The 240,531-nt window shown below is 43.3% G+C and overlaps 2 protein-coding genes and 1 pseudogene across 7 annotated transcripts; all 3 read left to right on the top strand.

The window, feature by feature from the left end:
* Positions 1–6,825: 6,825 nt before the first annotated feature.
* On the top strand, positions 6,826–24,382 carry LOC129699351 (ras-related protein Rab-32-like). Its single transcript, XM_055639050.1, has 3 exons — positions 6,826–7,125; positions 17,152–17,432; positions 20,539–24,382. Exons 1-3 carry the CDS (start codon positions 6,906–6,908, stop codon positions 20,689–20,691), a joined length of 654 nt encoding a protein of 217 aa, XP_055495025.1. The 5' UTR covers positions 6,826–6,905; the 3' UTR covers positions 20,692–24,382.
* A 5,913-nt stretch (positions 24,383–30,295) lies between these two features.
* Positions 30,296–235,806, top strand: adgb (androglobin). 6 transcript variants are annotated; one of them, XM_055639044.1, is made up of 38 exons: positions 30,296–30,419; positions 46,795–46,963; positions 63,370–63,459; positions 65,842–65,913; positions 68,030–68,230; positions 74,454–74,593; positions 78,765–78,851; positions 87,398–87,597; positions 90,110–90,238; positions 98,000–98,094; positions 105,168–105,342; positions 115,903–115,993; positions 119,086–119,218; positions 120,441–120,533; positions 122,718–122,855; positions 128,044–128,103; positions 132,653–132,695; positions 140,312–140,471; positions 148,771–148,834; positions 149,813–149,951; positions 154,526–154,667; positions 159,522–159,636; positions 165,042–165,209; positions 167,728–167,866; positions 177,547–177,663; positions 182,439–182,532; positions 183,256–183,390; positions 187,244–187,397; positions 187,552–187,739; positions 196,949–197,133; positions 198,992–199,179; positions 201,073–201,184; positions 208,064–208,221; positions 212,008–212,169; positions 215,586–215,730; positions 220,588–220,690; positions 223,099–223,282; positions 235,145–235,806. In XM_055639044.1, exons 1-38 carry the CDS (start codon positions 30,355–30,357, stop codon positions 235,328–235,330), a joined length of 5,019 nt encoding a protein of 1,672 aa, XP_055495019.1. In that variant the 5' UTR covers positions 30,296–30,354; the 3' UTR covers positions 235,331–235,806. The 6 variants fall into 6 exon arrangements, with proteins under 6 accessions (XP_055495019.1, XP_055495018.1, XP_055495021.1 ...); XM_055639043.1 differs by having other exon boundaries at positions 63,367–63,459; XM_055639046.1 differs by lacking the exon at positions 90,110–90,238 and having other exon boundaries at positions 63,367–63,459.
* Positions 106,576–106,680, top strand: LOC129699898 (U2 spliceosomal RNA; annotated as a pseudogene).
* Positions 235,807–240,531: the final 4,725 nt, after the last annotated feature.

Genomic DNA, 240,531 nt, shown 5'->3' with positions numbered 1-240,531 from the left:
TGGGTCAGACATCATCGGCTTTCCATTTCCATCCACAGATGCTATCAAGCCCATTGACTTTCTCCAGCAGTTTGTTTTTTTATGCTCCAGATTCCAGCATCTGCAGGCTCTCGTGTCTCAAGAACTAAATAGCCCTCTTCAACCACAGTGCTGTAAATCTTTGTAACTCTGTTCCAGGGAGCTTGGAAAAACAGTGGCACAGCTAGTGAAACTGCAATTTCACAGTGCCAGAGACTAAGGTTCAGACCTAATACAGCTGAGGACAGGCCATTCGGCGCTGTCCTTTAGTGATGTCTCAGTATAGCTTCCATGTTCTTCCTCTGATTATGCGTTTCATCCTGGCACTCTGGTTTCCTCCCACATCCCAAAGATGTGCAGTTTGCTAGGTTAACTGGCAATTGCAAATGGACCCTGGTGTTCAGGTGACTGGTAAAATCTGGAGAGGTTTGATGAGATGTGGGAAGAATAAATTAAATGGACTATGTATGATGAGTACAGAGATATGTACAAAGTGGGTTGAAGGTCCTGTTTTCAATGTCCATCTCTCTATAACTATAGCTGTGAATACTCAGTCACTCAATACATTAAAGATAAAGATGGCTAGAATTTGGAGGACAAAAAAAGAATCATGTTATACTATATTGGTGGGTGTACAGAGAATCTTAAACTTCCAGCCATGGTTTCACCAAATGATTCATTGGCTTCTATTTCTAAGGTGATTTCATTGACCTGTGTAGATTTGCTTCCTTCCCTCACATTTCCAACATTAAGGTTCTCCATTCGTATCTCTGAATCTGCTTCGGTCTCCACAACCATGCCCCGTTCACCCCCAACAACATCTTCTGCAAGCTCGTCTTTTCCAAGAGATTCAGCTGCTCTCTCCACACTTGATTTTGTTAGATAGCAAATTGTTCCATCGCATCTGTTATTATTGACTAACCACACCTCAACTTCACTGCCTACCACCTTCATATTTCTACATCACCTCATCTTAAAAAGGTCACTTTATGACCTTCAACACCATCCTCAATGTCTCTGAACTCAATGATTACTGAGAATACCTAAGCCTCAACATTCACAAATGACCTACATTAACTTATTATGAACTAGATTCCTTATGAACTACATTGATGGCCAGGGGACAAATATTACAGGTTGAAAAATTGTCCCTTCAATATTTAATGATTTCTTCACATTATTCAATGATCCTCTTTGGATCAGCTTCACAGAGTTAGCCAGATGCTGCACTGTGCTGATCAACAGCTTTGACAATGATAAACTCATGACCTCAACCAGCTAGGAGATCAAAGGCAGATATGCAGTAGCACCTTCATCTCCAGGTTTCTCTCCAAGATCTGGATGTGTTTTTTTTCCTTTTGTCAACATTGAATCAAAACCCTGGAATTCTCCATTCATCACCATTGCTGAAAGGTCTACATCACAAGCATGACGATCATTCAAAAGAGCACCTTTCACCACTTTCTCAAGGATAATTAATGCCAGTGGTGCCCCGATCTCTGAAATCAGCACTGGATCAACTCTCGGTTATCGAGGGTTTGGGAACAGTAGTAAAATAGTCAAGATGCTTGATCCAAGCAGAGCGATGCATCAAATTTGTGTTCTGGTTTATCTCTGCCCAAATTCATAAAACCTTAATGATCAGTAATTTGTGCCAGCTTCAAGTAATATTTTGTTAACTGTCTCATTAAAATTAAAGTCATATGTCTGAAATACAAGGACAAATCAAGGAACAAAGCAACATGAATTTTGCTGATGATAAAGCAATCAATCTGGTAGTGAGATATGCAAGACCGTTTCAGTTCTGTTTTGACTGCATTATTTGCTATACTGCCTGCACACAGGATGATCGGTTTTGCGAGTAACCTGACAAATCAATACAGCACTCCTTTGCCTGTGCTTTCCACATGGGGTCCTCGGCACAAAGCAAGGAAGCATTAGAAATTGAGGCCAACTAATTCCAATGGATTTAAATGTATAAATGGCTGTCATCTCCTGATAGATGAACCAACTGTATAGATATCTATGTATATGAATAATTAATACGTTTAGTCAAGTCAAGAGAGTTTATTGTCATGTGTTCCAGATAGGACAATGAAATTCTTGCTTTGCTTCAGCACAACAGAATATAGTAGGCATGAATACAGAACATATCAGTGAGTCCATATACCATTGTATAAATATATACACACATCAATAAATAAGCAGATAAAGTGCAAATAAACAGATAATGGTCTATTAATGTTCAGAGATTTGTTTCAGCTGAGTTTAATAGCCTGATGGCTGTGGAGAAGAGGCTGTTTCTGAACCTGGATGAGTCTTCAGGCTCCTGTACCTTCTACATGAATGTAGCGGGGAGATGAGTGTGTGGCCAGGATGGTGTGGGTCCTTGATGATGTTGCCAGCCTTTTTGAGGCTGCGACTGTGATAGATCCCCTCGGTGGTAGGGAGGTCAGAGCCGATGATGGACTGGGCAGTGATTACTACTTTTTGTAATCTTTTCCACTCCTGGGCGCTCAAGTTGCCGAACCAAGCCACGATGCAAACGGTCGACATGCTCTCTACTGTGCACCTGTAGAAGTTAGAGAGAGTCCTCCTTGACATACCGACTCTCCGTAATCTTCTCAGGAAGTAGATGATGTCGCTGATGTGCTTTCTTAATAATTGCATCAGTGTTCTCGGACCAGGAGAGATCTTCAGAAATATGCACGCCCAAGAATTTGAAGCTCTTGACCCTCCACCATCGACCCGTTGATATAAACGGGACTGTGGGTCCCCATCCTACCCCTTCCAAAGTCCACAATCAGTTCCTTGGTTTTGCTGGTGTTGAGAGCCAGGTTATTGTGCTGGCACAATTTGGTCAGTCGGTCAATCTCACTTCTATACTCTGACTCGTCCCCATCAGTGAAACTTCCCTCAACAGTGGTGTCGTCAGCGAACTTGATGATGGAGTTTGCACTATGACCGGCTACGCAGTCATGAGTATAGATTGAGTACAGCAGGGGGCTGAGCACGCAGCCTTGAGGTGCTCCTGTGCTGATTGTTATTGAGGCTGACACATTTCCACCAATAGGAACAGTCTGTGCCAACAGTTGGCCAAATATTCACATACAGGTACAAGGAATTTGCCTTGGTGCTCCGCCCGCAAGTGACAACATGACATACAGTGACAGTTAGAAATGATACATTAAACATTACTAATAAAACCTTATTGATTAAACATGTGAATTAAATAAAATACCAGAGCAAAAGGAGGCTACAGATTTTTGGTTATCGAGTAGAGCTACTACTCGTGGAAAAAAAGCTGTTTTTATATCTGGCTGTGGCAGCTTTGACTTTGGAAGTGGTGGAGGCAGGTTCGTTGGTATCATTTAAAAATAAATTGGATAGGCATATGGATGAGAAGGGAATGGAGGGTTATGATATGAGTGCAGGCAGATGGGACTAAGGGAAAAAAAGTTGTTCGGCATGGGTCGAGATGGAGATGATCTTGCCCGCTTGCGGAGTCGCCTTGCAGTGGGAAGTTTATCAAGAGTTTGTGTTGCAGCAATAATCTTCTCAGCTGATCTTGCCCGCTTCGCTGCAGCCGGCCCGGATGTCGTTTGCATGGTGGCTGAGCCAAAATCTTCCAGCTGGCGATTCAATGCAGAGAAGGTGAGGACAGACTCAAACGAGGCCATACTGGATAGAAGGTTGGACAGACTCATTGCCTGTATAGAATTGGACTATCAAAAACTAGAACATTCCCAGTCCCATGGATCCAATTCACTTTATTCTTCAGTATGATCGCCACATGAAAATGAGAAACCTTGAACTTTTGAAACAACTCCATGACAATGGCCTCACATCCTAACCTGGACAATAATTATTTTTAAAATATTACAGCAAGTGTTGCTTTCAATGTTAAGTAGTACCCAAATCCTTAGAATAACAATTATGTAATTTAGCTAAGTTAGAAGTTGAATTGATAATAATTATTGGTTGTGCACTGTTAACTATATATGAATTTAAAAATCTAATTGCAAATTTACTATTCAACTTTTATGATCTTGTAAACTGCAAATGTAAGGAAAAAATGCTTAGTCAAGATAACATAATTCAAACGCAAATGATAATAAAAGAAGTTCCATTCACTGTGGTAAGATATTTTCTATTGCACAAAATCCTCTCTCCAACATTTTTGTTTGAAATATGCTATTTCATAATAAATTACTTTTTCGTTATTTAATTTTAAATCAAATTTCTTATATTCCACTGTACCCTGTGCTTATAGACTAACATTAGGTCTAACAATGCCTCAACTTTAAAAACTCTCAGCCTTATATCCAAATCACAGCATGACACTCCACAACCATGCCATATTTTGAGAGGTTGGTGTTCCTGCCTTTCTGCTCCCTTGTAAGCAACATTTATGTTATTCTTCCTCCACTGACAAATATCCAAACTTTATCCTTTAGAAATTTTACTTTGTTTTAGACTTTAGAGATATAGCGCAGACACACGCCTTTCGGCCCAACAAGTCTGCGCCTACCAGCGATCACCCCGTACATTAGAACTATCCTACACACTAGGGACAATTTACAATTTTACCAAAGCCAATTAACCCACAAACCTGTACGTCTTAGGAATGTGGGATTAAACCGTGAAAAAACCCATGCGTTCACAGGGAGAACGTACAAAACTCCGTACAGACGGTCAGGATGGAATCAGTCTCTGGCGCTGTAAAGCCGCTGCGCCAATGTTCCGCCCTGAAAGTTACCTCCCTGCTGTAATTTGAGGTGCTCCTTAACATCTACCCTATTCGCCAAGTTTTTAGTTACCTGCCCTGGTAATTGCAAATGTCTTATTAAATGTTTTTTTAATAATACTCCTGAGAAATATTGAGGGACATGTTACCTCATTAAAGGTGCTATACACTGCAAGATGTTTACTAGGTTTCTGGTCAAAACACCGGTTTTGATTCTAGTTGTTGGCATCTGGTTTGGATTAGTCACAGCTTCATCTGAGACTACGAACTTCAGGAAAAAAATATCTTTTGACTGTAATTAAATAAAGAGGTATGAAATATTTGTCTCGTACCTTTCAATATATTATTGTTCAGATAAGAATATTGTTTGAAGGTTAAAAGTGCTCTTACCAAAATAGCAATGGGGGTGGGGATATGGGTAGCAGAGGTTTGCTTTACCCAGACAGCAGCCATTAAACCTGTGGAGTCTGTGCCAGACCTCAACAAAATCCATATTTCCTCTACGCATTTCCCTGTAACCCTGCAACTTTGTTTCTCTTACACGTATCCGTCAACTGCCATGCGAATCTTTTGCCACATACTTATAGTAGGAGTAATTTACTGTACCAATAGTGCAACAATGGCATGTGGGTGGAAACTGTCACACCCAACAGAAAATCACGCTGTCACAGGGAGAACGTGCAATCACCAAACATATAGCATTTAAGATCAGAATCAAATCCAGATCCCGAAAACTGAGGGAGCAGCCAAAACTGCTCAACCCCTATACCACCACTAGATACAGGATCAATGCTGTAATTATTCAGCACTTACTAATTTTCATAAACCTAAACCTAATTGCTGCCAACTTTGGATAAAGCACTGTGCAATGTCTGTCCTTACCAGAAGGACCACACGATTCAGGCCAAATTGGAAACAATGTGGTTTCCCTGCCACATCACCAACTTGTCTGTTCTTAACCTACTTCCTTGTTCCCTTTCCTGTTAAGTTTAAATACTTCCCCTCACTTTCTTGGATATCAGTTGTGGCGAGGTGCTAGCATTCTTGTATGCAGATTCTGTTCAGTGACTTGAGCACAGAATCTAGCCTAATGTACTAATTCTGCTGCAGGTCGAGGGAGTGAGGTTAGGTATTGCCTGCAGGTAAGCCACGTAACTCTTCCCTTGGTTCAATGTAAATAACCACAATACTGTTTCAGAAAACAAGGAAGAACCAGTCATAGATCTTTGGTCATAACCCCTCCCTCAATTATTCACTGATAGAGATGTGTAGGAAGGAACTGCAGTTGCTGGTTTACACTGAAGATAGACACAAAATGCTCGAGTAACTCAGCAGGTCAGGCAGGAGCCGCCCGAGGAAAGGAAAAGGTGGCGTTTCAGATCAAGTCTCTTCAGAATGAGCACTCGGATTTCAGACTCAGTCCCAAAAAGAGTCACTCTACCATCTCTCCCCCCTCCCCTCCATAAATCTCTCCCATAACTGCCCCATAATGTCTATCTACCCTCACATCCCCCCCATGTCTATCTCACCCTACAATGCCCATCTCACCCCAAAGCCCCCAGGTCTTTTACACCCCCCCCCCCCCCTCATGTCTCTCACCCAAGCCCCTCCCCCGTTGTTTATCTCAAACCCAACCCCCACCCCCATGTCCATCTCACCCTAAACCCCAAAGGTACACAAAAATGCTGGAGAAATTCAGCGGGTGCAGCAGCATCTATGGAGCGAAGGAGATAGGTAACGTTTCGGGCCGAAACCCTTCTTCAGACTGATAGGGAGTGGCGGGGAGAAGCCTTCTTGCAATTCCTTCTTGATCACCCTAAACCCCAATGTCTATCTCAACCCAACTCCCGTCTATCTCGGCTCACTCCCTCAGCCTAACCTCACTTCCTCGTTCCTGTTCACTCCCTCAACCTTCCAGTTTACTCAACACAAGCTCACTCCCTCGATCCTCCATTCGTCACCCCTGCACCCCCATTCCGCCAACCACCTCCTCTGCCTTTAAACGTCCCCGTCCGATCTCATTCGCTCCTCCCAGCTCCCAGTGCGTGCCTGTGGAGGGAGGCGGCCGCTGCTGCCCGGGGCGGAGCCTTGAGGCCGGACGGAAGCGGCGGGTCTCCCCGGCGGTCGGTCGGTCGGTCGGATGGCGAGCGGTGAGAGCAGCGGCATGGCCGGTACCGAGCACCTGTTTAAGGTGCTGGTGATCGGGGATTTGGGCGTGGGCAAGACCAGCCTCATCAAGCGCTACGTCCACCAGCTCTTCTCCCAGAACTACCGGGCCACGATCGGCGTCGACTTCGCCCTGAAGGTCCTACACTGGGATTCGAGCATTCTGATCCGACTCCAGCTCTGGGACATTGCGGGTAGGGGATATGGAGGAGAGGGAGTGGGAGGTGAGGGTGGGAGTTGGAGAAGGTGGAGTGGTAGGAATGGGAGGGGGAGTGGGAGGTGAGGTGGGGATGGAGGTACATTAAGCAGAGGTGTGTTTAGGGGAGTTATGAAGGTGGTAGGGAGGGGAAGGTTTGTAGGAGGGGAGAGTTTGTTGATGGGGAGGTTTGTTGATGGGAGAGGGGTGACAGAGAAAGGAAGGGGGGTAATGGAGGGAGGGGGTTGATGGGGGAAGGGAGGAGAGTTGAGGGAAGGGGAGAGGGGTGACAGAGAAAGGTGGAAGAGGCAGGAGACGGGAGTGTGGGGAGGCAGATGGAGGAGGGAATAATAAAGGGTGGGGGAAGGAGAGAGAGGATGAAAGAGTAATGGAGTGGGTGGACGGAGGATAGGAGAGCTTGAGGGGTGAGTGAATAAAGGAGTGCAGGCGCCGCTTGGGGAAGGGGGGTGAGGGTAGAGTATTACTGTGAATGGAGGGCAGGGACAGAGTGTGAAGTGGGAGGGGGTGAGGGACTGGGAAGAGGAAGGAAGAAGGATGGGGTGGATTGGGGAAAATGGGAGGGGGGGATGCACAGAGAGAATGAGAGGGAGGGCTATAGGAGGTGGAGGCAGTTACCACAGATGGGGAATGAGCAGAAGGAAGGATGGAGGTGAGCCCAGACATAGGGACAAGCATAGCAGCAGAAGCGGAGAGGGCTAGGCAAGTTAGTGAAGAGAGGGGACATGAGTTGGCATGGGATGGTGAAGAGGATGGAGGGAAGGGGCCAGAGAGAGAGAAATGGGGAAGGCAAATGAGAAGCAGGGAGGTGGAGTGCAGGGAATGAGGCAGGAAATGAGACAGACGTGGTGAAAGAAGAATGTGGTACAGGCAGGAGAAGTTTCATTAGTTGTGGAGGAATGGAGAGGGGTGTGGTGAGGGAAAGAACAGGCCAAATGTATGGATAAAGGCAATGGGAGAGAGGTGGTGCTGGAGAGAGGGAGAGAGGTGGGGAGGGAAGCGAAGGAAGGGTGAGAGCAAGGAGGTGAGGGAGTCAGGGTTGTAAAGGAGTTTAGTGAGTGGAGGGAAATGAAGTGAGGGGATGGACAATGTGAGTAAGGGGGGGGGGGGGGCCGGGGGGTTGTGGGATGGATGGGAAAGGAGGGGAGAGTGGAGGGAAATATAAGGTTGGAAATGAAAGGCGTGGAGGGATGGAGGAGTACTCTTGTGTTCTTGGTACATCAAGTTTTGTGCCTGTAAAGGAGTCCTTGTAACCCGCAGGGAAATGGTTAATCTTGAAGATGTTAGGATTGTGTCGAGCCGTTGGCGTAATGCATGAACTGTGCCCTCCCCTTTCCCACTGAGACGTGAACAGCCTGAGACAAGGCCTGTGAGCACCCACTGTTCCTGTTTTATCACTGCAGCCAGCTGAAAGTATAGGGTTCTACTTTCCCTATATTTTCCAAGCAGTTTTGCCACATCCTAACTATTAGATTTGGCTCTGCTCTGAGTGTTGGCATGGTGCACTTTTCCAAAGCCCAACCCAAACAACCTTAAAATCTTCTTCTCACCCTGCTTCATGTAAGGACTCCATCCCCTACTCCCAATTCCTCCGTCTTCAATACAATACAATACAATACAATACAATACAATTTATTTGTCACTTGAACCTCATAGAGGCTCAAATGAAATGTTGTTTCTGCAGTCATACATACAAGAAAAAGAAGACCCAAGACACAACACAATTTACACAGACATCCATCACAGCACATCTCCTCCTCGCTGTGATGGAAGGCAAAACAACTTATCTCTCCCCTGCACTTCCCTCTCCCCCCGATGTCAGAGTCAAAGTCAGAGCCCCCGGCGGGCGACAACAATTGTCCCGCGGCCATTAACGCCGCGCCGGGTGGTGCAAGGCCACGCTCCGGGTCTTCGCCGCATCTGCTCCCAGGATGAGGTGTTCCACACCAGGGCATCGGAAATGTCCTCATTCTTTAGGGAACGGGGGATCCCCTCCCCTATTATAGATGAGGCTCGCACCAGGGTCTCTTCCATACCCCCGTAACCAGGTGCGACAGAGGTTCACTGCTCTCTCTCCCCATCATCCCCCCCCACCTCTAGCAGATGTCAGCACAATTAACAAGGGCAGAGTCCCCCCTAGGTTCCGATCCTTCGCCGACCCCCCACTAGCCCCACATACAACCAATAGTCCCCTCCCATTTTTCGCCAGCCTCCCAACGTCCCCCCCCCCTCGCCCCACATCCCCCCTCTCTCTCCCCCCCCCCCCCCCCCCCCCCCCCCCCCCTGCTGCTTTCCACAAAGACCACTCCCTCCGTAACTCCCTTGTCAATTCTTCCCTTCCCTCCCGTATCACCCCCTCCCCGGGCACATTCCCTTGCAAGTGCAAGAGATGCTACACTTGTCGCTTTACATCCCTCCTTGACTCCATTCAAGGACCCAAGTAGTCATTCCAGGTGCGACAGAGGTTCACCTGCATCTCCTCCAACCTCATCTATTGCATCCACTGCTCTAGATGTCAGCTGATCTACATCGGTGAGACCAAGCGTAGGTTGGGCTAGCGTTTTGCCGAACACCTCCGCTTGGTCCACATTAACCAACCTGACCTACCGGTGGCGCAGCACTTCAACTCCCCATTCCGAATCCGACCTCTCTGTCCTGGGCCTCCTCCATGGCCAGAGTGAGCACCACTGGAAATTGAGCACCTCGTATTCCGTTTGGGCAGTCTGCACCCTAGTGGCATAAACATTGAATTCTCCAATTTCCGGTAGCCCTTGCTGTCTCCTCCCCTTCTTAGCTCTCCCTCAGGCTCCTCCTCTTTCCCTTCTTCTCCCTCCCCCACCATCCATCAGTCTGAAGAAGGGCTTCAGCCCGAAACGTTGCCTATTTCCTTCGCTCCATAGATGCTGCTGCACCCGCTGAGTTTCACCAGCACTTTTGTCTACCTTCGATTTTCCAGCATCTGCAGTTCCTTCTTAAACAGCCGTAAAATCAACCAGTTCCTTCTTCAGTAGATTTAATGTGAGCATGTTCAGACTAAGTCAGTTCCCATCTGCAGCTGTGTGAATAGCTGATGAAAATATTTTGGTGAGGTACTTAAGAAATGAAATTTTATTCTTTTCCCATGTCCTTGCCAAACCATTTCTTAATCCAAGTCACGGTTAGGAAATCACTGTGGTTTTAAAGGATAAGCAATAGCAGATTTACTTCCATAAGAAATAGCATTATGTATGTATGTAACTTCTGACCTGAGGCATTGCAGCTGACATTTAAGTATTCTCTGAAGTACCAAAAAACACTGAGTTTTCAATTGCCGTGTAACATCCATAAAACCGGCCGGAACCAGTCTGCACTGCACAACACAGGAATAGTCTGAAGAAGGGTCTCAACCCGAAACATCACCAATTCCTTTTGTCTTGAGATGCTGCCTGACCCACTGAGTTACTCCAGCTTTTTATGTCTATCACTGCCATAGAATAGGTGGGCTCCCATCTCCACAAATGCTCCTGGAACAGTTAAACATTTCTTGCAGTTTCAGATTTTTATTCTATCATTGTTACACAATTGGTGTTTGGTTATTGAGGATCTGTCATAATGTCCATCCTAATAGTGGTTACTAGCCTGCCACCGTATAAAACTTTGATACACACAAGGGGTTATGCATGGGCAAAAAGCACAAGGTGCTGGAGTAAGTCACTGGGTCAGGCGACATCTCGGGAGAACATAGAGAGGTGATATTTCTGGCCAAGACGCTTCATCACCAATTGCAATAGGGTGGAGAAAGCTGGAGAGAGGGTGGGACAAATACCAGGCAAGTTTTATGTAGATACACGTGAGGAAGGATCAATTGCAGATAAATGGACAAAGGCCAGAAATGAAAAGTAGATGAAGGGCTGTGAGATAACGAGAGAAGAGGCATAAATGTGAGGCCAGAGGAAGGGATGTAGGTGGAAGGGGACGGTGAGATGTGGTCAGCTGGGGAAGGATAAATGGATACGCATCCAGCTGGGGTGCAGGGAAGCAAGGGGGAAGAAAAAAGCGAAGGGGGGGGGGGGGGAAGAGGGGGTTGTTGGTTAGTTATCTACAATTGGAGAATTCAATGTTCATACCACTGGATTGTAAGTGATCCAAGAGGGATATGTGGTGCTGTCTCTCCAGTTTGCGTGTGGTTTCACTCGTTACAATGGAGGATGCCATGGGTCAGAACGGGAAGGGAACTTAAAATGGTTAGCAACCGGGAGATCCAGCAGGCTTTAGCAGACCAATCACGAGTGTCAGCAAAACGGCCGAATAGACTACGCTTGTTTTCGCTGAGTAAAGAAGTTATACATGAACCATTTTTGAGGTACTAGTCTAACAGGAGACTGAGGAGTAATTTGGGTCAAAACCCTTCTTCAGACTGAGAGCTTTCCCCTGACTCTCGGTGTGAAGAAGGGTCTTAACCCAAAATGTCACTTATTCCTTTTCTCCAGAGATGTTGCTGACCCGCTGAATTATTCAAGATTTTTGTGTCTATCGTCAGTTTAAACCAGCATCTACAGTTCATTCCTACACTGAGCTGTATTGATGATCAACACAGGGAACAGATTGGTAAATGAAAAAGATAGACACAAAGTGTTGGAATAACTAAACAGATCAGGCAGCTTCTTTGAAGCAAAAGGATGGTGATGTTTTGAGTCTGGATGCTTCTTCAGAAACATCTGTTGATATAATTCCATTGAACTACAACTCTGTCACTATCCAACAATATTCTAGGATCTGTGTCTTCATGGCTCTGGTTCATTAGTGTCTGTATCTGCATAAAACCTGTAACAACTCAGCAGGACAGGCAGCATCTCTGGAGAGAAGAAATGGGTGATGCTGAAGAAGGGTCTCGACCCGAAAAATTCAATTCAATTCAATTCAACTTTATTGTCATTGCACAGATACAAGTATGGGTACAACATCACCCATTTCTTCTTCCAGAGCAACTTGTAATCCACTGAGTCACTCAATGCCCATTTCAATTCTTCTTGCTGGACAACTTCACTAACTTTGTATCTGTTGCACTGAGAAGATAATTTATAAATGTCTTACTTTTTGGCTTGTACACACATTTCCTTTCCTTACCAAATACCATTTATTTTACAGTCATTTTTTTGGGAAGCCTCAACTCTGCAATTAGAATCAGAGTTACCACAAGATACACACAGAAATAAGGCCTTTGATCTATCACATCCGTGAAAACAATTAACCAGCCATTTACACGTAATGTAAAATTAATCCTATATTATTGTCACCTCGCATTCTCACACACTGCAACTCACACACTGGGAGCAATTTACAGAGGCCAATTCATCTACCAGTCCAATGTCTTTGTGAATGGGTGACATTTTGGGTTGAGACTGAAGAAAGGTCTCGACCCGAACCGTCACCTATACCTTCTCTGCAGAGATGCCGCCTGTCCCGCTGAGTTACTTCAGCATTCTGTGTCTACCTACCTCCAAATTACAACAGTGCAAGAAGTTTGTGTAGGTTTATTGACCGGAAGATGAGTTTTATCCATTCAGCTGCCTCTGCCACTTTCCTCCCCTCCCTCCATCCACCAGACCAAGCCTTCCCAACACTTCAATGGCACAAGAGACAGTTTCATCCCAATCTCTAAAACATGGCAGATTAACTGGCTACCACAAAAATACACCCTGGGTGTGTGGGGGTGGGAGAATAAGTGGATTGATCGACATGTGAGAGGATACCAGGGAAAAATAAGGAGGAATAGGACTCGTGAGAATGCTCCGAGAGCCACCATGAAGTCAGTGAGTCAAATGACCACCTTGTGTGAGAAATCATCCCTAAAATCCTATTCTTCATATTTATTTTTAATCTCCAGCCTTGCACACTGCAACTATATCTTGTTCATGAGATCAAGACGAAGCTTGTTGTTTCCAACAATTCTGGCCAACTAGTTGCACTTTCAGCTTATCTTCCAGACCCAATGTCAGTTGCCAATGTGAATGGTTACCACACAGATCCGTCAAATCTGCCATTGACATCTATAGAAAATGGCTCGTCTTAGCCTAGTATAATAGTGACAAATCTGTAGCCTGGGGTAGACAGCGACATATATATATTCACCAATTCACATATTTAGATAGTGACAAATCTATTGATCGGTTAATGTGATAGACATGTAAACCAGCGTGAATCCGACTTGTATCAGTTATGTCCATCCTTGCAGCAGCCAGCTATATGCTGATAGACCACCATGTCTTAGTGTTACAGTAAAAAATTTGCTTCGCCAAAATGAAGTGTTAATATGCTGCCACGTTGTCTGATAGATTCAAGTATACTAGTATTATACCGTCTTGCAACACAATGATAGACTTGTTCCTACTGTAAACCCACCATTCCCATATAGGTTGTGGGCCGAGCATCAAAAATGTGTCTAGAATTTAACTTTCGTGACCCATGTCTTGGAACTACATTAAATTTTGCACAGATTTAGATAAAATATAATTAAGAAGGAAGTCATAACTCGTCAGTGCCAAAAGTTGCACATTAATTAAACTAATTAGAAAATGAGATCGAAAAAGTAAGCGCCATCTAGTGTCCAATGCCCTTATTAGTGTTGAGTGCTTCAGGCAGTCTCTGCAAGATGGGGGAGCGGGATGGTCACGTCTCTCAGTCTCAGCTGTGAATAACACTGAACACGTCTACTAAACTGTGAGGTACACAAAAAAGCTGGAGAAAGTCAGCGGGTGCAGCAGCATCTATGGAGCGAAGGAAATAGGCAACGTTTCGGGCCGAAACCCTTCTTCAGACTAAACTAAACTGTGAGTGTGGTTTTACTGACCTTGAGTGCCCTTAATGTGGTTTGAAAATGAAAATGTGGTTGGATTTAAATAAAGCACTGCAAATGGTGGTTGGTTCGAAATAAAGCACTGCAAATGGTGGTTGGTTTGAAATAAAGTACTGCAAATGGTTGTTGGTGGTGGTTGGTTCGAAATGGCAAATGATTAAAAATCTAAACTTGACAACTTCCTGTTTGCACTGTATATTGATTTTAGATAAAAGCTACCACTTATGGCAGTGATTTTTGGCCATCTTACTCAGTCCTCCTCCGCTCATCAGGTGCAGAGGGTGCTTCCCATCAATTAAAAATAAAAGTGTTATAAGTATTTTAAAAATGTTGAGAATCTCTCCCCTGTCAATCATGTCATGAAGGCCATGCCCCTTCCGGTGGGAGGGGGTAGGGATTATAAAACCCGGAAGTGTGGGTGTGGCTCAGTCTCTGCAAGATGGGCGAGGGAGAGGTCATGACTCTGTCTGAGCCTTGAATCAACTGAACACACTGAATGTCACTGAACTGTGAGTGTGGTGTTTTGTGTGGTTTTATGGTGGTTTAACCCGTTTGAAATGGTTTGAAACTGCATTTGAATGTGGTGGCCCTGCACCCTGCTCGTAGTGGCAGGAAACTGCACTTGAATTTGGTGGTCCTGCACCCTCCTTGAAGTGGTAGGAAACTGCACTTGAATTTGGTGGACTTGCACCCTGCAGGAAGTGGCATGAAACTGCACTTGAATTTGGTGGCCTTGCACCCTGCTTGAAGTAGTATGAAACTGCACTTGAATTTGGTGGCCTTGCACCCTGCTTGAAGTGGAATTTCAAGGAATAGCCATGAGTCAACTGCCAGCCCACCAGCCATAAGTGAGCTGCCACCACATCAGGCTTGAGTGACTGAGGCCACCCCAAGAATTGAGTGACTGAGCTGCCACCCCAAGAATCCATTTGCCACACAATGTCCATACTAGACCTCTGGAAACCCCCCCCTTCCCCCCCCCCCCCCCCCCACTCCCAAAGCCCCACCCCCCCCCCCCCCCCCCCCCCCCCCCACTGGCCACCAATATTGGAAATATATATATATAATATGTATGTGGTATATATATATATATATATATATATATATATATATATATATATATATGGGAAATCTGATCGCCCCGATGGCGGATGGTTCGACTACCCCTAGAATAAAAAAGGAAGAAGATCGGACTTTATCGCCTACCAACACAGTGAAGAATGTGGGGAATCCACTGTGGTGGATGTTTATGTTAACTTTTATGTTGTTGTGTGTCTTGTCGCATTTTTTTTTGTATGGTTGTAAGGTAATTCAAATTTCACTGTGCCTTAATTGGTATATGTGACAATAAACTGACCTTGAAGCCTTGGAAGTTGTGCAGAAACTGACTTTAAACTTAATTTCCTAAGATCTAAAGTTAGCCAAAGATTCCACTGATGAATTGATGTCAAGATCTTGAGACGGGTGGATAGATGCTAGGTTCTGCCACTGCTCATTATTCAAATGTTACTGTATCTATGTGCCATTGCTTCAGCTGTGAAAGTGAGAGTCAGAACTGATTTGAAGAGAATCACTTTAATAGTTTCCCATTAATTATGCCATAGAATCCAATGCAGCAGGTGAAAGAAATTATTGATTAAATTCACAAGCTGCTCTTGCTAGTAGATCAAAGGATGTAATTTCAACTGTTGGTAAAATAAGGCTCATGGGCAATCAGATAAAGAGACAGCCTGAAAATGCGGAGCATCTTCTACAGTCTATGTTGTGTGCCGAGCATTCAAAAGTGGAAACTGATCTCGGCTGCAAGGCATGGATTATTCACGGCGTACATTTCAACCACTGTATTGCAAGAAGCAAGCACAAATAGTTGACAGCTTTCCAACAGCGGAACAAGTTGCCAGCACTACGAGTTCTCAGGCCTCCTTCAAACACCACATAACCATCACCAAAAGAGCAGCCCTGGTGTTAAGAAGAATGAGTAGCCCCGACTGCGATGACCACCATGTTGGATGAACCTAATGTTCTTCAACCCTTCAATTAATAGTGGATCATTTTACTTATGTTTATCACACTGGATGCCTCTCCAATCAATTAATTTCTTGCACAGGTATTGAGATAATAGACAGCCACAGAGAGCAGAAAATAAGACACTCTTCCTCTGCATTTTATAGCAGGAGAGTTGATTTTGAAAAGGTTGCTGTTCCAAAACACAAGGAACCCCTAGCCCACCAAGGAGTCCAGCATACAAATGGGCTATTAACAGTTCGTATTGGTGGCCAACAGTAACTGGGGACCAATACATGGCAACGTCAGTATTATCCACATCAAGGCTTAGGTTAATTATTGTCACATGTACCATGGTAAAGTGAAAAGTTTTTTATTGCATGATATCCAATTAAATTAGATGATACCATACATAAATACAATCAAGTCAATCTCAAGTACAATAAATAAAATGGAAGATACAGAGTGCAGAATATACAGTAGTTCCCGGCATTGTAGCGCATCAGTTCCACAAAGTCCAAAGTCTGCAATAGGGTAGAGGTGAATCAGACAGTGTCCTAGCTTATGGAAGGACTATTCAGAAGCCAGATAACGGGGGAAAAAGTTATTCCTGAGTCTGATGGTGTGTACTTTCAAGCTTTTGTACCTTCTGCCAGATGGGAGCCCAGAAAAGAAGGAATGACTGGGGTGGGACAAATCTTTGATTATGTTGGCTGCTTTTCCGAGGCTGGGTAAAGTGCAGATGGAGTCATTGATGGGAAGTCTGGTCTGTGTGATCAAAGAACCATGGCATAAAGGGAAAGCTAAGTGATTACTTGGGGCAAGAGATTGCAACCTTCACGTGGTCCGCCCTGTTTCGACGAATGCAATCAATCTGGCGTGCACAATCAAATAAGATCAAATAGAACAAGTTGTCCTACAACTTTAGGCTGTGTATGATTTACGCAAGAAGAAGAAGTGATTACATAATGGGGAAATGAATTATTAGGATGATAGGCCTGATTAAAGGGGATACCTGTATGTAGCAAAATATATAAAAAGGAAATAATAATTGCACTGGGCAGTTTTTATAGTTTGGGTATAGATTCTTTATTAATTAAAATATTTATCGATCTATTATTTGAGAAATTTATTGCATTAATGTTTGATTTTTAATGTCTTCTATAGGTCAAGAACGATTTGGCAATATGACACGAATATATTACAAAGAAGCTGTTGGAGCTCTTATAGTCTTTGATATATCTCGGCGTTCCACATTCGACGCGGTTCTGAAATGGAAAAGCGACATGGACAAAAACGTGAAGCTGCCCGATGGGAAGCCTATCCCTGCCGTGCTCTTGGCCAACAAGTGTGATCAGCAGTGGGATGGTGTGGAGAACAATAAGGCAATGATGGACCACTATTGTAGGGACAATGGCTTTGTGGCTTGGTTTCAAACCTCAGCAAAGGTTAGTGATGATAAGTCGCCCTTTGGGATGCCGTAGCATTATAATCCTGTATCAGCCCAACGTCAACAGACTGTTGCTTTCTGGTTAAGTGTCGCTTCTGGCTGAGTGAATTCAGAGGGTTGAGTCTCTTCTTCTGAGGAAGCTCAGAACTATTGGGTGTTATGTCTGTTGGATCAGATATTGAAGTGTCAATAATATTTGTCAAGATATTTGAGTGTCAATAATCCCACGGCAATTGGTCTCCGTGGGCCGAAGGGCCTATTTCCACACTGTATCTCTAAACTAAACTAAACCAAACTAAAGGTGGGATAGACATTCCAGTATTGTAATAGGAGGTGTGACTTGGAATGTTTTCCCTCGGTTCTCATTATTTGCTGGAGGAACTCAGCAGGTTGAGCAGCATCAGTGGGGGTAAGGCATTAGTGAAGTTGCAGGTCAAAATCCTGAAACATTGACTGTTCCTTTCCCACACCGATGATGCTTGACTTGCTGAGTTCCTCCAGTTGTTTGTTGCTTCCAGATTCCAGCATTTGAGATCTCTAATGCCTTAATTATCTGCTGATTTGTTATAAAACAACTATATCTACATGTGTGCTCATTGAAGAGATAGTCACTTTGTTCAGTTTTGTTAAATAGCTCTAACTTGTGATTTCAAAATCAATCACCCCTTTCATTAATACATTCAATGGAATGCATGATGTTCACTTGGAAGCTGGTGGATATATGGAATGAACTGCCAGAGGAGGTAGTTGAGGCAAGTACAATAACGAATGAATGAATACGTTTATTGACCAAGTGTGCGCAAGTAACACGACATACAGTAACAATTAAGAATGACACATTAAACATTAACAATAAAACATTATCGATTAAACTTGTGAATTAAATAAAATACCAGAGCAAAAGGAGGCTACAGATTTTTGGTTATTGAGTAGAGCTACTACTCGTGGGGAAAAAAAAAACTGTTTTTACGTCTGTCTTTCACAGCTGAAGCAATGGCACATAGATACAGTTGTTGGGCACAGGGCTTGAGGGTGGAGAAGGAAACATTGTCCGGTCCTGGAGATTTCCGGATTTCCTGTCTTCTAAACAGCCTCTCCACCTCCTCAATTTCTATTGTTCATGATGTAGAAGTGGCCAGACAATATTTATAAGGAACTTGGACAAGTACATGAATAGGAAAGGTTTAGAGGAATATGGACCAGATGCGGGCAAGTGGGACTAGATTAGACAGGGCATCTTGGTCGGCATGGACGAGTTGGGCTGAAGGGCCTATTTCAACATGTGTGACTGACTCTAAAATAGGAAGTAGTATTTTATTTGGAAAATTTCATTTTAGGTATTTAAATTTATTAATATTTAATTTTTAATACTTTAAAAAAAAAATGTGTTAAGCATTTTTAGGACCTGAGAGTTAATCACATGTTGTGTTTTATCTGGGAATATTTCTGGTGAGTTCCTATCCCTCATGGATAACGAGGACTTAGTGTGCAGGAACGGGTTCGATCCTGACTACAAGTGCCATCTGCACAGAGTTTATACCTGTGGTCCCTGTGACTGCATGGGTTTTCTCCGGGTATTCTGGTTTTCTCACACTTTCCAAAGGTTTACAGGGTTTTTTAGGTTAATTGGTTACTGTAAATTGTCCCTAGTATGTAGGATAATGCTCAGGGTAAGTGTTGGTCGGCACAGACTCGGTGGGGCAAAGGGCCTGTTTCCTCACTATATCTCGAAAGCCTAAGTAAGTTAGTTTATTGGCCATGTATTCACATACAAGGAATCTTGCAAACCGTTGTATTGGAGTATGTGAGCAATATTTCAGGCACTGAGACTAATAGTGATTAAGTAAAATAAAAAGGGTGCATGGAGAAAGAGGAAGAGGAAATAGCCTTTTTCAAGGAGTTTCACAATCTGGTCCAAAAATGTGTAGTTACCAGAAGAGAACTAGAGAGTAACAGCAGCTGCCTCTTTCACCATTTAGTAAGGTTTTAAATAAACCGCAGGTTAGGAGACTCGCAGTGGAGATAAGGGTGCATGGTTATGGACTGATGCTAATCAATTCGATCAAAGTGGCAGGAGGATGCCCCTTCAAGCCTGTTCCACAATTCAGTCAAGTTGTGACCTCTCAGTAAACCGCCACCATTCACTGCATTTCTATAGGTAACGGTACACAGCAAGACTCTTCCGGCCATAGATTAAATATTTATGCATAGACTGCTCCAACAGACAACAGTGTAACATTGATCATGTTTTAGAAATGTTGTTGAAGATTAAATATTGGTTCTGATATTGAGATAGCTCCTATTCAGGAGAGTACCCTGGGTTCTGCCCAAGAGGGTAGACAGGGTCTTGTATGTATGTATTCTAAAGGGTAACATTTCCAACACTGTTTAAGCAGCAGTCTGAGCTTTTGTGGGTAGCATGGAGGTGCAGTGGTAGAGCTGCTGCCTGACAGTGCTAGTAACCCGGGTTCGATCCTCGGTACAGACCTCGGGTGCTGTCTGTACGGAGTTTGTATGTTCTCCCCGTGACCGTGTGGGTTTTCTCCGGATGCTCCGGTTTCCTTCCACATTTCAAAAGACATACAGGTTTGCAGGTTAATTGGCTTTGGTAAGAATTTTAAATTGTCCCTAGTGTGTAGGATAGTGCTAGTGTATGGGAATCACTGGCCAGTGTGGACAAGGTGGGCCAAAGAGCTGGTTTCTACACTGTATCTCTAAACTAAACTAAACGTTGCTGAAATAACTCTTAAGGCAACAAGTTCTGATTTAAAAGAAATTAAAAAGATGGATTGCATCAGGAGAGCAGCATGCTTATGAACCACAATGTTAGTCATAATGAAGTGGGTTGGACCAACACATGAATCAGAGAGAGTTCTCCATGTCAACATTTATTCCTTAAAAAAAGTTGAAAATTGCTGCATGCGTAATTGCTGCTACATTTCCTATATCCAATTGACAGGAAAGGACTTTGACCAGTTTGGAATGTCTTGGGTGTTATGCTCCTTCAAGGGTTTTCTTTGATAATTTGAGTTGCACTCCCTTGCCCCCAGATATGTTTTGCAACAAGTTTATTTTTAATGAAGTATTTTCTCTGATGTTTGCAGGACAATATAAACGTTGATGAAGCCATGCGATTTTTGGTGGGGAATATTCTAACCATCGATTGCATCCATGTATCAGAGGACACTGACGCAGATGATAAAATTAAATTAACAGAATACACCGAAGAGCCCGAAAGCAAATCGCAGTGCTGCTAACGCACCATGTCTGTCTCCTGGCAATGTCTTATTATGGCTTCCAGAATGCATATTATTCAGATTATTTTTTTATATGACACTGAAGTGAATGATTGTTAAACAAAGCTACCATGCTTCCGGCATGACTATTTCAGCTAACAACCATTGAAACTGAATTTTTCATCCTAGTTCTAATTAAAAGTTGTGAAATGGTAAGCGCAATTCTACACATCTTTTCCATCACCTATTTTGCAAAACCATTTTGAAAAAACCTTAAGAATGTGGTTATTATGTCAATTTTTCAACACAGAAACTATTTTGAGCAGTAGATAGACATGAAATGCTGGAGTATCTCCATTGCAGGACAGCATCTTGGGCTTCCTGGTTTGTACATTTTGTAATGCTAAAGAATAGGGAAATCACATAATAGTCACGTACCAGGTTCAGTGGGATCAATATTTGCATCATACTGGTCACAAGTGCCAAAGGGAACAGTTTCTGTAAAATATTATTTACGTGAATTTGCTGATCTAAAACCAGTTCTTGCAGGTATTGCTCTTTTCGTGCCTATTCTTGCTCCATGCTGGTCCTCGTTGGCATCATTCAAAGCCATGGGGGCACAGGTTCCACACCCATGCTGAGGAGTCCAGTTCGCTCCTTCACTGCTTGTTTTGTCTTCCTGGTAAACTTGTATCCTCCCTGAATGAATTGCGGTTTCATTGGTCCATGCTACTATCCTTGTCTGAGCAACTGATGACATCCTGACCATTATCTTTGGCTAAACCATATAGTAAGCAACCCTACTGTGCTCTTTGACTCTTGAGATGATCTTCTGAGTACCTATCATGCCCACAACAAAGACTAACTAATTTTACCTCTACTTCATCACTTATCTGTCCATCATAGCAAATTAGTTCCCCTTGTCCAAGGGTCTTGACCTGAAACATCACCTATTCCTTTTCTCCAAAGATGCTGCATGACCTGCTGAATTACTCCAGCATTTGTGGCTACCTTTTTCTAGGTCATTCTTAAACATTTTAGTTAGATCTCCCACATATATTCAAGTCTGCAAACTATCCTCAAAACTTAAAACCAAGCTGTCCAGGATTTATTATGGTGAATTTATGCTGCAGCCTTAATAAGGCCAACCAAATATGGCTACCTCAAAGTGCAGAACCCAGAGGTCAATGCATTAATCCACATCAGACCCAACCCTAGCTCAGTATAGCTGCAACATAATTCCCATCCTTTTATGTTCCAGCACTCTCAAACTAGACCAACGTTACATTAGCCTCTTTAAAAATATATATTTTTAGGTGCTTGGGTCCAAAGTCTGCAGCATCATTCTTTTTTAGGAACTATTCTGATCTATCTTGGGTTCAAAATGAGTAACATCGCACTTTGAATGCCATTCAGCACTCTCATGATCTATCAATGTCAATTTGCAGCTTCATGCGACCAGCACACAATTTACTCTATCACCTATATTAATGTAAGGCTCCCAGTTGCTTCATGCAGGGCAATTGATGAATGAACTGAGCAGTTCCTATACTGTTCCAGGCAGAAGCCACCAGTCAATCCTTTCAGGTTGTATGTATACTCTTTATGACCTTGTAATCCATTTCTGGTGTCGGGCAAATGCAGAGTCTACTTTCTTTTGTGCACTTATTTATCTTGACAAAGATTTACCAAATTAACGGTCTTTTGGTGATGTGTGTAAATCGACCCACTGGAATTCCCAACATGTGCCACAAAAAGCTTTAGAGGATAAGTAAATGGATATTTTTAAGGCATAGATAGATTCTTGATTAATACGTGTGTCAGGGGTTATGGAGAAGAGGCAGAGGAATGGGTTGAGAGGGAAAGATAGATCAGCCATTATTGAATGGCGGAGTAGACTTGATGGGCCGAATGGCCTAATTCAGCCGCCATCACATGAATTTATGGTATTTCTGTGCAATGACGGGTCATTTGACATGTTCAGATTATAAATCACTGACTTTTAATGATCATTGCAAAATATTCAATCATTCTATCCTGAACAGATTCCAGTAACTGACATTTATGCCAAAAAGTATTTTGTTGTTTTTATTACCTTTGCCCTTACAGAAGTCTCAGACAGGTTTCTGCAAAGGCACAGTTTTCACCAGTAGTCCTAACCATCTAGAAAGATAAAAACAGCAAGTGCATAGAAACTCTAGTGCTGCAAACTCTTCCACAAGTCACCCACCATCCTGACTGCCAAATGCACCACTGTCCTCTTTCACATGGTGACAATATTTTAAACCTCCAAATGACAGCATGGCGGGGCAAATAACAATGACCTCTGTTTTAACACTTTCCCAGTGTTATTCTCTAGCTGATAATTATTTGGTATGCGCAAAGAGGCTGTTACCCTTCTTACATTGAAATACTGAATACATTTCAAATAAACTATAAAACAATACGGAATATCCCGAAAGGGATTTGAAAGGTGCTATACAAATGCAAGTTGTCTTCCTCATTCATGCAATCATTTTCCTCAGAACTGTACTGAGGATTCAGTCAGAATTACGTACTTGAGTCCCGGATAGAGACTAACTTTATTGTAATATCTCTTGCCTCCTCTGATCCTTCTTCAAGTCTACATAATCTAATGTCTCAATACTATGAGAGATTGATAATTGTATTGTTAAATATGATCTGAGAATGTAGCCTCACCGTTTACACTTAAAGCAATGACACTCCACTCTATTTCACTATTACCTCTCTTGACTCCTCCATTTCTCTAATTTGTCAGGTTGTTGCTTTTAACACCCAGCACTGGATGAGTAGTAATTTCTTCTAACTAACTGTAGAAACAACACTTTGTGTGTTAAATAGCCACTACGCCATCAAGGTAGAATGTTAAATATTGTGAAGATTAATGTGATTATCTTCGGTTGTTGTCACAAACTTGTCACCATTTGTAACCTTCATCCGCACCCCTGTCCCTGATCAAAAATATCATGACCGCTCAAGATCTTTGGGTCATAATTTACTTTTTTGTGGTCTGAAGCTCATCTTAAAAGTAAATTATGACCCAAATATCTTCCACCTTTATAACATTGATGGATTGCAGCCCTGCCTCAACTTGCATACTGCTGCTGAAATCCTCAGACAATCCTATTTATACATCTATTCCAATTCACTCTTATCCTGCCTCCTGTGCTCTGCTGCTTATGATCTAATTAACAAGAATTCCTATTTGTCCATTGCTTCTAGGTTTGGTGAGTTAAATTGTTTCCTAGTTCAGAAATGCTTTGAATTTATAACCCTAATCTCTCCATGGCTGTGCCCCTTCCTAAATCTGTTATATTCCCCCGGCACTTTAATTCTTGAAGATATCTGTTCTCTAATTCCTGGTTCCGGCTCTTCCATGAATTTGATTGCTCCAATATCTTTGGCCATGCCTTCAGCTACCAGAGCACCATTCTCTAGAAATTCAATTTTAAGTATCTGAGTTTCCTGTCTCTTCTCCTTCACCACACCCTTTTGAACCTACCTCTTTGGCCAAGGCTTTGGTCATTTACCTTACTTGCAACAAGTGGGGATCTGCTAATTTGGGTTTGGTAACACTCCATTGAAGTGCCTTGGGATATTTTGCTGTATTAAAAGCAATATAATGAAAAATGAAGCAAGTGTAATACTCCTCGGTGTCTTGTTTGGTAACATTAAAGTTTTTATCCTCCTGCATTTGGTTTGTCTGAAATTATTAAGCCATGGACATGTTTTTCTGATAAAGCTGAAATATGATCAGTGTCATTTGAGAATGAACACTTTCTATTACTGAATTTTGTAACATATCGTAGTTATTTTTTATGCTGAGGCAGAAGGATAAATTCCCTCATTCATTGCGAAATTGAAAATGGTTTTGAAACAATCATTTACAAATTGAAGATTAAAATCTCCAATGTATTTCACTTTAAATATTAACAGTCAAGCACATTCTAAGACATTCTAAGATCAGTCTGAAGAAGAGTCTCGACCGGAAACATTGCCAATTCCTTCTCTCCATAGATGCTGCCTCATCTGCTGAGTTTCTCCAGCATTTTGTGTCTACATTCGAAGACATCTCTGATTAAAACACAAAAAAAGGTAATTTCCTGCAACTTTCTACCCGTCACACACTATTGAGGTAACAACATATTCATATCCTTTCTTTAAGAATGAACTGCAAATGCTGCAAAATCGAAGGTAGACAAAAGTGCTGGAGAAACTCAGCGGGTGCAGCAGCATCTATGGAGCAAAGGAAATAGGCAACTGTTTTGGGCCGAAACCCTTCTTCAGACTGATGTAGAGTGTGTGTGGAGGGGGTAGAGAACACCTCTGCTTGGTCCGCAATAACCTACAGGATCTCCCGGTGGCTCAGCAATTCAACTCCCCCTACCATTCTAAATCCGATCTTTCTGCCCTGGGCCTCCTCCATGGCCAAAGTGAGCACCACCGGAAATTGGAGGAGCAGCATCTCATATTTCGCTTAGGCAGTTTATACCCCAGTGGCATGAACATTGACTTCTCCAATTTCCGGCAGCCCTTATTGTCTCCTCCCCTTCTCAGCTCTCACTCAGCGCTCTGGCACCTCCTCTTCCTTTCTTCTTTCCCCCCTCCCCCCCCCCCCCCCACCCCCCCCCCCCCCACCCTACATCAGTCTGAAGAAGGGTTTCGGCCCGAAACCTTGCCTATTTCCTTCGCTCCACAGACGCTGAGTTTTTCCAGCACTTTTGTGTATATTCATATCCTTTATTGTAACTGGGTCAACATTGTGGAACTTGTTAACAATTTTTATTAGTTTAGTTCAGAGATACAGCGGGGAAACAGGCCCTTCGGCCCACCCAGTCCATGCTGACCAGTGATCCCCGCACATTAACACTTCCTACACATACGAGGGACAATTTACACTTATACCAAACCATTAACTGACAAAACTACACGTCTTTGAAATAATTAATCTTGTTTGCTATTGAGGGAGTGCAGCGTAGGTTTACAAGGTTAATTCCCGGGATGGCGGGACTGCATATGCTGGGAGAATGGAGCAGCTGGGTTTGCACACACTGGAGTTTAGAAGGATGACAAGGGATCTCATGGAAACATATAAGATTGTTAAGGGTTTGGACACGCTAGAGGCAGGAAACATATTCCCGATGTTGGGGGAGTCCAGAACCAGGGGCCACAGTTTAAGAATAAGCCATTTAGAATGGATACGAGAAAACACTTTTTCTCAGAGAGTGGTGAGTCTGTGGAATTCTCTGGCTCAGCGGGCAGTGGAGGCAGGTTCTCTGGATGCTTTCAAGAGAGAGTTAGATAAGGCTTAAAAATTGCAGAGTCAGGGGATATGGAGATAAAGCATGAACGGGGTACTGATTGGGGATGATCAGCCATGATCACATTGAATGGCGGTGCTGGCTCGAAGGGCCGAATGGCCTACTCCTGCACCTATTGTCTATTGTTTTTGGAATGTGGGCAAAATCATTATTAATCACCCTCACTAATTTCCCTTGAGAAAGGGGTGATGACTTGTTGCCTTGAACTGCTGCAGTCCTTATGGTGAATGTCATCCCACAGTGCTGTTGGTTTGGGAGTTTCAGGACAGACCCAGCAATAATGAAGGAATAGTGACAAACTTCCTTGTCAGCTGTGCAGTTTAGGTTTATTATTGTCATGTGTACTGAAGTACAGTGACAAGCTTTGATTTGCATGCTATTCAAACAGATCATAATACTGCACATAACATACGATCAAGCTAGACTCAAGTATGTATGTAGTAAGTACGCAGAGCAAAGGGAAAGATACCGACTGCAGACTATGGTTCTCATCGTTGTAATACAACAGTTCAAGAGACAGTGTTCAATGTCCACAATGGTGTAGAGGAGAATTGGAGAGGATCCTATGCAAGAACCATTCAGAAGCTTCATCACAGTGGAGAAGATGCTGTTCCCGAGTCTGGTGGTGCACGCATTCAAGTTTCTGTGTGTTCTGCCCCATAGTGGGGAGAAAAAGGAATGACAGGGGCGTGGGTATTTGATTTTGTTGGCTGTTCTTCAAAGGCAGCATGAAGTGTTGATAGAATCAATCACGTAAACCCCCTGCTTTACTCACTCTATACCCATGACTGCGAAGCCGGACATAGTGCGAACTCCATCATCAAGTTTGCCGACGACACAACTGTTGTTGGACGAATCACAGATGGTGATGAGTCAGAGTATGGAAGTGAAATTGACGAATTGACCAAATGGTGCCAGCACAACAACCTGGCTCTCAACACCAGTAAAACAAAGGAACTGATTGTGGACTTTGGTAGGGGAAGGATGAGGACGCACAATCCTGTTTACATCAATGGAACGATGGTGGAGAGGGTCAAACACTTCAAATTCCTGGGCGTGGGTATTTCTGAAGATCTTTCCTGGATGCAGCACACTGATGCAATTATAAAGAAGGCACATCAGCGCCACTATTTCCTGAGAGGATTACGGAGATTCGGCATGTCAAAGAGGATTCTCTTGAACTTCTACAGGTGCACAGTAAAGAGCATGCTGACTGGTTGCATCGGAGCCTGGTTCGACAACTTGAACGCCCAAGAGCGGAAAAGACAGCAAAAAGCTGTGACCACTGCCCAGTCCATCACCGGCTTTGACCTCCCCACCATCGAAGAGATCTATCGAAGTCACTGCCTCCAAAAGGCAGCCAACATCATCAAAGACCCATACCATCCTGTCCACACACTGACAACTGTAACATCACGCCTGACAACTGTAACGTCCAGGTTCAGGAACAGTTTCTTCCCTATAGCCATCAGGCCATTAAACACGACAACAAATAAGCTCTGAACTGCAACAGACTATTATTATTATTATTGCATTATATTTGTTATTTATTGAGTATGTGTGCATATGTATACATACACTGAACTTTTTTTCTTCTCTCGTTATGTATTATTTTTACATATTCTGTTGTGCTGCAGCAAGTAAGAATTTCATTGTCCTACCTGGGACATATGACAATAAAACACTCTTGACTCTGGATGGGGAGACTGGTCTGTGTGATGGACTGGGCTTCATCCACAACTCTGCATTTTCTTGCAATTTTGTGCAGAGCTGTTCCTAAGCCAAGCTGTGATACAATCTAACAGTTGAAACGTATGATTTCTATGTTGTATCTGGAGAAGTTTGTAAGACTCATTGGAGACCAAGAGAATTTCCTCAGTCATACAGTGTGGAAACAGGCCCTTTGACCCAATGTGACCACACCGGCCAACATATTCCAGCTCCACCAGTCCCTCCTGCCCGTTTTTGGTCCATATCCCTCCAAACCCGTCCTATCCAGGTACCTGTCTAACAGTTTCTTAAATGTTGGGGTAGTCCCCGCCTCAACTACCTCCTCTGTCAGCTTGTTCCATACATTCACCTCCCTTTGTGTGAAAAAGTTACCTCTCCGATTCCTATTAAATCTTTTCCCCGTCACCTTGAACCCATGTCCTCTGGTCTTTGATTCCCTTACTCTGGGCAAGAGACTCTGTGCATCTACCCAATCTATTCCTCTCATGATTTTATACACCGCAATAAGATTACCCCTCATCCTTCTGCGCTCCAAGGAATAGAGTCCCAGCCTACTCAACCTCTCCCTATAGCTCAGACCCTCTAGCCCTGGCAACATCCTTGTAAATCTTGTCTGTACCCTTTTCAGCTTGACAACATCTTTCCGAAAACATGGTGCCCTGAAGCGAACACAAAACTCTAAAGTGCAAACTCGCCAACATCCTATACAACTGCAACATGACCTAGTGTTAAAGAAGGAACTGCAGGTGCTGGAAAATTGAAGGTAGTCTGAAGAAGGGTTTCGGCCCGAAATGTTGCCTACTTCCTTCGCTCCATAGATGCTACTGTTCCATAGAAACCCGCTGAGTTTCTCCAGCACTTTTGTCTACCTGCAACATGACCTATAGTTCTCTGACCAGTCTTTTATCCCTATTTTGTTACCTCCTCCCAACTAACAATGATCTATTCTACATGTTCCTTGATCTCCATTCCCTTGGTCCTGTTTTCACACCTTACACTTCCTTATCTATACACATCCTTATCTATGTACCGTCCACTCCCCTGACATCAGCCTGAAGAAGGGTCTCGACTGAAACATCACCCATTTCTTCTCTCCAGAGATGTTGGGTCCCGCTGAGTTAGTACAGCATTTTGTGCCTATTCTCTATACCCAATACTCTGACTGATGAAGGCCAATGTGCGAAATGCCATTTTGCCCAACCTATCTACCTGCGACTCTACCTTCAAGGAACCATGCACCTGCGCTCCTAAATACTTCTGTTCTACCACATTCTCCAGAGCCCTACCATTGCTGTAATTTCTCTGTAGTCTCCATAGGAAGGGGAACCTCGGATTGTGGTGGTCCCATGCACCTGCTGTCTTTGGTACAAGAGATTTGGCAGGTGGTGCAGGAGCAGTGCATATTGTAGATGGTATGCAGTACAGCCACTGTAACGATAGTGCATTTTGTAGATGGTATACAGTACAGCCACAATATACCAGGGTGGAAGGATTGAATGTTTCGATTGTTGGATGGAGTGCCAATCTAGTAAGATATTTGTTCTGGATTATGTCTTTGCTTTTTGACTGGTGATGGACCTGGACTAATTCAGGAAAGTGAATAGTGTTCCATCAGGCATGACTTGTACCTTGTAGATAGTGAAAAGGCTGTGTTTTAGGTCCCGGTAGGAACATTGTGTGCAGTTCAGGTAATCACCTGTTCCTTTTCTTCAGATATGCTGCCTGACCCATAAGGTCATAAGTGACAGGATCAGAATTAAGCCATTCGGCCCATTGCTTGCTCCACCATTCAATCATGGCTGATCTATCTCTCTCTCCTAACCCCATTCTCCTGCCTTCTCCCCATACCCCCTGACATATTAATCAAGAATCTATATATCTCTGCCTGAAAAATATCCATTGACTTGGCCTCCACAGCCTTCTGTGGCAAAGAATTCCACAGATTCATCACCCTCTGACTAAAGAAATTCCTCATCTCCTTCCTAAAGGAACGTAATTTAATTCTGAGGCTATAACCTCCAGTCCTAGACTTTCCCACGAGTGGAAACATCCTCTCCACGTCCACTATCCAAGCCTTTCACTCTTCGGTACGTTTCAATGAGTTACTGCTGAGTTGCTCCAGAATTTGATGTCTATCTTCGGTATACACCAGCATGTGCAGTTTCTACCTACGCCTTATACTTCTACGTCGGGTTGTGCCCAGCCTACATCCAATCCCGAAGATAGACACAAATAGTCAAAGCTAACAATGGCCTGTTCCCTTCATCATCGTTACTTTTTATGCATATATTTCATTCATTTGTTATGCATAGCTCTATATCACCGCCTTTATCTCTCGATTCCCTTTCCCCACGACTCTCTATCTGAAGAAGGGTCTCCACCCGAAACGTAACCTATTCCTTTTCTCCAGAGATGCTACCTGACCCGTTGAGTTGCTCCAGTTTTTGTGTCTACATTCGGTGTATCTACAGTTCCTTCCTGCAGTGTATCTAAAGGCAGTTGAACAGTTGGACGCGAGCCGCTCGTTCCGAGGACCGGCGCTAGGACCCGGCGGGATCGCCGTGCGCCCGCGTCCCGTTGCCGGGTAACGGCAGTTCGCCGCAGAAACAAAATGTCGAAAGGCGGTAAAAAGCGGGACTCGGTCCTGAAGACCAGCCCGTCCCCCGTTTACAGCGGGTAAGTGTGGAGTAAACTGGGATTGGCCTCGGTAACACACACCACCCCCCTCCCCTCCATTGTCCTCCCCTACCCAACCCTACACAACCCTGTCCTCCACTTCCTTGCCCTACCCTGCACTCCCCTCCCACCCCCCCCCCTCCCTTCCCCTGCTCTCCCCTCCCTTCCCCTGCACTCCCCTCCCTTCCCCTGCACTCCCGTCCCTTCCCCTGCACTCCCCTCCCTTCCCTCCCTCCCTCTCCTTCCCTTCCCACGCTCTCCCCTTCCTTCCCCTTCTCTCCCCTCTCCTCCATAACTGCTCCCCCCCTCCCTACCGAACCCGTCCCTTCCCTACTCGGCCCTCCCCTACTTTGCCTTTCCCTACTTTGCCTTCCAAACCCCTGCCCTCCCCACCCTCCCCTCCATTACCCCTACCTTCTCCTGCCCTACATTACTCTCCCCTCCCCTCCCCTGCTCTTCACTGCCCTCCCCGACTCTGTACTACCCTCACCTACCCAACCCTGCCCTCCCCTACTCTCCCCTACCCTTCACTGCCCTCTCTAATCTTCCCCTACCATCCCCTGCCCCCCTAACTCTGTCCTACCCTCACCTGCTCTTCCCTACCACCCCCTCCCCACCATCCGCTTCCCTGCCCTTCCCTACCATCCACTACCCTCCCCTCCCCCATGTTTTTTTTGCGTGGGAGATTGTGTCTCATGAAATTGATTGAGTTTGATTTGAAGAAGGTTGATGAGGGCAGGGTTGTATATGTAATGTATACGGAGTTCAGCAAGGCCTTTGCTGATGTTCCACATGATAAGCTGCTCCAGAAGATTACACCGCATGAGACCCAGAAAGCGTTAGCTAACTGGATATAGAATTGGTTTCTGGTAGGAAACATGCTGGTGGTGGAAGGTTGTTTCTCGGACTGGTGGCCTGTAACTAGGGTGTACAATAGACAATAAACAATAGACAATAGGTGCAGGAGTAGGCCCTTCGAGCCGGCACCGCCATTCAATGTGATCATGGCTGATCATCCCCAATCAGTATCCCGTTCCTGCCCTCTCCCCATATCCCCTGACTCCACTATTTTTAAGAGCCTAATCTAGCTCTCTCTTGAAAGCATCCAGAGAACCTGCCTCCACCTGAGGCAAAGAATTCCACAGACTCACCATTCTCTGGGGATCGAGTGCTCGTTGCATTACTGTTTGACATTAAAATCAATAAATTGGATGAGAAAGTACGTGTCATGAATCGTAAGATTGCAAATAACATCAAAGTGATATCGTAGACAGAGAAGGTACACAAAAATGCTGGAGAAACTCAGCGGCTACAGCAGCATGTATGGAGCGAAGGAAATAGGTGACGTTTCGGGCCAAAACCCTTCTTCAGACTGATAGGGGGTGGGGGGGGGGGAGAAGGAAGGAAGGAAAATGGGAGGGTGAGGAGCCCGAGGGCGGGGGGATGGGAGGAGACAGCTCGATGGTTAAGGAAGGGGAGGAGACAGCAAGGGCTAGCAAAATTGGGAGAATTCAATGTTCATGCCCGCCGGACGCAGGCTACCCAGGCGGAATATGAGGTGCTGTCCCTCCAATTTCTGTTGTTGCTCACTCTGGCAATGGAGGAGACCCAGGACAGAGAGGTCGGATTGGGAATGGGAGGGGGAGTTGAAGTGCTTAGCCACCGGGAGTTCAGGTAGGTTGTCGTAGACAGAGAAGATGGTTATCAAGAATTACAGCAGGATCTTGATCAGATGGACAAGCTGATGAATGGGTAATGGAGTTTAATTCATATAAGTATGAAGGGTTGCATTTGGGAAGTCAAACCAAGTTATGACCTTCAAAATGAATGGTAGGGCACTGGGGAGCGTGGTAGAGCAGAGGGATACAGGAGTACAAGTACGTAGTTTCCTAAAAGTGGTACAGGTCCACCAACAGTTTTCTGGCATCCTTGATTCCAGAACTTTTCTGGATTAAGGAAGATAAATAATCTGCCGGAAATAGCAAGGGGCCGGGGGTTAAATGAGATGGAGGAACTGAGTGAAATCCAGGTTAGCCGGGAAGTGGTGTTAGGTAAATTGATTGGATTAAAGGCCGATAAATCCCCAGGGCCAGATAAGTTGCATCCCAGAGTACTGAAGGAAGTAGCCGCAGAAATAATGGATGCATTAGTGATAATTTTTCAAAAGTATTTAGATTCTGGAGTAGTTCTTGAGGATTGGAGGGTAGCTAATGTAACCCCACTTTTTAAAAAGGGAGGGAGAGCAAATGGGGAATTACAGACCAGTTAGTCAAACATCAGTAGTAGGGAAATGCTGGAGTCAGTTATTAAAGATGGGATAGCAACACATTTGGAAAGTGGTGAATTCATTGGACAAAGTCAGCATGGATTTATGAAAGGTAAATCATGTCTATGACGAATCTTATAGAATTTTTCGAGGATGTAACTAGTAGAGTAGATAAGGGAGAACACGTCGATGTGTTATATTCAGAAGGCTTTCGACAAGGTCCCACATAAGATATTAGTATGCAAACTTAAAGCACACGGTATTGGGGGTTCAGTATTGATGTAGATAGAGAACTGGCTGGCAGACAGGAATCAAAGAGTAGGAGTAAACGGGTCCTTTTCACAATGGCAGGCAGTGACTAGTGGGGTACGCAAGGCTCAGTGCTGGGACCCCAGCTATTTACAATATATACCAGACCAAGTGCTGACCTGTTGGGTCTGTTCCCCTAACGTGCGGTTGTGGGGTGGGTGGGGGGGGGGGGGGGGGGGGGGGGGCGGCGGCATGCAGCATCACACGCACTAACTATCTCCCCCCTCCACCCCACCCCCCCCCCGCACTCACTCTAATTACCCCCCTTGATATTATTTTAATATCATTAATTTGCTCCTTTTACCCCTTAAACACCCTATCTACTGATGCATAGCCCCCAACTTGCAGTCACACCTAGAGAGGAGGTGGGAAGGGGGGGGGGGGGGGGGGGGGGTAGAGAGTGAGGGTAGAGAGAGAGAGAAGGGGCAGAGACAGAGAGAGACACAGAGACACAGAGAGAGGGGCAAGAGAGAGAGGGGGGTGGAGAGGAGGAGAAGCGGGAGGGTGGGTGAGGGGGGAAAGGTGGGGGGGAGGAGGGGGGTGGAGAGAGAGAGGGTGAGAGTGAGGGAGAGAGAGGGGGGTGCTGAGAGGGGGGTGAGGGGGAGAGGTGGGGAGCAGGGAGGGTGAGGTGCGGGGAGAGGGTGGGTGAGGGGGGAAAGGTGGGGGAGGAGGGGGGTGGAGAGAGAGAGGGTGAGAGAGAGGGGGGGTGCTGAGAGGGGGGAGAGGTGGGGAGTAGGGAGGGGGAGGTGCGGGGAGGGTGGAGGGGGGAAGAGGGGGGTGGGGGGGGGGGGGGGGGGGGGGATGGAGGGGGGGAGGGGAGGGAGAGGAGAGAGGGGGATAAAGGGGAGGGGGAGAGAGGGTGTGCTGGGAGAGGGGAGGGGGGGAGGTGGGGGGGAGCAGGGGGGGTAGGGGGGTGTGTGGAGGGGAGGGGGTAGGGGTGTGTGTAGAGGAGGGGAGGGGGTTTGGGGAGGAATGGTGGGGGATGGGGGAGAAAGGGGAGGAGAGAGGGGGAGGGAGAGGGGGGGGGAAGGGGGGAGGAGGAGGGGGGAGGGGGAGAGGGGGGAGAGGAAGGAGAGAGAGGGGAGGGGGGAGGGAGAGAGGAGAGGGGGGGGGGGAGGAGAGGGGGGGGAGAGGAGAGGGGAGGCGGGGGGAGGAGAGGGGGGGAAGGGCGAGGAGAGGAGAGGGGGGGCGAGGAGAGGGGGGCGAGGAGAGGGGGGGGGGGTGGAAGGGTGAGGAGAGGGGGGGAAAAGAAAGGGGGGGGAGAGGAAAGGGGGAGGAGAACCTAAAAAACATTTTAGAACCAAAAAAGACACATTCTGCAAGCATTGTGGAACCAAAAGAGACCCTTTTTGCAAACATTTTAGAACCAATAAACACTTTTTGCAAACATTTAAGAACCAATAGACACATTCTGCAGGCGTTTTAGAACCACTAAGATCACTCACATTTGATTAGACATGTGTTCAGTGTTATTCACAGCTCAGAGAAACGTGACCCTCGGCCTTCCTCCATCTTGAAGAGACTGTGAGGCACCCCACTTCCTGGTTATAGTCCCTCCCCCTGCCGCCAGCAGGGGCAGCAGAGAGAATGGGGAATTTTGTAAAATCATTAATATCTCTGTCATTTTTCATCGACGGGAAAAATCCTCGGTACACATATGGCGGAGGGGGGCTCTGAGCAAGGTGGCCAAAAATGACGGCCGTAGGTGGCGGCGTTCTCTCGCAAATCGCAGCACAGATGGCCAAAACCGGTCAAGAACAGACTTTTAGTAATACAGGTGCACAACCTATTATCCGAAAGCCTTGGGACCAGACACTTGTCGGATTTCGGACATTTTCGGATTTCCGAATGGAAGATTTTTAGCGTAGATTAGGTAGGTAGCGTGGGCGGCTTGAAAAGTCTGGAGCGACTGCCTCCTCCCCGGAGACCGGGGAATCATTGTAAATCATTGCATAAATGTTAGTCAGCTAGTTTGGAGGGATTTTATGTGGTGGTGGTGGTGGGGTGGGTGGGTGAAGTGGGAAACTTTAATTCTTAGTCCCCTACCTGGTCGGCGACTCCCAACATCACGGAGCTGGGGGCTCCGTCCGGCCGCGGGCGGCGCCGGTTGTAGCTCCGACCCCGGCAACTCGACCCCTGGCTGCGAGGCGCTCCAAATCCAGCGCCGCCCGCGGCCGGACGCCCGCCGTCCCAGGTCCGCGAATGTTGGGAGAAGGCGGCCTCAGCGCCCTGGAGCTTACCGCACAGCGCCCCGGTAAGGCATTGCCCGCTCCCCGCTGGTATCCCAGCGCTGCGACGCCGCCGACTCCCATCATTTGCGGAGCTGAGGCTGCACGCGGCGCTGGATTTGGAGCGCCTCGCAGCCAGGGGTAGAGTTGCCGGGGTCGGAGCTACAACCGGCGCCGCCCACAGCCCCAGCTGGGAGTTGGCGGCCACAGCGCTGCGGAGCTTACTGCACGGCGACCCGGTAAGGCATTGACCGCTCCCCGCCTCTCCGACCAGGTAGGGGACTAAGAATTAAAGTTTACCCCTTCAACCCCCCTTTCACATAAAAGCCCTCCAAACTAACTGACTAACATTTAAGCAATGATTTACAGATGTTTAAGTGTCTCCCGGTCTCCGGGGAGGAGGCAGCCGCTACAGTAGTACAGACCTGGGTTGACCGTGGGTCGTTTCGGGTCAAGTTTGGCGCCAAACGCGAGCTTTGGTGTGCAGACGACATCCTGGGAAAAAATGGCCGGTTTTCGGAGTTTTTCGGTTTCCGGAACACCGGATAAAAGGTTGTGCACCTGTATATAGATGAATTATCTGGATGAGGGAATTGAAAGCAACATCTCCAAGTTTGTGGATGACACGAAGCTGGGGGGCAGTGTTAGCTGTGAGAAGGATGCTAGGAGGCTGCAAGGTGACTTGGATAGGTTGGGTGAGTGGGCAAATGTATGGCAGATGCAGTATAATGTGGATAAATGTGAGGTTACCCACTTTGGTGGCAAAAACAGGAAAGTAGACTATTATCTGAATGGTGGCCGATTAGGAAAAGGGGAGATGCAACGAGACCTAGGTGTCATGGTACACCAGTCATTGAAAGTAGGCATGCAGGTGCAGCAGGCAGTGAAAAAAGCGAATGATATGTTGGCATTCATAGCAAAAGGATTTGAGTATAAGAGCAGGGAGGTTCTACTGCAGTTGTACAGGGTCTTGGTGAGACCACACCTGGAGTATTGCGTACAGTTTTGGTCTAATCTGAGGAAGGACATTCTTGCCATAGAGGGAGTACAGAGAAGGTTCACCGGACTGATTCCTGGGATGGCAGGACTTTCATATGAAGAAAGACTGGAAAGACTCGGCTTGTACACGCTAGAATTTAGAAGATTGAGGGGGGATCTTATAGAAACTTACAAAATTCTTAAAGGGATGGAGAGGCTAGATGCAGGAAGATTATTCCCGATGTTGGGGAAGTCCAAAACAAGGGGTCACAGATTAAGGATAAGAGGGAAGTCTTTTAGGACCGAGATGAGAAAATCATTTTTTACACAGAGAGTGATGAATCTGTGGAATTCTCTGCCACAGAAGGTAGTTGAGGCCAGTTCATTGGCTATATTTAAGAGGGAGTTAGATGTGGCCCTTGTGGCTAAAGGGATCAGGGGGTATGGAGGTACAGGATACTGAGTTGGATGATCAGCCATGTTCATATTGAATGGCGGTGCAGGCTTGAAGGGCCGAATGGCCTACTCCTGCACCTATTTTCTATGTTTCTATGTTTCTATCTGTTTTGCCACACCAAAGGCATCCGAGAGGAGTCCAACAGTACTGGATACCATCCCGTAAAGTCAGCCTCAGAGAGTACCAGAGCCCCGGCTGAAAGGGTCAAATTCGACCTGCCGATCGGCACGGAAGTCCTGATGAGGTTGAGATCAGCTGCTTCACCCGGCTTGTGTGCCACATTTTTGTAGGGACTTGTTGGGGGAATTTCAAGTGCGCTCCCATAATTTTGTCTGATTAAAGGAGATGACGGATCACCAGTTGCCGGAAAATCAATGGTGGAGCTGTATCATGGATAGGTGGGATAAAAATGACAGTGCTGGAGTAACTCAGCAGGTCGGGTAGCATGGGGAATGTGGATAGGTATCATTTCAGGTCAGGGCCCTTCTTCGGTCTGAGAAAAAAGTCTGAAATCCTTAGTGCAACCCAAGACAGTCCATAATTCATCGGTTAGTGTTGTGTAACGTTCAAAGGCCTGATGATTGTTGAGAATAAGCTATTGTTGAACATGTTGGCCATGGTGTTCTCACTCCTACAGCTTCTTCCCCATGGTGGGAGTGAAATGAGAGCATGGCCAGTGTGGTGTTGGCCATTGATGGTGTTGGCTACCTTTTTATCAAGCCAAGCTTCCCATAGAATTCTACTCTGGGGAATATCAATAAAAGTGATGAACTGGGTGGTGTCTACTTCATTTTGTAATCTCCTTCGTCCCTGGGCATTCAAGTTGCTTTGACCCACCTTATCCCTTGTCCCTCCTTGAACCTCATCTCCTTTTCTTCTCCACTCATCTTCCCAAACCCCCTTCCTCCTCCCAGTACCCGCCTGATACTCCTCAGTGGCCTTCCCCATCCCTTCTTGCCACATCCTCCCCCCTGTCCTTCCTTGGCCAGAAAAACCCCTGCCCCAGGCGCCCGATGACCCACTATCCTCCTCATAGGACTGCTCCCCCGTCAGACTCACTCGTCAACCCCTCCTTAAATCCTCGCAGTTGACAAATATACTTTGAATGATGTCTCTCAGACATGCGATCTGTGTTTCTGAGGGCACTGTTCCAAGAACACAGAGAAAATAGTAATTGTTCCATTTAGTTCCTTCAGCATATTTTATTATTCAGTTTGGCCATCACATTTACCCTCCATTTGTCCACTGTTGTTTGATGAGTTTACTTAACTAAACTATCCAGTGAGCCTGATCTTGAAAGTTTCAATTGATTTAATAACAATAGCTTTTTAAAGAATGAGTTTCAGATTCTTATTAGAACTTGTGCAATAATATGTTTTCCTTTGCAGAAATACTTTGTAGCTCTGTTTTTCCTTCCGACAGGTGACATTTCACAAATCTACACAACTGAATCAGACTCACTTTACTCAGATACATTACCTTAGTTAAATTGCCTCTTTAATTTCCAGTTAATGAAATGTTTCATCTGACTTCTTCAGCATCATGTTTTTTGGATTTGCATCTCCTCACACTGAACTCCATCGACCATTTTTTCGTCCTTCCACTTCCCCTCCACAGTCTGCCTCCACAATCTGAATCACTGTTGTCTATTCCCTCATTCAAGTCATTGATATCCACAGTGAACATATCTCACTTACCACATTCTTCAATTTATTTTAGTTTAGTTTAGAGAAGCAATACGGAAACATGCCCTTCAGCCCACCAAATCCACGCCGACCAGCAATTCCTGTGCACTAGCACTATCCTACATACCATAATTTACAAACGTTACCAAAGCTAATTAAAACCCTATAATTACAGACCTACAAACCTGTACGGCTTTGGAGTGTGGGAGGAAACCGGAGCACCTGGGGAAAACCCATGCAGTCATGGGGAGAACATACAAACTCCGTACAGACAGCAGCTGTAGTCAGGATCGATGGTGGCTCTATGGCGCTGTGAGGCAGGAACTCTACCATTGTGCCACCGTGCCACAATACTGACATACATTTCTCTTTATTCACATTCTGTTTTCTGTTTACCGACCCATATATCAGCATGTCATTTACCCTCCTGCACATACGAACAAGAGACTGATATTTCAGACAATTTTTTCTTAGGTCAATAAACCATAGATAGGAGCAAATCCAAAGATATTTTGAACCTGGGCAGCATGCTAAATGAAACTGTATTGTATTTACAGCATGGGTAGGGGCTATTTGGCGCGAGATGTCTCTGTCAGTGTTTATGATCCACTTATGCTTGTCTCGTCCTGTTTCATCACACTCTGCCGTTCCATCCTTCTGTTCCATTCAATCTTTATTTATCCATCTTCCCCTTAAATTTATATAGGCTATTTACTTCAGCACCACCATTTGATAACATTTTTCACTTTTTTTACTGCGCTGAATCAAGAAGTTTCTCATCAATTTATTGGATGTAGCGATGAATTGTGGTTCTGCCTAGAATTCATTAATGGAAGATTGATGATTTCCGCAAACATTAACATCATACATCAGGGCAAGTGGATTGCTGTCGTTATTCTGTAAGGTGTTAAAGCATAATGACATTTGAAACATTCAGACTGCAATGAGAAAGGCTGTTCAGCTCTCTGACTTGCTTAGGATTACATATAATAGACTGATGAGGTGAGTGAGAAAGTGATATTTGACTTAAAACACATAGAAACTAAGAAATACCTTGAAGGTCATTTTTAGGTTAGGCCTTGAGATAAGACAAACAATTTCCCTGTTGTGTGCTGGTGGCCCTGACATGAAGGCATTTTGCACCATTGACAGATTGTATCATCATCAGCTAGTGGGGCTTTCCTTCTGGTGTTTTGCCACAGCATAAATGAGGCAGAGATAGCAGCCAAATGTTTTTTAAAGGTTCACAGTAATTTAAGTTTATTCTATTCTCAACAAGAAATCAGTTTCAGCAAAAAGGGTTGATCCAGTTCAGCAACTACCAAGCTCCATACATTGCGCAGCACTTGCTGCTATGTGGCAAGAGCAACGGCCATAAATTTCCTGAACAACTGCGGCATCTAACTGTGCAAATGCAGATGGCTGGGAGGATGTATGTGGGAAGAAGTGATAAAGGTAATTACTGTCTGTCTGAGTAAATAATTATGAGTTCGTTCACATATTTGGAGGAAATAAGAAGTTGTGGCGCTTTTGATCCCTTCAAATGGCAGCTTGTGAAACTGCCCTAAGTATCATTGGGGCATTGTCACAAGCTCAAACAGTGAACTGCATCTGATTCATCCAGCTATCTCTGTGCTTTATTTAGAATCGCTGTTGAATTATTATGAAATTTTCCTGTTGCACTTTTGAACTGTACACGGGTTGATGCAGTAGAATTGTAGGTGATGGAAGATATTGATATGCTGGAAGGAATAATACAATCAAGGGATAGAAACTCAAAGGCTTAATATACCCCTGGTGGGAAGGCCGGGGTGTGAATGCCATTAATTTTTTGCGTGTAAGAATCAGAATCTCCAGCAGCTTTTAACTGTCATATATTTCTATATAATCTTGTTGGCCAAATGCTCAGCTATTCCAACTACCAGCATTTGTCAAATTCCCTTGCAATAAATCCACTTTACACAAGCTTTTATTCCACTGTTCAGTTTTGTCTATTGTCATGTATACCGAGGTACAGTGGAAAGCTTTTGTTGTGTGCTATCCAGTCAGCGGAAAAATAATACATGATTACAATCAATCCATTTACAGTGTGTCGATACATGATTAGAGAATAACATTTAGTGCGAGGTAAACCCAGCAAAGTCCGATCAAGGAAAGTCCGAGGGTCACAAAAGAGGTAGATAGTAGTTCACCACTGCTTTCTGATTGTGCTCTATACCTTTTGCCTGATTGGAGAGAGAAGAAGAGGAAGTGGCCAGGGTGCGACTCATTCTTAATTATGCTGCTGGCCTTGCCGAGGCAGCGTGAGGTGTAAATGGAGTCAATAGAAGTGTGGTTGGTTTGTATAATGGTCTGGACAGTGTCCACAATTCACTGCAATATCTTGCTGTCTTGGATGGAGCTGTTGCCAAACCAAGCTGTGATGCATCCTGATAAAATGCTTTCTATGGTGCAAGTGTAGAAGTTGGTGAGAGTTGTAGGGGACATGCCAAACTTCCTGAGCTGGATCAAATTAAAATTGCATCTGACATGTCGACGAAAAGATCAGTCAACTATGGCAGTTTTGCGAAGTGCCTTAAAGAAAGAGCAATGCAGAAGTTTAGGGAGAAGATTTCAAAAGCTAGAACCCAGGGTAGTTGTCCACAGCTAACAGTGCAAAGGTATGGGAGTGCACACAAGACTAGAATTAAAGGAGCACAACAGATTTAAATGGACCAGAAGCAAAATACCGCAGCTGTTGGAACTCCGCAATAAAAGCTCTGCAGCTCAGTAAACTTCTGTTGATTAAGAAACAGAACTAATATTTCAGTCCTTTGACCTTATCAGATCTGATGAGGAGTTTGATGAAAAGTCCTCTACGTCAACATTTTTTTTTCGCTGCAAATGCTGCCTAACCTGAGTATTTCTAATGTTTTCTGTTTCAATCTAAGACTGTGAAGAAATTGGTACAGATTACAGAGATAACCTTTTCTACGACTGATATTAATCCAGCAGGCCTGTAATTACAAAGTATGCCCTTCATTGTCCCACTGCATCTGAAGCTGATGTATTACGTAAACTGTACTTTAAGGAAAACATGAAGAATTTAGAGTGGGAATAAAAGATTTGCTGGAAAGGTTCCAGGCATGGGAGACGACAGTCAGATGGATAAATTGGGACGCTTGGCGAGTACCCTTTTAGACAAGGGGAGACTAATTGAATATTTGACAGAGATGAGTTAAAATCACCAAGGGTTTAGATAGAGTAAATGAAGGGAAGCTGTCTACAATGGCTGAAAGATCAGGAAAAAGAGGTGGATACAAAGAACTGCAGATGCTGCTTTACAAAAAAAGACACAAATTGCTGGAATAACTCAGCGGGTCATGGAACATCACTGGAGAACATGGATGTGGTATTTCAGGTTGAAACCCTTCTTCAGACTGATTGTGGTGGGGGGCAAAACTCTGGAAGAGAGGAGGAGCAGAATAAAGCCTGGCAAGTGATAGGTGAATAGACACAAAATGCTAGGGTAACTCAGCGGTTCAGGTAGCATTTCAAGAGAAATTAGATAGGTGACGTTTTGGATTGGGACCCTTCTTCAGACTGAAAGTAGGGTGGGGGAATGCAGGCAAGAAGTGGCGGGAAGAAAAGACCAGGACAAGTCGGCATCAGCAACAGATGACCTCAGGCAGGGCGGTTCCCTGATAGGCCAAATGTTGGCTAGGGAAGGTGTGATCAAGAGAGATTCATTGTTGCGAATTGCGGAACCAGTTAAACAACTCAGTGGAGACCGGGAGCAAGGGGGAAGAGAGGAGAAGGAGTAGTGGAGGGGAGTGTAGTACTGCAAATTACAAAATTACAGAACATTTATATCGCTGGGATGTAAGTTACCTCAAGCAAAATATGAGGTGCTGCTAATCCAATTTGTGTTTGGCCGCACTCTATCAATGGAGGAGGTCCAGGCCAGAAAGGTCAGTGTGGAAATGGGAAGGGGAGTTAAAATGGTGAGCAACTAGGGGCCCTGGTGGACCGACGCAAGTGTTCAGGGAAACAGTCGCCGAGACTTTGTTTGGTCTCGCTGATATACAGGAGCCCGGGTACACCGGATGCAGTAGATGAGGTTAGAGGAGGTACATATGAACCTCTTTCTCACTTGACAGGATTGTCGAGTCCCTAGGTAGAGGCGAGGGAGGAGATACAAGGACAGATGTTGCATGTCCTCCGGCAGTAGCAGGGGAAAGTACCTGCTGAGGGGTTGGTTTGTGTGGGAAGGGATGAGTGAACCAAAGGGTTAGAGAGAGTCTCTGCACCAAGCTGAAGTACGTGAAGATGTGATTAGTGGTTAGATCTCGTTGAAGGTGACCGAAATATCGAAGGATGATGTGATGGATGCAAAGTCTGGTGGAATGAAAGTTGAGGACCAGGGAAACTCTGCCCTTGTTGCATATGGGGGGGGGGGGGGGGGGGGGGAGTGAGAACAGAACTATGGGACATAGAGGAGATATGTGCGAGGGCCCCGTCTACGACAGATGGAGGGAAACCATGTCTGCCTATCAAACTCCTTCTCACCTATGATCCACTACAGCTATGCCTGCCTTTTTGTCGGTTACATCAAACAGTCCTTGGTCCATGCAGATACCTCCTACACCTGTGCAGAACTCATAGACTTTATTAACTTATTCGTTAGCTTCCATCCTGCCCTCAAATTCAAACCTGGACTATCTCGGGAACCTCTCATCCCTTTCTGAATCTCTCTACCTCCATCACTGAAGACAGTCTGTCTACTTTTATTAATAACCTACAGACTCGTTCTTCAATTCAGTAGTTCCCTTTAACTTCTTCCCACCCTACCTCTTACAAAGATGTCAACACCTACTCTCAATTCACCCGATTCCACCGTATCTGCTCCCAAGAAACAGCAGGGACAAAGAAATTGAGGGTAGGGGATAGCGTCTTTGCTAGGGAAGGTACAGAAAATTGCTGGAGAAACTCAGCGGGTGCAGCAGCATCTATGGAGTGAAGAAAATAGGCGACGTTTCGGGCCAAAACCCTTCTTCAGAATGATGGGGGGTAGGGGGGGAGAAGGAAGGAAAAAGGGAAGAGGAGGAGCCCGAGGGCGGGGGGATGGGAGGAGACAGCTCGAGGGTTAAGGAAGGGGAGGAGACAGCAAGGGCTAGCAAAATTGGGAGAATTCAACGTTCATGCCATCAGGACGCAAGCTGCCCAGGCGGAATATGAGGTGCTGTTTCTCCAATTTCCGGTGTTGCTCACTCTGGCAATGGAGGAGACCCAGGACAGAGAGGTCGGATTGGGAATGTGAGGGGGAGTTGAAGTGCTGAGCCACCGGGAGTTCAGGTAGGTTATTGCGGACTGAGCAGAGGTGTTCGGCGAAACGATCGCCCAACCGCCGCTTAGTCTCCCCGATGTAAATCAGCTGACATCTAGAGCAGCGGATGCAGTAGATGAGGTTGGAGGAGATACAGGTGAACCTTTGTCGCACCTGGAACGACTGCTTGGGACCTTGAATGGAGTCGAGGGGGGAGGTGAAGGGACAGGTGTTGCATTTCTTGCGGTTGCAACGGAAAGTGCCCGGGGAGGGGGTGGTATGGGAGGGAAGGGATGAATTGACAAGGGAGTTGCGGAGGGAGCGGTCTTTGCGGAAGGCAGACATAGGGGGAGATGGGAAGATGTGGCGAGTGGTGAGGTCACGTTGGAGGTGGCGGAAATGGCGGAGGATTATGTGTTGTATTGTATTTGTGTTGTATTTGCCGGCTGGTGGGGTGAAAGGTGAGGACCAGGGGGACTCTGCCCTTGTTGCGAGTGCGGGGATGGGGAAAGAGAGCAGTGTTGCGGGGTATGGATGAGGCCCTGGTGCGAGCCTCATCTATGGTGGTGGAGGGGAATCCCCGTTCCCTGAAGAACGAGGACATTTCCGATGCCCTGGTATGGAATGTCTCATCCTGGGAACAGATGCGGCGTAGGCGGAGGAATTGGGAGTAGGGGATGGAGTCTTTACAGGGGCAGGGTGGGAAGACGTGTAATCCAGATAGCCATGTGAGTCAGTTGGTTTGTAGTGTATGTCGGTCAGAAGTCTGTCCCCTGCGATGGAGATGGTGAGGTCAAGGAATGGTAGGGAAGTGTCGGAAATGGTCCAGGTGTATTGGAGTGCCGGATGGAAGTTGGTGGTGAAGTGGATGAAGTCAGTCAGTTGTGTGTAGGTGCAGGAGGTGGCCCCAAAGCAGTCGTCAATGTAACGGAGGTAGAGGTCGGGGATGGGCCCCTGGTACGTATTGAACAAGGATTGTTCAACGTACCCGACAAAGAGGCAGGCATAGCTAGGGCCCATGCGTGTGCCCATAGCTACGCCTTGTGTTTGGAGGAAATGGGAGGAGTCAAATGTAAAATTGTTGAGGGTGAGGACCAACTCCGCTAGGCGGAGGAGAGTGTCAGTGGCTGGGTATAGGTTGCTCCTCTGGTTGAGGAAGAACCGGAGGGCTTTGAGGCCATCCTGGTGGGGGATGGAGGTGTAGAGTGACTGGACATCCATGGTGAAGATGAGGGGGTGGGGGCCTAGAGAGTGGAATGCGTGGAGGCAGCGGAGAGTGTCTGAGGTGTCTAGAACATAGGTGGGAAGGGATTTGACCAAGAGGGATAGTATGGAGTCAAGGTATGTGGAGATGAGTTCGGTGGGGCACGAACAGGCAGAGACAATGGGTCTGCCCGGAGAGCCGGGTTTGTGAAGGTGCTAGGGAAGGTGTAATCAAGAGAGATTCATTGTTGCGAATTGCAGAACCGGTTAAACAACTCAGGGGGAGGCAAGGGGGAAGAGTGGGAGAAGACATAGTTCAGATAAGAGTAAGTAGCTAGAACGAGCATTGATAAGTATAGCACATCCTTATTATTACAGACAAAATGTGCAAGAAGGAACTACAGATGCTGGTTCAAAACAAAGATAGACACAAAAAGCTGGAGTAATTCAGCAGACAGACAACATCTCTGGAGAGAAGGAATGGGTGACGTTTCAGGTCACCCATTCCTTCTCTCCAGAGATGCTACCTGGCCCGCTGAGTTACTCCAGCTTTTTGTGTCTATCTTCTTGTTATGACAGACCTCTTTATGATGGACTTCAGTGACAGTGGATGGACCAACCAACGTTCACCGCCAGGCCGGCTCTAGCCCCAGCTCTCACCGCCTCCCAAGTTACTTCCAGACTGCTCCCAGGCTACCCCTGCTGCCACCACCACCATTGCCACCGCCAACCCCTACCTGAATTGCAGACACCCGTAGGCCGCGGACAGTGACTCCACCGATCGTCACCTCTTTCCTTGCAGGGGCCGTCAACCCATCTTGATTCCAGACTCAGTTCCAGACTGAGAGTCTGAAGAAGGGACTTGACCCAAAACGTCACCTATCCATGATCTCCAGACATGCTGACTGACCTGCTGAGTCACTCCAGCACTTAGTGTCATTTAGTGTATGAACCAGCATCTGTTTTTACTAGTTATACAATCTATCTATACTATTACTAAATCTCTCATCTCGTCCTCTTAAGGTTTGTGTTTTTTTTTCACTGTTCTCCTCTGCTCTAAGCGCACCAAGTTTTGTTCTGATTGGTGAAATATTAGAAAAGTCTGTTATTCTCCAGGACAGCGACGCCCCTTCCGGCACCCGCTGTCAATCACCGGCGCCGAGTATAAAGCTGAAGGAGCGGAGTGTGGGCTGTGTTCGCAGGCTGGCTGTGTTGGTGGGCAGGGGCTGGCTGCGTTCACGGGCGGGGGCTGGCTGTGTTCGCGGGTGAGTGCTGCCTGTGTTGGCGGGCGGGGGCTGGCTATGTTCAGGGTCGGGCTGTGTTCGGGGGGGGGGGCTGTGCGCGAGACAGGCGCTGGAGTCCGGAGCCGGGTGAATGCGGTCGCAGCTGGGTTCGGGAACTGGTGAGCTCACGCCCCCCTACCCCCCCCCCCCCCCCATCCCTCACACATCCCCCCTCATCCTCATCCCCCCCCCCCCCCCTCCTCCCCCCCCCCCCCCCCCCCCCCCCCCTCCCCCTCCACACACCAACGGGTCCCACCTAGTCCAGTGATACTCTATTACTCTGTAATCCTTGATTCTGTTATACAGGACAATTGGCATTAACAGACATCATCTGTCTATAGTCCATCATAACAATGGTTTACTGCACACAAAGAAAACATTATAGCGATATTATGGAAAAGCAGAAGAATGTGAATACTATTTGATTCAATTATTTTTTCCACTGAAAGATTGTTCCTTAAATAATCCTTTTTACATTAACAGCATTTTACTCTAACTAGCAAGTTTTTTTTGAGAGATTATTTTAATTCACATATTTTTAAGAATCTGAACAATTAAGAATGTTTAAATTTCACCTTTTACCCTTTACTACTGATTTGATTTGATTAAAAACTATTAGTTTAAGATCAATTGTTCTCTATGTGACTGTATTCCTCTGCAGTGTTGCTTCATTTATCCTGAGCTGTGGAGTTGCAGGGGCAGTTACTGAAGCCAGGAAAGGTCGATATGCTCTCTGGCCTGAATGGAATGAAGCAGATGTGAATGCTGAGAAGTGGGAAGGAGTTAAACCGGTGAAAGACAAGGAGAAAAGTGCCAAGAGTCCCAGCCAAGTACGATCCTGGAATGCTTTATCTCACTTTGCTCTTCATTATTTCTTGAAGTGTTGATGATTAACACCGAACTTTCAACACCTTAAATTGTATGCATTCTTCACACATTAGCAATGCTAGTACAGGAGCAGGTGATCAATGAACAAATATCCTACCGCATCCTATATATATCATGACCTCATGCAAATAACACAATTTCCCATGCATCTCTTCCCCACCCCTAGTCATTCAAAATAACAGGAAAAACTTTTATTCCATAGCGCTGCATGGATTTGGTGGAATTGTGGTCACCATTTTATCTGTTGTATAGGGCTTTGGTAAGACCACATCGGGAGTATTGTGTACAGTTTTGGTCTCCTAATTTAAGGAAGGACATCCTTGTGATTGAGGCAGTGCAGCATAGGTTCACGAGATTGGTTCCTGGGATGGTGGGACTGTCATAAGAGAAAAGATTGTGAGGCGGCGCGATCGACGTTTGCAGCGGCCTCTGCAGTAGGTCTGTCTTTTTTTAAATTTTTGTCTTGTTGAATATAGTTTGCTGTGGTTTATATATTGTTTTTAACTGTGTATATATGTGGGGGGGGGATGATGGTGGGGGGGGGATGGTGACGGAAACTTTTAAATCTCTTCCCTGCACGGGAAACCCGACCTTTTCCCTGTCGGGTATCCGTTGTCGTTGGGCCCTAACACCGTGGAGCGGCCTCCAGTTGGAATGACCTAGGGGCTCCAGTCGCAGAGCCTGCGGACTTACCATCGTGGAGCTAGCCAGCTTCGGAGCGTGGAGAGCTGTGATGGCACACGGCTGCGACCCGACTCCAGAGATTCGGAGGCTCCAGCCGCAGGCCCGGTGGACGGTGACATTGGGAGCTCGCGGGTCCCTGGTGAAGAGACCGCTTTTCGGAACTCCCGCAATGGCAACTTCTCCCGCCTGAATTGTGGAGTTGTACACGACCCGGAGCGGGGGCTTACATCGCCCGGAGCGGCTTTAACAGCCACGGGACTTGCCAGCCTCCACCGGGGGCTCCAACATCAAGACGTGGAGCGGGGCCTGACATCGCCCGGCGCGGCTTTAATGGCCGCGGGACTTGCCATCGCCCGCTGGGGCCTTTAACATCGGGAGAGGATGGAAAGACAAGACATTGCCTTCCATCACAGTGAGGAGGAGATTCAATGTGATGGATGTTTGTGTGAACTGCGTTGGGTGTGTGTCTTGTTAATTGTTTCTTTTTGTTGTATGAATGCAGAAACCAAATTTCGTTTGAAATTTATTTGAGCTTCAAATGACAATAAACTTAATTGTAAGATTGAAAAGACTAAGTTTGTATTCACTGGAGTTTAGAAGGATGAGGGGGCATCTTATAGGAACATATAAAATTATAAAAGGACTGGACAAGCTAGATGCAGGAAAAATGTTCCCAATGTTGGGCGAGTCCAGAACCAGAGGCCACAGTCTTAGAATAAAGGGGAGGCCATTTAAGACTGAGGTTAGAAAAAACTTTTTCACCCAGAGAGTTGTGAATTTGTGGAATTCCCTGCCACAGACGGCAGTGGAGGCTAAATCACTGGATGGATTTAAGAGAGAGTTAGATAGAGCTCTCGGGGCTAGTGTAATCAAGGGATATGGGGAGAAGGCAGGCACGGGTTATTGATTGGGGACGATCAGCCGTGATCACAATGAATGACGGTGCTGACTCGAAGGGCCGAATGGCCTCCTCCTGCATCTACTTTCAATGTTTCTATGTATCTCAAGCAGTTCCTTCTTTTCCCTATTCAATTCCTCTGAGCAAAACAGCCAAGACATTGAAGGGGAGCACTCCAGTATGATCAAATCTCATTGTTGAGCTCCATCGCAATCTTGTTGAGGAGACCGTTAACAAAATTATGTTTCTGCGTACAGGGAAAATATTGGCATTTGTTAGTTCCTGTGAGAGAACAACAGAAACAATATTGATTCTTTTGAAGGAGGAGAAAGCTCCGACGGTTCTTTTGTGTGCAGTATTAGTTTGGATCATGATTAGTTTAGTTTTAGTCTAGTATAGTTTAGAGATACAGCGCAGCCCCCCCAAGTCTACACCAACTAGTGATCCCTGTACACTAGTACTATCCTACTAGGGAAATTTTCAATTTTTACCAAAACCTAATCATCCTACAAACCTGTACATCTTTGGAGTGTGGGAGAAAACCAGAGCACCCGGGGAAAACCCAAATGATCACAAACTCCGTACAGACAGCACCCATAGCCTAGATTGAACCCGGGTCTCTGGCACTGTAAGGCATCAAATCTACTGCTATGCCATCTTGCCACCCAATCGACCAGTTATGATAATATTTTTGTAAACAGGAGATTCACACGATATGTAATCCAAGATCATCTTTAATCGTTATGCAAACTATAGCAGTACAGTAGATCGTTAGTTGTCAGAGCATCGTGACTGCTTCCAGAACTGAGCAGTGTAGGAAGTGGGTGTTAATATAAATGATACAGTAAGGTGGGGTTAGTGATGCTAGCCTATGATTGGTTGTCATGCATAAACCAATCTACATCCTTCCCCCTAAAGAGTGAATATAGTGACCACACATGCCATAAGAATTAAACAAATTTGCCATATCTATCTGGCTGTCTACTAATACGACCCGAATGTGTACGGACAAAACCCTCTCCTCCTTCACTGGAGAGATTAGAGGGAGGGGGCGAAACTGGAAGCAAGAATGTAGCGGGGAACACATGTGGAGACCGACAGGGGGAGCATGCAGGAGGGGTAATCCCGTGGTTAGTCACAGCCGCTGGTCGTGGAGGAGTGTGGGATATGCGGGGATCGGTGAATGGTATGGCAGCAAACGGCTGGAACTGAAGCGGTGGAGCATAAGAACCGGCTGGTGGCGGACGGGGTTCCTGCACGGCGAGCAGATGTTGGCGACTTCTGCGGCATACAGTTCCATCATAGTTCACAAGGTAAGATAGTGGTTCTTCAGCCTGGCCGACAACAGTACCCAGACAGGAATATCCCTTAGAAGTTTGTAAACGAATGACCTGGTCTGGCAGTAGAGGCTTAAGTGGTTTGCTTGATTTGTCATGAATGTCGTGTTTCTCCTGAATACACTTTTGGATTGTAGCTGGCTTCAGCGCCTGCGTTATTAGCTGTTGCTGAGCAATCGGAATTGGAGGTCTTGTTGTTCTGGACATCAGTCGCTGGGCTGGCGAGCCCAGGGTCCCGTCTCTAACAATGTTTCTGAGATTTAAAAGATGAAGGTACACGTCTGAATTGGCAAGGCGTGCTCGTTCCATCAGTTGTTTAGCACTTCTGACAGCTCGTTCAGCGAGCCCGTTACTCTGTGGCTGCTCGTGACGTGGTGGAAATTCCGTCGGTTGGCAAAGAGCTTGAAATCGTTGCTGGTAAACTGTCTTACGTTGTCTGTCTGCAAACGGATGAGTGGGCCGAATGTAGAGAAGTGTTTCTTTAGTTTTTGAATGACCATCTCAGATGTGATCAGAGTTGTTGCGTAATCCCACTTTTGACATAATGTAAACAGGAGATTCACACGATATGTAATCCAAGATCATCTTTAATCGTTATGCAAACTATAGCAGTACAGTAGATCGTTAGTTGTCAGAGGATCTTGACTGCTTACAGAACTGAGCAGTGTAGGAAGTGGGTGTTAATATAAATGATACAGTAAGGTGGGGTTAGTGATGCTAGCCTATATGATTGGTTGTCATGCATAAACCAATCTACAATTTTGTTTAGAAGGGAAAATGTAGAACTTGCATGGACGCAACTCTTGTTGGAAACTGACCCAGAACAGATCCTTCTGATTGTTGTTCTGAGATGCTACCAATCCGCCAAGTTACTCAAGCATTTTGTGTCTATCTTCCTTTTGATTGTTTGTGCGATTTAGGTTCATACCAGCATTGTTGCCTCTCTGGAAAGATTGTGCCAAAGAAGGTTTTTATGGATTTCACTGGAGGGTTTGAAGATGAGTTACACAACAGTCTCACAATGGCATCAAATCAAACATCTCTTTGTTTGCTTTTTTTTCTTTAATGTATTTATAGTCCAGGTTGCTGAAATACAATATCTTTCTTAAATGTTGAAACATGACAATGTTCATAAATACATTGACGAGTGCGAAAACAGCAGAGTGGTTCAAAGATTGCAGTGCAATCTGAAGTTGTGCAAAAAACACTTGAGTGTAATAACAGAATAACCAAATGAGGCAGAGCTAAGAGTAATGATTTTTTGTAGTATCTCCAGGAAAGGGGAGTGAAAGAGGTGATTGGTTCAGGAATTTGATAGCAGTGGTGAAGAAGCTGTTCTCAAGTCTGGACATCTCAGCTTTCAAGCTTGGACAGGAGACATGCTGATGATAGTTGGGGAGTACATTCTTGAAGTTTACTTGATTAAAGTCACCAACAATGTTGAATAGGGCATCAGGGTGTGCTGTCTCAAAAGAGTTGGTGATCAAGCAGAATTTGTCCAGTGCCGACTTGGGGTTGTGTTGGGGTGGATTGTAGACCTCTGACAAGATGGCGGAGATGAATTTCCTTGATAGGTAAAAGGGGCAGCATTTCATGATCAGGTGTTCCAGTTCAGGGGAGCCAACTGACCAATTCAAGAGAATCTCTGGCCCATTACCACTCCAAATGGGGCAGAGTATTCAGGAGCATAATCATAATCATACTTTATTAGCCAAGTATGTTTTGCAACATATGAGGAATTTGATTTGCCATACAGTCATACCAATAAAAAGCAACCAAAACACACAAAATACATTTTAACATGAACATCCACCACCGTGACTCCTCCACATTCATCACTGTGATGGAAGGCGAAAAAAAGTTAAATCTCATCCCTTCTTTGTTCTCCCGCGGTCGGGGGCTCCTAACCTTCCATTGATAGGGCGATCTTGGCTCCCGTAGCTGGCGGCGTTTGGGCCGTCACTTCGGGGCAAAATAGCTCATGCATCGGGGGGGGGGGGGGAGGGGATCTCAGCTCCCCAGCACTGGGGGCGGTCGGGGCTGGTCAAAAACCTGCGTCGTTTGGAGCTCCTGACATCGGTCTCTGCCCGAGGCTGCGAGCTCCTCGATGGAGAAATCCACAGTCGCAGCGTCGATCCCAGGCAAGGGATCGCAGGCTCCGATGGTTGGTCCATGTTCCCGCGGTGGGGCTCAAAGTCAGTCCCAAGCAAGGTGGCCAGTTCCATGTGGTTAAGCCGCAGAGCGACCAGAGATACGATCCGGAAACAATCGCATCTCCAGCAACATGAGATCGAAATTTCCCCGACCACACCCCCCCCCCCCCCCACATAAAACAAACCAGAGAACATTAACACATACTTTTAAAACACACTAAAAATAACAAAAAAAGGACGAAAGACAGACAGACTGTTGGCACCGGATGATATTGAGAACCTTAAGGCCATGCAATAATACAATACAATACGGTTTATTTGTCACATTGCACATAAAGTGCAAGTGAAATGAATATGTCAGCAGCGGTACAATTATAAAGAACACACACAAAAACACAATAAAAATTTAACATAAACATCCACCACAGCATTCATCACTGTGGTGGAAGGCACACAATTTGGCCAGTCCTTCTCTATTTTCCCCCGTGGTCCGGACCTCAACCCTCCGCAGCCGTTGCTGCGGGCTTCCAGATGGTAAAAGGACAAGGTACAAGTCCAGGTAAGTCCAGATTCGGCTCTTCCCCACCGGAGACCGCGGCTTTAAGTTAGTGTAGGCCGCAGGCCGGCGGTCGAAGATTTAAAGTTTAAAGTTCCCGCCACGCTGCAGCCAGAAGCACCACAGACCGCAAGGCTGGCAGTCGAAGCTCCCCTCCAGGGGTGATGGTAAGTCGCCACCGCACCCACGGTAGAAGTTGGCCGCGGGTCGGCAGTGATGGCTTCTTCTTCCCCCGGGTCCCCCACGAGGGATCCCGGGCTGTAGACGCCGCGCCAGTTGGAGCTGTGCAGACCGCGGCTTCAGGCTGCCGGTTACCCCGGGCCAGCGAAACGGAGCGCTCCCCTCCAGTGAGCCCCAGCGAGGGTCCGCTGAAGCCCCGGGCGCGTCTCCGGGAAAGGCCGCGCCGATCCTCCCTGTTAGGCCACGGGGGAGGCGACCTGGAAAAAGTCGCCTCTCCATGGAGGAGGCGGCCGAAACGGTTTCCCCCTCACCCCCGCACACCACCACCCACACAAAACACACAAAGAAACATTAAAAACATACTTTAAAACATACAAAAAAAAATTTAAAAAGTTGAAAAAGCTAATGCGCTGCTGACAGGGCTGCCGCCATTGCAGCGCCCCCACCGACCGATCCTAACATGCATTAGGAGTATGTGTAAGCAGCAGAAGGAGTGAACCACCTCAAAAGTTATCCACCCACCTTGCCCTCTCAGCTATTTCCGCCTCATCTGTGGAAGAATCTGTAGTTTCCACGTTAGTCTCAGAAGCCACAAAAACATTGTGGAAGCAAGTAATTCTGGATCCAGTGGGACTGCCTAAGTAGAAGATGAGTTCAATAATTAATTATGATCGTGGGATATTACCTTCTTATTAATATGTGTAATACTTACCATTGTCAGTCTGTACATAATGCAAAAACCATGGAATAGATTTACTGAAACATACAAGTTCGAGAACAGCAGGAGTGAGTTCGGTGATTGGCTGAGGAATTTAATTTGCTAATTGGTTAAGTGGTGTATTAGGCAATTTATCAGCCGTTATAAGCAAGGTTTGCTGTTGGGGAGTGGCCTTGTCGAGGGAAGTGCCTTGTGAGAAAAGTGCAAGACTTTGGCTCGAGAATCGTAGGAGAGGAGACTACGACACGGTGAAGACATGACCGGTAAGCTGATTCAGTGTGAGGATGTGGGAGTTCAGAGACACTGATGGTGCCTCTGGCTGCTACAACTGTGGTAAGCGTGTCCAGGTTCAGCTCTTGAAGGACCGTGTTGGGACTGGAGAAGCAGCTGGATGACCTCAAGGCCATCCAGCATAACAAGAGTTTTGTGGATAAGACCTACAATGAGGTTGTCACACCAAGGCTACAGGAAGAGTGAAGGTGGGTGACTGTGACAAGAGGAGTAAGCGTGGAGAGCAAGAAACCCCAGTGGCTGTACCTAATGAAAACAGGTACACCCTTTTGGGAGCTGTCGGGGCAGACGGTGCTTCCAGTCTGACAGGTGGACAGGTAGGTGGCTCCAACCCAAGCAATGAGACTCGACCAGCGAGACCGACGTCGGGCTAAGCTATAGTGGTGGGTGACTCCATTGTCCGAGGTACGGACTGGAGATTCTGTGGCGGCAGCCGCCACTCGAGGATGGTCTGTTGCCTCCCTGGTGCCAGGGTTAAAGTAATCACAGACCAACTTCAGAACATCCTTGAGAGGGAAGGCAGTAGTTGTGCACGTGGACACAAACGACATTGGGAAGAAGAGGAAGGAGGTTCTGCAATTCGAGTTTAGAGAGGAGGGAAGAAGACTAAAAAGCGGGACTTCAAGTATGATGTTGTGGGAATTACAGAGACATGGCTGCAAGGTGACCAGGGTTGGGAACTGAATATCCAAGGGTATACCTCCTATCAAAAAGACAGACAGGGGGGGTGGGGTAGCTCTGTTGGTGAGGAATGAAATTCAGTCCCTTGAGAAATGTGACATTGAATCAGGAGATGCAGAGTCAGTATGGATAGAACTGAGGAATTGTGGGAATTGTGATGGTAAAAAGACCCTAATGGGACTTAGGCTGGATATAGGGTGCAAATTGAATCAAGAGTTAAAATTGGCATGTCGTAAAGGTAATACTATGGTTATTATGGGGGATAGACTGGGTAAATCAGGTTGGTACTGGACCCCAAGAAAGGGAGTTTGTGGAGTGCCTCCGTGATGGATTCTTCGGGCAGCTTATATTGGAGCCTACCAGGGAGAAGGCAATTCTGAATTTAGTGCTGTGTAATAAACCAGATTTGATAAGGGAACTCGAGGTAAAGGAGCCATTAGGAGGTAGTGACCATAAAATGGTCAGGTTTAATCTACAATTGGAGAGGGAGAAGGGTAAATCGGAGGTGTCCGTGTTACAGTTGAACAAAGGGGACTATGGAGCCATGAGGGAGGAGCTGGCCAAAGTTGACCAGAAAGATACCCTAGCAGGGATGACAGTGGAACAACAATGGCAGGGATTTCTGCGAATACTACAAAAGGTGCAGGATCAGTTCATTCCATAGAGGAAGAATGATTCCAAGGTGAGTAATGGGTGACTGTGGCTGACAAGGGAAGTCAGGGACTGTATAAAAATAAAAGCGAAGAAGTACAACATAGCAAAGATTAGTGGGAAGCCAGAGGATTGGGTAACATTTGAAGAGTAACAGAAGATAACTAAAAAGGCAAACAGGGAGAAAAGATGAGGTACAAAGGAAGGTAAAAGCTTCTTTAGGTATGTGAAGAATAAAAAAAATAGTTAATACCAAAGTTGGACCTTTGAAGACTGAAAAGTGTGAATTTATTATGGGGAACAAGGAAATGGCAGATGAGTCGAACAGGTACTATGGATCCGTCTTCACTAAGGAGGACGCAAACAATCTTCTTGATGTGCTAGTTGCCAGAGGATCTGGGGTGATGGAGGAACTGAAGTAAATCAACATTAGGCAGGAAATGGTGTTGGATAGATGGGACTGAAAGCTGATAAATCACCAGGGCCTGATTGTCTGCATTCCAGGGTACTTAAGGAAGTGGCTCTAGAGATCGTGGAAGCATTGGTGATCATTTTCCAATGTTCTTTAGACTCAGGATCAGTTCCTGTGGATTGGAGGGTAGCTAATGTTATCCCACTTTTTAAGAAAGGCGGGAGAGAAAACAGGGAATTATAGACCAGTTAGCCTGACATCGGTGGTGGGGAAGATGCTGGAGTCAATTATAAAAGAAGAAATAGCCACACATTTGGATAGGAGTAACAGGATCGGTCCGAGTCAGCATGGATTTAACAAGGGGAAATCATGCTTGACTAATCTTCTGGAATTTTTTGAAGATGTAACTATGAAAATGGACAAGGAAGAGCCAGTGGGTGTAATGTACCTGGACTTTCAGAAAGCATTTGATAAGGTCCCACATAGGAGATTAGTGGGCAAAATTAGGGCACATGGTATAGGGGGTAGAGTGCTGACATGGATAGAGATGTGATTGGCAGACAGGATACAAAGAGTAGGGATTAACGGGTCCCTTTCAGAATGGCAGGCAGTGACTGATGGGGTACCGCAAGGCTCGGTGCTGGCACCTCAGCTATTTACAATATACATCAATGATTTGGACGAATGGATTCAAAGTAACATTAGCATATTTGCAGATGACACAAAGCTGGGTGGCAGTGTGAACTGTGAGGAGGACGCTATGAAAATGCAGGGTGACTTGGACAGGTTGGGGGAGTGGCAGATGCGTGGCAGATGAAGTTTAATGTGGATAAATGTGAAGTTATCCACTTTGGTAGCAAAAACAGGAAGTCTGATTATTATCTCAATGGTGTCAAATTGGGAAAAGGGGAAGTACAACGGGATCTGGAGGTCCTTGTTTATCAGTCAATGAAAGTAAGCATACAGGTATAGCAAGCAGGGAAGAAAGCAAATGGCATGTTGGTCTTCATAACAAGAGGAGTTGAGTTTAGGAGCAAAGAGGTCCTTCTGCAGTTGTACAGGGCCCCAGTGAGACACCTGAAGTATTGTTTCTAGTTTTGTTCTCCAAATTGTAGGAAGGACATTCTTGTTATTGACGGAGTGCAGTACAGGTTCACAAGGTTAATTCCCGGGATGGCGGGACTCATCTGCTGAGAGAATGGTGCGGCTGGGCTTATATACTCTGGAATACACTGTATTTAGAAGAATAAGAGGGGATCTTATTGAAACGTATAAGATTATTAAGGGTTTGGACACGTTAGAGGCAGGAAACATGTTCCCGATGTTGGGTGAGTCCAGAACCAGGGGCCACAGTTTTAGAATAAGGGGCAAAGCGTTTAGAACGGAGAAGAGGAAACACTTTTTCACACAGAGAGTTGTAAGTTTGTGGAATTCTCTGCCTCAGAGGGCGGTGGAAGCCGGTTCTCTGGATACTTTCATGAGAGCAAGATAGGACACTTAAAGATAGCGGAGACCGGGGATATGGGGAGAAGGCAGGAACGGGGTACTGATTGTGGATGATCAGCCGTGATCACATTGAATGGCGGTGCTGGCTCGAAGGGCCTACTCCTGCACCTATTGTCTATGGTCTAAAATGCAAATGAAAAGCAATAGGGTGTCATCTTTATTATAATTTCTACGTTTCAATAGTTAAAACGATTTTCAAATATATTGAAAATGAGAGACAACCTGTGCATGGAATAATAACATGGAATAATTCAGCCACTGTTGCAGCACAGCAGCAAACAAAAATTACATTTTAAAACATTATTATTCTTGTGTGATTCCACGTGCAGCTTTACTGTTATTAATCAAATCAAAGGGCATTGGTAAATGAGACAGGATACAAAATGTTGTACTCATTACGAATCTGGAGAGTTCAGTCCTGAAGATAGGTAATTACCTGATTTCAGAGTATTTATGTTCCTTTGAAATACTTTAAAGTATGAGAAAAATACTCTGTTAAATACTGTATACTGGCGGCCTGAGCCATTTTGGTATCGAACCGTCGTTGGTCGGGCTCAAACTCTCGCGTGGACCGGGCGTGATCTGGGCCGACCAATCACGCGGTCAGAGTGGCGAGCTGTTAGGCTGTTGGAATTCAAACGCAGCAGTTGGAATTTGAAGGTTTGGCAGTTGGAGTTTAAGTCTGGTGTACTCACGAGCGATCGCACAGGAGTAGTAAAATATTAACTTGATGTGCGTGAGAGCGATGGGGCTGTATCGGTTAATTATTAAACATAGTGTTTACAGAACGCGTGGAGCTCTACAATGGTGATCCTGATGAACCAAAACAGCCTGTTTTGGATTCCATCATGTTTGCAGCCGACAACCCAGACCAGCAGAATGCAGTTTCGATCAAACTGCCCACTTTCTGGACATCGCAACCCCACATGTGGTTTGAACAGGCTGAAAACTAGAAACGATACAGGCTGAAGCCCAGTTCCACAATCCAGATCACTGCCGATGTCACAAAATACTACTACGTTTAAGAAAGAACTACAGATGCTGGAAAAATCGAAGGTAGACAAAAATGCTGTAGAAACTCAGCGGGTGAGACAGTATCTACGGAGTGAAGGAATAGGTGATGTTTCGGGTCGAGACCCTTCTTCAGACTGTTTTAAAGAGGGAACTGCAGATGCTGGAGAATCGAAGGTACTTCTTCAGACTGTTGTGGGAGTGGGGGGGTGGGAAGAAGAAAGGAAGAGGCGGAGACAATTGGCTGTGGGAGGGCTTGGAAGGGGAAAGTAAGGAGGGAGAAAGCAAGGAATACCTAAAATTGGAGGTCAATGTTCATATCGCTGGGGTATAAACTGCCCAAGTGAAATATGAGGTGCTGCTCCTCCAATTTGCGGTGGGACTCACTCTGGCCATGGAGGAGGCCCAGGACCGATAGGTAGGATTCGTAATGGGAGGGGGAGTTCGAGTTGGAATGCTGAGCCACCAGGAGATCAGGTTGGTTAATGCGATCTGAGTGAGGGTTTGGGCGAAGAGTTCGCCAAGCCTGCGCTTGGTCTCAACGATGTGGAGCAGTTGACACCTAGAACAGCAAATAAAGTAGGTATGTTGCAAAACCTACCTTAAGCGTCGCTGCAGATCTGTCCCAGTCCGTGTGTGTGAATATGGCGCCGTTTAGAGGGGGATGGGTTTAAAACGCGATTTTCCCTAGGCTGTTCAAATCGAGCGTGTTCAGCCTACCTCAGTTGTTGACGAAAAATCGCTTGAAGTTTCGCTCGCTGGAGCTATTTTTACATTTTACGGGTTTATTTAATTATTATAGTAAGTTAAAAATTAACCTCTAAACCAGTGACCGCCGACATGGGGTCGGATCTCATACAGGGGACAACGGAAGGTAGGTTGTTTATTTTTACATTAAAAAGCGCTTCTTAAGATCCCTTTATACAAAGTTTTATGTTGCGAGTAGCTAATTTGGGGCCCCATTAAATCCTGCAGTATTTTTCTGGGCATTTGGGGGCACAAATCTACCGTAATGTGAATGTTCTAAACCAGCGCGTTGCACAGGATCCCATTCGAAAGCTGATTTAAATGGTAATTAATTTACAGCAATTGAACACTAAATTCCATTTGGCCTATAAATTAATGTAAATGAGATTTAAAAATCATGTTTTATTGTGAATTCTTTGTGAATATTATTTGGACACTTAGGCTATTTAAAAATGATAATTATTTCTTAAGAAATGGATAGATGTTTAGATCTAGTAATTGAAGTTTGGAATTAGCTACAATTGGGTACCTAACTAATTATATGCTTTAATTTCAGGTTATCCAAGTAAGGTTATTTTATATTTGTTTCAGAATGCTTCAATCTATGATAACTGAAAATTTCATTCAGTTCTCTTAATTTTTAAGAAAGTTATGGGCTTTTGACTGTCCATGATCACAGCTTTTTTGTTATGTCCATAGAAGCTAATTTCCGAGTATGAAAAATGGCCATAACTTTTTAAATACTTGAGATATGAAAGTGAATTAGGTGTCAAATTAAACTTATTTTTATGCTTTATCTGATGGGATAAATTGCAGACTTGATTTTTAAAATCTCAAAATTTTGTAACATTGCTAGATAAAGCGACAAGTGTACCAATTCCTGTGTAAGTACCAGGGGAGGGGGTGGTTTGGGTGGGAAGGAATGAATTGACCAGGGAGATAAATACTAAATCTAAATACTACTACGTGGTCAGTGCGTTGGACTAGGACACCACCGGGCGCCTAATCGATTACCTTTGCCAGCCATCAGCCGACGGCAAGTATGAGGGCCTCAAAATGCTCCTCTTGCGCACTTTTGGTCTCAGCAGACGCGACCGGGTAGCCAGACCCCTGCACATTAATGGCCTAGGCAACCGTGCTTATGGATGAAATGCTCGCTTTGATGGATGGACATAAGACTTGCCTCCTGTTCGAACAGGTGTTTCTCAAGCAGATGCCTGATGACATTCACCTGCTCCTCGCGGACGACGATTTCACTGACCCCCGACGGCTGGCTGCCCATGTGGACGTGCAGTGGCAGACCAAACAGCAGGGTGGCACCACCATCAGTCGGGTCTCGACGGTGCCTCGGCGGGTCAAGCGGCCGGTCCCAGCCTCCATCAAAGGCACGGCAGGTTGCACAAACAGGCCGCTGCAGAATTTTGCCCTGCCACACCGGCATTTCAACCACATCCGCATCGACATCGTTGGACTGCTGCCCCCATCCAGAGGTGTCACCCACCTTTTCACCATCGTGGACCGATTCATGAGATTGCCGGAAGCCGTCCCACTATCGGACGCGTGCAGGTGCCCTCACTGCCCACTGGATCGCCCGCTTTGGTGTACCAGTGGACATATCCGACAGAGTTGCGCACTTCACCTCTGAGTTGTGGTCAGCAATGGCTCGGCTGCTTGGCGTTCAGCTGAACCACACCACGGCCTACCACCCACAAGCAAACGGCCTAGTGGAGCATTTTCACCAGCACCAAGGCATCCCCAAAGGCACGGCTTACAGGCCCAGACTGGATGGACGAGTTGTCATGGGTCCTGCTGGGCACACGCTCTGCCCTGAAAGAGGACCTGGCAATTTCCACGGCCTAGCTGGTGTACGGCGCCTAGTTTACGGTCGCAGGGGACTTCATCCCGGCGGCACGTGGACATCAGGATCCGCCCACGGCCATGCTGACGCGCCTCCGGGAGAAGGAGGTCACGCTCTCGTCAGTCCCATCATCCCACCACGGACTCACTACCACGTACGTCCCACCCACCCTCCAGGACTGCCAGTACGTCTTCCTTCGCCGCGATTTCCACCGTAGGCCACTGCAAAGTCTTAAGCCGGCATACTTGGACATTGACAAAACAGTGCAGGTGGCACAGCCTCCCCCATAGAGGGCATCCACCGTCACAACCGCACCCGCCCTCAACTCTGCCAGCTGCGACCCCGAACACAGGATACGCGTACACGAGATCAGGCCACCTCTCTCTTGAGCTTAACCACCTCCATTACTCTGGTTCGGGGGAGGTCATGTGGTGGCCTTAGCCATTTTGGTATCGAACCATCGTTGGCCGGGCTCGAACTCTTGCGTGGACCGAGCGTGTTCTGGGCCGACCAGCCACGTGGTCAGGGGTCAGGCCGTTAGGTGGTTGGAATTCAAAGGCGGCAGTTGGTGGAACTCGGGTGTGCTCATGAGCGACGGCACAGTAGTAGTAAAATATTAACTTGATGCGCGTATGAGTGACGGGGCTGTATCGGTTAATTATTAAACGGAGTGTTCACACAACATGTGGACCTCTACAGTATGTTATTTTCCTTTTTTAACGCAGTCAGACTAATGTGATGTAGAAGCATGAGAACAACGAGCACATGGGAATGATAGCACCTGCATCTTCCTCTAAAGTTCACATTCTATCATAGCTTAGAAGTCTATCACCATTGTCTCATCATTACTGGGTCTTAATCTTGGAATTCTTTACGTAGCAGTACTGTGGGGCTGGCTTCACAATAAGAACTATGATGGTTCAAGAAGGCAGCTCTCCACCACTTTCTCCAGGAAAATTATGATGGACAACAGATGACGACCTCGTTCAATACTGTGAAGGAAAATAAAGTATATCATATCTATTTGAAAGTCAGTGGTTCACTCAATTGTAATTTTTTTTTAAATTGGCATATATATTGTCAAATTGAGTAAATAGCTCCAATTAATCAGGAATGATAAACTGTATTTTAAGATTGGTTTTAATTTCTGAATCAGTTTGCTTCCCACTCCGCTAAACGTTAGGTTTAAATTGTTTCAAAATCTGACCAAATTATTCCCTGAAGCCAGATCTATACCTAACTTTCAGGGAACTAATACCATACTCCTGAAAAGGAATTTCTTCTGAAATAATATTCTGTCATAAATTAAAAATAAACTAAATTATACAACAAAGTAGCAGCAATTTCTCAATCCAAAGAACATTTAGCAGATAAAGAATCTCATGGTAGTTAAAATGGAAAGTAGGCTTTAGGCTTTACTTTAGAAATTAGAGATACTGTGTGGCAACAGGCCCTTGGCTACCAAGTCCATGCTGATCAGCGATCGCCCAAACATTAGCACTATTCTGCACACTAGGGACAGTTTTACAATTTTAACGAAGCCAATCAACCCGTAAAACTGTATGTCTTTTGCAGTGTGGGTGGAACGGAGCACTTGAAGAAACCCCATACATAGAAACATAGAAACATAGAAATTAGGTGCAGGAGTAGAGGCCATTCGGCCCTTCGGGCCTGCACCACCATTCAATATGATCATGGCAGTTTGATCATCCAACTCAGTATCCCGTACCTGCCTTCTCTCCATACCCCCTGATGCAGCAGTTATTTAGCCACAAGGGCCACATCTAACTCGCCTCTTAAATATAGCCAATGAACTGGCCTCAACTACCCTCTGTGGCAGAGAGTTCCAGAGATTCACCACTCTCTGTGTGAAAAAAAGTTCTTCTCATCTCGTTTTTAAAGGATTTCCCCCTTATCCTTAAGCTGTGATGGTCCCCTTGTCCTGGACTTCCCTAACATCGGGAACAATCTTCCTGCATCTAGCCTGTCCAACCCCTTAAGAATTTTGTAAGTTTCTATAAGATCCCCTCTCAATCTTCTAAATTCTAGAGAGTATAAACCAAGTCTATCCAGTCTTTCTTCATAAGACAGTCCTGACATCCCAGGAATCAGTCTGGTGAACCGTCTCTGCACTCCCTCTATGGCAATAATGTCCTTCCTCAGATTTGGAGACCAAAACTGTACGCAATACTCCAGGTGTGGTCTCACCAAGACCCTGTACAACTGCAGTAGAAACTCCCTGCTCCTATACTCAAATCCTTTTGCAATGAAAGCTAACATACCATTTGCTTTCTTTACTGCCTGCTGCACCTGCATGCCTTCCTTCAATGACTGGTGTACCATGACACCCAGGTCTCGCTGCATCTCCCCCTTTCCCAATCGGCCACCATTTAGATAATAGTCTGCTTTCCCTTTTTTGCCACCAAAATGGATAACCTCACATTTATCCACATTATACTGCACATATACGGTCACAGGGAGAACATATAAACTCCGTGCAGACAGCAAATGTAGTCGGGATTGAACCCGGGTCTCTAGCGCTGTAACTCTACCATTATGCTTTAAAAAAAGCATTTAATTTGGCAGTTGGGTGTAGATTTCCTGGAACTCTCTGGTATAAGATGGTTTATCTTTACGTCCGTGACTGTCTTGTCTTTTGCAGCAGTTATTTGAGGATCCAGAAGGAAAAATTGAACTGCCGCCATCTCTAAAGATTCACTCTTGGAAACGTCCTCATGAGTTTTTAATGGAGAAGGTCAGTCATGCATGCATTCTGTTGTCTCCGAGAAACTAACGTTGTGGTGATCATTTTTTCTATATTTTTTCATTTTCCGAGTTTTACTTTCTGTCAACAACCATCTCTTTGAAAGAACTTTGAGACTGATGGTCACTGTATGCAATTGTGTTTTGATTGAAAATGTTATTTTTCTTATATTTTCAAAATTCATTTGGGCAACCTTTGGTCCACAAATTGATGTGCTCTGAGATTTCCCTTTGCTACTGGTAATGTTCATTCTTAGTGGTTTCCACTCACTTTTCACAAAGCGACAAACAATGTAATAAAGACAAAATGCTGGTAAAACTCAGCGGTTCCGATTGCTCCTGTGGAGAGAACAGCCGAGTTAACATTTAATGGCAACAATCAGAACTGGGAATGAGAGTAAACAAGTTAATTTTAAGCTGCAAAATGATGGTATTTTAAATTATTGTTGATGTATCTCTGTTATGTTGCCCCTGTGAATATTGTTCTAATTTATCATATTGCCACTCAATTTTATGGGGAGATTTAAAGGAGGGTCACCAGAAAAGCCTATAATTTCTTTCCGAGTCAACAACTTGCTTTTTAGTGGGGGGGGGGGGGGGACGAGAAATAAATCTGAAACAAACAGAAAATGCTGGAAGTACTCAGCTGATCAAGCAGCACCTGTAAAAAAAAAAAAAAACTAGTTAATGCTTCAGGTTAGGGACCCTTCTTCAGAACTGCAGGAGGAGTGGAGGATTTAATGTTTACAAAACCAAGCTTGGGGCAGGTGTAAAACAAAAGATGATATGGAGATTGGTTAACACAGATCAAGGTGATAAGGAGATGGGCCTCTGATCATTGGGGAGCCATTTTATCAAAATAGGACGATAATAGCATGATTTGGATTCAAAACTCGGGATTCCTTCACTGAGCATAGATTCTACACAAAGCCATGACCCAATCTGTATTTTGGTTTCTCCAATAAAGAGAAGGCCGCCTTGTCTGTGGAATTAGTGGATTTGTACTAAGATTCAGTTAGTCGAGGCCTCTGCTGGTTTTAGGAATTTCGTATGAAAGTTGGATTGGACATTGGATTAATTGATTAAAAGAGCATGACTGGCCCACAGGAGATCGGAATTCAAAAATCACGTTTAATGCAATGAGCTCTTAGATTCAAGAACCAGCGGGCATGATTTGGAAATCACATCATGAGTTGATTTGAGGGTTTAAGAAATGTATTCACCATTGGGATTCAACGACTAAAGGGCATTATTTATCTCTTGAAAGTTTGAATTTAAGGTTCACATTTTACTCATCAGTCATTGCACTGAAAAATGAAAGAGCTTGATTTATTCATTAATTATCAAGAATCAGCTGTTATTTTGTGTTCATCATGGATTTAACAACTATATGCTAATCAGATATTAGCTTGATGGGCTAAGAAGCACTAATTGCATTAAAGACTAGAGGTTGCAGTGTCTGCTGGGTGTTCATTTTTTCACAAGCATGGTTCATTTGCCAGATATTCTGTTGAAGGGCTAAGACGTGCAATCTATCTGCCGCATACAGGGTTCAAAGACCATTAAGCACAGTCTGAAGAAGGTTCTCTACCCGAAACATCGCCTATTCCTTCTCTCCATAGATGCTGCCTCACTCTCTGAGTTTCTCCAGCATTTTTGTCTACCTTTGATTTTTCCAGCATCTGCAGTTCTTTCTTAAACATTAAGCACAGCATTCTAGCCAGAGAGTGGGTTGAAGAAATAGTGAGCACCGTTTGTTTGCTGTGCTTGGATTTACTGACTACCCAAGGTCAGTCAGAATGTTGGATTCACAGATGTGGAGTTCAATTTAAAAATTATAATGCCAAAGATTTGTAAGAAATTTAGGCAACAATTATTTAGGAAATGGTTGCTTTTGTGAATCTCATTTCCATTGTGGTCTATAGAATTAAAAACTAGCTTCAAAAATTCAGTTAATTCAGGAATTAAAATACCAAACATCGGAAGTTTGTACAGGTAGAAAGCTGCTGCTAAATTAAATTGTTTCCCTTGTATGATAGCAACTCAGTGATTTAAAGCTGACCATAAACCTTAAACAAAACCATAACAGTCTGAAGAGGGGTCCCGACGCATAACGTATCCTATCCATGTTCACAAGGGTGATATATCGGGTCACCTCAGCCTGCCCCGTTGAATTATTCCAGCATTTTGTGTCTTTCCCTGACCATAACATATGATGGTTTGAAATAAAAATGGAAAATATTCAACATTTGGTGGGGGATGGGTGGCTGTTAGTAAAGCCCCACTCTTCACAACTTTATGAAGATGCCATGTCACTGTATTATTCAAATGGCCAGTAGATTTCTGTTAATAAACTGCTCTACATTAATTACAGATCCCTGTGATCGTAGAGAAAGAAAAATGGTTTGACCTATTGGCTGCAAATGAACATCTTCTAGAGAGTGAGGTGAGTGCAATCTAATAGCTACTCATAAAACACTGCACATTTATTTATAAGTATTAGAAGTCTTAATGCCTGCAAAATCTGGGCACCATAGGAGCTATTACATGTTCATAAGTATTAGAAGCAAAATTAGGCCATTCGGCACATCAAGTCAACTCTGCCATCCAATCATGGCTGATCTATCTTTCCTTCTAACCCCATTCTCCTGCCTTCACTCCATAACCCTTGACACCCTTACTAATCTTTATTTGTTTGTTCTGGGCACCGATTCAATTCTAATTATTGACACAATGCCCTAGTTTCCAGATTTGGTGAAGTGATAGGTATTGTACAATCCATGCATTTGGAAAATAGGCATGTTATAGTGTCAAATCTCTTGAATTGCTGATACAGTTAATGGCATGGACTAAGCATTCATAGATTATCCAATTTTTAGTGGCAGGAAGAACCATCATGCAAAATATACAATGTAAAGGAATCATTAATTTTCTGCAGATTTGTTTGTGGTTGAATGGAATGGGAGTCATTGTGGTGATTTGCTTGCGTCTAATATTGGAACAGAATTGCATTTCCTGACATTTTGAGTGTGTGCATTGCTGAACATTGTCCAACTTCAGTTTAAATTTAGGGTGGCACGATGGCGCTGTGGTAGAGTTGCTGCCTTACAGTACTTACAGCGCCAGAGATCCGGGTATGATCCCGACTACGGGTGCTGTACTGTACGGAGTTTGTGCATTCTCTTTATGACCGCGTAGGTTTTCTCTGAGGTCTTCTGTTTCCTCCCACACTCCAAGGACTTTCAGGTTTGTAGGTTAATTGGCTTTGTATAAATGTAAATTGGCCCTAGTGTGTGTGGGATAGTGTGTGTAGGATTGTGTTAGTGTCTGGGGATTGCGGGTCAGTGTGGACTCAGTGGGCCTGTTTCCGCACTGTTTCTCTAAACTAAACTTAACTAAATCTGCTACTGTCAGGCACTGGGGTTTTGGTGTTGTGCACCATGATAGAAAGAAGGAAAATAATGTTTGTGGAGTAACAGAGGGAGGATGGGGAAAAAAGGCTTAAGAGAGCATCTGTTTGAACTGTTTAAAGTGAAGAGGGGTTTGATGCTAAAAAGGGGAAAAAAAAACTAGAGGAGATAAACTTAAGAAACATTTTGAAAGATCTAAGGATCACTGACTCATGTATTTGGTAATTATTCCCCAATTAACATCAACTCCCTTTGATGTTTTTTTACATATATTAAGATGTGGATTGATCTAAGAGAAACAAAGGTTGAATCAGTATTCAGAATAATTAAAAAGGAAAATAGATTTACTGTCTTATGTAAAAGACACATTTGAAAGTTTCTGGGAAGAGGCACTAAATAGATTAATAATCTGTCCCTTGCTTTCAATGCATTTGCGGCATCTGTTTGTAGCCTCACACCTCTCTCATTCTCAGCACACTTTACTAATCTGACATCTGATTGTTTAACAATTCCAATGGCACACTCGTTAATCCACACGAGTCAAGGGTCAAATGTGTAAGGTACGTGCACGGACAGAGCCAGAGCCCAATATAATGGGTCGGGTATGCAGACAGAGGAATTTACTTGCATTTATCCACTCTCTTTAAACTCACCAGGAAAGTTATTATAATACTGTGTAACATGAGGAATCGAATATAACAGCAAAGAGGTCCTACTGCAGTTGTACAGAGCCCTAGTGAGACCACACCTGGAGTGTTGTGTACAGTTTTGGTCCCCAAATTTGAGAAAGGACATTCTTGCTATTGAGAGAGTGCAGCGTAGGTTTACAAGGTTAATTCCCGTGATGTCATATGCTGAGAGAATGGGGCAGCTGGGCTTGTACACTCTGGAGTTTAGAAGGATGAGAGAGGATCTCATTGAAACATATAAGATTGTTAAGGACTTGAAAAATGCAAGAACACTTTTAAACTTGGAAAGCATTTTAATATTTGTTTCACCTTTATCCTCCTGGAAACAGTTCATGATACCAAGACATAAGTTGATACCAATGTTTTCTCCGGAACTGCAATGTTTTGACACTAATATTATCTCCGGAAATGCATTGGCACTTTAAAACACTGAAGTGATTTTTTTATTTTTTATTGTTATTAGTTGATGCGATGGATTATCAATGAAATCATTATGCTGTGGGACACCTGCCTAAGTCCGACCTTGAACGACAAAATCTTGCTGAATGAATCGGGCCCTCCCTGGAAACCCTGGGAGCACATCTATGCCCTTTGTAAGGCTGTGAGGGGGCACCTACCTCTCTACAATAGCTACGGAAAATACGTTATCAGGCTGTTCTGGATGGTAAGAGTTTGGTTTGAATTTTGCATGGACTTGACCTGTTTGACTTTATTTTAAGCGTTTAAACTTGATGATGTAAAGCCAGCTTGCCAATTGAGCCTGGCTAGCTGGCATGGTGCTGCAGATAATGTCCTACTCATTCAAGATGCTTCTTAAATGTTGTTACTTTCCTGCTTTCATCACCTCTGGCAACTCATTCCAAGTACCGACTTCTATTCATGTGAAAAATGTATGCCACGGATCACCTTTAAACCTTCCCCCTCTCACCTTAAACCTGTGCCCCCTAGTTTTAGACACCCTACCTGAAAAGCAGAATTTGGCTTTCTACCCCTTCCATGCCTCTCCATTACATCACCACATAGCCACCTTCTTTCCAGGGATAACAGTCCCAGCCGATCCTGTCTCTCCTGATAACTGAATGCCAGAAATCCCGGTAACATTCTTATGAATATTCTCCTGCACTCTCTCTAGCTTAAGCATATCCTTCCTCTTGCATGCCAACCGGAACTGCACATAGTACTCCAAGTGCGGCCTACCCAACGTTTTGTACAACTGAAACATAATCTTTTATAGTCAAATGCTTTGGCTAGTGAAGACAAGCATGTCATACCCCTTCATCAACATCCTATCTACTTATGCTCCGATTTTTGGGAAACTATTTATTTGCACCCTAAGATCTTTGTTTAACAACACTCTGCAAGCCCCTGCTATTCAATATGTATGTCTTGTCATGGTAACTTTGCAAAATGTATCACATTGCACTTGTCCAAGCTACATTTCTCTTACTATTTCCTTGCCCACTTTCCCCCAGTTAATCTGTACTTTGATGTAACTTTAGTCAACTTTATTCAATGTCCACTATACTACCAATTTTGGTGACATCTTCAAACTAATGGGGCTGTCCCACTGTACGGGCTAATTCAAGTGCTCTCCCAAGTTAAAACAAAAAAACAAACTCGTGGTAAGCACGTAGAATGTACGTTGCGGGAACGTCGGAGCTCGGGACGTCTCTTAGCGGCTCGTAACGCTAACGGCAGGTACTCGGGAAATGCGGTAAGCTCGGGAAGACCCGTGAAGATTTTTCAACATGTTGAAAAATGTCCACGAGAACCCCGAGTACCTACGAGCGACTATTACCATAATTCTCTGAGTTCGAATCAGGGGAAACTTGGGAGACCTCTTGAATTAGCTCGTACAGTGGGACAGGCCCATTACATTCTCATCCAAATCGTTAATATATATGACAAACAAAAGAGGACCTGTGGCATACTATTGGTCACAGGACTCCAACCAGAAAAGCAACCCTCCACTATCTCCCTCTATCTCCTACCACCAAGCTAATATTGTATCCTATTTGCTAACTTACCCTGAACCTCAAGTGTTCTTGCCTTCCATGTCTACTAAGTGGGATCTTGTGGTTCTAACATTGACTACATAGAATATCATTTGTTTAACTTACTGGCAGAATTATTCAGAAGGTTACAGTTTAATATCCCACCCCGAAGACACTAGTCTGAGGAAGGGTCTTGACCCAAAACCTCACCCATTCCTTCTCTCCAGAGATACTGCCTGTCCCATTGAGTTACTCCAGCTTTTTGTGTCTAACTGAAGATGCACAATTCGAGCTGCCACTCAAGTGCCGCACTGGGGGAGTTCGTCACTGTCAGAATTTCATTGATTAGTTAGTTTATAAACACTACCACTTGGCGGAGTAAAGACTTCACAATGCTAAAGAGAGAAGAAATGCTCCCAAATGTCTTGGCCAATTTTTATCCTTCCACCCATGTCAACTCATCAACATATTGCCATTTATGGGACCACTGTGTAATGCTTCCATATACCCCCATTACAATGTTGGCTGCCTTTCAAACATGTGGCACTGATCGTAAAGCATTGTGTGACCTGAAATTGTAAAAGGCACAGTATGAACCTTCCTTTCTTAAACACAACACATGATGTTCAGTGAGGGTAAAGAGTAAGAAATATTTTCCCCAAAGTAGATGTGTCTGAAAATAGAAGGCATTATAGACTAATGTGAAGGGGATGTACTGAGCACTTGGGATGTACTGAAAATCTGAGGACAAATTTTTCTCCCTAAGTGGCTGGAATTGGGAAGGCACTGCCTGAGTGAGTGGTGGAGGCAGCAATTCACAAAATATCTACCAAGCATCCAGACGAGCGTTTGAATTGTCAAAGTGTAGAAGGCTATAGATCAATTGCTGGTGAATGGGATTAACATAGATGTGTACTTGATAACCAGCACGGACATGGTGGTACGAAGGGCCTGGTTCTGCGTAGTATGACTCTGCGGTTCTATGTGCAGTGGTGAAAATTGAGTTTTTCATTGAAATGATAAGGACAAGGGAAGTTGCAGCAGCCTATGTGATTATCAGCAACTGTTAAATAGAAATATTAGGGCAATTTGGAAAGTAGTGGGGCTGATTGGAACACTTGAAGGTGTAAATGAATGTGCTTAGGGGGAAATAAGGCAGAAACAGCTTAAAACCTTGCTGCATAATGTCATCTGGTGGCTTGTGCATGACATTACAGGAAGACACAAACCCAGTTTTTGTTTCTTTAATCGGAGAACTACAGTCGCAGACAAAACATGACAAAAGTGCATTATACAGGACATGGTAATGTTGTGGTTATGCTACTGAAGGGGGCATTCCTGGGGGTGCGAGTTAAAATTCTCCCGTCAATTTGAAAATTTGAATTTGCTTTTCAAAAATCTATTATTAAAGTTGGCATAATATAGAAAAATTGTCACGTAACTGATGTGCCACTCAACTGGTTTGCTAATGTACACCAAGGAAAAAAAATCTCTACTTCCTAATCTGTTTGTCCTTTCTGTAAACAACTCCAAATCAATATGGGGGATATTTAACATCCTTCTTGATCTGTCCAGAAAGACATTCAACTGTAAGGAGTTTCAAGGAGATGACCCCTTCTGCCACTTCTAGGTAACTTACATCTCCACATGTGGTTTTTAATTAACAGCATGGAAACCCCATTACGTTGCCACCTCCTGACACAGCAGGCAACGACAAAGATAACCAGGGTGTAGGTGTAATTAATTTGAATAAATGTGTAAAAGTGTTCATAAAGTGTTCACACTTTAATCATACAATACATTTTTAAATATAATTGCTGAATGTAATCGTACAATAGGTTTTTTTAAATATCATTTCTGAATATAACCATGCAATAGTTTTTCTTATACAATTAGTAAATTTAATCGTGCAGTAAGTTTTTCAAATATAATTAAATCTACATTTCAACAAGTTACTGAACTTACAAGAAAGTCCAAAGCACTTGCTGTATTGTAATTCAGGTCAAATTACTGTTTGGAAGCAGCTTTTGGTGTTTGATTTAAGATGAAACTCTTTCGGCATTTAGAATAACACGGTCAATCGACTGGGAGTTTGGCTGTGTCATTTCTCATCCATCAGCGTCGCTAAGAATCAAATAAACAGAGCAGCATGAGTCATGATTAAGGAACTGCGTGATCCTGCTTACTTTGGTTATCCTGTCTCTTGCTTGACTTATTGATACTGTTTTTGTTACTGCCCAGGGATTAAATAAAGTGTGCAGACAAAGCACCGTTAAGTGGCTATTATATTATTGAAAGTCTTTAACGGTGCCAATGTCTCTCGGTAACAGTGGTAACAAAGGGTGAGCATGAAAGCTAAAAGCAAATAGAGGAATGAGGCAAGATGAATATAAAGGCCACTTATGATAAATATCCAGCTCAACCTGTTCATTTTACACGGTGAATTGTCGAAGGTTTTTTGCCATCATTGTTCATTTTGTGTTGCTTTTGGAAGAATGAGGGTTGCTCTAATGTAAATTGTTGCTGTTATAAAAGGGATTAGATGGGATATGTGAGAACAATTATAACATATACTAGACCAAGTGCAGACCCGTCGGGTCTGTTCCCCCAACGTGTGGTTGTGGGGGGGGGGGAGGTGGCATGCAGCGTCACACACTAATACCCCCCCCCCCCCCCCCCCCCACCCGCACTCACGCTAATGGAGGGGAGGAGGGGAGAGAGAGGGGGAGGAGAGAGGGGGTGCTGAGAAGGGGTTGAGATGAGGGGGGGGGGGGAGAGGTGGGGAGTAGGGAGGGGGGGAGGGTGGAGGGAAGGGGGTAGGGGTGTGGGTGTGTGTGGGGGGGGGGGGGTTAGGTGAGGGACAGTGGGGGAGGGGATGGAGGGGGAGGAGGGGGTGAAAAAGGGTGGAGAGGAGGGGGGGAGAGGAGGAGGGGGGGTGGGAGAGGAGAGGGAGGGGTGGGGTGGGAGAGGAGAGAGGGAGGGGAGGGGGGTGGAGAGAGTGTCTTTTTACTTGAACCCAAACCTAAACAACCATTTGCAGGCAGTGCTTTTTTACCTCTAACCATATTTTCATTTTTAAACCAAATTAAGGGTACTCGCAGTGCTGTAGACATTTGTCAGTCATTCAGAGCTCTGATTGAGGCACACCACTTGCAGAGACTGATTGAGGCACACCACTTCCTGGTTTTATAGTCCCTCCCCCTCCCTCCAGCAGGGGCAGCAGAGAGAATGGGGAATTTTGTGAAAACATTAATATCTCTGTCAATTTTCATCGACGGGAAAAATCCTCGGCACACATGCGGCGGAGGGGGGCTCTGAGCGAGGTGGCCAAAAATGACGGCCGTAGGTGGCGGCGTATTCTTGGAAATCGCAGCACAGAAAGCCAAAACCGGTCAAGAACAGACTTTTAGTAATATAGATAATAAAATACATAACATTACATTATATATAATGTTAATATATATAACAAATAATAGAAATGATATATTCCCTTCCTAAATACCCAAAGCAACTGGGACAATTTGAAATTTCAGGATGGAGATTTTTTTTCAGTGAAGTCATCAAGTGAGAAAACATCTACCACAATGATTTGCAGTAGTGTGGAACCTCTAGCAGGGCATCTCAAGACACTTAATAAAAGTCCTATTTCGCTTTCTCCACCGCCGTCATGTTATTGAAGGTTGGTTTGTTGGTCCTCGTTCTTCCTCTTCCAAAGTCCAATATCAGATCCTTTGTCTTACTGATCAAAGTAATGTGTGGTAGAATTACCAAATTTAAATTTCACCGTGATAGGTCTAGACTTTGAATTGAACTGCTCTATGAAAACACCCGCTATGTCACTGAATTGTATTTACCACTGTTAGTTGAACCACCATACAGGGCATCTAGAAATGAGCATTAAATACCAGCACTTAGGGATAGTGGAGTTAAGGGCCTGTCCCACTGTACGAGGTAATTCAAGAGTTCTCCTGAGTTTTCCCCTGATTCGAACTCAGAGAATGTCCGGAGTGGGTCCATTCAAGTCCGTGGATGTCTCGTAGTGGCTCGTATGAGTAAAAAGTAACAATTTTTTTCATCTCGAGTATTTTTTTACTCGTGGACATTTTTCACATTTACCGGATTTCCCGAGTACCTACCGTTACTCATACGAGCCGCAACGAGACATCCACGAACTCCTACTGACCCGCTATGGACATTCTCTGAGTTCGAATCGGGGGAAAACTTGGGAGAACTTTTGAATTACCTCGTACAGTGGGACAGGCCCTTTAAGGGATATTGAGAGAAGGCAGGAAAGGGGTACTGATTGTGGATGATCAGCCATGATCACATTGAATGGCCGAATGGCCTACTCCTGCACCTACTGTCTATTGTCTATTATCGCATATCCACAATTTTTTTTTTTTTAACAAAAAGGTAAGTAGGAGAGGGTAACTGTGGGTTGATTGCAATAGCTGGCTAACAATGGCTGTGGCAAAGGATTGACTGGCCATTACTGTGGGTACACGTGGGTTCAGAGAACTTGGCAAGAATTAAAAATAAAAGCCACAGTGATCTGAGAATAACTCAGACAGTGCCATTGTTATTGGGCTCCAACACCCACCTCCAGCCCCAGTTGATCTGCCCTTCAGAGTTGTCATTGGGCAGATGGAGCCAAGCCAAAGGTTTTACATAAAATTCTAATTCAAATAAGTTAATAATTTGGTGTGTTTCAAGCTGAATATCTGAATTAGGTTTATAGTCCAGGTGCGGTGTCCAATTCATTAAAGTAATTGCCAGCGTATCTCGACACAGCAGGCATGAGCTGCAATATGTTGTGGCGATTGGTATGGGCTGATGGGATCTGTCTGTTTACAAGCTTTCCTGCTGACTGTCAACCTTCCTGTTTCCTCCTAGGGGTGCTGGCGCAAGATTACGCTGGATGACACCATGCCCTTCGACAAAAACGATAACCTGCTGCTTCCAGCTACAACATGCCAGGAGGAGCTCTGGCCAATGTTGCTGTCGAAAGCTCTCATTAAGATTGCAAACATAGAGTACGTTAAAATCATCTCTTTAAGATCACTATGCTCCATGAATGATATAAGCTGTTAATCCTGCAATAGTGGTCACTTTTCTAACCTTTCTGGTCCAATTAGAATCTTTGAATCATACAGCCAACAGGCAGGACATTTGACTCATTCTGATTCTCTGAAAGTGTTTTTGAATTAGTCTCTGTTCTTTCCTCACATGCCTACAGTTTTCTTTTCTGGGTGACTACTTTTCAAATTCCCTATTGAAAGTTATAACTGAATCTGCTTTCAGCTTCTGCAATCCAGATTGTAACAGCTTGCTGCATGTATAAATAAAAATCTTCATCCCTCTACATTTTGTCCCCAGTGACCTTCATTCTGCGCCCTGTTTGCTGGTCGTCCTGCTAGCTTCTCAACTACTTACTCTCCTTCATCGTCTCTGTGGTTAGGAGTGCAATCTCAGATTCTCCAGTCTTTCCACAAAAGTGAAGCTCTTATTCCTTCTACCATTCCAGTAAGTCTCTTCAACACAACAAAACCCCATAATTAACCTGAGGGAACCTTGTTTACAAAGGCAATATTGAAAATGTGGAGCGCGCTACCAGCTAGAATGGGTGATGATCATTTGAGGAGGAGCTATATAAATTCACTAATGGCATGGTTGATAATATCAAATCAGCATAAATATGACTCCAATCCCACACCAATGTAGTCAATGTTTACTTGCTCTGTAAAATGGTACTCAGTTCCATCAATCTTTTGAGAGAGTGCCAGTATAATTGGGCTCCAACCCTCACTGCCAACTCCAGTTGATCTGGCTTTCAGTGGTGTCACAGGGGACAGATTGCTTAGGTGGAGCTAGGCCAAGAATTTGTCCATAAGAAAGCAATCATAGATTGAGTAATTGTTTTGTGGGCCATCTCTATTTCGTTTACAGAGTGAGCATGAGCTTTTTTTATCTTCCTCTCTACTGATTGTCCAACACCCAGTCTGACCTCTGTATCTTCAGCTTCCTGTACAAGACCATGGATTAGCAGCTCATCCTCTGACTGGGTGCAATCCAGTTTCTGCCACTCAATGTTATATTGAGCGATTTCAGGTGGTCAGCATTTCCACCATGTAATCATGTGTGGTCTTTCTGCTGACTGGTTAGCACGCAACAAAAACTTTTCACTGTACCTTGGGTACACATGACAATAACCTAAATGTAACACCGTGCATATTTCAGCATTCACTCCACTTTTTTTCTGGTAGTGGGTCATAATTATTCCACATTTATGCTTCTTGCAGACTGGCATTGTTAACTTCTTCCAGTTTTTACTATCAATCCATGAAATTGAATCTCACCTCCCTTAGGTCGTATCATAAATGTTTTCTTGTTCCCAAAAATGGACTACTTCACACTAAATTATTTTGTACCTTAAAACTTCCTTTATCCTTAACTATTCTTGGTTTAATTATTGACTATTTCTGATGTAAGGTCGTCGACATGAAATGTTAACCCTGTTTCTCTCTCTATAGATACCGTTTAACCTGCTGAATCCACATAATTTTGCTTTTGTTTATGAGTTTCCATCATTTTTTGATAATGTTCATAATACCACTGTTTGAATGTTTGTCAGTAGACTGCAGAATGAATTTTGCAGTTAAATATATTTATATGTTTTCTAGAATCATGTTTGGCAAAAAAGGATAATGGGTTGTGACAATTCAATGATATTACGTATGATACTGTTAGGAAATTAAGACAAGACCTGGAAAAAGATTGTTTTCAAATAAAGAAAAGTGGAAAATAAATATCACATTCAATATAGTGGCCAAATTGCATTAACTAAAGTACAACGTGAAAAGTGTATCTGAATAGGGAGTTGCAGTGTGACACTGCTACTGTTGCATAACTCCAGTGACCAGGGTTTAATCCTGATATCTGGGAATGTCCGGGTGGTGTGAGTACTTTCATTTCGTAAGGAAGCATAGTTTGACTATTGTTAGAGTAGCAGATGCATAGGTTCAGCAACTTGGGTTTAATCCTGGCCTTGGGTCCTGCCTGTTTGGAGTTGTAGTAGTATCTCCTGGATTATCTAGTGTCCTACTGCATTGCTAAGACATATTGTAAGTTAATCAATCACTCTAAATTTCTTCCAAGAGTAGGTGGATGGATATATGAGAGGGAATAAGTTGTAGAGAATTATGTGGGGCAATGGGCCTGGTGGAAATGCACCGAGAAACTGAATATATATGATGTGCCTAATGGTCTCCTATATCGTAAGGAAATTTGGAAATTCCAGTATTTTCCCTGAACAATACTATAGATCAGAAACATATTTAGATCAGAAACAATATTACACTTACTGTATTTTGGAGCTTAATCCCATTGGCTTAGTTGCTGCAAAATCCACCCATAATTCTCTGCCACGGAAGGTAGTTGAGGCCAGTTCATTGGCTATATTTAAGAAGGAGTTAGATGTGGCCCTTGTGGCTAAAGGGATCAGGGGGTATGGAGAGAAGGCAGGTACAGGATCCTGAGTTGGATGATCAGCCATGATCATATTGAATGGTGGTGCAGGCTCGAAGGGCCAAATGGCCTACTCCTGCACCTATTTTCTATGTTTCTATGTTTCTATAATTGGTTTGAGATTAATGGGAATATCTTCCCCTTATAAAAATTAGTGCTCTAGGTTTCCCTCCAAAAATCTACATGTATGATGCAGGTGGAAATTGCAGATTAATATTGAATGAATGTTAGCCACTGTCAGAAGTGCCACTGCCATTTGACTGAGGCGTTCAATGCACTGGCCCTGATTGCTGTCCTATATCAATTTTGTTATCTGGAAAAAGTGATTCCTCGTTGATAGGACTAAAATTAAAATACTTTATAAAAAAAAAACTGAAAAGCAAATGAATGCAGCAGTCAAAAGGTTAATTGTGAATAATTTTGTGCAATAATACTAAAATTAAACACATTCCATTTCTCCCAATCAGGGGTCATCTTGTTTGAATTCATCAAAATAATTTCAAAGTGCCTTGCCCTATGAGATTTTAATTAAACTGCAACTGACTGTCAGTGTTTCTGAGTTTTTATCTCGATGCATATTATAAGGAGGGACAACACCTCACTTGCCCAACACTGTTCTAATGCAGCTTCCCTTTGTCTCAAAGCAATCATTCTTTGAGCTGCATGAGGCTACATTTTAAAGTAAACCCACGTTTATTGAAAACCTGCTCCTTGATCAAAATTGTGGTCAACCTCATTATGTCATCTTTTGCCTTATTTTCTGGAGTTGTCTGATTGCACCTTTGTGAAGGACCTCAGCATTCTAACATATATGTAGCCACTCTATTGTTGGGATGTGCTTTAGTCATATCAGCATTTATTGTCTCTGTTTTATTAAAGATTGTGTGAATGGATTCAAATATATAGATGCTTGAATCTTTGTGCAACAAACAACGCCTGAGAGGAACTCAGCAATCCAGGCAGCATCTCCGAAGGGAAATGGACAGATAACATTTTGGTTCAAGACTCTTCTTCCCTATGAAGGAGAATACCAATCCAAAATATGGTCTGCCCATTTCCCTCCCCTGCCTGGCCTGCTGAGGATCTCTAGCACTTTTTTTTAGCTTACTTTCAAACACATTGTTTTCACTCATTCCAAATGTTTTAAAAGTAAAAAATAACAAGCCAAACAATGAAAACACAACGGCATAAAGGCTTCCTTCTGAAACATACAAGCCATAAATAGGGTGGTGAATCTGTGGGATTCTTTGCCACAGAAAGCTGTGGAAGTCAAGTCATTGGATATTTTAAGGCAGAGATAGATTCTTGATTAGTACGGGTATCAGAGGTTGTGGGGAAAAGACAGGAGTATGGGTTACTGATGGGGGGAGGGGGGAGAGGGGGGGTTAGATCAGCTATGATTGAATGGCGGAATAGACTTGATGGGCCGAATGGCCCAATTCTTCTGCTATTCCTTATGACCTTAATAGATCACAAGCAAAAAGAAACAAGCAAAAAGTAGAACAGATGCATTTCTCAAAAGAATGGTGTGATGGACCTTTGTTTAAAGAATCTCTTGCTCGACTATTGTTTGAATTGTAGGTAATGCCATGGTATAGTTTGTACAGCAGGATCCCTTCTTCCCTTCTGTAGGATACTTCAGCAGTATGCTTTTGTAATCTCACTACTTTCTGTTAATAGCATGATTACAACAGGAAGAAAAGAACTGGGTGACTTCACAGTTTTGCATGCTCTTACTGGTTGGCGTCCTGAGATCATCCCGCTCCGGTATGTACCTGTGTATTATTTGCAGTTCTCCAATGTAAACATGTTAGCTTGTTGGTCAAACTGGGTGTCGGAATTTGGGAAGATTTACATTTGAAATTAGTGTGTTGTTAATCTGTAATAATTTACATGTTTATGGCACCATTGAAGACAATTGGCAATATTTTTGGCCACACTATTTAAAATTATGTCCATCTAAAGTTGATTATACATTATTACTTTCACAATTCCACTAGGGATGGATAGGCCTTCTGCTAGTTCTTTAACTTAATGTTATCTTTTTTTAAAAAGAGCAAAATTTCAGAAATTAAGTGGGAGCGATTGTCCTTAACATTAAGGCAACTATCGATGTAGTGTGGCATGAAAGAAATATGGTAAAGCTGATTATAGAACGTTGAAAATAGAATGTAAAATTACAACAAAGGAACAGGCCCTTTGGCCTACCACTTCTACACTGATCATGATACCAATCTAATTAATGGTCCATATTTTTCTATTCCCTACCTGTTCATGTGTCTATCAAAATCTAGACATAACTAAAACTCTGATCTTGTGCTCTTCCGGTTTGCTTGGTATTTCTATTTGCGCAATAACGGTACAGGATAACACTACTATGTTTGCCACTTTACTCACCATTCTCCTGTGCTTATATGGACCAAGTTTTGTTTGATGGTATAGTTTAAAAGTTATTAAGGTTTAAAAATGTTAAAAAACCGCGCATGCGCAGATGGTCTCCTCACCGGCCAGTCACCGCCATGCAGATTGGTCTCGTCTCCTGTCAGTCATCCGGGACGGCGCAGCCCCTTCCGGCGCAACATCGCCGCACTGATTGGCTGGCTCCTCTGTCACTCACCGGCTGGGAGAATATAGCTGAAGGAGTGGAGCAAGCAGAGCCTGGTCAACTCCGAGGCCGACTCTGACTCCGACTCCGTGGCCGACTGACTCCGAGACCGACTCCAAGGCCGACTCTGGCAACCTCGAGATCCTGGGGAGGTATGGAGTAAGAGTGTGGGGATTAAGGGCGAGGAGAGGGCGGGGGGGAGAGGGGGAAATGTAGGGGAGGTTAAGAGGGAGTGGGGGAGGAGGGGGAATAGAGGGAGAGGAAGGAGCAGTGAGGCAGATCAGGATGGATACTGGGGGGGATAGGGGGAGGTGAGGCGTGGCGGGGTGGGGGATAGAGGGATAGGAGGGGGTAGGGAGGGGAGATGAGTTATGAAGGGAGGGAGGGAGTGACTGAGAGTAGGGGAAAGGAAAAGGAGAGGTGAGGGAGGGATTGGTAAGGGGAGGAAGTGATGGAAAAGGAGGGAGGATGAGGAAGAGAGGGAGGGAGTGCTGGGGTTAGATAGAAATGAGCCATGCCTGTGCAGTTTAGGGCTATGGGTGAGTGGTGGAATATTGTGTTGGGGAACGGGTGAGTGGTGGAATATTTCATTGGGGAATGGGTTTGCTTTGAGGGACCAGGCCTCACATGGGAGCTATAGTGAGTGGTGGAATATTGCGTTAGGGGAGCAGATTACGTTGGGGGAACGGGTGAGTGGTGGAATATTGCGTTGGGGAACAGGTTGCATTGAGGGACCAGGCCTCCCGTGTGATTCGGACCCAACGGGTCCCACTTAGTCTAGTGCCTCTTAAAAACATTAACACAATATAAGGCCCTTCCGGGGGGGGGGGGGGGGGGGGGGGGGGGGCAGGAGTATAAAGCCCAAATGGTATGAAATTGCATTTGAATTTGTTTGTCTGCCAGCTGCTTGAAATGGTTTGAAATTGCATTTGAATTTGGTGGCTTGCACTGCTTGAAATGGTATTTCAAGGAATAGCCGTGATTGAACTGCCAGCCCACCAGCCGTCAGTCAGTCAACTGCCAGCCCAACAGCCGTGAGTCAGTAAACTGCCAGCCCACCAGCTGTGAGTGAGTGAACTGCCAGCCCACCTGCCCTGAGTGAGTGAGCTGCCAGCCCACCAACCCTGAGTGAGTGAGATACCAGGCCTCAGTGACTAAGCTGCCAGCCCACCAGGCCTGAGTGGCTGAGCTGCCAGCCCACCAGGCCTGAGTGGCTGAGCTGCCAGCCCACCAGGCCTGAGTGGCTGAGCTGCCAGCCCAAAAATCCATTCGGCCATCAATGTCTAAAATAGCCCTCTGGAAACCAGTCCCATCAGCCCACAAAACCCATACTAGTGCTCCAGAACCCCCCCCCCCCCCCACTGACCACCAATATTGGAATTGGTGGGGAGGTGGAATATTGCGTTGGGGGACCAGCCCTCCCATGTGAACATGGGTCCCACTTAGTCTAGGAATTTTATATAATTACATCAACTAGCCCTTCAACCTCCGAAGCTCCAGAGAAGAGCCTTTGTTTGTTCAACATTATAGCTAATATTCTTCAATCCAGGTAAAATCTGGTATAGCAACCAGAAATGCACACAAATGTGGCCTGACTAAAGTTTTATACAACTGTATGTTGATACGTGATTATACATAATTTCCTTATATTCCTTGTATTCAATGCCACCGATGGAAGGCAAATATTCCCTACACAGATGAGAATCAAAGGGCAAGATCTCACTGGATAGACATGTTTCACACAAAGAAAGATGGTTCTGGCTGTTGGAAGTCAATCATCTCAATCTCATAACTTCACCGCAGGGGTTGGTTTGGACAGTGTCTTCGTCCAACCATCTTCAGGTGCTTCTTTCTCTCAATGATCTTCAATTTGCATTGAACTTTCTCTCAATGATCCTCTTTCCATCTTGAGGTTAAAATAATAGAAATGCTTACTCTTGATTGTACAATTTCTGTTCTATTCACAACTCCACTGGAGGTGCACACATTACAAACAGCAAGACAGTCAGGCATGAACGTCTGTGGAATTCTCTGCCACATGAGGCAGTGGAGGTCAATTTACTGGATGTTTTCAAGAGAGAGAGATAGCTCTTAGGGCTAACGGAATCAAGGGATATGGGGAGAAAGCAGGAACGGGGTACTGATTTTAGATGATCAGCCATGATCATATTGAATGGTGGTGCTGGCTTGAATGATTGAATGGCCTCCTCCTGCACCTATTTAAAAGAAAAGATAAAAAGAACTAAGAAGTGGTAAGTAACATTAGTGCCACAAGTCAGGCAAGGACCATCTCCAGCAACAACAAAAAAGTCTCATCCCTTTTAATATTCAGTGGCATGATCATCCTTGGGTGCCTCATTGTTAAGTTCCTGGGTCTCACCACTGACCAGAAACTTCACTGAATAAATTAAATAAACATGCTGTTACAATAGTAGGACTGAATATGTATATTGTGCAGTCAGTGATTTATTTTCCGAGTCTGCAAAGCCTTCCTACATCTGCAAGAACAACATTTTTATACAGGTTAACTTGACATTCGTTGCATGTTAGAGTGGTGGAAGCAATCGTTTCAGGTTTTCAAAGGGGAATTGCATTAGCAGTTGAAGGAAAAATTGTAAGACGAGGGAGCCATCAGGCTATTAAACATGACAACAAATAAGCTGAGCTATAACAGACTATTATTATTATCGCACTATATTTGTTTGTTTATAGAGTATGTGTTTATGTGTATTTACACACACTGAACTTATTTTTCTCTCATTTATGTACTATGTTTACATATTCTGTTGTGCTGCAGCAAGTAAGAATTTCATTGTTCTATCTGGGACATATGACAATAAAACACGTTTCACTCGTGAAAGAGCAGGAGAATGGAACTGACGAGAAAGTTCTGCAAAGAACCAACGGACTTGACGTGCCAAATCACATCCTTCTTGGTGAAATGGTTGCATAAAGCTGGAGTGCGATGAAAAATTCTCAATTTGTCGATTATTGCTACAATATTCAATAACCTTAGAGGACATAGCAGCTTGTTTACTTAGTACTGCATCCACCACCTTTTACATTCAATTCCTTTATCATCAAGCCACAATAGCTACCCTACATTGCAGATAATCGCCAAGGTTACTTTGACAGTATCTCCCAAACTCACAATCTCTGCAGTTAAGAAGGACAAGAGCATGGAAACACCACATCAACACCGAGGGTTTTGCCAGGACTCTAAGAGCTATATGAAGAGATTGGACAAGCTAATACTTTATTCCAAAGAGTGTAGGAGACTGAGGTGATCTTATAAAGATGTATAAAATTAAGAGGAAAATAGATTGGGTTAATTTGCAGTCTTTTCACCAGGAAAGGGGAATCAAGAAGTAGAGGGCATGGGTTTAAGGCGAAAGGGGAAAGATTTAATAGGAATATGGATATGAAATCTTTAGAAATGTATGGGCCAAACGTAGGAAAATCGGACTGGCTTAGTTGAGGTATCTTGGTCGACATGTTGTGTTGATGGCCTATGCCTGTGCTATATGACTCTTGACTTGCAGATTCCCACACACTATCAAGACTTGGACATGCATCACTGTAGCCTCACTGTTGCAGGGTTTAAATCCTGGAACTCCATGCCCAACAACGTTGGGTGTGCCTTCGCAAGAAGGACTGCATCTAAAGCATAACTACTACCATCCTGTTTAAGAGGGAACTGCAGATGCTGGAGAATCGAAGGTTACACAAAAAAGCTGGAGAAACTCAGCGGGTGCAGCAGCATCTATGGAGCGAAGGAGATAGGCAACGTTTAGGGCCGAAACCCTTCTTCAGACTGATCGGGGGCGGGGGTGGGTGGGGACAAGAAAGGGAAAAGGAGGAGTAGCCAGAAGGCTGGGGGATGGGAGGAGACAGCAGGGGGGCTAAGGAAGGGGAGGAGACAGCAAGGACTAACAAAATTGGGAGAATTCGATGTTCATGCCCCCGGGGTGCAGACTCCCCAAACGGAATATGAGGTGCTGTTCCTCCAATTTCCGGTGCTGCTCGCTGTGGCCATGGAGGAGACCCAGGACAGAGAGGTCGGAGACGGAGTGGGAGGGGGAGTTGAAGTGCTGAGCCACTGGGAGGTCAGCTTGGTTATTGCGGACCGAGCGGAGGTGTTCGGCGAAACGATCGCCCAACCTCCGCTTGGTCTCACCGATATAGATCTGCTGACATCTAGAGCAGCGGACGCAATAGATGAGGTTGGAAGAGATGCAGGTAAACCTCTGTCGCACCTGGAACGATTGCTTGGGTCCTTGAACGGAGTCGAGGGGGGAGGTAAAGGGACAAGTGTTGCATCTCTTGCGGTTGCAAGGGAAAGTGCCCGGGGAGGGGGTGGACCGAGAGGGAAGGGAAGAATTGACAAGGGAGTTATGGAGGGAGCGGTCTTTGCGGAAGGCAGATATGGGGGGAGATGGGAAGATGTGGTGAGTTGTGGGGTCACGTTGGAGGTGGCGAAACTGACGGAGGATTACTTTTTGTATGTGACGGCTGGTGGGGTGAAAGGTGAGGACTAGGGGGACTCGGCCCTGAGTGCCGGATGGAAGTTAGTGGTGAAGTGGATGAAGTCAGTCAGTTGTGTGTGGGTGCAGGTGGTGGCACAAAAGCAGTCGTCGATGTAGCGGAGGTAGAGGTCGGGGATGGGGAGAGAGAGCAGTGTTGCGGGGTATGGAAGAGACCCTGGTGCAAGCCTCATTTATGGAAGAGACCCTGGTGCAAGCCTCATTATGTAAGTCTCCTGTAAGTCTCCTGTAACTGTAAGTCTCCTCCCCCCACCCCCTCTAACTGTGTGGCCCCTGCTCTTCCCCACCCACACCACAGCCCTCTCACCCCCCCACCCCCTGACCACCCACCACCCCCCCACCACACATCGCCTCTCGTCCCCACCTGCCTTCCTCCGGCCCCAACCCCCATCCCTGTCGAGTGTTCACCATCCCCCCCGACCTCCCCCTCTCCAACACCGAACGGTCCGTCCTCAACAGAGGTCTTACCTTTGTCCCCCTCCGTCCCCACCTCAATGAATTCCGCGCCCCACCACGACTTGGAGCGCTTTTACCGTCGCCTCCGCCTCACAGCTTTCTTCCATGGGAAGGAGTCCTCGCCCCCCACTGATGACCCCTTTTCCCGCACCCCCTCCTCGTGGAACCCCCCCTGTGGCCAATTTCCGGCTTTAGAACTTTTTATCAATAACTGCCGTCGCGACATCAACCGCCTCAACTTCTCCACTCCCCTGTCTCACTCCAATCTCTCACCACATGAACGTTCTGCCATCGACTCACTCCGCAACAACCCAGATTTGGTTATCAAACCCGCTGACAAGGGAGGTGCCGTGGTAGTCTGGCGCGCCGATCTCTACAAAGCTGAGGCCACGCGCCAACTATCGGACACATCCTCCTACTTACCCCTGGACCATGACCCCACTGACGAGCACCAGGCCACCATCTCCAGCACCATCACCAACTTCATCCACTCCAATGCCCTACCCGACCGAGCCTCCAACCTCATCGTTCCCCAGCCCCGCACAGCCCGATTTTACCTTCTCCCTAAAATCCACAAACCTGATTGTCCCGGAAGACCAATTGTCTCCGCCTGTTCGTGCCCCACCGAACTCATTTCCAAATACCTTGACTCCATCCTATCACCCTTGGTTAAATCCCTCCCTACCTATGTTCAAGACACCTCAGACACTCTCCGTCGTCTCCGCGCATTCAATTCTCCAGGCCCTCACCCCCTCATCTTCACCATGGACGTCCAATCACTATACACCTCCATCCCCCACCACGATGGTCTCACAGCCCTCCGGTTCTTCCTCGACCAGAGAAGCAACCCATACCCAGCCACTGACACTCTCCTCCGCCTAGCGGAGCTGGTCCTTACCCTCAATAACTTCACGTTCGACTCCTCCCACTTCCTCCAAATACAAGGCGTAGCTATGGGCACACGCATGGGCCCCAGCTATGCCTGCCTATTTGTAGGTTACGTCGAGCAATCCTTGTTCAATACATACCAGGGCCCCATCCCCGACCTCTACCTCTGCTACATCGACGACTGCTTTGGTGCCACCTCCTGCACCCGCACACAACTGACTGACTTCATCCACTTCACCACTAACTTCCATCCGGCACTCAAATACACCTGGACCATCTCCGACACTTCCCTACCATTCCTTGACCTCACTATCTCCATTGCAGGTGATAGACTTCTAACCGACATACACTATAAACCCACTGACTCCCATGGCTATCTGGACTACACTTCTTCCCACCCTGCTTCCTGTAAGGACTCCATCCCCTACTCCCAATTCCTCCGTCTACGCCGCATCTGCTCCACGGATGAGGCGTTCCACACCAGGACATCTGAAATGTCCTCACTATTCAGGGAACGGGGGTTCCCCTCCTCCACCATAAATGAGGCTTGCACCAGGGTCTCTTCCATACCCCGCAACACTGCTCTCTCTCCCCATCCCCGCACTCGCAACAAGGGCCGAGTCCCCCTAGTCCTCACCTTTCACCCCACCAGCCGTCACATACAAAAAGTAATCCTCCGTCAGTTTCGCCACCTCCAACGTGACCCCACAACTCGCCACATCTTCCCATCTCCCCCCATATCTGCCTTCCGCAAAGACCGCTCCCTCCATAACTCCCTTGTCAATTCTTCCCTTCCCTCTCGGTCCACCCCCTCCCCGGGCACTTTCCCTTGCAACCGCAAGAGATGCAACACTTGTCCCTTTACCTCCCCCCTCGACTCCGTTCAAGGACCCAAGCAATCGTTCCAGGTGCGACAGAGGTTTACCTGCATCTCTTCCAACCTCATCTATTGCGTCCGCTGCTCTAGATGTCAGCAGATCTATATCGGTGAGACCAAGCGGAGGTTGGGCGATTGTTTCGCCGAACACCTCCGCTCGGTCCGCAATAACCAAGCTGACCTCCCGGTGGCTCAGCACTTCAACTCCCCCTCCCACTCCGCCTCCGACCTCTCTGTCCTGGGTCTCCTCCATGGCCACAGCGAGCAGCACCGGAAATTGGAGGAACAGCACCTCATATTCCGTTTGGGGAGTCTGCACCCCGGGGGCATGAACATCGAATTCTCCCAATTTTGTTAGTCCTTGCTGTCTTCTCCCCTTCCTTAGCCCCCCTGCTGTCTCCTCCCATCCCCCAGCCTTCTGGCTACTCCTCCTTTTCCCTTTCTTGTCCCCACCCACCCCCGCCCCCGATCAGTCTGAAGAAGGGTTTCGGCCCGAAACGTTGCCTATCTCCTTCGCTCCATAGATGCTGCTGCACCCGCTGAGTTTCTCCAGCTTTTTTGTGTAAACTACTACCATCCTGTTGGGGAAGTTAGGAACAGACAGAAAGTTCAAGTCTTACCAGGGCTGTCCACAGTCTCTAAATGATAATTTAAAAAATAGTGAATTATTCCTGTTATAGCTATTGGGCTCTCTCTAGATTCTCTTATGCTACTGTTTTAATACCATAACTACTTTGCATAATTAAACTTCTGGTTGGAGAACTGAAAGTTTACGTATATACATTTATATGTTTCTTTCCCCCCCCCCCCAATTTTTCCTTTGTAGCACTTTTATTAATGCCAGCATTATGTTTTACATTTTATACCTAAAATGTATTCATGTCATTGTGAATAGGGAAGATATTCCTGACAATGACATTTGATCCATTATTATTTCTTGCAGATCTGAAGAGTTTGAGAAAATCTGGTCCTTTCTCAAGACTATGGTGCCAGAGTTCATTTTGACAAACCAGGAGCCCCCTGTACCTGAGGAACCGGCTGCAGAAGTGTCGGTTTTAACAGACCCGATGGAAACTGGTGAAAAAGAGAAGGAGACAAAGGTAGAGAGTGCTGCTATCAAACCAGCAGAAAAAGTTGTCAAAGGTATAGCCATTCATTTTTTAAAAAAGAATTGATTTGCTGATGCCATCACTCTAATTTCCTCTGGTGCCCTCTCTTCCCTGTTGATGAAACTTCTATCAATGTTTTTGTTACTCCAGGATGTTAAGATAGCCTATTCAGTTTGTGCGATCTGAAAACTTAAATCCATCCAAAATCTTGTTCCTGTGCCCTAACACACAAATCTATCCATCCTTCAATCATGTGCTTCATGTCTGTCAGTATGTTCACTGAGTCTAATCCCCTGTGCATCCTTCATTTTTCTTGCCTCTTAATTGTGTTGATCCATTATTATTGATCTGTGTTGATTCATCCATCATGTATCCCAAGATCTGAATGTTTTGTCCTCAGCCTCTCCTCCTTTAAGTTACTTATTGAATCCTCCTGCATCACCAAATATTTGATCACCTATCCCAGCTGTAATTCAGTGTCAAATTGTATCCAACATTTCTGTGAACCCCCCTGAACTATTTGTACTATTAACAATGCCATAGAATACACATTATTTGTTGATTCATGTAATATTTTGTTTTCACACTTTTTAGAGGTGCACTTTCAGTATTAATACTTACATTTTCAATGCTCCACTGAAGATAAATATTTGTGTGATAATATTCCTCAGATGGTATTTTTGTTGAAGGCCTGGAACTTCCTGAGTAAGTTGTGCTCCCTGCAGATGGTGTCCACGTTACCCCCTTTCAGTGTACTTATTCAGATTTGGAAGCTCGCTATCACACCAATGCCTCTACTTCCTCAGAAGGCTTAGGAAATCCGGCATGTCCCCTGCAACTCTCACCAACATCTACAGATGCACCATAGAAAGCATTTTAACAGGATGCATCACAGCTTGGTTTGGATGCATCACAGCTGTACCCAAGACCGCAAGAAATTGCAGCGAATTGTGGAATTGACTCCATTTGTACCTCATGCTGCCTCGCGAATGATTGTGTTAACGTATGATGAACGTTTGACAGCTCTGGGCCTGTACTTGCTGGATTTTTAGAAGGATGTGGGGGGGGACCTCATTGTAATGTACAATGCTCAGTGCATTTTGTTTACTCTCACTGCTTATGCCTATAGACTCATCACAAATAGGCATTACACCATCATACCATCCTGGAAGACCTAAAATATATTTTGGAAACTATTCACTCATTGCATGTATGATTGATATTACAAAATTGTTATGCAATGTGAAAGATTTACCAGACTTTGGTCTGTTCAAAACCCTGGACCTGTAGCACAAGGTGTGCATGTTTTATTGTCTACCGAAATTAATTGTATTTATCCTTGCGCTTAACTATTCCAATTTAAATATTTCCCTTTGGCTTTGCCAAGATAATATTTCAGGATTGGGAAGCCAATGGTGCTTGGTTTACCAAGGGTGTTGAGATGCTTTGGAGGGAATACATTTTGGTGTGAAAGTAAGCTGGTAAGAAGGTAGTCAATGCAATTAATATAAATTAGTTAAAATGGCAAAATTATGATGAAATCAGCAAAACTGAGATGGAATGTTGCATGCCTTTTACTGGTTTCTCAATGATTTCATGCTCAAATTAATCCAGTGAAGAAGAAAAATAAGGCATTGTATGATACCTAGGCACTGTTTGGTTGGTTCCTCCATGGCTTTGAAATCCTAATTATTGCAAAGCTGTAGAAGGACTAGTCAACATTTTGCATTACTCGTTCGACATACTCATTTCAGTAGAAATTGGACATGTGGCTTCCCATGGTCTCTCTAGTTTATTCTGCATGAGGATATGTGGTTCAGGCCATCCCACAACCAGACATTCCCAGTGCTTATGGCATGACCATTGGAGTGCATAACTGCCCCCATAGAGAAAATAAAGGACAGATAGTGATAGGTGGAAAGGCTTGCTCAATGATGCATGTTTTGAGATGTATTGGTAGGTTGCAAGTCAAATGGATGAAATTACTCCGGGAAGCTTGCTTCATGCCTTTTTAATCTAACTCCTGATCTTCCTTCTTGGATTGTCTGCATTTTCTTACGTTGCTCTTACATGCACCTTCAAGCATCGGCAGGTGTTATTTCAAACAACGGGACTTCGCCCACATCTCTCCAAAATATAGTTATTTGTCTCCCTTCCATTTCAGTTTTCCAATTTAAAGCGTGGATTGAATTCATTCTATCTTCTCTGTACATGCATGTTTACTACGTTCCAGCCAAGTGCTGGGTTTGTACATCCTGAATGTACCCCCTACAATTTAGACTGTAATTTGCTGTAGATGGAACTAGCCTCACTTCCAGCAATGCAACAGCCAGAATCATAAGCCTACATCCCTAATCTATATATTTTTGATAGATTAACCCAACAAACCGTGGTTAAATTTATGTTCTCATGAAATAGTCACCATTTATAAATTAAGTCTATCTTATTGTAATCCTGGAGATTTGGTTGCAATAGTGTAGATAGTCAGCTGGACGTTAAAAAAGGCATACATGTGCTTTCAGTAATTTTAAAACCTATTTTCTCAGATAAACTAGAAACAAAGGAAGCTGGGAAGAAAAAGATAAAAGAAGGAGAACACAATAAAGAGAAAAGCAAATCATTAATTCAACGACCTGGAACTCTTTCTCGGAATGCTTCTCTATCTGTAATAGAATGTAAGTTGGAAGCGTAGTTGTTGGAGGTTTTGACATTTTTTGCCCCTGTTCTCACATACATCCTAATTCCCTGGTGAGATTATTGAAAGGCTTTTCATCAATAGCTTTCTTTGATGAGAAAAGTGTTATTGCTAGGCTAAAACTGTCAAAGTAAAAATGGTGTGTGTATAGATATAGATATAGATATATAAATAGATATAGATATATAAATCAATATAGATATAGATATATAAATAGATATAGATATAGATATATAAATAGATATAGATATATAAATAGATATAAATATATATATATTAGCCAGTATTACTCTATCGCTGAAGTTTGAAACCATTTTTAGGCTTGAATACAAGCTGTTCTAAGAATCCATCGCAAAGTCACTCCACAAAGTCCCTTTCTTAGGGTCCAGTACCAACCTGATTTTCCCAGTCTACCTGCATGTTGAAATCTCCCATAACAACCACAGCATTATGCCAATTTTAACTCCTGATTCAACTTGCACCCTATGTCCAGGCTACAGTTTGGGGGCCTGTAGATTAGTCCCATTAGGGTATTTGTACCCTTACAATTCCTTAGTTCTATCCATACTGATTCCACATCTCCTCTTTCAATGTCAACCCTTGCAAGGGACTGAATTTAATTCCTCACCAACAGAGCAACCCCACACCCTCTGCCCACCTGTCTGTCTTTTCGATAGGAGGTATACCCTTGAATATTCAGTTCCCAGCCCTGGCCCTCTTGCAACCATGTCTCAGTAATTCCCACACCATCATACTTGCCAGTTTCTAACTGAGCCTCAAGCTCGGCCATGATTGAATACTGGAGTAGACTCAATGGACTGAATAGCCTAATTCTACTGCTATAACTTGTGAAAAATGAAAAGGCCACATGGAGTTGGTGTTCGAAGTAATGGGCGATTTATTAAACTGGTGTTTGCGCACCAGGAGGCCAACCAAAGCTGACCTGTCAAGTATAATTCTGGTACATTTTTATATTCTCAGATGATAAGATTACTCGTAAACTTGAATAACAATACAACAAAATCTTAATTACAGGATGGAACTCAGAAAGACTTAATCAGATCACAAACAGAATTAGATGATGATCCACAAGTCTAAGTGTGTTAACATAGATCCGTTTTTTTGTTACAAAGCTAGGTACACACATAATCATTCCTATTAGATTTTGTCTGCAGTTTCCTGCAGAGGTCCAAATACCTGTATAATGGTAGGTATACGCATAATCAATGACATTCCTGGTAGACATTGTCTGCAGTTTCCTGCCACCACATTAGCGCAATCCACATCTTTATTCACTAATTCCAACCCTCACTATTGATTACCCTACAACCCATGTCATATGGCCAGGAAACAAAATAAAGATATTTCGTATTTTAGAGGTGCTGCATGTTTTACCAGCACGTACCATCTCAAAAAAAGCGCTGATTCTAGTGGTGATGTTTAGAAGTTTGAATTTGTGACCATAGAATGCATGGCATCTTACCTTAAACTAAGATCAAGCAATAACTAAGTTTTGACAAAGGATCTTCAACTTAAAAAAGATAACTCATTACGCAGGTGCTACATGACCTACTGAGTATTCTCAGCATTTTCAGATTTTAATTCAGAATTGCAGCATTTTCATTTCTTTTGTATTTCATGACAAAATTTACTTTGATTAAGCTTGCTGATGTTCCGAAACTTTGAACATCATTTTGATGAAGAAATGGTAAGTGTGGAAAGGATAATCAGAAGCAGACTCTGAGAGGAGACAAAGGAGAAATCAACTAAAGGAGTAACTTTGATCAAATCAGTAACTCAAATGAAAGTGTGCTGCCATCTAATGGTGATGCTAGTGACAACACAACTTCCATCATTACCAAGTTACTCATTGATTTTCCACTTCCTACTGTGTATTAAATATTTTTAAAGCAGTAAGTCTTGGATGAGATAAAAATCTTAAATGGCCAAAGCCCTGCACTGTTAATCTACATCTCGTAGGCAACCCCATTCAATATGTTCTACATAAAACAGTTCAGGAGCCATATTATACAAAGTAATTCAAGGCTTTGGTGAAAGTACAAAAATGTTCACCAGGCTGACTCCAAAGTAAAGCGATGTTGAAGAGACTGATTATTATCATACAGTAAAAATCCAATACACCAACATTTGAAGAACTTTTTCACGCTATTGGATGGTATTCCCTGTTAATACAACAAAACATTTTAAATTCACATTTTTTAAAGAAGTACACAGTATTATAATCAAATTTTGTAGTGAATCCCATGTTTAAAAATAGCACAGGGAATGGATCCTAGTAAGATTAAAGGAAACAGGGAAGTAGATGTAAAGATTTTTTTTTTTTCTGGAGGAATCCAAAGCCAAAGGTTCCAAATATGAAATAGCCACATAAATTTAAGAGGGAATCCAGGAGAAAATTCCTCATCCAAAAAGAGGTAAGGATGTGAGACTCACATTTATGAGGAATGACAGGGATAAATAGCGGAGATACATTTTGCATAATACATTTGTTCCAACCTGTGCTCTCTTTTTTTTTGATCCTGTAGCATCAGAGTTGTGCCCCTTGTTTGATGTGTCAAACAATAGGTAGTAGTTGGAATGTTGTACTCCTTTTACAATTTGCATTGAGCTTCCATGCTCTCAGTTCCACCCCAAATACCTCTCCACTTTGTGTAATCATGAGCAAGGAATTCCCAGGATGTTGCATTTTTTCGGAAACATTTTGAGTGCATCCTTGATTTTTTTCCCTTTTCCTCTGGTAATGTCTTACTAGAACAAAGAACAGAGTTTCTGTTGCAGGAGTCTAGAAACAATTAATATTTCCATACACCTTCGTCTCATGCCATTCAGCCCATCAAACCTAGACTAATTTAAATAGCAATCCCTTTAACCCTGTATGTTATACCTCCTATGTTCCCATCAACGTCCCCAAATTCTACCACACTATTGAAGTTGGGTAATCTATGTTCTGGATGTCAGGTGCAACATTGCAGCAAAAATAATTTCTGTGGCTTTGCAGATGCAGGTTTGAGCTGATATTGGCTCTGCTGTAGACTCATTTGATAAAATGCACTCTACTGTACCATCATGAAGCAAACGTAAAACGGATTTGAATTCCTGTGGGCAGTCGTATTTAAGAAGAGAGCACCACAATACTACCTGATTGATGGAGTTAATGGCTTCAGTGAGGCTGAGACAGATCTGTGCTTGGTAATACTCTGTTTATTTCTCTTAAATGTCATGAGGTGAAGATTCATTGTGCCTTCAGATGGATGGATTTTATACTCCCCTCAAGATCTACTGTGCTCCCTCGCAAATCTTACCTATTTTAGTGAGATCTTCACTCATTCTTCTAATTTCCAGTGAGACTAAGCTGATTTTGTCTGTTTTTTTTTGTGTGAGAAACTTTCTTCCACCTCTCCTCACCCTGAGAATCAATCTAGTAAATCTATGTTGCAAAAACTCCCTTTTGCATGTAGACTGCGTAAAATGTATCTGGTATCATCTCATAATAACCCTACTGCATTATGGTTTGCTTGCTCTTCTCCACAAATTTCTTGAAATAAGTGGCATTGTGTCATTCGGCTTCCTATTTGTTTGCAGTAATTGACTATTAAATATGAACATTTCATTGAGCTCGCTATCTAGAATACACTATGTGCTATAATTTATTGGCTTTTCACCATTTGTAAAAACAAAACATTTTCTATTGTCACTATTCTCATTACCAAAATTAATAACATTGCATTTTCATAATTTTCCATTACTTTACAAGCTAAATTTCCAAATATCCTTCCCTGATATTTTATGTCATCTTTCCAAGGCATTTTCTATTGTAGCTTTGTCAGCAATCCTATGTATGTTGCACACTTTACTTATGTTTAGGTCACTATATACAGTGGCTTGCAAAAGTATTCATACCCCTTGAACTTTTCCACATTTTGTCACGTTACAACCACAAACGTAAATGTATTCTATTGGGATTTTATGTGATAGACCAACACAAAGTGGCGCATAATTGTGAAGTGGAAGGAAAATGATACATGGTTTTCAAATTTTTTTACAAATAAAAAACTGAAAAGTGTGGCGTGCAAAAGTATTCAGCCCCCTTTACTCTGATACCCCTAAATACATCCAGTGCAACCAATTGCCTTCAGAAGTCACCTGATTAGTAAATAGAGTCCATGTGTGTAATCTAATCTCAGTATAATTACAGCTGTCTGTGAAGGCCTCAGAGGTTTGTTAGAGAACATTAGTGAACAAATAGCATCATGAAGCCCAAGGAACACATCAGACAGGTCAGGAATAACGTTGTGGAGATGTTTAATGCATGGTTAGGTTATAAAAATATATCCCAAACATCTCACGGAGCACTGTTCAAACCATCATCCAAAAATGGAAAGAGTATGGCACAACTGCAAACCTACCAAGACATGGCCGTCCACCTAAACTGACAGGCCGGGCACGGAGAGCATTGATCAGAGAAGCAGCCAAGAGGCCCATGGTAACTCTGGAGGAGCTGCAGAGATCCTCAGCTCAGGTGGGAGAATCTGTCCATAGGACAACTATTAGTCGTGCACTCCACAAATCGGGTCTTTATGGAAGAGTGGCAAGAAGAAAGCCATTGTTGAAAAAAGGCCATAAGAAGTCCCGTTTGCAGTTTTCCACAAGCCATGTGGGAGGTACAGCAAACATGTGGAGGAAGGTGCTGTGGTCAGATGAGACCAAAATTGATGTTTTTGGCCTATATGCAAAACGCTATGTGTGGCGGAAAACCAGCACTGCACATCACCCTGAACACACCATCCCCACTGTGAAACATGGTGGTGGCAGCATCATGCTGTGGGGATGCTTTTGTTCAGCAGGGACAGGGAAGCTGGTCAGAGTTGATGGGAAGATGGATGGAGCCAAATACAGGGCAATCTTGGAAGAAAACCTGTTGGAGTCTGCAAAAGACTTGTACTGGGGCGGAGGTTCACCTTCCAGCAGGACAACGACCCTAAACATACAGCCAGAGCTACAATGGAATGGTTTAGATCAAAGCATATTCATGTGTTAGAATGGCCCAGTCAAAATCCAGACCTAAATCCAATTGAGAATCTCTGGCAAGACTTGAAAATTGCTGTTCACAGATGCTCTCCATCCAATCTGACTGAGCTTGAGCTATTTTGCAAAGAAGAATGGGCAAAAATTTCAGTCTCTAGATGTGCAAAGCTGGTAGAGACGTACCCCAAAAGACTTGCAGCTGTAATTGCAGCGAAAGGTGGTTCTACAAAGTATTGACTCAGGGGGCACGAATACCTTTGCACGCCACACTTTTCAGTTTTTTATTTGTAAAAAAATTTGAAAACCATGTATCATTTTCCTTCCACTTCACAACTATGCACCACTTTGTGTGGGTCTATCACATAAAATCCCAATAAAATACATTTGCGTTTGTGGTTGTAACGTGACAAAATATGGAAAAGTTCAAGGGGTATGAATACTTTTGCAAGCCACTGTAAGTAGCTGAGGAGCGGGCACTACTTATGATGGCATGCTATGTTGACAAAGATTCTTTATCCAATTCATGATCCATATTACCTCCAATACCCTAAGCTCTTATATTGTGTAATAGCCTTTTCCTCATCTGTGAATTGTGTTTAAATATAAGTTACAGATGGACATTCTGCCCAGTCTGTTATTTTTGTTTATCGAATGTGGACATCACCGGCATGATTAACATTTAATACCAAACCTAAGATGGTGGCAAAACATATTCTTGAACTGCTGCAATCCTCTTTTATCTGGCATGCTTCTTATATACTTCGAAAATATATTATGCAATGTATCAAGCAAGATTTCTCTTTCATTAAACCGTGTTGCCTTTGCCTAATTTTATTACAATTGCCTTTATACTCCATGATAATAGGTTTCAGCACTTGCATTGATGTCAAATTGATTTGTCAGCTATTTTCTTCAGCATGCCTTTCTTAAATAAGATGTTAGATTCCTGTGTGCCAACAATATTTCTGAATCTTAGAATTTTGGAACACCATAGCTGATGCATCTTCTCTTGTTTTAAAGTTGAACATAAGGACTATCCAGTCAAGGTGATTTGGAGACTTTCTTTCCTCTTAATTCTTCCAGTACTTTTCTTTCCCGTTATTAATAATTTCAAGTTTCCTATTCTGATTTGCGCAGCTGTCACCAACCATTTCTGGCATATGCAACCATTAAGATATTGATTAAATATTTATTTACTTCAGCCATTTCTTTATTCCCCACTGTATTTTCTTCTGTCTTGGACTCTACAGGGTTCACATTTAGTTTTGCTACTCACTACGTTTTTACAGCATTTTAGACGCTCTTCTATTTTTAAATAGTTCTTCATATTTTTCATTTTTTTATATTTTCTTTTCAATTCTTCTTTTTCAATTCTCTGATCATTTGTTGCTGGTTCCTGAAACACTCTTGATTCTCAGAACACTCCTTCCCCTTGGCCATATTACTTCTAGTTTAATCTAATACTATTGATAACCACTTTAGAATGATGTATCACATTATCTTTGTCCGATGATTGAATAACAGAACAAGGGGATAAATGGTTTTGAGTCGTATACAATGTGGAATCAAGCCCAAAGGCCCAACTAGTTCACGCCGGCCAACCTGCCCCATATATTGTAATCTGTCTGTGTTTGGCACCACATCCTTCCAAACCTTTCCTATCCATGTACCTGTCCAAATGTTTCTTAAACATTGTGATAGTGTCTGGCTCAACTACTTCTTCTGCCAGCCCATTCCTTTACTTACCACCATTTGTGTAAAAATAGTTGCCCTTCAGGTTACTTAATAATTATTTTCTTCCTCACCTTAAACCTATGTCCTCTTGAATCAAGGGTTCTTGATTCCCTACTCTGGGTAGAAGAATCTGTGTATTTAACATATCTATTCATTTAATGATCTTATTTCCTCTATGAGATCACCCCTCATCTTCCTATGCTACAAGGAAGAAAGTCCTAACTTGTTCAACCTCTCCCTTCAGCTCAGGCCCTGGAGTCTTGGCAGCAACCTCGTAAATCTTCTCTGAGGGATTAAATGTTGTTAATCCTTTTCAGTTTAATGACATCTTTCCTACAGCAGGTTTCCCTGTACCTGTTCAATATTCAGTTTCAGCATTACATTTATGAACAATATCTGGTATGAATAGCTTTGTTCAAACAAACATAGCCCAGTTTACAGATAGCATCTTTTCAATTTGTGCACGACTAAAGTGATCCATTGTTCAAACCCAAATGGTGTTTAACATTTATCTCTTAAAGGAAGAGAATTGTACATGCATTTAAAGTATGACCTTCATTACATCAAAATGTTACCCCCTCCCCATCTGTCATCCAAAGAATGTTTCCACTGTGGGTGATTAGAGGATTTGAAATAATTGGCAATTGAACCTTGGAACAATGTGCAGCAAGTTGCTATGATGTTTATTGCACTGTCAAATTTGGCGGTGGGGGCATATTCTACAATCGCTTTCAAAAGTGTCTGTATTCTTAAAACGTACAAAAAAGAAATATGCAAAGGGAGGAGAAGTAATGTAATTGGCACTGGCACAAATGGCCAAATCTCTTCATTTGTGCTGAACCGACACCAACCCGATTTTGAAAAAAAGTTACTGCTATTGTGTAGAGATAAAAGGGTAGGAAAGTTGACTAGTGGTATACCATTGTTTAAAATGGCACTTTTTATGTTCTTTGTGCTGCAGTACTCCCGATGCCAGTGATGCCACAGATGGTGATGTATGCTACCTATGTCCCACTGCAGCTGTCAGACAGAACTACTTCATTGCTTGGACAAATGGTAATGACGACGGCCCTTTTTTAATATTGTGTGCCATTTTTTCTCTCATTTTATTATTCCAATGATACTGTAATCAAGTGAACAGGTACAGGTTACCTGCAATGTAAAGATAATGATTGAACAATCTATTTTAACAATTTGGGTTGAGCGATAAATATTTACCAGAATTTTAGGGAAAATTATCTTAGAAACATAGAAACATAGGAATTATGTGCAGGAGTAGGCCATTCGGCCCTTCGAGCCTGCACCGCCATTCAACATGATCATGGCTGATCATCTAACTCAGTATCCCGTACCTGCCTTCTCTCCATACCCTCTGATCCCCTTAGCCGCAAGGGCCACATCTAACTCCCACTTAAATATAGCCAATGAACTGGCCTCGACTACCCTCTGTGGCAGAGAGTTCCAGAGATTCACCACTGTCTGTGTGAAAAAAGTTCTTCTCATCTCGGTTTTAAAGGATTACCCCCTTATCCTTAAGCTGTGACCCCTTGTCCTGGACTTCCCCAACATCGGGAGCAATCTTCCTGCATCTAGCCTGTCCAACCCCTTAAGAATTTTGTAAGTTTCTATAAGATCCCCTCTCAATCTCCTAAATTCTAGAGAGTATAAACCAAGTCTTTCCAGTCTTTCTTCATAAGACAGTCCTGACATCCCAGGAATCAGTCTGGTGAACCTTCTCTGTACTCCCTCTATGGCAATAATGTCCTTCCTCAGATTTGGAGACCAAAACTGTACGCAATACTCCAGGTGTAGTCTCACCAAGACCCTGTACAACTGCAGTAGAACCTCCCTGCTCCTATACTCAAATCCTTTTGCTATGAAAGCTAACATACCATTCGCTTTTCTTCCTGCCTGCTGCACCTGCATGCCTACTTTCAATGACTGGTGTACCATGACACCCAGGTCTAGCTGCATCTCCCCTTTTCCTAGTCGGCCACCATTTAGATAATAGTCTGCTTTCCTGTTTTTGCCACCAAAATGGATAACCTCACATTTATCCACATTATACTGCATCTGCCAAACATTTGCCCACTCACCCAGCCTATCCAAGTCACCTTGCAGTCTCCTAGCATCCTCCTCACAGCTAACACTGCCGCCCAGCTTAGTGTCATCCGCAAACTTGGAGATATTGCCCTCAATTCCCTCATCCAGATCATTAATATATATTGTAAATAGCTGGGGTCCCAGCACTGAGCCTTGCGGTACTCCACTAGTCACTGCCTGCCATTGTGAAAAGGACCTGTTTACTCCTACTCTTTGCTTCCTGTTTGCCAGCCAGTTCTCTATCCACATCAATACTGAACCCCCAATGCCATGTGCTTTAAGTTTGTATACTAATCTCTTATGTGGGACCTTGTCGAAAGCCTTCTGGAAGTCCAGATACACCACATCCACTGGTTCTCCCTATCCACGCTACTAGTTACATCCTCGAAAAATTCTATAAGATTTGTCAGACATGATTTACCTTTCGTAAATCCATGCTGACTTTGTCCAATGATTTCACCACTTTCCAAATTTGCTGCTATCCCATCTTTAATAACTGACTCTAGCAGTTTCCCCACTACCGATGTTAGACTAACTGGTCTGTAATTCCCCATTTTCTCTCTCCCTCCCTTCTTAAAAAGTGGGGTTACTGTAGGCCCTGGGGATTTATCGGCCTTTAATCCATTCAGTTTACCCAACATCACTTCCCGGCTAACCTGGATTTCACTCAATTCCTCCAACTCCTTTGACCCGCGGTCCCCTGCTATTTCCGGCAGATTATTTATGTCTTCCTTAGTGAAGACGGAACCAAAGTATTTATTCAATTGGTCCGCCATATCCTTGTTCCCCATGATCAACTCACCTGTTTCTGACTGCAAGGGACCTACATTTGTTTTAACTAATCTCTTTCTTTTCACATATCTACTTCAAACTATCGCCATGGAATCTTTCACATTCACTTGAGAGCAATGGTCCTTCAACATCTAATCTGAAAACTAGCATCTCTGACAGTGCACCATTTTCATTATTTCATTGGGAGTATCAGTTTCAATGTTCATGTCTCAAGGGTGGCACTGAAAGGTCCAATCTTCAATTTTAAGTTAAGGGAGCTATCATGTGAGCTACAGCTGAAACTGTAGAGATGTAATATAGCTCTTAAAGATGTTCGTACAGCTCTTAAAGATAGCGGAGTCAGAGGATATTGGGAGAGGGCAGGAATGGGGTACTGATTGTGGATGATCACCCATGATCACATTGAATGGCGGTGCTGGCTCGAAGAGCCGAATGGCCTACTCTTGCACCTATTGTCTATTGTAATCATACAAAATATTTAATCTACAAACTATCCCAGTTATGGAGGAAAGAAAGTGACTGATGGACACAAAATGCTGGAGTAACTCTGGAGAAAAGGAATCCAGAGATGCTGACTGTCCTGCTGAGTTACTCCAGCATTTTTTGTCTATCTTCGATTTACACCAGCATCTGCAGTTCCTTCCTGCAAAAAAAAGTGACTAAGAAGTTATGCAGCCATAGGGTAAAAGAGAGACGCGCACAAACATGGGACCTTCAGTCCACTAGGATTGTGCCAATCATCAAACACACATTTTAAAATTACAACGACCCTATTTTATTCTCTCCACATTTCTATGACTCATCTATAACGAGGGGCAATTTACAGTATACTGAGTAGCTGCTCAATTACCTGCTGCTGATGGGAAGAGAGTCTGAAGAGAGTCCGAATGGAAGCAGAATACATGAGAGAAGCAGAGGAGATTTATCTTTAGTCAGAAAGTGGTGAACCTGTGGAATTCTTTGCCACAGAAGGCCGTCAGTGGATATTTTTAAGGCAGAGATAGATAGATTACTGTTTCATACAGGTGTCGGAGGCTATGGGGAGAAGCAGAAGAGTGGGTTAGGAGGGAGAAATAGATCAGCTATGTTTGAATGGTGGAGTAGACATGATGGGCCGAATGGCCCAATTCTACTCCTCTTCCTTATGACCAAATGTGATAGGTGGCGGTCACGCCACAGGGAGATGTGTTCGTGAGGATCTGGACAATAGACGATAGGTGTAAGAGTAGGCCTTTCGGCCCTTCAAGCCAGCACCGCCATTCAATGTGATCAATGCTGATCATCCACAATCAGTACCCCGTTCCTGCCTTCTCCCCATATCCCCTGCCTTCGCTAGCTTCAAGAGCCCTATCTAGCTCTCCCTTGACAATATCCAGAGAACCGGCCTCCACCGCCCTCTTAGAGGCAGAGAATTCCATACACTCACAACTCTCTGTGTGAAAAAGTGTTTCCTCATCTCTGTTCTAAATGACTTACCCCTTATTCTTAAACTGTGGCCCCTGGTTCTGGACTACCCCAACATCGGGAACATGTTTCCTGCCTCTAACATGTCCAAACCCTTAATAATCTTATGTTTCAATAAGATTCCCACTCATCCTAAATTCCAGAGTACACAAGCCCAGCCGCTCCATTCTATCAGCATATAACAGTCCCGCCATCCCGGGAAATAACCTTGTGGACCTACGCTGCACTCCCTCAATAGCAAGAACGTCCTTCCTCAAATGTGGAGACCAAAACTGCACACAATACTCCAGGTGTGGTCTCACTCCTCTTGTTATGAAGGCCAACATGCCATTTACTTTCTTCACTGCATGCTGTACCTGCATGCTTACTTTCATTGACTGATGAACAAGGACCCCCAGATCCCGTTTCTACATCCTCTTTTCCCAACGACACCATTTAGACAATAATCTTCCTTCCTGTTTTTGCTACCAAAGTGGATAACTCACATTTATCCACATTAAACTATATCTGCCCACTCACCTAACCTGTTCAAGTCACCCTGCATTCTCATAGCATCCTCCTCACAGTTCACACTGTCACCCAGCTTTGTGTCTGCAAATTTGCTAATGTTACTTGTAATCCCTTCATCTAAATCATTAATATATATTGAAAATAGCTGTGGTCCCAGCACCGAGCCTTGCGGTACCCCACTATTCACTGCCTGCCATTCTGAAAAGGACCCGTTAATCCCTACTCTTTGTTTTCCTGTCTGCCAACCAATTTTCTATCCATGTCAGCACTCTACCCCCAATACCATGTGCGCTAATTTTGCCCACTAATCTCCTATATGGGAACTTATCAAATGCTTTCTGAAAGTCCAGGTCCACTACATCCACTGGCTCCCCCTTGTCCATTTTCCTAGTTGCATCCTCAAAAAATTCCAGAAGATTAGTCAAGCATGATTTCCCCTTCCGTGCTGACTCGGACCGATCCTGTTACTGCTATCCAAACGTGCTGCTATTTCATCTTTTATGATTGACTCCAGCTTCCCCACCACCTATGTCAGACTAACTGGTCTATAATTCCCTATAACTCTCCCGCCTTTCTTAAAAAGTGGGATAACATTAGCTACCCTCCAATCCACAGGAACTGATCCTGAATCTATAGAACATTGGAAAATGATCACCAATGCGTCCACGATTTCTAGAGCCACTTCCTTAAGTACCCTGGGATGCAGACCATCAGGCCCTGGGGATTTATCAACCTTCAGTCCCATCAGTCTACCCAACACCATTTCCTGCCTAATGTGGATTTACTTCAGTCCCTGAATGACCCCAGATCCTCTGGCTGGTACATCAGGAAGATTGCTTGTGTCCTCCTTAGTGAAGACGGATCCAAAGTACCTGTTCAACACATCTACCATTTTCTTGTTCCCCATAATAAATTCACCCTTTACAGTATTCAAGGGTCCAACTTTGGTCTTAACTAATTTTTTCCTCTTCACATACCTAAATGATAATGAACCTTTTGCAGTCATGCTGAGAGGAATGAGGGGAAACTAATACTGAAGAGAATGGGAAGGCAGTGGCATTTTACTTGAGTTGGAAGTTGTGTAGGATGGAACTGAAAGCAATAGGGAGGAGAACATTATTGAAATCAGGTGTGATGGCAACTATTGCACAAAAAGGAAAGATTCAGCAGCAGGAGTGGGATAACAGTAGTATTAGACATTAAAATCAGTGTTAATTGATTGGTGACGTCGCCGGAGGATTAGCAGAGAGTCCCAGTGATAGCAAAGGTGAATGTTAAAATCTGAGCACAGTTTTAGCTCACGTTGGAACATGTAAAAATTGGCATTAGTGGTCAAATGCTGGAAGTTATGTTACATTCATTTTCTGATGTCAAAAGGGGTGCAGAGCAGTGTGTTCAGAAACCTGAGGTGGAAGAGGAAATTAGAGATAAAGACATGGGCAGCAATGGCTTTTATCTTAGACAGGATTTTTTTTTAGTCGCATTTACATTTGATTCCCAATGTATTCAATTTGCTCCCTATTTCCAAGTAAATAAACTTGCTAAGAAAGATGTCATTGGTTGAGAACCTAATCTCACAAACTACTGCCCACTTGACCCATCATTCACTTCCTACCCCATCGGTGAAGAGGTTTATAATCCCAAATTGACATCATCAAACACCCTCAGAACCCACAGATTCGAAGCTGTGGTCACTCTTGATCCTGAGGAACAACCTAAAACAAAGTTGATTGTTTGTGACTCTGAACATTTGCATATTTCTGGCAATTAGTGTTGCTACCACTCCATGCTCTCAGGTTGGCTTCCCACTGTTTTATTATGTATCACATATGCACATTTAGAGATTCTAGCCAGTCTTCAGAAATTTCCCATAATCTTCAATTGACTTTATAGAGCAATTCATTGATGTTGATGAATGTGCACCATCTAGATACTGAGCAGTTCGAATGCCACGTCATAATAATAATAATAATAAATTTTATTTATGGGCGCCTTTCAAGAGTCTCAAGGACACCTTACAAAAATTTAGCAGGTAGAGGAAAAACATGTAAGGGGAATGAAATAAATAGTAGAGACATGACTAGCACACAAAGTAAATACAGAATTCAATACAAAACACAGTATGAGGCAATTAATGCACAGATGAAAAGGGACGGCACGTGGGGCCAAGGATAGGCAGAGGTGAAGAGATGGGTCTTGAGGCGGGACTGGAAGATGGTGAGGGACATGGAATTGCAGATCAGTTGGGGGAGGGAGTTCCAGAGCCTGGGAGCTGCCCTGGAGAAGGCTCTGTCCCCAAAACTGCGGATGTTGGACTTGTGGATGGAGAGGAGACCAGCTGATGTGGATCTGAGGGACCGTGAGGGTTGGTAGGATGAGAGGAGGTCAGTGAGATATGGGGGGGGTGCAGATGGTGGAGGGCTTTGTAGGTGAGGATCAGGATTTTGTAGGTAATCCGGTGGGAGATGGGAAGCCAGTGAAGTTGTTTGAGGACTGGAGTGATGTGATGCCAGGATTTGGTATGGGTGATGAGTCGGGCGGCTGTGTTCTGGACTAGTTGGAGTCGGTTGATGTAGGTGGAGCTGATGCCAAGGAGAAGTGAGTTGCAATAGTCCAGTCGGGAGGAGATGAAGGCATGGATGAGTCTTTCAGCAGCGGGCGGTGTGAGAGAGGGTCTGAGTTTGGCGATGTTGCGGAGATGAAAGAAGGAGGTTGTAATGACGTGGCAGATGTGAGGCTCAAGGGAGAGGGTGGAATCAAAGATCACGCCAAGGTTGCCAGCCTGGGGAGATGGGGAAGACAGTGGTGCCGTCGATGGTGAGAGTGGGGTTATTGATTTTGTTGAGTGTGGCTTTGGAGCCTATGAGGAGGAATTCTGTCTTATCGCTGTTGAGTTTGAGGAAATTATGTTGCATCCAGATTTTTATAGCTGACAAACTGAGTTGATATGGGAGACGGGGGGTTTGTGGGGGGATTTGGTGCCAAGGTAGATTTGGGCGTCATCAGCGTAACAGTGGAAGTCCAGATTGAAGTGGCGGAGTATCTGACCAAGGGGGAGGATGTAGATGATGAAGAATAATGCCCAATTCCAAGATTTATTTGGTGGAAGGAACTGCAGATGCTGGTTTAAACCGAAGGTAGACAAAATACTGGAGTAACTCAGCGGGAAAGATAGCATCTCTGGAGAGACGGAATGGGAGATGTTTCGGGTCGAGACCCTTTTATTTATCTTCAATAAAATTATTTTCATTCTATTGTAGGCTGAATCTTCAGAAAAGCTGCGGCACTATGGCCTTTCCCACATGCACAGTCACCCAGTACTGGTGAGAAGAACAAGATCCTGTCCCCTTGTAAATCCACCAGAGGAGATACCGATTCCTCAATGGAAGTTGATACGACCACGGAATCGTCCCTTTCCGATAGCTGACCCAAAAGGTAATTCACTTTCATTTTCACAATGAAAATAACATCCAGTGTGATTGTTCAATTTGTCTAAAGAACTTGAATAATCATGATCAAAGGGTTGTAGGTAGTTTAACTAAATTTTACTTCGGAGTCACGTGAGTGACTACGTGAAGAACCCGCTTCCAACGCATGCGTGTCATATCGCTACACGCATTGCAACGAGTCACACAGGGGGAACGACGTTCCCCAAGCGGGAGAATTTGAAAGTCGGGAACAGCAGGTAAGAGACTCTGCGTTCCTTTTCTACTTACCTTTTAGGTGGAGACATGGACCTGATCCATGAAGGCTGCGGAAAGCTGGCGGGGGAGAACCGCGGAGTGCGGGCAGCCGGCAGCAGCAGCAACGGCACCAATTCCCTGGAGGGAAAAACCTGTGCCCGACTTCGCTCCCGCACCGGCAAAATTCACTTCTCGGCCGGGCGGGAGGCAAAGCAAAGACTGGCTTGGAGCAGTCGCTCCAGCGAGACTGGCTTGGAGCAGTCGCTAGCGGCCAGCGCCGAGGCTGCAGTACAGAGAGCAGGGACCAGTGCTGTAAGTACCGGGGGTACACAGGAGGGCTGGAAAAGCTCAGCGGGTGCAGCGGCACTAATGGAGCAAAGGAACTGGGGACGTTCGGGCCGAAAACCTTCTTCAAACGGTAAGCACCGGGGTTGGTCCAAGGGGTCCCTACGAACAGCCGGGTTTTACCGACTGCGGTACTGCCGCGAGGGACCAGTCCCGTGAACACCGGGGTCGGTCCGAGCGGCTCAAACCCGACACGCAGGGAACGACGTTCATCAGCGGGAGAATTGAAAGTCGGGAACAGCAGGTAAGAGACTCTGCGTTCCTTCCACTTACCCTTTAGGTGCAGACATGGACCGGGTCCATGTAAGCTGCAGAAAGCTGGCGGGAGAACCGCGGAGTGCGGGCAGCCGGCAGGAGCAGCAACGGCAGCGGCAGCGGCAGGAGCAGCAACGGCACATCGATTCCCGGAGAGGGAAAACACCTGTGCCCGACTTCGCTCCCGCACCAGGGGGAAAATTCCTTTCTCGGCCAGTATGCCAGTCTTGCTTTGGAAGCGAGTCTGGCTTGAAGCAGCGCTACCGGCCAGCGCCGAGGCTCACAAACTGAGGACATTGCAGTGGAGTTGACCGGCTGCAATCGACCGCGAGGGACCAGTACCGTGAGTACCGGGGTCGGTCCCAGCGGGTTTTTAGTTACAGAGATCGCTTCTTGGCCTTTTGGCTAAGATCAAGTGTAGTATCTGTTTCTTATCAGTTTTAATATCTGATACGTCCCTTATCTAGGGACCATATAAGCAGGAGTGCCCAGAACTGAGGGCATTGGAGTGGGGTTGACCGGCTGCAACGACCGCGAGGGACCAGTACCGTGAGTACCGGGGTTGGTCCCAGCGGTCTGAGATAAACGAGCAGCCAGGAGCGCTGAGAGCGTTGGAGCCGGTTTTGACCGGCTACACAGCAAAATCCCGACGAATCGGGTACAACCCCACGGACCCCATTGAATTGAGTGGCGGTGCAGGCTCGAGGGGCTGAATGGCCTGCTCCTGCACCTAATTTCTATGTTTTTTCATAAAAATCTGTTTATTAATCCTTTGGTTAAAGTATTAGATGGGTCCATGGCGCTGGAAGTACGGAGACGGCGTGGACCCGCTAGCCCACGCTGGAGGAAGCCGGTACGAGTGGCTGCAGCATGACAGCAGCCAGCACAGGTGCCTGTGAGTACCGGGACCGTGTGGAGAGGTGGACCTACATACAAGACCGGTGCGGACAGCGGTAGGGCGAGGAAAACCCGCAAACCAGTGCCCGTGTGTACGGGGGACGGAAACAGCGGGGGGGAAAAAGGAGCTCCTTCACAGTAGCAGTCACATGGATGTGGAGACTAGCCACAGTGGGCAGGAGGTAAGCCCCACATGGGTACCCCATGCGGGACCCCTAGAGATCTCTAACTCTATAAAAAAGAGTAGGCAGGACCCTGATGGGCCAGAGCCTGGTAATACAGCGTCCCATGATCCTAACACAGCAGGGACTCTGCTGGACATGGTGGCTGATTACTTTAAACCAAGTCAAACAGGGGTAGACTTGGATCCAGGATGGCAATAGTATTAACTATATGTCTGGCCACAAACTCCAACAAGAAATATTTACAGAGACTGGCCAGACATCTGCCACCTGGCAACGGTGAGGCATTACAGGTGCCCAGTGTAAACCAATGCATTTGGCAGCATATGGGGAGGAACATCAGGAACCAGGACCATCAAGACGCACCAGCTCTGTTTTAGTAATATGCAATATGAGCTGAACTACATGTGGAAGGCTGCCATTCAGCCAGCACTGGACCCCTAAAATGCTACCATTTGCAAACAAAGAACCGTGTGTGGACGAAGCCAAGACACTGGGGCTCATCAAGGCCAGCGCAAGGGCCTATTTTGGAGCACAATACCAGCCACATGCAAGGCCATAAAAATGTGGCTCGTGCCAGTGCCAGAAATCAATATAACCCGCAGCAGCCTTTTTAGGGTATGGCCAGGGACGGCCACCCTGGAAGATGCGGAAGCCTCAACCTCCCACACAACCCCGAACAAGAGATATCAAACCAGAACCCCCTTTTCAAAAAACCAAGGAAATAACACAACCACCGGTAACCATGGAGGTAGGTGGGTGTGGTTCTTCTGTAAAAAACGGACCCACGACGGTGGGGGAGGGGAGGTTGCAACACTACAGTTATGTATGGTGTAAAATCACTACAGACTCATATAATCTCAGCAGTATTCAGGGTTATCTGATAGAATTTACTTATCCCAATAACCCCAGTACAACATACACCAGAATGGCATTTTGTCCTTACATAAACCAAACAATCTAAAGCCCACATGGTGCTACAAAAATTGTACACAAAAGGTGTGATTGAGCATACTTTTCATGGAACATTAGAATTTTTATCAAACATATTTATTAAAAATAAAATAGATGGAGGTTGCAGGATTATCATTGACCTTTCAACCCTAAACACATTCGTTCAATATGTTCATTTTAAGATGGATACTCTTATTACTGATAAAGAATTAGTGTCAGCTGGGTTTTCTATATGGCAGGCATTGACTCAAAAGATGCATACTATACAATACCCATCAGAGGGGATCACAGACGGTATTTGAAATTTAACTGGATGGGGGGGGAACTTTGGCAATATAGAGCTTACCAAAGGGGCAAACATCAGCCCCAATATTATTTACTAAAATTCTAAAACCAGCTTGGCATTGTTACGTAAACAAAGCCATAGGGTGATGTATTTTCCCCCGTTCTGCCTCATCAATGGGGTACTAGGGAAAAAATTCAACAAGACTCGGCGTCTGGGATTCTCATAGTACCCGACTGGCCTACTCAATCATGGTATTCGGTCATACAGGGGATGGTGTTAGAACCATGTTCCCTCATGAACATAGCCAAATTTATTAATTCATCCAGTGACTGGGGGCAGTCATCCATGCCATAAGACTATGGATTTGTTGATTTGTAGAGTCTGAAAGACCCACTACACGGCATGGGGCTGTCAGACAGGACGATTAATCTCATCTCATCTGCACAAAGACTGTCAACACGGAAGCAGTACCTTGGACACATCAAGAAATGGGGCATATACTGCTTGGACAACAACCTCGACCAAAAGGCCAAGAACATTCTGGCCGTATTGGAATTTTAACAAGCCTCCATTATGATAATCGATGGAGCTACAGTGCCATCAATAGTGCCAGAAGTGCACTCTCCAATTACCTATCACAAGGAACGGAGCGGCACACGGTGGGAACACACCCCCTGGTAACAAAACTCATGAGGGGCATATTCAATGCAAATCCCCCTAAAACCAGGTACTCCAAAATCTGGGAGGTGGGTGTCGTTCTAAACATGCTGAGGAGCTGGTCGCCCATAACAGCATTGTCACTTCAGTAACGGACCATGAAGATGGTTATGCTCATGGCGTTAGTTACCGCACAACGAGTCCAGTCATTAAGCAAACTGAGCCTGGACTCCCTGATCATCTCACCCGAGAAACTGGTGTTTGTCATACAGGATTTAATAAAAGAAAACAGACCAGGTTCATCGGGTCAAATGTTTGAATTTATGGTATACCCATTTGACGAACGACTGTGTATAGCAAGACACATCCAACTATACATAGAATATACTAAGAGCATTCGAGGTCAGAGAATGGCGTTGTTAATCTCTTACAAGAAACCGCACAAAAGGGTCACGACCCAAACTATATCAAGGTGGCTCAAATATGTCCTAAAGATGGCAGGAATAGACACTAATGTTTTTAACTCTCATTCCACCAGGGCTGCAGCAACATCCGCAGCAAAAATTCTAGAGGTACCCACAGACCAAATCCTCAGAATGGCAGGATGGTCATCCGAAAGGACTTTCCAAAGGTTTTATAATAAACCAGTTTTTTGGAGCCATCATCGTGTTCGGAAACCATTTTACGTTCAACAATATAATTTGCCCGAAAGGTTACAGGGCTATGATTTTCAATTTAAAAAATGTATATATTTTTTCGTTATACCACACAACTCTTTGTATAAGTGTGTTTTAAAATTACTAATGATGCTCTCTCCCAATACCCAAGGCAGTTGTGAAGCATGGACTCGTTCCACGGCATGAGGTCACAGAGCTTTGAAATCTTCACGTAGTCACTCACGTGACTCCGAAGTAAAATAGTAAGATTAAACGAGAACTTACCAGTTTGAAGTTTGATCTGTATTTTATGAGGAGGAACGTTGAGGGAATACGTGCCCTCCGCTCCCACCCTCTTATGATCATATCAAAACACTGGTATCTCCTTGATAATCTTACTATGTTAGGTCATTATAGGTTCCTGTGACCTCACACCGCTGTTTTGAAGAATGACACGCATGCGTTGGAAGCGGGTTCTTCACGTATTCCCTCAATGTTCCTCCTCATAAAATACAGATCAAACCTCAACTGGTAAGTTCTCGTTTAATCTTACTATTCTTGGTTTATACACTTTGAAAGAGTAGGGGATCTATTGGAGTAAATTAATGTCCAGGAATTTTTTAGATAGACATATAATGCTGGAGTAACTCAGCGGGATAAGCAGCATCTCTGGAGAGAATGAATGGGTGATGTTTTGGGTCGAGACCCTTCTTGAATTTACTCCAGCATTTTGTGTCTATCTTCGATTTACACCAGTATCTGCAGTTCTTTCCTACTCATCCAGGAATTGTTTAGTTACGTTGTAAATGAGTAAGCAGCAGAACCAATTCAGATCTTCCCTTTTCCAATCCTGTCTGTGGTCCTTCTAAGTTTTCCTTGCTTTTCCTCACTACGCACACCAACAAAAAAAAAATTGCATTTACAGAGAACCCTTAAGCTGACACAAGATGCTTCAAAGGAGTGTTGTCAAACAGAATTTAACTAAGAGGTATTGAGACCATATAACCATATAATCATACAACAATTACAGCACGGAAACAGGCCATCTCGGTCCAACAAGTCCGTGCCGAAGTCTGAGCGCAGGTATATGGGACTAGGGGAGAATACGTGTTCGGCACAGACTAGAAGGGTCGAGGTGGCCTGTTTCCATGCTGTAATTGTTATATGGTTATATGGTTAACTGCACTCAGACCATAACCCTCCATTCCTTTCCCATCCATACACCTACCCAATTTATATTTAAATGATAAAATCGAACCTGCCTCAACCACTTCCACTGGAAGCTCATTCCACACAGCTACCACTTTCTGAGTAAAGAAGTTCCCCCTCATGTTACCCCTAAACTTCTGTCCCTTAAATCTGAAGTAATGTCCTCTTGTTTGAATCTTCCCTACTCTCAATGGGAAAAGCTTATCCACGTCAACTCTGTCTATCCCTCTCATAATTTTAAAGACCTCTATCAAGTCCCCCCTTACCGTTCTGCGCTCCAAAGAATAAAGACCTAACTTATTCAACCTTTCTCTGTAACTTAGTTGCTGAAACCCAGGCAACATTCTAGTAAATCTCATCTGTACTCTCTCTATGTTGTTGACATCCTTCCTATAATTGGGCGACCAAAATTGTACACCATATTCCAGAATTGGTCTCACCAATGCCTTGTACAATTTTAACATTACATCCCAACTTCTATACTCAATGCTCTGATTTATAAAGGCTAGCACACCAAAAGCTTTATTTACCACCCTATCTACATGAGATTCCACCTTCAGGGAACTATGCACAGTTATTCCTAGATCCCTCTGTTCAACTGCATTGCTCAATTCGCTACCATTTACCATGTACGTCCTATTTTGATTTGTCCTACCAAGATGTAGGACCTCACACTAATCAGCATTAAACTCCATCTGCCATCTTTCAGCCCACTCTTCCAAATGGCCTCAATCTCTCTGTAGCCTTTGGAAATCCACTTCATTATCCACAACACCACCTATCTTAGGATCATATGCATACTTACTAATCCAATTTACCACGCCATCATCCAGATCATTGATGTACATGACAAACAACAATGGACCCAACACAGATCCCTGAGGCACCCCACTAGTCACTGGCCTCCAACCTGACAAACAGCCATCCACCATTACTCTCTGACATCTCCCATTCAGCCTCTGTTCAATCCATCTTGCTACTCCTGCATTAATACCCAACAATTGAAACTTCTTAACCAACCTTCCATGAGGAACCTTGTCAAGGGCCTTACCAAAGACCATATAGACAACATCCACTTCTTTACCCTCATCAATTTCCCTAGTAACCTCTTCAAAAAATTCAAGAAGATTAGCCAAACACTACCTTCCAGGCACAAATCCATGTTGACTGTTCCTAATCAGACCCTGTTTATCCAGTTGCTTATATATATTATCTCTAAGTATCCTCTCCATTCATTTTCCCACCACTGAAGTCAAACTAACAGGTCTATAATTGCTAGGTTTACTCTTAGAACCATTTTTAAACAATGGAACAACATGCGCAGTACGCCAATCCACCGGCGCTATTCCCGTTTCTAATGACATTTGAAATATTTCTGTGTTAGCCCCTGCTATTTCTACACCAACTTCCCTCAATGTCCTATATTCAATATCTCCCCCATCTCTTTTGGCTCTGCCGATAGCTGTCCACTCTGTCACTCTAATGGACCATTTTATCCCTCGTTATCCTTTTGCTGTTAATATAGCTGTAAAAACCCTTTGGATTTACTTTCACCTTACTTGCCAAAGCATCCTCGTATCTTTTAGCCTTTCTAATTTATTTCTTAAGATTCTTTTTACATTCTTTATACTCCTCAAGCACCTCATTTATTCCATGCTGCCTATAATTATTGTAGATCTCTCTCTTTTTCCGAACCAAGTGTCCAATTTCCCTTGAAAACCATGATTCTTTCCAATTTTTACTATTTCCTTTCAACCGAACAGGGACATAAAGATTCTGTACTCTTAAAATTTCCCCTTTAAATGTCCTCCATTTCTCTTCTACATCCTTCCCATAAAACAAAATGTCCCAATTCACTCCTTTTAAATCATTTTGCATCACATCAAAGTTAGCCTTTCTCCAATCAAAAATATCAACCCTAAGTCCAGTTCTGACCCTCTCCATAATTACATTGAAACTAATGGTATTGTGATCACTGGACCCGAAGTGCTCCCCAATGCATACCTCCGCCACCTGACCTGTCTCATTTCCTAACAGGAGGTCCAGCACTGCCCCTTCTCGAGTAGGTAGCTCTATGTATTGCTGCAAAAAACTATCCTGCACACATTTTACAAACTCCAAACCATCCAGCCCATTTACAGAATGTGTTTCCCAGTCTATGTGTGGAAAATTGATATCTCCCACAATCACTACCTTGTGCTTACTACTAATATCTGCTATCTCCTTACGTATTTGCTCTTCCAATTCTTGCTCCCCATTTGGCGGTCTATAATACACCCCTATAAGTGTTGCTACACCTTTCCCACTTCTCAGTTCCACCTAAATAGCCTCCCTAGACGAGCTCTCTAATCTATCCTGCCAAAGCACTGCTGTAATATCTTCCCTGACAAGCAATGCAACACCTCCACCTCTTGCCCCTCCAATTCTATCACACCTGAAGCAACGAAATCCTGGAATATTTAGTTTCCATTCACAGCCCTCCTGTAACAATGCTTCACTGATCGCCACAACATCATACTTCCAGGTGTCAATCCAGGCTCTAAGCTCATCCACCTATCTTACAATGCTCCTAGCATTAAAATATACACATTTAAGAAACCCACCACCTCTTATTCCCTGTTTATTATCTTTTTCTTCTTTCTCGCCTAGATTTTGTGTCCGAGTGCTTCCCTTCTCTGCCTCCTGCCTCATACTCTGTCTACTAGCTTTCTCTATTTGAGTCCCTCCCCCCAACCGTTCTAGTTTAATGTCTCCCCAGTAGCCTTGGCAAATCTCCCCGCCAGGATATTGGAGACTGAAAATATTGGCGAAAAAAGTAAATTTTAAAGGATGCCTTAAGAAAGGGAAACGAAGTAGGGATTCAGTGTTTCACGGAGAGAATTCCAGAGTTTAGGGCCTTGGTAGCTAAAGGGAAGTTTGTCACTTGCAGACCAATTAAGTTCATGGATGAGCAAGTGCTTGAATTGAAGGACAGGATCTCAGACAATGGTCTGGTTGAAGAGGATGATTCAGTTGAGGAAAATCAAAACAATGTTACAATGATCCTACGTGATTCTTTTATTTTTAATTTTAAATTCCTTTTAAACTAGGTTGCTGATGAGTGTGTTTTAAAACTTTATTTTATTACTGTATATTAGTCAATGTCAAAAGAGTATTGAGTATTGAAGTTGGGAGGTCATGTTGCAGTTGTATAAGACGTTGGTGAGACCGCATTTAGAATATTGTGTTCAGTTCTGGGCACCATGTTAGAGGAAAGATATTGTCAAGCTTGAAAGGGTTCAGAGAGAAGATTTACAAGGATGTTGCCAGGACTAGAGGGTGTGAGCTATTGGGAGAGGTTGAGTAGGCTGTGTCTCTTTTCCTTGGAGCGCAGGAGGATGAGGGGTGATCTTATGGAGATGTGTAAAATCATGAGAGGAACTGATCGGATTGATGCAGAGTCTTGCCCAGAGTAGTGGAATTGAGGGCAGAGGTTCAAGGTGAAGGGGAAAAGATTGAATAGGAATCTGAATAGGAACTTTTTCACACAAAGGATGGTGGGTGTATAGGGCCTGTCCCATTTTGCAATTTTTTTTGGTGACTGCGAGCGTCACCAGCCTTGACAAAAAGTTCACACTGAAGTATAATAATCACATCGGAAATTAACTTATCTACAATAAATCTAAGTGCGAATAACTATTAATAAGTTTTTAAGAGATAAATTGTTTATTTAATGTCAGCTTAAAAATAACATCATATTGAAAAACAACAATTCATTTAACAAGAAACATAGAAACATAGAAAATAGGTGCAGGAGGAGGCCTTTTGGCCCTTCGAGCCAGCACCGCCATTAATTGTGATCATGGCTGATCATCCCCAATCAATAACCCGTGCCTGCCTTTTACTCATATCCCTTGATTCCACTAGCCTCTAGAGCTCTAACTCTCTCTTAAATCCATCCAGTGAATTCGCCTCCACTGCCCTCTGTGGCAGGGAATTCCACAAAGTTACAACTCTGGGTGAAAACGTTTTTTCTCACCTCAGTCTTAAATGGCCTCCCCTTTATTCTAAGAAAGGTATAACTTCAACAAAAGTAACCGTATATATTTAACGGCACATTTCAAAGAATATCATACTTAAGCAAAACATTTATTTAACAACAATAGTCAATCTGACAATAACATTATAATTTGCATCAACTCCACTGAGCTTCAACAAAACAAAAGGATCTTTATTTTTTCACCACATTAGAAAGAACATCATTTCAGATGTTCTTAATAATGTACTTTGTACATTTATGTACTTTTATACTTTTCATTCTTTATGGGCACTTTGCCCCTGGCTATTGTCAGCCAAATAATCCACTTGAGTCCAAAAAAGTTGTGAAAGTCGGCGCTTTATACACCCGCGTCACCGGGCGTCACCCGCAGGACAGCATACGTCAGTGTGTGACAGGGCGCCCAACATGATAAGACACCCAGATGTCACCTAATGATTTTGAACATTCCAAAATCCAGGGGTGGCAGGGAGACACCACACGTCCCTACATGCGTCACTGCACATCATGCCCAGACCACGCCGTGACAAACTCTTTTCAGACTGTCACCGAAAATGTTGCCCAAGTGGGTCAGGCCCTTACGGAACAGGCTGCCAGAGGAGATAGTTGAGGCTGGGACTATCCCAACATTTAAGAAACAGTTAGACAAGTGCATGGATAGGACAGGTTTGGAGGGATATGGACCAAGCGCAGGCAGGTGGGACTAGTGTAGCTGGGACATGTTGGCCAGTGTGGGCAAGTTGGGCTGAAGGGCCTGTTTCTACACTGTATCACTCTCTGACTCTAAAAATAACTTTTAAAAGCAACCTGACAAATTATTTCTTCTAATTGACAGAGCCCAAACCAATAAAGCCTGAACAATACATTGAAATTGCAAGTCCATTGCTTGACTACAAGATGGACACCACAATCTTCCCACCAGAGAAGTAAGTGACACCACTGCATGCAAAGCTGACATTACGATGCAGAAGGATAATATGGGGTCCGTGCTGACTCCCACCAGATCGATCCCATTAGATTTCTTTCCCTTTGTAACCCTGCAACTTAATCTCTCTCACTTGCCCATCAACATTGCTTTGATTTTTACTTTAAGGAGTAATTTATAGGAGCCAACTACCAGCATGTCTATGGAATGTGAGAAGAAGCCCATGCAGTCAGAAGATCTATACTTTTCTTTCCTGCCGAAATGAAATGATTACTCCAAAGTTTGCTCAAAAAGGACATCGCAAGACCCCACCCAAATTTGTTCACTTCTTTCCCGCACTCTTCTAATCAAAGTTATTTAGTACTTCAACTTATTCAAAATTTGACTGGGCAGCATAGTATCGGGGAACTTGGAGATCAACAGAATCAACATTGTACCTTGTTATCCAATGAGTGGAGAAAAAATTGAATGGCGGTGGTAATGATTTGGCTAAAAGGCGATGGAAGGGTGAGGGCTAAAAACTCTTCGGTTGGGGGAGATAGGTTATGCCTTCCAATACCCATTCCATAAACTTTCATTAGAATTGCTGGTATCAGTGTATAATACCAATCAGTGCATTTGGCACCATTGACTGGGCACGGATTTCTGGTTATCTCATTTCTACATTTTAAGTATAATCTGGAACAGTTTTGGACACATTGGACTGAGACAATACAGCTTTAATTGTTCATGATACATTGGAGAAGATGAGGGGCATTTCTATTAAAATAATATCTGGTATTAAAAAAGTCAATACATCATGAAAAATGACCACTAATTTACTTTTCTAAACCAAGTTAGAATTCGGTGGGAGGTTGATATTTTTTTGATGAAGCTTTCATTGGAGTGTGTGATGTAAATGCTGATGCCATCTTGAAACATTTGTACTCGTCATCAATGTGTATATGCCAGTGCCCTCTTGAAGCCAGGAGTAGAAGCTGCCAGTTTTGCCTGGACCTCGTGACTGATGACAACTGACCTTCTAGTAGTTTCTGTTAGTTGTTGGAATTAAACTCTTCTTACAAGATGTCGGACGTGTATTCATTGTGCTAGTCACAACAGGATCATACTGCAGACATTACGTGGTGTCAGAGTGAAAAAAAATGGCAGGACTCGTGGAATCAAGTGCTATGGGGAGAAGGCAGGCACAGGTTATTGATTGGGGACGATCAGCCATGATAACAATGAATGGTGGTGCTGGCTCGAAGGGCCGAATGGCCTCCTCCTGCACCTATTTTCTATGTTTCTATGGCTCAAGCCACCGGACCCACTCTCCATGCAAGGGAACTTAGGCAAGAATTATAAGGACTGGATAAGGGTATTCCAGCTGTACGAGACTGCAACAGAGCTGACAAGTAAGCCAGATAAGATTCGGTGTGCACATTCCTCCACATGGCGGGGCCGGCCGCTCAGCAGATTTACCATATAACCATATAACAATTACAGCACGGAAACAGGCCATCTCATCAGACCAAAACTCCAAATCTGAGGAAGGACATTATTGCCATAGAGGGAGTGCAGAGACGGTTCACCAGACTGATTCCTGGGATGTCAGGACTGTCTTATGAAGAAAGACTGGATAGACTTGGTTTATACTCTCTAGAATTTAGGAGATTGAGAGGGGATCTTATAGAAACTTACAAAATTCTTAAGGGGTTGGACAGGCTAGATGCAGGAAGATTGTTCCCAATGTTAGGGAAGTCCAGGACAAGGGGTCACAGCTTAAGGATAAGGGACCTCAACTAGCCGTCCGGCAAGAAAACAGGCAGCATACTTCAATGAGAAGCCAAGTGCCAAGCTGCTGCCACGCCTGGAGTGACATCAACAGGTGTGGTTTTGAGCCCATCCATCCTAGTGGCAATGTGGCCAGAGCTACTCCATTTCCACACCGAGCGGTACTGAGTACTGCAGAAACAGGAAGGGCATAGACCTGCGCACGAAGCAGCTGAGCAATGCTCTGGTAGCATGCAGCAAAAGAGCACAAAAACTCTTCCAGACGAGATGGAGGGTCTCCCAGACAGACCGAGTCTCCCAGACGTGAGGGAGAGTCAACCAGATGGAGCGGTCCCCTCTCTCAGACGGGGCAAGTCTCCCAGACTCAAGAGAGCAATCACAGACCGCATCACAAGGTAATGTGGTGGGGGAACCTGCTCGCAGCGTGCCAAGTCACACTCGCACAAAACAGAAATACAACACAGAACGAGTCGGAAATACGACTCGAACGAGAAGTGGGCAATTGTCAATACTCGACTTGTAATGTAAAATAGATAAGCAATGATTTTATAATTTTGTAGTATAATGTTCGATGTATAAGGAGCACTGTATTAATTGTGGTACATTATCCACATTAAATTGATTAAAACTTAAATCTATTACTATTGAAAATCGTTTGTATTGTATATGAATTTGTGACCCCAAAGTTGAAGGGGGAGATGTGATATAAGTGCTAGTGCCATCTTGAAACATTTGTACTCGTCATCAATGCGTGTATGCCAGTGCCCTCTTGACGCCAGGAGTAGAAGCTGCCAGTTTTGCCTAGGCCTCATGACTGATGACAACTGACCTTCTAGTAGTTTCTGTTAGTTGTTGGAAATAAACTCTTTTTACAAGATGTCGGACGTGTATTCAATGTGCTAGTCACAACAGGATCATACAGCAGACATTGCAGAGTGGACAATTGCACAGCAATTTGCAGAAATTTGGAACTCAAACCACTTCTGTCCATATCCCATCCCATAAAAGTGATGGGTTATCGAGTAAAGATACATCTGATTATTATTGTTCTCTCAGCAAAGTCTCAGACAATCTTTGAATTCTCACCGACTCACATGAACCCTATTATAGTTGGATGATAACATTTCAATGAAGTAATGGCTTACCAAGTTAAATCCATTATGAACTAAGTTTATAAACATTAGCATCCAAAACAAAATAGTGGGATCTGCTATCGTGAAATTTCTAAATGTAATTTCTCCAAATATATGGGTTCAGTTCTCTAATTTTAAGCTGAATTCCATTGTATTGTTTCCAACAATTTTATTTCCCTTCCCACAGAAAGGAGCAACAGAAAGTTAAAAAAGGTGCCCCCCCTATCATGACAGCTGTGACTGAAATCGATGAAACACTGGAGCTGATTCAAGAATTTGAGGAAACCATTAAGCCTGTAGAACCACTTACCAACAAAGAGGTGAAACAATCCAATTCCAAATTAAATATCAGGATTCCAAACTATCTCGCAAATTAAGATAGATACAAATGCTGTAGTGTCCAAGATGTCAGGCAGCATTTCTGAGGAAAAGGAATAGGTGACGTTTCGGTTTGAGACCCTTCTTCAGACTGAGAATCAGGGGGGAGGGAAACTATGATAAGATATGATAAGGTTCAGAATAAATCAGGCCTGGCACTGATGTCTACAGAAAGATGGAGCCCACTATGGTTCATCGGTGGCTGTGGAAGAGGTGATAATGAAGGGATATATAGATGTGAATAGTGGAACTGGCAGGATGACTAGGGTGGGGGGAAGGGCAGACACAAGGAATGCAGGAGTAACTTGAAATTAGAGAAATCAACATTGGTTGTAAGCTGGCCAGTCTCACTGATCGCATCCATGTCTCCTTTCACTATCAGCTCTTCCACTGCTAGCAATGGACCATTGTTACGGACCTCCTGGACTTTGGTTGGCCATCTAGTGGTTATTCTGTGAAACGTTTTGATCGGCCATCTAGTGATTACCTTTGTGAAACGTTTTGGGTGGCCATCTTTCAAATTTAAAATCAAACCACCACAAACTGCCATCCTCATCTCTGTCAAGACATGGACAAAATCTAGTGCCATCTTCATCTCTGTCAATCCCATTGTCTTTTCACACTTTATTCCATTACACTCTTAAAATACACAACTGCCTGTTCCTTTGGAGGGAGATGGAAGGAGTGTTTAATATGACTGAATAGCTGAGCAGCCTGTGTTCAGTGAAGGCAGCACAACCATGGTTGAGGAGTGATCTTAAGGAGGTGTATAATATCATGAGGGAATAGATAGAGTGAAAACACAGGCATTTGCCCATGATAGGGGAATCAATAAACAAAAGAACATACGATATGTTTAATGTAAGAAGAGCAAGATTTAATACAAATGTGAAGGGTATCTTTTTCACTCAAAGGGTGGTGTGTATATGGAATGAATTGCCAGAGGAGGTGGTTGAGGCATATATAATATTAGCATTTAAAACACATTTAGACAAGAACATGGATAGGAAAGGTTAAGAGGGATTGGGCCAAACACAGGCAAATGAGACTAGCTTGAGATGTGGCACCTTGGTCGACATGGGCAAGTTGGACCGAAGGGCCTGTTTCCATACCATATGACACTAAGACTCCATAACAAATGTTAATTGTGTACTTGCGTTATAGATTTCCCAAGCGGATGAGAGCAAAACAGGTGAACTTTCCTCTATACCATCCTTAGTTCAGAGACACCTCAAGAAGAATGTTGAGAGCAAGAAGGTATTTACATAGAATTATGATAAGATTGCAACTGTTTATTAATTCATACCATATAACCATATAACAATTACAGCACGGAAACAGGCCATCTCGACCCTTCTAGTCCGTGCCGAACACATAATCTCCCCTAGTCCCATATACCTGCGCTCAGACCATAACCCTCCATTCCCTTCCCATCCATATAACTATCCAATTTATTTTTAAATGATAAAAACGAACCTGCCTCCACCACCTTCACTGGAAGCTCATTCCACACAGCTACCACTCTCTGAGTAAAGAAGTTCCCCCTCATGTTACCCCTAAACTTCAGTCCCTTAATTCTCAAGTCATGTCCCCTTGTTTGAATCTTCCCTACTCTCAGTGGGAAAAGCTTTTCCACGTCAACTCCGTAACTCTGTATACCATATGTATATCCTGAAGAAAGTTGAACAATCTAGAATCTCAGTAGCTTTAATATATATTTTGTTTTTATTGAGTCCGGTATGCAGTTACAACTCTGCTAATTCCAGTAAAATAAAATGTCTGTTTTGCTCCTTTAATAATAATGCCCTTTGCATGAAGATAACTTTCCATCAGTCCAATATTTAAAGATTCTTTACAGAAAAATCTTGGTGTGGGGGGGGGGTTGTGACTAATGATGGATCCCTCAGGGCACCAATCAGAAAAAAAATCATTTTCTACTTTAGTTTCATTTCCTGCATTTAATTTGTTATTTCCTTAATTTATTTAGTTTTTCATTTAAATCTACAAGATCCTTAAATCATTTTGACATTAATTGACCAAGTTTTGGCCGATCAAGCTGATCTCAACCAGTCAATCCGAATGAGGTAACCAGCCAATGATAGTTAAAACCTATATTCGATGCCAACCATCCTTCCAAGCCAAAAGCTCACATCATGCCAATACCTGGTACCCTGGAAGTCAACACAACATTCAAAATAATACTCTACTCCAAGTCACATTGGAGTAAAGGAAATACCCTTGCAATGTTTCATGAAGTGATATGAAGCTTAACATACAAGACCTAATATATAGATCCTTTTGCATTGACCCATTTAAAAGATTGAGATTTCCGACCACTACTTAATCTAATTAACATTTGCTGAAATGATATTCCGGACCGAATTGTATTCCTTCAATATTCACAACCATTCCCCTATGCAGAAGTATGACACTGCCTGCAGAGAAGCGGTAAGCAGTAAAGATCCATTAATGGTTTGGTATATCTTAAATTGTGCTGCTAGTAATTTAGAGTAGACTGATGCACATTAATTTGATTTTTTCCCCCAGTATTTTGTGAACAGGACATACCTGGGAAATTGTTCATACCATTTGGTAGATGCCTGATTTGCAGTTGTACTGGGACAGTTTGACTGGATCCATGGATAGTTCTTCTCCAAGGCAACACATTACAAACGACTCCAAGGAAGCCTAGAAATGAGTTACCAATGTGGTGGCAATTTGGCAGAGTTATGAGCTTAACCATTGATTTTAGAATTGATTCATCCTGCCTGATGCATGCTGCTTGCAGTATTAAGTATACAGACATTTCCATGTTGTATTTCATCTCATATCACATAAATAATTGTTCTCCTTACTGTGCCACCTGCCCTGAATCCTGTCTTTATATCTCTTTCCAAATTCTTCCCCTCACCTTCCCCCTCTCCATCGCCATCTCCATCTCCAACTCCAACTCCAACTAACTCCAACTCCTCCACATCTAACTGCCTTAACATAATCCAGTGCAATAATTCATTACCAGAGTATTAATAACCCCTGTCCTATTCTTGTAACTCACCTCATACTTGTACTTTATTTGGCTCCCTATTGGCCAACCCAAATGAGATTGAATTATGAAATGCTCGAAACACTCACGTCAAGCAACATCTGTGGAACGAAACACAGTCCGAGGCAAAAGATAACACCGGGGGAGTATGGGTTGCAGGACCTATTCAGCGAAATCCAAATCAAAGATTACGGAAATTGTATGTTAATCAGATAAAGATTAGTTTTTCCAGAGTTTCAAAAAAGAGTAAATAAGTCTTATAAATGGGATTTTTGTTCTGGATAAGTTGGACTGCCTTCCAGTTTGCACAACAACAAGATTGTTATCCAAGAGAGTGAAACATGTCCCTCCGTCAAGTATGATCCTGCTTTAACAAAAGCCATTTTACGCATTTTCAGGAGACACAGCCTGATAGCATAAAGTCAGCTGGTCAGCTGTCAGCCAAACCCCCCTCCGCTAAAAGTCGACACGGTAGTCCAGCAAGTCGGCATGGAAGTGGAAAAGCTCATCAAGGCAGTGCAGCAGAAAATAAAAAAGTGAGTAAGGTTGTTGAAATTGAAGCAGAAAACCAAATCTCTGCTAAAACTATCCATCGCCTTATGGCCACCGTAACTCTTTGCAGTCTTAGCTGCCACTGACTTTATGGCCTCATTGTGCTTGTGTATCATAAGACATTTCAAATCAGAGATATTTGGGACTAGTTGAAAACATTTATTTTTAAGTTGTTTTAAAAAATAATAAGCATATTAATCTGATAATAATCAATTAAAATGCAGATTACAGTGAAATATAGAAAAGTAACTAAACTGCTGCTCCATCAGTGTTTCAAAATATTTCAAGAAGCAGATTTTAATATTTTAGGATGGCAAATTATTTTTATAAAGTTTATAAAGTTTGAGAATCAATTGATTTAATTATTAGAACAACTTTTAACAATAGCTTTTTAATAAATTTAAGAACAATTTATTTCTTGACAGAAATTTATATCTGCAAAGTAGATATAAAAAAGTACGAAACAAAAGGTTTTCACTGTACCTCAGTCCAATAAACTAAACGGAACTAAAGGTATTTTTCCTGATTTCCCAAACTAAAATCATTGAGTTCCGATTAATAAAAATAGACACAAAGTGCTGGAGTAACTCAACGGGTCAGGCAGCATCTCTGGAGAAAAGGATGGGTGACGTCGCACATCCTTTTTCTCCAGAGATGCTGCATGACCTGCAGAATTACTCCAGCACTTTGTCTATCATTGGTATAAACCAGCATCTGCAGTTTCTAGGGTACACAAAAATGCTGGAGAAACTCAGCGGGTGCAGCAGCATCTATGGAGCGAAGGAAATGGGCGACGTTTCGGGCCGAAACCCTTCTTCAGACTGATGGGGGGTGGGGGGGAGAAGGAAGGAAAAAGGGAGGAGGAGGAGCCCGAGGGCAGGGGGATGGGAGGAGACAGCTCGAAGGTTAAGGAAGGGGAGGAGACAGCAAGGGCTAGCAAAACTGGGAGAATTCAATATTCATGCCATCCGGACGCAAGCAACCCAGGCGGAATATGAGGTGCTGTTCCTCCAATTTCTGTTGTTGCTCACTCTGGCAATGGAGGAGACCCAGGACAGAGAGGTCGGATTGGGAATGTGAGGGGGAGTTGAATTGCTGAGCCACTGGGAGTTCAGGTAGGTTATTGTGGACTGAGCGGAGGTGTTCGGCAAAACGATCGCCCAACCTCCGCTTAGTCTCCCCGATGTAAATCAGCTGACATCTAGAGCAGCGGATGCAGTAGATGAGGTTGGAGGAGATACAGGTGAACCTTTGTCGCACCTGGAACGACTGCTTGGGTCCTTGAATGGAGTCTAGGGGGGAGGTGAAGGGACAGGTGTTGCATTTCTTGCGTTTGCAATGGAAAGTACCCGGGGAGGGGGTGGTACGGGAGGGAAGGGAAGAATTGACAAGGGAGTTGCGGAGGGAGCGTCCTTTGCGGAAGGCAGACATAGGGGGAGATGGGAAGATGTGGCGAGTGGTGGGGTCACGTTGGAGGTGGCGGAAATGGCGGAGGATTTGTTGTATTTGCCGGCTGGTGGGGTGACATGTGAGGACTAGGGGGACTCTGCCCTTGTTGAATGCGGTTAAAATGTTAAAATGCGGTTTTCTACCGCCTGTCCTGGATATATTTTCTCGGGGAGCTAGTTAACGCTGAAGATTTGTTCCGACTGCCGTTCAGTGAAAATTTTTTTTTTTTAATCGTTGGACCATTTCGGCGCTGGAGTAAACTAAAAAGCGGCTTCTAATGCCGTGAATGCCGACAGATTTCAGGTACGGAACAGCGAAAGGAAAGCGGTTTATTTTACATATAGACGTGCTTCTTAGGATGACCGTAATCCACATTTTACGTTGCGATATGGTGATTTTGGCCCCATACGAACCGGCAGTATTTTCCTGCTGATATGGGGTTTAAATTCACCGCACCGCAACGTTCCAATCGATCTCGTTCCACAAAATCCCACTCGCAAGATGATTTAAATAGCCATTAATTTACAGGAATTAAACACTAAATTCCTTCCAATTGGCTTTAAAAATCATGTTATATTGTGAATTCTTGTGTGATAGTTATTTGGACACTTAGGCTATTTAAAAATGTTAATCTTTTCTTAAGAAATGGATAGATGTTTAGATCTAGTAATTGCATTTTGTAATTAGCTTCAATTGGGTAACTATATGCTTTAATTTCAGGTCATCCAAGTAAGATTGTTTCATATTTGTTTCAGAATGCTTCAATCTACAATAACTGAAAATTTCATTCAGTTCTCTTAATTTTTAAGAAAGTTATGGGCTTTTGACTGTCCTCGATCACAGCTTTTGTGTTAAGTCAATGGAAAAGCAATAGGGAACAAGATGCTAATTTCTGAGTATGAAAATGGCCATAGCTTTTTTAATACTTGAGATATGAAAGTGAATTAGGTGTCAAATTAACTTATTTTTATGCTTTATCTGATGGGATAAATTGCAGACTTGATTTTTTAAATCTCAAAATTTTGTAACATTGCTACAAGTTGGTGGACAAAGACCTTACTGTTCAATCAGTTTATCTGCATCCCATTAAGCTGTCACTTGAATCAGCTGATTGTACCATTAACTCTTAGGCTTAGTTGAGTTTAGTTTAGATATGCAGCATAGAAACAGGCCCTTCAGCCCACCAAGTCCACGCTGACCATAGAAACATAGAAACATAGAAATTAGGTGCAGGAGTAGGCCATTCGGCCCTTCGAGCCTGCACCGCCATTCAATATGATCATGGCTGATCATCCAACTCAGTATCCCGTACCTGCCTTCTCTCCATACCCCCTGATCCCCTTAGCCACAAGGGCCACATCTAACTCCCTCTTAAATATAGCTTCAATCAAATATACCATCAATCACCCATTCATGCTAGTTCTATGTTATGCCACTTGTGCATCCACTCCCTACACACAAGGGCCGATTTGCAGAGGGCATTTTAACCTACAAACCTGTACATTTGTGGGATGTGGGAAGAAACCAGAGCACCTGGAAGAAACCCACCCGGCCACAGGGAGACCTTCACACAGACTGCCCCCGAAGTCAAGATTGAACCTGGGTCTCTGACACTATGAGGCAGCAGCTCTACCAACTGTGCCACTGTGCTGAACATGCCTAATGCAGCCTATCCATTTCCATCTTCAGCTGCCGCCTGGTCTGCTGAGTTCCACCAGCACTGATTTTTGCTCAAGATTCCTTCAATTGCACTCTCTTGTTTCTCCAAGTCTAATAAATCAGTAAATTCTGTAAAATGCCAAATCAGTAGGTTTGTTTGAAATTGTCAATATTCCAACACCAACCACTTGAAGCCAGGCACATCTATTTATTAAGGTTTCCCACAAAGGAAGGTAATGTTTCCTCCAGCTGTTATCAGACAACTGAACCATCTTCCCAATATCTAGAGAGCAGTCCTGAACTACTTTCTATCTCATTGGAGACCTTCGGACTATCTCTGTCTTTGATCGGACTTTACTGGCTTTGTCTCGCACTAAATATTATTTACCTTATTCCTGTTATCGCGTATCTGTGCGCTGTGGATAGCTCGATTGTAATCATGTATTGCCTTACCGCTGACTGGTTAGCACACAACAAATGCTTCTCACTGTACCTCAGCACACGTGACAATAAACTAAACGCAAACTAGAGTCAAACTCTTGGTTGCTGCAGGGCAAAAGTCCCAGCCTCTGGACAACACTACAGAAGTTCTTCAGGGCAGTGTCCTGGGCACAACCATTTTCAACAGCTTTGTCAAAGACCTTCTTTCCATCATGATCAGAAATGGGAATGTTTGCTGATAATCGCACAATGTTCAATTCCATTTGCCACTCCTCCGCTAATGAAGCAGTCCATATTGCATGCAGCAAGATCTAGGCCACATTCAGCTATGGGCTTATAAGTGGCAAGTAATATTTGCATCACAAAAGCGTCAACCATTGACCATCTCCAATACAGGTGTAACTACATGCTCTTGACATTCAATGGCATTATCATCGCTGACACCCCACCATCAATATCCTGGAGGTTGATCAGAAACTAAACCTGATCAGCCGTTGCTGCAAGAGCAGGTCAGAGGATGGGTATCCTATGGTGAGTGATTCATCTCTTCACACCCCTAGTCACCATCCACAAATTGCACTGCAGTTGGTCATCAAAAGTACTCTGACAGCCCCATCCAAACCTTCAACTTCAATTACCAACAAGGTCAAGGTCAGCAGGCACAATGGAACACAGCAATCTCCAGGTTCCTCTGTAGGTTATGCACCATTCTTGTCGGTACAGCGCAGACCTTCATTATTGCTGGACATAAGTCCTGGTACTCCATTTCCAAAAGCACTGTGGGAGTAGCTTCACCAGGCGGATGCTTACACTGACTTCTCAAGGGCTAATAGGAATTGGCAATAAATGGTGATGAAAGTGAATTTATAAAACTGCATCTCTATCAAACACTAGACTAAGTGGGACCCGTTGGGTCCCAGCATCACACGAGAGGGTTGGTCACCAACGCAATATTCCACCTCTCCACCAATTCCAATACTGCTCACCAGTGGGGGGGGGGGGGGGGGGGGGGGGGGCTGTCTGTTGCACCAGTATGGGTGTTGCGGGCTGAAGGTACTGGTTTCCAGAAGGCTAGTATAGACATTGTGGGCCGTATGGATGCTTGGGCAGGCATCCTACTGTTGCAACGATGTTAAAAGCCAAGCCAAGGCAAACAATTGGGCTGCAGCCACCCGACAACCAAAATTCATTTTGTGAACACAAACTTGTTAAAAAGGCGAGGCAAACAATTGGGCTGCAGACACTCGACAACCAAAATTCATTTTGAGACCACAAACTTGTCAAAAAGGCGAAGCAAACAATTGGGCTGCAGACACCTGACAACCAAAATTCATCTTGTGAACACAAACCTGCCAAAAGGCGAAGCAAACAATTGGGCTGCAGACACCCGACAACCAAAATTCATCTTGTGAACACAAACTTTTTAAAAAGTTCTCTCATTTTTCATCGCCAGAAAAAATCCTCCGCACTCATACGGCGACGGGGGGGCTCTGAGCGAGGTGGCCAAAAATGACGGCCGTAGGTGCCGCCGTTTTCTCGGGTATCGCAGCACAGTCGGCCAAAAGCTGTCAAGATCAGAGATTTAGTAATATAGATAACAATTGTCATTTCGTATCTTTGCAGGAAGAACCTATAAAGTCACCTGCTAAAACTCGACAAAGTGCTACCACAGATCCTAATAAAGTGAGTTACTACAGAGATTTTCAAGTAGGATATATGCATATATAATATTTTTCTTTGCTTTTATGTAAGTCTTATTTCATGCTATTACATGCCATCACAGATTAGTTTAAACACAGAAGATCAATTGTTAATGGCAGTTATAGTCATGATGTTATTCAGCGTGGAAACAGGCCCTTCGGCCAACTTGTCCCATCTACACTAGTCCCACCCGCCTGCATTTGGCCCATCTCCCTCTAAACCAATCCTATCCATGTATCCAGGTATCTGTCTAAATGTTTCTTAAACGTTGCAATAGTTCCTGCTTCAGCTGCCTCCTTCGGCAGCTTGTTCCATACACCTATCACCCTTTGTGTAAAAAGGTTACCCCTCAGGTTGCTATTAAATCTTTCCCCCCTCACCTTAAACCGATGTTCTCTGATTCTCAATTCCCCTCCTCTGGGCAAGAGACTGTGCATCTACCTGATCTATTCCACTCATGATTTTATACACCTCTATAAGATCACCCCTCATCCTGTGCTCCAAGAAATAGAGCCCAAGCCTGCTCAACCTTTCCCTATAGCTCAGGCCCTCGAGTCCTGGCAACCTCATAAATCACCTCAGCACTGTTTCCAGCTTCACAACATATTTCCTATAACATGGCTCCCAAAATTGAACGCAATACTCTAAAAGCGGCCTTATACGACTGCAACATGACCTCCCATCTTATATAATGATGAAGGCCAATGTGCCAAAAGCCTATTTGGTTTTATTTGATTTGATTTGATTTAATTTGTCATTGTCTTCAATGAAGATACAACAAAATTATTTTTCCCGTACAGTCATACAAAAAAAATAAAATAAACAAAACACAAAACACAGAACACAGAAGTCCACAACACAAACATCCCTACAGCAGCACCAAAGTTCCCCACTGTGAGGGAAGGAACCAAAGTCCAGTCAACCTCCTCGCCGATGTTCCCCAATGTTCACCCGTGGTCGGGGCATCCCGAGCACCCCGTAGTCGCCGCTACGGGCGGCCCGATGTTCAGGCCCTCTCGCCGGGAACCTCTCATCGGCAACCTTCCACCGGAGTCCGCGGCTCCCGTCCACAGGCCGTGCTGGGCAGAGATTCGCGCTGGCGACCCCCGGCAAATGGTCCCAGGACTCCGGAGTTAAAGTCAGCGCCGCCCGCATTGGGAGCTCCGCACCCACAGCTCCGTGATGTTGGAGCAGCGGCCCAGCACTCCGGAGCTCCAAGCGGCGATCCCAAGAAGGCCTTGCCCATTCCACAATGATTCCAGCGTCTCGCCACTGCTGCTGAAGCTCTGATCCGGTCCTGGCTGGAAAGGCCGCACCAATCCAGCTGGTAGGTCGCGAGAGGGGAGGGGGGGGCAAGCACGAGACTTGGATAATAGCCACATCCTCGCCAGGAAGCGACTGAAGGACGATTTCCCTCTTACCCTACCCGCTTCTCCCCACATAAAATACTGAAAAAACCCAAAAAAACAAAAAAAAAAACACATTCTGAACATAACAAAATAAAAAAAAAACAGCCAGACCGTGGCCGGAGGCAGCTAGCAACAGCGCCACCAGATGTCCAGAACTTGACTACCCTATCAACCTATGATGCTACTTTCAACGAACTATGTACCTATACTCCGAGATCCCTCTGTTCTGCAACACTACCCAGAGCTCCATTGTTCATTGTGCAGTTCTGCCCATGTTAGTGCCTCGCAAAATGCAACCTCACATTTCTCTGTATTAAATACCAACCATTCCTCAGCTCACCTGGCCAATCGATCAAGATCCAGGTGGAACCACGCCGTTGATACTGCTTTGCTCAGCATACATCATGCATGTATCAAAATGCAGAAACTAGCCTCATTAGAATGTGACAGCGTAATTTGGTATATTATCTGTCCTGTCCTTAATCAGCATATGTGCTCAGCTGTGATTCTCATAGATGGTCCTGTGGTCTTTCATGTCACAAGTAAGGCCTTCTTTGAGATGTAAACCACATTCCAATGGCACAATATCTTATACGCTGCCTGGAAGGTGGGAGAGGGGAGATGCGATAATGGAAAGATTCATGAAGGAAAGATCAGTGATTCCATCGGGGAAAGAAAAAGCAAATGACTGAGGACGGGATGCAATGATTTGGAAGCACAGACATTTAACTGGGAAGATGTGAATAGTCAATGTCTCAACAAATTCAGGAGACATGATTTCCCTCACACACAGCTATGCTGACTATCAATACTCAGTTGCAAATGCAAATAAATCCTGTCTCTCAAAATCTGCAGGTTATCTTGGGGGGGGGGACTATGCTTAGTTTATCCTCTCTTTTTATTTAATGTACTTTAAAAAAAAGCCCTGTCAGTTTTTACATGTGTTGCTAGTTTGCCCTCAAAATGTATTTTCTAAATTTGATTTTTTATTCCCTATTTGCTGAATTCATCCCGATCTTCAAGCCCTTCACTAATCTTTGCTTCTTATATTGTTTCTCCTTCATCTTAATATTCTCTTTAATTTCATTGGTTAACTTTGGATATTTCATTCCACTCCCACTCCCACCCTAGAATTAAAATCAATTCTACTCACCATGTAGTTTAGTTGGAGCCATGAACCATCTGCCACTGCTTGTGTATCACCTTATCCACTAAACTATGTGCCCTTTAGATATATCCCTCGCAATGTTTTGTAATTTCTCCTTATTTAAGTTTAACACAGTTGGATGCAAAATTCCATATTGCTTCATCGGTAATGAGGTCATCTAGCATATGATATTCCAGCTGCCACTCATTGAGCTTGTCTATATCTCCTTGAAGCCTTTTTACATCCTTCTTCATACTCACAATTCCACCTCATTTAATATTGCCAAGTAATATTCCCAACTAGGTTTTGCCTCCCTCAGTCTTCTTCGAGTCCGTTGCAATCTCAGATGTCGTTCTGCCAGTATCTGGGACGGGTCACAGCGGGTCGGGTCGGTTCAGCCAGGTCCTGGGGGCTGCACTGGAGGGCGTCGTCACACTCCAGTAGGCGGGACATTGTCTGTATTGCTCCACAGCTGCATGTGTCTTCTGCCTGGTAGTTCCACGCTTTCATAAGTCCTTTGCACCTCCCCTGCTCCACTCGTAATCTGTTGAGGGTCTTCCAGGTTGGCCATGGGAGGTCGTGCCCGCTGGCGAGGCATTCAGTCGGAGTGATTCCTCCCTCCATCCAGTCGTGGGCTCGTGTGTTGAGCTGGTTCCATTCATCTTTCCAGATGTTGGTCCTTGCTGTTTCTTTGGTTGTCTGGAGAGGTGGGACTGTCTGCAAGAAACTGGCTCTAGATTTCAGTCGGGGTGGAGGTGCTGTGTGTCCGTGCAGGGGGTGCCTGGTATCGATCTCCTGTGCTCTCCGCTCGTCTTGGGCGACGATGGATCGTCTGATATGGGGGGGCAATACCAGCTAGGGCGTAGAGGCACGGGACTGGGCGTTGTCTTTATGCATCCCGTGATAATGCGGCAGGTGTCGTTGAGGGCTGTGTCAACCAGTTTGGTGTGGTGGGAGCGGCTCCAGCTTGAGCATGCGTATTCAGCTGTGGAGAAGCACAGGGCTAGGGCAGTTGCACGGATGGTTGGTGGATCAGCGCCCCACTTTGAGTTTACCTGTTTGCGCAGGATGTTGTTGCGAGTGTTGACTTTGGCTTTGGTGTTCTGAAGGTGGGTTTTGAAAGAGAGTGTCCTGTCGAGTGTGACTCCGAGGTACACGGGGTGGAGGTGGTTGGAGAGTTTGTGGCCATCCCATGAGACGCTCAGTTGTTTTCCTGCATCTCGATTTTTAAGATGGAAGCTGCATAGTTGGGTTTTTGATGGGTTGGGTTTCAGGTGGTTGTTATTGTAATAGGTTGTCATCTCTTGGAGGGCGCTTTCCCGGACAGACTTGATCTTCTGGAAGTTCTCCTGTTGGGTGGTGATGTGGTGGTCATCGGCATAGATGAAGCGGCGGCATTGTGGGGGAAGTGGTTGGTTGTTGGTGTAGATGTTGAAGAGGAGGGGGGCCAGTACGCTGCCTTGTGGTAGGCCATTCTTTTGGGCTTTCCATTTGCTCTTCTTGTCGTTTAGTTGAACGAAGAAGCGCCTGTTGTTGAGAAGGCTTTTGATGACTTGGCACAGGTCGAGGTCACCAGTCATGTCAAAATGTTTCCTGATCATGGTGCGGTGCTGGACAGTGTCGTAGGCAGCGGTGAGATCTATGAAAGCTGCTCCGGTGATGAGTTTGCACTCAAAACCGTCCTCAATGTGTTGGGTGAGGTTCAGTAGCTTCCCGGCACAGGAGCGGCCAGGGCGGAAGCCTCCCTCAGTGATATTATTGATATAGGCAGCCAATGAGGTCCAAGGCTGGGACCATCCCAAGGTGAAAATCAGTCCATCTTGTTGGTTTGAAAGGTGGTCATTTTCCAAGATGATAGGAAATGTGGGAGGCTCACCCACTGTCACCACTAGGTCCTTCAGTAGACTTCCCAGACTTTTAGACTTGTCACGGTGTACAGTTGTGGTTAAATATCAATTCTGTTTATCGTTATCAGGAAGACGCAACAAATGCTCGGCAACAGCAGGGTTTAACGGAAGGTGAGTTTGCTTCCTTCAAAACACTGAATGTATGTGTGAGACTTGGGAATATGCAAGACCAAGCAAAACGACTGAAAAGTAAATCATCAAACCTGCCAATACTTTAATGATATTTGATATTTTCAAGGATGAGGTGTTTAATATCTTAATATTACATTTCTTAAGCGTACAACAGAAATAATGATTTTAATTTTCTGCTCATTAGATTAGATTTAGGATTATTATCGTCACATGTGCTGAGATACGAAAAGGTTTGTTTTACATGCTCTCCAAATAGATCAGATAATACAATACTTAAATAGAATCACGTCAAACTCAAGTAAGATCAAGATCAAGCAATGGGAAAGATACAGACTGCCAAATAGAGTTCACAGCATTGCAGTGCATCAGGCCCATAGACAACGTCCAATGTTTACAGTTGGATAGAGGTTAAAGGGACAGCAGTCTAGCTTCTGAAAGGTTAATTCAGAAGCCTCATAACAGAGATGAAGAAACTGTTCCTGAGTCTTTTGGTGTGCGTTTTCAAACTTCTGTACTTTCTACCAGACAGACAATAGACAATAGACAATAAGTGTATGAGTAGGCCATTCGGCCTTTCGAGCCAGCACCGCCATTCAATGTGATCATGGCTGGTCATCCCCATTCAGTACCCCATTGCTGCCTTCTCTACATATCCCCTGACTCCGCTATCTTTAAGACATGAAAAAGAAGGAATGACCAGGGTGGAACGTCTTTGATTATGTGGCTGCTTTTCCAAGGTTCGATGGAGTGTAGATGGAGTGAATGGTGGGAAGTCTGGTCTGTGTAATGGACTCAGCTACATCTAAAACAATTTCATGCAACAATACAATATAATACAGTTTATTGTCATTTGAACTATATGAAGTTCAAACGATATTTGATTTCTGCAGTCATACAACCAAAAAAAAAAACCAAGACACACAATTAACACAAACATCCATCACAGTGAATCTCCTCCTCCTCTCCCGATGTTAAAGCCCCCGGTGTGCGATGATAAGTCCCGCGGCCGTTAAGGCCGCGCCGGACGATGTAAGGCCCTGCTCCGGGTCTTGATGTTGGAGCCCCCGGTGGGCAATGGCAAGTCCCGAGGCCGTTTAAGCCACGCCAGGCGATGTAAGGTCCCACTCTGGGTTGTTTCAACCCCGCAATTCAGGCAGGAGAAATTGCCGTTGCGGGAGCTCTGAAAAGCGGTCTCCCATCAGGGACCCGCGAGCTCCCAATGTCACTGTCCACTGGGCCTGCGGCTGGAACCTCCGAAGCTCCGAAGTCAGGTCACAGCTGCGCGCCACCACAGCTCTCCACGCCAGCCAGCTCCATGATGGTGAGCCCGCAGACTCCGCAACTGGAGCCCCCAGGTCATTCCGGTTGGAAGCCGCTCCACGGTGCTAGGCCCCAACGACAACGGAGACCCGACAGGAAAAAGGTCGGGTCCCCCGTACAGAGAGGAGATTTTAAAGTTTCCCCCGCCCCCCACATATACACAGCTAAAAACAATATATAAAACTACAACCAAACTATACACTCAACAGGACAAAAATTTAAAAAAGATAGACGGATTGCAGAGGCCGCTGCCGCGAGGTGCCGCCATCTCACCTAGGGCAGACCTGCAGTTAAACCAAGCTGTGATGCAATCCAGAGGTATGCTTTCTATGGTGCATCCGTGGGCAGTTGTAAAAGTCATTGGGGACATGCCAATTTCCTCAGTTTCCTCAGGAAGTAGAGGTGTTTGCGTGCCTTCTTGGCTGTCACGCCAGTGTGGTTGGTCCACGACAGATTGTTGGTAATATTAATTACTTCTATTTTGAATATGTCGTAATTTAAAACTTTACGCTCCATTATCACTCGGGTGAATCTAGCTTTCAATCACTCCACTGGTGAAGATATCCTTCTTGAGATGAGCACAAATATCCCATTATATTTTCAATTCAATTTTAGATCTCTCTTGGACAACACACTCAAGTCTGCTAAATCACTTCTGTTTATTCACATTTGCCAATTAGAAAATACTCTGATCTATCTTTCTTGTGTTACAAAGGATGAGCTTGCATGTTTTTCCACGGATTTGCCCGCACACCCTATCTATCAGTGACTTTCTCAGAAAATCTGCGAACACAAACACTATTTATTTTTCTGCCACCCGACTTGGCATTATCTGAACATTTAGATGTAGGATATTTTATTATTCCATCCAAACCATTGGGCTGGATCTTCTGCTAATGGTTGAGCTGCCAAAGTCCACCAACTGCATGTCATGGAATCCCACTCTAAATGAGAGGGAACTCTCAGGAACAATGTTTTGGTAGGAAACTTGCCGCCATCTGATAGCAAGGCCCTGCATATCTAATTGGTTTCACCCCCAGGACAACCTTGACAGGCAGGGAGATCCAGACTTACAACTAATTTGTAAATCTCTGATGTTTATATTAAGTGTTTGCTATTTAAATGTGTATGTGTATGTTGCAAGTGTATGCTATTTAAATGTATTAGATATTGAAAATGATTAAAGACCTTAAATCAAAGCACTAAGAAATAATTAAATCAACTCAATTCAAATAAAAAGAGTACTCGGTAACTTGTACCCCTCGGGTTCCAATGGGTTGCACTTGAACCCGAGGGGGACCAATATCCTGGCGGGGAGATTTGCAAAGGCTACAGTGGAGACTTTAAACTAGAACGGTTGGGAGGAGGGACTCAAATAGAGAAAGCTAGTAGACAGTGTGTGAGGCAGGAGGCAGAGACGGGAAGCACTCAGACCCAACATGTAGGGGGGGGAAGAAGAAAACAATAATAAACAGAATAAGAGGTGGTGGGTTTCTTAAATGTGTGAGCAGAGAGACAGAGGGATGTAACATGGGGTTAAAGCAATAGGTAGCAAGGTGAAAAGTAAAAGTAGCAGGCAGACAAATCTAGGGCAAAAATCAAAAAGGGCCACTTTTCAACATAATTGTACAAAGGGTAAGAGCGTTGTAAAAACAAGCCTGAAGGCTTTGTGTCTCAATGCAAGGAGCATTTGTAATAAGGTGGATGAGTTGAATGTGCAGATAGCTACTAATGATTATGATATAGTTGGGATCACGGAGCCATGGCTCCAGGGTGACCAAAGCTGGGAGCTGAACATCCAGGGATATTCAATATTCAATATTCAGGAGGGATAGACAGAAAGGAAAAGGAGGTGGGGTAGCGTTGCTGGTTAGAGAGGAGATTAACGCAATGGAAAGGAAGGACATTAGCTTGGAGGATGTGGAATCGATATGGGTAGAGCTGCAAAACACTAAGGGGCAGAAAACGCTAGTGGGTGTTGTGTACAGGCCACCTAACAGTAGTAATGAAGTTGGGGATGGCATCAAACAGGAAATTAAAAATGCGTGCAACAAAGGTAAAACAGTTATAATGGGTGACTTCAATCTACATATAGATTGGGTGAATCAAATTGGCAGGGGTGCTGAGGAAGAGGATTTCTTGGAATGTATGCGGGATAGTTTTCTAAACCAACATGTAGAGGAACCAACAAGAGAGCAGGCTATTCTAGACTGGGTATTGAGTAATGAGGAAGGGTTAGTTAGCAGTCTTGTTGTGAGTGGCCCCTTGGGCAAGAGTGACCATAATATGGTGGAGCTCTTCATTAGGATGGAGAGTGACAATGTTAATTCAGAAACAATGGTTCTGAACTTAAAGAAAGGTTACTCTCTGAGGGTATGAGACGTGAATTGGCCAAGATTGACTGGCAATTAATTCTTCAAGGGTTAAACATAGAAACATAGAAATTAGGTGCAGGAGTAGGCCATTCGGCCCTTCGAGCTTGCACCGCCATTCAATATGATCATGGCTGATCATCCAACTCAGTATCCCGTACCTGCCTTCTCTCCATACCCTCTGATCCCCTTGGCCACAAGGGCCACATCTAACTCCCTCTCAAATATAGCCAATGAACTGGCCTCAACTACCCTCTGTGGCAGAGAGTTCCAGAGATTCACCACTCTCTGTGTGAAAAAAGTTCTCCTCATCTCGGTTTTAAAGGATTTCCCCCTTATCCTTAAGCTGTGACCCCTTGTCCTGGAACATCCTGGGTTGACGGTGGATATGCAATGGAAGGCATTTAAAGACTGCATGGATGAACTACAACTATTCATCCCAGTTTGGCTAAAGAATAAATCAGGGAAGGTAGTGCATCCGTGGATAACAAAGGAAATCAGGGATAGTATCAAAGCAAAAGTGTACAAATTAGCCAGAAAAAGCAGCCTACCAGAGGACTCGGAGAAATTCAGAGACCAGCAGAAGAGGACAAAGGGTTTAATTAAGAAAGGGAAAATAGATTATGAAAGAAAACTGGCAGGGAACATAAAAACTGACTGCAAAGGTTTTTATAGATATGTGAAGAGAAAGAGATTAGTTAAAACAAATGTAAGTCCCTTGCAGTCAGAAACAGGTGAATTGATCATGGGGAACAAGGACATGGCAGACCAATTGAATAACTACTTTGGTTCCGTCTTCACTAAGGAAGACATAAATAATCTGCCGGAAATAGCAGGGGACCGCGGGTCAAAGGAGATGGAGGAACTGAGTGAAATTCAGGTTAGCCGGGAAGTGGTGTTAGGTAAATTGAATGGATTAAAGGCCGATAAATCCCCAGGGCCAGATAGGCTGCATCCCTGAGTACTTAAGGAAGTAGCTCCAGAAATAGTGGATGCATTAGTGATAATTTTTCAAAACTCTTTAGATTCTGGAGTAGTTCCTGAGGATTGGAGGGTAGCTAATGTAACCCCACTTTTTAAAAAGGGAGGGAGAGAGAAAACGGGGAATCATAGACCAGTTAGTTTAACATCGGTAGTGGGGAAACTGCTGGAGTCAGTTATTAAAGATGGGATGGCAGCACATTTGGAAAGTGGTGAAATCATTGGACAAAGTCAGCATGTCTTACGAATCTTATAGAATTTTTTGAGGATTTAACTAGTAGAGTGGATAGGGGAGAACCAGTGGATGTGTTATATCTGGACTTTCAGAAGACTTTCGACAAGGTCCCACATAAGAGATTAGTATACAAACTTAAAGCACATGGTATTGGTGTTCAGTGTTGATGTGGATAGAAAACTGGCTAGCAAACAGGAAGCAGAGAGGAGGAGTAAACGGGTCTTTTTCACAATTGCAGGCAGTGACTAGTGGGTTACCGCAAGGCACAGTGCTGGGACCCCAGCTATTTACAATATATATGTTAATGATTTGGACGAAGGGATTGAATGCAACATCTCCAAATTTGCGGATCACACGCTGGGGGGCAGTGTTAGCTGTGAGGAGGAAGCTAGGAGGCTGCAAGGTGACCTGGATAAGCTGGGTGAGTGGACAAATGCATGGCTGATGCAGTATAATGTGAATAAATGTGAGGTTATCCACTTTGGTGGCAAAAACAGGAAAGCAGACTTTTATCTAAATGGTGGCCAATTAGGAAAAGGGGAGATGCAACGAGACCTGGGTGTCATGGTACACCAGTCATTGAAAGTAGGCATGCAGGCGCAGCAGGCAGTGATGAAAGCGAATGGTATGTTAGCATTCGTAGCAAAAGGATTTGAGTACAATACAATACAATACGGTTTATTTGTCACATTCCACATAAGTGCAAGTGAAATGAATATGTCAGCAGCGGTACAATTGTAAAGAACACACACAAAAACACAATAAAAATTTAACATAAATATCCACCACAGCATTCATCACTGTGGTGGAAGGCACACAATTTGGCCAGTCCTCCTCCATTTTCCCCCATGGTCCGGACCTCAACCCTCCGCAGTTGCCGCTGCGGGCGTCCAGATGGTAAAAGGACAAGGTACAAGTCCAGGTAAGTCCACGATCTGCTCTTCCCCACCGGAGACTGCGGCTTTAAGTTGGTGTTGGCCGCAGGCCGGCGGTCGAAGATTTAAAGTCCCCGCCGCGCCGCAGCCAGATGCATCGCAGATCGCAGGGCCGGCGGTCGAAGCTCCCCTCCAAGGGTGATGGTAAGTCCACGCCGGCGGTGGTCCGGCGGTAGAAGTTGGCCATGGGCCGGCAGTGATGGCTTCTTCTTCCCCCGGGTCCCCCACGAGGGATCCCGAGCTGGAGCTGTGCAGACCGTGGCTTCAGGCTGCCGGCTGCCCCGGGCCAGCGAAACGGAGTGCTCCCCTCCAGCGAACCCCAGCGAGGGCTCACCCGCTCCACGCAGAGAGTCCATGCTGCACCCGCCGCTGAAGACCCGGGCGCGTCTCCGGGAAAGGCCACGCCGATCCTCGTTGTTAGGCCACGGGGAGGCGACCTGGAAAAAGTCACCTCTCCATGGAGGAGGCGGCCAAAACGGTTTCCCGCACACCACCCCCCATACAAAACACACAAAGAAACATTTCTTGTGAGCATAGGAGCAGGGAGGTTCTACTGCAGATATACAGGGTCTTGGTGAGACCACACCTGGAGTATTGCGTACAGTTTTGGTCTCCAAATCTGAGGAAGGACATTATTGTCATAGAGGGAGTGCAGAGAAGGTTCACCAGACTGATTCCTGGGATGTCAGGACTTTCATATGAAGAAAAACAGGATAGACTTGGCTTGTACATGCTAGAATTGAGGGGGGATCTTATAAAAACTTACAACATTCTTAAGGGGTTGGACAGGCTAGATGCAGGAAGATTGTTCCCGATGTTAGGGAAGTCCAGGACAAGGGGTTACAGCTTAAGGATAGAGGGGAAATCCTTTAGGACCGAGATGAGAAAAACATTTTTCACACAGAGAGTGGTGAATCTCTGGAACTCTCTGCCACAGAAGGTTGTTGAGGCCAGTTCATTGGCTATATTTAAGAAGAAGTTAGATGTGGCCCTTGTGGCTAAAGGGATCAGGGGGTATGGAGAGAAGGCAGGTACGGGATACTGAGTTGGATGATCAGCCATGATCATATTGAATGGCGGTGCAGGCTCGAAGGGTCGAATGGCCTACTCCTGCACCTATTTTCTATGTTTCTATCTGTCAGTAGTCCTTCTTTTCCATTGTAATCAGTAACTGTACTGATCCTTGTGTGGACCAGTTTTCACTTAGCTTAGAGATACAGTGTGGATAAAGCCCCTTCGGCCACCTTTCAAAACCACGTCAACCACCGATTACTGATACACTACTTCTATGTCCTACACTAGGGGCAATTTACAGAAGCCAATTAACCTACGAACCTGCACGTCTTTGGGATGCAGGTGGAAAACGGAGCACCCAGAGAAACACACGTGGTCACAGGGAGAACGTACAATCGCAATTCCTTGTATCTTTGATGTAGGCCATTCCAACTCTGGCTCTCTGAGCAATCCCATTAATTCCATTCCCCCTGGTTAGTTTGAGTGTGATGCACTTGGTCTAGTAACACTATAAAGTGTTTTATTTACTAAAGAAGAAGCATGTTTCGGGATGTTGGTAGAACTGGGGAAATTCCATGCAGTCACAGGGAGAGCATGCATTTCCTTATTTTCTTTTCTTTGATCCTCGGGTGTAAATTGACTTTACTTCAAAAGTGTTTCATCATTCACAGAGTCATTCTAAGGTATTAGAAAATTTTGTTTTTTTTAAAGCCCCTAATGACACCTTCTCTGTTTCAGAAAACACCTCCATCCTCCATATCAACACTGAGCTGTCACGGGCATCCAGCCAGATATTGAACGCTGACGCAACCTCCGATGTCACATTCTCATTCACGTTAGATCAGAAGTTTTGTAAGGAAAAATGGATTGATCATGAAGATTTCTGCAAGTGTTTCCAGTAAGGCATCCTTTCCACCATTATTAAATCTGTTACAGAGGTCACAACATAATTACTGGTTCTTGTACCCATGTTCATGTGACTAACGCAGATTACTAGAAAACCCACATCCAAATGATCATTAAGCACATTAAGTTTGCCCATGTATGTATGTGCGAGTGCTGTACACATCCATTGAATGAGTTCCTCCAAAAGCAGACACACTTAACATCCTGCTGCATATATCGCTGCTTGTTCCCCCCCATTAATATTCGTGTGTTTAAATACGAATCATGGACTTTTAGGGTTGCCAATTCTGGAAGATGTGATGCAATCTCCATACTGGTGGCAACATGCAGTTATCCATGGTTAGTTGGAAGGTATGTCATTCACATGATAAGAACTTTGGATGAGGACCACCCTGTTCTTCATCTCTTTGCAGTTCACCTTGGTGTGGCTCCGACCCTAGTCTGTTTGTTCCAGTTTTAATTGCCACTAGTAGCTTTTTCCAAACTATTCCTAATTGGAAGTTCAATGAACAGTCAATCCTAGACAATTCACTTTTTCACTTGAATCTGTTAATCACACTCTTAAACTCCAGCATACACACCTAGCCTAGCCAATCTTTCCTCATTATGTAACCTGTGTATTCCAGGTATTAGTTGAGTAAACTTTCTCTGAAGACACAAGGAACTGCAGGTGCTGGTTTACCCAAAAAAAGCACAAAGTGCTGGAATAGCTCAGCGGGTCAGATATCATCTCCAGAGAACGTGGATGGGCAACATTTCAAGTCGGGACCCTTCTTCAGACTTAACTTTCTCTGATCTGCTTCCAATGAATTAAGATCATCACCAATATAAAGAGACCAATACAATACAGAACTTGAGATTTAATCTGACTAATTCCCTATATAATGGGGCATAACCACTCGACTTTTATATGATAAAATTCATATGATACATATGATAAAATTCAGTTATCTTTCCTGATTTGTAAATCTTACATGTTAATCTTTAATGACACTTAAACCCTCCTGCATCTCAGAACACCACAATTTCTCATTATTTGGATAATTAGCTTCATTATTTTACATTTACAATTAATATTTTCCCAAATTATGTCCATTTGCCAGATTTGTGTTTACTCGCTAACCTGCCTATATCCTTTTGTATCCTCCTTAAGCTTTCTTCACAACTTGCCTTCCTATCTATCTTCACCCAGAGAGTTGTGAATCTGGAATTCTCTGCCGCAGATGACAGTGGATGCCAATTCACTGGATGTCTTCAAGAGAGAGTTAGATATAGCTCTTATGGCTAATGGAATCAAGAAATATGGGGAGAAAGCAGGAACGGGTTTTGGATTTTGGATGATCAGCTATGATCAAAATGAATGGCGTTGCTGGGTCGAAGGCCCGAATGGCTTACTCCTGCACCCATTTTCTTTGTTTCTATGTTTCATGACATCAACAAATGTAGCAACATTGATGCTTTCATCCAAGTCATTTGTAAAAAAAAAGGTTTTGGCTCACCATTCCTCCCTGTGTTACGACGCTCATTACATCATGTCAACTGGATAAAGACTAATTTATGATCACTCCTTTTCCTGTTACCCAACCAATATTCTTTCCATGCCAAAATATCACATTGTGGCAGACTGAGCCATTTTGGTATTGAACCGTCGTTGGTCGGGCTCGAACTCTTGCATGGACCGGGTGTGATCTGGAGGAACCAATCATGCGGTCAGGGTGGTGGGCCGTTAGGCGGTTGTTGATAAGTGTCACTCATGTTATGAGTCATGCTTTGGTAGTTACGCCCACTTGCTTTTACAGTAGTCCTCCCTGCCTGTTCCCTTTAGAATTAGAAAGATGTGCTCGTATGAAGTTATATATGCTATGTCGTTAATAAAGTCTTTGGACTTTTATCATAGCTTCAGTTATTACAACAGCCAAAACACAACATGGTGTCAGAGTGTACAAACTCACTCCTTGTTTAATTCTATTGCTTTTATTTTAGTTTATTTGTTTTTCAACTGTTTTGCAATGGCTTCTGCTCTAAAAAAAACTAGAGATCTTGGTGTTTGATGAAGATCTTGCAGAACAATGGCATGTATTTGAAGAGGATTTTTCTATCTACATTGATGCAGCACACCCTACTGCTGATCCTGCTGTTCGTGTGTCAATCCTTCTTAATTTGGCAGGCACGGAAGCTGTTCGTCGTGCCAGAAGATTTCACTATGAACTGGCTAGATTGATGCAAATGGTGTCCAGATTCCTGCAGAATCTATCCGTGACCTTAAATGCCTCCTGCGTAAATTCCGACAATTATGTGTAACAGACTAACTAAAGCATTGAACGACATCTGTTTTTTTCACTGTGCCAGAGACAGGGAGAACCTGTAGTGTTATTCGTTAGCGCACTGAAACATATCGCAAGTTGATGCGATTTTAGAAATATATGTGATGAAGTTCGATTCTGGAGCTCGTTGCAACGTTATCTGCTTGGCTGTTTTTTCCAGAAGCAAAGAAACACTGAAACGGCATCTCCAGCAGCTGCATCTCTTGTTTCGTTTGAAATCTGTTACTACGTGAACGACAACACTTAATAAAATTGTTTATTTTGTTGCAGAATCGACATAGTTTCCCATACGCAGGGCAACGGTCACGAACAGCGGCATGTGAACCATTACAATTAAAGCAATTATCGATTAGTATAACTAACGTATAACTCGACAGATTCTCCCATTTGATTGGCATGGCAAGCAGTACCTGGTATTCGTTGATTCGTATTCAGGATAGTTTGACATTGATTTCCTTAGCAGCCCCACTTCCAGCAGAGTGATTTCGAAGTTATCTCACCACATTTCAGTCCACGGATCTCCGGGCAGATTTCTAACTGACAATGGCAGTCAATTCACCAGCCAACACTTCAAGGAGTTTGCTAGACACTGGAATTTTTGCCACATCACCAGCAGCCCTGTATATCCACAGTCTAATGGGCTGGATGAACGAGCTGTCAAAAGTGCTAAACAGCTCATGGAACGTTCATATCGAGCTAAATCCGATGTATTTTTGGATCTGCTCAACTTACGCAATATCTCCCGTGACCCCATCTTGGGCTCACCCGCTCAATGTTTATTGTCCAGGCAGACCCGTGCCACAGTGCCTGTAGTGGATCTGGCATTGATCCCACAAGTGATTCTACCTGAGGAGGTTCACCCCAGGTGACAACAGAAGCGTGATATTCAAAAACAATAGTTTGACAAGACAAGTAGGCCACTGCCACCACTGACCAAGGGGCAGGTGTGGTCCGTTTACAGACTGACAAAGGCCATGACCGTACTGGAGTGATTTCTGAAATTGCCTCAGAGCCATGTTCGTATATCGTCAGTGCTGATGGCGGCACCTACAGGCGTAACAGACAACATATCCTGCCTGTGAACGAACCATTCCTCCTCCATATTATCTAGACCGTACAAGTACACTTCCGTCTGCGTCCAGCGGCACTCCTATGCCTCTACCAGCACAACAATCCATGTCTGCAATGGCACCTCTGCCTGTACCTCTTCGACTGCTCCACGGTCTCCTGCTTCGTCTCCAGGAATGCTGGTCTAGTCTCCCTCGCCGGTGAAACCACCTGCCCTTTCCCCTGGGGGAAAGAACGGAGATGGTCTCTATAGTACACGTGCTGGTTGTGTTTGTAGACAGGTTGTGAAGTACCCGGGACTATGTTTGACTTTCTTCCAGTTTATTATCAATTGCTATGCATGTCTTACTTAGTTAATGGTTTTGTCATGTTATTGATTCTTTAAGGGGGAGGATGTAGATCAGTGTCGCTCATGTTATGAGTCATGCTTTGGTAGTTACGCCCACCTGCCTGTTCCCTTTAGAATTAGAAAGACATGCTAGTATGAAGTTATATATGCTATGTCGTTAATAAAGTCTTTGGACCTTTATCATGGTGTAACGCTTCAGTTATTACAACAGCCGAAACACAACAGCGGTTGGAATTCAAAGGATTGGCGGTTGGAATTCAAGGGTTTGGCAGTTTTAGTTTAACTCGGGTGTGCTCACAAGCGACAGCAGACAGCCCGTGGGCATCTCCACTTCACATGGTCCTCAAACCGTGTTGGGTACGGAGATCCTGTGGGGACTACCACCGTCTCAATGATGTCACAACGGCCGACCGGTACCGTCACATCCTGGAGTTCACGGCCAATCTAGGTGGCGCCAAAGTTTTTTCCAAATTCTACTTGTCACGTGGCTACCATCAGATTCCGGTCCACCCGGACAACATCCCCAACGGCTCTCATCGCCCTGCTCGGGCTCTTTTAATTCCTACGGATGCCTTTTGGCCTTAAGAACACCACCCGGGCTTTCCAATGGCTCATGGACATGGTGGGCTGTGGGCTGGACTTTATGTTCATTTACCTCAACGACATCCTCGTCGCCAGCTGCTCTCGCCAGGAACACGTCGCACACCTCCGGCAGCACTGCTATTGGCTCCACGAGCATGGCCTGGCCATCAACCTTGCCAGGTGTCAGTTTGGCCTCCCTTCCATCAGTTTCCTCGGCCACCACATAAATCAGCATGGCGTGGTCATGCTCCCGACCAAGGTCAAGGTCATTCGCCAGTTTCCCAAACTCTCTACGGTGAAGGGACTAAAGACTTTATTGGCATGGTAAACTTCTATCACTGTTTGGCACTGGCAAAGGCGACGCTGCTGGTACATCCACGGGCCAACGCACCAACTGCTCTCATGAGTGATGTGTCCGACACAGCCGTGGGCGGAGTGCTAGAACAACTGATCGATGGAAGCTGGCAGCCCCTCGCCTTTTTCAGTCGTCACCTGAGACCCCCCCTGAGCAGAAATACAGTGCTTTTAACTGGGTTCTCCTCGCGCTCTATCTGGCCGTTCGGCATTTCCGCTACTTCCTCGAGGACGGGTTTCACAGCTTTCACCGACACGTTTGCCTTTGCCAAGGTGTCAGATCCCTGGTCATCCTGGGAGCAGCGTCACTTGGCCTATATCTTCGATTTCACAACTTGCTTCCAGCACATCACAGGCAAGGCAAAAACAACCGGGTGCAGATGCGTGGTCCCACACCGCTATAAATGCCGTCCATGCTTTGGCCCCAGATGTCGACTACACGGCCTTAGCGGCCGCCCAGCGAGTGGATGAGATGTTCGCCTACCGCACCTCCATCTCTGTTGTTGGAGGATGTGCGATTTCGGGCGCGCTGACACCTCGCTCTTTTGCGACGTGTCTACCGGGCAGCCAAGACCCATCATGCTTGCAGCCTGGCGCTGCCAGATTTTCAACATGGTTCATGGTTTAGCTCACCCTTCCATCCGGGCAACAACGGCACTGATGACACCCAAGTTCATGTGGCACAGGTTGCGCAAATCGGTCGGCAATTAGGCCAGGACATCCATCCCCTGTCAAACCTCAAAGATTCAGAGACACATCAAAGCGCCGCTGCAGAATTTCGCCCTACCACACCGGCCTTTTCGACCACATCCACGTTGACATCGTTGGACCGTTGCCCCAATCCAGAGGTATCACTCACCTTTTCACCATCATGGACAGATTCACGAGATGGCCGGAAGCCATCCCGCTCTCGGATACTTCCACTGCGACGTGTGCTCGTACCCTCACTGCCCACTGGACCGCCCACTTTGGTGTGCCGGTGGACATCTCCTCTGACAGAGGTGCGCAGTTCACCTCCGAGTTGTGGTCAGCAATGGCCCGGTTGCTTGGCGTTCAGCTGAACCACACCACGACCTACCACCCACAAGCAAACGGCCTAGTGGAGCGTTTTCACCTACATCTGAAGGCATCCCCAAAGGCACGGCTTATAGGCCCAGATGGACGAGTTGTCGTGGGTCCTGCTGGGCAAAGGCACTGCCCCGAAAGAGAATATGGCAATTTCCTCGGCCAAGCTGGTGTACGGCGCCCTGCTTACAGTCCCAGGGGACTTCATCATGGCGGCACGTGGACATCAGAATCTGCTCACGACCTTGCAGACTCGCCTCCGGGAGAAGGTGGGCATGCTCTCTCCAGTCCCGATGTTCCGCCACGGACTCACCACCACGTAAGTCCCACCCGCCTTCCAGGACTGCCAGTACGTCTTCCTTCGCCGCTTGTCACTGCATAGGCCTTACGAGGGACTTTTCCAGGTACTGCAACACGCACCACGACTTTTATATCATCAACATGGGCGGCAGGCATGAGACTGTCTCCGTGGACCGTCTTAAGTCGGCACACTTGGACATTGACAAACCAGTTCAGGTGGCACACAGAGGGCATCCACCGTAACAACCGCACCCGCCCTCAACTCTGCCAGCTGCGACCCCGAACACAGGAGATGCCGCGTACACGAGATCAGGCCGCCTCACTCATGAGCCTAACTGCCTCCATTACTCCGGTTCTGGGGTGGAGGGGAGGTGGGGGGGGGGGGTCATGTGGCGGGCTGAGCCATTTTGGTATCGAACCGTTGTTAGTTGGGCTCAAACTCTCACATGGACCGGGTGTGATCTGGGCTGACCTATCACGGGGTCAGGGGTCAGGGGTCGGGCCATGCGGCAGTTGGAATTCAAGGGTTTGGCGGTTGGAGTGGAACTCGGGTGTGCTCACGAGCGATGGCATAATAGTTAAATATTAACTTGATGCGAGCGTGAGTGACGGGGCTGTATCGGTTAATTATTAAACTGAGTGTTCACACAAGGCATGGACCTCTACAACATCCTTTACCGTGAGGTTTAATTTTTCTGAGTGACCTTTGATGCAACACTTTATCAAATGCTTTTCAGAATCACAAGAATATTTATCTTTATCCACACCACTTGTATGACCGCTAATATAAATCTATTATATAAATCTTACATAAATTTGCTGGAACTGTCTAGAAGTCTATTTGGAACTATTAATAATTATCTTAGATTTTGCAGTGACGCCAAATATAAGAAGCAAATAATTACTCTGTAGAAAACATGTTAATCCAAAATAATACTAATTTAGTATAAGCACTTTAACACTAATTACTACCTGAAAGTCTAGATGATGTGATTTACACTTTGAAAAAAATTACATTGTTATTAGTTGCAGTCATGTTCTATTATCATAAATAAATAAGTCTGCCAAAGATTAACTGTCATATGCTAAATTGAACTGACCGATAGTCACCCATTTGGTGTAATCTGGCCTCGGCATTGAACACTATTAAACCATAAGACATAGGACCAGAATTAGGCCTTTGGCCCATCGAATTTGCTCTGCATACTTTCTTCAAACAACCGCAATCATTTATGTCAGGAGATTAGTCCACTTTTGAGGGTTAAGGAAAGCTTAATTTATTTTTAATTTTTGATTAAACAAATTAATAACTTTATATTTTAAAGTACATTTTTAAAACATTTGAATCCTAATTTTAAATTATATAACTCAATTTGAATAGTTTTGAAAACGGGTCAAAAGTCTTTAGGCTGTCAAACAACCTTCCCCCCATTGACGAACTGTACACTGGAAGGGCCAGGAAGCGAGTGGCTAACATCATCTCTGATCCCTCTCACCCTGGCCACAAACTCTTTGAAGCACTTCCCTCTGGATGGCGACTCTGGACTGTCAAAGCCGCCACAGCCAAACATAAAAACAGATTTTTTTTCCACGAGCAGCAGCTTTACACCACAGCCAAAAGATCTGTAGGTACCTTTTGCTCTGGTATTTTATTTAATTCTTCACATGTTTAAATTATAATGTTTTATTTTTAATTGTCTACTGTATATCGTGTTGTTACTTGCGAGCAATGCACCAAAGCAAATTCCTCGTATGTATACTTACTTGGCATTAAATGTATTATTCAATTCAATTCAATTCAAATTTGAATTTGTGAAAATCAAGAGAAGAATCTTGTGACATGACAAGTATATTGGCTACATTGCCTGAGATCAACCGGATCCTGGAGCTTGCTTGCTCCACCTAGTGGGAAGCTTCTGAAGTGTTCAAAAGTGCCTCCAGATATGGAAAACATAAATCTGCTGGATAAACAATGGAGATGGCAAGTTTGAGTGCTGTGGCATATCTGACATTGTGATGTGATTTTGTATTCCACAAGTTGCAGATATTTCACATTTGCTTATGAAAACAAACTAAAATAAACATTCCATAAACTATGGTGTAAGAACGACTTAAATTCAAAATCACAAGAAAATTACTTTCTGAACAACTTAATGATATTATGATCTCAAACCAAGATTTTACATTTAAATTACTAAGTAGCTTTTGAGTATGACACCTGATCTTTTTGCATTTTAATTTAATTTCAGCTCACTGATAATTTTCCATAACTCAAGTAAATACATTTACTCGGTTGACAAGTCAACGTTCAAGGTAACAATCGTGCGTTGGTTCTTAATGGTTTTTTGTTGCATTTTTAATTTGAACTTTCTTCAAAAATACATTTACCCTGCTACCATACTACTCTCCATAAGTTTAGTTTATTATTGTCATGTGTATCGAGTGGAAAGCTTTGTTTTGCATGCTTTGCAAACAGATCAAATATACCATGCATAAATAGAATCAAGACAATCACAATTACAATAGATAAAGCAAAGGCAAAGGGGAAAATTCAGGATGCAGAATATAGTTCTCATCATTGAAGTACAACGGTTCCATCGACAAAGTCAACTGTCCACAATGGTGTAGATGTGGTTTTGACGGTACCCTGGCTAATGGAAGGACCAATTAGCACCCTGATAACTGATGGGAAAATATTAGGTGATGCACAAGCTTCTGTACCTTCTGCCAGATTAGAGCAGAATTAGGCCATTCAGCCCATAATTTTCCTCAGGAAGTACAGGCGGTGTTGTGCCTTCTTGGTTGTCGCATGAATGAGTTTGGTCCACAACAGATCGTTGGCAATATTAACGCCAAGGAACTTGAAGCTCTCAACCTTTTCCACTTTGGCACCATCAGATGCAGATTGCATGTACTCCACTATGCTTCCTGAAGTCCATAACTAGCTCCTTTTGTCTTGCTGACATTGAGGGAGAGGTTATGGTCCTGACACCACGTTACTAAGTTCTCTATCTCCCTATCCGACTATCACTCGTGTGATTGGTTTGCAAACACATGATGTAAAGTGCTTAGGACTTATTACTATGTTAAATGCGCTGTATAAATCCTAAGTATTTTTGCTGTTATTGATGCACTGTGGATTACTCCAATGTATCGTGAGCTGCAAAACCTAAAGTATCAGACATATGCTTAGTTTGCTATGTATTTAAGCTAAATGTATATATTTTAAAGATTCTATTGATTCTTCAACCTGGGTATCTTGTTAAAATGGTCTTAACGATGATGGTTTAGTTCACAGATGACCGAGGACCATTCTATCTACTAGTTGATGATCTAAAGCCCATAGAAATTTTGGTTACCTTCTCGGCCTTGGTACGCTGGGGGGATCTCAGTTGTGAGAAAAGCCTCAGCAAGGAAAGCAATGAAAAAGGTCAGTGTCTAGAACAATTTATTTTCAATATTGCATTAACAATATAACCATATAACAAATACAGCACGGAAACAAGCCAACTCGGCCCTTCTAGTCCTTGCCGAACACCTATTCACACCTAGTCCCATCTACCTGCACTCAGACCATAACCCTCCATTCCTTTCCCATCCATATACCTGTCCAATTTATTTTTAAATGATAAATTCGAACCTGCCTCCACCGCTTCCACTGGAAGCTCATTACACACAGCTACCACTCTCTGAGTAAAGAAGATCCCCCTCATGTTACCCCTAAACCTCTGTCCCTTAATTCTCAAATCATGTCCACTTGCTTGAATCTTCCCTACTCTCAATGGAAAAAGCTTATCCACGTCAACTCTGTCTATCCCTCTCATCATTTTAAAGACCTCTACCAAGTCCCCCCTTAACCTTCTGCGCTCCAAAGAATAAAGACCTAACTTGTTCAACCTTTCTCTGTAACTTAGTTGCTGAAACCCAGGCAGCATTCTAGTAAACCTCCTCTGTACTCTCTCTAATTTTGTTGACATCTTTCCTATAATTTGGCGACCAAAACTGTACACCTTACTCCAGATTTGGTCTCACCAATGCCCCCATCTCTTTTGGCTCTGCAGATAGCTGTCCACTCTGACTCTCTAACGGACCAATGCTATCCCCCGTTATCCTTTTGCTATTAATATAGCTGTAGAAACCCTTTGGATTTACTTTCACCTTACTTGCCACAGCAATCCCTCACCGTCTATTTTAGTATCATTACTTACTAATCCTATTTAGCACTTTTCTATCATTTTATTTCCTCCACACAGATCCCCGGCCCCCTATCACCGGCCTCCAACCTTGCCATACCATATCTCTCTTTTTCTGTTGAATCCATGTTGCTACTCCACCATTAATTTGAACCCTTAACCAACCTTCCATGTCGAACCTTACTGAAGTCCATATAGACAACATCCAATTATTACTTTCATCAATTTAGTAACCTTTTCAAAACATTCAGGGACATAAAGATTCTGCCCAAATCCTCTTATCCTTTCCAAATTTGCCCACCACTTCAAATGTCCTGCCAGGTTTCTCTTAGAATCCTTTTTAAACAATGGAACAGCATGCACAGTACGCCAATCCTCTGGCACCATTCCCGTTTCCATGAAAACAAATATTTCTGTCATGGCCCCCTATTTTCACTCCTCAATTTAAATCCTTGGAGATTTTCGCATCTCAAAAGTGTCAGTACTTCCTCTTCTTTAGCCATAGTTTTTCCATAGCTTCTCCCTTACCTCACATAAAAATCCTTCTCCTTGGGGAATACCCTTGGTTCAGCTCTGCAGATAGCTGTCCACTCTGACTCTCCATCAATTATATCCTTTTGAAACTAACCCTTTGGATTTACTTTCACCTTACTTGCCAAAGCAACCTCATATCTTCTTTATGGATTCTTTTTACATTCTTTATACTCCTCAAGCATCTCATTTCCTGCCTGCCTATAATTATTTGTAGATAGCTTTCAACCTCACAGGGACATTGTGATCAATGGACCCAAAGTGCTCCCCAACACATACCTCCCCACCTGACCTGTCTCATTTCCTAACAGGAGGTCCAGCACTGCCCCTTCTCTAGTAAGTACCTCTATGTTTTACTGCAAAAAACTATCCTGCGCACATTTTACAAACTCCAAGCCAGTCTATGTGTTCTGACCTTCTCCATAATTATAAAATTGACCCAAAGTCCCCACACACATACCTCCCCACCTGACCTGTCTCATTTCCTAACAGGAGGTCCAGCACTGCCCCTTCTCTAGTAAGTACCTCTATGTTTTACTGCAAAAAACTATCCTGCGCACATTTTACAAACTCCAAGCCAGTCTATGTGTGGAAAATTGAAGTCTCCCACAATCACTACCTTGTGCTTACTACTAATATTCAGCCATATAAATTTGGGTACAGAAAAAAATGTTTCAACTTATTGAGCTTGTTCCGTGATTTAAATATTGTTCTTTATCTCAGCTCCATCTACCCAACTTGGTTCTGTAATCTTAATACCTTTATTCAACAAAAATGAACTGATTGGAATTTTTTAATTCCAGCTTGATCTAAACTGAATCGTTTTTTGAGGAGAATGATCCACTCTTCCACTATACTTCGAAGGAATGCTTTCTAGCATTACCTAAAATTAATTTAAGATAATACCCACTTGTTATCAGATTCATCCAAAGGATAAGTACGTAGAATTATATCCATAGAATTGTTATGGTCGCTTCATGACAAATGTGTGCAGTTCTCGTCGCCCCATTACCAAAAAGATGTGGAGGCTTTGGAGAGGATGCAAAAGAGGTTTACCAGGTGCAGCCTAAATTAGTCTGTATGACCCATAAAGAAAGGTTGAACAAATTTGGTTTGTTTTCTCTGGAATATCAGAGAAATTAATAATTTTTTCTGAAGCCAAATTAATCCACATATCTAGTACATCTTTGGAGTGTGGAAGGAAATCGAAGCACATAGAAACTCCATACAGACAGCACTTAGCCAGGATCAAACTCGGGTGACTGGAGCTGTAAGGCAGCAACTCTATTGCTGTGCCACCGTGTCGATGGCCAGTGCTTAAGCAAATGTTAGTCCCCTAATCCATTGCTGCTGTCAGCGTGTGTGGAAGTGACGCCGATGGACGATAGGCCGAATCAAAGAAGTCAAAGCCAAAGAATGGAATGGAAACAAGGCCGAAACGACAATAAACCGAAAGAGTACGAAGACGAAACGTCTATTAACCACAAGGATGGGACGCTTAAATGCAAACTAACTAAAAGGGCGGGAAGCCTAAAACCCAAGGAACTGAAAAGCTGCGTCATCTAAAAGCAAACTTCCCGAATGGCCGCTCTGTCGAAACGCCACCTACCCGAAAGGCGGCGTCGCCTACAGGCCAAAGGACCGACTGCCGCTAAACAGAAAAGTCCAATAACGGACTTGACGTTGCCGGGGGGGGGGGGACTTGTCAGCGATTGGTCCAGACCCCCGCATCCGTCACATCACTGTGAAGGCATGAACATTGTCCCAAACCTCCGCTCCACCCGGACCCACAGCCGTGGGAGAGTGGGGGCTGTCCCGAGCGATGCACACCTTTGGCCGCTTTCAACTTGGTGCTTGGGTTCAGATTGCCCAGTCACCTATGGCTTGTGTGGGAAAATGAACCCCACGCTCCCGTCTCCCCCTTCTCTCTCCCCTCTCTCTCCCTCTCTCTCTCTCTCTCTCTCTCCCCACTTCTCTCTCCCCCTTCCTCTCTCTCCCTTCTCTCTCTCTCTCCCTTCTCTCTCTCTCTCTCTCTCTCTCCTCTCTCTCTCCCCTCTCTCCCCCCCTCTCTCTCTCCCTTCTCTCTCTCTCTCCCTTCTCTCTCTCCCTTCTCTCTCTCCTCTCTCTCCCCTCTTCTCTCTCCTCTCTCTCTCTCCACTCTTCTCTCTCTCCTCCTCTCTCTTCCCCTCCTCTCTCCCCTCTCTCTTCACCTCCTCTCTCTTCACCTCCTCTCTGTCCCTTCTCTCTCTCCCCTTCTCTCTCTCTCCATTCTCTCTCCTCCTCTCTCTTCCCTCTTCTCTCTATCTCCTCCTCTCTTCCTCTCCTCTCCCACCCTCTCTCTCCCTTCTCTCTCTCCTCTTCTCTCTCTCCTCCGTCTCCACCCGCGGGAGCGTCCCACAGTCACTGACCGTGATGCACTGCCATTGGACCCCAACCCCCACACCAGGGTGATTTCCCCCGCCCCTCCCTCCGACCGCGGTCAGTGACTGGGATGTTCTCGTGGGTGGAGGCGGAGGAGAGAGAGAAGGGAGAGAGAGGGGGAGAAGGGGGAGAGAGAGGAGAAGAGTGGAGAGAGAGGAGGAGAAAGAGAAGAGGGGAGAGAGAATGGGGAGAGAGCGAAGGGAGAGAGAGAGGAGGGAGAGAGGGAGAGAGAGAAGAGAGAGAGAGGGGGGAAGAGAGAGAAGATAGAGACAAATGGAGAGAGAGGAGGAGAGAGAGAAGGGAGCGAGCAGAGGGGGGAGAGAGAGAGAGAGGAGGGAGAGAGAGAGGGGAGAGAGAAGAGGGGAGAGAGAGAAGAGATAAGGGAGAGAGAGGAAGGGAGAGAGAAGAGGGAGAGAGAGAGAAGAGAGGGGGAGAGAGAGAATGAGGAGGGAGAGAGAGAGGGAGAGAGAGGGGGGGAGAGAGAGGGGGAGAGAGAATGCGGGTTTGGGAGATGTTGAAGTAACCAGTATTCTATCAGTGCAAATTCCATTTTGCCATCTTCTTCACACCTTTTTCTTCTAAAATTTAAATTTAAAAAAATGTTAGTTTGCATTTTATAACGTGTGTGGGAGGCATTTGAGAATTGGGAAACAGTGCTTACAAAAGAAAAAGCTCCGACACTCCCAATAGGTGTGACCCACCCCTGGGTACACAGAAGAGAATCATTGATCGATTGACTCAGAAGATTGCACTGTGGTTCCCTTTGTCTAATAGTTCAAAAGTTTAAGCTGTACATTCTTGTGGGCATTTTATATTAAAAGGCATTAATATATTTTTTCCTTTTATATTTTTTAACTAGATCATCAGAAGGAGGCTTCAGGCCTGATGCCAGGGGTGCTCCTGGCTGAAAGGTACTGCTGGAAGAGTTTTGTTTCAAATCCACCAATTCTGTACATGAAAACACTGGCTACAAAATCGACCATCTTAGAACTGCCCAGTGGGTATGTAGAGGCCTTGCGTCCGAATTCGGTTCACAATTACAAATTTGTTATAAATGTAAACACATGAAAAGCAAGTAAAATAGGTAAATGTACTTAATTTTCTGTCAGGAGCTGTTATTCACAGGGTGCCACAATATTGTAGAAGTATATGATTATTTCTAAGAAAACGTACAGGGATAGACGGAATTAATTATTACAACGGAGAATTAAAATTAAAAGAGCAAAACTGTGGTGAATCTGGAAAAGAAGAATTTCCAGTCATTGGCCAACATTGTAAACTTTGAAGAGGTAGCTGAAGCTGGCATTACTGAATGCTGCATGAGGTGGTCATGCAGAGTTGTACACTGCTTCTTTCCACAGCACATTTCCTGAAGGCAAACATGTGTGTAGGAAGGAACTGCAGATGGACACAAAATGCTGGAGTAACTCACTGGGACAGGCAGGATCTCTGGAAAGAAGGAATGGATGACATTTTGGGTCAAGACCCGAGGTCTGAAGAAGAGTCTCGACCCAAAACATCACCCATTCCTCTCCGGAGGTGCTGCCTGTCCTGCTGAGTTACTCCAACATTTTGTATCCATCTTCAGGCTAACATATAGTATTGGTGCCAGGAGATGGCACTATTAGTACAAGCAGCACCACTGAAAAGAATCATTAATGTAAATGTAATTGGAACCTTCCTACCAGCAGGAGAGGGGAAACATAGAATATAAAAGTGGCCTGGAAATGTGTAAATTGCCCAGTTTTTTCTTGTGTTGTTGATCTACGCCCCTTGATTTGGCAAACCTGCTTATCTAATTATTTGGAAGTGGATTGAATTTTTAACTGCAGACCCACACATGGGGAAATTGCAAGCAGAAATTGTTCCGTGCTGACATAATCACTGTGGCCCCAATGCTTTAACCACAACCTGCCGGTTTATGAAAAGATACATAAAGTGCTGGAGAAGCTCAGTAAAATCTGATTTCTGCAGACAGAGGATGGCGAATCTATGGAATTCATTGCCACAGAAGGCTGTGGTGGCCAAGTCAATAGATATTATTGAGGCAGAGATAGATTGATTCTTAATTAGTGTAGGTGTTAGGGGATATGGGGAGAAGGCAGGAGAATGGGATTAGGAGGGAGAGATAGATTATCCATGATTGAATGGTGGAGTAGACTTATAACCATATACCCATATAACCATATAACAATTACAGCACGGAAACAGGCCATCTCGACCCTTCTAGTCCGTGCCGAACACATAATCTCCCCTAGTCCCATATACCTGCGCTCAGACCATAACCCTCCATTCCCATCCCATCCATATAACTATCCAATTTATTTTTAAATGATAAAAATGAACCTGCCTCCACCACCTTCACTGGAAGCTCATTCCACACAGCTACCACTCTCTGAGTAAAGAAGTTCCCCCTCATGTTACCCCTAAACTTCAGTCCCTTAATTCTCATGTCATGTCCCCTTGTTTGAATCTTCCCTACTCTCAGTGGGAAAAGCTTTTCCACGTCAACTCTGTCTATCCCTCTCATCATTTTAAAAACCTCTATCAAGTCCCCCCTTAACCTTCTGCGCTCCAAAGAATAAAGCCCTAACTTGTTCAACCTTTCTCTGTAACTTAGTTGCTGAAACCCAGGCAACATTCTAGTAAATCTCCTCTGTACTCTCTCTATTTTGTTGACATCCTTCCTATAATTAGGCGACCAAAATTGTACACCATACTCCAGAATTGGCCTCACCAATGCCTTGTACAATTTTAACATTACATCCCAACTTCTATACTCAATGCTCTGATTTATAAAGGCCAGCACACCAAAAGCTTTCTTTACCACCCTATCTACATGAGATTCCACTTTCAGGGAACTGTGCACAGTTATTCCCAGATCCCTCTGTTCACCTACATTCTACGACTTAATAGGCCAAATGGTCTAATCCTACTCCTATCACGTATGAACATGAAAATAAGCTGTTGTTTCTTTGGCCCATCAAGCCTCTTTTGTCCAACATTATATCAGCACTTTCCAACTCTCCAGCAATCAATTCTATTCATTAAATGATATTGTTCAAAAATTCTTATGGTGGGGCAATATAGTGTATATAACTTATTAGATGTCAGAAATACTTGAAGGTTGCATCAGAGAAGTTAAAAAATCAGAATGGCTGACCATTTCCAAAGGATTTTCTTCACACTATATTTGATTCCAATAAAATCTGGCAGGTTTGTAATTTTTCGTATAGGATATGTATTTTTCTGTTAAAAAGGTAATGCACTCAAGTATTTTCAAAGAAGATGGAGTTGTTCTGTTGGGCAATTTGGGTAATAATAACCAAGGTGTGACAGGAAAGGAGAGAAACTTTAATAATAACTTGACCAAGTGGGAAACGTTGGGCCCCGTTCCCCCAACGCAATATTCCACCACTCACCCATAGCCCACACAGGAGGCCTGGTCCCCCAAACGCAACCTGGTCTCCAATGTAAGATTCCACCACTCTGCTGCCTCCCCCAGCACTGGACTTTAAAAAAATTCCAATTGCACTTCACCTGCCTCCCCCAGCACTTTAAAACCCGCCCTCCATGCTGCCAGGATTTTTAAAAAAGGATACTGGACTGAGTGTACCGAGATTGCAACAATGTAGCAATTGTGACATCATCACTGGTAGCTGACATAAACGTCTCGTCAGTTATTATTCCAAAGTTGGCTATATTAAACCTTTAAATATCAATAAGTTGTGAAATATAGCAACAAATCTGAAGGAAACTTGACAAGATCGACGACGGGAAAAAGATGAGTAAGGTTCTGCAAAAATATTAGCGCTACCATGTACTGTTTTGGGCGTAGATACAATCTCCATCAGCCACACACATATGGAAACAAAACAAGACATTTAACAGTATACTAGATCAAGTGGGACCCGTTGGGTCCCGTACCCTCAACGCACAGTTGCGAGGGGGGGGGGGGGGGCTTTGGTGCCCACACACACACACACACACACACACACACACACACACACACACACACACACACACACACACACACACACACACACACACACACACACACACACACACACACACACACACACACACACACACACACACACACACACACACACACACTAACCACCAGGGGGGAGGGGGGGCATAGAGGGAGGGGGCACAGAGAGTGTACAATCCCAGCTGCTCCATTCTCACAGCATATGACAGTCCCGCCATCCGGGGAATTAACCTAGGAGGTCTTTGTAACTCTGCTTCATGCTCGAGAGTATTCCCTGCGTACTCGAGGCCTCAGCTAGGTCGCGGCGTATTTTTCAACATGCTGAAGTAAAAAAAGGTCGCCATGGAAACAATTGATATTTTTTACATATTCTGGTGGAGAGACTTGATGGGCCTGTTTTCGGGCTGTATCTCTAAAGTAAAGTAAAGAAAAGTTAAGGGAAAGACTTAGAAGGAAATGCCATCACACTGGTATAATCATACATGGATATTTGTAAGAAATTCATCTCCTGGGTAATATGATGTTTCCAATTCAATTGCATGGAAGGCCTTCTTTGCAAGTTGGTCATTTGTTTGTAACTAATTTCGTTTTTTATTTATTAAATCTCCATGCACAAAAAGGGCTAAGAAAAAATAATCTTCATAAGAGTTTAATTAATTGCATCTGATAGATGGCACTTCCACCATGCTCTAAATATTCTTATATTCCAATTTCAAAGAAGATGGAGTTGTTCTGTTGGGCAATTTGGGTAATAATAACCAGGATGTGACAGGAAAGGAGAGAAACTTTAATAGTAACTTGACCAAGTGGGACCCGTTGTGCCCCATTCCCCCAACGCAATATTCCACCACTCATCCTTAAGGGGCTGTCCCACTGTGGCGATCTAATCCGCGAGTTTGGAAGAGTTTGCCCTCAACTCATACTCGCAGCATGGTCGACACGAGGTCAATAGACAATAGGTGCAGGAGTAGGCCATTCGGCCCTTTGAGGCAGCACTACCATTTAATGTGATCATGGCTGATAATCCCCAATCAGTACCCCGTTCCTGCCTTCTCCCCATATCCCCTGACTCAGCTATTTTTAAGAGCCCTATCTAACTCTCTGTTGAAAGCATCCAGAAAACCTGCCTCCACCGCCCTCTGAGACAGAGAATTCCACAGACTCACCACTCTCTGTGAGAAAAAGTGTTTCTTCGTCTCTGTTCTAAATGGCTTACTCTTTTTTCATAAACTGTGGACCCTGGTTCTGGGCTCCCCCAACATCGGGAACATGTTTCCTGCCTCTAGCGTGTCCAAGCCCTTAACAATCTTATATGTTTCAATGAGATATCTTATCATCCTTCTAAACTCCAGAGTGGGACAGCCCCTTAAGTGTGCATGAGATCGTTAGTCGGCACGGACTCGGTGGGCCAAAGGGCTTGTTTCTGCACTGTATTTCTAAACTGAACTAAACTAAATTTACAAATTCTCATCTTGGCTTTCTCAATTTTGTGAAGATTTCCAAATGCTCCATAACTGTAGATTGGTTTATGCATGACAACCAATCATAGTAGACTAACATCACTAACCCCTCCCTACTGTACCATTTATATTAACACCCACTTCCTGTACTGCTCAGTCTTGGAAGCGGTTATGATGATCTGACAACTAATAACCTGCTGTACCGCTATAGTTTGAATGCTGATTAAAGATGATCTTGGATTTTAGATTGTATGACTCAGTTGTTTACAATAACTAACTAATATCAAAAGATATTTATATGATAGATTATTCTTGGTGAAATAAGGCACCCTCGTGTTTATCATGTTTGACTGGTGAGCCTCTTAATGTCTCTAATGTGGCTTATTGTGCTTCCCTTCCAGGCGTCATGTGTTGCGGTTCACTGCCACTGCTCCCCTGGGATACAACATCAACATTAGTGGTAATGTGCCGTTTATCTTTGGTGATGAAGATTTAATTTTATCAAATCTTGGCAAGGTATGTAGTAAACAAGAACAACTGCAGAAACCATCAGGGAGAAACTCATGACTTACCTATTAATGAACACGGATTGGAAAATCACACAGGCCCTCCCATTTGTAGGAAGTCCACGCCCATACAATCAGCGCTTTACTGAATCTTCCATCCCACCCGGTGGTTCCACGCAAAGTCCAACTGAAAACCCAGAAGACAGATTTCAGTTTGAAAACCCCGTCCAATATCGTCCAACCCCGATCAAATATCGTCCGTCTGGTTAGGTTGGAACCAAACTGTGCACTCCATGGTGGATGGGGATGGGTAGAAGCCATTGGCAAAGGAGTGGGTGTAAATAGAAGTCATTACCTGAAAGTTCCAGTGCACCTTAAGCAGTACTCAGTTGAGTCAGCATCATCACATTCTGAGCTTAAATTAATTATCAATCCTGTAACAATGAAAAAGCATGCAGTGATTAAGTTTCTTGAAGTACGCTTAACTGAGCCTCCTATGGGGACATTTTTTTTCTTTAATTGGTGTTATAGATTTAATTTTTGAAACATCTGATGCAACTTTTCTTGCTTTGAGGAAAGGAAGGCTGGAGAAGTTGAGGAAGGGAAGGTTGGTGAAGTTGAGGAAGGGAAGAGAAGAGAAAGGAAAGGAAGATTGGGCAAGTTTGGGGAAGGGAAGGGAGGAGAAGGGTGGGCTATTTCAATGTATTCATGTAGTTTGAATGTAGTTTTGTATAAAACTGCAAAGAGATTGAAAAACAGCAAAAATCAGTATAAGAAGCAACTTTCCTGTTTACGTTTTTCAACCTGAGACAGCTGATCTGTAAGAGTGGATTTCACATCAAAAAGAATGGTCAGGAGTTTGGGGTACATTGCAGCACTGTCAACTTCTTTCCAACCTCTGATTGAATTGAAAATTTACTTGGGAAGATATCCCAAATTATATATCTCCAGGGATCTTTCCCAACAATGCAGAACAAGCCTCATCCAGCGATAGACACAAAATGCTGGAATAATTCATGTGGTCAGGCAGCATCACTGGAGAAAATGGATAGGTGACATTTTGAATTGAGACCATTCTTCAAACTGATTGTGGGGTGGTAGGAAACTGGAAGAGAGGTAAAAACTGGGGCTTCCCTTATAGGCCAATTGTTGGTTGGAGACAGTGTGAGCTCAAGGGGGATACATCGTTGCAACTGTGGAACTGGTCAATGGACTTTTAGTGGAGGAAGAGGGAGGGGAGGTAGGCTGTGGGCCGAGCATTAAAAATGTGTCTAGAAATCAGTTTTCGTGGCCCAAGTCACCAAACCACATGGAATTTTCCATAGATTTAGATGAAATATAATTGAGAAGGAAGTCATAACTCGTCATTGCCGAAGGTTGCACATTAATTAATTAAACTAATTAGAAAATGAGATCGGGAAAGTAAGCACCATCTAGTGGCCAATGCCCATATTACACATTGGGCAGCCTATTTCTGTGTTGCAGTCCATTTAAACCATATATCATTATACCTATATATATTCCAGATAGTAATATAGGTATAATAATATTATATTTAGGTATAATAATATATTATATATTATATTACCTATATATATTCCAGATAGTAATATAGGTATAATAATATAATTATAATATATATATATCCAGATAGTAATATAGGTATAATAATATAATATAATATAATATTATAATATTTTATATTACTATACCTATATATATTCCAGATATTAATATAGGTATAATAATAAAATAATACCTATATATATTCCAGATAGTGATATGGGTATAATAATATAATATATGTATAATAATATAGGTATAATATATATATATATATATATATGTGTAAATATATATATATATAGGTATAATATAATATGTTATAACTATATATATTCCAGATAATATAATATTATTATATTATTATACCTATATCACTATCTGGAATATATATAGATATAATAATATATTATATTATTCTATTCTATTCTATTCTATTCTTATATTATTATACCTATATTACTATCTGGAATATATATATAGGTATAATAATATATAATAAAGGTATTCCTCCGTTTTCCTGGAACCGGCCGCTATGGACTGCACTATGTACAGCCCCCCACCCGCGGAGAAGATCCGCGGCTCCGCGCTCGCGAATCGGCCACTTTTTAATTGAGACCGCGGCTTTACTATGTTAAATACATAGGCCCCGCGATCGGAGAGCACCTTTTCCCAGTAAGTTATCGCAGGCAGCTCCGAGATTAAATGATTAAGACTTATTACTCTATAACAGCTGGCATTAGTGCAAATGTTTAATTTACCTTGTTATTGATACGTATATTTAGGCCCTCAACTTCATGAATGAATGAATAAATGAATGAATGAGTGGGTGAGTTAGTGAGTGAGTGAATGAATGAATGATGTGTGCTAGCCTGAAACAAAGCGTGTGATTGGCCAACTGGCAGACAACTCAATGTTAAACGTGCTTTGATTGGACTAAAAATACCCGAAATGTTTCCGTTTTTTCTCGAATTTAATAAAAATGTGCAAGTCTTGTTCATGACGGGTTTCAGGGGTGATTTATATAGTTTTTTTACACAATATGTGAAAATTTCATGTAGTTCTGTGACTTGGGTCATGAAACACTGGAATAAAGCTCCTCGACCCACAGCCTAAGGGGGAGGGATGTGTTTGTAGAAGTTACCTAAAATTGGAGAATTGGAGAAGCCTTATCCAGAACAAGGCATGGCATCTAAAAGTCGTGTTAACTGCAAAGTTTGCACACAATCTGTCCCTTATGTTTGAATTTGCAAACCTAATTTCTTAACAACTGAAAAAAATAAGAAATGTGAGAGAATTTTAAGGACATTTTCAGTCCAGCGAAAATGTGCAGAAATAGAAAGAAGGGAAGATTTCCCATAGCATTGAAGGTAGTAAAATCTAATGAAAAACTGTAATTAATACAAAACAAAAATGGGATGCTATATATGATATAATGCCTGTGGAAGAATAACTTATTTTTCACGGCTTATCGCACTGTAAGATTGTTTGCCCATTGGTTTACAACGTTGTTTGCAGACAGTTCCAGAGTTAGTCCAGAGGAGCCACAGTAATAAACAGCCATGTTCATTTGAGCCACCTGGTCTGGTGAGTTTTTTTAATGCTCACATTATAGTCAGACAGAGACTAAACAAGTTGACAACGGAGAGAAATTTCAAAAAATATTCTGAAAAAGTGAACATGGGGATAAGCAGAATCATGAACAAAGTCAAATAAAAAGAGATCGGCACAAATAGCTGGAGTAACTGGAGCATCTCTGGAGAGAAGGGATGGGTGACGTTTCGCGTCGAGATCCTTCTAAAGAGATTGGTGTTATGATATGAAATTGTTGAGTTTAGTGTTCAGTTTGAAAACTGGGTTATCTGGAAGATTTACTGTTCCGAGTCTTTGATCATTCATTGAGCTTCAAAGAAATAGTGTAAGATGCTAAGAACATAGAGATCATGGTGGAAAATGTAGTAAGGTCGTCGAGGGTTATGGGGAAAAGCCATGAGAATGGTGTTGAGAGAGAAAGAAAAATCAGCTATGATTGAATGGCAGAGTAGACTTGGGCCAAATGGCCTAATTCTGCTCTCATCACTTATGACCTTATGACAAATGTGGGGGTGTCAGATGCTCAGCACCTTGCTTGCAGACTTAATATGTGTTAGGTCACTGCTACAATATGTGAAGAAGGCAAATCCAATACACTAAACTGAAAGTATTACAATTATATAGCTGCTTCACCTGGAAAGGCTGATGGTGGAAAGGGGGGAGGCAGAGCCACTATAGCACCTGCTTTCCATGCAGAGAAGAGTGCTGTGGGTGTTGGGGGAATTGAGGAATGGGCAAGCTGTCACCAAGGAACAGTTATTTAAGAAAGATGAATGAAAGGGATGGGTTTATATATGTTTCCGGCTGAGATTATGACAGAATTGGAGTCCCCAGCCGAGGAGGAGGATCTATTGAATATAATAGTTTGTGGAGGATCGGGGCAGGAGCAATCCTATCAAGGTTCGAGAAGCTAATACATACATATGACTGAAATGCTTGAGGTCTTAATCTAATGAATCGTTGTTTCTTTAGGCTTGTCTATGGAGATGGTTTCCCAGTAGTAATGGATCCTTCCATTTTCTAATAGTGCGTTCTTCATCCTAACATATTGATAAATATCCCAAGAATTCTCCAATCTTCTTTCTTAATTCCCTTCGAATGAACTTAAAATTAAGTCCTCCAAATGTTGGCTAGTAACCTGTGAAAATCATTTTTTGTGAGTGTTACCCAAAACCATTAAACTTTAAGCAAATGTTGACAAATTTACCCAGAGTCCTCTATGTTCTAATCAATGGACACCCATTTTCTCAGTCACTTGGTGCAACTAAACCTTGCATTCTTGGTATTATCTTAATGAATCCATTCTCATAAACAGGTTTCCTCCTAAAGTAATATTGTCAACGGGCAATGGCAGGAGATTAGTATGTTGTGACGCTCAATCAAAGATGCCATTAATAAGGGCCCCAACCCGAAATGTCACCGATCCGTTTTTGCCAGTGATGCTGCCTGACCCACTGAGTTACTCCAGCCCTTTGTGTCTGTAAACCAGCATCTGCAGTTCCTTTCTACACACCACTAATAACCTGTTTTTTGGGGGCCATTTAGTCTGCTTTGCTGAATCCAAGTGCAGCTTTATAGATCTCTCTTTTTTTGGTACAGAAACCCAGTTTTGTTTAACTCCAATAGAGACAGTAGACAATAGGTGCAGGATTAGGCCATTTAGTGCAGGAGTAGGCCAAGGTATGCAAAGAGTCACCACTTAAAAGGTGTCAACAAAGTTACAAAGTATCCCACACCAGTCCTCCTCCTTTGTTCTACCCCCCCCCCCCCCCCCCCCCCCCCCCCCCCCCCCCCCCCCCACCGCAGTCAGAGCAGAATGCGAGTGAATTTAAAACTTTACTTTGAAGTCTTTACTGTAGTCATGAAGGATTTTTATTAGTTTGTCAATGGATTATGTAATAATAATAATAGCATATAAATGAAATGTGTGTATAATCAACACATCGTACATGATTTTCTGTCTATTCAAATTGAGACTCTGTAGCTTGAACTTGTATCCACAAATTATTGGGGTACATTAAACCCCACACGTAAGATGCTAGTACTTGATCCTGGCAGTTGATCCTTGATGATACATCTGTCCTGATGTTAAATCTAAACTAATTCTAAAAATTCTTGGATCCATTAAAATTTGTCTCAGTGAAGGTACATTGGGAGTACAAGGGTCTGTATTTTGGTCACTTACACACTAGCCTAAACCAACGAGGTGTGAGATATTGCAACAGAAACATAATTCTCTTTATTTTTGTGAATCAACAGGAGAGCCTTCAATTTTCCCAGCAGGCGGCCACTATAGTGAAAGCCGTACAAACATTGATGCGTAGTTTTATTCATGATGAAGCACTTAAGAAGCCTTTAATGGAACTGCAGTTTTCTCACTTTCCTATCCAATTTAAAAATAAAAGAATGGCTGAGAAGCAAATTCAGGTATATTGATTAATGAAGGTATTAGTAAGAGCATAAACAGTTTGTTCTAAGTAAAAACAGCATTTCTCTGACTCCATTATGCTCATTAGTTGATCTCTTTTGCCTGCTTTGTGAACTATTTTCTTCCCTTTTTGGATATTTCTGAGCTTAGTTTTACAGATCATTTAATTGGGTTGTGGTAAGTTAATGTCACTGGAAATCTATGCACATATCTTTTGGCTCCCTTTGCTGATTTAATTTTAATCCAGACAAGAGGTGTAATAACTGGTATGCTTGCATTATGCACATCAAATGCATTATACACATCAAACTATTGTAATTCCATAAACCCTTTGAAATTTTAATTTTACTATTATGTTTTTGTTTGGTCATGTGTTAAAACCATGCCCTCACTGAGCAGTACAATTTGTTTCTCCTTTTAAAGTATCAAATTGCCGTTTTTAAACAATCAAAATTATGCCCTTTTAACTTTGCAATGAAAACTGCTTGATATACTCTAGTTTGTTAATAGGCATTGGATTGGCGGTGTTATTTCATTAAATAATTTCAGCCACGACTGCCTTCATTCAAGATCTCAATCTATATGAATCGGTTCCATAAAGATTTGTGTCCAGAATTGTGCTCACTGTTTGTTTGTCACCTTCTTCCAGAATTACATGCTTCCAACACCGCAGTATTACCCACTCCACACCATGATCACCACCACTACTGCTGAAGTGTTTTCTGGTGCATTGATTTAACTCCAGCCCATGTATAAACTACAACTTTTCCAGCACCTTGAAAATTCTTCAGTTTGGTTCTTCACCAAACCACTCACAGAAACCCAGTTCATTTATTAACTTCAATCTCCTCCAGTTTTCAATACAACAAATTCAGAACCCTTCATTCCACTTCCCAATCATTCCATAACCTCCTACAGTGTGCCAATTGAACCTCCACCACCTCCAGATCCCAGCATTTAGTCTGTGATGGTTTTGCCATGCAAATTCCTCACAGCTTAGCTTAGTCTGAAATTTCATGTAAATAGATCCATCCCAATAAAATTCCACAACCCTTTCCACCTCGCAAATTGTATTAATCCCCCAAAATGATTAATTTTAGTTATGTGGGACAAGACAAACACTTGGATTCTCTCCACATGCACTCAGCATTTTTTTTAATTGCCTTGAATGTCTCAGTTAATAATCCCAAATCTCTATTCAAGGGAATACATGGTATTCTCTCCGTAATTTAGCCCCTCAATATTACCAAAATGTTTTATCATTATGGTGAATATGTTGGCCCGTGTTATCTTTTCATGATGTGTAATGCCCTGATTTGAACACAGTACACCAAATTCACTATAACAAGACAACATGGTGTAGGAAGGAACTGTGTTGATTCTGGATCTAAATCTCTCTCCCTAGACTGATATAGTCAAACACTGTCAAACTCTGGTGTCCAAACCTTCCTTTTATTTGTACAAACTGCAGGGACGGTTACAGATCCACTAACGCAAGTCTACAAGCCTCGAGCAAACAGAACAGAAGTCAAGAGCAACCGACATGCCCAAGCGAATTACCCACCCTCTTATACCCCTGTACAGAAGTGGCAACAATATTAGCGCACAAATATAGGGGAGGACAACCCCTACAGGCCCAATCACCAATCCCGGCGGGCAAATACATAGACTGACAGTTCTCATAACCAGTCAATAAATAGTATTGACAAACATCTTACTATACAGCAACAAAGTCGAAACATCTCTAACACTTCAGGAAACATTCCATTAAGGGCATCCAAATCGCAGGTATTTTTGAGCAAACACAGAAACAAAGTAGAAATATATAGTATAACCATAAAACTCTCTTAACCAATCCCAGGTCCAGGAATAGCGTCAGTGCCTTGAAACACCTGCAGAACCCCAGACGCTGTGGCAGCTAGCAGGTCACAAGAGCTCAAGAGTTTGCAACCAATCGCTCAAGAGTTTGCAACCTCTGCAAACCCCCAGACTCAGTGTCTGTCTCGTGGTTCTCCAGCAGCACTTTGCAAAGCATTATCACTTATCTGTAAAGCCAAGTTTTCACAGAAACTTGCCATTATCCAAAGCACCCAAATCCCTGCATATCCACAACTGCAGGTGCTGGTTTAAACTGAAGATAGACTCAAAATGCTGGAGTAACTCAGCGGAATAGACAGCATCTCTGGATAGAAGGTATGGGTGACATTTCGGGTCAAGACCCTTCTTCAGACTGAACAAGGGTTTCGACCCGAAACGTCACTCATTCCTCTATCCAGAAATGCTGTCTGTCCCGCTGAGTTACTCCTGCACTTTGTGTCTATCTTCACTGTAACCAGAGTTATGATATACAGCACGTCATGTTTTATTTCTGAAAAAGAGCTTATAAAAAGTAAACTTTTTAATTCCTGTTCATTCCACAGAATGTTAAGATACTACAGTAATGGTAATTGACATTACACAATAAGGTTACCTATTTTGGTGCCTGTGCTCATTGTCAACTTGTTGTTTATCCACCAGGCCTTCAATAATGCCCTTTACGCCACCCTGCCGCACATATTAAATGGTCCTGTCAGCCCAAAGATTAATTTTGCATTCAGAGTACTCCTCCTTGATGTTTCCCCAAAGGAGGTGCTGGGAAAGAGCAAGCTTTATCCAGGTGAGTGAACCAGTAGAGGTTGACATGTGACCCCAGCTGAAGCAGGGATTATGGCTTTCAAGTCCTTATTGATGTGCCCGGATGAAAATCTACATGTCTGAGGTTGCTAGATCCAATTCAAACCTTGACGTTTTGTCATTTTATTCAGAAGGAGATGCTCACGATTGAATTGCAGTTTGTTCATTCTAGCTGTTTAGCTATTATGTACTGCTATTCCTATTACAATAATGCAGCTATTGTTTTAACACTGAAATGCTCGCCATAATCTAAAGCAGTGATCCCATAAAAACTAAGTTTCTCATAAAACCATGAATCAATAGACAATAGACAATAGGTGCAGTAGGCCATTTGGCCCTTCGAGTCAGCACCGCCATTCAATGTGATCATGGCTGATCATCCCCAATCAGTACCCTGTTCCTGCCTTCACCCCATATCCCCTGACTCCGCTATTTTAAGAGCCCTATCTAGCTCTCTCTTTAAAGCATCCAGAGAACCTGCCTCCACCTGAGGCAGCGAATTCCACAGACTCACCACACTCGTCTCCATTCATTTTTTTTACATTTTTTTTAATTTTATTTTTATTAGAAGTACAGTAAATTACAATAATACACATCAGATATATCTTATTACATTTGTTGTACCACTTCGTTTTCCGAGCTTTAAAAAAGATAGAAATAAAAGAAGTATGGAAAGTGAGCAAGAATCGTGAAGGTGCAGGAAAGTGTTGGGAAAAGAAAGCCCCTTAGGGAAGAAGTTAGAGAAGGAAGTAAAGAAAGGTAATAAGACCCTAGAAAGAAAAGAAAAAAAAGAAAAACAATCGCTCTATTGTAACACAAAACACGCAAAAAAGGATATACCAACCGTTTTTTTAAAAAATTTATTTTATACCCCCCGTTACCAGATCCTGGTACCATTTATATTTTAAATTACTATTGCACCTTGATTCCTCCCATTTTCTTTTGTTTATCATCTTGCATTTTCTCTGATTTTAATACCCTTGTTTATTACGGTGCATCCATACCTCAGGACTCTGGATATTTGGGGGGCATTTATATTACTAACTTCCTTGGTAGATCCCTTTTGCGATTTTTCTGGAAAAAAAAACACATAGTAGTGACATATTGTGATTAAAAAAAAATTGAACAAGTAAAATTACAGTGTCTGAAGTATTTGACACTGTAGTGCGTGTCCCCCGCGTCTGTGGGGTTCGACATCTATTCGACTTCCGAAGTTGATGTTGTACAATTAGCTCCGCTCCTTTAATACTCTAAACCTGGGAGGGCGGTACCATTTCAAAATCAATTATATTTCACCCAATTACACTATATATATATATATATATATATATATATATATATTTCATTCAGACTTATCAGATCTGTGTTCACCTACTGTGAAATTTAATTATCTAACACTTACATCTACTAATTATTTATAATTAGTTATACTTTTGATAATAGTAATCTGTTAGCTGTAAGGGTTAACCTGAAACAGGCTCCTGGAATTATGCCAGGTGCCTGAGTCTTCCCCTTCCCCACACAAACTACATAACACTTAAACATTCGGTATTATACCCATATAACAATTACAGCACGGAAAACAGGCCATCTCGGCCCTACAAGTCCGTGCCGAACAACTTTTTTCCCTTAGTCCTACCTTCCATTCCCTTCTCATCCATATGCCTATCCAATTTATTTTTAAATTATACCAACGACCTTGCCTCCACCACTTCCAATGGAAGCTCATTCCACACCGCTACCACTCTCTGAGTAAAGAAGTTCCCCCTCATGTTACCCCTAAACTTCTGTCCCTTAATTCTCAAGTCATGTCCTCTTGTTCGAATCTTCCCTATTCTCAAAGGGAAAAACTGATTCACATCAACTCTGTCTATCCCTCTCATTAGTTTAAAGACCTCTATCAAGTCCCCCCTTAACCTTCTGCGCTCCAGAGAATAAAGACCTAACTTATTCAACCTTTCTCTGTAACTTAGTTGTTGAAACCCAGGCAACATTCTAGAAAATCTCCTCTGTACTCTCTCTATTTTGTTGACATTCTTCCTATAATTGGGCAACCAAAATTGTACATCATACTCCAGATTTGGTCTCACCAATGCCTGGTACAATTTTAACATTACATCCTAGCTTCTATACTCAATGCTCTGATTTATAAATGCTAGCATACCAAAAGCTTTCTTTACCACCCTATCTATATGAGATTCCACCTTCAAGGAACTATGCACGGTTATTCCCAGATCCCTCTGTTCAACTGTATTCTTCAATTCCCTACCATTTACTATGTACGTCCTATTTTGATTTGTCCTGCCAAGGTGTAGCACCTCACATTTATCAGCATTAAACTCCATCTGCCATCTTTCAGCCCTTCTTCTAAATGTCCTAAATCACTCTGTAGACTTTGGAAATCCTCTTCATTATCTACAACACTCCCTATCTTGGTATCATCTGCATACTTACTAATCCAATTTACCACACCTTCATCCAGATCATTGATGTACATGACAAACAACAAAGGACCCAACACCGATCCCTGAGGCACCCCACTAGTCACCTGCCTCCAACCTGACAAACAACCATCCACCATTACCCTCTGGCTTCTCCCATTCAGCCACTGTTGAATCCATCTTGCTACTCCTGCATTTATACCCAACAGTTGTACCTTCTTAACCAACCTTCCATGAGGAACCTTGTCAAAGGCCTTACTAAAGTCCATATAGACAACATCCACTGCTTTACCCTCGTCAATTTCCCTAGTAACCTCTTCAAAAAATTCAAGATGATTAGTCAAACATGACCTTCCAGGCACAAATCCATGCTGACTGTTCCTAATCAGACCCTGTTTATCCAGATGCTTATATGTATTATCTCTAAGTATCTTTTCCATTAATTTACCCACCACTGACGTCAAAGTGGCAGGTCTATAATTGCTAGGTTTGCTCTTAGAGCCCTTTTTAAGCAATGGAACAACATGCGCAGTACGCCAATCCTCCAGCACTATTCCCGTTTCCAATTACATTTGAAATGTTTCTGTCACAGCCCCTGCTATTTCTACACTAACTTCCCTCAATATCCTAGGGAATATCTTGTCAGGACCTGGAGACTTATCCATTTTCATATTTTTCAAAAGTGTCCGTACTTCCTTTTCTTTGAATGTTATAGTTTCCATAGCTACTCTACTTGTTTCCCTTCCCTCACATAATTCAATATCCTTCTCCTTGGTGAATACCGATGAAAGGAAATTGTTCAATATCTCCCCCTCACATAATTCAATATCCTTCTCCTTGGTGAATACCGATGAAAGGAAATTGTTCAATATCTCCCGCATGCAGATAGCTGTCCCCTCTGACTCTCTAATGGACCAATTTTATCCCTCGTTAACCTTTTGCTATTAATAAAGCTGTCGACACCCTTTGGATTTACTTTCACCTTACTTGCCAAAGCAACCTCATATCTTTTAGCTTTTCTAATTTCTTTCTTAAGATTCTTTTTACATTCTTTATATTCCTCAAGCACCTCATTTACTCCATGCTGCCTATAATAATTGTAGATCAACGATACTAGAGCGGATGCTGGTATATTTGCTGCAGATCAGGCATGATATTCTTCCGATTTAAATCGAACTTCCGATTTTATTGTTTTCCTATTTGTCAATTTTTTGTGCCCTATTATTTGGCAGCAAATCAACCGCTGTATCTAAGGGGGTTGCATTCAATCACCGACCAGCTTCCTTTAAAATTCCCATCCAATCAACAAATCGGTCTCCTCCTGTCCAATCAGCCGCTGTCTCCAAGGGGATTGTGTCCTATCACATAATGCGCTGGTCACTCGGCAGCTAATCAGACACAGTCTCCAAGGGGCGTTGTGACCAATTACCGACCTGCTTCCCTCACTGAAGCAACTTTAAAACTTCCAAAATATGCAAACACCCTTTACAGCTTCATTTGTAAACAGAAGCCAAATATAAATCAAACTTCCTTTCAGGAACCATGTGCTGGATGGTACGTACCTTTAAATACACAGGCATTGAATATTGCCTTCATTACTCAGGATATTAGGTTGTCAAATTTTGGGAAGGCCGCATTTGGAGTATTGTTCAATTTTGATCACCCTGCCACAAGAAAGCAGCAATTCAACTGGAAAGGATGCAGAGAAGATTTACAAGGGTGTTGGCAGGACTTTAGTGTCCGAGCTCTGGGTAGAGGTTGTGTAGTCTAGGACTTTATTCCTCGGATGCAAGAGGCTGAGGGGTGCTATTACAGTGCATAAAATCTTGAGGGGAATAATCTTGAGGGGGTAGGGGACCTAGAAAGCTTCCATATAAAGTAAGAAGGGAAATATTTTTTAGGAATTTGAGGCAACTTTTTCATACAGAAGGTGGTGGGTTAATGGAACAAGCTGCCAGAGGAAGTAGGTGAGGCATGTACAATAAAAACATTTAAAAGACATTCGGACAGGTACATGGATACGGAAGGTTAAGAAGGATATCGGCCAAACATAGGTAAATGGGACTAGTTTTGATTCTTGGTCAGTATGGTTGAGTTAGGCCAAACGGCCTAATTCTACAGTATGTCTCTATGTCATGATATGGATGAAAAAAAGGTGACAAGGATCCCTATAGCGATACCAGATATATAAATCTGGGATGAAACTAGCAATGATCCCATACAGTTGGGTGTTAGTATGGTTGAGTTAGGCCAAACGGCCTAATTCTACAGTATGTCTCTATGTCATGATATGGATGAAAAAAAGGTGACAAGGATCCCTATAGCGATACCAGATATATAAATCTGGGATGAAACTAGCAATGATCCCATACAGTTGGGTGTTAAGTTGTTAGATGGGGACTATGTTCAATCTCAGTGACAAGGCCAAGGATGGTTTTAATTTTCTGCCATATTTCATCAATTACATCAATCACTTTATATACTTTATATAGCAATGTTACAAAATTTTGAGATTTAAAAAATCAAGTTTGCAACTTATCCCATTAGATAAAGCATAAAAAGAAGTTTAATTTGACACCTAATTCACTTTCATATCTTCAGTATTAAAAATGTTATGGCCATTTACATACTCGGAAATTAGCATCTTGTTCCCTATTGCTTTTCCATTGACTAAACACATCAGCTGTGATCGAGAACAGTCAAAAGCCCAGAACTTTCTTAAAAATTAAGAGAACTGAAATAAATGTTATTATAGATGTTATTATAGATTGAAGCATTCTGAAACAAATATGCAACAATCTTACTTGGATGACCTGAAATTAAAGCATATAATTAGTTACCTAATTGTAGCTAATTACACAATTCAATTACTAGATCTAAACATCTATCCATTTCTTAAGAAAAGGTTAACATTTTTAAATAGCCTAAGTGTCCAAATAACATTCACACAAGAATTCACAATATAACATGATTTTTAAATCTCATAATTTATAGGCCAAATGGAAGGAATTTAATGTTTAATTCCCATAAATTAATGGCCATTTAAATCATCTTGCAAGTGGGTTTTTGTGGAATGAGATCGATTGAAACGTTGCGGTTGCAGTGAATTTGAACTCCATATCGGCAGGAAAAACTATGCCAGTTCGTATGGGGCCACAATCACATTTTCTCCAAGCAAAGTTTGATTAAAGTCATCCTAAGAAGCAAGTTTATAATATATGTAAAATATACGACATTAGCCGAATCCACTAATTACGTTTTGTCCCCTAACGTGAGATAAGGCTGTCGGCGTTATCCGCTTTTTTTTTATTTAAATACAGTCCAAGAACTTTAGCAAGAAGATTGAGTAGAATACATTAATAAATTATAACGTGAAGATCCGTCCCGTTGTCGGCGGTTGACGGCATTAGAAGTCGCCTTTTTATTTTACTACAGCGATTAAATTGTTTAACTTCTGAGAACGGAAGTCGGAACGATTTTTTTGCATCAGCTAGCAACCCGAGAAAATATATCTCGGACAGGCAGGGGAAATCGGCATTTTCATCCCGCTCCCCCCCCCCCCCCCATTGATGTAAAACATCTTATAACAAATCAAGCCAATTCTATATAGACACAAAATGCTGGAGTATCTCAGCAGGTCAGGCTAATCATGGACAGGTGATATTTCTGGTCTGGACCTTCAATCTCTGAATATATGTGAAGCTACATACACCAAGATCTATAATGCTAACATCAGGAGGATGCCAACAAGTTGATATAAGCTTTGTGTAAGGAGGAACTGTAGATGCTGGTTTACACTGAGGATAGACACAAAATCTGGAGTAACTTAGCGGACAGGCAGCATCTCTAGATAGAAGGAATGGATGACGTTTCAGGTCGAGACCCTTCTTCAGATTGAACTTTTGGGGAGAAGGTAAAACTAGTCCTTGCGGGGCTGGGGAACGATAAGGTTGGAGGCTGTGGAGGGCAGACAGCTGGAAGTGATAAAAATCAGAAGTGGTTTGTGAGATTATGGCCTGGTGGTCAACTGTGGGGTCATGGTCCAAGGATAAATAGGAGGTGTCCAAGAGCCTAGCCTCAGCCCATCAGACTATCACAGCAGCTCTATTATTGGTGGGTTTGATTATCATGTCGGGGTGAAAAAGAGCTGAAAAAAAAATGGGAAAAATGGGACAATTGAGAAAACTGCTCTCTCTCTCTCTCTCTCTCTCTCTCTCTGTCTGTCTCTCTCTCTCTCTCTCTCTCTTTTTAAAATATTCCCCATTCTCTCTGCTGCCCCTGCTGGAGGGAGGGGAGGGACTATAATACCAGGAAGTGGTGTGCCTCAATCACAGCTCTGAATGACACTGAACAAATGTCTACAGCACTGTGAGTAGCCTTAATTAGGTTTGAAACTTAAAATATGGTTAGTTTGAGTTAAAAAAAGCACTGCCTGCAAATGGTTGTTTGTGTTTGGGTTGAAGTAAAATGGTGTAAGGATTAGTGTGTTGGTGGGGAGTTGTTGAGGTCACCTGGTTAAAAGGGGGAAGGGGAAGACCCAGTGGAATCATTACTGAGGTTCCCTGGAGGAGGTAGGGAGCAGTTGGACCTCGGAGTACTGTTGGAGTCTGTAGCGGTGAGGCTGTGGGCCTGGTGCTGAACCTGGAATTCTGGTGAGGCCGACGGCTCCGGTCCGATGATGGGCAATGGAAAGGCAGAGGTAGGTGGAGTCGCTGGTGGAGACCCGTGGAGGGCAGGACCAAAGGTACGGGTCAGTGGACAAAGTGTCGGTGGCCGCATAAGTCCGGAGAGACGGTGAAGGTCGGCAGCAGCGGCGTTTATGGCCTTGGATAGGTGGTGAGTCAGTGGCAGCAACGGTGGTCGCAGGGAGACAGTGATAGTCGGCGGCAGCGGCGGTGGCCCGGGGAGTCTGAAGAAGGGTCTCAACCCGAAACCTATTCCAAAGATGCTGCCTCTCCAGAGATCACAGTGGAATCAACAGTCCTTACTGTGATGGAAGGCGATAAAGTTCAGTCAATCTTCCTTCTTTGTTCACTCGTGGTTGGGGCCTTGAATCCTCTGCAGTCGCCGCAATGAACGGCCCGATGTACAGCCCTTTCGTCGGGATGATCGAACTCTGACGTCGGGACTGATCAGAACACACTCCTCAGCTTGGAGTTCCTGAATCGGTCGCTTTTACCGGAGACCATGGCTTCACTTCTTCTGGCGATCCCCAGCAAGGGATCCCAGGCTCCGTGATGGTAAATCCACGCCGCGCCCGCGGCTAGAAGCTCCAAAGACCGCTGCAGTCAGCAGGACCCCGCGGTCGGAGCTCCAACACTGGCGACCTTCAGCAAAGGTTCCCAGGCTCCGCAATGGTAAGTCCGCTGCGCCTACTGCTGAAGCTCTGGGCCGGTCTCTGGTCTGTAAACGCCGCACCAAACAAGTTGTTAGGCCGCAAGGGGGGAAAAGATGCAACAAGGAGAAAAGTCACATCTCCGTCGAGGTAAGTGACATAAGACATACCGAGAAACATTAAATCATACATTTAGACGCACTAAATATTACAAAAAAAGTCGAAAGGACAGATGGGCTGCTGGCGAGGCTACTGCTCATGGCGCCACCCTTTATGTGGGAATAGAAGGGAGGGAAGGTATGGGAAGGGTGCACAAGAATCCCATGAATGAAGGGACTTGGGCATCAAGTTATAGGGAAGACTGGGCACTGTTATAGGAAAGATGTTAAGCTGGAGAGGGTACAGAGAAGATTTACGAGGATGTAGGTTTGATGATAGGGTGTGAGCTATAGGCAGAAGTTGAGTAGGCTAGGACTCAGGATGAGGAGTGATCTTATCGCGATGTATAAAATCATGATAGGAATAGGTTAGATTGATGGCCAGAGTCTCTTGCCCAGAGTAGGTGGATCGAGGACCAGAGGACATAAGTTTAAGAAGGGAAAATGATTTAATAGGAATTTGAAGGTAAACTTTATCATACAAAGGGTGGTGGATATATGGAACAAACTGCCAGAGGAGGTAGTTGAGGCAGGAACTATCCCATCATTTAAGAAACAGACTAATAGGACAGATTTGGAGGGATATGGGCCAAATGCAGGCAGGTGGGACTAGTGTAGCTGGGACATGCTGGCCGTTGTGGGCAAGTTTGGCCAAAGGGCCTATTTCCATGCTGTATCACTATATGACTCTTACGGAATGAAGAAGGGTCCCAACCCAAAACAAACCTTATCCATGTTCTCCAGCGATGAAGCCTGACCCGCTGAGTTACTCCAGCATGTTGTGGCTTTTTTTGTAAACCGGCATTGGCAGTCCCTTGTGCTTCCATTCAATATAGTGCTTGAGTGATCTCATTATATCATCGGCAAAGATCAGACTCATGGTAACTCACATATTGATTCAGCATGACGTCGTAAATCAAGGTTTCAAGTTCAGTTTATTGTCACATGTACCAATTAAGGTATTGGTACATGTGACAATGGTGTTCTCCCGCGGTCAGGGCAGTCAAACCATCCACAGTTGCGGTGATCAAAGCCTCCACAGCCAATGATCGAAGACCCCGTCGTGGTGATTGAAACTCTCGGATCAGGGCGGTTGAAACTCTCTCCGCGGCATGGAGCTCCTGAGTCAGCCTCTTCTTACCAGTGACTGTAGGCTTCATTAATTGTGTGCATTTATTTTATCTCCTTTGATATGTATGGTCTGGGATTCTTGTGCACCCTACCCACACCCTTCCCTCCCTTCTATCCCCACATAAAGGGAAACCTTATACCAGCTTGTTTGCATCCTGATGTCAGCATTATAGATCTTGGTATCTGTAGTTTCACACATATTCAGAAGTAACTTATGTTTAAGAAGGAACTACAGATGCTGGAAAATCGAAGGTGCACAAAAAAGCTGGAGAAACTCAGCGGGTGCAGCAGCATCTATGGAGCGAAGGAAATAGGCAACGTTTCGGGCCGGAGAAGGGTTTCGGCCCGAAACGTTGCCTATTTCCTTTGCTCCATAGATGCTGCTGCACCCGCTGAGTTTCTCCAGCTTTATTGTGTACCTTCAGAAGTAACTTCACTAGTCAATGAGTTGATGATTCTGTTACGAGAGACAGTGAGGCTAAAATGTTGTTATTGAAAAAGATTGACTTTTCTCATGCGATGTATGTGTATTGCATGAAACAGCAATGTGCCGATAACTTCATGTCACCCTTCATGTTTTTAATAACTGATTATAAAGTGCCTGAGCAGTGGCAGAACAGGACACCATCCCATGAAGAAATACTGGCTGCTATTAAATTGCAAGCTTGTTGGAGAAAAATACGTGTTCAAGACATCTGTAACGCAACAAGAGTAGGTAAGAAATTAAGCGATGTAGACATCTGAGTTGGTTGCAAGTCCAAGTATCTGTGCAAATTGTCAATTTGTGGGAAAAAATTAGTGGATTCTTATTTCCATCATATAATATGGCCTGAAGAATTGTACTCTTGACATGCAGAACAGGCAGGCTGCTTTTGTGAGTCTATGGGTCCTCAAGATGCTGCTGCTCAACAGCACAAAGCATGTATTTGTTTTACAGCAATTGCAGTTTTATAATTTTCAGTTACAGACAGGGAATGTGTACTTCCACTTGTCACAGTCTGCCACACCTTCACCTCAATTGGGTTCTTAAAACTAAAATAGGCACACAAAAAACGGAGTAACTCAGCGGGTCAGGCAGCATCTCTAGAGTGAAGAAATGGGTGACGTTTCAGGTCTGAAGAAGGGTCTTCACCAAAAATGTCACCCATTCCTTCTCTCCAGAGATACTGCCTGTCCCGCTGAGTTACTCCTGCTTTTTGTGTCTATCTTTGGTTCAAACCAGCATCTGCAGTTCCTTCCTACGCAGGTTATTAAAAAGAGCATTTAAACTTCAAAAATACTTTCATTTGGGGATGTAAACAGCAATTTTTGCCCATTCTCACTTGTAACAGTGCATTAAGTGTCGCCCATCAACAAATGTAAATGTAGATGGGCTGGTTAGCACGTTTGCAGACATCACAAAAATTGGTTGGGTTGTAAACTCTGAGGAAAGTTATCAAAGTATACAATGATATATTGATCTGCTGTAGAATGGGTGGAGTTTAATTCTAGTAAGTGTGAGGTGTTGCTCTTTGGGAGGTTGAATGTAAGGGAAAAGTCAATAGTTAATGGCAAGAACCGTATCAGCATTGAGATATCTCGTGGTTCAAGTCCATGCAACTCTGAATGTGGCAACACAGATAGAGTAATAAAGAAGGAATATGTTATGCTTGCCTTCATCGCTCAGAGTATTGAGTATGTCAGGAATCATGATGCAGCTTGATAGGACTTTGAAGATAGACACAAAATGCTGGAGTCAGGCAGCATCTCTGGTGAAAAGGAATAGGTTGACATTTCAGGTCCGAGATCCTTCTTCAGACCCAGGAAAGCAGGAGTTAGGCCGCATATTGGATGTGATTCTGCAATTATCAGGATGTGGAGACTTTGGAGAGGGTGCAGAAGAGGTTTGCCAAAATGTTGCCTGGATTAGGGAGTATTAGCTCCAAGGAGAGGTTGGACAAACTTGTAATGTGAGCTCACTCACTCAGAGCTGGTGGACTGGCAGTTCAGTCACTCGGGGCTGGTTGGCTGGCCGTTCACTCACATCTGGTGGGCCTACAGTTAACTGGCTCACGGCTGGTGGGCTGGCAGTTCACTCACGGCTATTCCTTGAAATATAATTTCAAGCAGAGTGCAGGCCACCAAATTCAAATGCTATTCCATTCAATTTCAAGCAGAGTGCAGGCCACCAAGTACGAATGCATTTTCATACCATTTTAAGCAGAATGCAGGCTACCAAATTCAAATGCAATTTCATACCATTTCACGCAGAGTGCAGGCCACCAAATTCAAATGCCATTTCATACCATTTGGGCTTTATATTCCTGTGCCCCCCCCCCCCCCCCCCCCCCCACCCACCCCCCCACCCCCCAGAAGGGGTGTTACCTTCATCATCGTGATTGACAGGCGAGATGACCAATCAGCTGATCTCAAGGTATTTTTAAACATTCATAACGTTTTACTTTTCATCGATCGGAAAAATCCTCGGGGCTGCATCAGTGGAGGAGGACTGTGAGTAGGATGGCCAAAAATCATAGCGCTATATGGTAGCGTTTTTTCTAAAATCAATATCCAGCGCACAGGCAGTGGTTAAGATGAGACATTTAGTTATATATATATATATATATATATGATATATAATATATAACACATAATATATAAAATATATAAACATAATATAATAATAATAATATATTGATAGGTAGATAGATAGAAGATCAGGATCAGAATTAGCGGTTATTTGTGTGCATTGATTGTAAAAATCTAGTATGGTTTTGTTAAAGGCAAATTGTGTTTTACCTGACTTGATCAGGTCAACAAGAGGATTGGTGAGTGCAATGTAGTTGATATGGAATATGTAGTCTTCAACATGTATTGCATGCGAGGTTCATCATCAGGACTGAAATCCATGCAATAAAAGGCAAAGAAAGAAATTGGCTAAGCAACGTAAAACAAAGTAGCTATGTACGGCTGTTTCTCAAGCAGGAGTGAAGCAAACTGTGGAGTACCCCACGGTGAACACTAAAACAAAGTTTATTCTTTACATAGAATACTGAGCATAGGACAGTATGTCACAGGAACATGCCCTTCGGTCCACAATGTCTGTGCCAAACATGATTCCAAACAACTCTTAACTGTCTGAAAATAATAGTTTCTCTCTATTCTCCACACTTCTATGTCCCTATCCAAAATCCCCTTGGATGCCACTACACCTCTAACATATCTGCCTCCACCACCACCCCAAGCAGTGCATTCCAGACACCAACTACAATTTGTGTCAAAAAAAAATTGTTTTTGCACATTTGCTTTAAAGTTTTCTTCTCATGCAAAAGCCATGTCCTCTCGTGCTTGATATTTTTTATCTCGGGAGAAAGGTTCTGACTGTGTACCTTATCTATATCTCTCATGATTTTTATATATTTCTATCAAGTTTCTCCTCAATCTCTGGCGTTCCAGAGAAAACAATCCAAATGTACCCAACCTCTCCTTGTAGCTAATACCCTCTAATCCAGGCAGAATTCTGGTAAACCTTCTGTAAATCTTTTCCGAAGCTGTGACTTCCTTCCTGGCTTGAGGCGACCAGAACTGTAAATGAGGCCTAACCAAAGTCCTATTAAGCTGCATCATGACTTCCTGACTCCATATGCTCAGTGGTTTGACCAATCATTGTTCGCCTTCATCACCCCCTCAAAAAACTCGATCAAGATAGTAAAACGCAGCCTGCCCCATTAAAGTCATGCTGACTGTCCTTAATTAACCCATATCTTCCAAATGGAAATAAATCCTATCCCGAAGAATTCCTTCCCTTAGATTGACTACAACTGACGTGAGCCTCACCAGCCAATAATTTCATGAATTCTATCTACTTCAAAGGGACAACAGTGGCTACGCTCCAGTACTCCAGGGCCTCACGAATCTAGAGAAGATGTTTTGGAAAATATATTTGGCAAAGCTCCTGCAATCTTTTCAAGTGTCCCAACATTTTTTCTGTCGTCGGTGGATTTTGAAATGTTCAAAATCTTTTGGCGACACTGATATGACGCCAGCAGTCACCAAAAAATCGGCAATTGGGACAGGCTCTTTACTTTGATACTCTTATCCCTCCTCACTGAAACATGCAGTTCCTGAACTTTGATCGACTGGCCTTTAAAAGATACCCATAGATAGATACCCAATAATTGCTCACAGAGTACTCTCACAACCTCATGCCTCATAATGTTATAGTTTGCCTTACTCCTATCAAATATCTTCTTGCAAGTTCCAGCATTCTCCCTTCTTCAAAACAATCTTCAAACTTGTGGAGGAAGGAACAGTAGATGCTGGTTTAAACCAAAGGTAAGCACAAAATTGTGGAGTAACTCAGTAGGTCAGGCAGTATCTTGGAAAAAAAGGAATAGGCGACATTTCGGGTTGAGGCCCTTCTTCAGACTGAGAGTCAGGGGAAAGAGAAAAGAGTGATACAGACGGTGAAGTCGAGAGAAATAAAACAAATGATTGAAAGCACAGAGACACCCCTGAAAGTGCAACAAGACACCACTATTCCCTTTGTCCAGAGATGCTGCGTGACCCACTGAGTTACTCCAGTTTTTGTGTATATCTTCTGTTTAAACCAGTACCTGTAGTTCCATTCCATCTGCTCCTCTGCAAATGGTGGTTGATATCCATCTTTGTGATATTTAAAGCATTTCTCTAATACCTCCAAATACTGTTCATAATGTGGCCTAACTAAGATTAAATACATATTTGACATTATTTGTTTAATGGTCATTTCTACCCTTCTGGAAATGAACCCCAGTGCATGGTTTGTTTTTTTTCCACAACAATTCAAACACCTAGTATTATACATTATTCAGGCATGTTATTCCAATATGCCCATGCTGGTATCAATACCTTATTTTGCAATATTATAGGGTCATAGTCATAGAGTCATATCACATGAAAACAGGCCTTTCGGCCCAACCTGCCATATTGACCAGCATGCCCTATCTTCACTAGCTCCATGTCTGTTTTGGGCCCATATCCTTCCAAACCTATCCTATCCATGTACCTGTCTAAATATTTCTGAAACATTGCAATAGTGCCTGCAATTACTATTAATGATTTATGAATGTAACCATTTATTCCCAGTGTTCTTTTGCCCTATTTCACGACCTAATTCATGACCTCTGCCGAGTTTGCCCTTGACTCATACTCGCAGCATGGTCGTCACGAGGTCGTAGGTAGGCCGTGATGCTAGTCGTAGGTACTCGTGGCATCAAGTAGGTCGGGGCGTTTTTTCAACATGATGAAAAATGTCCACGAGTAAAAAAGGTTGTGAATTAGGTGGTGAAAGTGGGACAGGCCCTTTAGACTTTTGCTGTGCAGGTAGTGTGTCCCTTTGTATTCTGCTTAGCAACTAGCAAATTGCAACCTTGCACTTCTCTAGATTGAAACTAATTTGAAATTGGTTCTTAATTCAGAAAATGTACGAGTGAATCTTGAAACACATATTCTTCTTTTGTGTTAATACAGGAACAGCAGAAAATTTGTATTGCCAAGTTATCCTGGACGAGGTTTTCCATCTTCTAGATGTAAATCGGGAGCAAAATGGCTTGTTTTTACTTAGGTATGATGCATTAAATATGACTGAATCATGTATAGTTTTTGCAAAGCTATAATGTTTAATATAATGTTAAATGTTCTTCATCAACATTTTCTATAATATAGCTTGGCTGAAGTAATGTATTTGAAGTATTGCCTCCTCTACTTAAAAGGTGTGGTGTATTCCTAAGTAGAATGTGGAAATGAGAATCTGGGATTAAAATACGAACACAGGAAAAAAAGTCCAAACATTTGTTCAGGAATGGAAATTTCTTGAGGCAGTGTATCCTGTAAATCCCTTCGATGGTGGGGGCATTGATACTGGCCAATGTACAGCATCTTTCTGCAATCTTCTGAGTTCCTGAGCTTTGGAATTACTGAACCAGGCCCTGAAGCAACAGGCCAATATGCTCTCCACTTTTAGAAATTTCATAAGAGCATTTGGCAACATGTCGAAACTTCTTAAACTTCTGAGAGAGCTGTGGAATTGGTGAGATTACTGTGAGGTTGCATCAAATGTGCTGGGCCTAGGACAGATTATCAGAGATATGTACTGATTGAGACAGTACTGAATATGTAAAGAATGTGTACTAAATGAGATTGAAGCTTACCAAAAGAGTTAGTAGGTTACAGATAGATCTTGTCAAAGCCTTTAACAAGGGCTTTAACAATATTTAGTGACTTCAGACGGGTGCAAACATGGGACTGTATTTCACATGCGTTCATTCTTCTTTTTGTGTTTTTCAAGGTATCTGTTTAATAAAAATCCAAAACAGGCAGAAATGTATCCTTATTATAATGATGAGCAGACCAGGACAGTGTACGCTGACTACACAGTATCATACAGTGATCAGCCTCCCCGCTTCTGGTTTCTGATATTCAGGTATGAACTGAAATTATGTTCCTCAGAAACTTACTTGAGATTTTCTTTCGTGTTCCTCTTGAATATAGGAGCAAGGAGGTCCTACTGCAGTTATACAGGGCCCTGGTGAGAAAACACCTGGAGTATTGTGTGCTGTTTTGGTCTCCTAATTGGAGGAAGGACATTCTTGCTATTGAGGGAGTGCAGCATAGGTTCACCAGGGTAATTCCTGGGATGGTGGGACTGAGATATGATTAAAGAATGGGTCGACTGGGCTTGTATTCACTGGAATTTAGAAGGATGAGAGGGTCTTCTTATCTATATTACTAAAAGCCTGTTCTCGACCGATTTTGGCCATCTGTGCTGCGATTTCCGAGAGAACGCCACCACCTACGGCCATCATTTTTGGCCACCTCGCTCGGAGCCCCCCTCCGCCGCATGTGTGCCGAGGATTTTTCCGATCGATGAAATATGACAGAGATATTAATGTTTTTACAAAATTCCCCATTCTCTCTGCTGCCCCTGCTGGAGGGAGGGGGAGGGACTATAAAACCAGTGCCTCAATCAGTCTCTGCAAGTGGTGTGCCTCAATCAGTCTCTGCAAGTGGTGTGCCTCAATCAGAGCTCTGAATGACACTGAACTGTCTCCAATGACCCATGTGGTTTGAAAAACAAATGTAAAAAAACACTGCCCACAGCTTGTTTGGGTTTGGGTGAGTCTCCCTCCATAATGATCGGCCATGATCATATTGAATGATGGTGCTGGCTTGAAGGGCTGAATGCCCTACCTGCACCTATTTTATATGATTCTATGGTTCTGAGAGTTATTCCTGTTTTTGTGGAAGTATGAAAAAACACTGCCTGCACAATGGGGGTTTGTTTGGAAAATTGGTCGTTTTTGAGGTTTGAAGTAGTCAAGTCAAAAGTATTTGTCACATCCATACCTGGCAATGCTCGCGGACTTTTGTGCAAAAGACAAACAACAAAACAACCAAACTCTCCCCTCTCCCTCTCTGATTTTGAATGATCGGCCACCTCTGATCATATGGAACGGAGGCGTTTGCCTGACCGATGCTGGAACAGCTTGAAGGGGTGGAATGCCTCTGACCTGTTGCACCTCCTAGTTCCTTGGGGTATATGAGTTCCATGGTTCTGAGAATTGCAGCCTTTTCCTTGCAATTCCCAAACCAGATGGTTTGTGGATCCTGCGTGGTGGATCCTTAACTCTGAATTTCCCAATGAGGTGGGAAAAGGCGCAGACTGCCTTACCACAGATGGGGGTTGGATGTGGACTGATGTGGTAGGAAATCAAGAGGAGGATGTGGTCGTTTCTGATGGTTCGTGAGCTCCTGGCACCAAGTGCTAGATCAGCCACCTCCTGTGCCTTCTCATCATTGTCTGAGATCAGGCCCACCACCATATAGTGTGCTTGTTAGTTAGATACACACCAAATCTGTGCCGATCACATTATTCCGAACCAGCACATCAATTGTGAGGATGTTAGATTGCAAGAGGTTATTGAAGTGGGTTTGCTGATCTTTCCAGTGAATTTTGAAACATTTAAAACATTTTCTCATGATAATTTTCCAATGCTCCACCAGCCACATGCAGATCTTCTGTGTTCATGGGCGCGAGATTCTCAATCCAATCCAGAATGCTACCTTCCCCATTTTGAGCTGTAGTGGGAAAGAAGTTCTCGGGAGAGTGAGAATGTTGTATTTCTTCCAGGGAGCTTTGACCACATCTTTTCAACTTTTCTTTATCCACCTGATAATCTCTCCCCCAAGCAGAGCTTAGAATAGTGTTGTGTGATGAAGAATGGACCGGGACATTGACTACACAGTCTCATACAGTGATCAGACTCCCTGCTACTGGTTTATGCTATTCAGGTATAAACTGAAATTATGTTCCTCAGATGTTCCTCAGGACAAATGATGTTGGTGTTGAGCCTCACCAACATAGCTAGACCTTGGTACAGTCGGGAATGTTAGACTGCAATAGGTTACAGAAATGGTACCTGCAAATTAGTGAGGAGGATCATGTCGGCTCTGTGTGTCGTTTGTTGATTCTAAATGCAATACAGGTTGACGACAGATGGACTGTCCATCTCAGTTTCTTGCATTATGGTATTATTGTGTAGTTCCAAACTAATTTCAATGAACAGTCAATGGCCAAGCACACCATTTGCAGGTCTGTTGACAGACATAGCCCTGTCCAGAAACGAAAAGGCAAACATTGTTCTCAAAAGAAACACAAGCGAAAAAGATATATATTTTTTACAAACTGTTTAATCCGGATTCATTTTCTTAACCATATTTAAATGTCTCCAGCTCCCATGGTTAAAAGCATGCTTTCTATCAAGGCTCATTCATCAGATGCGCAAGAGACTTCAATGTTGTAATCTGGAGCCAAAAACAAAACTGCTGAGGGAAACCTCTTCAAAGTGTGTACTTCAAAGAACCTGATTATCTGAATTTAGACCTTTAGGCTTTAGAGATATAGTGTGGAACAGGCCCTTTGGCCCACCGAATCTGTGCCGACCAGCGATCACCGCATACACTAGCGCTATCCTACACACTTGGGACAATTTACAATTTTACCGAAGCCATTTAAACCTACAAACCTGTACGTCTTGAAGTGTGGGAGGAAACCTGAGATCTCGGAGAAAACCCACACATGTCACTGGGAGAACGTACAAACTCTGTACAAACAGCACCCAAAGTCAGGATCGAACCCGGGTCCTCTGGTGCTGTAAGGCAGCAACTCTACCGCTACGGTGTGCACTATACATTCGAGTTCCTCCAATTGATTTCTGTAATGTGCTAGAGACACGGAGGCCCTAACCTCTGGCCAGTAAGCTACATTCTCATTGTGAATAAATAACTGGTCAGTTACATGTCACTGACATTGAAGAACCCTGCACCAGGTAAGAAAAGATGCTGCAGTTGAATGTAAGGAAACAGCAGTGGGGACCTCAGGTAGTTGCTTGTTACCAGAAACAACTTTAACATGGATCCAAGTTTAAACATATTTGTCAATCATACTGAGAATTTTTTATGTGAATTTACAGTGAATTTTGACTTTTTTAGTGTTCAAAGCTATTTTGCAATGTTTCTCAAACTTTAATGTTTTATTTCCTGGGACTCTTACCTGATTTTGAATGTTTTGAGTCACTAAAAACACTTTAAACAAACAGGGGTTTGTCGTCTGTGCCTGTCAAAAACGTTTTTCAAAGACACACCACAAAATGCCGGAGTAATTCAGCTGTTCTGGCAGTAACTGGAGATAATGGATGGGACATTGGATAGATAGTTTAGAATGATGTGGGCCAGGCAGGTGGGACAAGTGTAGATAGGTCATATTAATCCACAGAGCATGTCAGGTCGATGGTCCTGTTTCCATGCTCTATGATTCTATGAGATTTTGGTTTGGGACCCTTCTTCAGACTTCAGAAAAAAATACTTTTCCCTCGTGTTTTGTGGGTGGTGCTTGGGTTGCCTCTCCTGCAGAGATGATACAATCCTATTACAGTAGAGAAGGCTGTACAGAACTGCACAGAATTTTGCCATCAAGGATTCCACAAAGTGGTTTCCAGAAGTGGTCACTAGGAGGTTCATGAAAGGGAGTCCTTATCTTAATTGGATTCCAGAAGCAAGCTGTCAGTGTTTATCCACAAAATCTGAGCCACTTAATTATCCCATGGAATCATTTATATAGTTTTTCATCCTGCTAACACGGACCTTAATATCCTCTCCCGCGGTAAACCATCACTTCAACAGTTTGTGTGTTGGATGCCTATGTTGAAACGTCCTGTTTGACATTGCCTACACACAATATGCTTTGACTGTCTGACCAAGTTCTGTTTAATCTGCAGGGAAATATTCTTTGTGTCAGAGGACATGCTGGTGGTGCCTAAGGTTTACACTTTGTTGTCGACCTATGTTCTGCATGTGGTCAACAATGACACAGGAGAGGAAATTCCTCGGGTTTTTCAAAAGGTGGCACCCCATGTCTATACCAAAAATAAGGTAGGACAAGGAAATCTCAAAAAACTGTTCACCAATATTGGGGAAAATGTACCTTTCTTCACCAAACTTGAACTTTAGGCTATGAAGATCGTTGTATTCACAAAATCAACTTGCATCATTGCCTAACACTGCAATGTTTTAATTTTCTATACAGACTGGATATACATTCGTGGCTGAAGCTCAGTCCGGAGCTTTCACACTCTCCTCCGGGAAATGGAAGATGCGTTTGATCGGCTCCTGTCATCCTCTTCCCATCCTCTCAAGTGAGCCCGTGAACAACAACTTTACAATGAAGGAGATTAAATCTTACTACATTCCAAATGACAAAAACCTTATCTTCAGGTAGCCATTAAGAAAGCTTTGCTTTACAGTTTAACCTTGAAAATGCCAGAAGTCTTTGGAAAATAATTTTGAGATGAATTCCTAAACTGGCCATTGATTGCGTTTCATAAGATGAAAGTCTTGTAAAATATGATCTGTGGCTGGTGAATAAGATGGAATGTCAGGAACAATGTGACTTCAGATCAAGGTCAGAGACTCCGTTTTTACCTGAATTCAGAACAAAAGAAACACAACTTTCCAGTTTAATTTGAAGTACAAATGGAATGAAATATAAAATCTGTTCGGAAAAAAAGAGAAAAACTATGGGGAAAAAACCTTTTCAATGCTGAAATGATCTGCAAATACCACAGCCCTGAGAGAAGACATCTGACTATTTGGCTTATCCAGCCTATTGAAAGACCTAACCAATTAGTCCCATGCCATTTTCCTATACATTTCCTCCCTTCAATATAATCCAAGCCTTGTTTGGAAGATTGTAGCTACTTTCACCAATTTTTTCACCAGCTGCATTTCAGATCATTGCAACTCACCTTTTAAAAATTATTTTCTGATGTTCATGTCATGTTCCTGTCTTTTTTGCCGAGTGTACACAGGTCACTTTTTCTTTTGCCACTGTAAACAGATTCTCCTTTGTTATTTCATAAAAACCCATCAGTTTTGAATACACTGATCGCATCTCTTATCCTTTTCTTCTCTAAGAATAAAGACATATCTTTCTTGCCACATAACTGAAATCCCACAATCATTGCACAATTCCAGTGCATTTTCACGACTTCCCCGCCAGGACCTTGACATCCTTTCTCAAGTGTCCCACCCAAAATTAGCCAATGTACTCTGGCAAGCCAAACAGTTTAAAATATTTTATGGAACAGTGAGTGATTACTAACTTTGTTGCTTATTCCCCTGTTAATAAAACCAAGGTATGTCTTTTGAGCAGCCTTCTTCTGCCATCTTCAAAGCTTCTTATTTATCTCATCCAAGTTTTCACAATCTGCTCCAATTCCCCTTGCATGTTGGTAAGATTTGTCCCATCTTCTTAATAAATTGCAAAGCTTTAATCTCACTTGGCACTTATCTACTTATTTCACCTTGCCTGTTGGTCCACCTCATGTTACCTCCTCACTATTCAAACCATTTCTGAATTCTGCATTACCTATTTTTTTTAATGGTGCTCCACGCACACATTTAAGTTTATTAATGTATATCAAAGAGAGAAGAGGTCTGACAGCTGACTCAGGAATACCTTACCCCATCTTGAAAAACAGCCGATCACCGGTACCTTTTGGTTTCTGTTTGTGTTAGTTTCATATCAATGTGATCGATCTTTTTAATCCTATCGGCTTCAGTTATTATGCGCTAGTTTATCAAATATCTATGAAAAGTCCATTTGCACCATGCCAGTAAATTTACGAATCCTCTACATAACATAATCAAAGAGGTAATCAGTCATAAAACATAATTTGCTTTCCCCATGTTTATGCTGGCTTTCTTTTAATTACCTGAATTTTTTTCATATAACTATTATTTTTTTCCTAGGCTATTGGTTGAGAAACATTCACCAGCACCTCTATTATATTGGTTGACCAATGATTGCCAGATTTATCTCTTGACCTTTTCCAAAATTGGGATGTAACATTTGTAGCTGTCGTTCACTGGCAACAGGATTGGATGATGGATGATTGGATATTATGGAGCAATTTGGATTTCTGTCATTACTTCTTACAACAATTTGGGATCCATCCCAACGAGGCTGGATAGTAGTAAGATTAAATGAGAACTTACTAGTTTGAAGTTTGATCTGTATTTTATGAGGAGTTACGATGAGGGGATTACGTGAAGAGCCTGCTCAGCACGCATGCGCGGCATACTTCAAAGCAGCGGTGTGGAATCACAGATAGACACAGTTATTTAAATTGAAGTAAAGATAAGGAGATCAGTTTATCAGTTTGACCCATAGTATTGAGGGTGGGAGCGGAGGGCATGTAATCCCTCATCGTAACTCCTCAGAAAATACAGATCAAACTTCAAACTGGTAAGTTCTCGTTTAATCTTACCATTTTACTTCGGAGTCACGTGAGTGATTCCGCGAAGACTTCAAAGCTCTGTGATTTCAAACCGTGTAACAGTTATTACTTCACGCACTGCCGAAGTCCTTGAGGGAGGAAGTGTGTTATCGTAATCAACCAATTAATCTGTTTGTAGAAAAACACAATGGTATTTTTTAACAATAACAACAAAGAAATTAAATTGCTCCCCTGGGCTTAAATTAAATATTTGCAGTCTGTAAAATCTTTCCTGCAAATAAAACAGGTTTTGCCAACGGCTTATTATAAAATTTTCTGAACGGTCTTTCCCCCCACCATCCTGCTGTAGCCAGGATGTGGTCTATAGGCACGTCCATTCTTTTAGCCATCGACGTGGATGCTGCCCTGGTGGAATGAAATTTGTACATGTTAGTTTTTATCCCAGCAGCTTTTAGCACCTGCTTGAGCCATCTCGAAATGGTTTGGCTCGTCACCCGACCATAAGGTTTTTTATGACTGACCCACAAGGCTTTTCATCTCCCTCGAATATTTTGGTTGTGTCTATGTAGGATAGTAGGGTCATGGCACATAACCGTGTTTCTGGCGGGTAAGCCCGGAATTCCACGACTGGATTAGGTGTTCCTGGTCTGCTCTGTTTGATCATTCCCTGGATAACCACAGAGATCTGGTCTGGAGCTGTGAGCATGGTGTCCAGTCGCAATAGGTGTAGTGACTGGACCCTCTGTGCAGATACAAGTGCCATCAACATGAGTGTTTTGAGCATAGATTGTTCCAGGTTGAGGGATCTGGCTGGTAGCCATCCCCTGAGGTACGTCAGGACCACACTGACATCCCATGTATAGGTGTACCTTGGTCTAGGAGGTTAGAGTTGTAAATACCCTTGATTAGTTTGACCACCAGCGAGTGGGACCCCATGGCCTGTTGTCCTGGAGCTGGTTTTAAATAGACAGGCAGGGCACTTCTAGCTGTGTTGATGGCTCTGTAGCTGAGTCCTTCATCGTGGTGAAGGTTCGCCAGGAATTCCAGTACGTTGGTAACTGTAGCGGTTGAGTAGGTGGTCCCTGTATCCAAGCAGTACTTCTCCCATTTTTTGATGCTGGACAAGTGCTGTTTTTTAGTGGATGTTCGGAGGGATGCTGACATGGTGTTGACGGTTTGTTCTGATAATCCCAGTTCCAGAAGTAGTTTGTGCAGAATCTGCAACCCAGGAATTTGATTTTTTCATGGCACGGGTGGCTTGTGCCCGACACTGGGTGTTAATAACTCTGGGTCACTGGGGAATACCATCGGAGTTTCAACCACTATGTCATGGAGTATTGGGAACCATGGCTGCGTAGGCCAGTCAGGTACTATCAAAATACCTGAAGCAGAGTCCATTTGTATTGTGCGTAGTCCCCGACTGATGAGGCAGAAGGGAGGAAATGCATAGAAGAAGAATTTCCCCAATCCAGCGCGAACGCATCTACCGCTGCTGCCTCAGGTCTGGTTCCCAACCGACATACATAGGTACCTGGTGATTTAGCCTGGATGCAAATAAATCGATATCTGGCGTGCCATATTGCTTGATAACTTTTGCAAAAAAATCTTTTGGGGGTTTTAACATCCATTCGATGTTGTCATTAAATTTACGTGGCCTGGTGTCTGCCGCTGCATTTAGCTTACCTGGCAGGTAAGTTGCTGATAGCCAAATTTGTCTTTCGACACACCATTGCCAGATTGTGTTGACCAACTTGTCGTATGATACCGATTTTATGCTGTCCATATGGTTAATGTAGGCCATCACCGTAGTATTTATCTATTTGTAACGGTACATGCAAGTGATGCATATTTGTGCATATGCTTTAAACCATAAAAGTCACCCATCTCTAGATAATTAATGCCCAGTGTAAGTGGTAATGATGACTCCGGGTTAGTCCATCTATTACATGTGCTAGATATAGAGTTAGTTGCTCCCCAGCCTTGAGCACTGGCATCTGTTTGGATAACTAACATAGGGTTTGTGATGATAATAGGGCTGTAAACTTTGCCAAACGTTTTTAGCCCACCACTGTAGTTCTGATATTGCTTCAGTGGGTAACTTCATGACACGATCATAATGACCTGTATGTTGTTTTTGGTGCAAAGGTCCGAATTATGTAGCCGGAAAATGCTGCTACCATTTTTCCAATTACTCTGTTACTTGTTGAGTTGTTGGTAGTTTGTTGACCATTAAATTGTTGCATGATTGTGCCAATTCAACTATTTTGTCTCTTGGCAATGTTACAGTCACGTAGACTGAATTAATTGTGAAGCCCAAGTAGTCCATGATTGTGGATGCTTAAACGCCGCGCATGCGTGCTGAGGGGGCTCTTCACGGAATCACTCACGTGACTCCGAAGTAAAATTCTTTTCAAACACCATTCAATTTTAAGCACCACTTCCATAGCTATGTTTTCACTGTTCAGTGTTGCTCCCCTTGTGTTGCCTTCATAGAATCTCCTCTAATAATGATAGATGCAAAATACTCATTTAATGTGTCAGCATTCAAACCCACGGCATCATATTTTCAGTCACTAATAATTCCCGAGAAAGATTAATTAACAGTCCACTGTTAAAGATCCTCTGGGGAAGCATGATCATTGCATGCTAGAACTTTGCACACAGTTTGGAACTGAAAAAATCATTGTCATAAACTGAAATGAAGATAATTATGATGCAATAGTTGGGCTGGGGAAATAGATTCAAAGTTCAAGTCATTAAAAAAAATATTTCATTATTTTCAACAAAGATATGGCAGGGCAGGATTTTATTTCTTGGAACGCAGGAGACTGAGAGGTGATCTTAAAGTGGTATAATAAAATGGGGGACATAAATAGGACTGGAGGCTTGTGACTAGTGGGGTGCCTCAGGGATCAGTGCTCAACCCATTGCTGATATTGGTTTATATCAACGATTTGGATGAGAATTGACAAGGAGTGATGAGTAAGTACGTAGATGACACGAAAGTGGGTGGAATTGGAGATAGCGAAGATGGCTATCAAAAATTACAGTAGGATATTGATCAGCTTGGCAAATGGGTGAACAAATGGTTAATGCAGTTCAATGCTGATAAGTACGAGTTGTTGCATTTTGGGAAGTCAGGACTTTTGCAGTGAATAGCAAGGCCCTGGGGAGTGTTGTAGAGAAGAGCAAGCTCGGACTGCAGGTATATAGTTCACAGAAAGTGGCATCACAGGTAGATAGAATGGTCAAGACAGGTTTCAGTACATTGGCTGCATCTGGAGAATTTTGTTCACTTTTGGTCAGCCTTCTGTTGGAAGGCTCGTTAAGCTAGAAAGAGTTCCGTCAAGATTAATGAGGATGTTGCTAGGACTTGATGGCCTGCACTACAGGGAGAGGTTCGGCAGGCTAGGACTTTATTCCTTGGAACAGAGCGGCTGAGGGGTGATCTTACAGAGGTGTATAAAATTATGATAGGAATAAGTAGGGTGAATGCACAAAGTCTTTTGCCCAGAGTCGGTTATCAACAACCAGAAAACTTAGGTTTAAGGTGAGAGGGAAAGATTTAATAGAACCTAAAGGGCCTGTTGCGATTTTTTCGGCGACTGCTTGCGTCATCTCAGTGTCGCTAAAAGATTTTGAGCATTTCAAAATTCAGCAGCGACAAAAAAAATGTTGCAACACTTGAAAAAACACTGAGTATCATACATCATCACGCAGCGTCACGCCGCATCACCGCCGTGTCACGCCGCATCACCACCGTGTCATGCCGTGTCACGCCGCATCACCACCGTGTCATGCCGCATCATGCCGCAAATTTTTCGATGATCTGATACGTCGGTCAATGATGCCGGAAGTTGCCGAAAAAAATCACCAAGTGGGACAGACCCTTAAAGGGGCACTTTTTTCACACAGTGGGTGGTCTGTATATGAAACAAGCTCCCAAGGAAGTGGTTGAGGCAGGTACTATAATCCATATCATATAACTATTACAAGTCTGATCTTGGATATGGATGTGTTTGTTCGTGTGTGTATTTGTTTGTTTGTGTATAATCACATATTCACGAAAAAAACGATGCGCTAACGGTAACATTTTTACATATTCCGGTAGAGATTTTTTTTCATGGAGTCTGAAATCACCTTATCTGAAAACGTCATGCTTTATTTCTTGAGTCATTAATGAAAATGTTAAAAAATCGGACATAACTTTGAAATAAAAAAGGCTTTCTTTCGCTGCTGACGTCACAATGGGTCTGCGCAGTCTTACTCCCGCTGCGAGTGAAGTCACCACCCCTCCCTCCTCCCCCCCACCCCTCACCCCTACCCTATTGTTCAAAAGACGCAGAAAGAGCGAGCAAGTTGGGCCCTGGATTGAAGCCGTCGAACTCGCTGTCAGTCCTTAGGTTGACAACCGCTCACGTTTTCCCCCCCCCCCCCCGCTCCTCCCCGTTGCTCTCACCTTCTCTCCCGCTCCCTGCTGCTACTCCACACTCCCCGCTGCTCCCACGCTCCCCGGCTGCCCCCGCCCGTCCCCCTCCTCCTCTCTTTCTCCTCCTCTCCCCGCCCTCCTCCTCATCCTCACTCCTCCTCTCCCAAGTCCCCCCTCTCCCCCCCCCTCTCTCTCCCCCCTCCTCCTCTCCCCCCCTCCTCTCCCCCCCTCCCCCAACCTCCCTCTCCCACCCCTCCTCTTCCTCTCCCCGCTCCTCTCCCCTCCCTGGCCTCTCTCTCCTCTCTCCCCCCTCTTTCTCCTCCCCGCCTCTCTCCCCCACCTTACTTCGCCCCTCTCTCCTCACCCTCTCTACCCCCTCTGCCCATCTCTCTCTCTGCCCTCTCTCTCTCTCTCTCTCTCTACCCCCTCTCCCTCTCTAGACGCTCCTGAGTTGGAGTCTATGCGTGAGTAGATAAGGCAGGGATGGGGTAAAAGGATCAAATGAATAATATTAATATAATATCAAGAGGGGTGGTTAGTGTGTGTGGGGGATGGTTAGTGTGTGTGAGTGTGAGTGTGTGTGGGGGGGGTGGTTAGTGTGTGTGTGTGTGTGTGTGTGTGGGGGGGTGGTTAGTGTGTGTGTGTGTGTGACGCTGTGGCCACCCCCCCCCGGAACCGTGAGTTGTTGGGACGGGACCCAACGGGTCCCACTTGGTCTAGTAACTATTAAAAGTCTGATCTTGGATGTGTGTGTATTTGTTTGTTTGTGTGTTGTCACATCTTCGGGGAAAAAACAATGCGGTAACGATAAAAATTTTACATATTCCAGTAGAGATTTTTTCCCATGGAGTCCAAAATCGCCTTATCTGAAAATTCCATGCATTATTTCTCAAGTTATTATTGAAAATGTTCAAAAATCGGACAACACTTTGAAATAAAAACAACTGTCTTTCACTGATGACATCACAATGGATCTGCGTGACGTCACCCCCTCCACCTTCCCGCTCCTCCCCGCTGCTCCCCACTGCCCCAGCCGCTCCACGCTCCCGGGCCGCCCGCTCCAATCCACTCATCATCTCCCCCCTCCTCCTCTCCCCTCTCCTCACCCATCCTCCTCCTCGCCACCCCCCCCTCCTCCTCCTCTCCACGCCTTCCCCCCCTCTCTCCCCCCCTCCCTCCCTCTCTCTCCCTCCCGCTCTCTCTCTCCCTTTCTCTCTCTCTCTCTCCCTCCCTCTCTCGCCCCCTCTCTCCCCCCTCTAACTCTCCCCCCTAACTCCCCCCTCCTCTCTCTCCCCCTCCTCCTCTCCCCCTCCACCTCTTCCCACTTTCCTCTCCCCACCTTCCTCTCCCCACCTTCCTCTCCACACCTTCCCCCCCTCTCCCCCCACCTTCCTCTCCCCCCCCATCCTCTCCCCCCCCATCCTCTGTGCCCCTCTTCCTCCCCCTTCCTATACACCCTCTCTCCCCCCCTCCCTCTCTCCTCCCCTCCCTCTTTTCCCCCATTATCCCCACCCCCCCCCCTCTCTCCCCCCTTTTAACTGCGCGTTGCGGGGATGGGACCCAACAGGTCCCCCTTGCTCTAGTAACTTTTAAAAGGCATTTGGACAAGTAGATCGGTAAGAAATATTTAGAGGGATGTGGGCCAAATGCAAGCAGATATGACTAGTGTAGCTGGGGCATCTTAGTCGGCATGGGTAAGTTGGGCAGAAAGGCCTGTTTCTGTGATGTATGACTGTCTGACTCTATGGAACAATGAATGCACAGTCGTTTTCCATAGTCTAGCTCCACAATCAATAATTACAACACATACTTTTAAGGTGATGGGGGGGAAATTTTAATAAGAACCTGAGGGGAATCTTTTACACGGAGAGTAGTGGGTATATAAAGTAAGCTGCCAGACGAGGTGGTTGAGGCAGGTACAGTAATAACATCTGGACAAGTATATCTGGACAAGCTTCCATTATCATCAATAAATAATCTCTATTTCAGGTGATGGATATACTTTGGCTGGCATTCTGCTGTGAACAGTGGAGAAAGTGTTTGGTTCAACATTCCATACAAACGATGGGACCTTCAAAGGCCTTGAACCTTTGACGATATGACCGAGTTATCAAAGTGCAGGTTCTGAGCTGCACCTAACACTGTTGATTCCTAGTACTAGATTACACACTGTTGCTGTATCTTCTCTCGCTAATCTTCCATACTACTTCGGCAGTTTGAGGAGCAGCTCCCAATTTTGTGTTGCAGGATATACTGAATCCATTCTATTAGGAAAGGTGAAGTCAACTCACTTTGAATGATTGCCCTTTGGTGAAAAAGATGGGTCACAAATGGTTTATGATGGCACATAATAATTTTTGAATCCCTTCAGATTCAGAGGGCTTCACTGAACTGCAACACGTTTGTATATGCAGGAAAATTATCTTGAAGAACATTTGCAAGATGGACTGAACAATGTTGCAATAGCAATTGAAATATTGATCTTTTAGTCATTGATTCATTTAGTCTTGTTTGGTGCAAACAACAGATCTTCAGAGATTTCTGACCAAACTCCTCTCAGTCTACCATCTAGTTCCTTCTAGACCCTACCTCTAATCTCATATCACATCTGATTGCAAGGAACTGATGGCCAATATCTGGCTGCCAGAAACCTTATCATTCAGGAGCTGGAATCGGAGCTCAAGACAGCCAATTTTTTAACCCGATCTCTTTTTAACTTGCCATTTTGTTTTGTTTTTCACTAATACCCATTACAGGTTTCAGATTAATGTGAATTTGATGCACTTATCAACCATACACGTCCAAACATCCAAGCCAGATGTGTACATCAAGATACAAATCCTCGATCAAGACAAAGAAGTAGCCAAAGCAACTGGAAAAGGCCAAGCTGTCATTTCTTCATTTATGTTTTACCAAAGCTTAGGACGTTCTTTTATACACAGTAAGTGTGCGTCTCTACAAGTCTGTTTTAATGTCCCATTCCTTATCACCCACTTTTACACTTATAGTGGCAGATTATTATATCGTTCAAGAAATTGCTCCCTCGAGCCACTCTGAGAAAACATGGGATGAGGAGAGTGTTGTTTTACACATGGGAGCTCTCCACGAGACCTTCAAAACCTCTTGAAAGATAAATCTTCATAACGCAGACTTTTGATTAATAGTTTCTTTATTGCTGAAGAAAAACAGTACCATGCCTCCTCCGAACAGCTATTTTAGTGCAAGAATCCCAGCAGCAAACATGCCCCCGACTACGTAATAAATCCCACACACATAATTACAGGCAGAAAAAATTTAAAGGCAAATGCCATAATTTATGACATACAAAATTAAGCCAAATGGCCACTACAACACTTATTCATGGTTGTTTTTAGTTATGACATCTAAATAAATCACTAGGTACAGGTTTATCAACAGGCAAAATCCTTTTAACATTGTATTGTAATTAATTTATTAGCCAAGTATGTAAAAACATACAAGGAATTTGATTTGCCATACAGTCATACCAAAAAAGCAACAATACACACAACTATATAAAAGATAACATAAACATCCACCACAGCGGCTTCCCCACATTCCTCTCTGTGATGAAAGGCAATAAAGTCTTATCTTCTTTCCTCCTTAATCTCCCGCTTCCGGTGATTGAAGCTCCCGCGTCGGAGTGATTGAAGCTCCCGCATCAGAGCAGTTGAAGCTCCTGTGTTTGTAGCTCGCGAAGTCGGTCCCTAACCAAGCTCCACGATGTTAAGTCCTCAGGCTCCCGTGGTTTGAGCTCCCGAAGTTGAACCCTGACAAAGGGATTGCAAGCACAACAATGTTAAGTCCACGGGCTCCCACGGTTGAAGCTCCCAGCGAGGCCGCCAGCTCCATGATGTTAGGCTGCAGCGCAGACGGAGATACGATACGGAAAAAGTTGCATCTCCATTGATGAAAGAGATAAAAAAGTTTCCACCCCACACATAATACAAAACTAAAGATACACTAAAACATACTTTTAACAACAGACTAAAAACAACAAAGAAGGTAAAAGATAAGAGAGGCCTTTGGCGAGGCAGCCACCATTCTGCCCCACCTGGTGGCCTCAACCCCTTCTTGAAAGCAGAATTGATTCAATTTCCAAGGAACAACTTGAGAATCCTACTATGCAGGAGGAAACAATTTGACTTTTTTTAAAACAGTATTGAATTATCTAGTTTGTATCTCACCCTTGTTCCATCCTCTTAGTCCTGGCATTCTTTACATCAAATATTTATCAAATTTCCTTTTGATAGTTGCGATTGAGACTCCTTCAACCATCCTTTCGTGTAAAAATTACAATACTACAGGAAATTACTGCATATTTTTTTCTTAAATACCAGGCTTTTGTCAAATTTTCGTAATTTATACCTTGAAAAATTGAAATCATCAACATACAATCATCAACATGCATGTAACAAATACAGACATCTGTAATTGTAGAAGTGATTGTTGGGAGCAAAGTTTAATGCTTGGACCTCGGGAGATGTTCCATTTCACCAAAATGTTTCAAGTCTGTTCTGGCATTGTTTCATAGATTTTACATTCTGTAACAAAGAGTGCCACAAAAATGTGGCTTGCATATTATTGCAGTCCTAGAACTGTATGGCGAGTTGCATCTGTACTGCCTTCTGAAAGCTCCCCAATTAATCCCAGTTCTTTGCTCTTTCTTTATGCCTTTTAATTTGTCTCTTTTTCATGGAACTTTTTTTATATTAAATCTGCAATCACCAATCATTTAGACTGTGCACTGTTGATAATAATTCATTTATATTTGCTTTTAGAATCTTCAGTTAAACAACCTGAAACTCTTGCTGTTCAGGGAGGCTCCAAGAAATCTGCAAGTAGTTCGAGTAGAATAGGGAGAGGTTCCTTGAGGTCAGGAAGTGATCGAAAAGTATCTCCTTTAAAAGACGAAAGCAGCTCCATTCTAATTCCATTCACTGAGGACATCCCTGAGGCCGCGGAAGTGGTAAGTGCTGGAGTGGATTAATACGATGTGTGGCTTCCGTTTCCACTGCATACTAAGGACCAAGAATGCCAACACACTTGGGAATGAGCTCAAAATGGGTTTTCCAAGTAAAAATACGAAGACAAGAGCAATCAACTTCAATAAATGAAAATCAGAAAAACAAACTGCACATGCTGAAAATCAGAATTAAAAACAGGAAACAGTGTATACACTCAGCGATTCAAGGTGCATCGAAAGAAAGAGAAGCAGTATATATTTTACTCCACTGCTCACATCTTCCCATCTCCAACCCTTTTCGCCAGAGACTGTTCCCTCCGCAACTTTCTGGTTAACTCATCCATTCCAACACAAACAACCCCCTCCCCAGGTACCGTCCTCTGGAACTATAGGACATGCAACACCTGTCCCAATACCTCCTCCCTCGACTCTGTCCAGGGACCTCGACAGTCCATTTTACGTTAGGGAAAAATTAATTTGCACCTCCTCCAACCTCATCTACTGTATCTATTGCTCAAGGTGTGCACTCTCATACATCGGCGAGACCGAACGTAGACTGGTTGAATGTTTCACTGCTCAGTCCGCCTGGACCTACCTGATCTCCCGATTACACTTTAATTCCCCTTCCCATTCCCACACTGACTTTTCTGTCCTAGGCCTCCTCCATTGTACGAGCGAGGCTAAACGAAAATTGGATGAACATCATCTCATATTTCGCTTGGGCAGCTTAGAACCCAGTGGTATGAGTTTGATTTCTCCGTCCCTCCCCCTCCCAAATCGTACCAGCTTCAAAGTCGTCTTGTTGAGTCTCATTGTCAGTACTCGTTCTCACCTGGCACAAAGCTAACAATGGCCTGTTTCCTTTATCATTGCTACTTTTTTGCTTATCTTTTATTAATTTGTTCTATATCTCTCTACATCACTGTCTATATCTCTTGTTTCCCTTTCCCCTGATCTCAGTCTGAAGAAGGGTCTCGACCAGAAACGTCACCTATCCCTTTTCTCCAGAGATGCTGTCTGACCCGCTGAGTTACTCCAGCTTTTTGTGTCTGTCTTTGGTTTAAACCAGCATCTGCAGTTCATTCCGACACAGTAAATGCAGTTGACTGTTTTCCCTCTATAACAGGATGACATTCATTCATTCAGAGTTGATGTTAAGAGTCCCTTGCTCACACAAAAGGATATAGGAAATTGGAACGGGGAAAAAGCAGGAAATTGCCTGATTTTAGATGATCAGCCATGTGCTGGCTCAAAGGGCCAAATGGCCTACTCCTGCACCTATTTTTCTACATTTCTATGAAATTATTCCTTTTCCCCCATTAACCTCTCCCCCATCCCACCACAACTGTCTGTGGCTTTGGAACTAGGTGTACTGATAGTTTCAAAAAAGTGTTATTGTGGCAAGGATATTAAGGGTTCCTGGACAGCCATGACCCCTATGAATAGCTTGAACAGCTGAAGGGCTCTGCTCCTGTGTTCCTTGTGTTGCAAGAAGCAGCTAGTTCATTCCAACCCTGCCACTGTGCCACAAATGAAACCTAAAACTGGAATTACTGTCACAGTTCATCCCAATGCCTCCTATAACTTTGCCAAAGCAGTCCATAAAGCTGGGATGGGCTGAGATTTCAGAAGGTAAATGTTAAAACTCATTGTCTAAATTCACTCCTTTTTTCCGACAATCTTTTGTACTTCGGGAATTTTTAAATTTAGAAGAAGTGATGGTCTAACTCTTCAAGCTTTGGCAAATGTAGTCATCTTTTAATGAGATTATTTGAAGTTTCAATTTGTCTTGGTTACTTAGTTTGAACAAAATGTGCAAGAATATATGAAATTATAAGAACCAATCCCTCACCCGATGGTAATGTTACTGTATATTAACACTTTGATATTTCACAGACTCACAAATACAAAATTCAGGCATTAGTTCTGCACAATAGCTGGCCACTAAATGAAGCCGAATTAACCTTTGCTGAATCGCAAAGGGATTTGGACAACAGTGAAGTTACAGGTAAAGTTCCCTTTATTAGTTTGAAGGAATGAATGTTTATGACAAAGCGTTTTGTGATAGCCAAGCTGATTTATTTTTAATTGCTATTTTTTATGTGCAATTCTCACAATATAATAGATGAAAGCTTAATGCACAGAAAATCTATCCTTCATCTGCCTATATCGTTGACGTTCCAACCATAGGACCATTTTGGGGGAATCCAAGCCAAGTTGAGATTTTTGTGCAACTTAGTACAGTGAGATACAAGTACAGTGAAAATCTTGCATGCAGTAGCATCACATATGCATACTCAGACAATGCACAAAATCTCAAGCCCTGAAACTCCTGAGAACTTCTCAATCTTCCGATTGAAGACTGTCGTACAACACTTCCCCATTAATAGCTGTGCATTTAACTGAATAAAACCCAGGCTGCAGAATTCTCTTTGTAAACCTTTCCTTTCCCCTCCTCTAAAATATTCCTTAAAATTGTCTTTTTGATCAACCTATCTGAGACAAATTCTTGAATGATTTTGGCTCTAAATTCTTGAATGACAAGGCCCTAAGTATCCACGTTCACTGTGTTTCTGTAATGACATTTATCAGAATATCTTGATTTTTACATCAGATGTTAAGGGAGATTTGTTGGTTTAAAAATACCTAGTTTGCATTCCTGTTGTCTGATGACATGTACAAACTGTGAGAAAGAATACAATTGGAACATGTCTATTCGTTCTTTTTTATCTGATGATCTTCAATTGCACCGGATTGACTGCAAAGCCTTGGAGTATTAAAGCAATTAATTTGAGAAGGAAACAAGCAATTTACTTGTCTGTTTCAATAAACCAGAATATTAAACACCAAAAGAGAATTGCTGTAGATTTGGGAGGAACAACAGCAGCAGCAGATTAGCAAGAGATACGACTGATTGGCTCTAGCCCAAGTGGGAGGAGAGGGGTGAAAACAGTTAAAGGCCAAGGACGCACAGTCTTTGTTCAGAACTGCTGTAGATTTGGGAGGAACAACAGCAGCAGCAGATTAGCAAGAGATACGACTGATTGGCTCTAGCCCAAGTGGGAGGAGAGGGGTGAAAACAGTTAAAGGCCAAGGACGCACAGTCTTTGTTCAGAACTGCTGTAGATTTGGGAGGAACAACAGCAGATTAGCAAGAGATACGACTGATTGGCTCTAGTCCAAGTCGGAGGAGAGAAGTGAGTCAGAGGGGTGAAAACAGTTGAAAACTGAGGAATTTGCTTTGTAAATTGGTAAATCAGGCAATTTATCAGTCAATTTAAGCAGGACAGCTCTTAGCGAGTGGCAGTGAGTGAGCGGCACGGGTGAACGTTTGGCTCGAGAGTGCGGCGAGGAGGCTGAGGAGAGGGACCACGCAATACTTAGATCACTGAGAGACGAAAGAAGGGATGTCAGGCAAGCTGTATTCAGTGCGATGCTTGCAGTATGTGGGAGGTCAAGGACACCGCTGGTGGCTCTGGTTTGCTACAAATGCGAAAAACTGCATCCAGGTAGAGCTCCTGAAGGGCCGTGTTGGGGAGCTGGAGAAGCAAGTGGACGACCTCCGGTTTCGTCCGAGAAACGGAGTAGTTCCTCGAGCGTCCTACAGTACGATTGTTACACCTAAGGTACTGGAAGAGAGAAGGTGGGAGACAGTGAGAAAGGGAGGGAAGCATGGAATGCCAACGTCCCCGGGTGGTGTACCTCTCAAAAAGGGTCATCCACTTAGAAGCTGTTGGGACAGAAGTAAGAGTGTTGACTGGCTTGCGATGCGAATAGGGCTGTTGAGCCAAAACCAAAAAGGCCTAAGGCAGGCAAGGCCAGTTGTAGTGGGAGACTCCATCGTGAGAGGTACGGACATGATATAGTCTGCGGAACAGACGGGATGCGAGGATGGTGTGCTGCCTTCCCGGGTGCCAGGATCCAGGATCCACGGACATAGTGCAGAAAATCCTCAAGGGCGAAGGTGAACATCCGGAAGTGGGATAGTGTATGTCGGCACAAACGATGTAGGGAAAAAAGGGGATGAATATTCTGCAGCGTGACTTTAGAGAGCTCGGAAAAATGTTGAAAAGCAGGACCTCCAGGGTTGTAATCTCCGGTTTGCTTCCAGTTCCCCGTGCTAGCGAGAGCAGGAACAGGGAGATACGGGACCTGAACGTGTGGCTGAGGAACTGGTGCACGGGGCAGGGATTTAGATTCTTAGATCACTGGGATCTGTTTTGGGGTAAGGGGGAACTGTACAAAAGGGACGGATTGCATCTTAACAGGTGTGGGACCAGCATTCTGGCAGGCAGGTTTGCCACTGCTACACTGGTGGCTTTAAACTGAATAAGGGGGGGGGGGGGGGGTGGGGTGTTGAATGGGATAGTGGAGGACGGAGTTAAAGGGAACTTTACAAGTTTGGCAAAAGAATAAATCAGGGAAGGTAGTACATCCATGGATAACAAGGGAAATCAGGGATAGTATCAAAGCGAAGGATGATGTGTACAAATTAGCCAGAAAAAGCAGCATACCGGAGGACTGGGAGAAATTCAAAGACAAGCAGAGGAGGACAAAGGGCTTAATTAGGAAAGGGAAAATAGATTATGAAAGAAAACTGGCAGGGAACATAAAAACTGACTGCAAAAGGTTTTATAGATATGTGAAAAGAAAGAGAATTGTTAAAACAAATGTAGGTTCCTTGCAGTCAGAAACAGGTGAGTTGATCATGGGGAACAAGGATATGGCGGACCAATTGAATAACTACTTTGGTTCCGTCTTCACTAAGGAAGACATAAATAATTTGCCGGAAATAGCAGGGGACCGCGGGTCAAAGGAGTTGGAGGAATTGAGTGAAATCCAGGTTAGCCGGGAAGTGGTGTTGGGTACATTGAATGTATTAAAGGCCGATAAATCCCCAGGGCCAGATAGGCTGCATCCCAGAGTACTTAAGGAAGTAGCTCCAGAAATAGTGGATGCATTAGTAATAATCTTTCAAAACTCTTTAGATTCTGGAGTAGTTCCTGAAGATTGGCGGGTAGCAAATGTAACCCCACTTTTTAAGAAGGGAGGGAGAGAGAAAATGGGGAATTATAGACCAGTTAGTCCAACATCGGTAGTGGGGAAACTGCTAGAGTCAGTTATTAAAGATGGGATAGCAGCACATTTGGAAAGTGGTGAAATCATTGGACAAAGTCAGCATGGATTTACGAAAGGTAAATCATGTCTGACGAATCTTATAGAATTTTTTGAGGATGTAACTAGTAGCGTGGATAGGGGAGAACCAGTGGATGTGGTGTATCTGGACTTCCAGAAGGCTTTCAACAAGGTCCCACATAAGAGATTAGTATACAAACTTAAAGCACAAGGCATTGGGGGTTCAGTATTGATGTGGATAGAGAACTGGCTGGCAAACAGGAAGCAAAGAGTAGGAGTAAACGGGTCCTTTTCACAATGGCAGGCAGTGACTAGTGGGGTACCGCAAGGCTCAGTGCTGGGACCCCAGCTATTTACAATATATATTAATGATCTGGATGAGGGAATTGAAGGCAATATCTCCAAGTTTGCGGTTGACATTAAGCTGGGGGGCAGTGTTAGCTGTGAGGAGGATGCTAGGAGACTGCAAGGTGACTTGGATAGGCTGGGTGAGTGGACAAATGTTTGGCAGATGCAGTATAATGTGGATAAATGTGAGGTTATCCATTTTGGTGGCAAAAACGGGAAAGCAGACTATTATCTAAATGGTGGCCGATTGGGAAAGGGGGAGATGCAGCGAGACCTGGGTGTCATGGTACACCAGTCATTGAAGGTAGGCATACAGGTGCAGCAGGCAGTAAAGAAAGCGAATGGTATGTTAGCTTTCATTGCAAAAGGATTTGAGTATAGGAGCAGGGAGGTTCTACTGCAGTTGTACAGGGTCTTGGTGAGACCACACCTGGAGTATTGCGTACAGTTTTGGTCTCCAAATCTGAGGAAGGACATTATTGCCATAGAGGGAGTGCAGGGACGGTTCACCAGACTGATTCCTGGGATGTCAGGACTGTCTTATGAGAAAAGAAAGACTGGATAGACTTGGTTTATACTCTCTAGAATTTAGGAGATTGAGAGGGGATCTTATAGAAACTTACAAAATTCTTAAGGGGTTGGACAGGCTAGATGCAGGAAGATTGTTCCCGATGTTGGGGAAGTCCAGGACAAGGGGTTACAGCTTAAGGATCAGGGGGAAATCCTTTAAAACCGAGATGAGAAGAACTTTTTTCACACAGAGAGTGGTGAATCTCTGGAACTCTCTGCCACAGAGGGTAGTTGAGGCCAGAATTCAAGTTTGGGAATAAATTAATACCCTTTAATATAACAAATATATCTTTCACAGAGTCATAGAGTCATTCATTGTGGAAACAGTCCCAACTTGCCCACACCAACCCATATGTCCCATCTACACATCCTTAAAGGAAGTACAGTTATTTTATAAATACTTTAGTCAGGGGATATGGCGAGAAGGGAGGAAAGGGGTACTGATTGTGGATGATCAGCCATGATCATATTGAATAGAGGGGCCAAATGGCCTACTCCTGCACCTATTGTCTATTGTCTATTATGGATTCAGTCCATTCTCAATGATACTCTACATGGGGATAATTATTTACAATTTGGGTTTATTTTTCATTTGGTTAAAACATAATTTAGATGCTTAAGCGGAAGTCTGAAAGAATTATATAATTTGATTTCTTAGAATATGTTGGAGACCATGTTCTGGTACAGTATGTCGTGGAACAAATAATTGAGAAAAGCTAATTTATATTTTATGCAATAGACACAGGTTAGTTCGCTATCTCACAGTGAGTATCCTCAGGGAAAGAAAGGATATCACATAGAATTTGCTATCAAGTTTGAGGATAATATATTTACGAATTTGGGGTCTGGAAAAGTACTAGAATTTTAAGCTACAAACAGAGGTTGATCATATCAGATGAAAGGAAGCAGTTTAAAATGGTGCCAAATGGTAAACCTAAGGAAGGCCATGAAGTTGTTTTCAAATTTCAGCAAAGAATAATCAAGAAATATAAACTACAAGTAAAATAGAATGAGAGTAAAGTTGACAGAAATATTTTTAAAAATAGTTTTAAGTGCTTTCTAACATATATAAAAAAAAATGATTGTGGATTCCTTGTAGGCACAGAATGGACAGAGGAGTTTGATAATAATTGAACAGATATTTTGAATCAGTCCTCACTGTAGAAAATATACAGGGCAAGCAGCACATTGCTGGGAACTAAGGAACTAATGAGAGTTAAAAAGTTAAATTGATTACTATTAGAGAAGAAAAAAACGCCATAACTAATAATGGAACTAAGCTGTGAACTCAATATCACAATTAAAAGGCTGCAAGGAAAGTGAATTAAACTAATTTGTGTTTCTAAAATTGCCCAAATTCTAAAATAGTCACTGTAGATTAAAAGCAAATGTAAACCTTGAAAGAAAAAAATAGAAAAAAACAGAGCTACTGTTTGACTAATAGAACTATTGATGTGGAAATGCTGAAATATGTTCTGAAGAACATGATAACAGAACACTTTGAAAATCAACGTGTATAAATAGTCAACTAGGTGTTTTGGAAATAAACACAAAATGTTGGAATAACTCTGTGGGACGGTCAGCAGATCTGGATAAAAGGAATAGATGATGTTTCAGGTCAAGACCCTTCTTTAAACTGAGAGTCAGGGTGGATGGAAACTAGGGGTTTTAAAAGATGTTTGAGAAAGGGGCTTTTGTGATAAGTGAAAGAGATTTAAGCAATTTGATATGAGGCTATTTAGGAAGTTGTTGTATAAATGTAATGCATGTAGAGGGGAGAGTCATAACATAGTTTTGGGATTGGTAGTGAACAGATAATTTTTAGGATGAAGGTTGTAACTGGCAAAGTGCCTTTCTAGTGTGAGAGGGCCCTGTGTTTTACTCCATGTTGGCTAGGTAGGAAAGTAAACTGAGAGGAACCTAGAAGCTGCAAAAAAGAATGAACAATGATTGGGCAAGAAGGTATCAAAGTGAGCATGAAGCCAGGACGTGTGATATGAACTATTTAAACTGGGAAACCAAAAGGCTTAAGGAAGGAAAATTGTACCGCGGATATATTACTGTCAACGCATTAGAGGGGCGGTGAGGAAATTTACTTTCCACAGAAGGTGGTGGAGGTCTACAACTCGCTGCAAGGGACTCTTATCACGTGTTCTTAGATGTGTGTACTTAAAGAACCACGACCTGCAGGTCATGAACCAGGTGTTGTAGGGAAGGGTTAAGCCTTACTCAGCTCACATCAATGTTGATTGTGGAAATACGCAAAATGCTGGAGTAACTCAGCGGGTCGGGCAGCATCCTTTTTCAGACTGAAGAAGTGTTCCGACTCAAACGTTTCGGGTCAGCACCCTTTTTCAGACTGAAGATGTGTTCCGACTCAAAACGTCACCTAGCCGTTCTCCAGGGATGCTGCCTAACCCGCTGAGTTTTGTGCCTTTCCAGCATCTGCAGTAACTTGATTCTCCTCAATACTGGGTGAATAGCCTTCCCAATGTTTTAAAATGTCATTCCTCCTCACTTTTCTGAGCCATGAGATATGGGGCTATGGAGAGAGAGTGGAACGGATGCTGATTATCTGTGGTCCGATTGAAGGGACCTGGTGGGCCTCAGCCAGTGAAGTTGTGGCTTTTCATGTCTTATGTTAAACTGTAGTGCCATCTACTGTACAAGTTTAGCATTTCTATTGTGTTATTAATTGAGCTCCTTGGTTAAAGTTTGAATTAGTTATTTTTAAGACTGGCAAATACTTTGGGTAAGCTTTCAGATAACACAGTATATATTCTCTGTGAAGCCATCTTGTTCTTACTGTGATATTAATGGTTTGGATTCCCAGAGAAGACCACTGGCCCTAGTTTAGAGGCTGATGAGTCAAAGCACACACCAACGGCAAGACATACCAGGAAAGGAAAGGACAAGAGTGACAAGAGTGACAAGATTGATAAGAGTGACAAAGGAAAAGAAAAAACCTCACAACACAAGACAGATATTCCGGTATTTTTTATTCTATTAATTTGTGGAACAGGCAATAAAGAATCATTGCTTCTCATCAATGTGTTTGAAGGAAAAGGTTTGTGATGTAGAGTCAATGACAATATCTAGAAATTCTAGTTCACTCTGAAGGCCTCGGTCCTTCCTCCAGCCTGAATCAGACATATAATGGCACCTACACACAAAGTGCTGGAATAACTCAGTGGGTCAGGCAGCATCTCTGGAGAAAAAGGATGGGTGACATTTCAGGTCGGGGCCCTTCAAAAAAAAAAAACATTACCGTCTGAAGAAGGATCCCGGCCCAAAATGTCACTGCTAAATTGAGAAGTGATTAGGCTAAAGTGGGTAGGAAACAGCATCCTGAAGGTAAGTCTGTAGTAGGGCAATGCACAGCATTTTCAAAGATTCAAAGCATCTGGCGAACTATGCCCCTGCAAAGAATGGATGGGACTGCAAAATCCAGATGTGGGCAAATGAAAAGAGCTCAGAGAGTGGGATAAAGAAATAACGGGGGGCTGTCAGTGACAGATAGCTTAATATATTTGTGAAAGAGCATATAGGAGGGAATTTAGGAAAGCAAATGGAGGGTATGGAAGAACCCTGGCAAGTGAAATCTAGGCAAATCTGAAGATGTTTACAGGTACCTAATGAGCAAGAGTATATCTTTGGAAAAATTATCGTCCATTATGCATCAAAAGGGTCATCTGTTTGTGGAGGTTGAGGATTTAGTACACTTATGCCCCTGTCCCACTTGGGAAACCTGAATGGAAACCTTTGGTGACCCAAGGTTTCCATGAGCCGCCAGAGGTTTTGGTCACTCGCCTGGAAAGCCTCCACCGATGCGTGAGCTGTATCTACTGACCAAAGATCTTTGCTACCAACCGCACACACACACACACACACACACACACACACACACACATAGCGAAGGTGGAGGCCAGGAACAGCGGAGGAGCGTTGTCTGCGCGATGAAGAGGAAGGTAAACGACTGCCACAGAGCACGGTAAGTTCTTTAGAGAGCGCGGGAGGGAGGGAGAGAAGGGGAAAGAAGGGGAGAGAAGGACATTGAAGGGAAGAAAAAGGGTGAGAGAAGAAGGGGAGAGAGAAGGGGGGAGAGAAGAGGGGGGGTGGTGAGAAGAAGTGGAGACAGTTTTAAGAAGTTTAATAAAGTTAGCGGGCATTTTACCTTCCGGTGGATCTTCTAGGTCCCGAATACCAAAGATCCTTGCTGAATCTTTGCTGAAAGCTCCTTTTGAGCCAATCAAAATGGCCGGTCAGTGAAGGGGATTGCCATCGACTGCCTGTAAGTAAATAGCAACCCCACTCCACCGGCTTCGACCAAACGGCAACCTATTCTTAGTCGAAGCGGTTTCGAATTTGCTGAAATAATCGCAGGAACATAGAAGAAGCCTCAACCACGCGGAAACGACTTTCGACCATTAGGGAGAGTGACCAATTCAGGTTTCCGTTCTGGTTTCCTAAGTGGGACAGCGGCTTTATGATAAATGTTTTGCTGCTGTCTTCACAAAACCAGAATATGATGCAGTTGTTGTTATTGAGGAGGAATTGTGAAAGATTACATGGGATAAATATGATGAAAGGCAGAGTATTAAGGGGCTTAGCATTTGTGAAATGAGAAAAAATCACCAGTACAGATGAAATGTGCATAAAGCTGATAAAAGAAGCAAAAGAAGCAAATGAGGAAAAGGTTATAATTTTTCAATCCTCCACAATGCTCAAGGTTGAGAGGATTGTTATGCTATGCCACCATTTGAAAAAGGCAAAAAAATTGGGTAATGACAGGCCATTTAGTGCAATTTCAGAGGTGGCCAAATTATTGGAAAGCGGTGAATCGGGTCCAAATTTGTCTCAGTAATAGGAAAGAAAGAGTAGTGCTCGACAAATGCTTTTGGGACTGAATTTATGCTATCAGCAGGAGCCCAATAATCTTTTGTGTGAATTCAGAATAATAAAGCACAGGAATAGGCCTCTTATCCCATTATATTTGTGCCAACCATGTTGTTGAGTCAACCATCAACTGGGATGTCAGGACTTTCATATGAAGAAAGACTGGATAGACTCGGCTTGTACTCACTAGAATTTAGAAGATTGAGGGGGGATCTTATAGATACTTACAAAATTGTTAAGGGGTTGGACAGGCTAGATTGTTCCCGATGTTGGTGAAGTCCAGAACAAGGGGTCACAGTTTAAGGATCGGGGGGAAATCTTTTAGGACCGAGATGAGAAAAACATCTGGTGAATCTCTGGAATTCTCTGCCACAGAAGGTAGTTAAGGCCAGTTCATTGGCTATATTTAAGAGGGAGTTAGATGTGGCCCTTGTGGCTAAAGGGATTAGGGGGTATGGAGAGAAGGCAGGTACGGGATACTGAGTTGGATGATCAGTCATGATCATATTGAATGGCAGTGCAGGCTCGAAGGGCCGGATGGCCTACTCCTGCACCTATTTTCTATGTTTCTATATCGCATTTGCCTGCACATGGTCTATATCCTTACATTCCTTGCCTCTTCCTGTGCTGATCTAAATGCTTCTTAAATGCCACTATCGTATCTGCTTGCATCACCACCCCTGGCAGCATATAAAAGGGACCCAACACTCTGTGTAAAAAATGAATTTACTCCCCACATTCCCTTTAAACGGTTCCCCTTTTAGCTGAAAGCTATGCCCTCTATTATTTGAATTTTCGACCCTGGGAAAAAAAATCCAACTGTCGAGCTATGCCTCTCATGCTTCTAAATACTTCCATCAGGTCTCCCCTCAGCCTCCAATGTTCCAGAGAACCAATCCAAGTGTATCCAACCTCTCCTGACACCCCATACCCTTTAATTCAGACCAAATCCTGGTAAAACTTTACCTCACCCTCACCAAAGCCTGTACTGTGGTGACCAGGGCTACACACAAAACTCCAAATGTGGCCTAACCAAAATTTTATACTGCTGTAAAATTACTTCTGAGGAAGGGTCTCGGCCCAAAACGTCACCTATTCCTTCGCTCCATAGATGCTTCCTCAGTCTCTGAATTTCCCCAGCATTATTGTCTACCTTCCCTATGATAAAGGTAATCATGCTATATGCATTATTTAGTACCCTATCCACATGTATTGCTTTTTTTTCTGGGAGCAATAGACTTGTACCCCAAGATCCATCTGTACATCAACGCTTATTGGGGTCCTGCCATTAACTTTCCTCTTACTTTTAACCTCCCAACTTGTCCAGATTAAACTCCACCTGCATTTTGCCACACATGTTTCCAAACAGTACTTCAATCCATCATTATGTTGAAGGTTACCCTGAGATCCCTTCTTGGCTAATAAGTAGTCGTCTTGGCACCTGATGTCCAATGTTATCTCGTCTTTGCCCATGATCAATCCCATTCTTTCCCTTCACCACGTTAGTGCTATTTGCTATCTGTCAGTCCAAAAATATCTAAATATTTTGATCGCTTATCTCACTACAATACTCTGTGGAGTACATAAGGTCATGAAGCGAATTTACTTTTGATTTCCCCCTTTATTGCTTAAAGTAACTTTAATTTGTTTTCCTTTAAATTGATTTTTTTAAATTGAATTAACTGGAGTGGTTTCTCATATCATGTGACAAAGTAAATTCTGCAGAACTCTCACGGAATGGCAAATTATCTCCAGTTCTACCATTTATTAAATTTAGTTTCAACCTTCCTGATTACTTTGGAATGTTTATTAATGTGTGATGTGATGTTCAAAGCAACAGTTTACTTGAAGTGTACAGTGTATAATTTTAATGTTTTTCAGGCGTGGCAAATTGATTCAACTAAACCTCATTTCACACTCCACTACGTTGTTGACTATGATGAAAGTGACAGTGTTGAAATTAAGAAAGACACCAGTCAACAAGATGAAATTCAGGCTATGAAACGAGCCTGGGAGGCTGCAGAACCTGGAAGAGCTTTCAAGGTAATTCACATGAATCAACTAATGTCTTGATCTTGGTGAGGATGTCAATGATCTGTGCGCTCATTCATTTGATAAAAATAGTTTATTTTAGACTTTAGAGAAAGCAGCGCAGAAACGGGCCCTTTGGCCCACCAAGTCCACGACGACCAGCAATCACCCTGCGCACTAACACTATTCTACACACTAGGGGCAATTTTACAATGTGGGCAGAAACCGGCAGACCCAGAGAAAACCCACGCGGTCACAGGGAGAACATACAAACTCCGTACAGACAGCACCCGTAGTCAGGATCGAACCCAAGTCTCTGGCAACTCTCCCGCTGTGTCATTGTGCCACCCTTGTTGTAAAAATGGTATTAACTAGCACCTGTATATCCATTATGACCTCAGGATCTCCAAAATACATCATGAATAAAGTCTTATTTTAAACAGAGTTTGTATTTTAGGCGGGTGTAATATTCTGATGTACTTACAACACGGTTCCACATGCAGCACTGTAATACAGCACTGTACCTTCAATGATTTTGGTTGAGAGATGGATATTGACTAGCTACCAGGATGCCTTCCTTCCTTATTTGCAAAACGGTACCCTGGGACCCTTTTTATCTTCTTTTGGGGAGGGCAGGCGCTTGACCGTGGCTTAGTAATTCATGAAAAGATTTTGAAAACTAGCAGTCCCTCAACACTCCTGCAAAGACCAACACTCCCTCAGTAAAACATTCAATGTCAATTTGGAATGGTGCTTGAACTCCCAAACTCACCACTTAGTGAATATGATACCACTGAGTCAAAGCCAGCACTTTTGGACCAAATCCTGTCCCCAGCACTATGGCCACATATTAGGAGATTTGAGGTCCTGGTTTTGATAGCGCACATGTTGTCCTTTGAATTTGGATCACAAAATTCTACTTGGATCGCACTCTAGGACATCTAAGATGTCCTCCCTTTTTTCAGGAAGCATTGCTTCCCCCTACAATTATGGGTGAAGCCCTCTCCTGCCACCTGTCAACCAATTTGTTTCCCCTCCTCCTCCTCCTTCCCCTCCTCCTCCTCCTCCCCCTCCCCCTTCTCCTCCTCCTCCAAATCCTCCTTCTGCTCATCACCCATCCCAATGTCTCCGGGTCACCTATTTGGCCCCTCCCCCGCCCTGTTCTCATCCACACACCAACCCTCCCTCTTCATTTCACTCCTCATAGTCCTTCTTAATTAGATTCCACCATCTGTACCTTTTTGGCTTCTCCACTTGTTCCCTAATTTGAGGAAGGACATTCTTGCTATTGAGGGAGTGCAGCGTAGATTTATAAGGTTAATTCTGGGGATGACGGAACTGTCATATGCTGAGAGAATGGAGCAACTGGGCATGTACATTCTGGAGTTTAGATGGATAAGAAGGGATCTCATTGAAACATATAAGATTGTTAAGGGTTTGGACACGCTAGAGGCACGAAACATGTTCCCGATGTTGGGGTTGTCCAGAATAAGGGGCCACAGTTTAAGAATAAGGAGTAAGCCATTTGGAACAGAGACGAGGAAACACTTTTTCTCACAGAGAGTGGTGAGTCTGTGGAATTCTCTGCCAGAGGGCGGTGGAAGCAGGTTCTCTGGATGCTTTCAAGAGAGAGCTAGATAGGGCTCTTAAAAATAGAGGAGTCAGGGGATATGGGGAGAAGGCAGGAACGGGGTACTGATTGGGGATGATCAGCCATGATCACATTGAATGGCGCTGCTGGCTCAAAGGGCCGAATGGCCTACTCCTGCACCTATTGTCTATTGAAAAAGAGCTGAAAATATTTATGTTGCCAGAACCTGAGGGACTGAAGAGAGAGTTTGGGAAGGTAAGAACCTTATTATCAGGAGATTTTGGGAAGGTATGAACCTTATTCCTGGGACTATAAGAGACTGAGGTTGATCTTATGAAAGTGTATAAAATCATGCGGGGGTATATAGGATGAATGCACACAGTCCTTTTCCTGGGGTTGCGGAGTCAAAATCTAGAGGCGATGTGTTTAAGGTGAGAGGGAAAAGATTTAATAGAAACCTGAGGGCAACCTTTTCACACTGAGGATTGTAGGTATATGGAATGAGCTGCTGGGGGAAATAGTTGAGGTAGGTACAATAACAGCTTAAAAAATATGTTTTAACAAGTACTGCATAGAGATAGAAAAGGCTTTGAGGGCTTTGGACCAAATGCAGGCAAATGGGACTAGTCTAGATGGGCAACTTGGTCGAAACTGGCAAGTTGGGCTGAAGGGCTTGTTTCTGCGCTCTATGACTCTAACACTATTCATGCTGCATTATTTCCACAATTATGTGGAGGCAATGTTTTATCTCCCAAAATCAAAGAAACCCTTTAGAAAGATTGAAGGGATTCAAACTGTTTCTTTATTTTGGTTCCAGAAATTAATTTTAATTTCAGGCTATGACATTTTTTCCTATTGTTATTCTTTACTTCCATGTTATGTTACATCTTATGAGAACAAAGTTTAGCCTGAAGATAGAAGTTAAAGACATGTGAATGAAAGATTACTGTGTGCTGAGAATATAATGAAGCTGTTGGAATAAAGCCAAGGTCAGATTGATTTTTAACAGTGTGGATTCAGCTCTAATTGTACCAGTGTGGGCATGTTATGTAACAGCCCTTGAATTCACAAATGCTGGAAATAATATCACCAAGGTCATTGATGCCATAATTGCAGAAGGTTTCCGTCTTCCCAGACTTATTTGTTAGATTCACAATAAAACATTATGGTGAAAGGTTTTGTATTTCTGTAACTAACAGCATGGTGAATAGGTTTGGATTTGTCTTCTTCAAGTTTGGTTTAATAACATGCTCACCTTATAAAATTCAGAACTGCTCTCATGAAGTTCGGTATTGTTGGAAATGCTGACGTCAATGCTTATCGTACCAGGCTCGGCTAAGAACAAATCGGTAGTGTGTGCACACAAACTTGCAGTTAAAATTGACCAGGTGACTTACTGACCTAATACCAGTCTAGAATCCAGCGAGTAATGAGAAGACAACCACTTCAAAAGATAATGAAACTCATCCAACTATCCTGCTCTTTCATGAAATATTCTATTATTTCTCCTTTTCCCTCTTGAAAGTTACTACAGAATCTGCTTCCTTAATCCTTTTGGACAGTATGTTGCAAATTATGATGATTCACTGTGCAAAGATATGTTTCCTCAGCTCTTTGTAATTATCTTAACTCTCTGTTCTCTGGATGCTAACTGTTGGCCCTCTGGAAAGAGCTTTTAATTTAGTCAATGTATTCTTCATTTAGCATCACATACATTACACATTGAAAACCTCTCCAAATTAATTGGAATTTTATTAGTTCTTTTCAGAAATTAAATTTTAAAAATGCAATCTGGAATAATCCCTATTGAAATGATTTTGTGTCTATTGTCTCACAGGCCTTACAACTTCGTCTGCGTGTACTGAATAACAAAGAAACAAACATAACTCTCCAGGGCATTGGTGAGAAGCAAGATGAAATTGTCAATGGGAATGCTTCTGAAATAAATACCCAAGCTACAGAACCGGAGATACCATCCACAGGTACATCATTTGAGATTAGGAGTGGCAGAGGCTCATTCTGCACATCAAGCCAGTTTTACCATTCAATTTTGCTGATTTGTATCTTCACTCATCCTCCAGTTTGCTAATTGATTCAGCCTTGCCACTATTTTATGAGAACGAGTTCCAGGTTTCTACTTCCTTTTGTGTGACAACCCCTTGGAATGGTCTAGCTAGATTTTAGGGCTTTGCCCATTTGTTCTACCACTGAAGAAATAAGTTATCTTTATTTTTCTTGGAAACCTCTTTAAATATCTTAAATAATTCCATTGTATTACTGCTTAATAACCTATACTAAAGGGATTACAAGCCTAGTCTATACAATTTAACATGTTAATCCTACCTACCATTATGATGGATCTGCTCTACACCCGAACCATGATCAATGCATCCTAACCGAGATACATTGTTCAGAATTAAGCTTGATGTTCAAAATGAGATTTAAGCATTGCACCATGTAACTATAATATAGCTTCCAGCAATGATATAAATCATATTATATTTCAGCTTCCCTGATAAAGAAATCCAATATTTCATAAGCCTTTTGAATTACATTTCAGACAATGTGAAAAACTAAAAATTACTGTAATTTAGCCCAGTGTAAATGGCAACAGCTTATCATAGCCTTACATACTATGTATCTACCTGCCCCATCAGTCAATTTAGAAACATAGAAAATAGATGCAGGAGTAGGCCATTCGGCCCTTGGAGCCAGCACCGCCATTTAATATGATCAGTACCCCGTTCCTGTTTTCTCCCCATATCCCTTGATTCCGTTAGCCCTAAGTGCTATATCTAACTCTCTCTTAAATATATCCAGTGAATTGGCTTCCACAGCCTTCTATGGCAGAGAATTCCACAGATTCACAACTCCCTGGGTGAAAACGTTTTTCCTCAACTCAGTCCTAAATGGCCTACCCTTTATTCTTAATCTTCTGCCCCCACTTTGGCCTCATCAGCCACTTTAGTTCTCACAAAGCTGGAGTGGATCCTCACTCCTGGAGTCATCAACACTCAAGAAGAAAGTCGACAGTATGCAAATTAAGCCTCTTTAGGTTGATTTTGTCTGATCAAAATTCAGCTATTTAAAACCAAATTGCCCGAAGTACAATGTGTGCCTGCATGAAGATGGCATGCTAGAATGCCAAGATTGTTAATGTGATATGTTTTTATTATTACATTAATAATAAAATGATTTAAATTATTATTCAAAAATGTAATGAACCCAGTGTTATTTGAAAGGCAACTTTCCCAAAGTCTATTAGGGGTGGCATAGTGGAGCTGCAATAGCGTTGCTGCCTCACAGCGTCTGTACTGAGTTTGTACATTCTCCCTGGGAACGCAAGGAATTTCTCAAGAGTACTCCAGTGTCCTCCCACATTCAAAAGACATGCAGGGTACGAAAGTGGTCCAACATCGAACTAGTGAATGGGTGATCGACGGATAGCTTGGACTCAGTCAGCCGAAGAGCCTATTTCCATGCTGTATCTCTAAACTATTCATTACCATTAGAAGTATTGACTATTAGGAAAAAAGGGCAGCTCGAAAATACTACATTGCAGCTACAAATTATTTATTTCACTCCTGTGAAGTAATAGTAAAATCCATCCACCCACTTGAGCATCTGCCTCCTTAACACTAATGGTATGCTCATTGACACCATGGGATCTGTCTGAAACAGAAGTATAATCTTAGGGTTCTGACTTCAGTTCTTAGCAATGGCCTAGAATATACTTGTAGTGATAATCAGCCTATGCCTATTTCCCCCTGACGTGTAGAAGAACTCAGGTCAAAGAATGAACGTACCCCCTAATGGGAACTTCCTTTCTGATATGAATGCTGATGCTCTGAATACCCCAGGGCAGGACCTATGAGAGTGAGGTGCAGGGAATACATCGTACCCAGGCCTGGGGTCCAAAGGGGGGCCCAGGAAAGCTCTTTATTTAAAGTAAATACTAAGCCCATCTACCTTTAAAAAAAAAAAAAAATTAATAATTATGTCTTCTGATGATCTGATCTGCATTGAAATATAAAAGGAAGTTTCAAGTGAATTATTTCTTCTTATCTGTATTGTAGCAGAAACAAAGATGTTCAAAACAAATGTGCTTTCTTCTTTCTGATCCTTTTATTTTATTGATATCTATTTATAATTATCATGGAGGGATAAGTGTCTGCTTTTAAGTTTCTGGAAACCCAAAAAATAAAACATATATCTTTGCAACTTTGAATGTTTTTTCACATAGACGAACATCTCTACTATGGGAAAAATATGTTTGGCGCAATTTTTTAGAGAATTTAATTTATTTTTTCCTCTTCTTTTTCCAGGTTGCCTATTGCATTCAGTCATATCCGTCATATTATTATGATAAACAACACTGCAAATTATAACGGATTTAAGAATATAAAATCAAATTTATGGTGCAGTATTTCAAATTATAGAGTATCTTCCTCAAATAGACCACCAAAAAGAAACACCTTTTCAGTCTAACACCGTAATTTTAAACCTTCGTAACATTTACTGCCGAAAAAAGTGGTGATTTTCAGCAAGAATAATAACCTTCACATAACGTTTTACCATCTTCCTCTAAAACAATATTAATTTCAGATGAATAGGCAGAAGCATGCTGTTCATTTATCAATTACAATTGGTAATTACGGTAATTGTATTATTTTGCACATTATAAGCATAAACTACTCCTGAGACGGATATGACTCAGCATGGTGGAGATTATCAAGTTTGGGAGAGTCATGTGATGGAGATGACTAAAACTATCTTTAGAGCTCGGGCCGGGGTTGGAGTTGGGGCTAGGTCTGGGGCTGGGGTTAGGGTTAGGGTTAGGGTTGCGGCTAGGGTTTTGGGCTAGAATTAGGGTTAGGGTTGGTGCTGGGGTTAGGGTTAGGATTGGGGTTGGGGCTGGGGCTGGGGCTGGGGCTAGGGCTAGGATTACTTACCCCCAATCTCCAGGTCCAGTAGCTCCAGCACCAGCAGCTCCAGCTCCATCTCCAGCCGGCCACAAAGCCATCGCAGCCAATGTCCCTCTCCACGCCCGGCCCTCTTCAGCCCTTGTTCCCTGGTGTGACAGTTGGAAACTGCAGGAAATTAATCCTGTGGTGTTGGACCGGGAGTCCAGCATCGAGTGGAGCCAGAGTGACTACAACTATCAGCTGTGAGGAAGTTCAGGACTTCTGTGTTTACTAAACATCCTAAACCTCTGCACGGTTACATAGATAAACATTGGAAGTTGTCTCTGAAATTCTAATCTTCGCAGAATTTTAGGGCATTAATACAATTAACTTTTCCACAAACTTTAGTACCTTTCAGTTTCACAGCATACTATGTGATGTACACGTTGCTGGTTAAATATATTTCCCAGGATTTTAATGCAATTCATGTTTTATATGATTCGAAATTACTCTCACTATAAATGACATGGTCTGAGGATGTTAATTTACAAATAATTAGCATACTACAAAAAGGATGCATTATTAACCAATTTAAATCTTTTGATGAAAAGTAACACTCAAAAGGTTTTTATTCTGATCGGAATCATACTGAACATTTAAATTAAATTAGAGGAATAGAAACATAGAAAACATAGAAAACATAGAAAATAGGTAATCTATACCGCCAAATAGGCACCGCCATTCAATATGATCATGGCTGATCATCCAACTCAGTATCCTGTACCTGCTTTCTCTCTATACCCCCTGATCCCCTTAGCCACAAGGGCCACATCTAACTCCCTCTTAAATATAGCCAATGATCTGGCCTCAACTACCTTCTGTGGCAGAGAATTCCAGAGATTCACCACTCTCTGTGTAAAAAATGTTTTTCTCATCTCAGTCCTAAAAGATTTCCCCTTGATCCTTAAACTGTGACCCCTTTTTCTGGACTTCCCCAACATCGGGAACAATCTTCCTGCATCTAGCCTGTCCAACCCCTTAAGAATTTTGTAAGTTTCTATAAGATCCCCCCTCAATCTTCTAAATTCTAGCGAGTATAAGCCGAGTCTATCCAATCTTTCTTCATATGAAAGTCCTGACATCCCAGGAATCAGTCTGGTGAACCTTCTCTGCACTCCCTCTATGGCAAGAATGTCCTTCCTCAGATTAGGAGACCAAAACTGTACGCAATACTCCAGGTGTGGTCTCACCAAGACCCTGTACAACTGCAGTGGAACCTCCCTGCTCCTATACTCAAATCATTTTGCTATGAATGCTAACATACCATTCGCGTTCTTCACCGCCTGCTGCACCTGCATGCCTACTTTCAATGACTGGTGTACCATGACACCCAGGTCTCGTTGCATCTCCTGTTTTCCTAATCGGCCACCATTTAGGTAATAGTCTACTTTCCTGTTTTTGCCACCAAAGTGGATAACCTCACATTTATCCACATTACACTGCATCTGCCATGCATTTGCCCACTCACCCAACCTATCCAAGTCATCTTGCAGCCTCCTAGCATCCTCCTCACAGCTAACACTGCCCCCCAGCTTTGTGTCATCCGCAAACTTGGAGATGTTGCATTTAATTCACTCGTCCAAATCATTAATATATATTGTAAATAGCTGGGGTCCCAGCACTGAGCCTTGCGGTACCACACTAGTCACTGCCTGCCATTCTGAAAAGGACCCATTAGCTCCTACTCTTTGCTTCCTGTCTGCCAGCCAGTTATCTATCTACATCAATACTGAACCCTCAATACCATGTGCTTTAAGTTTGTATACTAATCTCTTATTGAGACATATATTGAGACATATATAAACTGCCTGTATATTCGTGGGTCAAAAGGGCCTTTATGTTTAACTGTGACTAGACATTTGTATTGTCTTGCAGCCATGTTGCAGGATGGTGAAGAAATTCAATACCCAGCTGTTGATGGAAAAGTAATAATATCTGATGATATTATTAAACCAATGGAATGGACCAAATATATCAGGTAGTTACATAGAACAGTGTATCCAGTTACCTTAAGATGAATTTTAACATCTACAGTTACCTTGAGATTGACTTTAACATCTACTGTTGCTTTTCATGTGCTTTTAGTAAATATGCACAACTACTCGGGAGTGAAGGGCAAGATTCTGTATGATAGTTCAGATCAATTTTACAATCCTCCCCTTCCAACTACTTCCCAACTACTGCTAAATATCAGGGTAAAAAAATACTGACACTCGTCACTGTTCAAGTGAGACAGAAAGCAACAGCCCTCGTCTTGTCCGATCATAAATCCTGGGGACATGTCCATCAGATTACTCAGATGGCACATCAGGTCCCCAAGGAGACTAAAATTCACAATTGGTACATGAGCCATTTCTAATTAATCTGACAAAGGGTCTTGAGGTCAGTCAGGCCTGAAAAAAAGCAATGCAACAACGGATAACCGATCCCCTTCTCAAGAGTGTGGTGCAGTATAAATATTAGATGTTAAAGAGATTGGAGATGATGAAGATGACTTTGGGATCAAAATTGTGTTATACCAGCCAGTCTGTGACCAATGGTGTACCACAGTAATCTGTACTGCAACCTCTGTAGCCTGTGATGTCTATAAATAGCTTGGATGTAAATGTAGATGGGTTGATTAGCAAGTCTGCAAATAACACCAAAATTGGTGGAATTGTGCATGGTGAGGAAGTCTGCCAAAGGATACTGTGGGGTTCAGATCAGTTACAGAATATGGGTGTGAAGTGATCCAATTTGGGAGGTCAAATGTTTGGGTAAAGCATACAGTTAATGGCAAGACCCTAAACTGCATTAGTATACAGAAGGATCTTGGTGTCCAAGTGCACAGCTTCCTGGCACCAGCAGCTGACCGCATTACCTGGGTGGAAATGTCAATAACTGGCTTTAATGTCTGAAATTCACAAGTATCTGATGATATTACTAAACCAATGAAATGTCCCAAATATATCAGGTACTTCCATAGAATGGTGTGTACTGTTACCTTAAGATAATTCTTGGTCTCGACTTTAGCATCCATTTTTCAAATTTTTATTATGTGCACAACTACTCAGGAGTGAAGGGTAAAATGACTGAATGATAGTGTAAAAGAGATGTGTGGGGCTAGGATATTACACAGCACAGTGAGTGCCTGGAATACATTGCCAGGAATAGTGGTGGAAGCAGGTGTTTAAGAGGCTTTTAGATAGGGGCCTGGATATGTGGGTATGAAGGGATATGGATCATATGTGGGCAGAGGAGATTAGTTGAACGACAGCATTTCCAACACAGACATTTGTAGGCTGAAGGGCCTGGTCCTGTTCTGTACTGTAATATGTTCTATATTACATTATATAATAGGTTTTCAAATCGGTGCATCTTGAGAGTGTCCAATAATGGTTGCTCCCAGGACAACTGGTCTACTTTAAGGAGCATTGCAGGGATACAGTGTATGGAACACCTGCAGATGTTGTATCTGATATTGAAGGATGAACCCATGATGATGTGTCCAGTCAAACATAGAAACATAGAAACACAGAAAATAGATGCAGGAGTAGGCCATTCGGCCCTTCGAGCCTGCACCGCCATTCAATATGATCATGGCTGATCATCCAACTCAGTATCCTGTACCTGCCTTCTCTCCATACCCCCTGATCCCTTTAGCCACAAGGGCCGCATCTAACTCCCTCTTAAATATAGCCAATGAACTGGCCTCAACCACCTTCTGCGGCAGAGAATTCCAGAGATTCACCACTCTCTGTGTGAAAAAAAAACTACTGAACTGGCCTGAAACAATTCAGTAATGGTCTTTATTGGATTTCACTTTGGGTACAGTTGATCCCATATGAGTCATAAGTCCAGAAACCTGCCCTTTGTCTCTAACTGTTGACCACTAAGAACCCAGTTACATGAGTCCCATGTTTATTCTCTCCTCATTCCCATCCACTTTCCTCCCACCTCCAATTCCAACATTCACCCACAAACAAGGATTAATTTACAGCAGTCAATTAACCTGCCGATCCACACATCTTTGTTATGTGCGAGGAAACGGGAACACCTGGGGAAACTGAATGCAGTCACGGGGACAACAAGCAAATTCTGCATGGACAGCTCAGTGGTCAAGATAGAACCCAGATTGCTGGAGTTGTGAAGCTTCATTGCTCCAGGCTGCACCACTGTGCACCCCATTTCAATTGCACAATATTGGGGAATAAGCAGTTGTCGAGCAGAAGGGTGGAATAAATTGGATAGCTTTGTCAAAGAGCCAGCACAGCCTGGTGGCTTGTTAGCCACCTCTTGTGCTGTGTGATTCTATGGCGCTAATTGCAGCAAGTTGTTTCTAAAACCCAATCAGAATATTTTGCGTTGAAAAGTGGGTAATACTCTGAGCTTTTTACATTTTAACAGGTCGACTCTTCCTGAACCAGTTCTGGAGAATGGAAAAATTATTGAAGAACGAGAGAAGGTTAAGGCGGAAGTAATTTACAATTTCCGCCAAAAACGAGAGATAGTTTTTCAGCAGCGTGAGAAAGAAAGACAGTCTCGCCGCCAACTGAAGGCACAGCAGCTGCAAATGTTTGAAGATTTGCAGGTGAAGCCATTTATTTCACATACATTCTTTACAGAGCCATTTTGTAAATTGAAATTCCGAGCCTTTTTACAGCATATGCTCCAGAAGAGCAAATCTAGTCTTCCTGTGCAACACCAAGGGAGTGATGCAGATGGTGAGAGATGCGTTCTTTCAGGATGTGAGATCAAACCGGGTTTATGAATTGCCATGATATTTAAGTCTGCGTTTGACAGTGCAGTAAATCTTAGAATTAATGGATCCCTTTATAATGAATTTTAGTTATAGTGGAGGGACCAGCCGATGCCACACCTGGCTCACACCGCCTCCCCTCCGTTTCCAGTCCCGGCTTCCAATGCCACCGACTTGTAAGGTGCACCAGCGAGCCCCTTCTTCACCCACCGCATGGTCTGGTTGATGTGGTTATTGTTACTGGGGACACAGGGAACAACGTTTTCTCCAGATGGCCGCCAGCAACAAAACACACTTGGTCACCACGGCCTCCCCTCTCATCTGCTGCCATTTATTCCTTCACTCTGTCCGCTCCCCTGCTGCCTCCTCCTTCTCCCATTGCCCTGTCCACGCGGCCTCTTATCCCCACCCCCCTCCTCCTGACCACCGACGTCTCTTCCTTCTCCCTCGGAGTCACCAACATACTCCACCTTGGAAGATGTCAGCGACTACGGGGGGAGGAGGAGGAGGGGGCAGTGGAGCGGGGAGCAGACAAAACAAAGCATGAAGCAGCAGCAGGTGAGAGGGGAGGGAGCCACATGGTGACTGAGTGCATGCTGTCAGTGCCAGTGGCCTGAAGGAAGTGCTGTTCCCCGGATCTACAACGCAAGACACAACAACAGCCATTTCAGCTGGACCATGAGGCAACATGTGAAGGAGGGCTCACTGGTGCAGACCAGCAATATCAGCACCTAATTTTTATTTTTATTTTTTTTTTAATTTTTTTTTTTATTAGAAGTACGGTAAATTACAGTACTACACAACACATATATCTTAATACATTTTTTGTACCGCTTCATTTTTTTTTTTTGAGCTTTAAGAAAAAGATAGAAGTAAAGAAAGTAAAGAAAGTGCGCAAGAGTCGTGAAGTGCAAGAGTGTTGGGAAAAGAAAGCCCCTTAGAAAAGAAGTTAGAGAAGGAAGTAAAGTGAGAAAGTAGACCCTAGAAAAGAAAGAAAAAGAAAAAAAAATAGGAACAATCGCTCTATTATAACATTAAACTCCGCAGAAAGGGGACTACCAACCAAGTCTGTTTTTGTTGTTTTACCTCCCGTTACCAGGTCCTGATTTTATTTATTTATTTATTTTTTTTAATTACTATTGCACCTCATACTTGTAATAGGTCCAGAAACATAGACCATGTCTTTTGGAATTGGTCTGCTTTACCTGCTAAGAGGAATCTCATCTCTTCCAGATGTAATGTTTCAAACATATTTGATATCCACATTTTTATTGTTGGTGTGGGCGCATTTTTCCAGAATTTAATTATAAGCTTTTTTCCCCATTATTAGCCCGTAATTAAATAAATTCTTCTGAAACACGTTTAGTTCAGGGTTACCTACCGATATTCCAAAAATAATCCATTCTGGTTTTGGTGCCAGTTTTATTTTGATTAATTTTGAAAAAATATCAAATATTTCATACCAGAATTTTTGGATTTTTGTACAAAAAACAAAAGAGTGCGCTATGGTAGCTTCTTGACACAGGCATTTATCACAGATTGGTGAAACATTAGGGAAGATTTTATTTAATTTAGTTTTTGAATAATATAATCTATGTAATGTTTTGAATTGGATGAGCGTATGTCGTACGTTGATCGAACATTTATGCACCTGTAGTAAATGATTATCCCAGCTCTCTTTTGAAATTTTTATAGCTAATTCTTGTTCCCAATCTCTTCTAATTCCATCTGTTGTGGGTATTTCTATATTTAAAATGATATTATATAGGTACGATATTAGATTAGCTGATTCCGCCTTTGTCTTCATTGCTTCATCCAATAAGTCGGAAGGCATATTATGATAGTCTTTTGTGTGTTTTTTCAGATAATCACGAATTTGAAGATATTTAAAATATTGGTTATTTTTCAAATTATATTTCAGTTGTAATTGTTGAAATGATAGTAATTTCCCCAATTCATACAGATCTTCGAGCGTTTTGATTCCCATTCTTTCCCATTGTATAAATGATTTGTCTATGATTGATGGTTTATACGATGGATTATTGACTATTGGTATTAAAAGAGATAGGTTTCTTAATTTTAAATTCTGTTTTATTTGTTTCCATGTTCTAATTGTGTTATGTATAATTGGATTTTTATTATAATTTTTATTATTCAAATTTATCAGCACCTAATTTTAAGGTGAAATGAAACAAAGTGCTGGAGTAACTCAGCAGACTGGATCAGTCTGAAGAAGGAACCCAACATCACCTATCCATGTTCTCCAGAGATGTTGCCAGACCCGCAGAGTTAAGGTCCTGTCCCACTTATGTGCCCTTTACAGACGACAGCTGGCAACCGTGATAGGTCGCCAAAATTTTCAACATGTTGAAAATTCAGCGGCGACCAAAAAGACGCTACGACTCTTTGGAGACCTCTCACGACCATACAGGAGACCCCAGGCGACATGTCGCGGGAGACCTCTCACGACCATATAGCCTGTCAAGTCAGGCTAGTCAAATCTTTCTCAGGGATATTCAATAATATGACTATCAAGCTACCATGTCTTGAATTATTGATCTGTGTTGAACATTTAATTATACATAGAAACATGCAAAATAGGTGCAGGAGTAGGCCATTCGGCCCTTTGAGCCTGTACCGCCATTCGATATGATCATGGCTGATCATCCAACTCAGTATCCCATCCCTGCCTTCTCTCCATACCCCCTGATCCCTTTAGCCACAAGGGCCACATCTAACTCCCTCTTAAATATAGTCAATGAACTGGCCTCAACTACCTTCTGTGGCAGAGAATTCCACAGATTCACCACTCTCTGTGTAAAAAATGATTTTCTCATCTCGGTCCTAAAAGACTTCCCTCGTATCCTTAAACTGTGACCCCTAGTTCTGGACTTCCCCAACATCGGGAATAATCTTCCTGCATCTAGCCTGTCCAACCCCTTAAGAATTTTGTAAGTTTCTATAAGATCCCCCCTCAATCTTCTAAATTATAGCGTGTACAAGCCAAGTCTATCCAGTCTTTCTTCATATGAAAGTCCTGCCATCCCAGGAATCAGTCTGGTGAACCTTCTCTGTACTCCCTCTATGGCAAAAATGTCTTTCCTCAGATTAGGAGACCAACACTGTACGCAATACTCCAGGTGTGGTCTCACCAAGACCCTGTACAACTGCATTAGAACCTACCTGCTCTTATACTCAAATCCTTTTGCTATGAATGCTAACATACCATTTGCTTTCATCACCGCCTGCTGCACCTGCATGCCTACTTTCAATAACTGGTGTACCATGACACCCCGGTCTCGTTGCATTTCCCCTTTTCCTAATCGGCCACCATTCAGATAATAGTCTACTTTCCTGTTTTTGCCACCAAAGTGGATAACCTCACATTTATCCACATTATACTGCATCTGCCATGCATTTGCCCACTCACCCAACCTATCCGTCACCTTGCAGCCTCCTAGCATCCTCCTCACAGCTAACACTGCCCCCTCAGCTTCGTGTCATCCGCAAACTTGGAGATGTTGCGTTCAATTCCCTCATCCAGATCATTAATATATATTGTAAATAGCTGGGGTCCCAGCACTAAGCCTTGCGGTACCCCACTAGTCACTGCCTGCCATTCTGAAAAGGACCCATTTACTCCTACTCTTTGCTTCCTGTCTGCCAGCCAGTTCTCTATCCACATCAATACTGAACCCCCAATACTGTGTGCTTTAAGTTTGTATACTAATCTCTTATGTGGGACCTTGTCGAAAGCCTTCTGAAAGTCCAGATATAACACATCCACTAGTTCTCCCTTATCCACTCTACTAGTTACATCCTCGAAAAATTCTATAAGATTTGTCAGACATGATTTACCTTTGATAAATCCATGCTGACTTTGTCCAATGAATTCACCACTTTCCAAATGTGCTGCTATCCCATCTTTAATAACTGACTCCAGAATTTTCCTCACCACCGATGTTAGACTAACTGGTCTGTAATTCCCCGTTTTCTCTCTCCCTCCCTTCTTAAAAAGTGGGGTTACATTAGCTACCCCCCAGGAACTACTCCAGATCTAAAGAGTTTTGAAAAATTATCACCAATGCATCCACTATTTCTGCGGCTACTTCCTTAAGTACTCTGGGATGCAACTTATCTGGCCCTGGGGATTTATCGGCCTTTAATACATTCAATTTACCTAACACCACTTCCCGGCTAACCTGGATTTCACTCAGTTCCTCCATCTCATTTAATCCCCGGGCCCTTGCTATATCCGGCAGATCATTTATGTCTTCCTTAGTGAAGACAAAACCAAAGTAGTTATTCAATTGGTCTGCCATGTCCTTGTTCCCCATGATCAATCTGCCTGTTTCAGACTGCAAGGGACCTACATTTGTTTTAACTAATCTTTTCCTCTTCACATATCTATAAAAACGTTTGCAGTCAGTTTTTATGTGCCCTGCCAGTTTTCTTTCATAATCTATTTTCCCTTTCCTAATTAAGCCTTTTGTCCTTCTCTGCTGGACTCTGAATTTCTCCCAGTCCTCTGGTAGGCTGCTTTTTCTGGCTAATTTGTACACATCATCTTTTTGTTTTGATACTATCCCTGATTTTCCTTGTTATCCTCGGATGCACTACCTTCCCTGATTTATTCTTTTGCCAAACTGAGATGAACAATTGTTGTAGTTCATCCATGCAGTTTTTAAATGCCTTCCATTGCATATCCACTGTCAACCCTTTAAGAATCATTTGCCAGTCTATCTTGGCCAATTCACGTCTCATACCCTCAGTCACCTTTCTTTAAGTTCAGGACCCTTGTTTCTGAATTAACAATGTCATTCTCCATCCTTTTATCTGTTTTTTTTGTTTATTTTATTAGAAGTTAATACAGTACAAAACAGTACAGTGGAACCTAATTTTAGGTGCCAACTATGTCATACCGTAATCCATTCTATGTACAACCTCTAGTTTTATGTATTGAGAAGGAAGTAAGCAAGACAAGAAAAAGAAAACAATAGAAAGGGGAAAAAGAGGAAAAATAGATGGTAGAGAATAGAAAAATGTGAAGTGTGTATATAAAAAAATAAATAAAAAAGTGGAAAGTAGAAATAGGAGATGTAGATCTATCCGCGGCATGAACTGAAATCAGCAATTTTTACGGTACTGCTGCATCACATGATTCCAAAAAGTCGATGAAAGGAGACTAACTCCTTAAGAATTGGTCATATTTATCTATTAGTCGGAGTCTCATTTCTTCAAGGCATACTATGTCCATCATATTCCTAATCCACATTTTAACAGTTGGTATGGTTGTATTTTTCCAAAATTTAAGTATCAAATTCTTTCCAATTATTAACCCATAATTTCAAAAAAACGTTTTGGTCTTTATTTAAATTGATATCTTCTACTATTATTCCAAATATAATCCATTCCGTTTTAGGTTCTATTGTGGACTTGAAAAGCTTTGTAAATATATCAAATATATCGCTCCAAAATTTATTCAACTTTGTACATCCTACAAATGAATATGTTATATTAGCGTTTTGAAACAAACATTTATCGCATCTGGGAGAGACGTTTGGATAAAATTTATTCAACCTCGTTTTTGAATAATATAGTCTATGTAATAATTTGAATTGAATTAAATTATGTCTTGCATAAATAGAACAATTATGTGTGTTCATCAGATACTTTTCCCATCTATCCTTCGAGATCTTTATCATTAGCTCATGTTCCCAATCTTCTCTTAGTGCTTCTGTTGAGGGTAATACTCTATTTAATATATTATTATAAAAGTATGATATTAGTTTTTGTGAATCAGTCATAATATTCATTGCTTCTTCGAAAGGGTCTAAAAATATAGCTTGAAATCTATGTATATATTTCTTCATGAAGTCACATATCTGTATATATTTAAAATATTGATTATCCTTCAATTTTAATTTAAAATGTTGAAATGATAACAGTTTGCCCAATTCATACATATCCCCTACTTTCCTAATCCCCAGTCTATCCCATTGTTGATATGTTTTGTCGATGAGAGATGGTTTGAATGCGGGGTTGTTCAATAGTGGGGTTAGTACTGATAGATTATTTAATTTCAAGGATACTTTTATTTGTTTCCAAATTCTTATTGTATTGTGAATAATTGGGTTCTTATATATTATACTATTCAATTTTATCGGTGAGAGCAAGATCGTTCCGATGTCGTGTGGATAGCACTCCTCTTTCTCCATTCTTATCCACTCCAACTGCTGAGTGGAATTATCCAACCAGTACATTATGTTCTTAATATGCACTGCCCAGTAGTAATACATAAAGTTAGGTAATGATAAACCCCCAGCTTCTTTAGGTTTACACAAATGCTTTCGTTGAATTTTGTGTGCTCTGTAATCCCTTTTAAAATTAGTGATAGTCGAATCTAGTTTTTTGAAAAATTATTTTGGAATATATATTGGGATCGCTTGAAACAAATATATTAATTGTGGTAAGAAAGTCATTTTTATAGCATTAATTCTACCTATCAATGAGAGTGGGAGCGTTTTTCAAAATTTAATCGTATCATTCAGTTTATTTAATAGTGGCATAAAATTGGCACTAAATAATGATTTGTGTCTTCTCGTAATTTGAATACCCAGATACTTGAATTTTTCTGTTGCATTTTTGAAAGGGAATTTTAGTAAGTGTCTTGAATCCTGTGGTTTTAAAGACATAATTTCACTTTTATTCCAATTTATTCTATATCCTGAAAAAGAGCCGAATTCCTCAATTAATGTTAATAATGTGGGTATACTCGTTTGTGTATTAGTAATATATAAAAGGATATCATCAGCGTATAATGAAATTTTAATCTTTGCGTCCTTAGTGTTATATCCGTGAATATTCGGGTGATTTCTAATCCTTTCGGCCAGCGGTTCTATCATAAGGGCAAATAGCAGTGGTGATAAGGCACAACACTCCATCCTAATGAAGAACTCACCCATATTATGGTCACTCTTGCCCAAGGGGCCACGCACAACAAGACGGCTAACTAACCCTTCCTCATTACTCAATACCCAGTCTAGAATAGCCTGCTCTCTCGTTGGTTCCTCTACATGTTGGTTTAAAAAACTATCCCGCATACATTCCAAGAAATGCTCTTCCTCAGCACCCCTGCCAATTTGATTCGCCCAATCTATATGTAGATTGAAGTCACCCATTATAATTGCTTTACCTTTGTTGCACGCATTTCTAATTTCCTGTTTGATGCCATCCCCAACTCCACTACTACTGTTAGGTGGCCTGTACACAACTCCCACTAGCGTTTTCTGCCCCTTAGTGTTTCACAGCTCTACCCATATTGATTCCACATCCTCCAAGCTAATGTCCTTTCTTTCTATTACGTTAATCTCCACTCTAACTGGCAACGCTACCCTACCTCCTTTTCCTTTCTGTCTATCCCTCCTGAATATTGAATATCCCTGGATGTTCAGCTCCCAGCCTTGGTCACCCTGGAGCCATGTCTCCGTGATCCCAACTATATCATATTCATTAATAACTATCTGCACATTCAACTCATCCACCTTATTACGAATGCTCCTTGCATTAAGATACAAAGCCTTCAGGCTTGTTTTTACAACTCTCTTATACAATTATGTTGAAAAGTGGCCCTTTTTGATTTTTGCCCTGGATTTGTATGCCTGCCACTTTTACTTTTCACCTTGCTACCTATTGCTACTACCCTCAATTTACACCCTTCTGCCTCTCTGCTCTTGCACCCATCCCCCTGCCACATTAGTTTAAATCCTCCCGACAGCACTTGCAAACACTCCCCCAAGGACATTGGTTCCATTCCAGCCCAGGTGCAGACCGTCCTGTTTGTACTGGTCCGACCTCCCCCAGAACTGGTTCCAATGCCCTAAAAATTTGAATCCCTCCCCCTTGCACCATTTTTCAAGCCACGTATTCATCTGCAATATCCTCCTATTTCTACTCTGACTAGCCCGTGGTACTGGTAGTAATCCAGAGATCATTACCTTTGAGGTCCTACTTTTAAGTTTATCTCCTAGCTCTCTAAATTCATCTTGTAAGACCTAATCCCTTTTTTTACCTATATCGTTGGTGCCAATGTGCACCACGACAACTGCCTGTTCACCCTCCCCCTCCAGAATGTTCTGCAGCCGTTCAGTTACATCCCTGATCCATGCACCAGGGAGGCAACCTACCATCCTGGAGTCTCGTTTGCGGCTGCAGAAATGCCTATCTATTCCCCTTACAATTGAATCACCTATTACTATTGCCCTTCCACTCTTTTTTCTCCCCATTGTGCCGCAAAGCCACCCATGGTGCCATAAACTTGGCTGCTGCTGCCTTCCCCTGATGAGCCATATCCCCCAACAGTATCCAAAATGGTATACCTGTTTAGGAGAGAGATGACCGCTGGGGACTCCTGCACTACCTGCCTACTGCTTTGCTGGCTAGTGGCCACCCGTTCCCTTTCTGTCCTCTTACCTTTTACCTGCGGTGTGACCAACTCGCTGTACATGCTATCCACGACTTTCTCAGCATCGTGGATGTTCCAGTATGAATCCAGCCACAGTTCCAATCGTTCAATGTGGTCTGCCAGGAGCTGCAGCTGTACACACTTCCTGCAAACGTAGTCACCAGGGACACCGACCATATCCCTGATCTACCACATCTCCCCATAGTATCAAAGTGCAGGACGATGCGTACAAATTAGCCAGAAAAAGCAGCATACCGGAGGACTGGGAGAAATTCAGAGACCAACAGAGGAGGACAAAGGGCTTAATTAGGAAAGGGAAAATAGATTATGAAAGAAAACTGGCAGGGAACATAAAAACTGACTGCAAATGTTTTTATAGATATGTGAAAAGAAAGAGATTAGTTAAAACAAATGTAGGTCCCTTGCAGTCAGAAACAGGTGAGTTGATCATGGGGAACAAGGATATGGCGGACCAATTGAATAACTACTTTGGTTCCGTCTTCACTAAGGAAGACATAAATAATTTGCCGGAAATAGCAGGGGACCGCGGGTCAAAGGAGTTGGAGGAATTGAGTGAAATCCAGGTTAGCCGGGAAGTGGTGTTGGGTAAATTGAATGTATTAAAGGCCGATAAATCCCCAGGGCCAGATAGGCTGCATCCCATAGTACTTAAGGAAGTAGCTCCAGAAATAGTGGATGCATTAGTAATAATCTTTCAAAGCTCTTTAGATTCTGGAGTAGTTCCTGAGGATTGGCGGGTAGCAAACTTAACCCCACTTTTTAAGAAGGGAGGGAGAGAGAAAACGGGGAATTACAGACCAGTTAGTCTAACATCAGTAGTGGGGAAACTGCTAGAGTCAGTTATTAAAGATGGGATAGCAGCACATTTGGAAAGTGGTGAAATCATTGGACAAAGTCAGCGTGGATTTACGAAAGGTAAATCATGTCTGACGAATCTTATAGAATTTTTTGAGGATGTAACTAGTAGCGTGGATAGGGGAGAACCAGTGGATGTGGTGTATCTGGACTTCCAGAAGGCTTTTGACAAGGTCCCACATAAGAGATTAGTATACAAACTTAAAGCACACGGCATTGGGGGTTCAGTATTGATGTGGATAGAGAACTGGCTGGCAAACAGGAAGCAAAGAGTAGGGAGTAAACGGGTCCTTTTCACAATGGCAGGCAGTGACTAATGGGGTACCGCAAGGCTCAGTGCTGTGACCCCAGCTATTTACAATATAGATTAATGATCGGGATGAGGGAATTGAAGGCAATATCTCCAAGTTTGCGGATGACACTAAGCTGGGGGGCGGTGTTAGCTGTGAGGAGGATGCTAGGAGACCGCAAGGTGACTTGGATAGGCTGGGTGAGTGGGCAAATGTTTGGCAGATGCAGTATAATGTGGATAAATGTGAGGTTATCCATTTTGGTGGCAAAAACGGGAAAGCAGACTATTATCTAAATGGTGGCCGATTGGGAAAGGGGGAGATGCAGCGAGACCGGGGTGTCATGGTACACCAGTCATTGAAGGTAGGCATGCAGGTGCAGCAGGCAGTAAAGAAAGCGAATGGTATGTTAGCTTTCATTGCAAAAGGATTTGAGTATAGGAGCAGGGAGGTTCTACTGCAGTTGTACAGGGTCTTAGTGAGACCACACCTGGAGAATTGCGTACAGTTTTGGTCTCCAAATCTGAGGAAGTACATTATTGCCATAGAGGGAGTGCAAAGAAGGTTCACCAGACTGATTCCTGGGATGTCAGGACTGTCTTGTGAAGAAAGACTGGATAGACTTGGTTTATACTCTCTAGAATTTAGGAGATTGAGAGGGGATCTTATAGAAACTTACAAAATTCTTAAGGGGTTGGACAGGCTAGATGCAGGAAGATTGTTCCCGATGTTGGGGAAGTCCAGGACAAGGGGTTACAGCTTAAGGATAAGGGGGAAATCCTTTAAAACCGAGATGAGAAGAACTTTTTTCACACAGAGAGTGGTGAATCTCTGGAACTCTCTGCCACAGAGGGTAGTTGAGGCCAGTTCATTGGCTATATTTAAGAGGGAGTTAGATGTGGCCCTTGTGGCTAAGGGGATCAGGGGGTATGGAGAGAAGGCAGGTACGGGATACTGAGTTGGATGATCAGCCATGATCATATTGAATGGCGGTGCAGGCTCGAAGGGCCGAATGGCCTACTCCTGCACCTAATTTCTATGTTTCTATGTTGCAGGCAGAGCAAACCACGGGGCCAATCTCCACCGACATAGCTTACTCCCAAATAAATCAACTGCCTCGCGCTATAAAAATCTTTATCCTTTAAACTTTATCCTTTAAACTACGCGCATCTGCCATCCCATATAATTCAGCACCTTTTAACAGAAAGATAGAAAATAGGTGCAGGAGTAGGCCATTCGGCCCTTCAAGCCTGCACCACCATTCAATATGATCATGGCTGATCATCCAACTCAGTATCCTGTACCTGCCTTTTTTCTATACCCCCTGATCCTTTTATCCACAAGGGCCACATCTAACTCCCTCTTAAATATAGCCAATGAACTGGCCTCAACTATCTTCTGTGGCTGAGAATTCCAGAGATCCACCACTGAAAATGTTTTTCCTCATCTCGGTCCTAAAAGATTTCCCCCTTATCCTTAAACTGTGACCCCTTGTTCTGGTCTTCCCCAACATCGGGAACAATCTTCCTGCACCTAGCCTGTCCAACCCCTTAAGAATGTTGTAAGTTTCTATAAGATTCCCCCTCGATCTTCTGAATTCTAGCGAGTATAAACCAAGTCTATCCAGTCTTTCTTCATGTGGAAGTCCTGACATCCCAGGAATCAGTCTGGTCAACCTTCTCTGTACTCCCTCTATGGCAAGAAAGTATTTCCTCAGATTAGGAGACCAAGACTGTACTCAATACTCCAGGTGTGGTCTCACCAAGACCCTGTACACTGCAGAAGTACCTCCCTGCTCCTATACTCAAATCCTTTTGCTATGAATGCTAACATAGCATTGGCTTTCTTCACTGTTATTTTCCATTGTAGCATTCTTTCTATTGAAATGAAGCAGCTCACAGTTATCTACAGTGAAATTTATTTCTTAGTTAAATGGCCACAAAGCAAATTTATTATTGTCTTCCAATATGATTGTAAGCTGTATGTGCTGTGTGACTCTATGGTGCCCCTGTATTGCTCTACACTAACTACCACTCCCAATGTGATGTTTTATTTGCACTGCAGGCAGCCTTAGATGAAGCTCGGCAAGGCGTCTTTCAACTCAGAGAGACATACAGAACTAAACTTATTGAGAAGGAAATGAAGAAGCAAAGAGAAATTGCGCAAATGGAGGCACTCCAAGCAGAGCAAGAGAGGAAATCCAAAAGTGGCTCCTCCAAGAAGTCAAAGAGTCCGGGAAAGAAAAAATAATCTACAAAAAGCCTAGTTTTTATGTGCATCCTCAAACATATTTCAGTACATCTCCTTTAATGCAATCTTCATAACATTTTTAAGAGTTAACAGCAACATTCCTGCTTACTTCCAACGAAATTCCCAATTGTTCACCACACACACTTCCTTGAAATAACAGCTGAAAAATTCCAAAAACACATGGGTCAGTCAGCATCTGAGAAAAGTCAACTATAATTTCACTCTGTCCACCACTAGAATTCCTGAACTTTTATTCATTTTGCTGCATTATGGGGTGACCAGACCTCACACGTGACATTGGGTGCAGAAGTGATTTGGCATATCTTGTTTGCCTTCTGCGTGTTGATTGACAGACCTGCTGGGTGTTGCAATTTCCATTTTCTTTGTAGTCTTTTATTCCATGTACGTGCTATTTTTACAGGTAATTCTTTGACTTTTTCAATGGTGGATCACAGTATCATTAAAGTTTATTTTATTGTCAATGTTTCCATTAGATTTACTGGAATTTGCTGATAACAAAACAACCACATGATGACAAAACAAATAGAAGATGACTTATGCACATCATAAATATCGCCATAGAAACATAGAAAATAGGTGCAGGAGTAGGCCCTCTTAAATATAGCCAATGAACTGGCCTCAACTACCTTCTGCGGCAGAGAATTCCAGAGATTCACCACTCTCTGTGTGAAAAAAGCTTTCCTCATCTCGGTCCTAAAATATTTCCCCCTTATCCTTAAACTGTGACCCCTTGTTCTAGACTTCCCCAACATCGGGAACAATCTTCCTGCATCTAGCCTATCCAACCCCTTAAGAATTTTGTAAGTACCATACATTCCCTGAGGAGAAGGGAATTTTTGTAAATGTAATGTACCCATTCAAAGGAACCTTATAATCTGAAGCAAGTGCAAAACCAATATCGTGCCTCAGTCTTTATTATCTGGATTATTTGAAGAGGTGGCAGCTCCCGTTAAGTGCTGACAGCATCTGTATGCCAACACTTGCTGGACCTTCTGGAAAACCCATCCAGCAGTGAACCAGCAGCTTGGGCCAGAAGCTGTATTTTTGTCTTGCATTTCTCATCTACCCACTGCCATGAGGTTTGCTGTTTACCTCTGGCATTGTGCTCAAGGAAGGATTCCCTGAGGTTGACCAATGTCCTCAAGGAAGGATTCCCTGAGGTTGACCAATGTCCTCAAGGAAGGATTCCCTGAGGTTGACCAATGAAAATTAAAACTTTGCAATACAGTAAATGTTCATAATAACAGACCACACGGGGGAGAATGGTGTTTGTTATTGCCGATTGTCCACTATAACCGAGTGAAGGGGGTAAAGTTTAACCCAAGGGAAGAAACATAGCATTGGGGAGGGTTAAACAAGTGAGAATTCACAGGCCGGGAAGCCGCAGAGCCCCCGGTCCCATACGCCATACCGGGGAATGGTTCGGTACTCACGCCGTCTTTATTCTGCTCGTTCTCTCCACTCCCGCAACTGGAAGCACGCCATGTGGTGCCAGCTCACAGGGTAAGTGGGGCGGGTCGGGGTGGGGGGGGGGAATGCAATGGGAGCCTCAGAAATCCGTTAAATTAATTTGTTCCAAACCAGGATGGTGGAGATATCTGTGGTGATAACATTACTATGATATCATTGCACTTCTCCTTTCTGGTGGTAAAGGAAGTGTTGACAAAATAACATCGATAATTTGCTGTGGTGCATCCTGCAGATTGTAGACATAGCACCCACAGAGTGTCAGTGAAGAAGGAATTGCTCAATCAAGTAGGCTTTTGTAACCTGTTGAACTTCTGAAATGTTGTGAGCGTGGCTACAGAGGCAAGTAGGGGAAGTTCCATTATTTATACTTTATTTATACATTATTTATACTTTATTTCTAGGTCACCCCTCAACCTCCAACATTCCAACATTTCAGAGAAACAATCCAAATCATTCCAATCTCTCTTTGTCGCTGAAACTCATCAAATCCAGGCAGTATTCTGGTGAACCTGCTCCGCACCCTCACCAAATCCTGCACATCTTTTCTGCAACGAGATGATCAGAACTGCATGCAATACTCCAAATGCAGCTTAACCAAAGTCCTATAGAGCTGCATCGGGACTTGTCCTATGAAGAGAAGCTCGAGAATAGGGGTTGTATTCCTTGGAGTTTAGAAGAATAAGGGGTGACCTTATTAAAATGTTTAGGGTTTGACAGGGTAGATGTTGAAATGTTTTCACGCGGGAGAGTCATGAGTCCTCTGACACAACTATAAAATAAGGGGACAGTCACTTAAAAATGAGGCGCATAGAAATTTATTTTCTCAGAAAGGGGTGAAACTTGAATTCTGCCCAAAGGTGGTGGAAGCCACATCATTAGATAAATTTAAAGTTGAAATTGATAAATAGTTGAAAGATCAAGGAATTGGGAGTTATGGGGAACTGGCACCAAAGAGACGTTGAGGCCAGTGTAGATCGACCATGATCACATTGAATTGTGAGGCAAGCCTAAGAGCTTGGTTACATATACCTGCTCTTTTTGTGTGCTCTAGTGTACACTCACCAGGATGTACACTAGAAATAATCCTGAGTTTAATATTTTTTAGGTCCTGTTGTAATTTTGTAATTTATCTCCCACCCCTGAAATTTAATTGGAAGCACATTGTTTACCAATTTATTTGTTGGTACCAATTTGAATGATCACTGATTGTTTACCCTTATTTTCTCTATGCCCAGCAGGCATTCTGTGGCACCCTTGATTCTAGCACCATGGATGCAACATACCATCCTGGACTTGTACCTGCAAAAACAGAAACACCTATCTGTTCCACAATGGAATCCCCTTTCAATGTAGCCCTATCACTTTTTTTTACCTCCTCCCAGGTGCAGCCACATAATGTTCTTGCAACATTTCTCCAAGAGGTAATGTATATTTGTTTGAGGGTTGGGTGATGTGGGTTGGTGTGGTCACAGGAGATTCCTGCACTACCTGCTTTAAGTGGTAAGTTATTCATTTCTTGGAGTGGCATGTAACCCTGAGGCAAAGGCGAAAACATAAAGATCCCCAAATGCAATCAAATTGAAAAAGCATCCCAACAAATACTGTTTTTGTGCTATGATTGCAGTCATAGAAACAGAAACGTAGAAAATAGGTGCAGGAGGAGGCCATTTGCCTGCACCGCCATTCATTGTGATCATTGCTGATCATCCACAATCAGTGACCCGTGCCTGCCTTCTCCCCTTATCCCTTGATTTTGCTAGCACCTAGAGCTCTATCTAACTCTCCTTTAAATTCCTCTCCTCTCATCCTTCTAAATTCCAGTGAGTACAATCCCACTCTTTCCAATCTTTCCTCATATGACAATACCGCCATCCCAGGGATTAACCTCGTGCACCAATGCTGCACTGCCTCAATATAAGGGTGGCCTTCCTCAAATTTGGAGACCAAAACTGCACACAGTATTCCAGATGTAGTCTCACCAGGACCCTGTACAACTGCAGAAGGACCTCGTTATTCCTTCACTCAAATTCTCTCGTTATGAAGGCCAACATGCCATTAGCTTTCTTCCTTGCCTGCATGTTTACTTTCAGTGACTGATGTACAAGGACAATCAGGTATCGATGCACTTCCCTTTTGCCTCCTTGTTCTTGCCGCCAAAGTAGATAACCTCACATTTGTCTGCATTGTACTGCATCTGCCATGATTCTGCCCACTCACTCAACCTGTCCAAGTCACCCTGCAACCTAGAAACATGGAAAATAGGTGCAGGAGGAGGCCATTTGGCCCTTCGAGCTAGCACCGTCATTCATTGTGATCATGGCTGATCGTCCCCAGTCAATAACCCTTGCCTGCCTTCTCCCCTTATCCCTTGATTCCACTGGCCCCTAGAGCTCTATCTAACTCTCTCTTAAATGCATACAGTGATTTGGCCTCCACTGCCCTCTGTGGCAGGGAATTCCACAAATTATCAACACTCTGTGAAAAAGTTTTTTCTCACCTCAGTCTTAAATGGCCTCCCCTTTATTCTAAGACAGTGGCCCCTGGTTCTGGACTCACCCAACATTGGGAACATTTTTCATTCATCTAGCTTGTCCAGTCCTTTTATAATTTTATATGTTTCTATAAAATCGCCCCTCATCCTTCTAATCTCCAGTGAATACAGCCTAGTCTTTTCAATCTTTCCTCATATGACAGTCCCGCCATCCCAGAGATTAATCTCGTGAACCTACGCTGCGCTGCCTCAATCACAAGGATGTCCTTCCTCAAATTAGGAGACCAAAACTGTGTGCAATACTCCAGATGTGATGTTAAGATCCAGATGTGGTCTAACCAGAGCCCTATACAACTGCAGAAGAACCTCTACTCCAATACTGAAATCCTCTTATTATGAAAGCCAACATTCCATTAGCTTTCTTCACTGCCTGCTGTACCTGCACGCCAACTTTCAGTGTCCAGTGTACAAGGACACCCAGGTCCTCCTTACATAACCTAACCCCATTGAGATAATAATCTGCCCCCTTGTTTTTGCCACCAAAGTGGCTAACCTCACATTTATCTATATTATACTGCATCTGACACGCATCTGCCCACTCACTCAACCTGTCCAGGTCATCCTGCAACCTCCTAACATCCTCTTCACAGTTCACACTGCCACCCAGCTTTGTGTCATCCGCAAACTTGGTAGTGTTGCTCCCAATTCCCTCTTCCAAATCATTAATATATATGGTAAACAGTTGCAGCCCCAACACCGAGCCTTGCTGCACTCCACTCGTCACTTCCTGCCATTCTGACAGGGACCTGTTCACTCCTACTCTTTGTCTGCCAACTAATTCTCTATCCATGTCAATACCCTACCCCCAATACCATGTGCTCTAATTTTTGCCCACCAATGTCCTGTGTGGGATCTTCTCAAAGGCTTTCTGAAAGTCGAGATACACTACATCCACTGGCTCTCCTTCATCCACATGTCACATCCTCACAAAATTCCAGAAGATTAGTCAAGCATGATTTCACCTTCATAAATCCATGCTGACTTTGACCAATCCTTTTACTGCTATCCAAATGCGCCGTTATTACTTCTTTAATAATTGTCTCCAGCATCTTCCCCACCACTGATGTCAGGCTAACTGGTCTATAATTCCCCATTTTCTCTCTCGCCCCTTTCTTGAAAAGTGGAATAACATTAGCTATCCTCCAATCCACAGGAACTG

This window comes from Leucoraja erinacea, chromosome 8, assembly GCF_028641065.1.
Source record: "Leucoraja erinacea ecotype New England chromosome 8, Leri_hhj_1, whole genome shotgun sequence".
In the NCBI taxonomy this organism is placed as follows: Eukaryota; Metazoa; Chordata; class Chondrichthyes; order Rajiformes; family Rajidae; genus Leucoraja; species Leucoraja erinaceus.
Note: the sequence above shows the minus strand (reverse complement) of the source record. Positions and strands in the feature narration are given on the sequence as shown.

Bases quoted from the DNA above. Each gene is read 5' to 3' on its own strand.
- LOC129699351 (XM_055639050.1), top strand. From the start codon at position 6,906: ATGGCGAGCGGTGAGAGCAGCGGCATGGCCGGTACCGAGCACCTGTTT. The intron at 7,126-17,151 runs GTAGGGGATATG...TGTCTTCTATAG, and splicing joins CCAGCTCTGGGACATTGCGG to GTCAAGAACGATTTGGCAAT. The intron at 17,433-20,538 runs GTTAGTGATGAT...TGATGTTTGCAG, and splicing joins GGTTTCAAACCTCAGCAAAG to GACAATATAAACGTTGATGA.
- adgb (XM_055639043.1), top strand. From the start codon at position 30,355: ATGTCGAAAGGCGGTAAAAAGCGGGACTCGGTCCTGAAGACCAGCCCG. The intron at 78,852-87,397 runs GTATGTACCTGT...TATTTCTTGCAG, and splicing joins CCTGAGATCATCCCGCTCCG to ATCTGAAGAGTTTGAGAAAA. The intron at 182,533-183,255 runs GTATGATGCATT...GTGTTTTTCAAG, and splicing joins AATGGCTTGTTTTTACTTAG to GTATCTGTTTAATAAAAATC.